This window comes from Antennarius striatus, chromosome 16, assembly GCF_040054535.1.
Source record: "Antennarius striatus isolate MH-2024 chromosome 16, ASM4005453v1, whole genome shotgun sequence".
Classification (NCBI taxonomy): domain Eukaryota; kingdom Metazoa; phylum Chordata; class Actinopteri; order Lophiiformes; family Antennariidae; genus Antennarius; species Antennarius striatus.
The window spans coordinates 19,020,011-19,305,230 of record NC_090791.1 but is presented as its reverse complement, the minus strand read 5'-3'; the positions used below and the strand labels follow the sequence as shown (position 1 = coordinate 19,305,230).

The window sequence follows — 285,220 nt, the reverse complement described above, 5'->3', positions numbered from 1 at the left end:
ACAGTGGAGGCCTGTTTAACGGAAACAAGGTTTTAAAATAAAAATTCCCATCAAACCTTAAATCACTTGTATTCATGCTTCAGTTGTTGATCAAGTAATAGCTTCAATTACTGTGATGAAGTGTGTATCATCATCATGGTTTTCCACTCTCACACTGTGGATGGGGAAAATCTAGACCCACGAGATTTAATTGGTTGGATGCGACGGATCCAGTTGGCTCTGATTTGGGCCCCAGAACCGAGTCTGACTGGCTCATTCAGTCACTATCAGACACTGATAGTGACAGACAGGAGTTTCTATTTATTGTTATCCTTCCCATTACCACATCATAGCAATGATCATTTTTTATAATAGTGACAAAAATAGTGACTTGAACAGAGTACTGTATTAAGAGATATTGATAGAAATGTATGCTCACTATCAGTTAAAGTAAAAAATATTCTACTTAGATACTGCTGCCTGAACTGGAAAATCAAAGTTTAATCTACATCCTAAAGAAATGTTGGGATAAAACTGACCTTTTTAACGATGGATCAAAATGAAGTGCATCAAAACCCCTGCGTGTAAATCACACTGATATTAAATGTAAACTACACAATACATCATTAGCTTTGAATTTATCGCCATCATTTTTGGTGAATACATTTAAATGTTACATATTTTGAAAATGTTTCTCCAGCTAACCAATAAAAACGTGTTCATTAGGTCAGGAGCTTGCAGACAATGTCGTGTGGGACTGGGCTTGGGATACAGTTCCAAATGCTGATAATGATGGCAAACTCACATAAGATAACTTTTTTTTCTTTTGTTTAGATATGCAAGGCTTATCCGTCTCTTTTTTTTTTTTTATTTATTCTTAGTTTGAGGAGTCGTCTTAGTTAATCATAAGCTGCAATTGAGTGAGAACTGTTTTTCTTGTTTGTTTGTGTGGAGCAGCACCCATCGGCGCTGTCTCCGAAGTTAGATTTTCATACTTTTTTTGGTATTGTTTTTCGATTCGATCAGATGTGTAAAGCGCTTTACGCAATCAGAAGAAACCAATTGAACCCCCGAGAGCAAGCATGAAGCGACAGTGGCCAGAAATAACTCCCCATCGGGTAGAAACCTAGGGCAGATCCTTACTCTTGCATTGAAGTTATTGATTTATGTATACATTATATATTGTTGATGACTAATGAAGCTCCAGTGGTCCAAGTTATAGAGTCTATATTTAGATGTGATGGGTCGTCCTGCTTCTTTGCATCCTGAGACCCGAGCGTGGCTTCAGGTGAAAGGGTGAAGACTTCAGGAATGTCGGGACTGGGTTTCCAATACCTGCCATCTGAAGTCTTGATCAGCACCTGCCACAGAGATACAGAGACTGCAGCGGTATTATTGTCTTTTATGGGGAAGGGGAGATATAGGGGAATAGAAGATCCAGACCACCCAAGTGCGCTCTCTTTAACGTGAGAGAATGAACTCCTTCTGCAGTCTGTGCCTATTATAGCTTGACTTGACAAGATGCTCCTGACTGTAAGCTTTATGGAATAAGAATGTTTTAAATCTAGTCTTCAGTAAACTAACGGCGTCCGTCCCCGTACTGTAACAGGAAGACAGTTCCCTAGTAGTGGAACTCTATAACTAAAACTTCTACATCCTGATCTATTACTAGAGACTTTCTGGGTAACCAAATGTTCCAAATCCTTGGAGTGAAGGGCCCTGTGATGTGGTTCTGTAGTCACCAAGGTAACAACATATGAACACGTGAACTTATGACATAAAAAACCACACTAGTATTCTTTATTGTAATTTAAGGCTCCCTACTTTTTCCAGGTCTTTTGTGCTGAACCTGTTACTCCCTCATTGTGGCTTCTGTCTGTAAATGCCCTTTGACACTGACGGTATTGTCTCACCTGTACTCATATTTGATCAGCTTATTATCACCAGTGCATCACTGACAGGATAAATGTACAGACAAACCAGAATTGACATTTTATGCACTGTGCACAGTTGCTTTCACTATTTACATAGTAGTTTGTAGTTGTAGTGTTATGGCAGCACCAGAACTCGTGCCATGGTCAATGGAGGATGTGCAAATTTTGTTGGCATGGTGTCTGTGTTGTCACGCTGGAAATTATGTGACAGAATGTTTGGCCAGACGAAGTGAGCCGATACTGTGGTGTGAAAGACTGACTGCCTGAGATGGCAGACTTGACACTCACACATCTGGACTGACGCTGATGCTTCACTGAGTGTACCCAGTCCGAGGGCTCATCAGAGAGGGTTGCCCTCACATGCCTCCCTTAACATCCGTGAACCCCCTCCAGGTACACAGCAGCAGCCCATAGGCTATCACACCCTACTGGATAATTCCTACTACGGTGAGTGATGCGTCTCTACAATAACTCTATTGTGTCTGCCTGGATTTTTGAGATTCATATTTGCTTTATTCTTATTTTAGTTCCATTACTGCTGTAATCTCTACACAAAATTTGTGTAATAAATAACATGTTTGGTAATAAAACGCGTAACATAGAAATACTTTATTTTCTCAAGAAACCCCTAGCTGGCTCTATTTCAAACAAAATCACTGTCCTTTCTCTTAAAACTGATCATTTTTAATGATTTGGTCGATATCTTGGATTGCTTTAACTATTTCCAGCGCAACATTTAATGACACACACACCCAAGTAAAATATTTCTATTTTAACATTATTTGTCCTGTGTTCTGTGTACAATATATTTTTAACACAATGTCCACCAGCAAGAGACCCCAAAAGACTTCAAGACTGTTTTTGATGCAGGTTTGGTGACTTGCTCACCCCTGCTGACCACACAGGTAAATTCTTATACTTAACCTTTGATTCCTATATGGGCTGACCAGATTGTAATTCATTCTTTAGCATTTAAAAAATCACCAACGTGACAACAAGAACTTCACAAATAGACTTGTGTTTGTGGTGTGCTGCATAATAATTTATTTCCCAATATTCCAGATTGTATTTCACCTTCGTCTTTCATTTCATCTTTAGCTTTGCCTTTCATGTTTCATATTGCGTAATGTAAAAAAATCATCTTTCCACATAAAGAAAATGTGTAAATCCTAAACACAGTGGTGCATACTGTAAACCCTGTAACCTCATTAATCATTGGGTGGCTGTGGCTCTTCATCATTGTGTATGTATCTTATAAATAATTGATAAGCTGAAGTATGAAAAAAAACGCAAACGTCAGGAGAATACATGAGCTGCTTTACTCCACAAAGGAGAATAGGAGAATGTACTTGGAGGCATGATTAAATGAATTTTTAGTGTGGTATCTTTAATGCCACTAGGTGGAAGCAGAGCATTTTTCGCTTGTGGCCAGAAAGCATTTAAGGTGTGGCATGAAGTTTATGTGTTTGATAAAACTGCTAGACTTTGAGCTGTAAAACAATATTGTGACTTCATGATGTACATCTTTTTTTTTTTTTTAATAAATGTAATCTAAGGATGTCACTACTGAAGATGTACCTCTGTAGAGACACTTCTATCAAAGACACAGCTTCATTTGATATAAAGTCAGACTCCAGATTCCCTGGTGATACCAAATACATCAAGAGCCAGCAGCAGCTAGTTCTAACCTCTAGTGCAGAGTAGCTCCACCATGAGGGCGCCGCATCAGTATATGAAATGTTTTTAAATCTATGAAATTATCATTTCTTATCTCTTATACAATAAAAAAAATGTACAAAGAACCAATTACCGACAGGATTTCAAACATTTCTCTTGGTTATGAAACATATTCTAATTTCACCAGATCCACAATGAGTCCCAGTGACTCAGCAAAGTAACCTCATGAGAGTTAAGGCTGCTTCATCATGTTCGCTGCTCTGTGAGTGGATTCATGCCCTAATGCCAATTCAGGTGTGACCGAACACAAACATATGATATGTCCTACCTTCGGTCGTCATCTGCTCTCTGGCTGAACATCAGTGATGATGGTGAGAAAGCAGCACCTCCCTTTTTTTTTTTTAACAATGATCCCATTTTATGGCTGGAAGACCAGCTGTCCACTGTTTGATGACTTAGTTGGTAAATCTTCTTTTCCTCTTGGCTTGTCCTTTTAGGAGTCGCCACAGCTTGTCATCCTTTTCCATGTCTATCTTCTTCTGAAGGGTGAAGGCAGAGCGGAGGACGAAATGGTGGAAGCTGAAAAAGGAAGAGTGTTGCATGACTTTTAGGAAGGAGTTAAGACAGGCTCTGGATGGTCAGGGGGTGCTTCCAGATGACTGGACAACTACAGCTAATGTGATCAGGGGGACAAGTAGGAGAGTACTTGGTGTGTCATCTGGAAGGAAAGTAGATAAGGAGACTTGGTGGTGGAATGAGGAGGTACAGGAGTGTATACAGAGAAAGAGGTTAGCCAAGAGGAAGTGGGACACTGAGAAGACTGAGGAGAGTAGACAGGAGTACAGGGAGATGCAGCGTAAGGTGAAGGTAGAGGTAGCAAAGGCCAAACAAGGAGCTTATGAGGACATGTATGCTAGGTTGGACAGTAAGGAGGGAGAGACTGATCTATACCGGTTGGCAAGACAGAGAGACAGAGATGGGAAGGATGTGCAGCAGGTTAGGGTGATTAAGGATAGGGATGGAAGTCTAGAGTGAGGTATGGAATGGAGAAATGCATGTGCTGGTGTCCATTTTTAAGAACAAGGGAGATGTGCAGAGTTGTGGCAACTACAGAGTAATAAAGGTGATGAGCCATACAATGAAGTTATGGGAGAGAGTAGTGGAAGCTAGACTAAGGGCAGAAGTGAACATTTGTGAGCAGCAGTATGGTTTCATGCCAAAAAAGAGTACTACAGATGCAGTATTTGCTTTGAGGATGTTGATAGAGAAGTCCAGAGAAGGCCAGAGGGAGCTGCATTGTGTTTTTGTAGATCTGGAGAAAGCTGATGACAGGGTGCCCAGAGAGGAACTGTGGTATTGTATGAGGAAGACTGGAGTGGCAGAGAAGTATGTTAGAATGGTGCAGGACATGTATGAGGACTGTAAGACAGTGGTGGGGTGTGTGTAGGTGTGACAGAGGAGTTCAAGGTGGAGGTGGGACTGCATCAGGGATCAGCTCTGAGCCCCTTCTTGTTGCTATGGTGATGGACAGGCTGACAGACGAGGTTAGACAGGAATCTCCATGGACTATGATGTTTGCAGATGACATTGTGATCTGCTGTGAGAGCAGGGAACAGGTGGAGGAGAAGCTAGAGAGGTGGAGGTTTGTCCTGGAAAGGAGAGGAATGAAGGTTAGCCGCAGTAAGACAGAGTACATGTGTGTGAATGAGAGGGACCCAAGTGGAAGAGTGAGGTTACAGGGAGAAGAGATCAAGAATGTGGAGGATTTGAAGTACTTAGGGTCAACAGTCCAGAGCAATGGAGAGTGTGGAAAAGAGGTGAAGAAGCGTGTCCAGGCAGGATGGAACGGGTGGAGGAAAGTGTCAGGTGTGATGTGTGATAGAAGAGTTTCAGCTAAAATGAAAGGAAAGGTGTACAAAACTGTGGTGAGACCAGCGATGTTGTTTGGTCTAGAGACAGTGTCACTGAGGAAAAGACAGGAGACAGAGCTGGAGGTAGCAGAGATGAAGATAATGAGGTTCTCTCTGGGAGTGACCAGGATGGATAGGATCAGGAATGAGTCCATCAGAGGGACAGCACATGTTAGAGGTTCTGGAGATAAAGTCAGAGAGACCAGACTGAGATGGTTTGGACATGTCCAGAGGAGAGATAGAGAATATATTGGTAGAAGGATGCTGAGTTTTGAACTGCCATGCAGGAGGCCTTGAGGAAGACCAAAGAGGAGGTTTATGGATGTAGTGAAAGAGGACATGAAGGTAGTTGGTGTGAGAGAAGAGGATGCAGAAGACAGGGCTAGATGGAGGCAATTGATTAGCTGTGGTGACCCCTGAAGGGAAAAGCCGAAAGGAAAGGAAGATTTTTTTTTACAAAAATACTTTAATTACACTCAAACATTTTTCAATTTTGCACTATATGAAAAGTGCTAAAGTGCTTCAAAAATACTAAAAAACCATAAATATAAATAAATACAATTCAAAAACCAGTGCATTACTTCAGGAAATTACTAAGTTGACCATTAACTAAAGTGCATAGGACATTTTGTGGCACCAGATGTTCCTAAAGTTATTCAGGTCTTTTGTCATTTTATAAAAACCAAATTCTACTTTTAAGCGACATCTGATGTTACAACAAAAAACAGCTGCTTCTTAAACGGTATTTGTTTCAATTTTCCTCTTTCGGGTCACAAAAATTGCAAGTTTTTCTTCTCCAGAAATAAAATTTAAAAGCTGCCACTTTTTTTTATTGAATTTCTTGTACCCAACACCATAAATACATTTTCTGATATTAACATTTTCACTGAACAGATTAAAAACATTTGTTAAAAGAGTGAAGAGCACTGCAAGTCTCTTACACTCACTAAAAGCATGAAAGACTGTCTCACGAAGGGGACAGAAGGGACACTGGCTGGACACCGCAGGGTTAAAAACAGATAAAAGCATTGGAACCAATGGCAAGAAAAGAAGAAGAATAAGAAGAAGGAGAAGAAGAAGGATTTAGACACTTTTACAAACCTATGGTGTGTCAAAGGTGTCTAAGGGTCTGTGTTGAATGAAGAACTTGTGTTCAGTCAGTGGTTGATCTAATTCACGCATTTTTTGCTGATGTTCCTACATTTCATATGGTTTGTTCTTTGAAATGTGACTTCCTGTTTAGACAAAGGTATAAAAGATGATTGTGGAGAACAGTTAGTTGTCCACAAAAATGTTGTGTCACCGTAATTAATTTGTAATTTGGCCTTCATGAATAAATGTAATTTTAAAAATAGAAATCTCTCTCCATCTCTCTCTCTTTCTCTCTTCATCTTCTTAAAACACTCATTGTTGCTATGTACTCCATACTCCATCTTTGTAATTTCTTCTCCCTAGTGTTTTTTTTTCTTTCCCACAGGATAAACTATACACACCATCCACTTGGTATCCACTTGGATACTCAAATACCCCCCTTAGTAGAGTTACTTACTTTAAAAAATAAAAAGTCAAGAAGGATTTCATTAGGCATGATTTTTCTGGTAGCACAGCTGACCACCACTCAGACTGTTAGAAAGGTTTTCAAGTAGCTCCTTTGTGTAATTCCCATGCAGAAGCAGTCCATTTTCTTTTCTGTTGTCCTGTTCCCACAATGCCATCTGGGTCACCCTCACCAAGAAACTGCCCTCAGAAAGGAGGAAGAAAGAAGCAATGAAGATTTTCTTGTACGTTTTCTATTTTTCTGCAATGGTGGCTGTCTTTTATAGGACTGGTTCCAGAACTGTCCAGAAATCTGCTGCTTCTTTGTTGAGTAAGTATATATTTTCTACCCCAACTGCATGACAGCAATGCATTCTCTCAGTCTGGTTGACTTTGCAGCCAAAGTAAAGGGGGGAGAAATTCCATTTCTCCTCCTTTACCCCCACGAGGTGAGTGAGAGAACAATAAGTCTGAACAGTTAAAGACCTGCAAATGTAGCTCATGCTTTCAGAAATCAGTTTTTATCAAATAAAATCTGAAAAGTTTTTAACATAGCTAAATTCAACCTTCTTTATTCGTTTTGATCACTTCTTTGGTCTTTTGTCTGCTGCCTGCTGTTTTAGATTTTTTTTTAAATGATGAATACATTTAAAAACAAATATTGCCTCTTTCAGGCTGACCTAATCTTAAGAATATCATTAAGAAGGAAGCACAAAAAGTATCAAAATCAGCTTCCTTTTGTCTTCTTAATTATTTTTTTATATACAGTATAGTACAGTATATACGTATACTATATTAATCCCTAAAGGGAAATTAAGTTAGTTGCACACTCTTCCACACTGTTAGTTATTAGTCATGCAAAGACAGTAATCCCTCATGCGTTTGCACATCAACTCACCTGGCTTCACTTCATTGTGGATTTTTATTAGTCACGTGATACCACACGCACATTCTATTGGCTGATGGTATCTGTGAGACACAAAAGTGATTTAAACAATCTATTAGAGTGTGGGAAAAAGATAATACAGATAGAAGATAGGAAGATGGATGGTTGCAGTCCCAGGTATATGTAACTTCCTCCCACCTCCACCTCACTGCCCTCAATGACCCCTGGCTGTGGAGAGGGGGGTGCCCGACAGAAAACCAGCATCATCTCCTTCGTCTTGGAGACGTTGAGCTGGAGCTGGTTATGTGGGACCACTCCATGAAGTCCACCACCAACGCCCTGTAGTCCCCCTCCTCACCCTCCCAGAAGGTGGTTTAATATCAGTACGGGGAAGGTTCATAAACGTTTAATTTACTGTTTGTCACTATATTGCGGAATTTCGTTTTTGCGAGTGGTTCCTGATCGCAATTACTGCAAGTAGCAAAGGGTTATATATATATATATATATATATAGAGAGAGAGAGAGAGAGAGAGAGAGAGAGAGAGAGCGTGCATTGGCCCATAACACACACTGCCTGCGTGGTGCGCCCTAATGAACAACTTGTAAAGGGGACGGTGCCATGCTCAAGGGCGCCTCGGCAGTGCTCCTAAGGTGAGCTTATGCCTCCCACTGTCAGTGTGATGCCCACTAAGTGTATCATCACATTAGTGTGATTATTTTATTTGTGTCTAAAGGTGTGAAAGTGTCTGTTTTACTTATTCTTCTAAGACCCAGTTTGTGTGATTTAATTTATTTCTTCATCCCAAAAACAATAGAACTTTGGTCACCAGGGGGCAGTGGTGGGATCACAGGTTAAACCTGTACCAGTCCGTATGATGTGCGTGCTAGCCAGGCTCCCTTCATAACCGAGAAGGAGCTTCGGTGAAAACGCTACACTACTCCACTGTCTCCTTCATTTATAACATTTCAACCTGTTTTCCAGGTGGGTAATCCTTCACAACCACACAAAGATATCACCTGATGTTTATGTCGCTTTTGGTAACGTTTGTGCTTTGATTTGGGTCGAATTTATGTATAAAATAAGCTGGTAGAGATTCAAGAACTTCTGTCACTGTGTGTACTGGGTCTCGTTAAGATGGCGTCTCCCCACGTGTGGTTCCGTCATGGTTTTGGGGTATCACTCCTCCATTCTTATAGTTAGACTTATGTTTTGATATGTTTAATGGTTGGCTCCATTGTGTTATTTTGTGTACATACTAAGTAAGCAGTGTTACCCTCTATTGAAGGGAATGGTTTAAGACCATGAGGCAGCTATGCAATGTCAATATGTGTTCGGGGTGATTACTGATACTGTTTTGTATTGAGTCCTGGTGCTTGTATCATCTTTATATATTAAAAGTGCACTTTAAAATGCAAAGTAAACTAATGATAAGAAGAACGGATTATGGAAAATGAGTAATGTTAAAGGGGAATGCCAAAGAGTTACAGAACGTGTTAATTGTTGAAATGTCTTGTGAACCAGTATGATATATTGGATGTATTTTGGACTGATAATGAATGTTCTATGAACATGTAAATGTGAATGTCTAGATAGACAGTGAAAGATACAGTGTTATGGATGCTGGGTAAAATAATTCAAATTAAAGGACAAATGCAGACAGTATTGGTTAGAGAGGGAATTTATGGTGAAATGTGAATGATTGTGAATAAAAGATAACCGAGAAGGAGCTTCGGTGAAAACGCTACACTACTCCACTGTCTCCTTCATTTATAACATTTCAACCTGTTTTCCAGGTATCATATATCTGTTGTTGGGTGCCACATCCTGGTACCTGCAACATCAGCTCACGGTGGGAGGTGTCAGAGGGCATCAGGCGACCCGCTCTACTCCTGAGCCACTGCCACCCCTTTAAAGAGTTTAAAGAGTTCAGACCCAGCATGTCTTTAATTTAGTGCGTTCTTGTCAGAAGGCGTGAACTACCCCACGTGTGTGGGACACCTCAGTGGAGACAGGGTCACATCTCTATCCCACGTCTGCTGAACAGACACTTCCCTCTCCTTTACATCAGAGTTTACAATCCCCATTAGCCTATTACCTGCTATTAATATCCACTAAGCTAAGGTTCATTCACTCACACAGTGATCCACACTGCCAGCTAACACAACGGATGAATGTTCAAATCTTTATTATGGACAGAGTACGTCAGTCTCATTTGTGTCTGCAACAGAACTTCTGCTTCATTTCCAGCCCACTGAAGGAGAAATGTTATAGTTGATTTGTTTTGTTTTTTTATAGTAAGTATAAAAAATATGAAGTATAAAAAATAAAACAAAACTACGACTCATTATGAAGGAATTGATTCTTCTGTTTTGTCTGAAGTGATGGAAGACAAAATTAGATTTTAAAAGAAGTCATTGGGGCCGAATTGGAATCAGCTTTATAAAATGTCACTTCTGTCAAAGTTTTTCGAACTACAGAAACCAAACATCCGACAAATTCAGAAATGAAGGATTTCAGACGGGAATAAGTAAATAACCTAAATGTGAATGTGGTTAAACCGGGTGAACTAGTGCATTAACACTGGAGACTGACTCCCTGTCCAACAAACCATCGTTTCTCGTCCACAAGAGGGAAACGATTAGAACTCACATCCTTCTCTCTGCGTCCACGCACCGCGGTGACGCGAGTGAACTCCGGCACAGGACTGCGCGTCACACGCCTCGCGTATCGCGGGATGCGGCAGAGCCGTGAGAGGATAGATTGATCGGGAACGACACGCTTCCCGGTGCTGGTTTGCTTTTCTGCCCGTGACCGTGGGCCAGAGGCATCTCGACCAATCATAAAACACACGTCACTGGAGCAGGAGACAGGTGTGTGTGTGTGTGCGTGTGTGTGTGCGTGCGTGAATGCGTGTGTGTGTGCGTGTGTGTGTGTGCGTGTGCGTGTGTGTGTGCGTGCGTGCGTGTGTGTGTGTGTGTGCGTGCGTGCGTGCGTGCGTGTGTGTGTGTGTGCGTGTGCGTGTGTGTGTGTGCGTGTGCGCAACGCGCGTTCGCGCCGTTTGGATGGACTGCGGTAGAAGCGGCCGCTCGACCCGGAGCTGCTGCTGTGACGGAAACTTTAATGCCCCTGGTCGACTCCGTGGATTTTCCGGTGTGAGCGAGCAGAGCTGCTGTGGGGATTAATTCACGGGAGCTCGCTAAAGCCGCATCCATCCATCCATCCATCCATCCATCCATCCATCCATCCATCCTGGACTTCCTCCGCAGACCAGCGGCGCGTCACGGTCACCGCTCCTCCGTTTCCCGCTATGTCGTGAGGGATCTGTGCGGTACCCGCGGAATCCAGGACGAGCCTTTCATCCGCTGTCGGCTGTGACAGTGTTATGCTCATCTGTGGCATCAACAGCCGACCGCAACACACCGCTTTCTCTCTTTCCCATGGGCGGAGACGAGGAGCGGCTCCACGCCCAGACTCGCCGCGGAGGAAACGAAGGAAGCGGAGAAAACGCAGAGTCCGTGGACGCGGACAGAGAGAGGAGACATGTGGAGCTGTTCCAACAGCTGGACCTGAATAAAGACGGCAGGGTGGACATCAGTGAGCTGAGGACGGCGCTGGCAGCGCGGGGTTTGCATCAACGGGAGGCGGAGGAGGTGAGGCAGGAGCCGGCGCTCGGACGCCGGCTGCCGCTGACGCGCTCATCCGCAGGTTCCCACGTCACTGCAGGGCAGCACACACTTCACACACGACTTACACGGTAGAGAATATAGATTTTATTTCACCGGACATTTCTTGGCTTTCCCGGTGTCTTTGAAAAAGGTTCTCAATCTGGTATTTCTTTGAAAAGTCATAATAAAAAGTCCTAATTTGACACAAAGCAAATGTTGATTTCAAAATTGTTCAAATCTGAGGTGAAAACACACTTTTGGTTATTGGCACAGGTTTATTTAGTTATGAAGCTGACAGAAGCAACGGAACATTTAAATGAAATACTGTAGAGCACAAGTAACTAGAGTTCCCAGTATTAAGGCAGTTTTTTGAGGTTCTCCAGCTGAGGACCCCTCAGTAACTGTGGAGCCCATCACTGCCATGATGTACTCTACTGTTGTTTGGCTTCATGTTTATCACACACCAATATGTTGTAGTTTTATAAGCAAACAATCGTTTTAGAAAAGGTCTGTGTTGCGTTGTGACGTCACACTCGTGGTCCTGCCACAATGACGAAGTCAATGTGGTTTTAGAACAGAACACCATCAGCTCCAGGTACTCACTCTGAATTCCATTCATTTCTTCCATGAAGAAAAACCTTTTTCACAGCCTGTGGTCCTTTTGAAGACTTTCTATCGTCTATTTACAGAGTTGGCTCCTGTATAAAAATTAATTTGTTAAGACACACCGTAACTAGTGATGACATTTTAAACTGTTAATCGTGGTCTTGTGACAGTGAGTCAGAGTGACCAATATTCATTTCAAATTACTTATGTGCATTTACGCATTATCTACTCTCACTATTGTTAGATAAAAGAGTACTTATATTCGTGGGATAGTAGTTAAATATTGAACACCCCAGCTCAAACTATAGAATGACATCATGGTACCTCTCTGCCTTCCTGTAGTTATCATGCAGTAAGACAGTGCAGTCAGGTCCGTTGTCATTACATGTCATGTCTTCTTGCAGATCAGTCACTAATCTGGGTGGCCTAGTTATAAAACGGTGTGGAAGACAACCTGACCCAGTTTGCAGAGGAACCGAAGGATGTGGATTAATAATGGAAGAGTTTAGGAATCTGTAAAACAAACCTGCTACGCCTACCTGTTCTCACTTTACCCCATCCAGGCCATCCAGTGTAGATGTATTCTAGGTTTGTAAGCCCTGTTCAGATGTTGAGTCAGCATTAGGCCTACAGGTGATGAATTAATGTGTGCTGAGAGTGGACAAATAATTTCCACTTTGGGGAATTAATAAAGTTGATTTTATTTAATGTCATTGAGGACACATCTGACTCCGTTTCCAAGCCATTGTCACCCACAGTGGCCAATGGCTTTTTGTCATACTGTCATAGTTCATTTAGGGTTTTTGAATTCTTATTTAGTTACACTTCTCATTTTAACCCCTTTCTTTCATAGAAATAAAGTAGAAGTCTATGGAATTAGAGTTTTGACCCAGGTTGACCACACAAACATGAAACCTGTGTGTTAGAAACGATGAGATTAATTAACCAATATGAGATTGCTTTTTTCCACCATACTGTTTCAATATTCAATACAAGTGGTCCTCAGACTACTAACACAAGAGGTTGTTCGTAAGTTGAATTCTTGGCAAGTCGTTATTTATTAAAGTTCAATCTATAATCAATGTAACTTTTCCATCCCCACCTCTGCTGAATGAATTTTCCCCTCAGGGATGTAGAGGCCAAGCCCAGCTTTAATCCACTGAGGTTTTCCACCACATTGACTGAATGACGCGCTGATGCACTTCCTGGTCATCAAAAGTCCAACACGCCCCTTTATGTTTGATTACTCTGTTTTATTTCATTAAGTTTCTCAGTTAACTCAACCAATAGTTAACACCAAGTAGCATAGCACTCAGAGTTCAGCAGTCAAAAAATGGTTGATTCTTCAGGACGGAAACCTAACCCGCCAACATTGGTCCCTACTAATACCTGAGCACCAATTATACCCAGAAGACCCAATACATCATTTAGTTCCTACATCGGGACAACCCCATCAATAATTAAAACAATATGACATAACTGGCAGTTTTCTTCCAGGTAGACTATAGTCTACATTGGAGTCTATAGTCTACATTGGAGTCTATAGTCTACATTGGAGTCTATAGTCTACATTGGAGTCTATAGTCTACATTGGAGTCTATAGTCTACATTGGAGTCTATAGTCTACATTGCTCGCTTTAACTTTCACCCTGACCTGAATTGTCTTCAGTCTCCATGTTGGTGAACATAAATACATTTTGAGTTTATTTCCTGCTCAGAAGTTCACAGTAGTTGGACACGGCAGCACGCAGTTGTTTGTTTCTACAAATATTTGTACCTGGACTGAGACACCAGGTAATACCTAATGACCCATCACCTGGAGTCATTCGTGGTTGGCTGTGGAACAGTGTCCTGTTTTTGTTGTCAGTTTTTTCAAGCTGCACCCCATTTTCCCTGCTTTCTTTGGTTGTTTAGCAGCAATTTCCAAAATACTTGCATTTCTCTGGTAAACAGTCAAGTTCTGTGACAGGATCATCTCCCAAAGACGTAATTCCTCTTAAACCAGGTTTCTTTTGTACAATGAAAGAAAAGTGACAGTTGGAATGATCAATGAATAGAACCAATGTAACAAAAAATGTAAATTTAAATTGATGTTTACTGATGTCATCTGCATGTATTGAAAAGTGTGCTTAGGAACTAGTCTTGTATTCTCTGTCTTTCTCTGTGTGTCCTAATCAAGAGAGGGGAGAATATGGTTCCTGCAGGTGAGTTCTGATTTACTTCTTGACTGACAGAGAGCACAGCGCCTCACATCCTGTCCTCTTCTGTCTGCACTGTATCTGTTGTACTCTCTCTACACCACTGAACACTTCCTGTGCATCTGCATTAGCAATACCCTGTCATTGGTACACACTTACCTCCACCATGTCCAACTCCTCCATTCCATCTGAGTCCTCCGGACCTCAAGCTGATGGTCTGACGCTCCTCTGTGTGCCCCCACAGATTGTCCTTGAGAGTGACATCAACCAGGATGGTTTGCTGGACCTCCAGGAGTTCTCTCAGTACCTGCAGGTTCATGAGAAGAGACTGTGGCTCATGTTCCATAGTGTTGACCAGAACCATGATGGTGATACACCTCATGTTAATTTACCAGTGACACAAACACCACAGACTGGCTGCTGTTTACACCCTCTGCTCTTGTTTGAAGGTCGAATTGATGCTGGAGAGATCCAGGACTTACTGCACAAGCTTGGTGTTAAGGTGACTATGGAGCAAGCCTCCAGAATCTTGCAGAGGTATTGTGAATGTGTGTTTGTGTTCTTATATTCATCCAGCTGATCACTGAGTGGGCTAATCTGGCACTGTATCAATGTAGTTCTCATTCTATTTTTCAAAAGGTAATTTTGTGTTCCCATCATGTTGTCCTTTCCCAAATAAAGTAGCATGTAATGTACCCCAAGGGTCAATGCTTAGTATACTTATTTCCATAAAAATGTAACTTCACTGTTTTAGAGTCGACATATAGGTTTATATTTCTATTAAACCCACTGATGTATGTTTCCTCCATAACTATCTGATAGACAAAAACTGCTTTTGGTTCCATATCTAGATAAAACACATCATCATCATCATCATCTGCTGGTTACCTGTTACAATAATTTGCTGCCTGTTATATCTTTGTCTTTTTTTCAGTTGAAACAACAATTTTGAAAATAATAATAATAATCAACTGCACAGATCCAATCCTTATTCTTACATGAGCTATTTACCTGGCTCATTCCATATCTGATGTTTTAACTGCTTATGAAGGTCAGTGTAGTGTGAGGTTGGTTGTTCAGTTCTTTGTCTCTTTAAGATTCCACACCAAAAACTAAAAGGAGAGGGGGCAGGGTGATATCTTACTTTTAACCACAGATCGGTGCCTGAACAACTAGCAGACCACATTTGCGATTGCTATTTAAAACAATGCTGTCTGAACTTGTTTGAGGGGAAGCAAATATTTTAACTAAGAGAGGGATGCCAGCATAAGTAAACTGCTGACATGCGACCGTGTTTGTTAAAATGTCTCCCCCAGTATGGACAAGGATGGAACTATGACCATTAATTGGACTGAGTGGCGCGATCACTTCCTGCTTAACCCTTTCCACAACATGGAGGAGATCGTCCACCACTGGAAACACTCCCATGTAAGTCTCCTGCTTTCAGTGATAGAAACGGCCCAGTTCATAATAATCATAGTGAGAACCGACTGCAATTACTGTCACGTGTAACAGAAATAGAAAGTTAAAGGCATAGTGTGTAGTGCTGTGACATCCCAGCAAGAAAGTTCCTTTCTGTGCAGAGTTTGTTCTCCCTGTGGGTTCTCTCCAGGTTCTCCAACTTCCTTCCTCCTAATAAACATGCAGCTTCGGTAAATTTCTTACTCCAAATTGTCCGTAGGTGTGAGTTTGGGTGAGAGGGGTTGTTTGTCTTTCATACGGTCCCTCGATGTGGTGGCGAAGCGTCCAAAGTGTACCCCTCCTGTCGCCCATAGTCGTCTGGGATAGGGTCCGAGGTGACCCGTGACCCATGAGGCGGATGGATGGATGGATGGATGTATGGATGGATGGGTCGATGGATCAATGGATGGATGGAAAAAATAATGAGATCTGATCAGGATATGTGAAGCATAACAAAACTAAAGAAAAGGATCAGATTGAAGGGATATGAATAAATATTGAAACAGTAAAAACTGGTTGTGTATTCAGGTGTAACTTTCAAAGACAATCTGTAGCTTTTAAGGATGTGCTATATTTTTGTACCATTGGTGACAAAATAAAAACTTGTATTTTAGTAACAGATTTTCTGCATCAGTTCCACAATAAAAATGTTTAAAGGCCACCTGAAAGATATATGTTGTCCTTAAAATCTCTATTGGTGTCACAGATGTTTGATATTGGGGAACATCCCACTGTGCCAGACGAGTTCTCGGAGCGTGAGCGACAGTCAGGTTTGGTGTGGAAGCAACTAGTTGCTGGGGCAATGGCAGGAGCTGTGTCCCGAACAGGTACTGCACCGCTGGACCGTCTAAAAGTCTTCCTGCAGGTGAGTCGTTCCACAAAGTTCATAATTACACATTATCCCCATGTGATGGGCTGTCTCTCAAAGCTTTTCTCATTCATGTTCTGAAAATTTTTGTCTATCAATATGATGAAAAAAATCGGTTTGGAGCTGTCTTTAAGAGCACCTTATTTTTCGAGCAATATCCACCCAAAAAATCAGATGATGGAGGCTGATTCACATCTTTCACCTGAGTATACAGACAGAACGGGTCCAACTTTTAACTCTAAAGTCTTCTCAAAGGCAGCCATTAAAGCCCCACCTCAAAGGCTGAAACGCTGTTTCTTCTCCAGGACCATTCATTCATCTTCTCTGGGTGCGACGCCAGTGCACCGCGACCATCACTGAACTGTACTTGATAAAACACTCCAGCCCTCACGCCAGTCCTGCTGAGATACTGCTGGGACAGCTCATTTCAGCTGCTTTTATTTGTTCATTCATTTTCACAACTGCTTCCACCACTGACGTGGGTTGTGGGGAGCTGTAGCCTATCCCAGCTGACTGAGGGCGTGAGGCAGGGGAAACTCTGGGTGCAAAAGTGCCAAAGCTTCTTTGAGATTGATACTGAACTTCATATTTCTTTATGTCCTGTTTCACTGACATCAAAGAACAAATGTCCTAAAAATTTTTAAACTATATGTCTCAAAATTCTACCACCAGCGGCCCCAGCATTAGCAACATGACCAATCTCTCCGCTAGACTTGTGACTTATCAGAAACATTCAGAAGGAAACCCAAATCCCTGGAGTTATTCTAAACTCTGATTTGTCCTTTGATGGTCAGGGGACCAAAGTAGTACTTCTTTGTGAGAAACGATATGATGTATGATACGTGATATGAAACGAGTGAGAGAAGACAGGTAGGTAGGTGGGTGGGTGAGAGGGTAGGTAGGTAAGTAGGTAGGTAGAGGGACAGAAAGAGAGAAAGAAATAGATAGATACTTTATTAATCCCGGAGGATTAACAAAGTGTAGGACCTTATAGTGTCCTACACAATGAGGTCCTACACAAAAATATTCATTAGTGAGCTGGCTAAAACAAATGAATTAAAAAAAACTCAAAATAATTCAAAGACAGTACAGTACAGTATGACAGGTATGTCATGTTTAAATTTTATTTGAATGTCTGAATAAGTCATGTCCTAACCTCTAGATTGGTGGCTCTCTATCCCTGTGGGAGCTTGACCCCCGTGTTGGGTATGTCGATCTCGGAACAAAATTCTTTAACCTTAAAGCTGTTTAATGTCCTTAGACTGTTGGACTAATGATCAGTGGCCTGTCCGGTCCTCCTGCCATGTTTATAACCGCATTATGATCTTTTGTCTACTTTCCTGCCATATTGTTCATCCTTGACAAAGTTCTTTATTGATGTTTGTTTGGAAAGCATGTATCTGTATCATAGCTTTGCTCTGCAGATGATCTGGTTGTGATTCCTTTCATCATGCTGGTTGTGATTGTATTCGATAGGTGGGCATCTTATACTGCAGACTTAATGTCTATGTTAATGGATAATAAAATAGTCCTTGTGAGCAGGGAATCTTCTTTTAGAGTTGGCCAATAGACTGTACACTATAGATAGATGATGATTAACGTTAGCATTCATTGGTTAGATATTCAATGTGTAAATTAGATTTGAGATTCTCCAGTTCTATGTGAACTCTCTTTTCCTTTGTATTTAGTGTTTTCCTGCCCAGCACACAGACTATATTAAGATAATTGACCTGTTTGTGCATTCAGGTACATGGTTCTAAATCTCGAGGGATGAATCTATGGACTGGATTGAGGGGAATGGTCAAGGAAGGAGGCATATTGTCACTCTGGAGGGGAAATGGCATCAATGTCCTGAAGATTGCTCCTGAATCGGCCATTAAGTTTATGGCATATGAACAGGTCGGTGCACTCCAACCAATCGATGACAAGAAATAATTGGAAATCAGTCCTTTCAGATTTTTGTAAATAGAATTGATGGTAAATCTAAGACCAAAACTGACAACCAGTCGTGAAGAAAGTGAATAAATCCTCCCTTATTTTCATGTCAGGATGACTGAATTCTGTCTACACACTTTTAACATCCACCTTTCATGCTGTATCAAATCTGTCCTTCTCTACGTCTTCCCTGCCACTCGTTCTTTTGTTGACTACAGATTAAATGGTTGATTCGGGGCAATAAAGAGGGGCGCTCTTTAAGGGTACAAGAAAGGTTTATTGCTGGATCTTTAGCAGGCGCTACTGCCCAGACCATCATCTACCCAATGGAGGTCAGTTTAAAGCTCATCATATTTGGACTGCTTACTGTACAGCTGATCCTCAACCATCAAACCTTGCACACTGATTATTTCTTCACCCTTCTCCTGCACTCTGACCTGTAGGTCCTGAAGACTCGTCTTACGCTAAGGAAGACTGGACAATACTCAGGTATGGCTGATTGTGCGAGGAAGATCATGAAGGTGGAGGGAGCCCGGGCTTTCTACAGGGGCTATCTGCCAAATACAATCGGCATCATTCCGTATGCTGGGATCGATTTGGCCGTGTATGAGGTGTGTGCAGTGCGCAGTAAAAATGACAAATAACCTGTGAAAGTTTGACCAAAGGTTCCACAATACATTTCAATGCAATTTTAAATCATTTAAGTTTAAAGTTCTTATGCCTTTACTTTCTCAACTCACCAACTTCATATAATAAACAATTTCTGTCTGTTCCTGCTCCATCTAAAGACTCTGAAGAATGCCTGGCTTCAGAAGTACTGCATAGATTCTGCAGACCCAGGAGTTCTTGTGCTCCTGGGCTGTGGTACCATCTCAAGTACCTGTGGACAGCTGGCGTCCTATCCCCTCGCTCTCATCCGCACACGTATGCAGGCACAAGGTAAAATATATTTTAGGATATATTCTTAATATATTGTGCCATTGTGAACTATGATCAGCTATGAGTCAAAGTTGATAGGATCCTCTCTAAGCTCCTTTATTCCTTTTCTTTCAGCCATTACTGAAGGTACACCCAAGCTGACCATGGTGGGCCAGTTCAAATACATTATATCACATGAGGGTGTCCCCGGTCTGTACCGGGGCATCACCCCCAACTTCCTCAAAGTCGTCCCAGCGGTCAGCATCTCCTACGTAGTATATGAGCACATGAAGAAAATCCTTGGGGTGGGCTACTAGACAATGACTCACAGAAGAGGGAAGATGATGCAGCTCCTCAGACCTCTGAGGAAAACAACAAAGAGAGCAAAGAGGAGCTGGGCAGTTGGAGGTCACACTGCCCTGTGTTGCACTTCCTGTTAACACGAACTGTGTCAAGCTTGGGTTGCTTCAGCTTCTGTACAAGCATTTGCTTGTGGGATTTGTAGATGGGACTGAGGTAAATATTTGTTCTCGGATACCAGTATTATAAATACATACAGGGAATGCTTTCATGCTCTGCACTGGTATTTTGACAGTCACTTCAGGGCAACATCCAACAGCAGCAATTTGACAGTTTGCACTACATATTTACTCCATAATTAAGACAACATACACACGCCCTCCCTGATATTTGTGACCGACGTCATTAGATCCCCCAAAAACTTATTTTCATTTTATTTTGTTTATTTATTATATTTTATTTATTATAAATAAAATACAATATTTTATTTGTATAATATATATTTATATATTGTATATGTATATTATATATATTATATATGTATATTATATATTATAAATTACAATTATATATATTATATTATGTATATATTATACACTTTATGTAATATTTATATGTTATACATTTATATATTATATATATATTAATATATTTATGTAATAAATATTATATTTTATAATTCATTATATTTTTCATTTTATTATATTCATTTTCATTTTATTTTCATTCATCACTGTCAATCTAGCTCCCCAGTAGCCCCAACAAGCTAGCATCATGTTCATCAGCTGGCAGAAAGTAAGTACGTGACATCACCCAGCGTGGTAGTCATTCAATTTGTTAGCCTCAAATTAAAAGCTCACCTAAAACAGAAGTTGAGTTATCCACACTCTCCCATGGTGACTGTTAAACGTGAACATGTACGAGACTGATGCTCACGTGGGATCATGTGTACCCATTTACTATACACATGTGATCTTTGCATGGCTTGTCTTCTTTTTATGGTTCAAATCCATCAATGCAGGTATATCCTGAGCTACATGATTATGCTCCCCTTATATCAAAGGTACTGTCCTGTTTTGGCCAGCTGGAGCTCTTCGCTGCTTGTCTTTCCCCTGCTCACTCACCTTCTCACTCTGTCACTGCTTTGGATTCAGTTCTATATAGGGTTACAGCGCTTAAAAAATAACTGAGGAAATCAGACAAGAAATAGAAACAACAAGGTCAAGTAATTATAATTTTGTTCAGGTTTGATTTACTCTTTGTCCTTTCTCCTTTTCATTTGCACTTGCTTTCTCCTGATAGAGGCTTCACCTAGACCAATAAAAACTGAAAGATGTGTCATATCCACTGTAGATCAGCGTCTGCCTCAACAGGATGACTGCTTTTTTTTTACTTTGAGGAGCAACTTTCTGCTTGACAGAAGCCTAAGAGGTGGTCAGATGTTCTTACAGCAATGGTTTGTATCTGGGATACCCGCTCATCTATTTCTATTCAGTGCAAACATGGGTGTCAGTACAGTAATATGCTGCCTACACACAATGTGCCCACTACACATTACAGGAAAATGATAGGAACTGTCAGGCTGTGTTCTTGCCAGAGTTTGTCTTCCACAGAACATGTTATGGTCAAAGATGTACACAGTAGGTGGACCACCCACATCAGGTTCTGTTAGAGAACACTGCGTGAGCACATACTGCCTCTTCCTTCTCTGTGGGATCTATTCGCTGCTATTTAACTAAAGATCAGTGCATTGTGTGGGTACTTCGGCATCTGAGAACCACATGATGTGTCATCCTCAATATATCAAATCATTTTCTTTTCTTTTTCTATATTGTCTTAACATAAATTATATTTAACTTTTTTTTTTTGTCTCTACACTGTAGTTTAACCTTAGCTGTGTGTCAGAATATGGAATCACTGCAGTTTGAAGGAAAAATAGGTGAGTCGGTATCAAGGTTTTTCATGTCTAGGTACAACTTGAAAATGAAATGCACAAAATATTACAAATATTCTGTGTTTGTTCAGTCCCGAGGAAGCTGGTTATCAAATGAGTGGTGACACACTCCCAAAGACTTTGAATGTCATCGTTTCCATGTTTGGCAAAGACGTGTATCATGTGGATTATACTTATGAATGTGAATGCGTTTGAAATGATGAATGCTTGTTGCCACTGGGGCCTTGTAGGAATGACATACAGTACAGCAAAGCATGAATGCATGTTTCCAAGCCTTTATTCGAAGAGTAGCCAGCCAGCTTTAGTGATCTACTGAGCTGCTCTCCACTCAAACATCTGAGCGGTTGTAGTGTTTGCTAGTGAATGCCACAAATTAAGCTTCTCTTTCTTTGATTTATGGTTTTTATGAGTTGAATATGTACTGTACTTTAAATGCTGGAGGAATTGAATAAATCGAGCATTTTGCAATGCAGTCGGCTTTAACTGTAAATGACGTGTCAGCATTGTACGTGTAAAGTCTGTCTAATTATCTTCATTTGACCACCTGAACCAGTGAAGTTCTGTTCGAACACTGACCAAAAATCAAGTGCATACATGAGCTGATACAGTTGACTAGTTACACTCCATCAGTGTCAGGACACTGTTTAGTTGGAGTCATGTTCACTGATGTCTGTCAGGTTAAGGATTACTGTGTGCGCTCGTTCTTCACGGTTAATGCATTCCAGAACCACATGGGATCAACAAATTCCGCGATATGGTGACAAACTATTTATCTTATCATTTACGGTAATTTAAACGTTTATAAACCCTCCCAACACTGATATTAAACTACCTTCTTTCTGTATTACCTTTTCCCACACTCTTACAGACTGTTTAAAGCACTTTTGTGTCTCACGTAAGTTCAAAATTCACGGAACGTAGCACACTTCCGGATGCCATCAGCTAATAGAATGCGCATACGATATCACGTGACTGCCTACCAAAAATCTGCGATGAGATGAAGTCGCGAACATTGATGCACGAATGTGCGAGGGCGTACTATACTCGTCGTTTTTACAGAGTGGTTGTATTGTCAGACCAGTCCAGTTTATTGTTGAGGTGAACACTCAGGTATATGACCACACCACCTCAATATCCAATCCCTGGATGTTCACCGGCATCACCAGACAGACTGCTGACCTGCAGAAATACAACCCTGGCTCCTTAGTGTTCCCCGTTTGGATCTGGATGCGGTTCTACTGGCACCAGTCCACAAAGTCCTGGTCAGTTCTCTGTACTCTCTGTCGTCCCCATCAGTGATGAGGCAAACAATCATCACTGATGATAATCACCACAATAAAGTGAATTTGTCATATATATCGGTTTATCTCAAGAAATTAGAAGAGTATTCATTCATTCATCCATTCATTCGTTCATTTGTCCATTTATTCATCACCCCTCCATTCATTCATTCATCCATTTGATCAGTTATCTGAAGAAGGAGTGCTCTCAAATATTTTTGAATTGTGGGACTCCGGAGGCAGCTGACAGGTACAGGCAGGTCAGGCGTACAGCAGCCCGAGTAGTCGTGGAGGCAAAAACTGGGGTCTGGGAAGAATTCAGGGAGGCCATGGAGGAAGACTATTGGTCCGCCTCGAAGAAATCCCCGCTCAGGGGAAAGTGGTACACAGTCAACACTGTTTACAGTAGAGGCGGAGGGCTGCTGACCTCGACTGAGGATATTGTCAGGCACTGGAAAGAATACTTTGAGGATCTCAATCCCACTGCCATGTCTTACACAGAGGAATCAGAGGCTGAGGTCTCAGAGGTGGACTCGTCCATCACCCAAACTGAAGTCACCGAGTTGGTTGCCAAGCTCCTCGGTGACAAGGCACTGGAGGTGGATGAGATTCACCCTGAGTACCTCAAGTCTCTGCTTCCTCTGTGTAAGACATGGCAGCGGGATTGAGGAGATCCTCAAAGTATTCTTTCCACCGCCTGACAATATCTTCAGCCGAGGTCAGCAGCACGTCTCTGTAACATCGCATGGTAGTTGGGAACAGTACCTCTGGATTGGCAGACCGGGGTGGTGGTCCCTCTTTTGAAAACGGGGGACCGGTGGGGGGATCACACTCCTCAGCCTCTCCGGGAAAGTCTCTTCCAGGGTACTGGAGAGGAGGATTAGACCTATAGTCGAACCGCGGATTCAGGTGCAACAATGCGGTTTTTGTCCCGGTCGTGGAACACTGGACCAGCTCTACACTCTCCATTGAGTGCTTGGGGTTCATGGGAGTTTTCCCAAACAGTCCACATGTGTTTTGTGGATCTGGAGAAGGCATTAGATCGTGTCCCTCATGGTGTCTTGTGGGGATTGCTTCGGGAGTATAGGGTCCAGGACCCTTTGATGAGGGCTTTACGGTCCCTGTACGACCATGCTTGGTTTCGCATTGCCGGCGGTAAGTCAGACCTGTTCCAGGTGCATGTTGGACTCCGGCATCATAATCTTTATGGACAGAATTTCTAGGCGCAGCCAGGATCCGGAGGGAGTCCGGTTTGGGGACCAAAGGATTTCATCTCTGCTTTTTGCAGACGATGTTGTCCTGTTGGCCTCATCAAGCCTGAACCTTCAATGTGCACTGAGACAGTTTGCAGCTGAGTGTGATGGGAGAGGGATGAGGATCAGCACTTCTAAATCCGAGGCTATAGTTCTCAACCTGAAATGGGTGATGTGTCCTCTTCAGGTTGGTGGAGAGTCCTTGCCCAAAGTGGAGGAGTTTAAATATATTGGGGTCTTGTTCAAGAGTGAGGGAGGGATGGAATTTGAGATTGACAGACAGATCGGTGCAGCTTCTGGAGTGATGCAGTCAATGTATAGGTCTGTCGTGGTGACGAAGGAGCAGAGTTGCAAGACGAGGCTCTTGATTTACCAGTCAATCTACGTTCCAACTCTCGCCTATGGTCATGAGCTTTGGGTCATGACCGAAAGGACAAGATCCCGGATACAAGCAGCTGAAATGAGTTTCTTCTGTAGAGTGCTGGGCGCACCCTTAGAGATAGGGTGAGGAGCTCAGTCACCAGGGAGGAGCTTGGAGTGGAGCCACTGCTCCTCCACCTCGAACGGAGCCAGTTGAGGTGGCTCGGGCATCTGTTCTGGAGCTTAAATATCTGCTTCGAACTTCAGATCAGGAAATAATCCGCTCTGTTTGCACTGACTGCACTCGTAATGAATTTAACCAGTTTTTAATGTCAGGTTTTTTAATATGCGTGTTGACTTCTTTCTAAGATGGCAAAGTGATCAAGTGATCAGGTTTCCTTGATGAGGCTCAGAATGGCTTATTGACATAACAACAGGGGCCATTCAAAGGTAGTCAGGAAGTCATGAATACAATCATGACTGCCTGAGCAGCGTGGCTCTATCTAGTGGACGGATTGCGCAACTACAGCCACTGCGGTTTATCAAATAAATTTTATTTATTTTTTATTGTGTGCGCCTTATAATCCTGTGCGCCTTACATATGAAATAAATTATAAAACAAACAAATTATTGAGGGTGCGCCTTATAGTCCAGTGCGCCTTATAATGCGGAAAATACTGTATTTGTGAATGATTCTAGAAGAAATTTCATTTGTCACAAAACTTTGTCACAAAAATCCTGAAAATAAATAGACATATAAATAAATAAATAAATAAATAAATAAATAAATAAATAAATAAATAAATAAATAGCATGAGAATTGTCCATGCCTTCTTCTAGTCTAATTTCCTTTCGCTGGTATGTCAGTGTGAAAACATTCGGTGACGTCATCAGTTACCACCTGACCGAGTCCAGAGCGTGACGTCGCGCTGCCAACGTGGAACGACGTCAAACCAGGAAGTAAACTGTCCGGTTCAGTGTGTGGAGGATAGGAGGAATTTGGAGCAGCACCTACGTGTCACAATCAGGAAATTATCAACGAGCGCTGCGGTGTTTCCTGCTCACGGGGTGTCACCGGGTCTCACCGGGTCTCCAGCCTCAGCTGCGTGAAGGTAAGGAGAACCGCGGGGGGAACCCGCCGCTAGCGGAGCGGGTGGTTCCGTGACGGGGCAGCGGACCCACGGCTCCCCGGTGGACGGGTCCTGGCCGGAAACCAAACGTCGGTTCTCAGGCGTGTTTGATCAGTTGTTGTTGTTGTTGTTGTTGTTGTTGTCCCAGCCCAGTAGACCACGTCTCAGTCACAGCAGTAGCTCACCTGTGAGAAACTGAAGTTTCCTGTCGGCAGGAAACTGCAATACCTGTAGTACTCCTGATAATGATCATACAACTGTTACTACTACTGCTAATGTTGTTACTACTAGTACTGCTAATACTACTACTGCTACTACTATTACTACTGCTACTACTGTTACTACTAGTTACTACTACTACTGCTAATACTGTATTGTTACTGCTAGTACTGCTAATACTACTACTACTACTACTACTATTACTACTGCTACTACTACTACTACTGCTATAACTACTAGCACTACCACTACTACTGCTACTACTACCACTACTATTACTACTAGCACTGCTACTGCTACTACTCTTACTAGTAGTAGTAGTAGTAGTACTACTACTACTACTACTACTTGTACTACTACTACTAGTAGTAGTACTGCTACTACTGTTACTACTACTGCTACTACTACTGTTACTACTGCTACTACTACTGCTGTTACTACTACTACTACTACTATTGCTACTTCTACTACTTTCACTACTACTACTACTACTGTTACAACTACTGCTACTACTAGTTACTATTACTACTACTACTGTTACTACTGCTACTACTACTGCTACTACTAGTTACTGTTACAACTACTACTACTGCTACTGCTATTACTACTTCTACTACTGTCACTAATACTACTACCACTACTGCTACTACTACTGCTACTACTACTACTACTACTACTTCTACTACAATCAATCAGTCAAGTTTTATTTATATAGTGCTTAATCATGGCAACAGACATTTCAAAGAGCTTTAACAGACAGACAAACCCGACTGAACCCTCCAGAGCATTAGCGACAGTGGAGGGAAAAAGTCCCTCATTGAGGAAGAAACTCTGGGCAGGACCCAGAGTCTTTTGGGCGGCCCTCCGCCTTGACCGGTGGGTGGAAAAGAAAACAAATGAAGATAAGGACAGGGTAAGAGAAAGAGAGACAGGGAGAGAGTGGCAGGTAGGCTGATAGAGTCAGTGTTAATATGGTTATAGTTAGACGACTGGGGTTGTTGCCTTCAATACATGTTTCCCATCAAGTAGTTGGTAAGTCAAGGCACAATTACAGCTGCATGGATGACTGTATGGTGGCACAGAGGAAAAAAGGAAGCAGGACCCCAGCCAATGGATAGATGAGGGGTGGTACTGGTGGGCTTGGAGAGAAGGTCCACAGAGGGCGGTCCACAGCTGATGAGGGGTGGATGAGGGGTGAACCTGAGAAAACCTATAAGGACATAGAGCACAGAGACTCCAGGGGAGAAGTTGAGTTAGTAAGGTGTGATTGGAGATGTGGAGAGAGAGATCGGAGAGGAGGAGGAGTAACAGATGGTCAGAGAGAAGGAGGAGGAGAGAGGAGCTCAGCAAGTCTGGATGTTGTCATTACTTATTACTACCACTACTATTACTGTTACTACTACTACTACTACTACTGCTACTGCTACTATTACTACTAGTAGTACTACTACTACTAGTGCTACTACTGATGCTCTCTCTACTCCTACTGCTGTTAAACTCGTGAAGTGAAAACAATGAGTCCCAATCAGGAACAAGCTGATAGATGAGAGCCAATCAGGAACAAGCTGATGGATGAGGGCCAATCAGGAACAAGCTGATAGATGAGAGCCAATCAGGAACAAGCTGATGGATGAGGGCCAATCAGGAACAAGCTGATAGGCATTTGGAGGTTAACACATTCACACCGTCTGCTAGATTGAACCTGAACGTTTCTTTTCATGGTGGTCAAACAAGTATCATGTTTACAGTTGTAGTCTACCTAACAGGAGGATGATGCTGATGCTCAGGTTATTCTGCCTCTTGGAAATAATTTCACATTTTTTAAAAAAGTGGCTGAAATATCTCTTTTAATCACAGGTATGTCAAAATGTGTTGAAATTTGGAGACCACATCACAAATTTACTTTAGTAAAATATACTAAAATCATATTTGGAGATGTGCCTACTTTGTACTGCATTCATTCATTGGATGGAATCAGTGAACAGCTAACATTCAGTTCTGGTTAATCCTACTGACTTCAGAAGAGTGAACGAGTAAACTTTCAGAGCTAAGACAAATCAGAAGTACCTGTTTGGGTGGAGGTAATCAGGCTTTTATGAAGCTTTCATTTGCAGTGGCCAAAGCAAACACACAGGTGTCTTCCACACCCATTCACATGTCTTCCTGTGTTCTCTCCTTGGAGCCTGAACAAGTCTTGTTTTTTATGTTGTTGTTGTTGTTTTTAATCAGTACAATGATACACAAGCTTAATCCCCCGTCATGTGACATCTGCTGAAGTTTCAGACAATCATTGAAAACCGTTTTATGACTAAGAGTGAACTTTGTTGCTATTGTGGCTGCTGACAGCTTTTAAATGTGAAGGGAGGTGAGAGTTATTGACACGGACAACAGTAGAGACTTGACTGGGTGTGGATAACAACAATAACGTGTTTGCTGTGAGTGATGCAGACTACGGTTGTGAAGACAAATCGAACCAGTGGGTATGGGTTTTCATGGCTTAATTTACTGTCAGGTTGCGTTTTTGTGATAAACCATGGAGTGTTAGCATTTGAAGTGATTTTTTATAAAATATTGATGTAGAATTCTCTTTAATTTTCCCAGAAACATACACACACACACACACAAACACACACACACACACACACACACACACACACACACACACACCTACATACATAGAAGATGGTGGACTCCACGCTAGCTGAAGTGGACAGAAATCTCAGTGAAGCTATGAGAATCCTGGGAGATGGACGGAGGTAAGATAAGAATGTTTTTATACCAGAATTGCCAATTTAAAAGTCCTGAAGCTACCTGCAATTATGTTCTTAATAACAGCAGTGTGTCTAAAAATGTGAGCAAACCTCAAAATTTTTCAAATAATTTATATTTTAATGCACAAAAATGCATTGGAGACACTGCTTATTCTATTTAAAAAAACAAGAAAAGCGGGAAAAGTTATCGAATTTGATAATATTTTATAGAAAAGTCAAGAAATATAATGTTCTTTTGTCTGAGTTATGCTTTGTCTTTTGTCTTTATTTAATTGCAATGTTTTTTATGTAGCTTTTATGTTGTATGTGTTTGCAGTTTTCCTTTGATTTCTACTTTGTACACTAAAAAAAGTTTATTGGATGTAGACAGTAACCATCTAAGCTGACTATTTTAGAAATGACCATAGGCTAAGAAACTGAGTTTATGCTGATAGTGAAGGAAACATTTTGTCTATTGAAAGCTACTAAATACCAGGGCTTTGAACTGGTTCATGGAATGAAAACAAAAACCAAAAACTTTTTGTATTTTGCCAAAAAGGAAACCGAAACTAAAATTTTTTTAAATATTTTTTAATGTTCTGGAACAGAATCTGTTATTTAAAATAGCAGTAACCGGTTAACACCTTTTTTTTTTCATTCTTAAAAAATATCTCACCTCATGTTTCTCAATGCGTGATGTGAGTAGAGAGAAATTGAGGCGCGTCACTAGCAGTGAAGGAAAAGGCAGTCTCCCAATCTCGTTTTGTTCAAAGCAGGTAAACACTGCAGTCTGTTGATCTTAAAAAATGTTTGATTTAGACGTTAACTCGTTGGTTGCAGACATTTTCAGAGCAGAGTTCCCTGAAACTTGAAATCTTTGAGGCTTTGAAACTTTGAAACTTTGTTGTAACCTATTTAACTACGTATTCGGAACATTTTTTCCCCGCTCTAACCAGTTCAGGGAAGTCAAATCTTGTGTGGAACTTAAAACCAGAAACGTTATACCTGTTTCTATTCAGAACGAACCAATTGGCAAAACATTCTGTTTCAAAGCCCTGATAAATACAAGAGGAATTAGTGAGGTTGTTGTTTGTGCTGTTCACCTGTTCAGAGAGCTGGAGGCAGGAACAGAGAGACAGCATTTCAGCAGAGCCAGCATCCCTGGACCCCTGCAGAGAGAGTAAGACCCACATACACACACATATGCACACACACACCCAAACAGACAAAATTACATCATCAAAGAACTGACAGAAAGTTACCCTTTGATATAAGAAATATTTTAATAACCTCCAACATGACTGATTACAGTCTGTTTTAGGGTGAAAAGGTTAGTTTTTCACCTTTACTGGATTATCTTGCTCCTGACATGAAAGCCCTTAGGACACACTGGTTACCTTGAACACTTTGCTTATTTTTACTTTATTAATTAACGTGTTTATTTGATACTTAATTTTGGTGCAATTTTGTGCATGTTTTAGTTTTCTTTTTTGTGTTATATAGTTTGCATTTTTTACTTATTTGTTAGTTGATTTCTTACATCCCGCGTCAAAGCGGTGATGTACTGTATTTTCAGCGTTTGTGTGTTTGTCCATTCATCTGTTCGTCCGGTAGGTCGGTAGGTCGGAGCACTAGCTTTGATCTTTGACCTATGCAAGTAGGTCAGGGTAAAATGTTGAACTCAGGGGTGTCGCGGGATGTTGCAGTCTGTGACTGCCTTGATTCTTGTTTTTAATTCAGTCATCTCTCTGTGAACTTGAGTTTGATGTGTCTCATCGCCGCCTGGGTTTGGGGTGCAGTGTGTTGTACTTATCTTTTTAACATTTCATATAAAAGTATAAATTAAAACTAAATAACTAAAAATATAAAAGCACATGGGGGGGCGGGGGGCACATGCACTGCTCAGGTTGTAATGATGACTCAAAGCGTGCTGCAGTCGTCTGTATGTGGTGTCATCAGATGTAAATGTGTTACTATCATCTCCAGCGGTGAAACATTATGATGAAGCACGGACTGTTAATTTTACTCCACCACGCTACACATGTTACCTTATTGAACTGCAAGAACTGTTACAATGTTCTGTGAGGGGTTATGACAGCTGACACAGCCGAGTTGGTCGTGATGCTTTCAGTCCCATCAGATAAATTCTAGTTGATCAAGAGTCTTAAGCAGCAGAAGACTTTTAGATGTGGTTGTCACAGCAGAAGAAAATGTTTCATACGCTTGACGTTATAAATAAAAGCTGATTGATTATCTTTACAGTGGTCAGGATTTTGCCACAATTCTGCGTCTAGTTCATAACGTCATGCATGAAGAGGAGGAGGAAGAGGACAAGCCCAGCCAACAGTAAGTAGAACTAACCTGTGAAAAACATGATGTAATAAATAGTGAGTAGCACTGCCAGCGTTTGTAGCTCGATCCTTATGAGGGAACATTCAGTGTTTGATCTCTGACCTTTCAATGGGGTCAAAATGTTCTTCATGGTGTGAAGTCATGACTATGAAAAAGTTCTCTGTCAATCCTGATTACTTCTATTTAGTTGAAAAAATTACAAACACAAAATACATACTATTTACATTATATTATTACATAATATTTGTACTCACATTATTCGAATTGTAATTATGGCTGTTGCTTAGTGGTAGAGCAAAGCATTACCACTTATTTGTCTTTTGTAACTTTTTACAGATAAAATAGACTGTTTTTCATCATTTCAAATTTTATTTGATTCCATTCCTGATGTCAACATCGGTGTCTTGTCTCTCCTTCCCCAACTATGATGAATTTGTTTTGCAGGGGGATGCAGGATGTGGGCCATCTGGGTCACATGGCCTTGTTGGGTCACAGCCTGGCAGCTTACATGTCGGTGTTGGACAGAGAGAGACTGCGGAAGCTGACCACTCGGATTCTGTCTGACGCCACGCTGTGGCTCTGCAGACTGTTCAGGTGGGCTTGTCACTGTACTGTACTGTGACTGGTGTCCAACATGTCCCTGTTGTGAAGACCACGGCTCCAGTTTACTGGTCTTTAATTCAGTCCAGCCATACAGGGGAGACCCCATTACATCTGTTTGGGTCCAGGAATAACCGCATTATTTATTGTTTTCATTAGGATGCATGATTTTTTTTTTTAAATTACACACATACATTGTGTTAGCACCAATAGGGTGGTGTTTATTGAAAGTCTCCAGCTGGTTACTCACTGCTAACACACCTCTGTCATCTATCCCAGGTATGAGAACGGTTCGGCCTATTTCCATGAAGATGACAGAGACGGCCTCGTAAAAGTGTGTCGGTTGGTCATTCATACTCACTTTGAAGAATATGGCTCTGAGGGTTATGTCGCCCTGAGCTCCAAACAGCCAGTCATCTACCACAGCGCCTCCGGCAGATCGGGACTGGGTCAGCATGTGTGCAGCCAGGTAGGAAGGGTAGAACTCAGCATCATAAGTGAACATGTCGTCTAAAGTCCATGATGCATTAAGGGAGTGTCCGGCTCTCAGCCGCCGGTCAAACGGGGCTGGAATTCTTCTTAAGCATGATGTTATGCATCAGATGTATGGCAGCTGGATTAGTTCTTTAACCATCTCTGATGGGACGGGCCGTGGAAAATTTCTTTCGTCTAAATGAGGCAATCACGGTGGGTGGGATTGACGGTGGGAGGCGTCAGCTCACCTCCCAGCCACTGCCGAGGCGCCCTTGAGTAAGGCGCCGTCCCCCCTACGAGCTGCTCTATTGGGTCGCACTCCAGGAAGCTGCTGCCCGTCACTCTGCCTCCCGATGTACAGCTTGATGTTGTGTATTGTGTGTACTAACTGCATGCTTACAGGCCCCCTTGTGTGCTGTGGTTGTTTCAGGGGCCTGTACATACTGTGAAAAAACTAACACAAAAATGTAACAATGTACACCGGAGTGACAAATTTAATTTCCCCGAGGAGATCAATAAAAAGTATATCTTCTTCTTCTTCTTCACTAATACTGAAGCAAGGGTAAAGACATGGAAAATCAAGCTTCTGTTTTGTAATTCTATTCAAAGCTTGAGACTCAGTTCACACAAGCAGCAGGCTGGTGGAGAGAAACCACTGAAGAGTGTGAAGTCGGTGTATCCTTTATACAGTTGTGACATTGTGATCTCCAACACCTACTCAGATTTTATGGGCTTGAACTCGATCTGAATCCAATTCTGGACAAATAATTTGCTACATGAGAAAAAACTGTTTTTATCTGGTAGATTACATATAATCCAGTTACAAATTGTTAATGACAGACATATGGGGGTATCTAATTTAGATGAAATAACTTAATTATGATACTCAAGATAACACAGTGACAATAAATCAATAACAAGGTTTCACAGAAAACAAAGCATTTTACTCACACAGAAGTATTTTTTACCAGCATATTCCTCTTTTTCTTTAGAAGCCAAGTGTTCCTTTACTTGGATCTCTGGTAATTTAATGAAAACATTCATATTGGTGAGGGACAAGTATGTGGTCCTCTGCGTTCACGCCTCTCTATCATGTATCCACCAGCCATTAAATATGGCAGAAATCTGCCATAGTTAACTGAGTAAGATCAATCAATCAATCAACTTTTTTTGTAGTGCACTTAGTCACGTCAATAGACATTTCATAGCACTTATACAGGCTGAGAAAACCAACAAATCAGTGCTGCCACGCATTCCTGTGAGTGTTCTAGGTCAGGATCAGTTCGTGAAAGGGATCGTTCTGGTTAAATGATAACTCCATTCCTGAGGAAAGTACTCCCTCCAGGAAATTGCAATGTCAAATATTTAATAACTGTCATGAATCCAACCTCAACATGCAACCTCCTGGAGGGACTGAATGTTACCAGCTTCAGACAAGATACATCTCTGTGCCATTTACGCACAAGGCACAGCAGCTGAACTGACACCATTCCTCCTAGATCTAATGTTAATGAACAATCCCTCCGTAGCTGTTGTATGTGGCCCCACCTACCTAAGTGTATTTTGCCATCTGAGTAACGTATCCTGAAAGCCGCTGAAGAACACTACACCACAGCAAACCAGTTTGTGTTTGTCTGTGTGTCTGACCACACCTTGTGTTAAGACGAACACACGGATGCTTACACAACGTGGAGGTTAGGCGTGAAAATCACAAGCGTTTTCTCACCTGTCACACATGATATGAATGAGGAAGAGTAACGCATGAAATTAAATTCTCTGCCAACACTGACATAGAATGTTCTTTTTGAGCTTCAGCTAAATTGGAAATGTCCTTGTCTTAGTATGACTGTATCATATGACCGTTGTTAGAGTTGGAAAGTCTATAAAGTGTGACTCATCGCTGGTTCATTTTTAATTAGTCCTGCAGATTTTACCATCAAACTGTGAGGCGGACTTAATTTTGGTGTTTGTCTCTTTAGCTCGGCCTTCCCCTCTCCAGTCTGTGTGCAGTTCCCTGCAACACTGTCTTTGGATCCCAACACCAAATGGTAGGATAATGAATAATTTAACAATATTTAACAGTTTGAAGACATAGTTACAGGGTTTTTATTGGACTCACGTCCTCGTTGTCATCACCAGGATGTTGCGCTGTTGGAGAAACTTATCAAAGAGGACATGGAGGCTGGGAAACTCCCTCTGCTGCTGATTGCCAATGCAGGTGAAGGAACTTACAGTTCTGAGGTTTTCACATTCTAATATTCGATACATGCCAAAATTTGGAAATATGTTTTTTCTGCTTTGATTTTTTTTCCCCAGGCACCCCTGGAGCAGGTCACACAGACAAGTTGTCTCGTCTGAAGGACCTCTGTGAGCAGTACAGCATGTGGCTCCATGTTGAGGGGTGGGTTGCTATTCTGAAGCAGATGTGATCTTCAGGGTGTCTGTGGATGGACCTCCATCTACATCAACTTCCACTCAAATGACTGAACCGTCTGCTTGTCTAGACAGTAGTATAACATCTGAGATGAATGGAACACAGCCATTTGAGATAAAATACATATTCCAGTGTTTTACACCTCAGTTTTATAGTTAGTAAATTAAAACTTTGTGCTATTCTTTTAACTTACCTGTAAATGAAAATATTTCACTCACAAAGCATGTGGTTAGATCAAAGGAGTTGTACCAAAATAATTAGTTGGTTAGAGGTTATTATCCATGTGTTTAGCAGTAACATATTTTAAAACAATTGATGTTGAAATTACGGATTTTGTTGACATTCACTACATATTTCATCACAAAATGTCTTCTGAACCTCTTTGTGCTTTCAGGCCTGACCACCAATGAGTCTGATGTTCCTGTTGTCAGTAGTGTCATATTTAATGTCAACATTTATTTTTGATCATGTGTTTTCCTCTCTAGGGTCAACCTGGCAACCCTGGCGCTGGGTCAGGTCACCTCTGCTATCCTGGTAATGTCTTCAGTTTAAACACACAGAGTGACATTAAGTTTGTGGCCTGTTTGTCAGTATAGCTATTAATTCACAAAATTATGGACAGTAAATGGGTTGTTAGTCGTGTTCTTGTTGTCCAAACTGGACACAGTTATTGTTCCAGGTGAAGATTCATTCAGAAACTAATGTGGGGATTTGTCAGTGCTGTTTCTTAAACTCAAAAGTAAGACTTCCTTTTGAGCTACAGTACATTAATTATTTTACTAAAACAAAAGTGTTTTTTAGTGTTTTTTACATCCATCTAGGACCTTTTTACAAAATTTGTTGCTATGGAAAACAGGATTTCCCTCCAATACATTTGAAGTGTGTATTACAGGTGACAAAACCCTCTTGTAACCCGCGTGTGTCTGTTCCTTCAACCCCAGGCTGGGACCAGATGTGACAGTATGACCCTGACCCCAGGTCAGTGGCTGGGGCTGCCTGCTGTAACTGCGGTCACCCTCTATAGACATGAAAACCCAGCGCTGGTAAGCTCGTGTGAACATCTCCACTCAGCAGTGAATGTTGTCTTAATCACACAATTCAACTGAGAAAATGTGATGGAGTTAAGTTCAGACTGAATGCCATTCTCCTCCACCTGCCACTTTTGTACAGATTAGTGTCAGTCCAGCAGTCCGGTGTCTTGGGCTTCCTGTCAAACACTCAGTTGTGTGTCTGATTTGTGTCTCAGTCTCTGGCAGCAGGTTTGACCTCCAGCCAGCCGGCGTCCAAACTCCGAGCGCTTCCTCTCTGGCTCTCCCTGCAGTGCCTCGGTCACAACGGAATCGTCCAGAAGATCAGACATGCTGCTGCTCTGGTGATCATGAATTACTTCATAACATTACTAATGTTGAAACAAATCAGTTAGGAATCACCTGCTCAAAGTGTTTCTTGGCAGTTCAGTTCACTACCTTTGATCTATGATCTTACTCACACTGGCCTTCTCCCTTGTCTTTCTATCTTTCCCGGTTCCTGAGTGTACAAAAGTTGAAATTTGACCTTGACCTAGCTTTCTCAAGGTCGTCATCTCATTTTCACCCCCTTTGCTGCCTGAGTAATGTGCTTTTTGTTTCTTTTTTCAATCTGCAACGTTTGCGAAGATATTTAGTGGACTAACAGACGAACGCACAAACACTGACAATTACAACACATCCCGTCCGCAGGATTAAAAAAATCTAAATAGCTTCCGAGTCAGTGAACGTTGACCCCCGCGTGTTGACACTTCCTCAATTTGCCACTATTTTTCGAAAGACTTGGAGGATTATTTGCTTTAGCTTTTCAATTTTTTTTTGAAAGAAACACATTTTTGCTAATTTGGATTTTTAAAGTAATGAATTAAATATTTCTGTCTTATCCTCTCCAGAGCCAGCAACTCCTGCAGAAACTTAAAACAGTGGCCTCCATCAAAACATCAGTAAGTGTTTACTTCACATAAATAATGTCATTTCTTCCAGTCTAGACACAGCTTGTGTTTATTAATGACTTTTGTGTTTCTTTTCATGCTTTATTATTGTTTACGTAACTTATGTATAATTAATTGGTTGATAAAAATCTGTTTAGATGGTTTTTGGTGGGTCTTTTTCAAGGCTGGATTAAAGTGATTTTAATTATTTTAAATGGGAAAATGTTTGACTTAGAGCCCAGTCCTGGAATGGATTAAACTTGCGTCTTGAGGTTCTACTGTACAGTCCTTTTCTTATTGTATAATCAGTATACCATAATATAGCATGTTGATTCACACTAGACTGAGAATCAAACTAAGTCAACAGTTAGCATAATAAAGGATTGTCATTCGAATACACCCTATAGTCTCATTGTGGTTAACCAGCAGGAGTAATTGGATCTAATACTGTCCTCTTTCTCTGGAGACTAGTGTTCAATACTGAGCTGTGCTGTAGGACTGGTGGCTTGTGTCTTGCCTGAGCAGTGTCTGTAACTCACTGTAATATTTATAATAATATCGTATGAAAAAATATAATCTCATCGAAAACTACAGGATAACGTCTAGTGCAAGCCTTTTCCAAAAAAAGTGAAATTTTGACCACTTAATGACCAAGTAGCTTGAGTTGCATGACATCACAACTAATTAAATAAAAGTATTTCACAATGATTGAAGCCACAAAAATAAATCAAATGTATGTTTTTGTCATTTACAAATTGATTTTTTCCCTCATTGGTGCTTCAGCTCCATAGAGCTCCATTCATTTAGGACCATTGTGACAAAGACGATCCAAGAGTGGAGGGTCACTATAGTAGTGTATTTACCCTCAGTATAGGAGGCTGAAATGTCCTACTAGTGTGTTCAGGGTTTCAAATCCTGGAGTTAGAAAGGATCTGACATGCCATTCATGTTAGTGACAGTAATGACAGCAGTTAAATGATTAAATGCTTATATCAGCAGTTTTCTTGCAGGAGATAGAGTTACCAACAGTACTGCCTTCTCTTGTGGCCTCAAGTTTATTCTGGAGAGTTTCAGTTGATTCTTCTAGAAGTGGGAAATGAACATAACTTCTGGATTGAGCACCAGAAGTTTAGTTTCTGAGAAGCCAAATTCATTTATTATTTCTACCGTTATGTTTTTGAACTTCTTCACCAGATTCATTCTAGACCCATTAAAACAGAAATGAGTACTTTTTAAAAAAAAATTTGTAGATTATTTAAACCGATGCTTCCAATATTTTCAATCGTATTTATTGAGTAATGTGAGAAGCTGGACTCCTGAGATGAGAGATCAGCTGATAGGTCTGGACCTCGAATGTGTCAGAAAATGTTTTAGAGGGAAAGATACGCTAACCGAACCGGTGGTCACCACTAGAGAAGCAGCACAAAGCTGGATCCCATTACAAGATTAACTGGTCAAACGAGGCAGGAAGCGTCAGCTCCTCCTCACCTTCATTGTTTCCTATAGGTCACGCTGATCTCTGAGGAAATGTTTTGTCAGCTACGTAATAAAGTTACTTCTTCTGTGCTACATTGTTGATACACACATTCATCCATCCATCCCTCCCTCCCAAAAGTTTTCTGGCTCTATCCCAATGAAAGTAGACCCCTGTTGTTTTGTGGACACGTGAACAAATCAAAAACGAACCCGTTTGTGTTTGTAGGCTGTGTTACACACGGAGATATCGCCCGGCAGAGCGTGTTTCATGGTAAAGTTGTTCTCCACATTACTGACTTGGCTCAATGGCTTGTTCACTGGCATCCCTCTAAGTCACTGACATGTGACATGAGTTGGTATTGTGATGACGCAGTGACCAATCAGAGCACTGGGATCAGAATCACTCAGTGGTACTTAAACTTGGTAAAAGTGGAATACATTTCCGTTTTGTTCATTCCTAAGTATTAAATACCACTGGACTGGTTATCTTTGGGTGTTAACCTGCAGTTCCAGGTGTGAGTGCTTTCTGTGTGTGTGTGTGTGTGTGTGTGTGTGTGTGTGTGTGTGTGTGTGTGTGTGTGTGTGTGTGTGTGTGTGTGCGTGCGTGCGTGCGTGCGTGCGTGTGGGTCTGGTCAGTTTGGGTTGACTTGGGTTCAGTGTCTCTGGGGCTTCACTGTGGGACGTTCAAGGTACTTTTGAGGTTTTTCAGGGAATGACTCTCCCCACTCGCTGTGATTTGGTGCCTTTGATATCATCCAAGAATCAAACAACTCACCAACATGTGATACAAATGTCCCCACTGTGGGACTATTAAGGGTTTATCTTACCTCTTCTTACACTCCTACATCTGATCTCGTTTTTATGCCACTGCCTCTGAACGTGTGTGAAAGAATGATTTAAAAAAAACTTCACACACATTTGGAGCCTCTAAAGGCATACATTTCACACCTGTCTGCTTTTGCACCGTTTCTCTTTGAGTGTCAGCCTGAAAGCGTTGGGTTGTAGAAGCATCTGTGTCCTCAGACACTAAAGTTCTTGTTTCAGTAACACCACTTTGTGATTGATTGTTAGAATGTTTTCCAACGGAGGAGAGACTGGACAGAATAGACATTATGAGACGAAGTAGAAAGATACCTGCCAAGGTGTCTTGGTGGACGTGATGTTTTCTACGATGAGGGATCTGTGATCCCTTAAAGTGCTGCCTCAGTCTTGCCGCGAGAAATAGGGGTGATGGTCCTGTGTTTAATCTCCAAACATAAGCATCCTTTCACCTCGGTGTCTTTGCGTGTCCGACAGGTGGAGGATGAATTCAGCTCCCCGGTAGTACTGTTCAAGTTCTCCCAGGAAATAAGTGCAGGTAAGAGTCTAATCTAACTCAAGCGACTGTAATAAAGGATTATTTTCAGTTAGAAACAGTAACCCCCCCCCACACACACACACACTCACACACACATTGTTCTTTAAATCTCTGAAAAGTTCACCTCTTCTTACTCAGTTCCTAAATGTCCAGAATAAATTTCACTGCTAAAAGATTATTTAGGTTAGGGTCAGAAATGACTGAGTTAATGTAAGATTAACGCCACTATATAATAAATTATGTATGAAAGATTATAAACAGTTTTCTAGATTTAAATGTGTTTTTTTTCCTTTGTGTGATGTCAGCATCCAGTGGGGGTTCAATGGAAAGTTACTGTGCTGGAGAGAAAGAGGTGCTTGATGCCTTCAACAGATGGGTGAGTGTATTGTCCTTCAAACGGCCCCCGGCCTGGTGTATTTATGTAACAATCATTAAAGGTCTGGATGTATGTGCAAAATTTACACTACGATGGTTGAAATCTCTTCATTTCTGTGCATTTCATTGCACAAGTTTTTTGTAAATCGGAAATATTCCCCATATTTATCATGTGCATGTAAGGTTTGCCCAGAAACACTGAAGTGTCTTTTGAGTGGGGCCAGGAGTCTGAGGTCTTATTCTTCTTCTTTTTTTTCCACTGGGCAACACTTTTGTTATCAGTGATCTGAACAATTCACTTTACCAACAGGTATCTTTGTAATTGTCTGTTGCAGATGGCTGAACAGCTGGTCCAGCGTCTCCCAACCAGTGGGGTGGAAGTGGTGGAGCTTGAAGACGAGGGTGCATGTGTTCGCTTCAGTCCCCTCCTGACTGCTGCAGGTACAGACACACACACACACACACACACACACACATATTGTTTGGATTCAAACAGTGCATGGCCCGCGGGCCGTTGTTCGCCCGTGTCTGTCTTAAAACCCGCTTTGACCACGGCCGTGTCTCTTCTGTGCAGGTCTGGGCACCCAGCAGGAGGATGTGGACGACCTGGTGAAGACGCTGTCAGAGCTGGCGCTGATCATGAGCTCCACAATGAGCATCAGACAAGACTTCAGAGAAGAAACCCACCGTCACGCTCCCTCACTCTTATACGTAGAGGATCTCAGCTGGCCTGGGCTGGGGGCTCTCCGGTAAAACTGGTTTTAAAGACTGATTGCTTTGACTCCATCTTTTTACTTTTAAATTATACGTAAATAACAAAATAAATATTCGGTCGCAGAATTTCGTTTTTCGCGGGTGTTAACGAGGGATTACTGAACACCATAATACCAGGAGGGAGGTGATCCGTTCACGAGTAAACGCCTTCAAGTCAGTCGCTTCATATCTGCTGTTTAATCCATCTACAGATTATTTGCGGTGACTGCTTGTGATTAGGTACAGTAGACATCTTGGAACAATCAGATACATGACAAAGAGAGACATAATGAATAACAGCTGAATTTATAAGACAACCCAAGTAGTTTAAAGTTCATTATAGATGATCTTTCATCATATTTAGAACATTTTCCAAACTCATCAACTCCTTTAACTAATGGATTCTTTCACAAGAGTCTGGGAAGTTTATCCATGGAGGGAAAAATTCATAAATGATTCAGTCTGAACTCTGTTGGTATAACATGGCAGGTGTATCCTCAAATACTGGAGTAACATTTGTGGTAAACATTGAAATATGTTGTAGCAGTGTTTAAACATTGAGTAGGACGGTACATTTTAGATATTGATTTGGCTGAATGGTTCCACAGTCAGTGTTTCACAGAAAAATATCTTTATGCCTGGTGGACAGAGCTGATTGAGGCCACACACACACACACACACACACACACACACACACTGGTGCTGTGTGTGTGTGATGACATGACAGATGTTGTGTTATTCAGGTATGAGCCTGACACTGAAGGAAGCAGTGAGAGCAGGAGGAAGCAGGAAGTTAAAAAAATCAACTCTGAGCTGCTGAAGAAACTCCAAGACCTGGACGCTGACATCGTCTTCTCCAGCGGTTCGTCCAACTTCCTGTTTCACTGAGTTTCCACTCCTGTAGCTGTCCCTCTAGATGATGGGGCTTGTTCTTTGTCTCAATTTCCCCCCCTGCCCCCCCCCCCCCCCCACACACACACACCTCTCCCTCTCTAGGCCCAGAGTTTGGAACAGAAGAGGACTGTATCTTTGTTGGTATGGTGACGGAGGACGTGGATGTTTCAGCCCTTGTGGAGACGATAGCCGCCTTTGGAAGAGACATAGAAGAGAACGGACGAGTAAATAATATACGTATACATAAGATAATATATTAGTTCCACAGTGTATTTCCATATACAAATAAATATACACATACAATTACCCATGCATATACACATAACACAGGGTGTGATTTGTTGGGGGATGGGACCCCTCCCCCTCTGGTTTTTGCATCTTTACCTCTGCTGACTGAATTTCATCATTACAAGCAGGTGGTGCCCGTTTCCTTACAGGTCGTCTATAGTCTATATTGCTGCTCTAAATTTAAACGTGACATGAATTGTCTTCAGTCTCCATGAACAGAAATGCATTGTGGGTTCCTTTCCTGCTCACAAGTTCACAGAGATGTGGAGAAAATTTCTGTGAACAGGAAAGAAGAAGAGACCACATGAAGTCTGACATCGGAGCAAAGTCTGACATTTGATGAGTCATTTTAACATGACATGAAACCTGAATCTATGGGGTGTTAATGTGACATTTTACAGACTGTTATCATTCGGCTAAATGCTTTTGTCATGTTTCCTTTATCCACGGTGTCCGAAGCCTGATTAGAGCACCTTCACCATCTTCATCATCTTCATCTTCCACAATTAAATGTTTCCTGTGTTTTTAAGTTGATATTAATTAAGAATGTTGAACTGTTCTGAATTTATCCTCGTAGGGTTTACTATTAATGTAAAAGAGAATTAGGCCTGTTGATTGTTTTTTCATGATTTAAAAAAAAACATCCCCCCCTGTTTTATGACAAATCACACCCTGTATATACATATACATACATATACTGTATATACACTTGTACATACATGTTAAACATTTAACAAGCAGTGTGTTCCTGTTGTGCTCAGCTGCTGGAGAACATGACAGAGGTGGTGAGAAAAGGCATCCTGGAGGCAGAGCTTCAACTACAGAAGGCCAATGAAGAGAAACTCATGGAGGAGGTGTGTGTGTGTGTGTGTGTGTGTGTGTGTGTGTGTGTGTGTGTGCGTGCGCGTGCGTGCGCGTGCGTGCGCGTGCGTGCGCGTGTGTGTGTGTGTGTGTGTGAAACAACAAAAAGCCCCGACGACAGACACAACAGCTCACACGTGATTGTTTGGTTCTTGACAGTCTCTTATCTGCTGAGGCCAGCAGCAGACTGTCTGCAGACAGACGACCCCCCCCAGAGCGCGTAACCACAACACCCCCACACTCCCTTCAAAAGTCACACAATTTGAGACTCAGGAGAAACTTTCTTAAACTGCTTCATCAAATTCTAACTCATGCAAACAGTTTTCAAACCCCTACTTTCAGTAGATCTGACCATTTACGCCAAACTGTGTAAAAGACAACATTTAGTTGAATGAATTCTGTCAGAGAAGTGTGAACAGTAAATAATACTCGCTGCTTGTGTGAAACTCTTGTGTGAATAGTTGAGAGGTGTTCTGTGAAACGCTACCTATGACCCCCTTGCATCCTCAGTTTTTGTACTTAATCCTGTGGATCCTGTTGATTTATCAGATTCTATCCAGTCATTTATTTCTCTATTTGTGCTCAAACCTCATGACCCAGTGATTCATTTACCTGCATGTCCATCAGAGCAGGAAGTGATCCCTGGAGACGCGCTATAATGTCCACGTGTGAGCAGTCAACCTGAAAAGATAGTCATTACAGGTGTGGACATGCCCCCTCCCTTGATTGTGTGTTTTTGGCTTTATGTGTGTGTGTTCCAGGGGGTGATGAGACAGCTTCCTCTGGTCGGCTCCGTCTTAAACTGGTTCTCCCCCGTTCAGAGTTCGGTGAAGGGCAGGACGTTCAGCCTGGCTGCAGGTAGGCGTCGTCACCACGTGGTCTGTCGACCGGAACACACCGCTTTGGCTTTTGAGTGAACGACTTAAATACACTCCTGTAGTGTTAAAGACCACCTGTCAATCATACTGAATTAGGTTCCCTGGACTCCACTGAGGTGACATACTCCACCAAGGCCCAACCGGGTCGGCCGGCACTTCAAGACGCTCCCTCCGCCTTATCGAAGAGACCACCAGGTGGGGCGTCTACGACGACGGCATTCAGTGACTACAATAAAACCTACTTTATTTGGATCACCTTTTTTGCACAAGACAGGAAGCTCAAATTGCTTTATGTGAAAGAAATTGAATTTAGAAGGTGCTAAAAAAGACAAAAATCAACTTTCAAATAAGGAAGAAGAAAGATTTAAAAACAGGGACAATTATATTCATTAGAATAAGCAAAAACCAGATTAAAAATAAAATAGAGGCCCCATTAGAGTTCAATTTAAGTGTAAGCGAACAAAAGACAGCTTTTTAAGGGTGTGCACAAGTAAAAGGCAAGTTTCATGTTTTACTATTTCATGCAAAGAAGAAAACATTTTAGCTTTTTCTTTTTGTTGTCTATAAATTAGCATTCTCTCTGTTTCAGGTGAACTTATCTTGTCTGCGTTACTGATAAAAGTATCGGGTACTAATTTCTTTATCTGTTTCTTCTCTTTATCTGTTTGTATAAATTAAACTCACATCCTGTCCCGTCCATCCCGACAGTCGTTTACAGTCTTTACTTTTCCCTCCCAGGTCAAAGGTTGTTCCGGCGCTCGGCTGCCGCCTCCGACTCCTTCAGTGAAACCAGTTCCATTGGACACGCAGAGGAAACACCCCAAGAGGGTGGTGTCACCACGAGCATCACCCACCCGTCCCCACCTCTGCCTGAGGAGGATTCTCAAAGTGATGCTGCACCGGAGAAGACCTCAGAGGCGCCTGCAGAGGCGGAGGCGGGGACGGACACCGAGCAGAGGCAGCTTGAAGGCCAGGAGGCGGAGCTAAGTGGGAGATAAGAAAGTCTCCACATGGCACCACTTTACATAACACATGTTAAAAGAATGTAAGTCCTCCAGGTTTAAAGGGAGACAGAAAAGCACTTTGTGCCATCGTTTAGGATCTGTAAGAATGTAAAGATTAGTGACAGCCACCCCACCCCCACATGTCTCCACTGTGATAGTCACTTCAGTGAATCCCAGTTAAATCCAGGGAAACTTAGGCCTTAGATTTTATCATAATGTGTCGACACGAGCCTGAACTCTAGAAGATGACTAGAGTTAAATTATTTTAAAATGATCCAAACACACTGGAGCTGATGAGATGAATCAAACCTTATTCTTTAACTTCCTGTAACACAGATAGATAGGTATACTTTATTTATCCCAAACTGGGAAATTTAAAACAGTTCTACTCAAAGCCGCTTTGTGAAATGTTGTCCCTCATGAAGCTTCGTTCAAGCTAAATAGCCGCTAGTAACTCCCCAGCATCTTTTTGTCCTTCACCGCACTGACAGCGATAATTCACCTTCGTCAGTGTTTTGTTTTTTAAATAATTTTAATACAGTTGAATGATCCCACTTGGAGAAGTAATTATGTTCACTAATGGTTTTAGTATGTTAGTAAGCATATATGTGTGTGTACAGGCCCCTGAAACAACTCGGGGTCTGTAAGCATGCAGTAAATATAAGTGGGAGGTCGAGTGATGGGCAGCTCCATCTTTGATGCTCCCCTAATGACCAACTTGCAAAGGGAACGGCGCCTTGCTCAAGGGTGCCTCGACAGTGCTTGGGAGGTGAGCTGACACCTCCCACTGTCAGCTCACACTTGGAGGTGGCTGGGCGGGGGCGGGAATCGAGCCGCTGATCTTGTGATTATTGGACGACCCGCTCTACCGCTGAGACACTGTATTATTTTCCGTCATTTAAAAAACAGAAACCGTCCCTGTTAAAGTTTACTTTTCCTATTTAAGGTGAGTTCAGAAGCTGTTGAAAGAAAAAAATATATTATTCATTACATGTAACAGAGGAGTTCTTGCTTATTGGGGCACAAGCAGGGACCTTGACATTTTGGGGCTTGTCTGCTCTTTAAACGTCTTTCCGAATGTTTAATTTTTTTTATTTTTTTGCCTTTTCTTTCGGAACTGCACTAGAAGGATCTTGATTTATTGATCTCTGATTGACCATGAATTCCCAGGAATAACCAGAATACCCCCCCACGGGGTTCAGTCTGGGGTTAGATGGGCTTTTCTTTGAAGTCAGCAGCTGTGTGTTGCATTTGCACTCGTGTCTGATTTGGGATGTCCTGCTTGGGGGGAGCAGCCTTTTTGCACCTTGAATATATTTTACTTTATGAAGAGTTAGGATTCATTTTAAACTCCATTCACTTTCACATGTGACTCCAAATGAAACTCAGTATCACTGCTGAGTGTAAGGTGTTGTATGGGTAAAAACATGCTTTCCGTCCTGACATTACCTTTTAAATGTTGACTAGATGCCATATTAGATGGCCAGATGTTTGGTTGCTTATTTGTGTTTTTTGTTTAATTTTTTTTTCAACCTTTGTTTATTTTTAATGATTGTAAACCTTTATAATTTGTCTGCACAAACAACTCTCCTTCATTTGTAACGGTTTTGATGTGCTGTTAGAAATAATCATCCGTGGGAGAGGCTGATGATGCTGAAGCGTGCTTGTGTGCACGTTATTTAAATTTTAATTACTGTATTGCTTGCAGAATGTTCAAATCAAAAACTATGCACAATATACCAGGTGAGCCGTCTTCACTGACTCACAGTGCTTGATCTTAAGTCCATCGTTCCAGTTCATTTACGACACGTGTGGCTCACTGTTACAAGCTGGAGCAAGAAACAAAGGGATGGCGTTTAATCACCCATCACTGTCTGGACCTGACCTACACATTTACATTACTTGTGTGTGAGTAGATGTCAGGCCCTTCCACTGAGTTTAGTTCAGCCCATCCCAGAGGAAAGCCAGTTTATCATAGGAGGTGATGTTAATATTCAGAACTCAGCCTTCTGTCTCATTGGGATGACTTGTTGGACCATCATTCACTGCTGTAGACGTGTTCTCTGTGCAGGCTGACAAAAGCTTCGAACCCAAACTGTTTCAGGCTGCCCCGCTCTCACACCACCTCGTGTTGGGCTTAAATGCATCACTCGGAATGCTGATTCGTTACCCTTGTTTATACATTGGAATAATAGGAAATGAAAGTATGTCGTTAATGATGCCCCATTTGATTTAGTTGTGGGAAATTGAAAATCTATCACCGGTATTTCATTGTGAAAAGCTTTTTTGGAATGAAAGCCCAGAATCGAAATCTCTCCCTTTTTGTTCCAAAGTGCTTTTAGCCAGGTTCAGGTGGAACTTTGAACACAATGGAATTAACACTACCACAAAGAATCTTCTTCAACTTTTTTGCACTTGTTCTGTAAATAATTTCTTTACTGCTGTATTTAAATTATTTTGTGGTGTCAATGAAGCAAAATCTCCTGAATGATTATTTCTGTTCTGTTGTTCTAATGTAAAGCTAAATCAATAAGTTTCTAACCTTAGAGGAATGTGTTTAATGAAGTTTGAAGTTGAAAAAACCCCAAAAACAAAACAAAGAACTTGATATAATGAAATGTCTTAGTCTGTTTTTTTACTCTGTCCCTGTCTCAATGACCTCTTGTACTTTTCTTAATATTTTCCACCATTGAACCATATTCAGTAGTTTTACCTCTCTTAATTTCAGGCTGGGAATTCCCCTTTCAATTCAGAAAATACTTTTGATAATTCCTATTCTTCGTCTTTTATGTGGGGAGTTGCTCATTCAATACAACTATCATGTTTGTTGTCCCCTAAGCTCTTCTCAGACCAGACAAACCAGAGCTTAGTTTTGATTATATCCATACCATATTATCTTAAAATATTTCCAGCTTAACTCAGGTTGAAAAAGTTTTTCACCACAGAGCAGGTACCCTCTGAGCATAGGAGGATTCTTGAGGACATTGATTGGTGAACAGACATGCCAGGGTAGCAAAATAAACCTCCATTAATGAAATTTGGTGAAACAGTTGGAGCAGTGGCCATGAAAAACATCACAGTCAAACGTCCTTCAGGTCGTGAAATGCCAACAGTTAAAACACCTCTGAAAATATGGGATTATTGGAGGAACATCCTGCTGGGCCATTCTTCTCAAAGTCGCCATAAACTGTTTGGACCGAATCCATCGAGTCAGAACAGATTCTTAAACACCCTTCTAGTTGTTGATTACTGACAGAGCAATAAAAGGATTATTATTAGACTAATAAACTGACATGAAATATAAATCAAATCTTTGTACAGTTTTTCAGCAACCTGCTTTAAAACTTATATACAATCAGAGGCTTTGATGACTAAATTAATGTAAAGGGTAATCCAACAAGCACAAATAAAGTCATCGCACAGAGCACATCCCTCTTCCCCAGGCAAAACAATCCTACCCATGTGTTCAGCCGTTTCGCTGGCCTGTGTCTCGCTGCTCCACACATTTTCACTGAAGTCAGTTCAGTTGTGGGTAGTTTAGATGTGCAGAATATAGAAAAATGCCTTCTCCAGCAATTCCAAAAATAATGAATCTGCACGAAAATTGAAGCAATACTTTCCTGGGCCCTGAGCCATCTTTAAACCAAGTTTTATGGAACTCTACTGAGGGGTTTGTGTAATCCTGTTGACATAGATGAACCTCATACGTCAAAACACAATCATTTCCCAAAATTAACTTTCGTATATACTGCCAGTATTAGTTACTGCCAGTATATTATATATATATATATATATATATATATATATATATATATATATATATATATATATATATATATATATATATATATATATATATATATATATATATATATATATATATATAAGATTATTTTACTATATATACACAGTGTATTATCATCACTACAATATACATGTTTTGCATACTTTATTTTTATTCACAGGCTGTCTGCAAAATGCCACACACTTTAGAGTCCAGCTGGTTAGGGTTATGTTTTCGTCCAGTAGATGTCCTACTCGAGCAGATGAAGCCTCGAGAAGCTTTGCGCTGGATTGAACCAACTGGATGAAAGGCTTCAAAGCTTTATGAAGCTTCATCTGCCCATCACTACAAGTCCCACAATCAGCTTGAGAGTTGGTGTGACAGCTAAACTTTGAACTAAAGTATAATGGGCTTTCAGAAAAATGTTTGTTTTTTTAAATTATCGAGTTGAGAAATAATCAGCAGGAAAAGTCATTCTCAATTTGCTCCAACAAAACCTGACTCGAATCTGCGGTTCCTGAAAAGGTCACACACCGATGACGTAAACCGCCTCCTAGTAGTCTCTGGGTAATGTGGTTTCATGTTCTGCCTTAAGGCTTTTCACAGCACATGTTCGTTTCTCAATAAGACTATATGTCCCAGAAGTCACCGCGGGCGGCACGTCGAGCAAAAGGGTCGCAACAACTCACGCGGACTGTCTCTGGGAGTGCTGAGTCGAATATCCTCTGACGTCTAGCCGAGACGAACCGGTCGCTTTATTTCGCCCGAATCGAAGACCAAACATTCGAGTTGGGACGCTGCCCATTTCCACAAGGGTCGACCTCAACGTCGGGTTCGGGGCAGACACGTACGTAGACCAAGAACTGCGTAGTTCAAATCTCAAAATCCAAGACCCACGATGGACCACAGAGACACTGCCCCTGATTCCTGGGAACAAGAGGACGATGTGGAGGCCACGATCGACGGACAGCTCGACTCGGCATTCACGACCCTAAATGTGAACGCGAAACCGTTTGTCCCTAATGTCAATGCTGCCGAATTTGTGCCGGGCTTTGCCCTGAAAACCCACTCGGAGAATCCTGATTGTGCCGGTGAGTCCAGTCACGTTGAAGGAGCTACCTAGCTAACATGTAGCTTGGTGCTAACGGGAGCGGGCTGCTAGCCCGTTAGCCTCCGCTCAGAAACCGACAATCCAGTTAGCTGCTGGTTTTAGCAGCCACTATTAGACGGGTGTAGTTCCCTCCAGGACACCGCTGTCACGGTGAGGCGGCGGTAGTTATTCCCCTACCGGGAGATGTGGTGGCTTGTTAAACAGTCAAATGGTTAAAAATCCCCACAGCTGCCCGTAACGGCACCGTTACCGGCACCAGTGGAGCATGTCGGCTTACCCACGTTGTTTCATCATGCACGGCTTCACTGTCACGTTGGCGAATTAATCACTGCTTATTAGGAACATTACATTGACATCACTGTCAGGTTCCTCCAGTCCACGTCAGTCCACGCAGACTTAAGCTTTTCTCGTTAACTGGAGGTGATTTGGTGGAGATGTGCGTGACGTGTTCCATCTGACGCAGAGTGGAACGGGGCTGCTCTCACATTCCACGCTGAAGTGACTAAAATCCCTGTTTTTACAGAATATTTTATTTTGACGTGACACATGGGATTTTTTTTTTAAATAATTGTTTAAATGCATAACAAAACTTTTCGTGTCAGTTCTGAGGTCTCTTTTTTCATGTGTGGACTTAGATTAGATACGTGGCCATGGGACGTGAATGATAACAGATCGGTGGAGTTCGCTCGAGGTTTTTGCGCATGCGCGTAGCGCTGTCGTCATCAGCCAGCACCGACGGCGCGGTAAAAGAAAACCCGAGCGGAGCGGGTGACGTCATTGTAGACGTCCTGCTCCAAAACCAGCTGTTCGTGAACATCTGCTGGTGTTTTTCTTCATCCACACGTTTTACTGTTGGTGTTTGAGTTCCGGTCGGAACACCAACAGTTTCTAAACAGCAATAAAAATATTTGTTGTTGCTGCAGCGACACAGATTTACACTGTGTGTGTGTGTGTGTGTGTGTGTGTGTGTGTGTGTGTGTGTTTGTGTGTTCACGTTAGAGATAGAGACCGCTGGTAATTATTAATGTAATTATAAATAGATCTCACTCAAACGAAGTGATCAGTGTAAATTGAAAACGTTGTGAACATATTAAGGCTTAAGGATTCAAGAACTTGCCCCCCCCCCCACACACACACACACACAGAGCTCCATTCATTATTTGTGGTGCCGACTTAAGTGTTACTTCAAGGCGGAGTGAAATCCATTCATTGATAAAGGAGATAAACACCACTGTAGAGGTTAAACTGTCCTAATGTTAACTAATATTGCTCTTCTTTTCAGTTGCTGTTGAAACCATATCCAGTATGGAGGTGTCGGAAAGCGCTGGTATGTATCAGAGCTGTACTGGTCTTGTCCTGACGTGCTGGTTTACACTGAACACGTAGGGTTAACACAGCCTGGTTTACCTCTGATGCCTGCAGCCACCAGAGCTAATTTACACAATTAAAGTTTGTTTTAAAGCTCAGCTTTAAATGTTTTTTTTTTCTGTTTACAAGGACTATGTCAGCCAACAAATTTATCCGGTTTTGGCAGCAACTTTTGTTTGACCACAAACATAAGCAGTGTTTTTTTAGTTTTGTGTGAGTCTGTTTGGGTCCTTCTTTTTCACGTTCACTAGGACTGTTTCACTATCACTTCAGGCAGACGTGTTCAATGTGGCGCTAAAGATTGAAAGTATTAAAATGCTAAACCCTGGGGTTTTTCCCACTGATGAATACTGTAGCTGGACCAGCATTATAATCCAGTCATTCAGCTGAGTTGTAAATTAACAGAAGTATCAGGATGCAGTGAACCAGTGGTCTCCAATGCCGTCGGGACAGAGGCGTCGTCCACGCCCCGTAGCTCGCATTCACTCTTGTGTCACGTAGAGCGACGTCAGGCACAGTCAAAACCGATCGGTGTGTTTGGAACTGTTCAGACTGAGACGCATTGTCCCAAACTCCCAAGCTAATAAAACGAACAAAAAAAAATGTCTTTGGAAAAGTTTCTTTGTGTAGGGAAAAAAGAAGACAGAAGAACCTACGTTTTTAAAAAAAGGCTGATCATACCAGTTTTTATGCTGTTCGTATTATTTTATGTATTTATCCAACACACCTTAAAGGACGGTCGGTGAAATCATTGTCAGACGTTAAACCCATCTGTGGCGTAAAAAAGGCTGGAGACCACTGGGATAAAGGACTGCAGAGTTTGTTTGAGCAGAAACAAACGGGTGAAGAAGACAAAACAGGAGAAAGTGTTGTTTTTGTTGACTGAAAACAAGTTAGCAGTTGCGTTCAAAATGACCAAAACTGCAACTTGTATTTCCCAGTTTTGTTTTTAGTGACATTTCCAAAGGTGGTGATGATAATAGAGGACGTCTCTGGCCTCTCATGCAGAGATCACGCCACCGTGTAGCTTTGTGTTCACTCGGAACAATGCAGGAGTGGAGGCACTCTGCTCTGGTGTGTGATTTCTAAATGGTGTGCTGGTGTTCTGATGGTGTGATGTGAAACGTGTCGAACAGCTTCTATACCGACACACATGTCAGCTGACATAATGGTCCTGAAGACTGTTGAACTCGTCCAACGTGTGTCTCCTGCAGGGGCATGTAGTGATCACAGCCGCAAACTGGGAATCAGTAGAACCTCAAGATACCAGTTTAAATTGTTCTGTGACTGATCTCGTAAGTCAAACATTTCCCCATTTAAAATAACTCATATTAATCCGTTTCAGCCTTGTAAAAAAATTCTAAATTTAATTATGAAGAGAGAAAAAAAATATCCAAAAAAAAAGCTGTTTTTGATATAAAAAATCGGGTTTTTTGATAAAAATCCTTTTTAAAAAAAATCAAAAACAGATTTTTGATTTTAAAAATGTGTTAATTACATAAACAGTAATAAAGAATGAAAAGAGAATTCACGTGAACTCACGAGCCACGTCTCTACTCCATCAATCAGATCGGGTCTCAGCTGATGTTGCATCGATCCACCAACACGTGAGAAACTTTTATTTATGAAGCGTTTTATCACCTCAGCAGACATTTCGAAGCGCATTAACAAACAAACTCCACGGCGTTCGGAATCGGAGGACTGGTTGTTGCAAATAGTTTTTTTACTATTTTTTTTGTACCTAGTTTACTTTTGCTTTTGTAGCTCCGCCCTCCAGAGATAGCCGTTAGCCGCCATTAGCTTCTCTGCTAAACTCCTGCCTTTGCTGAAGGGTTGCAGCCGGTGGTCTGCTGGGCTGTGACCCGAGATGCTGACATCACACCTAAAATAATGATGATGGCAAAAATAAGAACGTTGATGAGGAAAAACATTCAGTGTTACATCTCATTTCTTTTTAGAAAGGAGACTTTTTTTCCATGAACTATTTAAGAATTCTTCCCACTACTAATCATGATTACATTTATATAATTTATCATCTTTTTTTATAAAATTCATATAATAATGAAATAATTATAATATTATTATACTACCAGTCTTGATATTTAAGCTGCTAGAAAGATGATTATTTTCTTGCAGTGCAGCAAAAGCAAATGTCTTGAAAGTGTCCCTTCAGAGTTCCTGCTAGTCAAACGGGGGCGCTGCTTCTGCTCCATCATACATGACTTTCTTTCTCACATGAAGGATGAACACACTCATGTCAGCAGCGTACAGGAACTAAGGCGTTGAACTGCTGTCTCCATCCTGTGGGGATTTAGTCTTTTCCCCTGAGATGGCGGTAGAGGCGGCGCCACATGAACTGGACGGGTGGACCAACATAACAAGCAGCTCAGCCGTGATGTTTAAAGGATTTATACACGACCCACAAATGGAATACTGAAAGTAAGAAAAAACAAAAAACAGGTCCTCAAAATTGCCATCAAACTAGGGGATGGTGAGGCTGAGATCAGCGGCTGTAGCAGCGTAGCTACAGTGTGTGTGTGTGTGTGTTACACGTCATGTTTCTCACCTGTGGAACACCAGCTCATTACAGTGTGTTTGGTTTTGTTTGTCCAGCATACACAAAGGCATCGTGGGCAGGCTTCAGTGACGTCGTTGCTCTTTCTCCGTTTTCGATGCGTTTGGTCTTTTCTGACAGCTTGTTTTAGTTTTCAGTCCCTCCCCCACAGCGAAGCGACTCCAGTAACGTTACGTGTGTTTGTTCCTGGGAGAATCTGCAGCTCTGATGGAGAACGGCGACACGGAGCTGAGCGCAGAGGAGCCGTGGGACCAGAAAGAGGTCGAGCCGAACGGAGACGAACCCGGAGGCGGGAGCCGGTGTCCGGCGGCAACGGAGGACACCGCTCCGGAAATAATGGAGGAGGAAGAGGAAGCGCCAGTGCCAAAGGTCCCGCCCCCACAGCCCGACGCCCCCAAGAAGGAACACATCAATGTTGTGTTCATCGGACATGTAGGTCAGTGCGGAGATCCTTCTGCCGTTCAGAGAATTATCTGATAGAATAGGACTCAAATGTCCAACGCTGAGAAAAAAAAACACAAACATGTATGAATACACACACACACACACACACACAAAACACAAGGCTGCTGCTGGGACTTCCTGGTCAGACGTTTAATACTGAGGTGTGATGTGTGTGTTAATGGTTGGTTTTTGTCCCTGCTCAGATGTTGAAACACTATATATTTAGGTAAGCAGACATAAGTGTACTTTAGTGCGCTGCTGGCTGCCCCCAGATTTCCCCCAGAATGCTTTTCTTCAGTGGTACATTAGTAAGTCAGGAGTGTCGGACTAAATGACCTCAGATTCATTATAGAAGGGATTAATGGTGTTTGTCTTGTATGCCTTAACTTCAACAGTTAAATGTGAATCAGAACCACTAAATAACATTGAAGTTACTTCCATTTATTAACAATTGGATTCTGCTCTGAGAGGATTTTGTGCTGAGGCTACGCTACTCCTTGTCTTCACTGGCGGGTGTGTGTTCCACATGTCTGTAATGTTGTTTCTGGAACGCGGCCCCCGTTCAGCCGAGCGTTGAACAGACGCGTCGTGTTATTGATGAACAACTTCTGTCCTCTTTGGATCCAGGCTGAATAAAATATTTTCATCTGCTCATCGCTTTTTTTGAAATGCCAGTTAAACTTATTTGTAGCCTTATTTTACAGAAGTTAGAAGAGTGTTTTGAGGATGAAGCGTTCATGAACTCAGTATTTGCTCGTCATCCCAACACCTGACTCAACTTTGTGCTTTTTCTCCAGACGCTGGCAAGTCCACAATCGGTGGACAAATCATGTGAGTAACATTGTCTTCCCTAAAGAAGTAGAAACCATTTAGCCGTTTGCCATGTTTGACACCTCCTGTGGCTCCTCCCCTCTGACAGGTATCTAACAGGTATGGTAGACAAGAGGACCTTAGAGAAGTATGAAAGAGAAGCGAAAGAAAAGAACCGAGAGACCTGGTGAGTGTCTGTTCTCCATCTGTTTAAAGCTCCAACGAACTCCAGTCTGAAGGGGTCACTCTGTTTGACATCTGCTTAATGTTGTTGATGTGTTTGTGTCCCGTCCCCCCCAGGTATTTGTCGTGGGCTTTAGACACCAACCAGGAGGAGAGGGACAAAGGCAAGACGGTGGAGGTGGGCCGAGCGTACTTTGAGACAGAAAAGAAGCACTTTACCATCCTAGATGCCCCAGGCCACAAAAGCTTTGTGCCCAACATGATTGGAGGTGCATCACAAGCAGATCTAGCAGTTCTGGTGAGTTGTAATAGTGTCGGGTGTCCCGTCACCCCCCCTCAGGTACACAGGTGTAGTCTCACGAGTCCAGGTCCGGCTCCTGGTTTGAGTTTCTCCATCAGACGTTTGTTAGCGACAGGAAAATGTCATATTTAATCCTGTTGTGTTGTTAGCATGTGTTAGCAGCTCTAATGACCGTGTGACTGTGTCGACCCCCGTCAGGTGATCTCTGCAAGGAAAGGCGAGTTCGAAACTGGTTTTGAGAAGGGGGGGCAGACACGAGAACACGCCATGCTCGCTAAAACAGCCGGCGTCAAGCACCTAATAGTTCTGGTGAATAAAATGGACGATCCCACAGTCAACTGGAGCCTGGAGAGGTGAGTCGATGTTGGATCAACCAAATGTAGCCCAGCGGCTAACGCGGCTCACAGTCGTGTTGTAACTCAGAAGCTTCGGACGTGAAGGTAGCAGAAAAATCACACGGTGGATTCTCATCTGACATCTTTCAGCGTGGAAAACCGATGATGGAGGCGTCTACATAGGAAGTGGGGTTCTCTGTTCTGTGTACTGGGGGGTGCTCAGTGAGGAGAAACCAGAGACTGGGGTAGGATCAGGATGAGGTGGAAGTTCAGGAATTCTAGTCAAGTGTTTCTTCTAGCTGTGAGCCTGCAGGTGAAGAATGTAACCAAGGAACCGGTTAGTCCATAGAACCAGTTTGGGACCACGCAGTGTGTTGTTTCAGCTTTGACACTGTAATGATCTGTGTGTAAAGGCCAATGCATGACAGTGTCAGTAGTGTGAATGAGTGAACACATGAGGGCGAGATGAGCCTTCATAGGGCTAAAGGTGAACTCAGACAGGCCTGAATGAGGAGCAGAGCAGGTAGAATAATACAGTAACCCCTCCTTACTTGCGGTTAATGCTTTCCAGGACCACCAGCAAATGACAAAATTCCACGATATGGCGACAAACTTTATTATTTAAACTAATTTAAACGTTTCTGAACCCTCCCCATTCTGATATTAAACCACCTTCTATCGGTATTACCTTTCCCACACTCTGATAGACTGTCTAAAGCTTTGAAGTGGTTCTTTCATACACAGAAGTGCGCTGTGTTCCATGAGTCTCAGAATGCAGCGCACTTCCGGATGCTGTCAGCCAATAACGCGCGTATGGTATCATGTGACTACCTACTAAAAATCCGCGATGAGGTGAAGCCGTGTGAGCTAGCGTTACCTGACATGTTCTACTTCTGTTTGGGGTGAAGCCCCCAGTGTGATGTCTAATGGTAGAATGTTAGTGTGAATGCGGTCACACTCGTCCCCCCTCCCGTCTGCAGGTACGAGGAGTGTCGGGAGAAACTGGTGCCATTTTTGAAGAAGGTCGGCTTCAATCCCAAGAAAGACATTCACTTCATGCCATGCTCCGGCCTGACGGGGGCCAACCTGAAGGAGCCCACCGACATGTGCTCCTGGTACACGTAAGTCCTTCAGCTCCTCCTCCTCCTCACCGCTGGACTGTTACCGTGGTTACTGTTGAAGGCTGTTTGAACTGTGTTCCTGCTGTTGTTTCAGAGGTTTACCTTTCATTCCACACCTGGACAGTTTGCCAACGTTAAACAGATCAAGTGACGGCCCTGTCAGATTGCCCATTGTGGACAAGTATAAGGTGAGAAGGTGGATTTACCCCCCCACCCACCCACCCCCCGCTGGCTTCAGGACAGGACGGTTCATGTCTCACCCCCTTCAACACGCTGTCTGTCTCCCCAGGACATGGGCACGGTGATTCTGGGTAAACTGGAGTCGGGGTCTATCGCTAAAGCACAGCAGCTGGTCATGATGCCAAACAGGGTGAGATCTCCCATCAGCCAGTTCTCCTGTTAGCTGGAGCAAAGAGTGATGAGGATAAAGTGTGTGTGTGTTCTCTAACGTCACGTCCCGTCACACAGCACGTAGTGGAGGTGTTGAGTCTCCTGTCAGACGACGTGGAAACGGAAGACGCCGGGCCGGGTGAAAACCTCAAACTGCGACTGAAGGGCATCGAAGAAGAGGAGATCCTGCCCGGCTTCATCCTGTGTAACGCTGAAAACCTCTGCCACTCGGGGCGCATGTTCGATGCCCAGGTCAGTACGACTCAGCTGGACTGACCCCTGGTCCCTCCTAACAAGCAGCCACAGTGTAATCCGGATTAGCGGGGTACACTATCACTGCCATCAGAGCTGTGTTCAATCCAGAGCAGCCCTGGTCCTCAGGAACGAGTTCTGGTCTGTTAAAGGGTTTCTGATTGGCATTAACTGGCCTCTTCTCTTTTTCTTTGTCGTCACAGATTGTCATCATTGAACACAAATCCATCATCTGTCCAGGTTATAACGCAGTCCTCCACATTCACACCTGCATTGAAGAAGTGCAGATTACGGTAAGACACCAGACCGTTGTTTCTGCTTCAGAGAAATAAAACGATGATCATTAACGGCCGTCACTTGAAAATCTGATGCATTTTTAAATCGTCTTTGCTCGTCTGAGACCATCAGGCGCAAAGTTTGTATTCTGAACAGAATGTAGAAAAGACACAGGAGGGGGAATGTGTTACCATGAATCCTTAAGAACATTACAGTATTTTCCGCACCATAAGGCGCAACTAAAAGCCTTTAATTTTCCTCTATTTCTTATAATCCAATGTGCCTTATATATGAAAGAAGTTTTGGAATAGACCAATTATTGAAGATGAGTTCTCAGATGAGTCTTATAATCCAGTGAACTTTATAATCAAGTGCGCTTTATAGTGCAGAAGATGTTGTAACTCACTGGCTGACAGTGGCGTCTCCAGACGTCAGTTATGTTTCAGGTCTGGTAGAGCTTGTCAATAAAAATCAGGCTTGTAATCATGGAATTTATCGTCACGACGACGGATCCAGTTGTGGAACAAAGGATGGCGAATCAGAGGAAGACGGCAGCTCATGATGCAACAAAGTTTTGAGTATGTCAGAGCTCGCTCACGAGCAAGCGGCGTCGCTCTGAGCAAAGCATCTTGGGATCGATCTAGAACAGAAAGAAAACACCGATAAATGTCTGGAACGTCAGAGAAAGTCAACTAAAGGAGATTGTTACAAAGCTCTGGCAGCCAATGAGTTAAATGAGTGCTGAGCATCCCTTGACTTGTGTGCTGACGTTGTTCCTCTGCTTCATCTGCAGGCGTTCATCTGTCTGGTTGACAAGAAGACAGGAGAGAAAATGAAGCCGCGACCACGATTTGTCAAACAGGACCAGGTGTGCATCGCCCGTCTGCGCACGGCAGGAACCATCTGCCTGGAGACCTTTAAAGATTTCCCTCAGATGGGACGGTTTACCTTACGGGATGAAGGTAGAGCTTTCACACTCTTGTCTTTTTAGCTCGAGGTGCAGCGCGGCATCGTGTGGGCCAAAAATGTTTATATGGTTTGTTTCAGGTAAGACCATCGCCATCGGGAAGGTGCTGAAGCTGGTGGCCGAGCGGGACTGAAGACGGAAGGAGACGCTCAGGAGTCCAGGGAAGGAGCGGCGAAGCTCCGTTACAACAGCCCAAACAGTCGTCGTCTGCGGCAATGACGAAGACAACGCCTCCCTGCCACACACCCCCCTCTTTCTGCGTGCCGAAGATCAGTTTCAGAAAAAAACATGTGATAAAGAAAAACCTGTTTTTAAGCAAATGACAAACTAAGATGAAGTCCACACGAGTCAGCTTTCTCATATTGAGAGCTCAGCTATGCCATTTGTGGGTTTACCCCCCCGCCCCACCCCCCACTGACTCCCCCACCCCCACTCTGGTCTGCCTGTCATTACATGATGATTCTCTTCCAGCTTTTGTTTTTGTGCTTTTATAAATGACAGTGACAAAAGACAGACGTTATATCTGTAAACAGATGTGGACCAGGGTTTTTTTTTTTTGGTTGGAATAAGGAAAACATTTTCAGAAGTACATTGCAAAAAGAGTCGTTTTGAAAGACTTAATAACCAGTTGAAACCAAAATGTTATCTTGGGTGTACATGTTTCCCTTTGGTTTGAACCCACTTTTTGGTTTCTCATGTAGCGTTCTGGCAGTGTGCTTGAGCGTGTTCAAATGTTATTAAAGCAAACAATTATAACAATAAAATAATAAATTGGGAAAATGAAGTGTGTTCATTTTCAGAGCGCACACCAGTGTCTGCTTACGTTCTTTAATTAAGGTGTTAGTCAGATGAATAAAACTGTTTTTTCCAAAGGTGAAATACTGTTTTGGGGGCGATTTAGTGAAGAATTTTACGGTTTTTAACGTAGACGTTCACTGCTGAGTTAGATCAAAAGTGTTCTAGAACGGGTTCTGTGACTGGATATGATCTCTGCTCCACAATGGTCTTGGTCTTAGTTCTGAAACTGTCAAACCCATGATCTGTTTAGAGTCAGTTATTTGTTCTTCTCATGGAGTCCAAACATTTCTAGAGCCACCTGTCCTTTGCAGACTGATGAGCTATTTTCAATCTTCACCACACGAGGGCGCTCCAGTTTGGGCCCATGCGTTATCCTGAAACCGAGTGTCCTGATTGAATTTCCATAAATTTAATAAAACTACATTCATTAGCACAAACTGTCCTGATGATAAATCAGACATCGTTTCGCTCGAGGAGTGATGTTAGAAGTGTCCAATGAGGCTGTTTGATGTAAGCAGGTGATCTCTAACCAATAGACTGACAATTTCCTATGAGATTCAGAATCTATCGATCTATAATATTTAATCCAAACAAATCAATAGCCCGTTAAAACAATACCACATACCTCTAGTATGACCTCTGACTCATGTCTGGAATGTATTTTGATTTTTGAATCAGGATTGCATTTCCTGAGATTACATTTTCCATTGATATTATTTTTCACAATATTTACACCAAACTTTAATGGCCTTGTCCCCCACCCCTCCACAACATTTTGTGAAATAGGTGTAGAACGTTTTTAAATAATTTTGCAAACAATAAACCACCAATCAACTCAGGTTTCATCCTAAAAAAACAATGTCAAAAATAAAAATAACTATGAATCATTTAGTCTAATGAAATACTGTGGGGGGACTTACTGGGGTTGGCGTTTTCCCTTGCAGTGACTGAATTCAGGTAAGGCCCCGCTTGCAGAGTAAGCCACGCCCCTTGGTGTGTGTGTGTGTGTGTGTGTGTGTGTGTGTGTGTGTGTGTGTGTGTGTGTGTGTGTGTGTGTGTGTGTGTGTGTGTGTGTGTGTGTGTGTGCGTGTGTGATCACCTGAGCGCGGTGAGCGCCTCACCTGGCTCACCTCACAGCCACTCTGAAACCCGATGCCTCCGGGACTCACCGGCTTCTCGGGGGAGTGTCGTCCGGCGAACCGACATGGAGGCCGGGCCCCGCGGGCTGGGCCGCTGCGCGGTCTGCTTCTGGCTGGCGGTGGCCTTTGACTCCCTGGGGCTCGTCGTGCTTCTCCTCGGGGTGTTCGTGAACGTCTTCTTCTACGACCTGCTCATCTATGCGGGGGCCATCGTCATCTTCCTCAGCCTCATCTGGTGGGTGTTCTGGTACTCCGGGAACATCGAGGTGCCCCCGGCGGAGCTGGAGGACGACGTGGGCTTACTGAAGAAGGGTGGGGGGGGTCTCCGCGGCATCGGCGGCGCGGTCAGACGCCTCTCCAGCCGCGTGTCCGGCAGCATCCGGAACTCGTTCCGCAGAAACGGAGGACCGGCCAGCGCCCGGGAGGGGCCCTCGCAGGGGTCCCGGAGTGAAGCATCGGGGGCCGGGCAGCAGCAGCAGGTGGTCGTTTCCATGGCAACGATCACCCCGCAGGGGGACACTTCACGCACAGGTGCAGGCGGTGACACAGCAGCGCGAACATAGACCGCAGAGCCTCAGGTGAGACTGGTGGACGCTGTCCCTTCATTGATGGGGGGTGGACATAGAACTAAAGAGTGACCATCATAAAAGGAAAAAAAAATAGAAAATGGAAAAAATTAAAATACATATACAAAATACAAAATATTTACTCAAAATCACTGAATTTTCACATTTACCACTGACATACTGATCAGAGACCTGCGGTGAGACACCAGCCAGCCGAGCCTCACCGTGGATTGATCAATGACTCGACTAGTTGTGCTGGTATGCTATACAGTGAGACCGTAATGCTATCTGTCTATGTGTCGCTATTAAAATGTTCAAACATGTATGCTCTGTGAACTAAATTTCCATAATTTAGCTAATGTATATAATGTACAGTGTTTTTTGTCAACAACTGCATATTTGAAACGGGTGGGAAAAGGTACAAAGTGAGGCATGCAGTTCTCCAGCCGCACAGTAGGGGGCGCTGGTGATCCCAGTTATTCGGCCGAGGATTCCTCTTCCTCGGCTGTAGAAGAAGTGACAGTAAACTGCAACCATTCATTTGTTTTCTGCTTGCCTTGTCTTACTATAATAATGAAGGATTACATATCTCAACTCAAAAAATTTTCGTGGCTTTTGTTCAGATTGACCTGCACATGGACTTCATTTATAAGTAAACATAACATAAAAAACGTGTAGGAAGTAGCATACGTTTTTTAATCAAATGTGCTTATTTGTGTGTTACAGTTTGTATGTGTAAATAATTCTGCTCTGAGACTTTAAAAATAACCCACTCATTGTTTCCTTGTAGATGAGATGATTGTAATTGTCTCGTCTACGGCCACTTATCTGCATTGTGGGTCACGAATCTGCTGGAGCTGGCAAAAGGTGGGGTACACCTTGGACGAGACGCCAGCTCATCTCAGGTTCACATAAAGGAAAAGCAACCATTCACGCTGACACCTACGGACAATTTGGTTGCCTGTTCTGAATGCTTCTGGAGGTGGGAAGAAGAAGAACCTGGAGAGAACCCACAGGGAAAAAACACAAACTCTAAACAGGAATCAAACCCAGAACCTTCTGGCTGTGAGGCGACAGTGCTACACTGTGCTGTAAATAAAGATAAGGATGGGTTTATTGTATTTTATCCAACCTATTTTATTTAGATCTCATTGACATTATTGTCAGTGAAGACCAGGACATACAACCACAGGAATATCCAGGGTTACAGCAAGCAGATCAATTACATTTAAATTTACATAGCTTTACGATTTAAAATGAAAAACAATGCACCAGAAACTTATAACACATGCAGTCTGAGCAGCTCTGAATGTGAATCATTTCATCAGTGAAAATCACTATAAAATGACCTTTTTTGTGTTGTATTTGTGTTTGATGTTTGACCATTTCCAAACCTTCAAATTCTTAAATGAAAGTTGTTGCACTCCATTGTTTTGACAGTATAAACAGGCTACAGCTGCGGATAAGATATTGTGTATTTAAAGCTCTATATTATCAGGCATCGTTCCATCTCAGTGTACTTTTGTTTTATCTTTCAATTTGATGCAGTTTAAATATGGAACTAAAAGGAGGATGTGGGGTAGGCAGTAAAAATTCTTATCAGTACATAAATAATTAACCACACTCAGAGACAAGCCCTCAGTTCAAACAACAGCTGGCATACCTGAAACTATCAGGCTCAGATTAGTGGAGACGCAGAAACGTTCTGTGGGATTCAGACTCCTGCGTGTGTTCGTCCTTCAGTAACGACAGAGTTTCATCTGTTCTGACTCTCAGAGACGTGATCACTGACCCAAATACGTCCAGACTCCAGCTGATTCAAGCCAAACCACAAATAACTGATTCTGTCTGCATGAAGTGTTAGCAGACGTTCACTTTCTATGAAGTGTGTTATTCAAAATATTTTATTCAAATGTGTATTTTCTCAAAAAAATGTTCTGATCCGGCTCTGCCATTATAAGATCAGTTACAACCTCAGATCATTCTAAATGGGGATAAGGATTGCACAAAGGTCATTCATTGTCATGAACACGTTGTGTTCGTCATTGCTGTCACCAAGAGAAAATTTTGAACATGTGATTGTTTTATCGTAATTTCTATTTTATATTAAACCAGAATTGAATCAATATTCAAAATGACTCTGGAAAACCTTTTTGAAAGTATTTTCGCCCCTAAAAATGTGACTAAGGCAGGTGTCATCTTTGTGTCTGTCATACCGCACCAGAAGATGAGCTTACGTTTCATAGACCGGGTGTGGCAGCGGTGCAGTGTTCTTCCTGGATGCCCATGTTATCAAATTATTCCAGATAATGTTTACTCTTCAGTCTCTGAGCATCGATTTTTATTACCATATTTTTAATATACATGCAAGCATCGTAATAAAAACAAAAGTTTAATATCAAAGCTCAATAATGAGTTATGAAATTCTTCAGATCTGAGTACAAATAAAAATTAACTGTCGAGCTTTCCTAATATCCAACTCTTTGATGATGTCATTAATATCTTTATCTAAACACAATTGTAAACCAAATTTAAATAACAAGAAATGTTCTGATTATGTATGTGGCTCCATTGTAGTTTGCTTTTTTGAGTTAGTTTTGGTTTAAGTTTGGTTTAAACATTAAATATTGAACCTCAGGTGAGTGACATCTGTTTTAAGGAACTACTTTTAATTATCCTGAATTTGGGCTGTGAATGTGTTCAATAAATCATTAATATAAATGTAAACTATAAAGAAATAAACGGCTGCAGGCTTCCTTGTTCCACCTACTGATAACAAGCGTCAGTTTAACCTTTGGAACCGGGCAGCATTATGACTCTGTTGTTCCCTCCACCGTGTCTCTGCTCCAACTGCGTACCTGTTCAGGTCCACATCCACAGTTCATTCACCCTGTGACAGATCTGGGGGGGGGGGGTGTTAGTCCACAAAGCAATTGTGGAAGCAACAGTGAGTCTGTTTCAAACTTCTCTTTTTGATAAAGCCAACATTTATAGCTGACACATATATACAGTACATACATACGAACGTACGTAGCAAGTGTGCAAGGAAACAGAAGTAGAAGGGTGTAGAAATGAATGGATGAATGAAAATCTGAAATAGGCCCCGATCCGCAACAACCATTGAGTTTCCAAACCCCGATGAACAACTCTCTCTGATGTCGGCCCAGAGCCAGAGTACAACCAAGAGACCGAGCATCAGAACCCCAAATCCTAGACGCAGCGCCGGCGTCTGGGTGTTCAGGATCCTTCTGACTTCACTCAGTTTCTGGGTCAATAATTTCACCTCAGGGAGTTCCTTCCTCGGAGTTCCTCTTCCTCTTGTCATGCATATTTTGTTTTGTGTTGTTTTATTACGTCCCGCTTCAAAGTGGTGATGCATTGCAATTGTCAGCGTTGGTGTTTTCGTCCGTTAGTCTGTCCATTCGTCCGTTAGTCCACCAAATATCTTCGAAACCGTTGCAGATAGAAAGATGAAACAAAAACCATATTACTCAGGCAGTAAAGGGGCTGAAAATGAGATGATGACCTTGACCTTGAGAAAACTAGGTCAAGGTCAAATTTCAACTTTTGTACACTCAGGAACTGGATAAGATAGAAAGTTGAGGGAGAAGGCCAGTGTGAGTAAGACCATCCATCCATCAATCTTCCACCACTTATCCGTAGTCGGGTCGCGGGGGCAGCAGCTTCAACCGGGAGCCCCAAACTTCCCTTTCCCCCCACACCCACCAGCTCTGACTGGGAGATCCCAAGGCGTTCCCAGGCCAGTGTTGAGATATAATCCCTCCACCTGGTCCTGGGTCTGCCCCGAGGTCTCCTCCCAGCTGGATGTGCCAGAAACACCTCCCTAGGGAGACGTCCTGGAAGCATCCGCACCAGATGCCCAAACCACCTCAACTGACTCCTTTCCACGCAAAGGAGCAGCGACTCTACCCTGAGCCCCTCATGAATAGCAGTGTTTCTCACCTTATCTCTAAGGGAGATACCAGCTATCCGTCTGAGAAAGCCCATTTCAGCCGCTTGTATCCGCGATCTCGTTCTTTCGGTCATGACCCATCGCTCATGACCATAGGTGAGGGTAGGAACGAAGATTGAACGGTAGATGGAGAGCTTTGCCTCTCGGCTTAGCTCCCTCTTTGTGACAACAGTGCGGTAAAGCAACTGTAATACCGCTCCTGCTGCCCCAATTCTCCGTCCAATCTCACGCTCCATTGTTCCCTCAGTCGTGAGCAGGATCCCAAGATACTTAAACTTCTTCACTTGTGGAAGGACCTCATTCCCCACTCGGAGAAGGCAGTCCACCGGTTTCCTGCTGAGGACCACGGCCTCAGATTTGGAGGTGCTGATCCTCATCCCCGCCGCTTCACACTCGGCTGCAAACTGGACCAGTGAGCGCTGCAGGTCACAGGCTGATGATGCAAACAGGACCACATCATCTGCAAAAAGCAGCGATGTAATCCTCAGGCCACCAAACTGTAACCCCTCCTCACCATGACTACGCCTCGGTATCCTGTCCATGAAAATCACAAACAGAATTGGTGATAAAGCGCAGCCCTGGCGAAGGCCAACAGCTAGTCGGAACAAGTTCGACTTACTGCCGAGAACCCGAACGCAGCTCTCACTTTGGGCGTACAGGGATTGGATGGCCCTGAGGAGAGGCCCCCTCACCCCATACTCCCGCAGTACTTCCCACAGTATATCCCTGGGGACTCGATCATACGCCTTCTCCAAGTCTACAAAACACATGTAGACTGGATGGGCATACTCCCAAGCCCCCTCTAGGATCCCTGTGAGAGTAAAAAGGTGGTCCGTTGTTCCACGACCAGGACGGAACCCACATTGTCCCTCCTCAATTTGAGGCTCGACAATCGGCCGGACCCTCCTTTCCAGCACCTTGGAGTAAACTTTCCCAGGGAGGCTGAGGAGTGTGATGCCCCGGTAGTTGGCACACACCCTCTGGTCCCCCTTTTTAAAAAGAGGAACCACCACCCCAGTCTGCCACTCTTTCGGCACTGTCCCAGACTTCCACGCAATGTTAAAGAGGCGTGTCATCCACAACAACCCCTCAACACCCAGAGCCTTCAGCATTTCAGGGCGAATCTCATCAACACCTGGGGCTTTGTGACCGTGAAGTTGTTTAACTACCTCTGTGACTTCGCCCCAAGAGATTGACTCGAATCCCCCATCATCCTCCAGCTCTGCCTCTACAACAGAGGACGGGTCAGTTGGGGTAGTTGGATTCAGGAGTTCCTCAAAGTGTTCCTTCCACCGACCGACAACCTCCTCAGTCGAAGTCAACAGTGTCCCATCTTTGCTGTATACAGCTTGGATGGTTCATCGTTTCCCCCTCCTGAGGTGTCAGACAGTCCTCCAGAACAACTTTGGTGTCATGCGATAGTCCTTCTCCATGGCCTCTCCGAACTCCTCCCACACCCTCTGTTTTGCCTCAATCACAGCCGAGGCTGCAGTCCTTTTGGACTGTCGGTACCCTGCAACTGCTTCAGGAGTCCCCAGGGACAACATGCCCCTGAAGGCCTCCTTCTTCAGTCGGACGGCTTCCCTGACCACCAGGGTCCACCACGGTTTTCGAGGGTTACCGCCCCTTGCGGTACCCAGGACCTTGAGACCACAGCTCTCAGCTGCAGCTTCAGCAATGGAAGCTTTGAACATCGACCATTCAGGTTCAATGCCCCCAGCCTCCACAGGGATGCACGAGAAGCTCCTTTGGAGGTGTGAATTAAAGGCCTCGCGGACAGAGTCCTCCTCCAGACGTTCCCAGTTCACCCGCACTACTCGTTTGGGCTTACCAGGTCTATCCAAAGGTTTCCTCCGCCAACGGACCCAACTCACTATCAGGTGGTGATCAATTGACAGCTCTGCCCCTCTCTTCACCTGAGTGTCCAAAACACACGGTCGAAGGTCAGATGATACGATCACAAGATCAATCATTGACCTCCGACCCAGGGTGCTCTGGTACCACGTACACTTGTGAGCATCCTTGTGTTCGAACATGGTGTTAGTTATGAACAATCCGTGACTAGCACAGAAGTCCAACAACATAACACCGCTCGGTTTTAGATCAGGGAGGCTATTCCTCCCAATCACGCCCCTCCAGGTGTCTCCATCATTGACGACGTGTGCATTGAAGTCCCCCAGGAGAACAATGGAGTCCCCTGCAGGGATCCCTTCAAGGACCCCATTTAGGTACCCCAATACGGCCGAATACTCTGAACTGATATTTGGTGCATATGCACAAATAACAGTCAGAGTTCCCCCCCCCACAGCCTTAAGGCGTAGGGAAGCGACCCTCTCATCCACCGGGGTAAACTCCAATACAGCGGCGCTCAGCTGGGGGCTTGTGAGTATCCCCACACCCGCCCTGCGCCTCACGCATGACGCAACTCCGGAGTAAAACAAGGTCCAACCCCTATCCAGGAGTATGGATCCAGAACCGAGGCTATGTGTGGAGGTGAGCCCCCCCAGATCCAACTGGTAACGCTCCACCCCCAACACAAGCTCCGGCTCCTTCCGCGCCAGTGAGGTGACATTCCAGGTCCCCAAAGCCAACTTTAGCCACCCAGGTCTGGTCCGTTGTGACCCCTGTCGTCACTGCCACCCATATGGCAGCGCACCCGACCCCATTGGTCTGCCCTGCGGGTGGTGGGTCCACAGGGGTGTGAGTAAGACCTTACATCAAAACTACTGCTTTGATCAATGACAGTAATAAAAATCACAAAGACCATTTCCTTGTTCTTGGGTTTTGTTTTGTATTCTTCTTAAACGCTAGATAATCATATTTTTGCCACTGCACTCCTAGTCTGTCAATTATACCCAATGAGGTGAAAAAAGCAAAAACAAATGGATGATCTTAGATGCTGCTCCAAAATTCACTCAGTCTCATCAGAAGACTTGTCACAGCTAAAATTACAATTCTGCCTCAGGTGACCTATTTTTAATGCTTCCAGCCAAATCCATGGAAACTTCTTTTCTTTGATTGATCAAGTATATTGGAAAAATTGTTTAAAAATTAAATTAACACTCAATGCTACAATGCATACAATGCTACAATACATTAATGGTAACCCTTGAGGTTAAATCTTATGCAACAGAACTTCTCTGAGTACAGTACTGTACAGATATTTACACTCTAGCGCCATCCAGTGGTCTTCACGTCATCCCCAAGAATCCACTGTGTCCATATCTAGAGCTGGATTTTGTTATTTTTTTAATACGTTAATTTTTACATCCCCTTCGCTGGTGAATGAATTTTATCCTCAGAGCCTAAACAAACTATAATTCGCTGAGGTGTTCCACCACACTGACGTAAAAGACACACTGATGCACTTAAGTCCAACACACCACTTCATGTTTGATTACTCTGTTTTATCTCCATTAAGTTTCTCGGTTAACTCGACCAATAGTTACCATCAAATAGCAGTGTTCACAGAGATGTGGACAGAAGGGCCACTCGCTGCAGGAAAGATGAGAAGACCACATGAAGTCTGACATCAAAGCACTTAATTTCAATTTTTTAAAATTAGTCTGATATTTGTTTTTATTCTGACATGACGCAAAAATCTGAATCTTTGAGTGTCGATGTTACGTTTAACAGGCTGCAGAAGAGAGAAGAAACACACTTTATTGTCCCTCTTGGGGAAATTATCTTTTCACTCCTACTGATCAACATGCATTTACAGTATATGTCTGTACAGCTCCCTGAAATACACACACACATACACCAGGGGCCTGTAAGCATGCAATTAACACACAGTGGGAGGCAGAGAGATGGGCAGCGACTTCCGGGTGTGCCTTGAAATGAGCATTTTGTAGGGGGGAACGGCGCCTTGAGCACTGCTTAGGGGTGCCTAAGCAGCGCTCAAGAGGTGAACTGACACCTCCCACTCTCAGCTCAAACTCTGAAATGTTTTTGTTAGACATGGACTGAGCTACTGCCACCCCGTGTATGTTTCATGTTTTTTAAACTTTGTGTTAAATATGAAATTTGAACTGTCTGGAATTTGTACTCATGAAGTATACTTTATACTCTGCCATCAACCTAAAGAGAATTTGCCCTGTTGATTGTTTATTTTTTCATAATTTACAAAACAAACAAATGTCTCCCCTTTTTGTGTGTGTGTGTGTGTGTGTGTGTGTGTGTGTGTGTGTGTGTGTGTGTGTGTGTGTGTGTGTGTGTGTGTGTGTGTGTGTGTGTGTGTGTGTGAACCCCTGTGTTTCATGTCTATCATGCTCCATTCCTCTGACTAAAGCGGACCGTCAGGTTCCTTGTAGGAACGTTTCTACTTGCCTAAAGAGCTCAGCGGAAGACTTTGACTGCGGCACCGCTAACCGGTAGCTACTTCCGTAAACACGCTGCCATGTCTGAAGTGTGGCGCACACATGCAGTCGGCCCTTTAGTTCACAGTTGTTGATGCATTTTGTAAAATTGGGTGAAAGTGTTACAAATCGTTTTCTTATTTTTTCTGGGAATGACTTTAAGGAGAAAACAGAAGGTTTTGTTTCCGAGTCCGTAGCGAAACGTTCTTTCCTGAAACATGGAGCCGGACGCCCGGGACTTCTTGAACGCAGCTCCCGTGAAGACGGTTCGCTTTGGAGGAAGCGTGGCAGAAACTTTAGCTAAATACAAACAGGTTGGTGTCGTTATGGGAGCGTTCCCCTCCATCAGGGACGCGTGTTAACGGTGTGCTGTTCTCCAGGGGGACCTGAGCGACTACGAGCTGCTCCGACATCAGCTGGCTGACGAAGGCATGAAGGTAGAGGAGAGCTGGAGCGGAGACCTGCTGGTCCCGGTGCTGCTCACTAAGACCTGTCTCCTCCTGTCTCCTGCCTCCTCCTGTCTCCCCCTGTCTCCTCCTGTCTCCCCCTGTCTCCTCCTGTCTCCCCCTGTCTCCTGTCTCCTCCTGTCTCCCCCTGTCTACTGTCTCCCCCTGTCTCCTGTCTCCTCCTGTCTCCCCCTGTCTACTGTCTCCCCCTGTCTCCTGTCTCCTCCTGTCTCCTGCCTCCTCCTGTCTCCCCCTGTCTCCTGTCTCCCCCTGTCTCCTCCTGTCTCCCCCCTGTCTCCTGTCTCCCCCTGTCTACTGTCTCCCCCTGTCTCCTGTCTCCCCCTGTCTCCCCCTGTCTCCTGTCTCCCCCTGTCTCCTGTCTCCCCCTGTCTCCCCCTGTCTCCTGTCTCCCCCTGTCTCCTGTCTCCTGTCTCCTCCTGTCTCCTGTCTCCTCCTGTCTCTCCAGGACGCGCAGATCATCCGCTGGCTGCAGGAGCTCCGTGGCAGTGTGACCCAGCTGACCAAGGACCACGACCAGCTCATCCACACCGTGTTGGTGAGGAGACAGGAAGCAGCTGAGGATAGAAGGAGGAAACAAAGAGCACATCACTCAGGCAGCAAAGGGGATAAAAATGAGATGATGACATTGACCGTGAGAAAACTAGGTCAAGGTCAAATTTCAACTTTTGTACACTTTTGTACAGATAGAAAGACAAGGGAGAAGACCAGTGTGAGTAAGACCATAGATCAAAGCTAGTGCTTTGATCAATCACAGTAGGTCAGAGGACTAGCTTTGATCTTTGACACATGCAAGTAGGTCAGGGTAAAATTTTGAATTCTAGGGTGTTGCGGGATGTTGCAATCTGTGACTGCCTAGTTAGAACTGTCACGACTTGACTGTGTTGTCATAGCAACAATAGATGTAATCCAGTGATCTGGATTAATACACTTGTAAACATTTATAATTCAATAACACTCGCTGAACAGTAACAAAAAAACAACTTTTCTCATTAATCCCTTTCACCCAGTATTGATTTTATACCTTTTGTTTTCAGAACCCCAATAATGAAAATGTTATCACAATAAAATAGATGTGGAAACACTCTGGAATCTATTCACACGTTCGACAGCATGGATTTCATGTTGGTGTCGCTTTTACTCAAATCACTTCTATCGCAACTGATGCTAGTGTTTGTGTTCACACACTGTGTGTGTGTGTGTGTGTGTGTGTGTGTGTGTGTGTGTGTGTGTGTGTTCCCAGAGGTTTCCATGGGTGGGCCGGAGTCAGCCTGTGGTGGAGGAGTACTTGTCTTTCCTCGGTAACCTGGTCTCAGCACAAACGGTGTATTTGGTTGCCTGCCTCCAGATGACGGTCTCCTACTTTACCCCCAGTAGGTTCCTCTGACTGCTGGGGATGTTTGTTGGTTATTAGTTCTCATCCCTCAGTGTTTCACCATTAGTGTGTTTACCACAGTGTGTTTCAGTGACTCTTTGTTCTTGATTTTAGAGAGAGTGACCATCTCTGCTGGAGGAGTCGATGTCTCGGATTCAGATGATGAAGATGAGAGTATGTGTCATCACTCTTATTCAGGAATGCTGGATTTTGCATGATTTATGTTGAATAAAGATGTGGAGTTGGTGTTGGGCTGCTTCCTGAGAGGGGACTTGTCAGATGTGTGTGACAAATTTGTAGCTTCAGACATGTGAAACAATCATCCTTGTGTTGTTGTTTAAATCAGCTAAAAGAAATGAACTTTGATTCTTTCAGACTTTCCCAGAAACTTTAATCAGTGTCACCAGGCTTTACAGCTCATCACCAGATACGTTCCATCGTAAGTCATCTCTTATTCAGGCAGTTCTGTTTACTGTTTTTTGCCATTTGAAGTCACCAAATGTACGATCTGACATTTATTCCTGGAGAGCAAGGAGTGAAAATCACCTCTGAATGTCTCCTCACAAATACTTTTATTCAACAGACCAGATTTCTGATCAGTACAGCTTTGCTGCTTTTAGACAACAGTCAGGTCACATGTCTTATTGTTCTGTGTCTTTATTATTTGCAGATGGTTTTTTGAGCAGAACTGTTTTTCTGTGTTGCCCTTTTAGTTTTAAGTATTTGAACCGTCCACACCCATCTGGGGGCTCCTCTGTGGGCCACCGACCCTAATCACCACTGCAAAGTCTGACTGCAAAATAGAGTTTTTGAATTTGTGAAGACCTGTCTAAATGGGCATTTGAATCTTCATATTTTCTTCTTCAGCTGTTCTGTCACTCCATTCATTTACAGTATATCCCAGGGACAGACAGAGGAGGATGTACTTACTGTATGTGTACACTGCATGTTATGTAATATACTCCTAAAGGTTTTTCTTTTCTTTCAGCACGAGTATCTTTCTGTTGCCCATTTTGAAAGACAACTTCCCCTTCATACAGAAATCCTCCAGAACACTGGTAAGAGACGTGCTCACAGCTCACACAGGTGTCAGCACAAATATCCAACCGCAAATACTTATCATTTTAACACCTAGTGCCCAAGTTGGGTAAGTATTTAGGGTGTGACCTAGACAAGTCATTTCACCTCATGGTGCCACGGGAATTATTGGGACGATGGCTGCTTTACCCCAAACTGTTTCACTGTGTGAACCTGGACTGTTTCACCGCGTGAACTTGGACTGTTTCACTGTGTGAACCTGGACTGTTTCACTGTGTGAACCTGGACTGTTTCACTGTGTGAACCTGGACTGTTTCACTGTGTGAGCCTGGACTGTTTCACTGTGTGAACCTGGACTGTTTCACTGTGTGAATCTGGACTGTTTCACTGTGTTAACCTGGACTGTTTCACTGTGTTAACCTGGACTGTTTCACTGTGTGAACCTGGACTGTTTCACTGTGTGAACCTGGACTGTTTCACTGTGTGAACCTGGACTGTTTCACTGTGTGAACCTGGACTGTTTCACTGTGTGAACCTGGACTGTTTCACTGTGTGAACCTGGACTGTTTCACTGTGTGAACCTGGACTGTTTCACTGTGTGAACCTGGACTGTTTCACCGTGTGAACTTGGACTGTTTCGCCGTGTGAACTTGGACTGTTTCGCTGTGTGAACCTGGACTGTTTCGCTGTGTGAACCTGGACTTTTTCGCTGTGTGAACCTGGACTGTTTCACTGTGTGAACCTGGACTGTTTCACTGTGTGAACCTGGAATGTTTCACCGTGTGAACCTGGACTGTTTCACTGTGTGAACCTGGACTGTTTCACTGTGTGAACCTGGAATGTTTCACCGTGTGAACCTGGACTGTTTGACTGTGTGAACCTGGAATGTTTCACCGTGTGAACCTGGACTGTTTGACTGTGTGAACTTGGAGAAGTTCACTCTCTGAACTGTTTGTTCCCTAGTAGATCTTGTACCTTCCAGCCCTTTTTTTTATTGTCAAAAAATAGAATTTTACAGTGCAAGATAATTACAGTGGTGATTTTTAAAACTTATAGATTAAACTTAAACATTTTATTACAATCTTTCATTATTTCTATGCATTCATTTCTTTTTTTCTTTAAAATTATGTTGAAAACAGTTTAAACTCACAAGATAACTCTGACTGACTGATCAAACTTTTAACATAAAAATTTTACCTAAATCCTAAGACCTGGTGGACTGACACCCCCCCCCCCCCAATGCAAACTGTAGTGTGTTTTTGATAATTGAGAGCTGGTTTCTCTACAGGAGTGTTACACTCACAACCTTCTGAGGGTGACCATTTACATCCCATCCATCCGACGAGACATACTCGAGCTGATTGTTGGAAAGATGCTCAGACTTGATGTAAGTCGGTTCTAACTATTCTATGTAAGGACAACAGATCCAAACAAACTCCCGTGTTTCATGTACAGCAGATTCTGGATCCACTAGAAATAAATAAATAAAAGGAATAATAAGTTTGTTCTGTTAAAACTTCTTATTAGGATTAATGGACTCTACTAATGTATTTATATTGGTGACCGTTCATGGTGTGACCTCGTCAGGAGTGGATGTCCACACTCATAATCTTTTATTAAACTTTATATTCTTATGCTCAAGCTAAGATAAAGAAAATGTGTTTTAATGGTCATTATGAGAAATAACGGTGCTGCTAAGCCAGAGTGAGCTCTGAGTGAAAGGAGACACTTATAGTGGTGGGATTCAGTGAAGCTACACTCAATAAATTGTGTCAGTAACAGTTTGGTTTATTTCAGGTGAGTGCATCCCGGTCAGACATCGAGGAGGCAGAGGAGAACGCAGAGGAGCAGACTGAGGAAGGACTCTTTGACATGGTATTAAGCGGCATTCCAGACTGATATTTAAACATTTCCTTGTGACTTTAAAGCAAACACACATTACGTACCGGTAGTTCCTCCATTCAGAACAAGTGCACGCTTTCACTAATCCTGCAAAACAAAGCTCCTCACACAACCACATTAATGTGCTGTTTCTACATGTTTCTGTATTTATAATAACAGATTTGTCCTGTCAGTGTCACCAGCTTTAAAACTGGGTCAATCGAAAAACCAGACCAGACCAGGTCTAACTAAATCTTTGAGTAAATGTTAGTTAGAGGTATATCATCAACAGACAAACATTATTATAATAAACAAACATTCCTTCACATCATATAGAATAATTCTAAGTTAATAGTGTTAAGCATCAAATGTAATAATTGATCATCGTTTTTAAATACTATGAACAGATATACAAAAGCACATTACTCGGGCGGCCAAGGCGATGAAAATGAGATGAAGACCTCGACCTTGAAAAAAACTAGGTCAAGGTCAAATTTCAACTTATGTACATTTTTTCACATCTCAGGAACTGGATAGGATAGAAAGACGAAACAAAAGGCATTTTATTCAGGGAGGTAAGGGGATGAAAATTAGATCACAACCATCACCTTGAAAAACGAGGTCAAGGTCAAATTTTCACTTTTATACTTTTTTAGGTACACATCTCGGAAACCCTAACCCTAACTCTATAATCACAAAACAAAAAGCAACATTTTCAGGAAGCCAGAGGCACAAAAATGTGACGATGTCGTGAGATGTTTCAGTCTCTGACTGCCTTGTTACCGTCTGTCTTTACGGCCTCTGCCTGTGTGTGTTTGTCAGGATGAGGACATAGAAGCCCCGCCCCCCCGGATGGAACTGATGGCCCACCCAGTGGCCGAGAGACTTGATGCCCTCATGACAGTTCTGATGGCTTACGTCAAAGACATCTGCTTCTTCAATGGTAACTGAAAGCCCCTTAGAACTGTGTGTGTGTGTGTTTACATTTTGTATAGATGATTGAACCATCGGGCCATTGTCTAACATCTTCTCCCGCAAATCCCTGATTCTCAGTAAGGTTCAGGAACCTCAACCCGACCCTTGACCTGAATCTGACCTAACCTCCCCTGCTCTGGACCACAGACACGGACTCATCAGAGTCCAGCCTTTATGCTCCATACAAACTGAAGCCTTTTTTCCTGATCAGACTCATTGATAAGGAAACTCAGCTGTTTAGTCCCAGTCTCTTGGGTTCTCTCTCTCTGTGGAAATGTTCTCACATTCATCATCAAACATATGTTTTAGTTTCACTGTTAGTTTCTACAATCTGGTCTCACCAGATGATTCACGTTAACCCAGTGGGAGCCTCTTAAAGTTCAACATTTCTTCATCCTTGTAGTTGATATTTCTGTCTGTAATCCACATGCTCTGTAATTCTTCTGTTTGAGGTTCTCTACATGTTGAACGGACGAAGGATTTATACCGAGATCTGCTGTGTGTGTTTGACAAGCTCATTCTGCCCACACACGCGTCTTGCCACGTCCAGTTCGTCCTCTTTTACCTGTGCAGCTTCAGACTGGTCAGTTCCTCCACGCTGTGTGTGTGTGTGTGTGTGTGTGTGTGTGTGTGTGTGTGTGTGTGTGTGTGTGTGTGTGTGTCAGCAGATGCGATGAGGTTTCCTTCATTTGTTTTTTTTTCCATTCATTTGAATGAATATTTTGGTGTCCTCCTCTGTTTCAGGCCCTGGCTGAAGCCTTCCTGGACCACCAGTGGAAGCTCCTACAGAGTCCCTCTCAGCCTGCTATCCTCCGCCAGGCTGCTGCTGGATATCTGGGAAGCTTCCTGGCCCGAGCAAAGTTCATCCCTTTGCCGTGAGTTCCTCCTGGTGAAACACACGGGCAGCTTGGGGGAGGGAGGACCTTATTTCTAGGTGACCCCGTTCAAACGTTCACCCCTTTTGCAGCACGGTGCGGGCCTGTCTGGACCTGCTGCTTCCCTGGATCCACGGCTACATCGACGGCCAGGACAGCGACAGCAGACAGGCCTGCTGTGACATCCGCCTGCATGGACCGTTCTACAGCGCCTGCCAGGCTGTCTTCTACACGCTCATCTTCAGACATAGAGCCATGCTTGAGGGCAACATGAAGAAAGGTGAGTGTTAGATGAAGAAGCCCTGTTACCGGGGTGACAGGACCACCTCTGAGGACCTGTTCATACCCGGCTTTAGCCTCCGTCCTGGGTGAGCTTGTCATGCTGGACCAAGTCTGGCTCTTCTGGAACACACTCCAGATGCAGGTCAACACACAGGTTGTTCAGTTCCAGCAAATTAAGTGCGGACAAGTGACAAAAAGTGTGATTCTAGATTTAACCCAAAGGCCTGCTGTATAATGTAAGACAAAAGGTGTCATTTAAAGTACGGGTAAACCTCGGCTTACGTCGGTAACCTGTATTTACCTATATCTAAGCATATTAGTTCATTTAATGTTAAAGTATAAATGAACTGATAAGAAATTATTATAATACTGTATTATAATGGTTTGTTGATTTTAGAATGTTTTGATTGGAAGAATGATTCAAGCTCCTTGTCCAAAGCTGTTTGAATCGATCCACTGGACTTTAAGACAGTTTCCTGAAGACGTTTCGTCTCTCATCCAAGAGGCTTCTTCAGTTCTGATGGTGGGGGTCTTGTCCCAGCCTACTAACTCTGTGGGGTGTGGTCAATGCTATTCACATTCCAAAGACTGTAGTTGAAACCCGTCTGGCTCCTCAGCGATGGATTGATGGGGGTACCAGGGGGTGTCAAAGGGGGGTCGTTGAAAAGCGAGTTTCACTGAGCCTTTGTATAATAATGATGTCATTAGCATGAGACTCATCACCTGGGTTAATCTGCCGAGACGTTCTTTTTGGGAGTTTCAAAAGGACCTGATGGTCAACAGGTGAATGGTGATGTCTTCCCTGTCCAAGATCTGCACATTGGTGTCCTGAAATGAGTGTCCCTCTTCCTTGAGGGGGGGGGCAGACTGCTGAGTCCTGTCCTGATGTGTTGGCTCTTCTGTGTTGAGCCATGCGTCTGTGCAGTGGTTGTTTGGTTTCCCCCATGTAGACATCTGAGCATTCCTCGCTGCATTTAACTGCATACACCAGATTGCTCTTCTGACTGTGTGGTGTGGGGTCTTTTGGGTGGACCAGTCTTTGTCGGAGGGTGTTACCCGGCTTAAATACACAGGGACCTTGTGTTTGTTAAAGATCCTCCTCAGCTTTTCAGACACTCCAGACACGTACGGATCACTGTACCATTACGCTTGCTCTCTTGCTTTCTGGATCTGGATCTTGTGTGAGCTTTCACGAAGGTCCAGTCAGGACATCCACAGGTTTTCAGTGCCCCTTTCAGGTGTTGGTGTTCTTTCACCTGGTCTTGGGCACTGGTTGGTAGCTTATCAGCCCTGTCCTGCAGGGTCCTGATGACAGGTCCAGGGTCCAGCTTGTGCTTCAGTGGGTGGTGAGAGTCAAAAAGCAGGTACTGGTCCGTGTGTGTTGGTTTCCTATATACCCCAACATACAGACTTCTGTCACCTTTTATGCCGACCTCGCAATCCAAAAAGGGCAAACTGTTGTCCTTTACATCCTCTCTGGTGAACTTGATGTTGCTGTCCACTGAGTTGATGTGTTCAGTGAGAAGTTGCACCTCATGGATTTTCATCTTGACCCATGTGTCGTCCACATACCAGAACCAGCTGGGACAAGACCGGCCACCATCAGAACTGAAGAAGCCTCTTGGATGAGAGATGAAACATTAAAAAAAAACATTCTTATAGTCCAGTGGATTGATTTAAACAGCTTTGGAGAACCATGACCTGGCTGATTGAGGACCTACACACACCACAAGCTCCTGGTCAGCTCAAAAATTCTTAGGTTAATTTTTACTTAACTGGAACAAATCAAACCAAACATGTTTGTGAGATCTGCCTTCAAAATGGAGACCATGGCAGGAACCCCACCAGATCAGGGTGTCCACTGACTGACTGTTTCTTCTCTGTGTGTCTGCTGCTCAGGCTTGGAGTACCTGCAGAGTCTCAACCTGCAGCGGGTGGTCACGTGTCAGCTGAACCCCCTCAAAGTCTGCCTGCCCGCAGTCACCAGCATGTTTGCTGCCATCACCAGGTACCCCCCCCCCGTCTGTGTTTGATCGCTGATAGGCAGAATGTTTTTCCTACATGACTCGTTTGAAACCCAGAAACAGGAGAGCCGTGGACACCCCCAAAACTACCTGTTAGGAACCTTATTTGAAAAGCTCTGGTGTTCACAGGCAAAAAGGGGCAAGGGTCACGACTTTCTGGAAATTATGAATACACAAAGGTCAGAAGTAGAACCGTTGATAATAAACACTGTTCCATTGTAAATATAACTTCTCTTTACATTTCAAGCGTTATCAGGTGTGTTTCAGCGCTGCGTCCTTCAGAAGACAGAAGGGATGAACGATTGACCACTGCAGGGTTTTTAGTGAACTGAATTTCTGAACTCAACTGAATTTCCACACCCGCACCCCCCGACCGTCCACGACCTGTCTTACTTCAATGGACTGGTTTAATTTCAGACAATATTTTCACTTTATTTTTCTTTAAGGTGTGGCGAATAAATGCAACAAAATAAAATAAATAAAATGATAGACCAGTATAAAAATAGTTATCTAGCAGCTTTCTTTTCTTTAAAGTCATTGGTTCTTCTTCTGTCTCCTCGTTGGCGTTTTTACTCTCCGTTAAAGAAACTTTCCAAAGACGTTTGTTTTTTGTTAGTTTTGCTACCCTGGGAGTTAAAATTTAGCGATAATATATTCTGTCACTGTCAGCGGCCCCTTTTAGAAGATAGTCACGTGACCCAGACCTTCTTGACAAGTGTCAAAAGTGACTCACAGACAGATGTGGAGGAGAGAATGCGTTAAATCGGGGTGTTGGGGTCCCCCGCCCTGAAGGTGGAGCAGAGCCCTGACAGTACCAGTCTTCCACTGGTTAACTCTACCCGACACTGAGATGGGATCACTGCATGAAGCGTCAGATCCGTCGCCGCTCTGCTCCACCCCCCCGTATCCACAGCAGCGCCTGTGTTTGTTTGTTGCAGGAAGTATCAGGTGGTGTTCTGCTACACCATCATAGAGAGGAACAACCGCCAGGTGCTGCCGGTGGTTCGCAGCTCGACAGGAGGGGACTGCGTGACCACGGTCACCAACCCTCTGGACAGCTTCTTCCCCTTCGACCCCTACCTGCTTAAAAGGTACACTGGTACACCTACACCTCATGAAATGTGTCTGACTCTCAGCCTTCAGGTCAGAGCTGGAGGATAGTCTCTGAAGAAGTACGATGGATCGGTTGTAGGTGTTGTCCGTCAGAAGTAGGGGTGGATGATCTGACAGTTACACGTCTAGCGAACCGTAGACATCGCTCTGATTAACTGAAGATGAAGTCAACAAGACGTTTAAACCCAATAAAGATCACAAATTTAAACTGTAACTGATGAGAAATAAACGGATCATTCTGTCACCAAACCACCATCCTCAGGAAGAAAGAGAAGAAGAAGCAGATAGCAAATCACTCTTAATTGTAGTGTCAGCAGAAAGTCCTCCTCTTTAAAGTCTGTATCTCCCACCTCACCCCCACCTCCCCCCCAGGTCCGGTCAGCTGATTGAACCTTTGTACCAGGTGTGGGAGGAGCTGGCGGACCCAGAACTGTTTCCCACTAAAGCAGCTCAACAGGTGAGGTGACAGACAGGTGATCAGTAATAATCAGATAGAATTTGTCTTAACAAATATTTAGCTGACTTTTCATCGTGTTCACCAGTTTGAGAATGAAGATCAGGAGATCATCGGTTCTTTAAGACTTTATGATGAACTGTTAAATATTGTTGTGCTTGTGGTGGTTTTTGTGGGTCAGGTCTCGCAGGATGAAGAGGATGACTTCCTCTGTGGAGACACGCCGAAGACTGATGGCATTGTCGGGATGACGCCAAGCTCCTACGAGTCCACTCTCCATGGCGTGGGCTCTCCCTTGTCACTTTCCAGAGAACCTTCTAGTCCCACATCGTGTCCTGTTCTGTTCTAACGGACACCACCCTGGAGACGGGACCTCACACCCACAGACAGAACCTTCCTCCGGTCCTGGGGTCACGTCGTCTGGAGGGATTCAAAGAGACTGACTGGAGGATCGGGGCCAGGGGATTACACTATATGTTTATTGATATATGGGATCTTATTGATCTCAGATGGAACCATGTGGAACAGAGATGCGTCTGAAGCCATCATCACCAGTGGGGGGGCCCGACTCTCCTGAGGTGACCTCTGAAGCCCCTCTGTGTAGATCTCATTCACATAGCAGCCGTGACTGAGGGCTGGAGCTAGTCTCCATCCAGTTCATCAGAAGGTTATTGATGGATTAGAAGCTCTGTGGTCATCATGTTGTGTAAAATTTGTTAGCCAGGAAGTGGTTGAATGCTAACATGCGCTGTCGACTCACTTGTGGTTTTAATTTTTAGAATGGCTCAGTGTTTTTGCTGTTTGTTATTTTCAGTCATTTATTATTCAGGAAGTTTTGTGATCATAAAGTTCGGTGAGAAGTTTATGTTTTTGGAACCTAAACTGTTAGTAGTACGACACGAGCGTCACGCTGTGTGTGTTCAGGTCAGGAACCTCCTCCCGTCGCTGGAGAGTATCTCAAGGATCCCTGAATTTTAATGTCACAGAAAAAAGAGAAGAGTTGTGATGTGGCTGTTCACACACGTCAATAGGAGTGTGTGTGAGAGCTGTCTCTATTGGTCTGAAGGGTGAAGGGTCTTGTCAACAGCCTGCTTATTTTTGATTATGCTAAAAAAAATAAATAAAGACATAAGCCACAAACACGATCATCTGTTATTCCTTTATTATAAAACACTAACAGAAAGACATGAGGCCACACCAAAGATGCTTTCTGGTTGAAGAACAGGACGTCAGTAATTACCATGTAATAAAGTGATGTTCCACATGAATCCTATGACTGACATCTGCCTACATGTATTACTACTAAACACAGGTTTACATAGCAGGAGCTGTGACTGGATGTAGGGACATATCAGTATGAACCATGCAGTGAGATGAAGCAGAGATGACAAACGCTGCCCAACAGCTGTGATGACATCATTCTATTTTCCATGAAGAAATGTAAGAGGACAGTAAACAAGATGTAAGAAAAGAGTTTCTTGTTCTATTGTTTGCTCGACATTTCCTCAGTGGCAGAGGTAACGGGTAACGTGACGGAGGAAGATGGCGACAAGTTATAACACAGGAGGAACAGAGCAGCGCTGTTTCCTCCTCGTACAGGCAAACAAGTTCTCCTTGACATGCAGTCTGAGCCTGTAGACCCGGTATGAACTGGACCCCATCACACCTGAGGGCTCCACGTGCAGGTTTGTGACCCGAGACACGTGGATAATGTATTCGGTTAACAGTGACTGTCCTGTGGCTCCACTGAAGGGCCTCCTGCAGCCAGGGGCCACAAAAGCTCCAGGTCTCGGTAAGCATTGGTATGTTCCTGCTCACTGACTTAGGAAGTCCAGAAGCAGAGAGTTTTAATGTGTCCCCGCTGCACTAACAACATTCCAGCATCCCTCAGAGTCCCATGTTTAGAGTTCAGGAGAAACTACAGTTAGTTCTAACTGGTGCGAGTCATCTCTTAAAATTAGGATTAAATACAACAGATTGCTTCCCTGTCAGTTTGCTGCAGCATCGCTGTTGTTCAGAGGAAAAGTGTTCCATTCCTTCACTGCCTTTACTTCAAACAGGATTTATCATATTTGTAGTTTAATGGCAGTGAATCCATGATTCATGAAAAAGTTGGACCTCTGCTGCTACAGTGTGGATGGATGGATGGATGGATGGATGGATGGATGGATGGATGGATGGTTTGAAACGAATGGACTAAATTTCATAAATGAGCTTTACAAAAGTGCTCCTGTTTGAACTCTGTCCTAAATGATTTCACCATTTAAATTCATGAAAAGAGGTAAATTGTACCTCATATTTTACAAATACAGAGAAACACCATCGGCACAGTTTCTGTCATACGTAGAGAACACAATTCAAAACCCATTTAGAAACAAAATTGTTCTGTTAGAAATTCTTGATGACTTGTGTCTTTATGTAAAATCAGAGAATGTTAGGGATGCACTGGGTGTGAGCCGCTGGGGTCGTGTTGTGTTGTTGTGTTGTTGGTACGCGGTCTGAACAGGCTGTGTGGTTCTGGTGGTGACCGGTCCATGCAGGTCCTCCAGCGCCACCTTTCAGAGGAACAGGAAGTGAACTCCAGCAGACATCCTGTTTGGCAGAGTACGTCTCCTGGAGACGTTCTGATGGTACTGATGAGTTTGTTGGACCAACTAGGTTGTATCCCTCCCCCTTCTGACTGTCAGATGGACACTGGTCGGATGGATACTAGTCGGATGGACACTAGACAGATGGACGCTTGTCTGATGGACGCTAGTCGGATGGAAATTAGTCGGATGGAGACTAGTTGGATGGACACTAGTCGGATGGAAACTAGTCGGATGGACACTAGTCGGTGTGTGTGAGCAGGCTTGGTGCCGCTGTAGACTGAGTAGTGATGTGACTGAGCAGGACTGAATGTCCTGTTTTTGTAGAGGATGTTATCGTCCATTATGGCTTCAGCCTCTTCAGCTTGACCCGGGTCCTCTCATGATCCTCCCTGGCTCTTTGTCCCTCACAGATGAGGAGGGCTGACATCTGGGACTGATGACTTCTCCAACACGCCCTCTGAAGCAGCACAGATAACAATCATTTGTCAGCAGTAACTTTCCACCAGTCCACAAAAGCAAAAGTCAAAGAAAAACAACGAAGGAAACAAATCTAAATTGAAATAAATGCACTCTGTCTGATCCACATCATCTGTGCTCTACTGTGGCAGGAGTAGGACCTTCAAAGTCACTCTGACATGATGGTCTCATGTAGCAGCAGCACCAACACCCCTCCAGATCCTTTCATTCCTTCTCTGAGCCCTGACACGTGTTTCAAGGTGACACTCTTTGAGCCGGTGGTCAGACGCCCCCACCATTCCTCTGTAGAGTCTTATCTGCCCAACAGTCAGATCAGCTGTGGACTTTTTTGGGGCCAGGAGGTGAACAATCTCAAATATTTCTAAAAATGTTTAAAAAAATCTTTGTAATATTACCGAACTCAACAGAATTTGATAAGATTTAACAAATTGGTTAAGTTCAGGTGTGAAGGTCTAGTCCCTGTTGCATCCAGATGGACATCTAGTCCCTGTTACATCCAGATGGACATCTAGTCCTTGTTACATCCAGATGGACGTCTAGTCCCTGTTATATTTAGATGGTCGTCTAGTTCCTTTTACATCTAGATGGACGTCTAGTCCCTGTTACATCTAGATGGACGTCTAGTCCCTGTTACATCTAGATGGACGTCTAGTCCCTGTTACATTTAGATGGACGTCTAGTCCCTGTTACATCTAGATGGACGTCTAGTCTCTGTTACATCTAGATGGACGTCTAGTCCCTGTTACATCTAGATGGACGTCTAGTCCCTGTTACATTTAGATGGACGTCTAGTCCCTGTTACATCTAGATGGACGTCTAGTCCCTGTTACATCTAGATGGACGTCTAGTCCCTGTTACATTTAGATGGACGTCTATCAATCAATCAATCAAGTTTAATAAAGTCAGCGCTTTTTTTCGGATGTTGTTGCTGATGTTGTAAATGTGATGAAGGTGCGTCCAGATAGAGAAGGTGACCCCGTGTGGAGGGAATAAAAATAAAACTGATAGAAGAAATTGTTCCATTTGTCTATTTTATTATGCGTTGCTGGATGAATCTCACATAATCCAGTTTTTTTCTCAAAATCTGTCAAACAACTTTCCATAATATTTTATCTTGTGTGGAAATGCAGGGGGTGGAGCCTATTGCATGTGACTTTGGGCAGGTTGCAGGGCTTTCCCTGAACCAAAAACAAACTTTCACTCTAGTATTCAGTCAGTTTAGTCTCTACTGTAATTCTCCTCTACTAATAATTCTTAATGTGTGTTGTGGTTCGAATGATTTTACCATTCACGGTTTAAAATGATCAATATTTTACTTGATTAATATTGATGACACAACGGGTCAAACCACTTGAGGTGCATTCATTCCAGCGCTTTCAGTTGAGTGAGGTGTGAACCTCTCAGTCAGGTTTGGATCAAACACTCAGTCCCAACCAACTTTAAGCCTGTTTCACGTCATGCTCAATGTGAAAACCCTTGTTTGGGGGGTTCAGACACGTCGGGCGTGTTCCACTCTGTACCTCTGTCATCAGCAGTGACTCCTGCCATCAGCTCTTTGGCCTCCACAGCCAGTTGGAAGGCAGTGTCAAGTGGAGAGGGGGTGTGGGGGCTGTCGGTGGCTGGAGACGACCTGTTGCTTCTGACACACACACACACATACACACATACACAGACACACACACACACACACACACACAGGAGTGTTTACAGCAGACTGACGGTGCGATACTGAGCAGATGACGTTTGGTTCTCGTACCCTCCCTCTCCTCCAAGCAGGCTCGGTGTTGTCAGCACTTTGTGGACGTTCTGAAGACAGAGGGACAGGAAACAGTCCAGATGTCAGCTCTTAGACGTGACACCAGGAAGGCTATGTTTACCTAAAAGCCAATATCTGAATCACAAATCAAACATTCTATATACCTTAATTTTAAATAAATTATCTATATTGTCTTGAGGAAATCTGTTTCCTGTTTTTTTTGTACATTATAGCAACACATCAAGATTAATGTTAGTGTGGAGACTATTTTCATATCATTAGGTTGTGCTCAGCAGTGGATGTTTGCACTAAGTACTGTACTGTCTGGTTATTTGTGTGATCTCGTTCAATCAATGATTGAGACAGAACAGCATTTTTATCATATTCTAATTCTGTCTTTCTGATGTTTTCTCCTAAAGAAATGTTTAAATCTTTTAAAAGTCCTGCTGCATATTTTTTTCATCCTAGAATCTCACTTACGAGCAAAGGTACTTTTGAATATCTTTCTGGTATAACTAGTCATTTTAGTCTGAGTTAACTGGGAAATCCTATGCCAGCCGGAGCCTATCCCAGCTGGCATAGGGCGTGAGGCGGGGCAAACTCCGGGCGCGACGCCAGTGCACCAAGATAAAAATAGAATCTCAGAATAATGTGTTAGACGGTCATAAATAGACCTTTCAGATATCTGCAGTGTGACTTTAGGCCACTGGGGGGCAGATTGACTTCACATTGTCTGTTAAATCTAGTGAATATAATTGGGTAAACTGTTTGTGTCTGCATGGATTATAAACTGAGTCAGTTTCATCTGCTGTCAATCCCACAGGGTTATTAGATTATTGATTGCTTTCATCAAACTGCAAATACAGGAAGAGAATCCAAAACATCCCATCAGACATCTGCCACTGATCTGTCCCTTCTTCAAACTGCAGTGAGGACATTTAAGATTTGTTGTGGCTGTCGTCAGTGGAGTATTCATCTCTATGCTCAGATCAACTTTGCATACACATACTATGTGTTGGCTCGAGACATGTTGTTTATTTAACAACTAAAAGAATATAACATTTCACCTTATCCTTTATCTCAACAAGATGACAACTTTGGTTTGGATCTTAACACGAACAGACAGACAGCTGTCTGTTTCAGTCATACCTGGGCGAAGCCCAGCAGCTTCTTGTTGGAGATCTCCAGGTGTTTCCTGCTCAGCTCTGACTTCCTCAGCTGGCAGTCGATGGATGTCAGCCTCCTGTTCAGCTCCTGAACCTCTTCCTAGCAAAACAATGGAGACAACAACAGGACCTGCCTGTCAAAATGTATGGATTTCCTTTTGTAGACATTTATGGCTGGGACTGTGCTTCATTGATCCTTTAATCCTGTGAATACATTCTGTACCAGGAAGCAAGACCTCAGGTCCTCCTGAAGATGAACCTTTCAGCTGATTCATTTCAAGAATTTAAGGGTTCAAAGTGTTTATTGTCATGTGCACAGTAAAGAAACAGGGTTTCCCTGTACAATGAAAAAGTTTGTCATTTATTCTAGTCCTTAGAAGAGGAGGCTCACTGGCTTGCAAATACTTGCAATATTTATGTCTGTTTTTCTCTCATCATCTTTGTCACTGGATACTGCTTCCCACAGCTGATTTATAGAAGTGTGTGACTATGCACAGCCAGAGGATTATAAGCCACAGGTAGTGAGGCAGTAAGCCTTTGAGTAGGAGGATATCAATATAAAGCAGGCAGCTGGCGAACACAAAGAGAACTCAGCTGGTTTGACGTATATCAGTAAGAAGGTGGTGCTGTGGGGCATCCGTCTTTTGATGGAGGAGAAAAAGCATTGCTTGGGTGTTTTGGGCCTGACTCGTACTAATACACAGTCGCTGTGTTGTTGACCTACTGACTGCATGTGATGTAGGATAAAGGCATCCAGCTACAGCAAATTCTAAAAAAGACTGAGACTTCAGATATTTGAATTATCCACAGAAAGAGGCTGTTCTTACTTGTTAAAACACTATAAGCATGGTGGGTGATGTAGAGTTAGTCATTATTGGTCGATTTAACCGATAAGAATGCCATCCTCCAATCAGGTGTGTATTAACTGTCTGTTCAATACACACCTGTGCTACCAGTAATAATAACCTAGTAAGTTGATCCATGTTTATATCACCTTTCCAGCCTGACTAACCATGAAAAGGGATGATGGAGACTACCGTGGAACAGACCACCCTCTGCCCACGAGTGGTAACCATGCACTAAATCACTCTGTCACACCAAATGGATGGACCCTGGGAGCAGATCTGGGTTCACTATCTTCCTCAATGACACTCTGACACTCGACGCAGGAGCCGTGGACCTTCTGATAAGTAACTGCACCACCTCCCAGTCACTACAGTCACATTGCCTCAGAAACCCGAATGCTCACCCTGGTAGCCTCCACTCCTCGAGGTTGCCTCTTGCTGGTCAGCTGGTTCTTCAGATCTTTGATTTCAGCCTCAAGCAGCTGAATGACCTCCTCGTAGTCCTGCTCTGCGCTGCTGGCTTGTCGCTGGCCTACTTCAGCTTCTGCTTCCTGCAGACGATTCTTCAGACGATTGTTCTCCTCCACTGTCAAGCACGCCTTCTGTAAACAACATCGCAAAATTCATCTGTAAGTCCAAATGAGATTCGGCTGAATTAAAAAATGTCCTTGATCTGTAGCTGTCTCCACACTCACCTCTGAGGTCTTTTGCAGCTCCTCCTCCAGGGTTTTCTTACTGTGCTCCATGTCCTTTAGCGTCACCTGGCAGCAGAAGCAGCAGATGTTTAGCGGTCATCAGGTCAGTGGCTTTGAGCCCTCTGACACCAGATGGAACTACAACACACACATTTTCTTCTGCCCACAGATACAGTATGTACAGTATGTGTGTCAAGTGCTGGCGTAGTCACTAGTGTCACATCAAAGTCACTGATTTCTGCAAAATGTTAATATCATGATGTTCACTATTTCCAATTATTTGGTTGTTTTTTTGCTTTGTTTCTACATATCGAGTAATGAACAGATAGAGGGACATTCACCAGATGAACACCTATTGACAAGGTATTGATCATTTTGGGGCTCTGAAATTAAGTTGGCTGCCAGAGTCACATCTAACAAAAAAAACCAATCATTTCAAAAAAATATTCCAAATAATAAAATAAAACAAAACAATAATAATAAAGTGAGTAAAAAGTGAGTTGCAATTGAAAATCTATGACAAATCATCACTACAGAGCCACACTTTTACTACGCTTTCAATGAGTACCTTAATGAAATAAAGGAATATGTGTGTGTATGTGTGTGTGTGTGTGTGTGTGTGTGTGTTGTGTGCATGCGTGTGTGTGTGTGTGTGTGTGTGTGTGTGTGTGTGTGTGTGTGCATGTGTGATTACCTTGAGCTGCTTCATCTGGACTTGAAGCTGCTTCACCTCTCCCTGAAACTGCTCCATCTCCTCACTGCTGTAGCTGTTTTCAGATTCATATGTCTGCGCACGTGCGCGCACACGCACACACACACACACACACACACACACACACACACACACACACGCACACATCTTTATGACTAAATCTAATTAATAACAATTACTTTATATTTCAATGTTTTTTTGAAATTCTTTTTTGAGTTTTCCTGGGTTTGAATAATACCTGGAAGAATCATTACCACCAACTGGGAATGCAGAGCAAAGAAAACCCTTGCAGTGTCCCACATTGCATATTTCCATTACTATACTCAAATGTAGTATTTTTGCAAATATATTTTCCTGCAAAGTGTGTGGATGTCAACAAACAGTGATATATGGTGTACTTACTGGAAAGGAAGGCTGTGTTTCACTGATCAGCCCTTCCCCTTTCCTCCACATACAGTATATTTGAGATTGAGAAGAATCCATCATTCCACACTCAATCTGTGGTCATCTTGAGTTTGTCATCCTGGTACTAATCCTCTTCTAGGAATGTGTGTGTGTATGTGTGTGTTGAGCCTTTCTGACTTTTGACATCTGCTCAGGCTTCAACTCAGCCACGACAACAACAACAACAAACTTAAGTGAACAATACTGCAGATAAATAGCAAGTATAATCTTACACTGGGTTAACAACAAAAATCAAAGCTGTCACTTATGTAATTATACTATTATATTACCAGATGACTACAGGGTACAGACTGACGACAGTACCTCCTAAAAAAACCTCAATTCCTTTGAAGTCAGCAAAAACATTTTGCTGACTTTGTATTTTTCCTTCAATGAGAACATCTCAACGTTCTCCATAACTTGCTGGTTCCACTCTGTCAGCCTACAGAACAGAAACCACCTGGAGAAGATCACAAAAATGTGTTCCAAGATCATTAGAGTTCTAACAAGATCCCTCTCCTCCACACATGAGCGACAAACACTGGTTGGCCAATAAAATCCTACAGGACTCCTCACACACTTACACTCCTCCTTTGAGTGGTTCTTCATACAACATCATCTCCGTCGCCCGGCTGTAGGACACAGAGGAGGAAAGCTACCTTTGTTCCCAAAGCTGTCAACCTCCTTAACTCCTCCTGATCCCTCTGCAGTTTCTGTGTTTATCTGTAACTTCATACCTGACTAAGTTCACACTGTGATGGAAGAATTCGGTCGTTATTATCATTGGTTCATTATTGTCTCATTACTTTATCCTTAATCACTCACATACAGTATATCATAGTTAACCAATAATATATAACTTGAGGTTCCTATTACAATTGTGACGATTTTCTTGTTTGATGATCTATATGCAAATATGTGACCACCTACTTCAACTATTCAATAAAACACTGCAGGTGACACCAGCAATCTGGAGAACTGAGCACACTGCGCTGGGTCTGCTGGTGTCTCACCTGCAGTAGAAAAAGTTACCTTGAGTCCGCCTGTGTCTTTGTGCCTTTGTGATTATTTCTTCATAGGGTGTTTAGAGAATAATTCTAACACACTGTTTATGTTTACACTGTGTACACTTTTCATACCGAAACAAATAATGCTCCCACAATATGAGAGGTCTTGATATCTTTATATTTTCCACAGTCTTTATTTTGCTCATATATTGTTTAGATTGTACATATCTGTTTCTTGTGTATTTTAGTGTTAGTGTTGGCTTTCTGTGTACTAAAATTACCTTTTGTATGTGCCTTCAATTGCCCTTTTGGACAAAAAAAGTTTTTTGAATTGAATTGAACTGAATTGAAAATACAGAGTACAGACTGACTACTGAGTACAGACTGACTACAGAGTACAGTCTGACTAAGGAACACATGACTGGAGTTGGCACAACCAAATAAAGTGACCTTGACTACTTACTGGTGAGTGAAAGGCTGAGGTGTCCATCAAACTGGCTGCTTCGTGATATGAGAACATGAAGGGACCTGAACTGGAACCCTGTTCCTCCAGGTCTTCTTGAAAGATGCTCCGTGTGGCCTCCACGAAGTCTGAGAGTTGACATACAGAGAGAGTTGACATACAGAGAGAGTTGACATACAGAGAGAGGACATGTTACTGCTGACTAAACAAAAAACGTTTTCGAAAAGATCAGGCACCGTGTGGACGGTGTCTGTCTAGTCCAGTCCTCGTCCCTCTGCACGTAATGTATGTCTTCATGGAAATGGTAAATTAAACGTCCACAACTATAATAATGTTACATCCTTGGACTCAGCGTGTCAGACAGCCCCGCTCTCTCCTCTCAGTGACTAACTTTGGGCTTTGATAGTTACAACAAATATGTATTTAAAGTTATTCATTTTCTTGTAGAACAAAATCAAAATATAATAATGTTGAAATAAAAAATACATATGCTTTGAAAATAAACCCCAAAACAACAGCTTATTCCAAGAATCCAACATTGGCACACTGAAATGAGGTCAGGACATGAGGGTCCCCTGTCCTCATGGGCCTCTGCCTACTTATCACTGGGGGGCATTGTGCTATTATTCTACAAAAAAACATTGTGACAAGCATTCTACACAACACACACACACACACACACACACACACACACACACACACACACACACACACACACACACACACACACACACACACACACACACACACACACACACACACACACACACACACACACACACACACACACACACAAATGTTGATGTCATGGTATAAATGTCACTGCTGTGTGCTTGATGATTTTGACACTTATATTAATTGTTATTGTTGTTTTTGATGCTGTTTTTTCTTTTATTTCTTCCTGTATTTGAATTGTTCACCCCTCACCTTCTCCCCAGTCTGGTCATCCTGTCTAAACAAAATAAATAAAGGCAGACTACAAGACGGAGAATTGAACTGCGAGCTACTGCCTGCCTACAAACAGATGTGTCCTGTGCCTCATGTTTACAAAATGTGACACAACTAGTCACCGACATGTAGCAGTCATCAGAATGACAGGATTTCAGCACAGATATTTCACCTTACTGTTGACACAACTGGAAGTGTGTGTTTGTCACCTCCATAGGCCACAGTGCCTTGTGGGTCTGTTGTCAAGCTCTGTCTTAACTTCTTTCTCTTCTCTTCGGTCACGTCCAAACCCAGGAAGGACAATGCCTGAAAGACACATTCAGAATGATAAAAACAGCAGAAACAAGGACGTATTAAACCTGCCATTGCAGCATGTAAACATTTGAGTATACCAGTATGTCAGCAGCAGCACAAACTGTACCTACTGAAATGATGCTGTAGAGACAACAGTTCTCTCAGTGTCCAAACAAAAATATTAAACATCCATGAATGGAAGATATATCGGACAGATCTTCTCCTTTTGGCTTTTCCCGTCAGGGGTCGCCACAGCGAATCAATTGCCTCCATCTAACCCTGTCTTCTCATCCTCTTCTCTCACACCAACTACCTTCATGTCTTCCCTCATTACATCCATAAACCTCCTCTTTGGTCTTCCTCTAGGCCTCCTGCCTGGCAGTTCAAAACTCAGCATCCTTCTACCAATATATTCACTATCTCTCCTCTGGACATGTCCAAACCATCTCAGTCTGGCCTCTCTGACTTTATCTCCAGAACCTCTAACATGTGCTGTCCCTCTGATGTACTCATTCCTGATCCTATCCTTCCTGGTCACTCCCAGAGAGAACCTCAGCATCTTCATCTCTGCTACCTCCAGCTCTGTCTCCTGTCTTTTCCTCAGTGACACTGTCTCTAGACCAAACAACATCGCTGGTCTCACCACAGTTTTGTACACCTTTCCTTTCATTTTAGCTGAAACTCTTCTATCACACACAAGATAAACCTCTACCTCTTTAGCTTCTCCTCCACCTGTTCCCTGCTCTCACTCTGCAAACATCATAGTCCATGGAGATTCCTGTCTAACCTCGTCTGTCAGCCTGTCCATCACCATAGTGAACAAGAAGGGGCTCAGAGCTGATCCCTGATGCAGTCCCACCTCCACCTTGAACTCCTCTGTCACACCTACAGCACAGCTCACCACTGTCTTACAGTCCTCATTCATGTCTTCCACTGCTCTCACATACATATGATTACTGTATATACTGTATATAAAAGGGATTAACCGGTAGAGGCCTTTTGGCTTGTGTAGCTCCCGTCCCCAGAATCAACTAAACACCTTTCTCATCACAATATCTTCGGTGATGATGCTGTTGTTGCTCTTATTGTCCACTTTTGCAGTCTCACAATTAATTGTTGTCATTTTGAGAGTCAGACTTTCAAAAAGATGCTTAAGTTTGAATGAATGAAAGGGTAAGCTAAGATTTGTGCATTTAGATGTGGCTCCGTTGAGTCAGGAATCAAGCATTTATGAAGCACGATGCATAAATGAAACAAACTACAACTAATCTTTGATTTATCAGCCAGTTTTGTGCTCGGTTGAATATTACGTTTTTTCCTGCCAGGCTCCATTCATTAGTTTTAATCCTTTGTTCAATTCTCTCAATTATTAGACTAGCTCCCAAAGCCATAAATACCCATAATTCATCTCCCTCCTTCCATTTAAAAGACAAATGATCAAAAGAGAATAGTGCCTTCAACGCATGAACTTGGTCTCTATAGTCCCATTAATGTATTGTTAGACGGGGTCAACCCGTGGCTGAGACAGACAGACAGACAGAGAGGGGAAAGCACAATCAGTGGGGAGATGTGGAGCTGGAGGCCAGGCGTGAGGGGGAGCATGGAGGAAATGTGCTGATAATGACAACGTACAAATATCACCCAAGGCTAACAGAGAAATCAGTGAGAAACTGTGAGGGAGATTAAAGTCTAGATGAGGAGGAGAGAACTTGAAAATGAGGAGGAAAAAGTGCAAACTGTGAACAAAAATTTATCGGAAAAAAGAGCCATTCGTGCGTATCTGCTTCATGAAGTTTCTTTCACATAGTGATTGTAGAATGAACTGTGCACAGTTCTTCATACACAGCCAAAATACTCTCATATTGTTTGGCTTTAATAAAAATATTCAAGGTCACCATTTATATATTATATACCATATAAGTAGTATAATATCTAATATATAATGTGATATAATATAGAATATATAAGTGACAATGAGTGCTTTTCTGCATAAAAAACAACCACGCTCTCAGCGGGGATAGGTTCCAGCCCCCCGCGACCCACCACAGCGGATGAAGTGGAAGATGATGAATGAAAATGAATAAAATAAATAGTTTGTTGCTAAATCTCAGAATTTAGTTTTTTGCCGGTGGTCCTGGAACGCATTAACCACGAGTAACGAGGGATTACTGTACATGAGGGAGGTGTTGGTGATTTTCCGACTACAGTCATATTGGTCGTGATATGTTTCTCAAAATCCTGAGGGAGAGACTCACCAAGTCCAACTTGTCTGATTTGAGTCGTATGCAGGGGTCCAGGGTTATTTTAGGTTTGGCTCCTGTTGGTGACCTCTGGCTGGTTGAACCTGGATTAACACATAGTGAAGAAAGATATCAGAGATTAGAAGAGAAAGAAGATGAAGTGGGAAAATAAGGGGTTGATTTTTGACAAAGAAAATGCTTCATAATTAATATGATTTAATATTCTCGTGTTAAAAATGTATTTGTATGACATATTAAACCAGGGGCCACTAGTTTTTAACCAGAATGTGATACAGAAGAAAATATCATTGGACACAAAGTACAATATGTAGTATCAGAGTGGAGAGAAAGATGTTCTTAGTGGATTCGGTGGAAGTGAGTGGTTGTGCTCATGAAAGTCTGTGTGTCTGGGTGGGAGGATGAAAAGCAGATGATTGAAAAGAGGGAGTGAAGGAAAGGTGGCTGGCTATGTAGATGAGAGTGAGGTAAACAGAGAGGGAAGGGCAGACAGTCAATGCCTCATATTAATTTGATGAGTTTATCTGCCCCAGATTTGTCTGTCTACAACCAATAGGAACTGTGTGTCTGCACGCTCCCTTTCACTGGATGAGCTGCTCTACCCTCCTCACACCACCCAAAGGATTTATACCCCCCCTTCCCCAACTGCTGCCTACGACTGACAGACCTGCTGTTGGGAAGACAGCCGTTCTTAAATCCTGGTTACATCCAGACAGCAAACACAGTGAAGAATTAAATGAAATAAATCCAACAAACGGCAACAAAAATAAACAGGATAAAAACCTGAATTAAACTTAAACTAAACCTAATCCCCAAAGGGGAAATTATCTTTACACTCACACCATATACATACAGTACATATACTGTATGTTAGACATGCATACATATATATATTTTAATAAACTCACTTTAAAAACCTCATGGTGTCACATTTTAACTCCACCCACTACCTGTCAATGAAGCGCCCAACCAATCACGGAGCATCTGCCAGAAGGAATCCCGTGAACAGTATGGCGTAAGGCATCTGTGAGGCTTTTTGTTGTGGTTACGCCTTTCGTCCGCACGACAACGCAGATATCCGGGACGAAAGCAGCGGTCAAAGTGAAGTTTTTTGAAAACGCCGGGTATGCGTTGTCGTGTGGACCCTGTCACCAAAACCTTTTGTATCCGGGGGGCGTCACCCTGTGACAAAAACCGCTGTGACGTCAGTGTGTGACCCGTGTCTACATGTACACACAGAAAGGGCTGGGTTAAAACCGGCTATTTTCTGACGTGCAACAGCTCCACGTCAGAGCTGTATACCTCAATGTTATAAAAGCACAATATATATATATTTATATTGTGTGCAGGCCCCTGAAGCAAACACAACACACTAGGGGCCAGTAGAAATGCAATTAGTACAGAAGGAGGTAGAGACTTCATGGTGCGCCCAATTGAGCAGCTTGTAAGGTGGACGACGCCTTGCTCAAGAGTGCCTTGGCAGTGACCAGGAGGTGAGCTGACAGTGGGTGGTGTCAGCTCACCCCCTGGTCATGTCAAAACACCACTCCAAAGATGGACGGGCGGGATTTGAACCGCCGATCCTGTGATCATAAGACGCTCGCTCTACCACTCGGCCACTGCCACTTTCCCCAGTGCCTTGAAAAGGTGTCTCTTGTTTTTCCCTTGACACCATCGTAAGAGATTGTTCCAGATTAGTAGTACCAAACAATAACACAATCGACTGGGAAAAAGTGAATGTGGTGCTTTTATCATTCTATCTGTCATGGTTCAGTGTAGCTGTGCTGGTGTGCGGCAGGGGGAGAGGCCAAACTTGTGGGTGGAGCCTCGGCTCCATACCTGTTGGTTCTCTCCACACCTGGTGGTTCTCTCCACACCTGTTGGTTCTCTCCACACCTGTTGGTTCTCTCCACACCTGTTGGTTCTCTCCATACCTGTTGGTTCTCTCCACACCTGGTGGTTCTCTCCACACCTGGTGGTTCTCTCCACACCTGTTGGTTCTCTCCATACCTGTTGGTTCTCTCCACACCTGTTGCTCATCCCCACACACGTTGATGGTTTTCACACCTGGACTCGATTGGGCTAATCACCATGAGGCTTTTTAAGCCAGGCTGTGTCAGAGCTCTTTGTTGGGTCGTTCCTACGTTTGGTCCTGAAGTCTTGCTTTGTTGTTTTGTCTTGAGGTTCTGTCCTGTAGTTTTGTTTTGTTCCTGCCTTGTTCTGCCTGCATTTTGTTTGCATTCTTGCCCGTGTCTGTAGTTAAGTTTATGTTTCTGATTAAATCATGGACAAAAGCTCTTGCTATTGTGTCCTTTGGGTCCATACCCAGCACCTCGTGACAATAACAACAGTTTTTTCTTTTAGCAATGTTTAGACCTATAAGCAGGTCTTTTCTGTGAATTGTTAACAGGGATCAGGGAATCATCACCCAAAAGTAAAACAGACATGCAATTACTTTTGTTAAGGACGATAAAATTCAAGTGACCAGAGTTCATTTTACCTCAAGAAAGTAGTGCATCCCTGGGATGTGCTTCAAAAAAATTTGTGCATCCCAACATGACGTTTATGCATCCCAAAAGGAATAACAGAATATACAGTAGAAGAACGGTAGAACTCTCAATTTTAATGATTTTGTTAATAACAACATCATAACTGTTTCAGTAAAAAGAGAAAAAAGAATAAATTAACATTTTATTTTTATCAAAATGTAACAGCCTGGTGGTCATTCTAAGAAAACAGTTGTGGAAATAAACAAAGATGTAGTACAGTTTTTTCTCACTTTTGCTTTTAACTCATAGGGGTTTTGGTTTTTTTGCCTTTAAGTCAAACATTCTCTTCTGGACCCTGCATCAAGCTGAAAAAGATTTTCCACACAAATGTTTTTTAAGCTGTACCCTCATTGTTTTGTCTTGGGTACTGACATGGACACCCATGGAAACAATCACATCAATTGTGGTACAGATGTTCGCGTTTTTGCTGGTTTTCGCTTGGCTTTTTCTGCGTTTTTATCCGTACTATCCACAGTAATGTCTGTGTCTTTGTCTTCATTAACGTTTGATTTGATTTCTATGCAAGAAAGCACTCACTGTCACTTGGAGGCATGGTCATAATGTAAGACTAATTCCTCGCTCTGTCACTGCAGCGTGTAAAATGAGCAGACGTCGTGTTGCCGTTTGGTCAATTTTAATAAGGCTGAGTCGCGCAGGTGAGTCTCGTGACGAGAAACTGGCGCCAGACCAAAACATAATGGCAATTTCCGGGTTCGAATTTATGTAGAGAAATGCATAAATTGTGAATATTTTTGTTGAATGGAAGTGAATTTTTTCCCAATATTGTATTGCAGAAAAAGGTAGATCTGATTTTTTTCAAAAATTGTAAGTATTTAAAGGATGTACCCAAGGACGCACGTTGTCCGATGATTGTGTGTCCCTATCAAAAAATATGAGTCAGACGTAAGGGCACACACTCACGAAAACACTGTGATGACCAAAAAGTTTCAATTCTGACCAGTGCCCCACTTGCATGTGTGTTTCTGCTTTACAAATGGATGTGGAACAAAGCTGGAATTCAAAAGATTTTCTGGCATTGCACACTTTTTTTCCAGGTTAATTAATTCCTGATAGTTCTTTAAAACAATATTCCAGACCTGGTTACAAATGAAATGAACGTGTTGATTTATTGTCCATTTTTTCACAAAGATGGTTGTGTGAACGTGTAACTGGGGAGGTGTCAGATCTCCTCCTGAGCACTGCTGAGGTGTCCTATGTAGACCCCTCCTCTGTGTGGATTAAAAGGATATACACCAGATGATCATTATTACATAATTGGCTTGCAAGAAGAAAGCTGGGTTTGACCCTATCAAGGTAATGTACTGTTGTGTTCTATGAACCCTTTTCCACCAAAAATACTTTTACTTTGCTCATCTGGATCTAAATATTTGTTTCTGTTGTTATGCAGAAAAAATATATGATGTTGATGCCAGATTAGTGAGGCTAAGATGTACTCAACTTTTCTTTAAAGGTCCTATATTATACTCTTTTTAATTACTGTAATGTCACACAGCTACCAGATGTCTCACTATACTGTATTTGAAATGTAAAACTGATCTGTATTCCGTATTCCACTCTTATATTAAATAATTGTTATTTTTCTAAGGTAAAAGTGGAGCTACTTTCTCAGTCAGCTGAATGTAACTCCGTGGCTCCATTGTACAAACAATAGATCAGCTGGTGACCGGTAAACATCACGGAGGATTTGTGGAGAAAAGCATATTGCTTGCAAATGGGAAATAAATCATAGAGGAGACACCAGATGAGGAAAGACAGGAGATAATAAAAACTATGTCTCCCGACAATTGTTACAGACAATGAGAGATTACTGGCTACCAATATGGGGAGCTAAGCTAATGTAGTCTGATGTGCTTCGATGAAACATGGTTACAATCCTGGATAACTACATTTCCATTGAGGGTTAGGGTTAGATCTTGTGCTTACCAGAGCAGTAAGACAAAAAGTGGAGGTCCTGCCTTGTTCTTGTGTACTATATTGAACTGTTGGCTGTTGGGCGCTGTCCCTACATTCCGTTCGCTAACCCTACGTCGCAGTAGGGTTACAAAGCCCTTCATGGTCTGACACCGACCTATCTGAAGGGACTTTTAGTTCCATATAATCTATCGAGAGCACTGCACTCTCAAAATAGGAACTGGTGCTTCCTAGAATCTACAAAAGTAGGACAGGGGCTAGAGCCTTCAGCTATCAAGCCCCTCTGTTGTGGAACCGCCTCTCTACTTCAGCTCGGAAGGCAGACACCTTTTCCCCCGCCGCTGTTTCTTATGCTTATGTAGCGGTGTTTGTTATTTCCACTTGTCAATGGTTGTTATGTTTCTTAGAGCTCCCCCTATGGGACTCTGGTGGTGGTGGGTTGCGTACCTGGAGAACCCTCCTACGTCAGTAATGGCCAGTAATGGCAGCTGAGATTGGTATGTGTCTGGAGCTGTCAGATCAAAACCTTATTGAAACTAGGCAAATATCGGTGGATGTCATGATATTCTGGCTTCACCACGAGGGTTTAATTTTAAGTTGTCTTTTCCTTCAATAGGTTGTTTTGTGAAGATTTTGATCTCCTTTCACACATGATTATGTGTGTGTTGCCAGTTCTGAATAAACTGCTGGAGGTTGAAGACATACGAAGGGACTCATCAATCAAAGAGTAAAAAGAAACAACGCAGAGTATGAACACTTGTTCTGGAGAGTTCTGTTGGGTTTTTCTGTCTGTTAAAGCGCTTTGAAATGTTTGTTAACATGACTAAGTGCTTTTTTTTTTGTCTGCATGTATTTTCCTAGTTAAACCCCATAAAGGGGGGTCAACTGTCAAGTTCTACACCTCTGAGAGTTAAGGGGAAAACCAGGAAACAGGGAGAGAAAACACAAAAAATAGTGGATAGATATAGATAAAGCGCTTTATAAATAAAGGTTGATTGATTGATTGATTGATTGATGTAGTTAATCAATCAACACAAATGAGTAGAAACTATAAGCAGCTACCTTCACTCTTGTAATCCAGTTGACTGATGATTAATTGATTAATTGATTGAATGAATGAATTAATCATTCATTCTTCTATTGTTTTTTTTTTAATTTTTAAAATAAATATTCCTTGATATTAAATTTATTTATTTTCTAGTTGTCTTTTTATTATCATTTTATATGCTACCATATGTTCAATCAAAGTCAGCATTCAGTCATGTGTCTGCAACATTAATGTAAAAAAATAAACAAACTTTAAACAACAGCCTTACCCATCTTTTTCAGCCTGGAATCTAGATGGAAATATTTGATTAGTGTTAATCAGAGGAACTAAATGGTTTGTAAAACTTAAATCCATCTGTATCTGCTATCCCACCACATCATATCTGTCATGCTTAGCAACTGGTTGAACCAATGAGGGCCTGGAGGGAAGCAAAGTTGTCACCTAGGAAACAACCTTGATTGGGTTAATCCAGGTCAATAGGATTGGGAGAAGCTGTCAGCAGGCTTTGAGCTGGGGCTCATGGGTGAACCTTAACATGCGAGCTGTTCTGACCTGAAAATGCAAACTGAAGTGAATAAGAGTAGAACTGATTTAGCGGATCCTTATAATAAACAGCAGCTAAATTTTCGAAATATGTGACTTTAGAAAGGTATAGTTTGGTAGCAAGAGTAAGGAAGTGGGATTACAGATTCCATTTCATGGCATTTTAAATTTCAGACCTTTCCATCGTCTGAATAAAACTTGAAATACTCAAATGTCCTCAGAAAGGTCAGAAACATAAAATCAGATGGCGTGTTTGTTCATTCTATTTGTACATTGCTATATATCATAAATTGCACAGCGCTATATTCTTGCACCATTGCTCTGGGCAAATTTCCCTTCAGATAAAATGAAGTTCAGTATTCTGTGATAACATTACCAGCTCCTTATGGGGTTGTTGTCCACCTTCTCTCAGATCATCTGCTGTGGTACCTGACATGAAGATGATTTAACTTGCTTAAGTTAAGAGGTGGGACTGTTATCAATCAGACCTGATTGTCCAGGACATCCCACAGGTTTAGGACTGGATTGACCTCCATGGAAAGTGGAGGTCAATCCAGTTTCAGAAGTGGACCACAGTGTAATCACTGTGGTGGACTGTAGGATGTTTGTGATGCTTCAATGTAACTTGTCAGAAAGGGGATTTTGTCCTTCTATGGTAAATACAGGACTCTGATTATCTCAGAAACGCCTATGAGACTGTGGGAGGAATGATAATCTCAATGCAATGCTATCCTCAGACTGCTACCATCTTGAATGAAGGTTTCTAAAAGATGATGTTGATGATACAGGTTGGTATGTGATACACTTGACTGGCACTGAAAATTAGGCACTTACTAATCTAAGGAAGGAAATTATTTGGGACTATATGCACTGGACTATACAGGTAGTCCTCGGCTTATGAACACTCGTTTTAGGAAAATGCAGAGATCCCTGTAAGGGATGCCTTCATTTTATTTACATTGCACATTTTAAAAGAGCTTACAAATAGGGACAGAATGTATGTATGGAGAATGGAGAAGAATCCACCGAAAGGGTTTGGTGCAGCATAGCAGCAAATCAAGCACGGAACAACAACAAAAAACACATACAAAACGCAAGAGAAAACTGTGAAATGGAAAAGTTAAAAAAAAAACCTGCCCACACGTAATGATATATATATATATATATATTTGCGCGTTCACAGGTCATGCGTCTTTCAACAAAATAATGACCCATAACACACAGCTAAAATGATTTAGAATGGTTAAGAGCAAAGGATTGAAGTGGCCTTCTATGAGCCCTGATCAAAATCCTGTTGAACACCTGGGGAAGAAGCTGAAACATGCCATTTCAAGACGTCAACCTTCAAACCCAACTGGAGCAGTCTGCTCATGAGCAGTGGGCTGAAATACCTGTTGAAAGGTGCAGAAGTCTCCAATAGTTCCAGAAATCATTTGATTGCTTTGATTGCCTCAGAGGGTTAAGCAACAAAATATTAAATTAAGCGTACCATCATTTTTGTCCATTCCTGTTTCATAAGTTTGTTTTTACATGATTCCAATGAAACAAAATATCCAAAGCCATGTCTGATTTTAATTGAAATTTTCAGCTAATTTTTTTAATCAAGTGTTACTTTTGTCAGCTTCAAGGCATTTCAGTGACCACTGTGGGTTTTCCTTTCATTAAGAGAGGGTACCAACAATTTTGTCACTCACTCGAACCCTCCCTCCCTCCCTCCCTCCCTCCCTCCCTCCCTCACTCACTCACTCACTCACTCACTCACTCACTCACTCACTCACTCACTCACTCACTCACTCACTCACTCACTCACTCACTCACTCAAACCCTCACTGATGGACACAGTGCTTGAAAGGATTTATCTGTTTTCATTTCACACAGAGTACTACATGCTGACTCAGAGAAACAGCTCAGAACATAAAGAAGAGACAAAAACCATGAAAAAAGAGAGACTATGTGTGCAGTAGAATGTGAGGTATCCTACCTGAAATATGAATATCTGGAGGGCAGATGTCAGGAGAAGATGAGGATACTGGTGTGGTCTCTTCTGTACAGGTCTGCAAAGTAAAAACATCGGCTGTATATATTTGGTGTAGATTCTCTTTCAACAACGTCATGGTCATTTTTGAAGGCTGAATCTGAAGCAACTGGACTTCTGTAAAGGGCAGTGGTTCTTAACCCTTGCTCGATCGAACCCTAGGGGTTTGGTGAGTCGGTCTCAGGGGATCGGCGGAGACGGAGGTCAAGACAAAACACCCGACACGATGTGTGAGGTGTTTTGCCAAACATCCATGAATCACTGTCTACGTTTGACACATCGTGTCAATTCGTAATGACACGGCCCCCTTAGCCATCACTGGCTGCAGAGGATCACGCTACATCGATTAGCCTACCTGTGCTACACGGGATTTTGCGCAGTCATAGTCGATTTATGCCCGTTATGATGGTACGTCATCTGATTGCTTTCTTAATATTTTAATTCATAGTAACTATGTTGAACAAAAAAAGAAAGTGGTCGGACGAATAAGTGCAACGTGAATTTACATGTACTATATAACGGAACGTGATGGGAGTCAGCGTTCTGCAGGATTTGAATGTCAAGTTGAGCAACTCTAGTCTGTCACTGGCAAAAATAAAGGAACACTTCCTTAAGCTGCACAGAAAACAAAAAAAAGAAATTTGCTGTGGAAATGACATCAGAGTAGCACTTGTTAAGGTGAAGCTACACATATCTGAACCGGTCTCAATAACAACAGCAGAAGTCACACTGATTTGCAGGTAGGTCATTTCATATGAGTTCATGCACTAGGGTTCGGTGAGTGAGCATATAAAACCGGCAGGGTTCAGTACCTCCAACAAGGTTAAGAACCACTGGTTTAGGGTGTCAAGATGTTTTACCTCTCATCTATGAGGCTTCTTTAGTTCTAACAAACTGATTGGGGTGCAGATATTTAACACAATGACAGGTCATAAGGTCATATTACATACATTTGCAGCTGATTCGACGGCTGTACTATGGGTCGTCACACTTGTTCAAAACAAAAGTGGTTTGTGTACATATACTTATTTCGTATTAAAAGATGAAATATTATTAACTTATTAGACAACATTTTGTGTCCAAAACTTTGGGAGTCTAAAACAAAGTGCAGCTGACCTCAGGTGACCTGATGTGGACCTTTAAGCGCCCAGAGTTGTAATTGTTGCCTGCTGCTCTCTGGATCCCATTATGAAGAGAAGTGCTGCTTGGAAAAAGTCCTTTTCCTGGTATGAAGGCTATCTCCACTACATCGTCTTGGCTGGACATATGAGAGACAAGCATTCACATACTGAGAGACCGTTTCTACTCAACTCTACTTGACTCAGCTTATTCTTTCTTTTTCATTTGAGGACAGTGCCACCACGATGAAGCTGGTCATCATGGTGTCAAGTCGATTAGAGCTGGCAGTATATCAGAAGCATGTCTTAAGCAGTTGAGGGGGGGTATGATGGTGGCAATGTATATAGTATATTGTATATTGAATTAACAACTTTGATAAACGTGGACCACCTACCTGAATTTGACTTTGTTTAACATACTTTTGGCCTCCTCATGGGTCACACCTATCAATGACTCTTTGTTCATAGCAATGAGTTGATCTCCAGGCCTCAGACGCCCATCCTGAACAACACAGAGAGAGAAACTTTGATCATATTGAGGAGCTGAACAGGCACTAAATAAAAGCCGTACTGGGCATTTTTAAACATTTGTATAACCATGCTAACTGAAAACCAATTTATTTTGATGCGACACCCTCCTACCTTCTATAAAACCTTGAGTAAATCTATCCCTCTGAGAGATGCAGATCTCCAGAATTCCCCAGCTCATTTATCCCATACAGAAAACTGCAGTACATGAACTGCTGGCTTGCATCTTTTGTGACACAGGGGATTAAGAGTTGGGATTGGGAGGAAATGGACAACCTGCTTCCATAAGCAGAAGACAGAAGCTGGGGGAATCAATGTCAGTAGCTTTTGCAACAGAGCCAGGCATCAGCTGTGAGATTTGATGACAGAGAATGGACATCGCTTTCCTTCACTGCGGTTTCTCTAATGCAGTTCCATGTAGTTTTGCTACCACGGGTCATTTAATATTGATTTTAAAGATCGTAAGTCGCTGAAAACCAAAAAAACAATTGATGAACCGTTGGACTAACTTTTTCTCAGAACACTCACTCATTCTCTCACTCACTCGCTCACTCATTCACTCACTCACTGACTCGATCACTCATTCACTCGCTCCCTCACTCATCCACTCACTCGCTCGCTCGTTCACTCACTCAATCACTCACTTGCTCACTCCTCTGATTATTCCCACCTACACATTTGAATAAGCTCACTTGAAAACCTCACGCTGTCACGCTTCAGGCGTCTACCCAAAGTTGGGGGCACTAGCCGAGTTAGCTCAGGTCTTCACATTTGTCCATGTCTCTCACTTACAGAGCCGTTTTGGCTTCATCAAACATAGCGGTTTATATTCTTTGATTCTTCTCACAAACATCGATGCGTTAATCACCAGGACTGAGCCCACAAACCCGGCGTCTACCGGGATGGCCGGACCCTAACGGTGAAGCGGTCTTCGTCTTAGTCTGTCCCACACACACGGGACAGCTTCAAAAGAGAAAACAACGATATTATTGTTTTATCGTGGAATTTCCACTGGTTCCCGCTAGTCATTAATATAACTGTATACCATTCCTACAGTTTGGAGGGTACCGACATGGAAAATATATAATATAATGTTGACGTGAAAAATCAGCAAGGATGATTTTTTTTCATACCTATAGTCAAGTCGGGTTCATTTTATTGATATAATGTTAAGAGTTTTCTCAAGGCTTTTTTCTAGGAAGTGCAGCTCTGTTCAGAAAACCAACAGTTCCATCTTCTTCTTCTTTCCTTTCGGCTTTTCCCTTCAGGGGTCACCACAGCCAATAAGTGTCCTCCATCTCACCCTGTCTTCTGCATCCTCTTCTCTCACACCAACTACCTTCATGTCCTCTTTCACTACATCCGTAAACCTCCTCTTTGGTCATCCATTTAGGTAGTCTGCCTGGTAGTTCAAAACTCAGCATCCTTCTACCAATATATTCACTATCTCTCCTGGGTGGTTGGAGAAGTTCAAAAGGAGGGCTGGAATTCACTCTGTTGTTCATGGTGAGGCAGGAGCGCATGAACCAAAGAGGGCAAAAACAATGAGGACAGCAGTTAGAAGGTAAATGACCATCATTTTTATTCTTTATTTTTTGTTTTGTACATTATACACAACTCTCATTTATTGTGTAATAATCTAATTGTAACATGTATTTGTTACATGTTTTGATGCATTTTTATGCTTTATAAAACATTTATGTCGGAATTTTGGGGGGCTTGGAACGGATTAGGGCATTTGCATGGAAAACGCTTCTCTACTTACGAAATTTTCTACTTACGTAATTTCTTCCGGAACCAATTAATTTCGTAAGGAGAGGTACCACTGTACTTAAAATCCTCCACCTTCTTGATCTCTTCTCCCTGTAACCTCACTCTTCCACTTGGGTCCCTCTCATTCACACACATGTACTCTGTCTTACTACGGCTAACCTTCATTCCTCTCCTTTCCAGGACAAACCTCCACCTCTCTAGCTTCTCCTCCACCTGTTCCCTGCTCTCACTGCAGATCACAATGTTATTTGCAAACATCATCTGTCAGCCTGTCCATCACCATAGCAACAAGAAGGGGCTCAGAGCTGATCCCTGATGCAGTCCCACCTCCACCTTGAACTCCTCTGTCACACCTACAGCACACCTCACCACTGTCTTACAGTCCTCATACATGTCCTGCACCGCTCTAACATACTTCTCTGCCACTCCAGACTTCCTCATACAATACCACAGTTCCTCTCTGGACACCCTGTCATCAGCTTTCTCCAGATCTACAAAAACACAATGCAGCTCCCTCTGGCCTTCTCTGTACTTCTCTATCAACATCCTCAAAGCAAATACTGCATCTGTAGTACTCTGTTGTGGCATGAAACCAAACTGCTGCTCACAAATGCTCACTTCTGTCCTTAGTCTAGCTTCCACTACTCTTTCCCATAACTTCATTGTACGGCTCATCAGCTTTATTCCTCTGTAGTTGCCACAACTCTGCACGTCTCCCTTGTTCTTAAAAATGGGCACCAGCACACTTCTCCTCCATTCCTCAGGCATCTTCTCACTATCTAAGATCCTGTTGAACAACCCAGTCAGAAACTCTACTGCCACCTCTCCTAGACACTTCCATACCTCCACAGAGAACCAACAGTTCCATATCAGTAAGTAAAGACAGACCAACAAGCAAAAAACCTCAAGCATATCCTGATTGAAGGTGGACGGTCACATCAGTGGCTGTTAACATACATGTGATAAACTCAGCCTCTAGTACATCTTGGTGGAACTCTTTAGTGGGAATATGCCCTGTTATGATTCCCATCTGTAATGGTTCTGTTTGATTCATTCAAGACAAACATACAGAATGTAACTTTTTTAGATGTTGCAGGTTAGCAAGGTTAGTCACTAAAAATGCTGTGAATTGTGGCACAGGGGCAATAAGTCTGAGTTTGCCAACTCCTTCCTCAGATTGGATGACTTGTGACTTGATTTCTGTTATAATTATTGATAAATGTCTGCTTTAAGAGGATTTCTGAACTGATACCACAAACATAGCAGAATAGATTCAAACATCCAGCATGTGCAAACAGAAGCTAGAATCCAGTTGAAGTGACAGATGCGACAACAAAATTCTGCCCAGAAAAAAATTAATGCATAAATACACAGATTCTTTTGTTATTCTATCCAAATATAATGAGGCAGACAGAAGCAAAGGAGCTGGAGGAAAAGAAGATGGTATGCGCTATGTGGCAGCAGGAGGGCTGTTTTAGAAGGAAACCGACAATCTGACAGATAAGAGACAACGTCAGTGAGCTGCCTGTTTCAAAGACTTTTCTTCTCTGATATTTTCCATATTTTTGGTGTGATTAAATTCAAAAGAAATGTTCTTTGTTGTTTTGAATATGAAGTGAAAATGCCATTAGTTGCACAGTGCTCTCATAAATGACTTGTGACCATTTTCAGTTAATAATTACGTTAAGGTGTTTTCACTGAAAAGAACACTGGTACACTTTATTAACATCGTTGGATGGTCTCTTTCATCTCGTAGCAGAGCAGCTGATGAAGGCATTCAAAGCACGTTTTATAATGGCTGCTACAGCCAGCTAGAGTTACTTACACTTGATAAAACTACTGAAGTATCAATGAATTGATCGTTCATTCATTCATTCATGCTTTTGCTGCATTCGTGGGTCACGGGAGTTGCTGGAGGCTATCCCAGCAGACTTACAGGCATTAGATGGGGAGATGCTCCAGAGACGTTACCAGTGCATCACAGAACCACATAAAAGATGAACAACCACTCATGTACACACTGACACCTACCGCCAATTTGGAACTGATTGGAGGTGGAAGGAAACCGGAGAACCCTGAGAAAACCCACAAAGACATGGGGAGAACATACAAAGTCTGCACAGAAAGGACTCGAACCCCGAACCTTCTTGCTGTGAGACGATAGTGCTATCCACGTGTCACCATGCCGCCCATGAATTGAATTCAAGGTGCAATGAACGGTCAAGACAGAATAGGCAGAGTAGTCAAGTATGTCGTGCTCTTCAATATTTGACCAAGTGGACGATGTCAAACTGGTGCAGCCTTCACATAGCATTCACATTATATTCATATTGCTTTACTTTCTGTTGGGCACAAATGACTGTGTTTCTATTCCACAAAGGTGCAGAGTTCATCCATCATGCTTATCAACAATTTTCCAGATGGAAAATTCATTTCCTCTTAGTATCACCCCAGCACACTATAGTGGACTTCTGTGCAAGATCCTTCAGCCCCAGCCAGTTTTGGGCACAGAACACACACACAAGAATAGAGCCACGTGATGCTCATTTCTGATGAGCATACATCACATTAATGAAACAAAACAATGACGTACAATGAAAAAAATATCTAAAATGAATGTGTCATAATAAATGTTCAGCAAGGAAGCAGCTAATGCTAATATACACAGTCAGCATTTAAGAAGTGGCTTGAAAACATCTATTTACAGTAAAATTTGTTAATTGCAAAAGTCGGCAATAACTCCAATAAGAATACACTTCCTGCCCATGTCATCACCAGGATTAAAATAAGAAAATACTTAAGAGTTTTTCACTGGATGAACGTAAAACATCTGGTGTAATCAAACTACTACTACTACTACTAATAATAATAATAATTATAATAGTAATACATCTTCAACCGCGTATCTGGGGTTGGGCTGCATAGGCAACAATCTAAGCAGGGATGCCCATACTTCTGTCTCCTCAGACACCTCCTCCGGGGGGATTCTGATGTGTTCCCAGGCCAGCTGATAGACATAGTCTGTCCTGGGTCTTCCACGAGGCATTGTCCCAGCAGGGCAGGCCTGTGTGGGATGTCCAGGAGGCATGTCCAGAGGGAAGTATGGGCATCCCTCCTGAGACTGTTGCCCCCCCGACCCGGTCCCAGATAAACGGTTGAAGATGGATGGAGTCGAATCCGGAACCATCTTGCTGTGAGGCAACAGTGCTGTTATCATTGCCTGTTTATTTAATTTGAATTCTAGTGGCAAAATCAATGACTTCGGTTTCAATAGTCGACTTCTGGGTTGGATGAAGGCTCTGAGAAGAGCACTAGATCTGAAATTTCTTCTCGTGACATTCAAAATTTTGTTTGTGTCTTTTAGTGTTTGACAACTTATTGAGCCGCAACCAACAAATTGCTTTACTTTCACGTTTGCTTGTGTCTTACCCGGTGGCAGTCACCTCCAGACAGCACTTCCTGGATGAAGACCGCAGGGCCGTCTGGCCGATTAGAACCTCCTCCAATGGTGATGCCCAGACCGCTGGATCGCGCCACTGAAATGAGCTGGATCACTCCTTCACCTGGATGGCTGTGAAGATGAAGATGCAGACATTAGTCAACTCAGTCTACTTTAGCTGTAGCCTCTGAACAAGAGGACAGCGATGTTGAATGTCATGTAATGCTGTAAACCTGAACCTAACCTGAGGGAGCGCAACATGGGCCCAGTGCTGTTGTATGCGTTCTGAGAGCCTGCTGGACTTAACAACAAAGGACTCTGAGAGCGAGACGAGGAACCAGATGATGTGCTATCCAGGTAGCGCCCTCCTTTTCAACGTCAAAAAGGAATGAAAATATAATGGACAAAGAGCAAATATAATTGTCTAACCTGTGGGAAAAATCAAAAGTTGAATCAAAAGAGTAAAAGACACTTCTACATTAGGTATTAGTTGATGAGGTGAGCACATATGACATTCCTTCATATACATTGGATATCACAACAGTGCAGGAAATAAAGTTTTCATTCATCTCAGACCAGTTGAAACGGCAGCCTGTGGCCATTTGCTGCTACAGATGGCTGCAGCAGGCTGAAGCTACCACTCAACCTGTATCATCCTGTTAAACATTTGGTGCACCTCAGTGATTCCAAGCACTGAATAATATTCAGCACTCCAACCAGAATAGCGCAAATATTCACCAGACCTATTTATATTGGGTTTTTTTCCCCTCTCCACCGCCTGGGGTAAACATCTGCTTGCTTCTTGTCCTGAGTTACAAGGGTGAATGTGATTGTGAATTTCACAGTGTGGATGTGATTGAAATTCAGAGCATACAGGGATGTCACGGCTTGACAGTGATTTTATATAAATCTCCCCCGCACCCGTATGGGGGTTATGTGTGCCTTCTTCAGTGTGGGATATCTTGTCTTGAGACTTTGAGGGGTTTGCATTATTTAAGCTTTTGTGTGATCAAGCTGGGACACCTTGGACTTTGAGAGTGGAATCCACTGGATTCCAATGAGATCTGAATGATCTCAACTTCCTATGGCGCCTTCCATCAGGATTTGAGGACTTTTAGCCCATACTCAGTACAAATATTCCTGTTCACTATCTCAGCCACATGGATATGGATTAAAAGTCTCTCTGTCTCAGCTGAGATCATTGCCAGTGAAGAAAGTTGTCCTCGATCAGTCCTGGTCCGACTCTACTGTATGTCTTCAGTCTTTTCAGTGCTGAGAATGAGAGCTTCACCGATGCTGTGGTAGCCGGAACAGTCAGCGCTAGTTAGAGCAACTTTGTCAACTCCGGAACAATTTGAATGAGATCCTTCTGAGCCAACTTTTGAGTTGAGATATGTAATTCTCAATTTTTATAGTGAGGCAAAGCAAGCAGAAAAAACAAAAGAATGGCTGCACTTGACTTGCTGACTATATATTGTAGCTTGCTGTCACTTATTCTGTGACTGAGGAGTCCCAAGAAGATTCCCTTGGATCACCAGTGCCCCCTACCATGAGGCAGGAGAACTACGTGCCTCACTTAGTGGCTCTTCCCAGTGGTTTTAGGATCGCTAAACTCAAGAAAGACGTTACACACATATAGTTGTTGACAAAAAAACACTGTACATTATAAACATTAGTTAAACTATGGAAATTTCGTTCATGTAGCAAACGTACGTGAACATTTTAATAGCGACATATAGAGACATAGCACGCCAGCACAGCTAGTCAAGTCATTGTGTAATCCATGGTGAGGCTCGGCCGGCTGCCGCCTCACCCCAGGTTTCTTCTCAGTATTTCAGCTGTAAATGTGAACATTCAGCGATTTTGGGTAAAAAGAAGCTAAAACTGGTTACGTTAAATGGAAAATAACTTTATAATACACATTACGGGATAAATATAACCATTTACTTTATTTCTTCCATTTTCCTTTTTTTTATGATAGTAGGTGAGGCCGTGCCTCACCTGCCTCCCCTGACTGCACGTCACTGGGCACTCTGCACCTGGGGCACATGCTTACCCCATATTACACTCAATATATAGTGCATTTCCTGCTCTCTATCTGTTTCTTTTCCTTTCCTTTTGTCTGAATAACTACAAATTTTTGGTCTTTGGTCAATTTTCCTGTTTTACACTTGGCAGAAATCTCATATTTTTGCTTTATAGCAATACAAGCCTAAAAGTAGGCAACCTGTTTCTGATGAAGCCATGTGACACCCCTTCACACAGTGCACAGGGGAATGTGTGTTTATAAATCTGTACCAGCTGGCTGCCTCCTTACACAATGAAGCAGATGTTGGCAATTGGTAATGGACAAATGCACTTGTCATAAGGCATTTTAAAAGCAGACTATCTCAGTCTAACCTTCAGGCGTAGTGCTTTGTCAAACAGAAAGGTCCAATTTCTTGTTTTGTTTTAAAATAGAACCATACTCAAATGCAGTGCTATTTAAGAGGTTAGTGTTTTGAGACACTTAGAAGATTTAACATCAGTTTAAATAACCACATTACTTTACAGCTACTGCATGTGAGAAAACCTTGAAAGTAGATTATGTAGGTGGTTTTCCTACCTTGCTGGATGGGTGAGTTGCGTGTTGATCCTGTGCTACCATTAGATCCATACTTCTCTAACAACTCAGCAAATTCTTTCCTTTCAAAGAAGAAAAAGACATTGTAGTTTATCATCCATGGAAGATGAAAAGATGAACAGAACATTTAGGTGATTGATAAATGATGATTGTTTATAGGCCACTGTATGACAACCACTTCAGGGAGAGAATCTGGGTCACCTGGGTGATTCCATTCAATGACTACCAGAATAATCTCTTATTGTATATTCATTATGTTCAGCTTGGATCTGTCTGCATGTCAATCTATGTGAGTCAAGTAGACCACATGTCCGACAAAGGCCCTCAAAATCAGGAACATTTTTACTGCACAATGTGGGAAAAGTACAGAGCAGTGAAGGTATTTAATTGTTTTTTAAATTTTTATTATGCCGATTGTCGAACTTCAGACAGAGGAGGAACAATTTGGATTCCATCCTGGTCATGGGACAACGGTCCAGCTCTTTACTCTGGCAGGGATCCCGGAGAGGGCTTGAAAGTACAGTATGCCCATCCAGTCTACATATGATCGAGTCCCTAGGGATATACTGTGGGAGGTATTGTGGGTGGGAGTTGGGCTTTGCCAGAGCTGAGCTTTGTCACCAATTCTGTTCATGATTTTCATGGACAGGATATTGAGGTGCAGATATGGTGGATGGAATTTACAGTTTGGTGAGCTGAGGATTGTATCGCTGCTGTTTTACAAGATGCTGTGGTCCTGTTTGCATCAGCGGTCTGGATTTGGGATTTAATCATGTGTACACATTTTCATTGGGAGACATATGGGTATTGCTGTCAGGTCAGTCTAATTGCAACTATCCAAGCATCTGATCCATCACTATTGCATCATGCGTTGGATGTGACGTGTTACCAGTAACATATCTGACACAGCCTGTCTAATTTCAACTTTGTTCTATATTTCATTGGTTTAGAAGGATCTATATATTGCTGCATCATATTTTTTTATCTTATGTTACTTCTTGTTCAAGACATCTCGACTGTTAACCAGGGCCAAGGACATTAACTGCCTCATGTCAATCAACTCTCTACCTTTCCTGTCATAGTTCCAACATTCAGCGTCCCTACTCTCAGTTCTATACTCTTGGCGTTCCTCTTCTCTCTCTTCCTACAAACACACTTTCCTCCTCTCCTTCTTCAACCAACAGTAGTCCAATTTCCACCGGCACCCTGTAGGTGAACAGTACCGATGGTGGTCGTTGTTAACCTGGGCCTCGACCGATCCGGTATGGAAGTCATAAATTTGATTTGGCAAAAGTTTTAAGTTGGATGCCCTTCCTGAAACAACCCTCTGTATTTATCCGGACACAATAAGACACTGGGTTGTGCCCTCTTGCGGCTATATTATATGGTATCCCATGACTACCTACTAAAAATCTGCAATGTAGTGAAGCTGTGCATCTTGAAGCGCAATTAAGGGAGAGATTACTGTCATGTCTCAACTGATGGTCAGTGCAAGAGTGAGCGTTGTTCTAAAGCAGGAATCATTGAATCTAATTGAGTAAATGTGGATAAAATGGCGGAGACATATTTTTTCTTTTTAATTTTCTTATTAGTCAGAACCCTGAAGACGGCTGTTTCAGTGGTACACACTCTACTTAAAGACTTCTAGTTTCAATTAAGGTTTAGAATTATTTCTGAATTTTTTTACATTCATCTGGCAAGTCAGTAGCTCTAAGCTACATTTGATTTGATTTTAAAGAACTAAATGGAATCTGTGGAGGGTGGGGGGAAGGAGCTCCCCACCCTCCACAGTGTTAATGCTCCTCCACAGTGTTAATGCTCCTTTGGTCCTATGTAGTTCTCTGCAGGGTGGCTACATCACATGGCACAGATTAACACACAAGGCTCATCTCATCAGGAATGCTGGCCGAGGTTAAGCTCTGTCATTCCCTGCATGTAGAGCACCCCAAAGAAGAGGCCGCAACACCAATGACACCATTGTGGACAAAACTGTCACTACCTTAGAGTAATATTCATCTTCAACCCTTTTCCATATGACACCCATGTTTTCCACTTGACAGCACATTGCCTCAGAGTCCTGAAGTTCTACACACTCATGCATGATCCGACAAATAGATCCTGGTACAGTACAGAAGATCAGTAGAGTATGGTATAGTAGATCCTGGTACAGACCTTCTTTTCCAAGTGTTGGCGGATGGATACAACATCAACCGAGACCGGATCTTGTTCATGTTAGGGGAGTAAAGACATAGCTCGTGCGTCTTTGCAACTTTTGTGTTTCTTTTCATTCTTCATCATTGTTTACGTAACCTATATATAATTAATTATACAAAGGTAAAATCTGCATGTCTATTGGTTGATAAAAATCAGTTTTTTTTTAATTATGCAGGGGGTTTGGGGCTTTTCTATGGATTGAAAAGTTATTTTAAATGGGGAAATGTTTGACTTAAGAGTTCAGTCATGGAACAGATTAACTCTAAGTTCTACTGTATTTACAGTGACAGTCATCACTTCATTATTTGTGACACATATCCCAGGGAGTAATCTTGTCTATGTCAGTCTCTTCATTGTACTATACCATATTTGCTATATACTATGTGTGTCCTGGCCTGGCAATAATTTGTCATTGTGTAGTTTATGGTGATGTTGTCTGAGGTGCATCTGGAGGGGAAAGAAGGCAGCGATGCTAAGAGCTGTCTTGTTTTACTCAATATACACTATTACTGCTAGTTTTATAATACTATAGTAACCACGCCAATTATCGTGTTGATAGATTATCTTCTTTTTCAACTGTTTATGTGAATACTATCTAACATTTTCAAAAACTGGAAAGATTTGATTTTGATATGAAACTGTTTATCAGAGGGGCGGTACGGTGGCGCAGTGGTTAGCGCTGCCGCCTCACAACACGGCGGACCCGGGTTCGAGTCCCGCTCTGTGCGGAGTTCTCATGCTCTCCCCGTGTCTGCGTGGTTTCTCTCCAGGTTCTCCGGCTTCCTCCCACCTCCTTCAGGTTGATTGGCTGTTCCAAATTGCCCGTAGGAATGAGTGTGTGTGTGCATGGTTGTATGTCTTTGTGTGTGGCTCCGCGGTGCACTGGCGTCGTGCCCGGAGTGTCCCCCACCTCACGCCCTATGCCCTATGTGACCTGCTGCGGCGGATACAGCGGTGGTAATCTGAAGATGGCTGACTGACTGACTGAATGTTTATCAGTATTGAGTGAAAGGCTCAAAAGTCCAGGCTAATACAGTGAAACAATTTGTAGCTATCTCTGTCACAGCTGTCTAAAAATGTTTATTTGTGAATATAGAAAAGGTTAAAAATAATAAATTCTGTTTCTGTCAAGATTTCAGCCTGAGCCATTGAATTTCTTCCTTAAATGTGCCACATTACCTGCTGCGGTGCCATGACTGACATGCATAGAAACTTTTGAACAACAGAATACAGCCATCAGGAGGTGGTATATGTCTTGATTAAGTATGCTTGGCCAACAATAATTATATTCATACTTGAAGGTTTGAGCACAGTATGGTAGGACAGCTTTGAGGGATTGTAGGTCAGTGGTAACATGAGAACCAGTGAATGCTCTTCAATTCAGAAACCTGCTTTTGCTTACTTTGCTTCCTCATCCCTGGCGATGAGAAGGCGCATGTGATTGGTTGCAGAGGCTGCTCTCAAAACGTCCACAGCTCTGCAAAATGGAGAGGGCCAAAAAAACACATTTACAGTATGGTTACAGCTGACTTATTCATGTGGGTTAACAGTGAACTGAACAGCAACAGTTTAATGGACTACCTTTCACTTGTGACTCCTACAAGACTATCGCCGTTCACCTCCAGAATCTGGTCCCCAGGTAGAAGATTTCCTGTCACGGAGGAGAAAATGTCAGTAAGCTATGGCCTTTTGGTGTGTGGTGGAGGTAGCAGAGAAAAAGAATGATACACGAGGATGAGGAAAGGACAACCATGAGCTGTGAGGCTACTACAGGCAAAATAATTTGTCTTTATCAGGGATGTCAAGAAAAGTGACCATTGATTACCTCTGCAAAATAGTAGCTGGATGATATTCGACACCACAGAAGGTAAATGGGACGAGAGCCATGATTCAGGTGCGACTCCATAGCCACATTTACAGCCACATCTCCTCTTGTACTTCAACAAGGCAGTCAGAGACTGCAACATCCTGCGACACCCCTGAATTCAAAATTTTACCCTGACCTACTTTCATAATGGTTGCAGAAATGAATTCTATATTGTACTTTCGAGTATTTGGCTTTTCATTTCATATTTGTAGGCTGACCACTGCTAGAGGTATACTGTAGCAGACAGACTCAGGACAACCTACAATAATGTTGTGGGCATTAAAAAGGTGTAAAAGTGAAAATTTGACCAACCTTCGGTTGTGATTTTAATCCCCCTGCCTCCCTGAATGTAACGCCTTTGTTTCGTCTTTCTATCTTATCTGGTTCCTGAGATATGTACAAAAAATGTACAAAAGTTTAAATTTGACCTTGACGTAGTTTTCCCAAGGTCAAGGTCATCATCTCATTTTCATCCCCTTTGCCGCCCGAGTAATGAGCTTTTTCTTTCATCTTTTTAACTGCAACGGTTGTGAAGATATTTGGTGGATGAACAGACGGACGGAGGACGGACACACAATTACAAGACATCACCACTTTGCGGGATGTAACTAGAACACTTTATTCACAACAAGTCATAGTGTTCTGCCCATGAATGTGTGCAAGGCTGGGAACAAGCATGCACAAAGGGACTGGGATGTCGTTGTCAGAGGACTTATGCCTGTTCCTTCAGAAGATCAGAAGATCTCACTGCAGATTGTTTTTGTGTAAAGCAAACCCATCGGTCTGCAGTCCAAAATTTACCGAATCCTGACGTCTCCCTGAGTCAGATCTGTGATGGTGGGATTGCTGTTCCTGTCACGCTTTTGTATTTGCATCATGTTGCTCTGCAGTGGTGGAGTGTGAAGCGATGCGGGGCCGAACTTATGGGTAGAGCCTCGTCTCCAGACCTGTGCTTCATCCACACATGTGCCTTGTCAGCCTGATTAGCCTGAGGCTTTTTAAGATGTGTTCTGTCTGTTGTTCTGTGCCAGATTGTTTTCCTCCATCCCCACGCTTTAAGTCTGTCGGACTTTTTCAGATTTCCCTTGTTTCCTGTATTTTGATGTTGTGATTAAACTATGAATGAGAACTTCTCCCCTGGTGTTGTGTATATGAGTCCTAACCCCACACAAAACAGTTCCTCAGTCTGACCTACAGTCACTAGAAACATTCCTCTGCTGTTTTAAACTCAAAGCATCAGACTTAAACAATTCAGTTTCATTGATTGCAGTTTTTTTTAAAATTTCTAATCTTAAATCTCTGGATGATATGTCCTATTCTACTGTATAATTTTACTGGCTAGTCGCTGTGGGGTTAAGTCCACATAACTGAAGATGAATGAGTAAAAACACACTGTGATACACGTTGATCTTTGTATAATAATTTTTTTTCTACTGTGTGTCTGTATTTTGTGAAATATTCTTGTTTCAGAAAAATGCTTCCAAAATATTTTTCATTTTTAAAAATCCCTAGTCTAGTGCAACTTAACGCAGGAGGAACCTTGACTGTGTATTAATATGTCAGAGGAACAAAAGACAAAAATACTGCAGGACAGGAAACCCCAGACGGTGCTGGACCATCTGAGCTTCACACGGGGAACTAAAAGACAAAGAGCTGGACATGGACACATTCTCCTTTCTACTTTGAATGGACAACCTCATAATACTAAATGCTATGAATGCATCAGAAGAATGTCATGAGCAAAAATCTGGTTATTCATGTTTTCGCACTCGACTTTGAAATGTTCTATTTTGTGGCTGATTTTTTCCATAGAATTTCTCAGATAGGTTAAGACATGGAGTACATTCAAAGGAGTGCATTTGCACCTCAGGTTGCATGTCACTCACTTTGGTTATACTCTTGGAATTCCATACTGGTACACAAAGATAACTTTTTACTGAAGTACCAAAAATAAGTGCTGATTAAAACAAGGGAGTTTCTCAAAGAGAAGGAAATTCTAATAAAATTAAATTACAAATACAAATTCATTACAGACATTAAAAAAAATAGAATAAAAATAATCCAGTCACCACATCCAGAAGAACTAGATGTGGCTGGATGTGCATTACTGGTGCTTTTACAATAAAAGCATCCTTGGTAACTATACTTTAAGAGTTAAGATAATTGAAAATAAGATCATTTTCATAAAGCCCGTAGAACATATTCTGAATTCCCAAGGTTTAGTGGATAATTAATTCATGTGTGGAGCTACTGGAGGTATTGCATAAATGTTTTTATGACCAGATTATCATGCAATTATGGCACTCGCAAAAAGTAAACAATATCAAAAGTGACAGACGGGTCAATTGATTGGGTTTCTTTCCCCCAGGGCGAGTTACTAATTTCCAACAATTACCTCAGATGTTGGGGGGTTATCTCCTTGATTGGTAACATATAGGTGCTTGTATAGTTCGCAGTTATAATGCAGTTATAACATCAGATTGTTATTATGGGGGATAGTTACACTCCAAGCTGGGTTCACAGGGAATTTCTCTTCCATATCAGATGATGATGATGACATGATTTGAGATGATTTCATGATAAATAAATGTGAAAATGTTAGCTTGTTATGTTGTATATTTATGTATATTTATATAATGGCGCTGACATGGATTCACCTCGATGTCTACGATTGCATCACTTCCGCTGTGAGGGAGCACGTTGTGACTAACCCATTATATATTTTGTTTGTCCAAGGTCTCCATTGATCATAAAAAAATAACAATGTCACCAAAATGTTTCTTTAATTGTGTTCTTCAAATAATACCCCGGGTTCATTTTGACTTTACTGTCCCTTTAATGAATCATCTCCTTGCGCATTTTAACTGAATACTGCCTACAATTATTTTTTCCATGCCTGATGTGTTTGGATAGTAGTTGTATTGGACACAGTATTAAAGGACACACAGTACTTACCATCACTTGAAGCAAGGCCACCAGGTAAAATTCGTTTGACATAGACCCCAAACTCCTCCCCAGTCAGCTCCTTCACACCACCAATCACTTTAATGCCTGTTGGAGTAGAACAGTTTTGCAGAATTAAATGATACTCCAATGAAATACATGTTTTTGCAAAATAGTGCATCAACCCACCATCACCGTTAAACTATCATCTTGTTCCAAACCAGCCTCCCTGTGCACCTTTCTCATGTATCTCTGGAGTCCTGTGCTCTCTTCGGGCATTTCATTTCTTGTGCTTTGAGAGATTTTATTTCTTACTTCAGGGATTTAAAGCTTGAAACTTTTTCATCTGTCTGTTCCTCAACATTGATGCCATGTATTTTATATTACTGACCAAACCTGCCTACAGGTATACATAAAAAAACTATAAACATTCCAGAAATGTGCTAACATCACACACACTTATTATTTCTTTCATTAAATGATAGCACAAAAAGTGTTTGTGAACAACTAGACAATGACAAGCCCTAGGAATAATTCAATATCATGTCATGATAATAAATCAGATGTGACACAAGTGAAATATGAGCAAAGTGAATAAAAATAATGATGATACATATGTTGACCCTTCTTCTGGTTATAGCAAATGCTTTTTTTTAAACTGCCACACACAGAGGCACCTGTATTTACAGGAGATCATGAAGAAGCAACACCAAAAACCCGACAACCATATTTAACCATTTAAACATGTAAGGAAGGCTAGAACAATTTCTTTACATCTGCTGCCTAGCAAAAGGCACTTCATGAAGCAGAGGGAGAAAAGTGATATAAATAAAAGTTTAAAATAAAACCATCAAAGCAGAACGAGCACAACTCATCACATTAACAAGGACACTGCTACAAACACACTGAACATCAAGCAGCCAGAGAAACATGGTGGGTGGACCATGATCAGGGCTTTGGCTAGGTTGGGGGTGAAAGACTTCAGTTGACCGGAAAACCATGGCGTCTTTTAGAATGACAAAAGGGTATGTAGGAAGATATGTACCTACGTTTCAGCAGTGGCAGAGCAAGTTCCCTATAGTGAACTACAGTTCCAAGCAGCACATCCTGCATGTACAGGAGCCCAGGGCAAGAAGTGGTGGCAACTCAACTGGGTCATTACAGTGAAGCTAGCAATCATTCAAACTTTGTTAAGCAGCAGATAAAACACAAAATACAAAAAAAGTGTTCAGGTTTTGTAATGAAGTGTCTAACATATATAAAGACACATTTATACTATCAAAGTGATGTATGACTGCATCATATCTTAATTTCTTTCTAGGTTCAATTCTGTGAACTGCAAATGGAGGAAATGCTAATTGAAGTTGATAAATGAATATTAATAAGTGTTCCAGATAGGATTTTAAATCTTGAGATGTCTCAGGGGAGCGGGGTGTGGAGGTCATTTATCAGCAGCTGCTGACAAAGGACAAATAGAGGGGTCATATCTGGCATGATGTCATTTTAAGGAGCATGACTGTTACTCTACTTGCATACACTCAGATTCAACTGGACTGAAAAACTACTTCCTGGATTTTTTTGGCACCTAAATGTCTCTTGACTAGCACTGTGTCAGTTCCACTTGAGATTCTGTCCCAACAACATCTCACATACTCAACGTTGAACCCGTAGAACCACAACTCCTTCCAGAGCATCAGATGTTTCCTCTCTGTGTTCAGGGTGAATAGATCTGAAGCCTAGCTGGTCCAGTCTCCTTTACTTGACCACTTGATCAGAATGCTTTGGCTTAAGGTTACTGATGTCTGATACCACACATAAAATGTAACACAAAATGGTTGCGCTATTAGTTATCAATGATGTCCAGCTTCACAAATTGGTTTTAAATAATTACTATATTCCTTGTTTGTGATACTTCCCAAAGATTAAATATTTTGATTAAATATTGTGATGTCTTCAGAAACAATAGAGATTATATTTTATGTCTGTTAAAAAGTACATTTTCTCCTAAAAGTGTTTTATTTACTATAGTCAATGATGCGTTCATAGTACCCCCTTTAAATACATGAACATTGAAATCAGTACTTTTATTGAACTCTACAGCGCCATCTCTGGACAGTACACTGCTCTGATGGAGGTGATGCCTGCTGTGGGCGCTGCCCCTCCTACCCCCCCACTCATGCTGTGGGGTGGTACAGCTCTCAGCAGCATTAACACGCAGATTAGCCTGTGCTGTCCTCAGCATGTGCACATAAGACAGCATCTCCACCGCCGTGGCGGCTTTAGTTGTGTGGTACGGGGGTCTTTGGGTTTTATGATTGGAACAGTGTGTACTCATACACCAGCTCACATTGGGTGAGGATAAGCTGCTTTGCTTCTCACCTCTCTACTCCTTTAAAGCACCGTGGTTCCAAACAGACACCTTCAACCTGTCCTACTCCTCTCTCCACATGCTGTGTTGTTGGAGTGTAATATGAACATATAACCAACCTTTGTGTTTATACAAAACACAGAAATAATAACTCATTGTCCAACACTGGTACAAAGCACGTAGGGGCAACACCTGAACCAAACTGGTAGATAACTGTATCCTTCAATGCTGCACTCTGTAACAAACAGCATATTTAATTTCATTTAATCTTCCTTTTTAAGATTTAAAGGATTATTAATATCAAACAGGAGGGGGCAGGAGTTTGACACTGAAGTGTCTGGTATAGTCTCTCTAAATAAGAGAGAATGGCAGAATCACTGGCATCACTGGCTGGTGGTGCAGTGGGTAACGCTGTCGCCACACAGCACGGCGGTTCCCGGTTTGCATGTGTGGGTTCTCTCCAGGTTCTCCGGCTTCCTCCCGCCTCCAAAAACATGCACTTCAGGTGAATTGGCCGGTCTCAATTTGCCCATAGGTGTGAGTGTGTGCATGCGTGCTTGTCACAACAGTGGAAGAAGCGGGTACAGAAAATGGATGGTTGGATGGACAGCATCACCTGTCAGTTACGCTATCGTCACACACTGCTTGATACTGTAACATTTAAAGGTCTGTCATCTGGTTTAGCGCCTTCGTGACTAGTTCTAGTGGAATTCCAGACTCAGACCAGTGGCTGACAGTGTGCAGTGAGGGCTTGCTAACACTTGCTAATACAAGAGTTCTCTGCTAACACATCCAACAGAATGGAAAAAACACAGAGAAATCTCCCACAACTCTGCTGACCAATGACATGATGATGTATGTATCGTTTTGTGGTTATGGAAGTTTGAACCCTCTTTGAACAACAGCTGTCTGCTGACATGATCACCATGGCTGCAACTGCTGTAGGCCAAATGCAAGCTGCACTGGAACCTTTCTTCAGCCTTTACATACAGTCAAGTACCCATTGTAACCATAACCACTAACTTATTGAGTAAAATATTTTAAAAAAGAACAAAAAACAATTTTCTGTCCAGGAACGAACTCTGGATGAATCTGGAGGGAATAAAAGTTGAACGGTGGTTTCCAAAAGAAAAATGATGTCAAAGAGTAGGTAACCCAGACTAAACAGTAAGTAACCCACACTAAACACTAAATATCCCAGACTAAACAGTAGGTAAACCAGATTAAACAGTAAGTAACCCACACTAAACACTAAATAACCAGACTAAACAGTAGGTAACCCAGATTAAACAGTAGGTAACCCAGACTAAGCAGTAAATATCCCAGACTAAACAGTAAGTAACTCAGACTTAACATTAGGTAACCCACTTGTTGTTTTAATCTGCATAGACTAAAATACAAGGGAACTGAATCATCTTATAGTTACCACATACCTGGCAGGTAGCCACCACAGCCATTTGCCTCTTAACCAGCCATTGAATATTGTAATCTTCTTTTCCTTTCAACTTTTCCCTTCAGGGTCTCCACAGCGAATCAGTGTCCTCCTTCTAACCCTGTCTTCTGCATCCTTTTCTCTCACACCAACTACCTTCATGTCCTCTTTCACTACAGCCATTAAATATTGCAATAATTAACTTAATTCTCAACTAATCTCAATCTCATCTAAGGAGCACATTCAACGCCACCTTGTGGATTGGATATATAGATCATTATGACATGCCAACTCTTCGTGATAATATAGAAGCAGGTTTTTCAGTTCATAGTAACCCTACACATTGAAAACTTTTGGTCTTTTCCTCTGCAGTCTGTTCTTTCTGTTGGCATTTTCTTGATCCTCCATGACTTAATTTGCAATTGTTATTTTCATGTTACAGACACAGTGGAAGCAAACACGTAACAACTGTCTGTGCGCTGCAGTGATATCTGTATTTAAAATGACAAACATTTTGTAATTTAGATTTACATGTTTTCATTTATGGATACGAAGCAGAATGCTTTACAGTTTGACTGAATTTATTCATGCATATGGAGTGTTTGTCCTTGTAGCTCAATGAACGTGCTGGGGTGGAAGTGAAGGAAGGATAAAAACAACAGCAGCTCCCTGAGTTAAGTGGGTTACGGCTTTACTACATGACCTACTTCTCTTCCCATGCAAACATGCACTGATGCCTACTCTGCATAGACAAACCCTTAAAAAATAGGATTTAAATTATATCAGCTATTCAAAACTCACTCAAATGCCGGAGACATATATAAAATATATATAAAATAAAACAGTAATTGAAGCAAACTTTAGTCCATATTGTCCTTATTAGTCATCAAACTACTAAAGACTGTGACCTCCGATCCCTCAGCAGCTCTGCAATAAGAACAGATCATTTGATGGATTTTAATACCCATGAGCCCATGCTCAGGGAAAACTGTTGTTAGTGAGCACAGTTCATCTAAAAGGAGCTAAAAGAAGCTGAGACTACCTAAGACACGCAAAGCAATGATTCCAGGATTGGGGGTTCGATTCCTTCTCCCGCCCAGTCACCTCGGAGTGTGAACTGACAGTGGGAGGCGTTAGCCGAGGCGCCCTTGAGCGAGGCGCTGTCCCCTTCTATAAGTTGCTCATTAAGGCGCACCATGAAGGAGCTGCCCACTCCACCCCCACTGCATGCCCACAGGCCCCCTGTGTGTATGTGTTACGGGCCTGTACACACTATATATGCATGCAATATAACTAACAGTGTATGGTAGAGTGTGCTAACAATTTCCCTAATTGGATTAATAAAGTAAATCACATTTACATTTACAAAAGGAAATGTGTACCAAGTCTACATCGTAGACGTAGCAACCCTTCCTCCCACACAGTGAATACTGGCATCAACCCCATTATGAGCCATAGACCACATCCAGTGGAAGAGATGATGCTGAAGAGGAGAACCAGTACTTACCCAGGCCGTTCTCACAGTCTGTAAACTCCAAGGAATGAACAGCTCGGTCTACTCCGTATGGACCCATTAGTGTCCTGTTAGAGAAGAGAGGCGACAAAACAAACCAGAGTTGATGCTTTCAGTTGAAAAGTTCCACAGTCAGACTATTATTGCTCAGTTTAAACCCCTGAGAGGAAAAAAGAGCCTTAAAGCTGCCCAGAGAGGTTTCAGACTGGAAACAAGACAGTGTCATTCTTTACCCACCCATTAAGACAATGCACTTTTACCTTTTATGTAGTGTTGTCCACGTAAAATAAAAATATGTGACCATTATGTAGAAAAAATGAGCTATTCCTAGATTTTATACCTAATCTACATTTATAATAGAAACATAAACTGAAGAAGTCCATGAGGCCTTCAAGCTGCTCCTCATTTTCCTCATATTGATAGGTGATCAATAGATGAACACGGCTGACGGGAGCAGGCTGGTATCTTTTACATCTGTATATTTGTTGATCTGCATTAAATACAAAAAAAACAACCTAATCCAGACTATACACTAATTCTAACAATGACCTTCAAAGTTCAGCAACAATCTAAATACCATCCGGGTGCGGTCAGTCAATAGAATGCGCATACGGTATCACGTGACTACCTACTAAATATATATACCTATATATATATATATATATACCTATATACCTATATACATATATATATATATATATATATATATATATATATATACATATACACACACACACACACACACACACACACACACACACACACATATATATACCTACTAAATATAAATTTATGAGGTGAAGCTGCGTGTATTGATGCGCCAATGCGCGAGGCATTACTGTGGAAAAACTGCTGAATCTAAAATACCATGTTTTTCTGCTTGCTACAAAAGCTAAAAATATTTTCACATTCACTGCATATGTGTTTTGTTTTAAAAGGCAGAGCTTGGACTGTGACTTGTAGCATCACAAATCACTTTGAAGCCGATGCTGGTTTAATGTTCACACGTGTGATGTAGAAGGTGGAAAGCCCTACTACACATACAATGAGAATGGATTTACAGCAAAGAAGGCTTTTTTAGTCCAGCAGTTTAAATTGTGAAATGAAAATATCATATACAGTAATCCCTCGCATATTTCCGCTTCAAGCTGCACGGCTTCACTGCATTGCAGATTTTTAGTAGGTAGTCACGTGATACTGTACTCGCATGCTATTGGCTGACAGCAGCCTTGTGTATGCACTGCACTTCCGTGTATTAAAGAAATACTTTTTTTTAATACAAAAGTGCTTGAAACAGTTTATAAGAGTGTGGGAAAAGGTAATGCAGATATAAGGTGGTTTAATATCAGAATGGGGAGGGTTCATAAACGTTTAAATTACTGTAAATAATAAAATTAATAGTTCACCGCTGTATGATGGAATTTTGTTTTTCACGGGTGGTCCCGTGTTGCAAAAGTCCAGTCAGATTCACCTTTTTTATGTATGTTATTATATATTCAGAAATATTACAAACAGTTTTCTATATATTATCACATATTACATGTCCTTGTATTGACCTTGATCTGATAAGAACTGCTGACCTCCCTTTGGTTGTTTGGACTGAAACTGAGTCAAAGGCAACTGGAATAAATCAACAGTTGATTTTTACAATCTTTATTGGTCAGGCCTCATATGCAGTAGTATAATTTCTCTGAGAGGAGTTCAACAGACATAACTGTAGTATTACATAACAGTCTAATACTTTTTGCTCATCTCTCCTTATTCCTCATTCATTCATTGGCTCAATCAGCAGGTGGTTCCAGAGACAAACAGTCCACATTTACACCTGTAAATACTGTCAGCACTACTGTTAGAATTAACAGATTATTATGTTTACAATTTGAAAACCTTAGACACGTCTGTCCTGTTGCTAACCAAATGCCAAGTCAAATCGTGCAACATGAGAAACATTTCCACTGCTGTCATTGACACATTGAGGGTAATGATGTTAAAGAGGTAGAAAGACAGATGATGACAGAGAGAGAGAGAGAGAGAGAGAGAGAGAGAGACAGAGAAGGAGGTAAGAACAGAGAGAGAGAGAGGTAAAACCAGAAGGTAGGAGAGGTAAAACCAGAGGGAGAGAAAAGCAACAACAGAGAGAAGGTGAGGTAAAACCAGGAGGAGAGGTAAAAACACAGTAAGGGAGAGGTAAAAACAGAGCAGGAGAGGTAAAAACAAAGGGAAAGAGAGGTTAAACCATAATGAGTTAGAAGTAAAAACAGAGAGAGTGAGAGACCATTATGGATTTTCCATGAAACAGATAGCAGTTGTAACACATTGTTCAGTCTACCCAAACTCCAACTCAACCTAACTCATAAGACATTCCTCATTTTCATGTATACATTTTATGAGTAGCAGACAAATCTCATACTGAGCCAGGAAGCCTATAATTTTGTAATAATCCTCTATGGTGAAGTTTTTTCTTTGGTAATAGACGTAGACACAGATACACTTTAATGATCCCAAACTGGGAAATCCAAATGTTGCAGCAGCGTTCAGACGTACAAACAGGATTGGAAGAAGGATAAAGACTAAGAGGAAGAATATATTGGAGATAAATTAGGTTCAAAGGTTCACATTAAATTGGGAGATACTGTATACCCTAGAATAAACTTTACAAATTACAAGAAGTAACTGCAGTGAAATGTCAGATAGAGGTTACTCTCTGTGTTTCTATCTCTCTTTTCCTTGCCGTGTCTCTATCTATCAATCTGTTGGAGAAGGAACTCCGCTGTCTGCCCAGTGCGTTGTGCAGAAGGTGATCAGGGTTATCCCTGATGGATAACAGTGTGTCCTACTCTCCACCATAGCCTCCACACTGTCCAGACTACAGCCAATCACAGAGCCAGCCTTCCTGATCAGCTTGTTGAGTCTTGGTGTCACTGGTTCTGATGCTGCTCCCCAGCAGATCACGAAGAGTACACTGGCCACAACAGACTAGTAGAACATCTATAGAACGTTGGCCACAACAGACTGGTTGAGCATCTATGGACATCTTGCCACAACAGACTGGTAGAACATCTCCAAAATTTTGCTGCCCACATTGGAGGATCTCAGCTTCCTCTGGAAGTACATTCTCCTCATCCCCTTCTTGTATACAGTATCGGTGTTGGATTTCTGATCCAGTCTATCATTGATCTTAATGCCCAGGTACTTGTAGTCCTCCAACCCACTCCACAAAGTTATCAACTACAGCCTTGTATTCCCCTTCCCTCCGGACATTTATACACCCGACAACAGCCGAGTCATCGGAAAACCTAGAAAAACCAACTAGGAGTTGCTCTGAAAGTCAATGGTGTATAAGGTGAAGAGGAAAGGGGACAGCATAGTCCCCTAGCACAGTTCCCTAACCCTACTGTGTCCAGCTTTGGCTGAATGGTGTTAACAGCACTAAAGAAATCAAAGAAAGTGATCCTTACAGTGCTGCCCCACCAACCACATGCATGTGAGCGCGTTGCAACAGGTAGATGAAAGCATCGTCAATCCCCAAATGGGGCTGGTAAGCAAGCTATAGATGGTCTAGCAGCTCCCCCTTCACCTGAGGCCTCTGGTGGGCCAAGACCAGCCTCTCCAGCGCCTTCATCAGGTGGGATGTGAGGGCAACTGATTGGTAGTTGTTTACTTCTTGGGGACAGGAACCAGGCAGGGTGTCTTCCACTACACCAGGACTCTTGCCTAACTCAGGCTCAGGTTGTAGAGGTGAGTGATGACCAGAGACAACTGGCTGGCACAGGTCCTCAGTATCCTGGGGCTGATACCATCGTGTCCTTCCTCTGATGGAGTCTCTCGAGCTGTTTTCTAACCTGGCTAACCTAGTCACCAACATGTGGGGGGAGGGGCTTGATTTCTTCAGTGGAGAAGGAGGAGGGAGGGCTGGATGTGGAGGTGGAGTGCGGGGGTGGGATGTGAGGGGGAGACAGATGGCTGTGAGCTGAACCTGTTAAAGAAACCATTCAGGTCATTGGCTCCTCCAAACCGCCTGATGGTTGCCTTTATCTCCCTTTATCTTCCCACACATCTCTCATATAGTTCTGCTGGAGTTTGGTCTCCAGCTTCCTCCTGTAGTTATCTCTGCACTCCCTCAGTTTCTTCCTGACCTCGTCTGCACTCTCCTTGGTTCACTTGTTGTTGGGGAAGCAGCATAAAGTCCGGGTTGGCATGAATGTGTGCTCACAGAACCTGATGTATTCTGTGTTTCTGTCAGGTTGATGATGTCCTCCCCATGTGGCTCACAGAGCACATCCCAGTCCATTGTATCTAACCAGCAGTTTCCTGAGTCCATATCCTCACTGTCCTGGTGTGGGCAGTGAGGATATGGGGGTGTACTTGGGAGTTAGCAGGACTGTAATCAGATCTGCCCAGGAGAGGAAGGGCTGTGATGTTGTATGTATCCCTAGTGTTTACAGCAGGGATTGTTGTTTCTGATGGGACAGTCAACGTATGGGTGGACGGTGGGTCCAGGTCCAGTGAGACATGATTGAAGTCACCAGTAATCCCTGTAAAGGCCTTTTGGTGCTGGGTCTGCACCCTGGTAATGGCAGAGGTGGTGACAAGCTGCAAAAAACTCTCTGTCCACACAAACAGTGCTGAAGCCAGGTACTAATACACTGTTATCCACATTATCCACATGTAGTGTGATGTGAAACACATCACACTACACTCACGGTATTCCCTCTGGGTCTTAATCAGCATGGTGAGCCTGTCTGTCTTCCTCCCCAGAGACCTCACGTTTCCCATGATGAGAGCTGGTACCACTGTGTGGAACCTCCTCTTCTTCACCCTCAGCTTGGCCCCAGCAATGCGCCCCCGGTGCCTCCTCTGCAGCTCCTCCTGGATGTCACAATCAGCTGGTTGCTGCTGTAAACAATCTCGCCGTCGCGTCTGAGATCCTCGGTTGCCATGTGTTCAAAAGTACAAATAGTCTCAAAAAAGCGTCCAGAAAAATAAAGGTCATTATCTCAGGTGATTTGGCACTAACAGGTAGAATCACACTGATGACAGGACAGAAATGAGAGAGGAAGAATACAAAAACAAATAAAACTCACAGGAGCTACTACAAATGCCACCTAGTATGGCGCCATGTTCGCAACAGGAGGATGAATGACGTGTTGTTGAGGTCGGGCCAGGTCACATTGTCACGAAGGTGGGCATACATGTCAAAAAATAGCACAAATTAATATTAATAATATTGATTAATTTTGCAGGCACATGGAATATGTGAAGACAAAGACATTATGTCTTTATGATAACAACATGACTTCTGACATTTTGGTTTTACTTTGCAATTCACAGGGTCTATTTGTTAATAAACTTAAGCATTGATTTAAAATCTGGTTTAGGTAAATACCTTAATGGTGAAAAGTTCAAATATTGAATTTCATTCACACTGAATTTCCATGCTTCACTCATTTATCCATAAGTCAATGAGGTGGGCTATGGGCTGTGGGCTCGGACCACAAAGCTCTCACCCACCAGATCGTGGCCAGAGTGGAGCGCTTCCCTGCTGAACAATGAGTTGGACACATATCTCCCTTTACAACCATTAATCTGATCTCTTAAAAGCCTTAAATCAGCCACATTATCTCTTTAACCAAATTATTTTTTAAAGTTTTGTATACTATAGTAATCTATAGTAATCCCCGAAGGGAAATTAAGAGCACACTCTAGTTTCCCATTGTCAGCTAACACTCCAGCTCCAGGCGGCTGGGCGAGAGTGGGAATCGATCCGCTGATCTTGGAGCATTGGACAATCCGCTCTGCCGCTCAGCCGCTTTACCGCTGACACCCAAATTACAGCTTCTCTTAAACTCCATCTTTTTTGAGTTATCTTTGATCATTTCCCTACTTATTTGGACAGCACTTTGAAAGTTAAATCGTAAAATTATCTGTTTAACCGTTTCCCAGTTCCAAAACCTCTTTTTTTTAAATTATGCTATATTAATCAGTTAATTTCAATACATCATCTCATTTACATGTAGTCCTGGTCCTTGTTTATTTCTTGTTTGATGAGAACTAAGATCAAGTGATCACAGAACACCAAATTTGTCACACATTTGAACTATTATGAATTCAATTTATCTTGAAAATTAAAATCAGATGCTTCCCTATTAATCAGAGTAAATTGGTTGACAATCTGTAGGAAGAGTCCATTTTCAAGCCAAATTTCAGATGATCTGATTATTCCAGTTTCTCAAATGAAAAAATTATATCTGTGTAGAGAGCATGTCCTACAGACTCAGTCACAGTACGTTTTATTTTCTCAGTAAAATTGGATGAACTTGGTTGTACCTTTTGATATTTTGAATTTGTTGCTGTAGGGTAATCACCATCTCCTTAAGTGCTGATCAAATATATGATGGATTTAATTTTTACTCAGTGGGATGCAGTTTGATTTTTTCTGTTTTCCATACAAAGATGATCACCCAAAGAAAGGAACACTTGTCACACGTGGAAACATTTTGCAAGCACCAACGTAGCCAATTAAACAAGATAAATGTTGACTATTTTACATAAGGACGAAGTTTGAAGCAGCTGAATATGTTCCCAATGAAAACTCTACAATAAAGTTTGAATAGCCCAACAGCAGAAGTCAGGCACCGATGATCCACTGACTGATCACCTAGTACCAGCTGTCCTAATCAATAAGACTGATCTGCTACAATAATTTCTGATGGGACACAAGTTATTTTGATTCTTCATCTGCAAACGAATGTATACTAAAAAAATTGGAACATGCATCTCAAAGAGCACCGCAAAGGAAAAACCACCGTCACTGGTTGCGCATGGCGCACGATCGACACACCAGACAGAGACGGGCTCCATCCTCCATCAGTGGACCAGAACACCAAGAGAAAAAAACACAGTGACGAGCTTTGAGTGGAGCTGTGGACCTTCTGGACCTGCGCATCAGTAGAGAATGTGTTCCTCTGAACAAACTGCGGCAGTTCGACACCTCAAGTTTCAAGCAGCATTAAACGCAGCATCGCGTTCACAGCTTTAACGACCGGCGGATTTAACGGAGGAGCGCGCAACCCGTCCTTCATCCGAACCGACGCACCCCCGGTTCCTTTACCTGCTAATGATGACAGCTCCTTTATACATGACTGAAAAGGTTGGCATGTTGACATGGAGCCGCTTCTCCGGTAGGTCGGTCGGAGGTTCTCCTGCCTTTAACCCCGAACCAGCAGCCACATGCTGGCGCGTCTAATTCCAGCCCGGCAGACCGTCTGCTCCGAGCATCTCCACCTTCACCCACACATTTAATCTCTTACATAATTCTCCAAAAAAAAAAAAAAAAGAGAGAAAAGCGAAAACAAGGAATCCGAGGTTTAACCCTCACACTTGTTCCTCCGTCTGACTACAGTGGCGATTTGTTGCCTCTAATAAGGCGTCAAGTTAAATGTGCATGAACAGACAAGCCCGCACTGTCATTATACAAGATTAGGGTTAGGGTTGGTTATAGTAAGTAGAATATTTACGTGCATGTAAAAATATAACCAGGGCTTGTATTGATTTGTGTTGTAACAACAAGATCTCATCATTAAATAACATTTAAATGATAATTTACAACACAGCAAATCAAATATTTCTTCATTCCCCAAACTGACTGTCGCTAAAAGGAATTCAAACAAACTGGAGGGAATCGGAGAACACATCAGTGCAGAGATGCCCCACTCTCCTTTAGAAACCAAAAGAAATATGAAGGATACCATGGTGTTAAGCAGTGATTAGGTTTATTATGTTCACTTTAGGTTATGCTCCTCTTAAGGTCTTGCCTCCACACAAGAGACTGACTCTCCTCTGCAGCACCTCAACATGTTGATGTTACCACGACTGCTACGGTGCAGCTTGGGTCTGACAGCACCAAATCACAACACGGTACATCAACCCACGTTCTGGATGAGTTCTATGGAGACCCAAACATGAGAAAAACATTGTTTTGACTGGCTGGGTCAGAAGTAATGATAGATTTGATTTCTATCAGACTTTTCTGGACACTCAAAGTGCTCCACAGTGGTTCCGTCATTCATTTCATTCACTCCTCATTCATACATGATGGTAAACTACACGTGTAGTCACAGTTAACTGGGCCGACTGATGGAAACATGGCAGCCAATCTGCGCCAAAGGCCTCACCGCCCACCAACGGAACATTTAAACACATTCACAAACCAGCGAGTTCTTCACTGGAGGCAAGGAGAGTGAAGAATAGAGAGAAATTCTGCGCAGAACCTGTCAGAGATAACTTCATCTGTGTGTTCGTTGTTTGAAAAGCGTTTTTAAACAGAGTGCAACTCACTGTTGTAACTCAATCAGGGGTAAAAAAGCTCACTCAACAGTGAGTGGAACTTCAAACATTAGAGGCGTTGTCTTCACAGCTGAATCCTTGTTCTATCTGTGCTTTCATGATGATGTGCAGCTTTTCAATATTAACAGTAATGAACTCTATGATGATAGCCGGGTAATGGTACAGACAGGCAAAAAAACAACATTCAGCCTGGCTGAGATGTTCTGTATGTCTGCGACATTTTCTAATTCCTGCCAATGTGAAGCAACTTCACAGTCACTGAGTTGGAGTGAACCAACATTTCAGCGATCTGAATCAATACTCTCATCAACTTTTGTGCCACCTTCTTACACAGAGGTGGCACAAAAAGGCCACAACAAGGAGGGATCTCTACACTGCTTTTATTTATTGACCGTCAGGTGGACCAAAGCATTCACTGGAGGTTATGACGGTCAAAACATTAATTTTTAACGGAGGTCAGCAGTCATTCATGTTTTTTTATCAGCTACAATAAATCCTACTAACTGCTGAATAGATCATGTCTGACTGAATACTTGCATACATTATGAACCACTGAAATCATAGAAAGTAATATCTAATAACTGCACAGTACCTCCATTTATATATAGGATCACGCAGAATAAATACTAAGGGAATATGATTAAATATGAGTATTTTTACTACAGTTGACAATTTCCTAAGATATACATCAGGTCAGCGTAGCTTCACACGTCCAGGCCTAAAAGCAAAGACATATCAGCCAATAAAATGAGTGGAAAACTTACCTGGCAAAACCTAGAGGCACTTTCAACCTTTGGAACATGACTTAGAGGAAAGCCTGGATATCAGTCTTGCTGTTAACATTGGTTAAGGATACGTACTACAACTGCCAGTCAGACACGAGGTGGTGTGAGATGTGCCAGCTGATGAGGAGATAAGCTTATAACAGAAAGGATCACGCACAAATCCAAATGGAATGATGTGCTAAATATAGACTTTTATGAGATGGCTACTCAACTACTCCACGAATTAGCATACTTTATAATCCAGTTTATTTCTTAACTTCTTCTTTCTGTCACAGTGGGGTAGCGGAAAAACCTCTCCCAGTTTTCAAATGATATCTCTAACTGTTTTGGTGAGTGTGTTAGTTCAGTGGTCCCCAACCATTTTTGCGCCACAAACCAGTTTAAAACACCAAACAAACAACAAAATAAAACGATACAACCAGCAGAAAAATTGTTTCTGTAAATACAGTGCGCCCTCGCGCTTTCGCACATGAACACTCGCCACTCCACCTCATTGCGGATTTTTCGTAGGCAGTCACGTGAAACTGAACACACATTTAAAGGGTGATGGCATCCGGAAGTGTGCTCCGTTCCATCAGCCTCTGACTTTTGTGAGACAAAAGTGCTTTAAACAGATAGATGGTGGTTTAATATCCGTATGGGGAGGGTTTATAAATGTTTAAATTACCATAAATAATATGATAAATAGATTATGATCTTGATCGATTCCTTAATCACATGTGGTTCCTGGAACGCATTAACCGCAAAGAACAAGGGAGCACTGTATAATAAATGCGAATGCAACTTGTTTTAGGAGCGTCCTCATAGCAGCGTCCACAGACCGGAGTTGGAGACCACTGTGTCAGTTGACTTGTGTTAACACGCAAAGGATTCAGAGCATTTATTTAGGATTTATTGCATTTTCTGGTCTTATAACACATGTCCGAGGACTAAAAAGGGTAAATGCAAGACAATGTCTGGTAGGCAGGCTTCGGGAGGGACTGACCACCTCAAGGGCCACCCAATTACAGTAATCCCTCACTTGTTTGTGCTTCAAGATGCACGGCACCACTACATTGCGGATTTTTAGAAGGCAGTCACATGATACCCTAGGCACACGCTATTGGCTGACAGCGTCCGTGTGTGTGCTGCGTTCTGAGAATCACGGAATGAAGCGCACTTCCGTGAAACACAAAAGTGTTTTAAACAGTCTATCAGAGTGTGGGAAAAGGTATAAGATATAAGGTGGTTTAATATCAGTATGGGGAGGTTTCATAAATGTTTAAATTACCGTAAATAATAAAAATTGTTGCTATACTGTGGAATTTTGTATTTCTTAGGTGGTCCTGGAACGCATTAACCACAAGTAACGAGGGATTACTCTTATAAATAATAAATAGTTTGTCTATGTAGCCACAAGAGGGCACAAGCCAGTCTCTTATTGTGCCGGTCCTAAGCCCGGATAAATACAGAGGGTTGTGTCAGGAAGGGAGTCCGACATAAAACTTTTGCCAAATTAATATGTGAATCGAATATATGACTTTCATACCGGATCGGTCGAGGCAGGGGTTGACGACCACCATCGGTGCTGTTGACCTACAATTTCCGGTGGAAATTGGACTACTGTTGGTCGAAGGAGGAGAGGAGGAAAGTGTGTTCATAGGAAGAAAGAGAAGAGGAGCACCAAGAGTATAGGACTGAGAGTAGGGACGTTGAATGTTGGGACTAAGACAGGAAAAGGTAGAGAGTTGGTTGACATGATGAAGAAGAGGAAGGTAGACATACTGTGTGTCCAAGATACAAAGTGGAAAGGTAGCAAGGCTAGAAGTTTAGGAGCAGGGTTCAAGTTGTTCTATCATGGTGTAGATGGAAAGAGAAATGGAGTAGGAGTTATCGTTAAGGAGTTGAAGGAGGAGTTTGTTAGGAATGTCCTGGAGGTAAAAAGAGTGTCGGATAGAGTGATGAGTCTGAAGCTAGAAATAGAAGGTGTGATGTTCAGTGTTGTTAGTGGGTATGCTCCACAGGTAGGATGTGAGCTGGAGGAGAAGGAGAAATTCTGGTTGGACTTTGATGAAGTGATTCAGAGCATACCTAGAAGTGAGAGAGTTGTCATTGGTGCAGACTTCAATGGACATGTTGGTGCAGGAAACAGAAGTGATGAGGTGGTGATGGGCAGGTTTGGTATCCAGGAGAGGAATACAGAAGGACAGATGGTGGTTGACTTTGAAAAAAGGATGGAAACGGCTGAATACTTTCATGCAGGAGAGGCAGGAACATAGGTTGACCTATAAGAGTGGAGCACACAGGTAGACTACATCTTGTGTAGACGGTGTAATCTGAAGGAGATCAGTGACTGCAAAGTAGTGGTAGGTGAGCGTGTAGCCAAAAAGCAAAGGATGGTGGTGGTCTGGTGGTGAGGAAGACGAAGAGGACAAAGGCAGAGCAGACGACGAAATGGTGGAAGCTAAAAAAAGGAAGAGTGTTGCATGACTTTTAGGAAGGAGTTAAGACAGGCTCTGGGTGGTCAGGAGGTGCTTCCAGATGACTGGACAACTACAGCTAATGTGATCAGGGAGACAGGTAGGAGAGTACTTGGTGTGTCATCTGGAAGGAAAGTAGATAAGGAGACTTGGTGGTGGAATGAGGAGGTACAGGAGTGTATACAGAGAAAGAGGTTAGCTAAGAGGAAGTGGGACACTGAGAGGACTGAGGAGAGTAGACAGGAGTACAGGGAGATGCAGCGTAAGGTGAAGGTAGAGGTAGCAAAGGCCAAACAAGGGGTTTATGATGACTTGTATGCTAGGTTGGACAGTAAGGAGGGAGAGACTGATCTATACCGATTGGCAAGACAGAGAGATAGAGATGGGAAGGACGTGCAGCAGGTTAGGGTGATTAAGGATAGGGATGGAAGTCTATTGACAGGTGCCAGTAGTGTGATGGGAAGATGGAAAGAGTACTTTGAAGAGTTGATGAACGTGGAAAATGAGAGAGAACAAAGACTAGAAGAGGTGACTGTTGTGGACCAGGAAGTAGCAAAGATTAGTCAGGAGGAGGTGAGGAGGGCACTGAAGAGGATGAAGAGTGGAAAGGCAGTCGGTCCTGATGATATACCTGTAGAGGTTTGGAAGTGTCTAGGAGAGGTGGCAGTAGAGTTTCTGACTGGGTTGTTCAACAGGATCTTAGAGAGTGAGAAGATGCCTGAGGAATGGAGGAGAAGTGTGCTGGTGCCCATTTTTAAGAACAAGGGAGATGTGCAGAGTTGTGGCAACTACAGAGGAATAAAGCTGATGATCCATACAATGAAGTTATGGGAAAGAGTAGTGGAAGCTAGACTAAGGGTGGAAGTGAGCATTTATAAGCAGCAGTATGGTCTCATGTCAAAAAAGAGTACTATAAATGCAGTATTTGCTTTGAGGATGCTGATAGAGAAGTGCAGAGAAGGCCAGAGGGAGCTGCATTGTGTTTTTGTAGATCTGGAGAAAGCTGATGACAGGGTGCCCAGAGAGGAACTGTGGTATTGTATGAGGAAGTCTGGAGTGGCAGAGAAGTATGTTAGAGCGGTGCAGGACATGTATGAGGACTGTAAGACAGTGGTGAGGTGTGCTATAGGTGTGACAGAGGAGTTCAAGGTGGAGGTGGGACTGCATCAGGGATCAGCTCTGAGCCCCTTCTTCTTCACTATGGTGATGGACAGGCTGACAGACGAGGTTAGACAGGAATCTCCATGGACTATGATGGGAGGCAGGTGTACATTATTGGTTTGAAACATAGGAAGAATCAAAAAAAGGATTGGCAGATTCTAAATTTTCTTCTTGGCCAAGCAAAGATGGCAATATATCTGAGCAGGAAGACAAATGTTAAAGGTTCGTCTGACTGCAGTGCAGAAGCCGTTTTAAGAAGAATGTGTCAAACAAGAATCAGAATCGATTTTAACTATTTCAGAGCTATGAATGATTTTGACACTTTTACGAACCTATGGTGTCTGTGTTGAGTGAGGAACTTCAGTCAATGGTTGGTTTAATTCACGTATATTTTGCTTATGTCCTTATATTTCATATAATTTGTTTTTGAAATGTGATATCCTGTTTGCTTGAATGTCTTTTGGATTTTATGTTAACGTGACTATGTTGTATGTCAACTTTTCTGAATAAATGTGGTTTTAAAAATCCAAAACCTTCTTCTTTTTCTTCTTCCTCTTCACTTTGAATCACATGCAGAACCCGAGTCATTGTTTGAAAAACCAATACCATAATATCAGCTGCATGTTTCAAAAAAGTTGGACAGTGGCACCAACTGAAAATCAAGACTGAAAATGTCATGAAATGTCATGACAGAAGATGTCATGACAGATGGTGGAACATCTCAACATGAAGTTACCTGACAGTCGGTTGGCAACCTTGACAACATATGCCAAGTATAAACTGTTTCAGGGAAGGCCTTTTTTATTGAGCAACAGAATAAAGCCATATTTTGCATGTATTTGGACAGCAGGGCTCTGTATTAAGAGAGTCCAGGTTCTTAAATGTCCTACCTGTAGGTCTGTCAGCTACTAAAATGTTAGCAGAATTATGAAATGTTAAACGTGACAAAAGACACCCTAAACTCCCGGGCAGCTGACATCATCCGTTAGGAAAGAATGGACAATGACATCCATCTGCACATCCAGCCAATAGAAGTTATTCATCTAAGTCACTTTCTGGTAAGATATTCTTTCAGTCTGATATCTAATGATGTGCTTATGTTCTCTAACTTCTAATGTGTATCTAGTATGGTACCTATATTATGCTAATTTAAGGGCACCTTTGATTTATAATGTTGATTTAAGCTTGTGAGGCTCTTTCGTGGTTGATATGTTACCCTATGATGAATGATGTCTCATTATTCTTTCACCCAATGAATGCTAGATGGCACAAGCATGACGTTTAGTGTGCTTACACTTACTCAGACATCAGGCCCCTAATTACAGTTTCTATCTATACTAAACAAAAACATGACACATGTTTAATGTTGCTGATTATGATTTAAACATAATCTTCCTGTCTAAAAAACTGAATTGACAGGGTTTGCAGTTGGAGCTGACAGCCTGTCAAAGAGACATGACTTTCACTTTGAACATAAAGCCTTATATTCTTCAGCAGCTTATTCTCTTTCTTTTTTTCTGCAATACATAAAGTGGTTTTGATGCATGTTTGAATTTTAGATAGCATTGTAATGTATTAGCCACCTAATTTCTTAAAATGAGCGTTTGATTTTGGGTGACTTGTGTTTACTTTCATCACCCGCTGGATTACATAACACATAAAATCCTGCATTTTTAAAAATCTAATACCTAGAGAAGCTTAGCAATCCTTCAAAGCGAGTGAAGGGGGAATGAAGGGAGCTTCAGACACAAACCAAAAATAAGGTGAGAACTTATTTTTGGTAAGTGCTTTAGGGAAACATCTAAAATATTGTATTTACATTTGTACATGTTTCATATGTTACCATGACTGTAAATCCCTTCAAATACAAGCTTTTTGAATTTCATGCAGAAGGACAAATTACCACACACAAAAGCAGCGCAGTGTAACACAGATGGTGACAATATGCCTCAGCAAAATGAAGAAGGATAGTAGGATGTCTGTGTGTGTGGTATGTCTGATTTCAAATCATACTACACCACACTCATTAAACACACACACATTGAAATTTATAATTTATAATGCCTGGTCCTAAACACACAGGAGTGCATGCAACACACACACACACACACACACACACACACACACACACACACACACACACACACACACACACACACACACACACACACACACACACACACACACACACACGCACGCACGCACGCACACTCACACACACACACACACACACACACACACACACACACACACACACACACACACACACACACAGATTTATTCTCTTCTTCAATTTGGCAACCATGGCAACAACCATTTCCCTTCAAACTTTAATCACTAAATCTACACAGTGGGTTGTTATCAGATTATGGGATTATCCAATCCACATGGAGAAATCTAACAAACCCAGACCAATCACAGAGAACATGTGTGTGTGTGTGTGTGTGTGTGTGTGTGTGTGTGTGTGTGTGTGTGTGTGTGTGTGTGTGTGTGTGTGTGTGTGTGTGTGTGTGTGTGCGTGCAGAGCAGTACAATAAAGGACAAAAATACAGACATCAACGTCAATTTTTTGAAACAGTGCCCTCTATAGGTAGCAAGCGGAACTACAGGTTCAGTGAGCACAGACCCTCAGGTCAGACTTGTTCTGTGTTGTCAGTAAAATGTAGTGTTTGATCATATGTTTTATACAATGCTGTAAACTACCGAATCCAGATTTTCTTTCACCATTGAATGTTCTCCTATTTCTCAGAGTTGTACAGAGAGAGTTTACTTGTAAATCATTCGTTACTGAAGAGATCCGGTCATGATGTCAAACCTAGCACCACTCGAAATGTCCGTCAGAACCATTTCATATTGTGGCAACATTACGTGTGTTGTTATGAACAGTGTAAAAGTGTAAATGGAACATTTTAAACAGACAGTGTAAACATAACCAGTTTAAACACAAACAGATGTAGTTACAGGTAAACACACAAACTGGACAAATTCAAGAGGGGTTGAGGAGGTTGACAGCTTTGGGAAAAAAAGGTCGCTTTCCTCCTCTGTGTCCTACAACCGGGGCAACGTGACGCCGCTGTGAGGGGAGCCACTCAAAGGAGGAGTGTAGAGCGTGTGAGGAGTCCTGCAGGATTTAATTGGCCAGTCGGAGTGTTTGTTTCTCGTATGTGGGGGAGAAGGATCTGTTTGGAAGTCCAATGATCTTAGAACAGACTTTTGTGATCTTCTCCAGGCAGTTTCTGTTCTGGAGGCTGACACAGTAAATGACATGCTGGTGCACTTGCTGATCATCAAAAGTCCAACACACCAGTTTATCTTTAATTACTCTGTTTAATTTCCTTTAACTTTCTCAGTTAACTCCACCAGTAGTTAACATCAAACAGCAGCGTTTACAGAGATGTGGATAAAAGAAGGACCAACAGGGTTGAAAGTCAACCATTAACCTAAAAAGAATTATGTCTGTTGATTGCTTATTTATGATTAAATTAATCCTCCTTATGTTTTTGTTTTGACAAATCTTAAAGTTAATAATCTTAAATTTCATGTTCACTTGATCAAAGTATGTTTTTGGAGGAGGAAGGAAGCACTTCAGGTTAATTGGCTGTACCCAAAATGACCGTAGGTTTGAGTGTGTGCGTGCATGTTTAGAATTAAATCAAAATAATAGGAGAAAAAAACATGTACTACTAATAGAAATTAACAAAATGCATATGAAATTGTGTTTCCTGCATCTAGATTACTGTAAGTACCCCACACTCCTCAAAGGGAAAGTATCAACAACATAAACAGACAAACCACATTCACTAAAGATTTTCATTAACGTGTCTGCATGGATCTCTACTAACCAAGTGGTTAGTAGAGATCATACTTCCCTCCTAATGTCCAAACAAAGACAAACGGTACATGGTTGGGAAAACTGACACAAAAGATCAAATTTGTTCAAATTCCAAAGTCCACCCAATACTAAAGAATTTGTCACAGACAGCATTCCAGCATTAATATTGATGTGCTGCCCACACTGCTGATAAAATGACGCTCAAATGATGCTCTTCAAAACAGATGTATCCAGGAAGTATGGTTGGGCTTCTACAGTCATGGCCAAAAGTTTTGAGAATGACACAAATATTACATCTTCACAAAGTCTGCTCTTTCAGTTTTTATAATGGCAATTTGTATATACTCCAGAATGTTATGAGGAGTGATCAGCTCAACTGCAATTAATTGCAAAGTCTGTCTTTGCCTTGAAAATGAACTTAATCACCAAAACACATTTCCACTGCATTTCAGCCCTACCAAAAAGAACCAGCTAACATAATTTCAATGACACACAGGTGTCACACACATTAATACAGGTGTGGGTGATGATGAGGACAAGGCTGGAGATCAATCTGTCATGACTGGACACTTTAAAAGGAAGCTGGTGCGTGACACCCTTGTTCCTCTGTTAGCCATGGTTACCTGCAAGGAAACATGTGCAGCCATCATTGCATTGCACAAAAAGGGCCCAATAGGGAAGTTTTTAGCAGCGAGTAAGATTGCACCTCAGTCAACTTTCAATCGAATCATCAAGAACTTCAAGGAGAGAGGTTCAATTATTGCCAAACAGGCTCCAGGGCGCCCAAGAATGTCCAGCAAGCGCCAGGACCGTCTCCTGAAGGTGTTTCAGCTGCGGGATCGAGTCGCCACCAGTGCAGAACTTGGTCAGGAATGGCAGCAGGCTGGTGTGAGGGTATCTGCACGCACAGTGAGGCGAAGAGTTTTGGAGGAAGGCCTGGTGTCAAGGAGGGCAGCAAAGAAGCCACTTCTATCCAGTAAACACATCAGGGACAGACTGATAATTCTGCAGAAGGTACAGGGACTGACTGCTGAAGACTGGGGTAAAGTCATTTTCTCTGATGGATCCCCTTTCCGATTGTTTGGGGCATCTGGAAGAAGGCTTGTTAAGGAGAAGACGAGGTGAGCGCTACCATCAGTCCTGTCTCATGCCAACAGTGAAGCATCCAGAGACCCTTCATGTGTGGGGTTGCTTTTCAGTCAAGGGAGTGGGCTCGGTCACAATGTTGCCTAAAAACACAGCCATGAATAAAGAATGGTATCAAAACGTCCTCCGAGAGCAACTTCTCCCAACCATCCAAGGGCAGTTCGCCGATGAAGAATGCCTTTTCCAGCATGATGGAGCACCTTGCCATAAAGTAAGTCATAACAAAATGGATCGGGGAACAAAACATTAAGATTTTGGGCCCTTGGCCAGGAAACTCCCTAGATCTTAATCCCATTGAGAACTTGTGGTCAATCCTCAAGAGGCGGGTGGACAATCAAAAACCCACACAAACTCCAAGCATTGATTATGCAAGAATAGACTCCCATCAGTCAGGATTTGGCCCAGAAGTTGATAAACAGCATGCCAGTGAGAATTGCAAAGGTCTTGAAAAAGAGGGTCTATTGCATGAATTCTGTGTAATTCTCAAAAAAAGCTTTTGGAAGTGATGAAATGCTTCAAATTGTATTTCATTATAACACAGAAACATCTGACTAAAACATTCACAGTGTCTCTCTGATAAGTTAAGATCCAGTTTCATGACTAAAACCTTTCATTTCCCAAAAAGCCAGGTGTTATTTATAACACAAAAGATCTAAAAAGTGAAGGTGACAGGAAGTACAATGCTGTGAATGTTTTAATTTATGACCACCCAACCTTCACCTGGCACTACTCACATCAGCTTTAAGGTCATTGATGAACTATTTCAAGGTCAACATGACTAGTTGATAATGTAAACACTTCTAAACGTGGCATAAGGATGTACATTAGACGCTCACGCAGAAGGAATTCATCTACCTGCTCCCTTTGCTGTGACAGGAGCCAGACTTTTCGAGCTGACTCCTCTCACTTCCTCTCACACCCTCTCCCAGCATGCACCAAGAAAGAAAGAACACAAGTGTCTGACACCTCTGACACTTCAAAATGCCCAAATTACCACTTTGCTAAGGGAGGAACATCAATCAGCAGAGAGGTAGAGAAGAAAATCAGCACCCAATGTTCCCTTTGGTCGAATATAGTCAGCAGTCTGTTTCAGAATCACTACTTCAGTAGAGAGAAAATCATTCTGGTTTATCGATCATTTCCTTAGGGAACTGGGATGAGTGTAGTCATGAAAAGGCTAATTAGATTGCAATTACCACACAATTTACCTGACAAGGACAAATGGAGCTGATTCTGCCTGTTAGAATTATGCAAAATGTAAAAGCACCTTGGGGGGCAGTAGTTCTGTTGGGAGAGCAGGTCGTCCATTGATCACAGGATTGGCCGTTCGATTCCAGCTCCTGCATAGCCACCTCGGAGTGTGATCTGACAGGCGGAGGTGTCAGCTCACCTACCGAGCACTGCAGAGGCGCCCTTGAGCAATGCACTGTCCCCCTACAAGCTGCTCATTTGGGGGCGCACCTTTATTAATCTTGCATTTCTCCAATGCAAGATTTATAAAGTACATTTCTTTTTTCTTCTTCTTCTTCATACAAAAATTAAAGAACACAAATGATAGCCATGTTTCATTCAAAAGACCAAAACCTGCTCATTGATTCGGTACCCGCTTCTTCCTCTTTCACAGGTAATAAGATTGCTGGAGCATATCCCAGTGAACTTCAGGCTTGAGGCAGTCGGAAAACTCGGGCAGAACCCACACAGACACGGGGACAACATGAAAACTCCACACAGAGTGGGATGCAAACCTGTAACCGTCTTGCTGTGCAGCAACAGCACTACCCACTGTGCCAAAAATGCACATCGTTCCTGGTGATGTACCTTTCCCTTAAAAAAAAACCTCCAACTCAAATGCACAAGTATAACCCGAAATAGACAAACTGTTGAAAACAATGTCTTTGGAGTTGGTTCTGCAAAAGTGACTGTTGCTCATCCCCATACTGTAGATGCCACAGACATTAATGTGAAATAGCATTTAAATACCATTCACAACATTCAGCATTTTTTATCAGCCACTAAGATTTTGGGACCAACTGAATGAGGCCCAATGAGGACAAAAAGTGCTTCTGAAAAGACACAATGAAGTTGGTCGTCTTAAATGTTTAGCGTAACAGATAAACAGTTCCCTCTGCTGTGTTGGAGGGAAGTGGAGTCAGGCTGACAGGTTTTCAAACTCACTCCTTGCTATCTGTCTGCGTCATTCTGAAAACCTGCCAGTGGACACCGGTGCAAAGAGTCCAACTGGGGGGCCATGACACAAATCAGGACCACGGATGTTTCTCTAGCAAACAGTCCAAAAGGCACTATTTTCAATTTTGAAAAAAACGAAAGACAACTCTTTACTCTTTGCCTTTGATTCCCTTTCACTCATCATACATTTCATCTTTGATGAATTCCAACCCTTCAAGCAAGTTTTGATCGTACACTAATTATTCAGTTTATGAATGACATGTAAATAGAGAAACCTGTCACTTCACAAAATGATAACAAAACAAAAAAAAACCCTATTCTGACTGTGTTCATCCACATCCCAATCCCATCACACCTGTCTGTGTACTGCTAACACACAGTATTACACAGAAGACAAATGCTGATGAAAACAACTTCCTTCCTGGAGTCACAGTTAATGACAGATATGCCTGTCTGTTTCTTTTGTGTCAAAGCAGACTAAATGTTACAGTGGTAGATGCTGTCCCCTGCTGTTTGTTAATAGTATTTTTGACTGTTGCTGAAATTTTATTTAGTTTTGATCTAGCTGTTATTCCAACAGTTTTATTTTTATATCTTTCCAGTTTTTACATTGAACACAGTGTGCACTTCACTTTCTCTGCATCTTTATTTGAAGCATTGCTGATGTTAACAACATATTTACTTCATTTTTTGACATTACATTTTCATAGCTAACAGTTAAGCAGAAATAGCACCACAAGTTGCCAGCATTGAAAATTAATTTATGTCATGAGTTCAAAAGTAACCAAAAAACACCCTTCAATGCCTCATCCATTGGAACCATCAACCATGATAAAGTTATTTCTGTGATAATGTCCCTGTTGGCGTAGAGCAGTGAAATTTATTTTTTATTGTTTAAATCAAATAAAACAAACGGCTTTTGAAAAAGTAACTTGTGCACAAATCATGATAACCTTATTTCTCTCTTTAACATTTCTTTTGTTTAGCAAGCTCATTTTTCCTCACACAAAAGCACACAGTTGTGGTGTTTCAAAAACAACTGCCAAAATCACATAGAAGAGCATTATAAGCTCAAGTCCTGCACATCAACAATTGCATACAAATAAAAATAAAAGCAACAGGCCTCAGTTATTATAAATCTGACACTTTACATTTGATCAAATAATAATATATTAGTTAGCATAGAATATTTATTTTATTTTACTTCAAAAGAGTATCTGACCCTCAGAGGATCTGCTGAGAAAAATTCCCTTAGACAAATGTACTGTAGTTTGCATAGATGCTCTTTCTCCAACATAAAGCACAACAATTCATGGCCTCCACAACGAGCTTCCTTCTCTTCTCATCGGTGCGCCTCTCAAAACTGTACATTAATGAAAGAAGTAATCAACCAAAGCATGTTAGTAAGATTCCCTTAGAGCACGTTACAGGGAAATCACCACAATCAAACTAGATATGACAAAAACATGACAAGTGCATATTTTTGGAGTAGGGACAAAGCCAGAGAACCTGGAAAGAACCCACGCAGACGCGGAGAGAACATGCAAACTCCGCACAGAACAGGACTGGAACCGGGAACCACCTTCTTGTGCAACGACAGCGCTACTCACTGCACAACTGTGCCACCCAGGTAACAACAGTCCATCATTAAGACCCCAGATTCAGTAAATTCATGTCATTAAAGGCTATGATGGCATCGGCTCACATGTCCAAAGAAATCCAAAGCTTATCTTTGTTGCGGAGGATAAGTTCATTAGAGTAACCAGCCCCACAAAAAGCCAATTAACAATACCTCAGATTAGAGCTTACATGAATGCTTTACAGAGTTTCAGTGGTCAGACTTTTCAAATAAATCAACACTAAGAGCTGAGAAACACAGGGATTGGACAGCAGTAGGCTACAACCACCGAAAAACAGAAGAACAAACATTTGCACCTCCAGGCCATTTACTAATGAGGAGACTGAAGGTGCTCTGTATTGGATGACTGTCAACATCACATAGAAGAGCACTGACAGCCCCAGTATACTAGAGGCTATTTACAGTCAACTTTATTGTCAAATGTACCGTATATGCACGGCATACAGCACAGATGAAATTACAGACTTCTCAGACTCACAGGCAGTAAAAAAAACAAACACAAAAGAACCGCTCTAGCGAGAGAGAGTAGCCGCCATCCTATCCTATCCCAAATAGGTTTGTCACGCTGCAACCCAACAGAACCCAACTGAACCCAAATACCAGGGCAGGAGTTCTGGAGATACAGAAAACTGGACAGTTCCACTAAGAGTTTCTGCCAATGGAGGTAGGTTAGGGGATTCTGGTTGCTGGTGCTTTGGAGCTCTCTATCAATCCTGTTCAGACATAAATTTAGGGCCAGGGCCTGTACTATTCTGTGGTGGATCTCCGCTGCGCATAATCCGTGACATACCATAGCCCTGGGGTAGTAGTGAAAGCATTGTCATGCATATAGGTGTGTGCATGGGGGTTTTCCCTGTGGGTTCCTCCTTCTGGGTACGGATTGACCAGCAAATAAGGCAATATTCATAGGTACATTCAGGGCCATATGTACTCAAAGTTGCCATAACAATGTCCACATTGCAGTCAAAGGGATGGAACCAGTGAAGTTGACACAAGACTACAAAAGCATGTTTGTTTTTTACTGGAGACACTCAGTACAGTGCCTTCGATCAAGAGGGGAAAAAAAGTTATTGTTCAACAAATTCACTATAAAATTTGAAGAAATAAACAAAAGAACAGATCTGTGCAGATTGGAGGCAGCGTCAGGCATCTGTGAAAACAGACCAATACCACCACAAATGTGGCAGTGTGGCTACAATTCAAACTAGGAACAACAAACTGTGTGAAAACAATGATGAAGAAAACAGTCAATTGAGAGCACATTCAAAACTTCAATAATGTAAACTGAAAAGGCAAGCTCCACAGTTTACCTCTAAAATTAGATCACTAAAGCAAAGAACCCAAAGGCTGGGGAGAATGTTGCGCTGAACTATTTTGATTAAGTCTTGTTTAATCTGACAGAACAGCCTCAAGGCCCTCTGCAAGTCCACAGCAACATATTAATCATCACCAACAGAGGAGAACAAGAGCAATCCAAGATTCATCTTCAACACGGTAGCTAGGCTAACATAACACCCTTTTATTCCCAGGGGTCTCAGCAGTGACAGTTTCATGATCTTCTTCCATCTATCCATTTTCTTGAAGACAAGATGTTCACAATCATCTTGTCTACAGCCAAGTGTTCACCTTACGTCACAGGTCTGCTGGAACCTACCCCAGCTGACTATGAAGGGGAAGGGTATACCTTGGATGAGATGCCAGCTCATCGCAGGGCAACTTGAAAATCAAACACACACTCACACTTACAGACAATTTGATGTACCAGTTGAACTAAGTTACATGTTTTTGGAGGGGAGAAGCAGCCGGAGAACCGAGAGAGAACCCATACGGACATGGGAAGACCATGCAAACTGTGAACAGAAAGAAGTTGAACCTTTGCTGTGAGGTGACAGCGCTATTCAATGTCCCACCGTGCTGCCGAGAAAAACTGCATGTTTGCCAGTCATTCATCTGCCAGGATTCGGTAGTTGTATGCATTGTCCCAGAATTTTCAGTTTATCACATTTCCACTACCAGTCACTACCAGTATGTCCACATTGGTACATTTCAAAATTTGGTGATTCAAGATTTGTCATATTTGAAATGAAAAAAAAAAATTACATTGAGAGACCATTACCTATGGTTTGCAAGACATCCTCCAAACACAGACAGACAAACCGATGGACCAATGCATAAATAGACATGGATCAACATAGCAATGACTATCGCTCATCAGTTCGTGGGCAGAGGGATATAAAATACTTGCTAAAGAAATGGGATAAAGATTCACCTCTAAGCATGGTTACCCACAGTATTCTGCCAAGCAGCTTAAGGACAGTGCTGAATGTCCCCAGCCAGACCTGAACCTCACTGAGAATCAAGACACATCTTCAGGTAAAGGTTTCTCACTGATCCTAATCTGGTCTGACAGGATAAGAGGATGTCCATTGATAGACAGTTGACTGAGGAATGGAAATTGTAGTAGCTACTTTAGCCTTACAGTGTTTAATGAACAACTTTCAGTCCTGAAAACTGATTGTTATGCAAGCATTGGAGTTGTTTTTGTTTTCACACACCTTTCACGAGTCTCTTGTGATTTTCACTTTAGGGGGCAATGACAACTGAGAGAATGTGCATTGTCACAAAGTCTACCAGACAAGGTGATGAAAGATGCTAAGTCCAGGTGACTTAATGGGAGTATGTTTCCTCTGCCACAGCAAAATTCAAGTGGAGCTTGTTGCCACCAGTGGACTGACTTCCACAAGACAGAGACGAGTAAATAATCTGTCAGAATGCATCCAGTCACACCTGACATGGCTCCCACAGCCTGTGGACACTGTCCCTATAACAACACAAAGCCACACATACCATACACTTTATTTTTTTTAATTTTTAAAATCATGTTTATTCATAAAAGCCAGATAATCACGTTGACATAAAATCCAAAAGAGACGATGGATAGATAGATTTTAAATTTTTTTTAATGTATTTTTATTTATATACTTTAGTGATCCCCAAAGGGGAAACAGCAAAAAAACAGAGCGAATACACGTACAAAGATGCCACACTCTCGTCTATTCCTCTCACAAACTCTCAAAACGTACCCGTGGTTAAATCATGGTTCACAAAAGCAAAAGTGGCAAAAGTGTCACGTGTTCATTCAAGTAAACTTGTATGACTGGGGTTTCAGCTCGAATCCACTGACTATGGTCTTATTGCTATATGTAAACAACTCTGAGACAGCCACCCAGTGATCCAGAAGGACGGTCATCCTTTCCTTCTTTCTGTTAGAGCCTCATCTACCAAATCCAGACAGATATCTGCTGTGGCCTGACAGCAGAAACATCCTCCACCAGAAAGTCTGATGATCTCAATGCAGGATATGTTTAAGTGAGTGCACAGCTAGCTCTTTTACCGCACCATAAATAAAAGTAGACCCAGGCAAATACATTTTAAGCCTTTATGTTAGATTAAAGAACACAAAAACCTCAGAATTAAAAAATAAAGTGCAAAAAGAGCTGAATAATCCTTTTTCTCGTAAATTAAAGACATCCCAGCCTAAAGAACCGAAGGCCTCCACTTCAAGCAAAAAAACATTAACATGTTCAGAAAGCATGAATAAAAACTGGCTCTTTCAGGGGAAAAATGCAAACAGAATTTTTTTCATGAGAGAAAGGGGCATGTGGCCTGACAGTCATCTACTTGTACACAAGTAACCTTGTACACTTGGTGTGCCTGTGCACACCTTGTGGTGGTCACCTTGTAGTGGTCACCTTGTGGTGGTCACCTTGTGGTGGTCACCTGGTAGTGGTCACCTTGTAGTGGTCACCTTGTGGTGGTCACCTTGTGGTGGTCACCTTGTAGTGGTCACCTTGTGGTGGTCACCTTGTGGTGGTCACCTTGTGGTGGTCACCTTGTAGTGGTCACCTTGTGGTGGTCACCTTGTGGTGGTCACCTTGTGGTGGTCACCTTGTGGTGGTCACCTTGTGGTGGTCACCTTGTGGTGGTCACCTGGTGGTGGTCACCTTGTGGTGGTCTCTGTAATGTTGTTGAAAGACACCACTGGACTTGATCAGCATCTTTTATTGCTGCATGTATGTCCTCTCCTCTTGTGTGTGTTTCATAGTGGAGTTACACTCAGCAAAAAGCTCCTTATCTTTGTGAAGGAACCTGACACACACATACACAAGCTACAACTCATCAATGTCCACAGATATGCATGGTGCTCGCTCTGTTAATGTTTCTGATTTTGTGGTTGCTGTTGAAGCTGACATCGGGAGTTTTTCCACACATCTCATTTTTCTGTTTTCCCCCAAACAAAATGTCAACAACAGCTTTTAAGCACTTCCTCACAACAGTCCCATCACTACAAGATGTTTTATGTTGCCCCCATCCCCACCATGCCTTTAGTGAACATTGGTTTGCATTTTTCTCGGTCATTTTGCCCTCAGCTCGGACTTCAAGAGATAATTCTGCGCAAAAGATCTGTGCTTTGTTTCATAGTGGTGCTTCATGTTACCACTTTTAATTCATGCTACGTGTTCAGACCATATGAAGTAAAATGGTTTTGAACTGCCTGATGAAGGAATAAACATAAATTTGGTCCACTCATTGTTAACCAGCGGTTTTCCTCATTAACCTCCCTTCATTTGGAGCTCTGCTGTCTCCCTTCCTCTGTGCTCCTGTAGCGGTAAACTCACAGTGGCAGCGAGCTGTCTCACTTCCTGGTACGCTGACAGAGCAGGTAAACAAACAAACTGATTGGTTGAACTGAGTGGCGCTACTACCGTATTAACTGGAGGAGCAGCGCCCGCCATCTGTAGCCGTGACCATCAGTAAAGAAAATCTACTCTCGTGAATTTATCATGGAGTGGTCACAGGTCTGGACAGAACCACCACGCGGTCCGGATCCGGACCGCGGTCTGCCATTTGGTGACCCCTGCTCTATGGAGAGAGAGAAAGAGCGACAGAGAAGAGGGGGGAATAAAAGCACACCAGATTTTTTTCCCTAGTCACACCGGTGCTCCCAAATATAGTCGCACAGATAAAAATTTGGGTGCATATGCGACCAAAATGGTCGAGCCCTGCCATTGCAGGCAGAAATTAGCTTTAAAAAGAATATTAATTTCTAAGCTCTGATACAGCCAGCAATCTGTAGAGTAACTTGCAAATACAGTATATAACAAGAGCCAATGCAATCAGACACTGCAACATCCTGCGACATCCCTGAATCCAAAATTTTACCTTGACCCACTTGCATAGGTCAAAGATCAAAGCTAGTGCTCCGATCTACTGTCATGGATCAAAGCAGTAGCTTTGATCTACGGTCTTACACTGACCTACTTCCCCGTCTTTCTATCTTATCCAGTTCCTGAGTGTACAAAAGTTGAAATTTTACCTCGTCCTATTTTTCTCAAGGTCAAGGCCATCACCTCATTTTCATCCCCTTTGTTGCCTGAGTAATGTGCTTTTTGATTCATCTTTCTATCTGCAACGGTTGCAAAGATATTTGGTGGACTAACGGATGGACAGACGAACACACAAACGCTGACAATTACAATACATCACCGCTTTGAAGTGGGATGAAATAAATTCTCGTATCTGCCCCACAATTTAATGGGAACTTTCCACCTTCATTTCAGCTTTTTTTTTATATAGAATGAACTCTTGCTTAGGCTGCATTCAGACTGGCAGGCAAATTTGATTTTTAGCCCATCCAGATTGAAAGCGGATGTAGTCTGAACAGTCACAAACCACATACAATTTTTTCAAGACGGATTGAAACCACTTTCTGGAGGTAGTTTCCAATCACATTTGGACAGATACATCTCTGATCAGCTCCAAACACACCGATCGGTCTTTACCTTCTGTGATATCTCTCTACGCACCGCAAGACCCAATGCACCAGAAGAAAGAAAACACACAATCTGGTGTGTCTGAGACTTTCTCCACCTCTAGTAGACAGTTATACCGCCAACAAACTAAGGTAACAACCTCCTTGTTGTTGCCGCCTTTGCAATTATATGACCTCAAACACTACTAGCCACATGCTACACACTTCTAGCAACTTCTGTGGAAATCTGTCTGGTGATTTTTTTCATGGACATAAAAAAAATACATTATTGCCTTAGCAGAGGTATCAAAAGATGTGAAATTGAATTCTTGTATTGTCTTGTATTCATATCTGTGACTTATTTCTGTAATAAAGTTTTGATGGATTGATTGATTGATTGATTGATTGGTAACCTACAGTGTAGAAATATTGTTGGATACAGTCTTTATTACCTTTATGTCTCATTTGTTCCCTTTACAAATATGAACCACACTTCTGCTGTTCGCCTCAGAATTCCATCTACTTGTTACACAGGGTTATTCTGCATATAACTGCTCTGTACATAAGACTGAACTTAACAAATGTGATCCATCAATCTTGTGTTACGACTCATAAATATGGATATTTCTCCGGGTCTTTTGTCTGACATAACCCTCCACACCATCCCTCCCTGTGTCACACCTACCTGGTCTTAATCGTGGGGTTCATCCTGAGGGGAAACAGTCCCAAGTCTATGTCTTGGCTGTCGGGGTTAAACTCCAGGGCACCTGAGATGTAAATGAGAAAGTAGTCCCAGAGCTCTGGCAGCTTGTTGGAGGACAGAATCATGAGCGAGTCTTTCAGGCTGTTTCAGGGAGAGTAAATGATGACTGCCCGTGTGTGTTGGAACCCGTTCCTTCAGTCTGCCTTTAAGGGCTCCCCCCACCCCACCCCATCCCCAGCAGTCCATTCAGCACTCACATTTAGCTGACTGAGTCCCCCTCTCAGGACATGATACAAGAACAAAATGACTTGCCTTCCAAATCGCCCTACTTTCCTGGGATCACTCTCTTTTCATCTCATGTGGGTTTTTTTCCTGGTAGAGGTGGTTGTTCTAACTGGTGCTGTTGGTTAGTTCTTATTGTCCATCAAGTGTTTGTTGTTTATCTAGTGGGCTGCTCCTTAGCATTGATGACTCCATAGTAAAACCGTCTACTTTTTTTGTAACTGTAATCTAAAAATAAATTTGCTTCATCTCTGAGGTTTAATTCTGAGCAGCAACTGATGCAGTGAAAAAGAAAAGTGCAAGATTTTATTTTGAAAGGAAGTAGTTTGGACAAAAATAACCCCACAATATCATAAATGTCAAAAAGGTAAAAGGCAAATCACCTCAATTCAACCTAAATCGACAACACATGACGCGAAATCGAGGTTATCCATATCATCATGATCCCGACACATGATGCTGGGATTAAACCCCATAAAGGTCACCCGGTCAATCCAGCCTGGCCAAAAAAAAATCAAAAGACCATGAATAATTCCATGTTTACCACAGGACACGATTCATGTGGAAATCATCTAAAAATCCTAATTTGCTCATGGATAGTTCTCTCTGGCTCTGCACCAGAGGGACCCACGGCTGTGGACTCACTAACTTTTCACGTACCAGTAAATGAGCGACAATCCGTCGAAACGTTCGAGCTCCCTTCCCCGCTGTTTCAGCAAAGACATGTCCTCCAGCACAGGTCCGGTCCACGTCCACAGCGACACGTTACGGGAGGACGACCCACAGCTGCTGTCCACAGACGCATCACTCCGCTCGGATGCCCCGGGCTGTGGGGCCGTGCGCCCCCGCTGACTGCGTGGATGTGTCAGCGTTCATTTCCCTTCAAATCAATGAGACCGGTAACATGACGGTCTGTAAATCCACTCTAATCTCACGGACACGTGGGCTGTTTTCCCTGCTGACTGACCTGAACCCATCCATTTGACAAAATTCCTCTGTGTGTGTGTGTGTGTGTGTGTGTGTGTGTGTGTGTGTGTGTGTGTGTGTGTGTGTGTGTGTGTGTGTGTGTGTGTGTGTGTGTGTGCGCGTGCGTGCGTGCCCTGGAACATGTAGACCTCCTGTGGAGGACAGCTGCTGAGTTCAAGTTCCAATTAAGAAAACCAGGTCAAAGTCCTTCACCAGCTTGGAGGACCTGGGAGTCTTGACAGCAGGCAGGTGAGCCTCAAAGGCTCTGCATTACGTCATTCTAGTTTACCTGGTTCTACTCTGCAGACGGTCCAGCCGCCTTACAGGAACAGAGCCTCCTTAGCGTTGTCGTCACCAGGTCTGCAGTGATGGCGGTCTCGGTCGTGGTGGGAGCAGGATGTCGTGGCGAGGTTGGCAGTCCAGTGGTTAGGTTGGGCCGTTGAGCTTTGCAGCTCTTGGAGTGGGCCCGGGAGGAGTGGCAGGGGTGGAAGGAGAGGAAGCACAGGAGGACGGAGCATCAGTGGAGCGGTTCACAGGGCCGGGAGAGGCCTGGGACGAGGAGCCGGGAGTGGTGGGGGAGCTGAACCAATTGAAAAAGCTGTTTAGTTCATTCGCTCGTTCACTATTCCCTTCAATAGTGCTACGCCCTTTCCCGTGTCCGGTGATGGTTCTCAACCCATTCCCACAAACAAAGGTGGTTATAGTTTTCTTTAGACTTAATGTTTTGCTGTTTGGTGTGGTTTTAAAACATCAAAACATTCATAAAATTCAACTAAGCCAAGTTAGAAGAAAAGCAGTTGGATGAATAATGAGTCAAAAATTCCTAAATGATTTAGATAGATAGATAGATAGATAGATAGATAGATAGATAGATAGATAGATAGATAGATAGATAGATAGATAGATAGATAGATAGATAGATAGATAGATAGATAGATAGATAGATAGATAGATAGATAGATACTTTATAAATCCTGGAGGAAATTGCACATATCCACTGCTCAAGCATCACATAATGAACAAACGCTGGACAAACAACAAGGAAAAAAAGAAACACTGACACCACAGGACATACCACAAGACAAACACCACACTTACAGACACATGCAGCACCAACAGGACATTTACTAAAATAGAACTAAAATATAAACAGTATAAAATTAAGTTAAGTAAAATAACAAATAAAAATAAAAAGTGAAAGTGAAAATTAGCAGGAGGCCCACATGGTGGGTAAGGTACACCCTTCTTACAATGTAAGGCATGTCACTATCTAATATCACTACATTTTCACAACACCTTGGCCCCACTACACTGCAGCACAGGCTGACATCCCATCTCCTCCCCTCCATTCAATCATATGCTGACCTCGCCACCCCCCCACCCCCGGCTCCTCCTGAGATTTTTCAGTTTATCCAACATAAAATAAGTCTCCTTGCCTCCTAAACATATTAAACAGCAACTGTCTGCACTGCAGATAAATTCAAGACATTCCTTCATATCAAATTACAGTGATGGGCTTCATGAGGACAGAGGTGCACGGCCGTTAAAAACAAACAAACAGTAAACTGACAATGAAGTTAAGTGAAAAGATTCCATAGCGTACATGTCAATAATAACGTTTGACATGTTACAGAAACGTGCATGGTGTTACTCCTCACGCTGGTTTCTGAAGGTAGAGTTGTTTCTACCAAACAAATCTTTGGAGTTAAGTTTAAACCCACAGAAGCAGAAATCAGAGTGATTATTTTGTCTAATGACTTAAAGCCTGCAATATTTGAAGAAATGAAGTATTTTTTCAAATGAAAACATACAGATTGAAAGATTACAGATTACATGTCTCACAATCAGCTCATTGATCAATCACACTGGCAACAATTCTCCTTCAGGAAGCAATACTGATAAGATACTGACGTACACAACACTAACAAAGGAGAGCACTGTTGAAAGAAGTTATTTATCTTTAAAGTTCAATGATTTAAACAGATAAATCAGTGTTTCCGAAGAAAATCACTAAATGGCTGCATAGTATAGAGAATTTATTTGTGGTTTCCATGTCTTTGCACAGTGATTGGTGTTTTGTGTTAATAATAAAACCTTTACTGATTCACGAGGTTCAAGGCTGCAATAAAAACAGAACACAACAACTTGAACACGGCTTGTCTGATATCTCCTCTCTTATTACTCTGGAGTTCACGCCCCCCTTCTCTATTGTATTAACGTCACACCCTTTTTCTTCTCTGGCAATGCATAATGGGAAGAATCTTCTAGAATGTCTGATCCAACCCTGTGAGCTTCAGGAAAAACATTTCCACATGTCTTGCATGGAGGGATTTGTGTCTGAATATTGGTGCAGCTCTTGAAGCTGAATGTTGGGGTGCAGCCTTGAACCGGCCTCTCAGAGAAAGTCCAGGGTTCACCTCATCTCATCTGCTTCCTGCAGCCATGAGGTCACCTGCCAGGAATTCATCTGCAATATGCAACAAGAATCAATGCAGTCAGAGACTGCAACATCCCGCAACACCCCTGAATGAAAATTTTACCCTGACTTACAGTACTTGAATAGGCCAAAGATCAAAGATAGTCTTGTATTTCCTTCTGCAACAATCATTTTCTCAATCTTTTGTAGATAAATTTACCATAACAATCTTTTTCACCCGTTTAGACAGGGCTTCTTGTAAGTAAGAATCTGCACTGACTTGGGTAAGACCGTAGTTCAAAGCTAGGTCAAAGATCAAAGCTAGTGCTCTGACCTACTGTCATTGATCAAAGCTAGTGCTTTGATTTTACCCTGACCTACTTGGATAGGTAAAAGATCAAAGCTAGTGCTTCTCATAGATCAAAGCAGTAGCTTTTGATCTAGGGGAAGTGTATGACAATATTCTATTCTAGTAAAGCTGGATAGGACCAGCCCAACATTCATAAGACATGAATGTCCAGAAAGCAAACCTATAGCAATATACAGTAAGTACTAGCCAAAGTTGGTTTTAGTTAAAAAGCTGTGTCTGAAAGATTCTTTTAAAGCAATTTTAAATGGACTACAGTTAGAAGATGGTTCCATAAGAGAGGAGCCCGATAACCCAGGTTTGGAGACTCTAGGGTTCACAAGTACCCCTGCATCCTGGGAGCACAATGTTCTGAACAGGTATAAAGACTTTATACCTGAGAAAGATTTGAAATCACGACTTTTAAGGTTAGCCAGTGCAGAGAGACTAAAATGAGAGAAGTAGGATCTTGAGCTATTATATATAGCTCAATAGAGTGTCCCCAGGGACTAAAACCATACCTGGCTATTTTTGAAACAAACCGATTGATTGATTCACTTTCTGGGATACCCAAATATGTACCTGGTATTGCTGTAAAACATCAAAGGAAATCAATAACATTTTACATATTTCTGTGCACACAGATTCGATCACTGTCTGCAGAGTTTGCATGTTTTCCCTGTGTCTTCCTGGGTGCAGTCTGGGTTCTTCAGCTTCCCCCCACCTCCAGAAATGAGCCTATCCCAGCTGACTCTGGGCAGGAGGCGGACTTCACCACTGATAAATCGTGCATTCATCACATGGACACATAAAAGACAAACAACCACCCACACTAGTGTATTACTCTCTACTAAGGGCAGTTGCAGTTTGTCGCCAGTAGGTAGCACCAAATAACAATAAAAGATCAGTCAACCTTTATTTATATAGCGCTGAATCATGGCAACAGACATTTCAAAACGCTTGAACAGACAGAAAAACCCAACCAAACCCTTCAGAGCAAGCACAAGCGACAGTGGTGGGGAGAAACTCCTCCATTGAGGAAGAAAATCCATGCAGGACCCAGACTCTGGAGGGTGGTCATCCGCCTTGACCGGTTGGGTGGAAAAGGAAATATACTGGGGATAGAGACAGGGCAAGGAAAAGAGCGAGACACAGAGAGAGGCCAGATAGAATTTGCAGTCCAAGTTGTGTTGTAGTTGTTGAAGTGGGGGCGGGATTTCCAGTCCTTTGGATTTCCTATCTTCCATAGTTATTCTTCACCTGTTGAGCAGAAGCACACAGCGGCAGTTTTTGCATGAGTACACGTTAGTACATGGCCATAAGTCCTATCGTGAAACTACATCCAAGACGAAGGAGATGGTGCTGGAGTTCCGGCGGGCACCTCCCTCTCCACAGCCAGTGATCATCGAGGGCAGTGAGGTGGAGGTGGTAGGAAACTATAAGTACCTGGGACTGCAGCTAGACAGCAGACTGGACTGGTCACTCAACTCGGACTGTGTGTACAAGAAGGGGCAGAGCAGGTTGTATTTCCTGAGGAGGATGGCCTCCTTCAACATCTGTCCTAAGCTCCTTCTCATGTTCTATCAGTCCGTAGTCTCCAGTGTGCTGTCATACGCCATTGTGTGTTGGGGTGGGGGGGCCAGGAAAAGAGATATGGACCATCTGAACAGACTCATCCGCAGAGCGGGCTCAGTGGTCGGGCTGAGCCTGGACTCTGTGGAGACACTTCTGGAGAGCAGGACCATGTCTAAAGTAAGGGCCATCATGAACAACACCAGCCCCCCCCTGCACACCACCTTCTCCCAGCAGAGGAGCACCTTCAGCGGCAGACTGCTGTCACACAGCGCCTCCACAGAGAGGCTGAGGTCCTCCTTCGTGCCCTGTGCCATCAGGGGGTACAATGACTCTCTCAGGAGGAGCAGGGGGGAGGTGGCGAGGTCAGCATGCGGTTGAATGTTGAATGGAGGGGATGGGATGTCAGCCTGTGCTGCAGTGTAGTGGGGCCAAGGTGTTGTGATGTTGTGATATTAGATAGTGACGCCTTATATATTAGATAGTTGTGATATTAGATAGAAAATAGATGCTGTGATATTAGATAGTGATGCCTTACATTGTAAGAAGGGTGTACCTTACCCACCATGTGGGCCTCATGCTAATTTTCAATTGCACTTTTTATTTTAATTTGTTATTTTATTTTACTTAATTTAATACTGTTTATATTTTAGTTATAGTTTAACATATGTCCTATTAGTGTTGCATGTGTCTGTTAGTGTAGTGTATGTGTTGTGGTATGTCCTGTGATGTCAGTGTTTCTTTTTCTCCTGGTGTTTATCCAGTATTTATTCATTATGTAATGCCTGAGCAGTGGATATGTGCAATTTCCTCTGGGATTAATAAAGTATCTATCTATCTATCTATCTATCTATCTATCTATCTATCTATCTATCTATCTATCTATCTATCTATCTATCTATCTATCTATCTATCTATCTATCTATCTATCTATCTATCTATCTATCTATCTATCTATCTATCTATCTATCTATTATCATCATGTTAATGGAACATTGGAGGCCTGCTGATTGGTGCAGTTAGGAAACCATTCTCCCACATGCATCTCATCAATCCATCTGCATTCCACGAGCCTCTGACATCACAATGTACTGGATTCTGGTTAATAACATTTTTAAATGACTCACAGCCATTGTTGGATAGGGGCTTCTACAAGACATTTTGTTCTGACTGCATAAATAATTCTTAGATAGCTTGAGCAAATAAATAAATGATGAAATCTGCATAAGATCTACCATCCATCAAAGTGTGATTGAGATGCAAGCAATATTCCAGATCTACTGATTCAAAATATCAATCATTTATAAGGGTAAAAAAATATTCAACCTTCTAAATTAAAAGAAAAAACAAATGCTACATTAAAATTGAGATTAATTGAGAGACAAAATCTTGAGCTAGAAATGGGGGGAAATATTGCAATTAACTATCAGACTAATAATGAAAACCAAAGAGGCACCAGGTTCAGGGATAGGTCGAATGGGTTTCAAACATATGAAATGGTTTTCAAACACACTAAACTACCCTAGCAGACAGGAATAACACATCCAAACTCAATATATACTGCTCACAAAAATTGAAGACACACTTTTTTAACTGGGCCTGGCATGAAATCAATTAAACCTGTCTGATAATATTCTGGTTGGTTCAGCAGTTGAGGGCATCGTTAATCACTTTCAGCTGTATTGGTGTTCATGAGATTAACAACAGGTGCACTACAGTGGCAACAATTAGAAAACCCTCGAAACAGGACTGGGTTCACATGTGGAGGTCATCTCAAGTTTCTCCCTCTTGATCTTTTCTGGCTGGTTTTCCACTCGTGCTGGTTTTGGCTTGAGTAACCATCTCTACTGGCAGTATGAGGCGATTCCTTAACCCTACAGAAGTTGCACAGGTTGCCCAACTTCTCCAGGATGGCACAGCCACACGTGCTGCAGCAAGAAGGTTTAATGTGTCTCCCAGCACAATCTCCAGAGCATGGAGGAGATTTCAGGAGATTGGTGGTTATTCTCAGAGAGCTGGACAGGGCCTTAGAAGGTCCTCAACCCATCAGCAGGGCCGATGCCTGCTCCTCTGTGCAAGGCGGAACAGGCTGAGCACTGACGGTGCCCTACAGAATGACCTCCAGAGGGCCACTGGTGTGAATGTCTCTACCCAAACAATCAGGAACTGGCTCCATGAAGGTGGCCTGAGGGCCCAACGTCCTGTAGTGGGCCCTGTGCTCACTGCGCAGCACCGTGGAGCTCAACTGGCATTTGCTCAAAAACACCAGAATTGGCAAACCGCCACTGGCGCCCTGGAGACGAGAGCAGGTTCACCCTGAGCACCTGGGATGGACGTGAAAGAGTTTGGAGAAGACAAGGGGAACGTTATGCTGCCTGCAACGTCGTTCAACACGACAGGTTTGGTGGTGGGTCAGTGATGGTCTGGGGAGGCGTATCCATGGAGGGACGCACAGACCTCTACTGCCTAGGAAATGGTGCTCTGACTGCCATAAGGTATCCAGATAACATGCTTGAACCCATTATCAGACCCTACGCTGGTGCAGGAGGTCCTGGTTTCCTACTAATGCATGACAATGCCCGGCCTCATGTGGCAAGAGTATGCAGGCAGTACCTGGAGGATGAGGGAATTGAAACAATTGAATGGCCTTCACGATCCTCTGACTTAAACCCAATAGAACATCTGTGGGACATTATGTTTAGGTCCATTAGGTGCCGCCAGGTTGCTCCTCAGACTGTACAACAGTCAGGGATGCCCTCATGCAGATCTGGGAGGAAATGCCACAAGACACCATCCGTCGTCTCATTAGGAGCATGCCGCGATGTTGTCTAGCATGAATACAAGCTGGTGGGGGCCACACAAGGTACTGAAAAGCATTTTGAGTTGCAGAAATTAAGTTTTTGAAAAAATGGACTAGCCTGCCACATCTTCATTTCCCTCTGATTTTAGGGTGTCTACACAAATGAGCCCTCTGTAGGTTGAAAACTTTTATTTCCATGAAAAGACTTGGCATCCTTTTGTTCCTAAGACATTGCCCTGTCGTTATTTGTAGAGATATCCAACTTCATATTGAGATCTATTGGATCTAATGTGTTTCTTTTAAGTGTTCATTTAATTTTTATGAGCAATGTATATACAAAATAGTAGTTTGAGCCTGACTTGTAGCCGTGGATGTGGAGCGGTCACTGTGATGGGGGACATTTAAGACCTCAAAGGCTCATAAGACTGTTAGAGTCTTGAAGTTCAAAAGTGACAAATATTGTGGACAATAAGTAGGATTTTATCATTAAGTAGTTTGAAATGCAGTTGCTGTTGACTCTTACAGGAACTCTGGGCTCAATAAATGTATGAGTTTAGTTACAGGACTGAACCAGCAGATCCTGTAGCAAATAAATACTCTTGAGGCTTTATTTTTATCATTTAAATTTATTTAGTTTTCTGTTGAGATAGAAATAGTTCTCTATCATGGGACAATTACATAAATTGATGCTCCAGGGACCACTCATGATATTATATTGTGATAGCGACATTAGGTACAGTTTTAACAAGTTTACTTAAGCAGTCATTTACAGGTTGCAACTTTTAATCTTAACGTACTGTAAACCGTAAGATTTAAACTGCAAGACTGGTTCAAAATCAACCACCATTATTGGAAAGAAACACAATTGGACAACACAGTCAGTTATCTAATCCAGTCAGTGTTGTTCTTTGAGAGCAGTACAGAAGTTACAGCAAGGTTCAGGAATGTTAGAGAAGAGGCTACAAAGATGTGGAAAAGCCTGACTCAGGAAGAAATACAACTACATGTCTATATTATAGAATGATAGCAGGGTCTGCTTCACTTTTCCTGGTCTGTATTTCTTTCAAATTGATGGCCTCTTGACTACAGGTAGAACAAGTTCCATAGTACATTCTCCAAGTGTCGCCATTCAGTGGCATTCAGTGAGGAGCAGCACTTCCTGTTCGTCAGGCTGCACACTTTGTCTCTGTAGTTTCAGGTCTGATTAAAGAAGAGGGACTGGCAGACACAAGACAAGAGGTTCACACACACACACACACATGCACACACGTATGCGCACACACACACACACACACACACACACACACACACACACACACACACACACACCCACACACACACACACGCACACACATGCACACACACACGTACGCATGCATGCACACACACACACACATGCACACACACACACATGCACACACACACACATACATGCATACATACCAGTTGTAGGTGTGGTTCTTTGAGCAAAGACAGACTTTTAAATGAATTCCAGAGGAATGCACAGAGGTGTAGGAATGTGATGTGATCTCACACTTTCTGCAGTGTCACCTTAAGTGGAAGGTCATTGGTTTTGCTTTCCAAGACCTCCCTGTGCTCACACAGGGAGGTGAATGAGCAGGTATTACTGGGCTTTAATCTCTGCTCCAGTGGTGTTGCAAACATGTAATGTAGTAATGGCAAATGAAAATAGAAATAGTACGCAAATTACTATTCAAGTTCTATCAGTATAACTTTGTTATCATCATGTTATTGCTAATATATCTTCAATGAATCTGACTGGACAAAAAAAACACAGGAAGATATATCAGGATATAGATATAATACCAGTTTATATATGTTATCAAAACCATAATTCTTTGACAACAAAAGTTGAAACAATCAAAAAAGATATACAGATATTTATTATATGGTATAATGATATCAGCAATTTTCAACCTGTTGAGTCTTTCGATTGCTAGTTGGTACCAGAAGCTGCTAAACATACAGTATGTGGTGAAGTATTATTCGCTAACAGGGGCAGATTGACAATAACACTCCCACTTCACTGACACCCCGCCTGCATTTAAGGGACATACATTACATGTGGTGTACTGGCGTCACAGCCAGAGTGTACCCTGTACTGAAGATGAATGAATGAAGCAACCTCCCACACCTGCAGAAGCAGAATTTTTCTGAAAATGGAAAAATAGAAGTAGTAAAAAAAATACTATTATAAGAAATCATGAGAGGATCTGATGCATTTTTGCAGCAGTGTGTGCAGTACTCAGGTTTTCTTTGTTCATGCTTCATGACCTCAGCTCAGACAATGAAGGCGAGGGGTGTGTTGCCCGATTGCCATCATACCATTCTAGTGATGTGAAGTATGCATGTGTGCGGTATCATTCTGATGTGTGATTGGATGCTGCTAACATGAGCTGTGTGTATGTGTGTGTGTGTGTGTGTGTGTGTGTGTGTGTGTGTGTGTGTGTGTGTGTGTGTGTGTGTGTGTGTGTGTGTGTGTGTGTGTGTGTGTGTGTGTGTGTGTGTGTGTGACACTCCTGTCATTGAGAACCTGTTTCTGAATACACCCTACACCTGCTATACTTCTGTGAAACTTCTGCTGCCCAGAGAAAATAATGCTTGAACATAATGTTGTTCCCTCCATTTTAAAATGTAAACTGTTTCAGTTCAAAGACTCATGTAAATAATAAGTATACTTCTACCCATTTAAGCTGTTAAAAGCATTAGGAACGACTTCTTAAAAGTCAAACGTGATTCATTGATGCTGAATCCTGCTCATCATCGCAATGTGCTTTCACATTTTATCACTCTGTGATAAATTCATTTTATACTACAAAATGTTTTTTGTGTAACATGTATTGGCAAAAATAAAATTTTTGCGAATACGCTCTGTGGTGCGCTGGCGATGTGTCTGGAATCTACCCCGCCCCTCGCCCATAGCCAGCAGGGTCATTGGTTTGCTATCCAAGACCAGGGTGTGACGACAGGGGGGCTGCTCCAGTGGTGGTCCAAACATGGAATGTAGTAATGGCAAATGAAAATGCACAGATATCATGAGCCATTTAGAAACATGATTACGTTTTATCTGCATCTCATCAACAAACAATATGACAAAATGTCCTTCTGACCATTTATTTATTGTACATCTTTGTGAAATCGTCCACTGCTTCTGTGAACCTAAATCTTTAGTAAAACCATTTTAAGCACTAAAGCGGTTAGTCCACATGAAAGAAAAAGAAAAATCTGAAGAATTTTTGGAAAAAAATAATCAAAATTTCACCTATCCTGTTTTAGAAAGAGGATACCTCTGAATGAAATGTAAATTTTGAAATAAAAATTTAGGTATTGGAACCTAAATTTTTTTTTAGAACATAACCTTTAATAGTTCTTAAAATGGCGACATTTTTATCATATATTTTTGTAACTTAAGCATTTTTTATCTCAAATGTTATCAACATAGTTAGCACATAGTTCCGTTTTATTTTATATTCAGTTTAAATGTATATTTCCTTTAATTATCTGTCACCGTAACTTCCAAGAATATAACGCAGTGAGGAATGAAGTCAAAGAATGGACCTAAGGCCTCTGCCTGAGATTATCAGATAGATTTTGACTCATGAATAATCCACTTGAAGGGTGTGTGAGTGGTGGCCTGCAGGTAAGAGGCAGCTGGATATGTGACAGTTCTGTGACAGGCATCACACAATATCACACAGACATCTGTGACATCATGCTGTGTATTAAAGCCACACATTGCAGTCCAATAATAGTCATGTTTTGCACTAAAGCAACAAATTATAACACACTCACGTGTAATAATTATATTGTTGCATGAGCACATGGCAATGTCACACTCAAGTTATTTTGAAATAAGTGTAAATTTTACAGAAATAAGTCTTGTTACTGCAAATCAAGCTGTCAGCCTGGGAACTTTTGAAAGATATTCAAACTTTTTATTGTTTTAGTGAAGCATCAGCTGTGTGTGTTAGTTACATTTAACACAGTATCCAGTGAAACAACATTCACAGCAACTGTAACAATCCACCACCATGACACCACCCTGAGCAGCAATGCATCTACAGGGTTGTGTGTCATACCTGTCACACCTGTTGTGAAGCACCTCCTCTACGCAGTAAAACCTTGGTGACAGCCAGACACACCTTAAATCTACCAAGGTCACACCTCCCTGGGGAATGTGGACTATGGGCTAAACAAAGACAAGAATGCATTTCCTTCTTGACAAAGTCGTACCTTGACACACTCACCTGTGAGGTATGACTGAAACATAAACACTTGTCCACATTTTCAGTGCGACCCTCATTCAGTAGGTTGTTGTAAACATACATACAAGCAGCTTTCTGTCGTTGTTTGCAGGCATATATTTTTAGACGTTAAATAAACGATAATAGTGTCCCACTCACGCTATGCTCACAAATGGAGAGGGAATACTCTGCCAGAGAGCTGCATCGGGCCAGGCTGGAAGGGAACAATGACTTTTGGTTAACTATGTCAAAGACAAACAGCTCTTCGATCAAGACTCTTAGACCATCTTAGCTTTTCTCCCTTGCATGTCAGACTGCATCTGTTTGCTGTAGGATGTTAAATAGATAGCAAACTTAACCATTATAGCTAACCATTGGCCAATCAATAAACCAATCAATTTTATTTGGATAACCCCAAATCACAAAGTGTATTTGTCTTAGTGGGCAATCAAGACATCCCCAGTCCTCAGACTTGATTTGTTTGAGGATCAACTCCCAAACAAATCCAAGAGGGAAGAAGAAGGATGAAACTTCGGAAGGAGTCTCAGAGAAGGGATCATCTTCCTGGTAGCATCCTGATCAGGTGTGGAGACATTCAGTCAGTTTTCCATTCAGAGTTTTCCAACTTTTATAGCTACGTTAACTTCAGAAATGTCTTTTTCTCCTTCAACAGTACTTTTATTTCTATTTAGTTTATTTCTACCATGACTTTTATCTGCACAGTGTTCACACCTCTATAGGTCTGCTTGTCCAGTGCTTCTTCATCTCAGGCTATAATAATAAGTGCTACAAGAATGACAAGCAGCTGAAACCCTGCTGACATTGCAGTACAGCAGCTCTCCTGATGCAGAACTCGTCCTAAATGAAGCCTTTACGAGCCTGTCCTGATGGCTAATGGAGGCGTGTGCTCATGATCAGAATGCTGCCGTACCTGTTGAACAGTCCAGCTCCACGCTGGAGCCATAGAACAGAACCTGGTTCAGCCTCCCCAACCACACCCAGCTGGAATATGTCTCCTGTCATCACCAAGACAGACCTGTGCCATATCAGCATCACCTGAAGAAGTTAGCTTTAGTGCGCTTGACAGAAAAAATCAGATCAAATTCCAATGAAGCAGATCCCTGGAGCCATCATTATTCATGATTGTTAAAGAAAAACGTCCTTATGCTGTATTTATACCATAAAAGTAGCATTTTCTGTCTAACATCTCATTAACTCGGGGGTTTCTGTGGCACAGAAGCAGAGTGGTTATCTGCTTGTCAGGTGGTCGGGGGATCGATCTCCAGACCTGCAGGCCACATGTCAATGTATCGAAGATCCTGAACCCAAGTTACTCCCAATGGCTGTTTTCCATAAGACAGCTGGGATAGTCAGCAACCCTTGTGACCACCAACAGCAGAAAAAGCAGATAAGAAGATGAATGAATGAATGAATGCATGCATGAATGAATGAATGCATGAATGAATGAATGAATTCTGAAATACGTAGAATGTCCCATACTGTACCATGATGCAAGTAGCTGGGACCCTATAAAACTGATCAAACTGCGCATTAATAGTAATAATGATAATAATAATAGTCATTCAGGCAGTCAGTCATCTTCAGATTTCCACCACTATATCCGCCGCAGCGGGTCACGGGGAGCCGGAGCCTATCTCGGCTGCATAGGGCGTGAGGTGGGGGACACTCCGGGCATGACGCCAGTGCACCACGGAGCCACACATAAAGACGGACAACCATGCACACACACACTCATTCCTACAGGCAATTTGGAATGGCCAATCAACCTCCAGCGCATGCTTTTGGAGGTGGTTGGAAGCCGGAGAACTCGGAGAGAACCCACGCAGACACGGGGAGAGCATGCAAACTCCGCACAGAGCGGGACTCGAACCCGGGTCCGCCGTGCTGTGAGAAGGCAGCGCTAACCACTGCGCCAGCGTGCCGCCTGTATAATAATAATAATAATAACAATAATAATAACAACAACAATAATAATAATTATTATTATTATTGTATTATTATTATTATTATTGTTGTTGTTGTTGTTGTTGTTGTACTTCTTGAAGCACTTCCTTGTCACTCGCTGTATTCTGTAGGTGCTGGACCACCTGACTGGGCTACTACTGAACCCCAGACTGTAATTCAGTTATAACACAATACTACTGTACTTTCTTTCGACACCTACAAGAAATGTCTTCACAATCAAAATACATTATTGATCCCCAGGAGGACTTTTGGTTCATTGCAATGCTGCCAGCCACAAGGAGAATTTGAAATGGAACAAAGATCTGTTGACTTTGTGAACTAAGCACAGGACCATGGAAAAACTTACTTGCCATTGTTTGTGATCACAGCCTTGGCTTATTGTTCCAGCTCTTCCTTTGAGCTGATTCCACCCTTTCCTAACAGAGGCCCTGGCTGACATCCCAGATGTGCAGTGTTCCATTCCAACAGAGGGATGGACAGAATAACAGGAACGTTTCACTCTAGGTCCTCAGAAAGCTTTAACTCAGAACAATGTTTCAGTTCCTGGTGTCATGTTCACACATGCTAGGTTTATACTCTAGTGTTTTTAATTCCTAAGAATTAAAACAACACAATGACAAAACATGTTCAGACAATCAGTAGCCCTACAGCAAAATCCTCATATTTTGGACATGTTGCTGCAAGGACTGGTGAGAAGACCTAAATAACCTTGAAGTCAAGTTTAAAATCTCTTGTGAGGTCAAATTCAGAAACCCATAGTTTCTAGTACCATTTTCTCCAAGGACCAAACACGAAGCTGTGTCTGGTACAAACAACGATTGGTTATCAATTTTAAAAAAAAATTAATTTAATTTTATATACTGGTTTGATCCCCAAAGGGAAATTAAGAATGCACACTCTAGCTACTGATTACAAACGCATGCATACATGTATATTTGTGAGTACAGGCCCCTGTATCACACACACACACACAGAGGGGCCTGTAGGCATGCAGGGGAGGTAGAGTGGCAGGCAGCTCCTTCTTGGTGCGCCTCAAATGAGCAATTTGTAAAGGGGACGGCACCTTGCTCAAGGGTGCCTCGGCAGTCCTCCGGAGATGAGTTGACACCTCCCACTGTCAGCTCACCTCCGGGTATTTTTGGGGGGCGGGAGCGGGAATCGAACCGCCGATCTTAAATCATAGGACAACCCGCTCTACCGCCCACTTTACCACTGAGCCAAAGCGCATATACTGTATACCACATGTCAGTACTAACGTTTGTATGTACAGTCGTAGATAGAAATAGGTGTGGATGGATGGTCCAAACACTGCACTACAAAAACAAGACAGCATTCATTTTTACCCACAATGCAACTTACTACATTGTTTGGTTTAGAGTTTTTGACATTTTCAGACTGATCCAAACCTAAACCAAAACTACAGGTGTAAAAGCTTCCCTGGAACAAAGTTCAGACAAACCATTGGGTCTTTGGTTAGGGTTAGGGTTAATGTTAAGGTTAGGGTTAGGGTTAGGGTTAAGGTTAGGGTTAGGGTTAGGGTTATGGTTAGGGTTAGGGTTAAGGTTAAGGTTAAGGTTAAGGTTAAGGTTAAGGTTAAGGTTAAGGTTAGGATTAGGGTTAGGGTTATGGTTAGGATAGAAGTAGTGGGCTCACTCTGGATCACACTCATCCACAGTTTGGTTTGTCTTCTGTAAGAAAGCACATTTTTTAATGGTTCAAAATTTTAGACTAGTTTCAAGTATCTACAGGTTATTATTGTCAATAAATTAAGAGAAAACATAAAAAATATGAGTAATGGCACCATCTGGATAGAAGAAATGTCTGTATTTATAAGTGACACGATCTACTGAGGAAATCAGAAAATACAAGTTCACTTTTGAAACTGCATAGAAAGCAGCATTGGCTACTTGTGTGACTTTTGATAACATTTGCAGCAGAATAACATGACAAACCAACTCTACATTAGTTAGTTGATCTGTACCCCATTTACCAGGTAATGAGTTGCAGGACCTCAAACATTCATCCCTACATGAAGATCTTTCCAGTGAGTTTTCTTGCTTCAGTTACTACCTCAGACAAGGAACACTGATCATCCCCTCATTCAATTTTTGAAGCTTTTACACAAAATGTCATGGAACCATAACGGCACAACGGTCGTTCTTGGAACAGACTGGGTCAGAGTTTGTTTGTGTTGATGTGTGGAACCTATCTGTGTCAGCACAGGATCTGTAACCGTAACCCTGGTCCTCTGAGGCCTGACCACAACCTGACACTGCAACCAATAGCACTGCATTTAACCTCATTTTACTTTAATTTACAATGAAGGATTCTTCTAAAGAAACATTTACACAAATCCTACAAAAACGATGTCTGTAAATGTAATATACTTTATTAATCCCCGTAGGGAAATTGTTAGCACACTCTAGCACACACACACAGGGGTCTGTAGGCATGCAGTGGAGGGGGAGGTAGCGCAGCAGGCAGCTGGTGCGCCCTAATGAGTGAAGGGAACGTTTCTTTGCTCAAGGGTGCCTTGGCAGTTCTCGGGAGGTTAGCTGACACCTCCCACTGTCAGCTCAGACTCCAAATTTTTCTTGCCCAACACGGGTTTTGAACCACCGTCCCCCCCGTCCCCAGCCCAAGTCTTAGTGGACCGAGCTACTGCTGCCACATGTCTTACTTCTCAACAATCATAATGTAAATGGATGTTCATTAAGTATAATACTAACATTTCTGAATGTTACTATAATACTTTGTCAGTCACTTCTGTCCTACTATCCTTCAGCCGGCGGCCTAGTTCATAGAGGAATTCAATGGAAAGCATGACTGTAATGCACCTTACACTGACACACACATACACACCCAGCTACATTCAACACACACACACACACACACACACACACACACACACACACACACACACACACACACACACACACACACACACACACACACACACACACATTCTTGTAGTAGTAGGACTCTGTCCGGTCTAACAGGTGGAGCCAGTGTAGTCTTCCACGCAGCGGCTAGGGCGTGTCGTTGTTGGCCCCCGGGATCCATACCTGATCTTTAATGGGGCCATTATGCAGAACTCATGATAATGGTGACAGCACCATCTACATTAAGTCAGCAGGGACTTTAACTCTCACACCTGCTGCCTGTAAAGCTGCGTCTCTGCGGTTTGAGAACCAGCAGCTCAGACATCCTGAAGTTTGCTCATTGTCTCCGCCGCTGTTGTTGTCTTAGTGCTTTTAATTAGAATACACTTGTGTGCGCTCATTTGACTACCAGGGGCGCTACCTGGGGGCGGGTCCTGGCTCCGTCTCACCGCCCGTCCTCCTCCGACTGATCGCGGGGTGGGTGTGACCATTTAGACGGGGTGTTCCGGAGCTGGAGTTCAGTGTCGCTGCGTCTCTGCGGGGGAAGCTCTGCTCTGACAGCCAGGAGGTAGACGATCTCTGTCCGGTGCGGATTGTTTGGTGCTTACAAGCGCTGACAGGTCACCTGTCACCATGCCCAAGAAGAAGTCCACGACTATAACATCAACAAAGGAGTAAGTAGGAGACCCTTTCCTGACGACACAGGCTCTCCGTGGCTCCTCTGTACCTGGAGGGCCACTTCAGAACAGCTGGGAGCCCAACGCCGCTCCGAATGATTCAGTTACAGTGACTTTGCTCTGTGGTAAAGTCACCTGAATAACCTGTAATACTTTGACCTGCTCGTCTTTATCATATAAAAATAAATGTGTCATTCTAAGGAGCTTTAGATCTAACAGTGCGTTAAGGAGATCGACATAGATGCCAGCACATAGTGCACACAAAAACATCCTAGCTTTTAGATAAACCAGGGTTCATTTTTGTGTAGGTGAAGTCACATGTTCTTATATATTGATTTCTTTAAAGGGAGTGTGGTTTTTAAATTCTCCATGTAACATCTGAACAATGAATATTGTCTGTAGAAAGACATGTGTGACCTGGACTGCTAAAAGTTGTATGTCTGCAAGTACAGTGGTGCTTCATGCATGAATTCATTGGTAATATGTTCAGTGAATCATAGATAATTTAATGTTTTCTGGGAGGATAGTTTAGAATGCCTGATGTGCCATAACTAAGGGTGTGGTTGACAGGCAGAGGAGTGAAGCTGAAGCAACAGGTTTATTAGGTATTTAGGTATCTGCTCGTTTAATGTATAGGAGAAACTGCTCTCAGCCTCTCCCACAATCCTTCAATTCTCATCACATTCCCCGTCAATAGTTGTAAAAGTGACATAAGTGCTTTTCCGCCATGCAGCACTGAACATGCACCTGAAGGGCGTTCATGAATCATAATGCCAGGTCCCAGTCTGCCCTCTGGCAGGAAGAATTCCTGCAGAGACTGTAATTCTCACTCGCTGTCACTCAGCAGGCTGCAGAGGGCCAGGGGCCCCTGAAAATATCTTCATGGCCTTCAGCGTTGGGTACCACAAGAGACTAATGCTTTTGCTTTGTTTTTATCTTAAAATGAGTTATTGGTGTGTTCCACTGTGAGTCACAGGAGCCCTCATCTCTGGTTTTATTCACTAGTAATGGATCTAGTTTCATTTTGACTTTCTACACCAACCTTTGGTTTATTTACTTTTGGTTATGGGTTTTCTACTCATCAGATAATCTTGGGGGTAGACAAGACTGTTTAACATTGGATGATAACTTATCTGTATCTTGATAACTACCAACACACATTGATCTTGATAATGCAGCTCCACCCATTTATTCATTCATCGTCTATTGCTTTGTCCGCTGTGAGGCAGGGAAAACTCTGGACGCGACGCCAGTGCACCGTGGAGCCACACAGAGACACAGACAACCACACATGCACACACTCACTCCTACGGGCAATTTGGGACCGGCCATTTAACCTGAAGTGCTATTTTGGAGGTGGGAGGAAGCCGGAGAACCCGGATAGAACCCACACAGACACTTAGAGAACATGCAAACTCTGCACAGAGCGGTACGCGAATCCCGGAACCACCTTGCTGTGCGGTCACAGCACTACCCACTGTGCCACCGTGTCGCCCAGCTCCACCCTTTCAGTTCTTAATCAGGTTTTCAAAGTGTGTGTGATCTGAGGAATCTGACAAGCTGTCAGGGCGAGCCTCTCAGGCTGGAGGAGCTCAGAAGGAGTGAGATCACCACGGCCTCGAAGCGTCAGATTAGTGACTTCTTCATAACTATATCAGATGAAGGCGAAAAGCTAGTTTAGGTTAGTTATGAGGTTTTAAACTGTTGATCAACCAAAAGATACAAATAATCACAAGACAGAAATAATAATAACGTCAGCAACCACAAAGAGACAAGTAAAAACAGATGCAAAATAAACAGCGAAATGCCTTTAATAGGAGACAAGATTGGCCTTTAGACACACACACTAATAGTATCTAATAGTATGGGATAGTTGTGGGTTGTGTGTGTTGTCTTTCACATGCGGTGTGGACACACAGCTCGCTGACAGCGCCATCCTTCCACTCCCTGTATGACTTCATGCTTCAGAGTTCTGCTTCTAATTTGCTTCCCTCCTTCAAAAACATGTGAGCTTTGTTTCTCCTCTTTCTTGCTGTTCCCTCCCAGAACCAACAGTACGCAGCTAGAAACACTGTTTGAAGCCCATGTTTCACATTTGGAGCAAAACATGCATAACAGAGCAGATACAATTGTTGTTTTCACTTGAATTCTAAGAGTAAAAGACTCTGTTGTTACTAATAACAGAAAAGAGACCAAGATGGGCTGGTTTTCATAACTGCTTTTCAACGAAAAACTCAAAAACTGTTGTTATTTTATGAAAGGAAATCATGTGATTCTGCTGCATTTACAAACTGGTGGTTTGGACCTCCTGCGTTGATCCTGTAGCAGCAATCCAAACCTATGTGACCTGAGAGAGGTGCAGTCTAGTGCCGCTTGCACAAGGAGCAGCTCCTTTGAATGTTTTGGTGACAAAAGGGAAGAGTGTGTTTGTTATAATCATTAGCTGTGTACAGAATGTCCCTTCAGGGTGTCTTTAGTTCAGACCGGTTCTGACTTGTTATGAAATAGTTTTATATCAAATCCAACTGTTGTTCTGGAACCAAAGTCGGTGTCCCGTGTGTTTTCAGTGAGTGTATGTGATGTAATGTGGGTGTGTGTGTGTGTGTGTGTGTGTGTGTGTGTGTGTGTGTGTGTGTGTGTGTGTGTGTGTGTGTGTGTGTGTGTGTGAGTCTTGAATCTGCTCGAGGGACTGTGTTTTGCTCCACTGCCTCCATGTCATTGGAGTTCTCTGTTTGATTTCTACAGAATAAAAGTCATTCTAGACCCGAATGCATCTCGATGTCACTTGTGTTGTCATTCGGCCTTGATAAATTAATTGAACTAAATTGTTGGTGGCTCTGTGGTTTGCTTGGGTTCTCTCTGGGTGCTCCAGTTTCCTCCAGCACCCTTAGATGTGTGGTAGAGGCGAGTTGTTCTCTGGGGCATTGCTCGATTGGTCAATGTGAGCATGAATGGTTGTCCGTCTGTGTGTTACCCCTGTGACCGCTTGGAAATCTATCAAAAGTGATGATGACCGCCCTCCAGAGTCTGGGTCCTGCCCGGAGTTTCTTCCTCAATGAGGGAGTTTTTTCCCACCACCTTCGCTTATGCTTGCTCTGGAGGGCATTGTTGGCTTTCTATCTGTAAAGCGCTTTGAAATGTCTGCAGATGTGATTAAGCGCTGTATAAATAAAATTTGATTGATTCAAAAGTGTCGCCCATTGTCTTCCTCTTTGCTCTTGGTGTGGAACAAATTCCAGTACCTCCCCCAAACCTGCAAAGATGAGCAGTTAGAGCTCTGGTCCGTGTTAGTGCTGGATGAAGTGGAGTGGATGGACTGAATTTCTTGGTCCCAGTGCACCACAAGACGAGGGACACACTCCCCACAACTGACACCATGCTTTAGACATGCACTTTGGCACACATCACAGCGGCTGATAACACACTGATCTGACTGGGTGTGTCTTCTGCATGAAATGTGGCTGAAACCTGTTAGCCAGGCTTATGTCGCTTCCACTGTATTGCAGAAAACTTTAACTGATGTGTTCGCAATATGTCAGACAATGTGTATCCAAATTAATTCTTGTGTCTCTACTTATGTAATATGAAATATTGCAGCATACTCCTTTGCTTCCAGTTAATTAGATCCAGCATTGGTCTCATGTTTGAAGTTCTCAGAGGAAATAACAAATTTCAGCTTATGACTCAATGACCATAATGTGTTTTAAGGATGTGTGCTCCTTCCTTCTATGGATTAAATGGTGCAGAGGGATTACATTTAGTCTAGTACACTGCTACACAGCAGCACTCGTCCATGTCCACATTATGTGGTCCTTAGTAGGTAGGCCCTATCCTGTCTACTACTCCTCTGTCAAATCAACACACACACAGGTGCAGCCATGTTTAACTGAGGAAGAGGAGGGATGCTGCTGGTCTCTGTGTTGCATGGTTGGCCCAGTTTAAAGATCAGGGCTTATTTTTCGACATAAATGACTTGGATCCAGATCAGATAGTGATATCTTCTAGATCTTGTGGACATGTCATTTTTTATTACTTTACTGCAATAATTCTGTTACATTTCATTTACATGTAAAAACCTAAATGCAGACAGAAGAGGCAGACAAGTATGTTTTTGTGATTTAACAAAAGTTCATCTAAAAACTGTACCTAAGACTAAAAGAAAATCAGGTACTTCTCTTATTGCAAGTATCATGACTGGGTTTACTGCATGTTGATAATAGCCACGCTTTTACTTTTGGTACATTGGGCTGGTTCCATGTTCTGATTCTCATTACTCACTTCAAGGCTTTTACACTTATAATGTTTAAAAAAATTGAATCCCTGTTGATCTGATCTTTTTCAATAGTTTGATGCTTGCAGGATTCCCTGTTTGTCTGCAACAAGTTCTGACTTGGATAACATTTCCCACATACATTGAGGGCTAATGAAGTATCATTCCTATAAGCAGAAAATAAATAAAGATGTGTGCATTATTAGAAAAAGTAAAGAATTTTAAAATTTTAATTGCCTATTTTTAAAGAATCCTTTAAAACATCCTGGACTCAGATGAACATTTGGATCATACACCACCACCAAAAATGTCATCCACAGTCCTGGAACAGACAAAGAAACCTTTGCTGGAGGTAAAATCCAACCCTTTCAGACATAACATTCTAATCCAACTCCCTGTTTTTGTCTTCTAGTTCTCAGTCCACAGAGCTAAAAGCTCTGATTGAGAGACTGCAGAGGAATGCTGATAAAGTTCAGAAGACCATCATAGACATCGAGGGGAACCTCAACAAGGTACGATCTGTTAACAACTCCAAAAGACTTGCACAAAGACAAATACAAGATACTAATGCTATACAGATGGACAACAGGAGCCTCGTAAGGGCCAGCCCTGGAGCCCACATCTCCCTTTTTGATCAGGCCCTTTCATTGTTGATGCCATATAAAAATTCAAAATTAAATTGATTATTAACATTGCTTTTAAATTATAGTAATTAAATTAAGTGCTTGAATTTTGTGTGGCTCCACGGTGCACTGTCGGTGCCCCCGTAGTTTCCCCCGCCTCACGCCCTGTGTCCGCTGGGATAGGCTGATGAATGAATGAATCAATCAATCAATTAATGAATGAACAAAACAGTGGCTGCAAAGGAAGGCTCTTCTTTGCCATGAAGTAGTGCCCATTGTTCTCTCTCCCATTGTGTTGTTTCTAGGATGTGAGTAAGATCAATGAGGGGAAGCCGGTGCTGTATCAAGATGACACCAACAGGAGAATCCTGAGTGCTATGGAGATGCTCGAGGGCCTGGACAAGGAAGCTGTAGAGGCAGATCGTCTCCAGCACCCACAGGCTGAGATGATTGAACAGGAGTGAGCATTTACTGTTCTCACATCTTTCACTGCACAAAGCTAATGCTTCTTGTCTAGTCAGAGGACAATTCATCACGTCCTCCATGTTTACTTGAAGGCTTAGTAAACATATGCATCAATAATTCAATTATGACCACTTAGGAAAATAAAAGTCCAATGGAAATAGTGAAGCTTTACATTTAATTTTAAAGGGAAAGTAAAGTTAATATAAGTGACATATGCTATTCATTATTATGAAAAATAGATGAAAAAATAAATTTGATGTGTGTAGTATCATCCCTTTGGTCAAAAAAAGCTTAAAATCTGCGCCGCAGCAGCTTCCGCATTCAGTGGTCACGTGGGCGTCATACGTCACTGGGGCCAAACCGCTCAGCAGCCATAAGAAACAATGCAATTCTAGACGCGATTATCACCAAAAGTATCATGGTTACCTGCGCGGTGAACGGTTGTGTCAACAGAACGGCAAAAAAAAGCGAAGACAAGCACCCTCGTTCTTTAGAATATATTCTGGGAATGTATGGCGCTAAAAATGCTAATGCGCTAGCCCGTCAACTGCCATTTATTACTATTGGACTGTGTGGAATTAATAACAACTAGAGTTGTTCAGTGAATTTATTTGAAAGTCGCGTCTTACTGCTGTTGTGTTGACACAGCCGTTCACCGTGCACGTAACCATGATACTTTTGGTTTAAAAGGCGTCTAGAGTTGCATTGTTTCTTATGGCTGCTGAGCTATGTTTAGCCCCAGTGACGTACGACGCCCACGTGACCACTGAAAGCGGAAGCTGCTGCGGCGCAGATTTTAAGCTTTTTTGACCAAACGGATGATGATACACATATAAAATTTATTTTTTCTTCTATTTTACATAATGATAAATGACATGTATGTCACTTAAAATGACTTTACTATCCCTTTAAGTGTGTTACTGGAGAATTGGGTCAGTTACTGAATAAAAATTTCATAATGCTTTTTTATATTTGTGTTGTAATCCACTGCATCGCAGAAAATCCAGTGTACAACCCTTAATCCAGGTCAGCTAACTCTTTTTTGTCATGCCGTCACCAAAGGGGGTGTGTAAAGGGTGACCTTTGTCGGTCCGTATGTTTGTGTAAATGACATTTGTTCAGTCTACTTCCCCTTAAATATAGTTTATCATGTCAAAATAAGAAATCCCATAACAGCACAGAAGCTGTGTTTCCTCTTCATGCAGAGTCATGTGACGGTTGTTTTTTGTGTGTGTAGTGTGAAGCAGCTGCGTGAAAGAGTGGTGAAGTTGAGGGAGGATTTTGATCATATCTACCACCTGAGCCGGACTGAGGGGAAGCCCACCATCAACTGGGGCAACATGATCGATGAGAAGCTGGTAGGAAAAACACACAAGAGCCTGAGGTCATGCTATGGACAGCAGGTTCAATGCGTGTGCAGTGCTCGTTCACGTTTAACCCTCTATCACCAACAAAACGTGAAGTGAAGCCTCAGCAACTTCATGGTGTAGCCGGTCAGCCTGAAGATAAAACACATGATTTGGATTGTTTTGTCTTCCTGTCCAGGACAACCTGGACAATAAGGGCTTTGGCCAGGACCTCCCAACTGTGGAGAACGACTTGGAGGAGCACAACATCTTCCACAGTGAGGTGGAGGCTCTGGCCCCTCAGCTCGCCAGCGGTGGAGACCAGGTCCATACGAGAAAACACTGAAAGACATCTGAGAAAATTATGACTCAAATGAATTCCTCACAACCCCTTGATTTGTTTGTCATTTTTGTTTCCACATTTTCACTCTTCTTCAGGAATACCTCAATAGCCTCCAGGGCAAGTACCAACAACTGCAGGTAAGTGTGTGTGTGTGTGTGTGTGTGTGTGTGTGTGTGTGTGTGTGTGTGTGTGTGTGTGTGTGTGTGTGTGTGTGTGTGTGTGTGTGTGTGTGTGTGTGTGTGTGTGTGTGTGTGTGTGTGTGTGTGTGTGTGTGTGTGTGTGTGATATTGGTTGATATTTGCAGAAATTGCTCTTCTTCAGTGGATTTTCTGAACAAGACTAGCTTCCAGGGTATCCAAACATTATTCAATAGATGAGCACTAATTTTGTTGTTGAATGTAGCTCTTGTATTGATCCGCGAATGCGTGAGGGATTACTGTACATCAATGCACTCACTTCCAGGGCGTCATCTTTAAACATTGCTGGTTTTCCTTCTCTTACTTAGGCCACTTCCAGCGCTCGTCAGCAAAACCTTCTGAGCCTGCGGGACTTCATGCAGCGCTGCACCAACGAGCTCTACTGGATGGACCAGCAGGCGGAGGAGAGGATCAACTACGACTGGAGCGACACCAACCTGGACTACCCCGCCCGCCAGAGGCAGTACGAGGTAGTTAAGGAGGGCTGGACTGCACAAACTGCAAGTATGAATTGCAGACAAAGACTGACTCTACTCGGTCTTTCCCCATGCAGAACTTCATCAGTAAATGTCTTGAGCCCAAGGAGGCCATCATCACCAAGCTGAACGATGATGGAGAGAAAATGCTTGCAGCGGGGCATCCAGGAAAGAACGTTATTGAGGTACGGGATCGTCCATATACTCCATTGGGGGTTGGGGTGTTGTGTTGTGTTGTGTTGTGTTGTGTTGTGAGAAAGTGAGTTGTTACAGACTGGTGGTCTAGTCTCAGCAACACAATGCAATACTTTTCAGATCCTGGTGTTGTGGAAAAAAAGTTTTGTGTTTTTTTTTAAATGTTTGCTCCTCACCAACACAATCAGCATTGAAAAGTGGCTTTCAAAATAAAAACAGATATCATAGAACATATAGGTATGTATAGTAAGACAACATTTGGCCTGTATGCTGACACCACCAATGACCATTTGGTCTTGATTTGATTTCTAAGCTTGCATTGATGTTAAACAGTGCTTACTTCAAAAGTATAGAAGTGCACCTTGTGCTTTTCAGGCTCACATGGAGGCAGTTCACGCTGACTGGAAGGAGTACTTGAACCTGCTCATCTGTGAGGAGAACCACCTCAAACGCATGGATGAGTACCACAAGGTAGGCCTACAGCACATGCGTTAACAATACTGACTGGCTATCCTCTTTAAATGGATACAGGTCTACAAGCATCTGTATGTGTGTGTGTGTGTGTCCAGTACAACAAGGAGGCGCGTGACACACAAGACCTGCTGGATCGTCTTAACAAAGAGACCACCCAGAAGTACAACCCAGAGTTCAAAGATATGTACCAGATGGAGGGTCTGATCATGGAACTGGATGTGAGCACGAGATCATCTCACACCCAACAACTACTGGTGATTCCTCAGAGGACAGTTCCACCATGTTTTCTTTGTGCGTGTGTGTGTGTGTGTGTGTGTGTAGGACCAAACCAAAGCCATGGAACGTTTCGATGAACGTGTCAAGGCTCTCCAGATGCGAAGCCTCCAGGTTTCACCTCTGCCTTACCGCCGGGAACCCCCCCAGAAGCTGCTGCCCCTTGAAGCTTTGTGCGAATTTGACACAGATGAGGTTTGTGTTTATAAAAATGAATACTAATAATTTTTCAGTTACTTGGCATTTAACTTTTATTTAATACCCCTGACTCCTTTTATAAAAATGATAGCATGGTGTGGTGGTCATTCAGATGTCTTCAGAAGGAACCCCAGTCTGATGTTTGAGGGCTGTCATTTACAATTTTAAATCTGAATCCTGGTAAATTTAATATACTTTAGTAATCCCTGAAGGGAAATTAAGAATGAGTTAAAAAGTCTTTGAAATTAGAGTTTTAAACACATAACGGCTGTCCTCAAAGGGCCAGATGTAACTTATAAATGTCACCAAATGTAACTCAATGTAATGTAAAATAAATGTAACTACTCCTCAATGTTAAATAACTGAATTTATTACCTGTACTTATTTAAGTTACAAACTTTATAGTTGCACATAAAAAATCTATTTGTTTTACTGTATGTTATAACAGAGAAACACTTTTAATTTGTCAGCTTATGAAATCCACAGAACTCCAACAATCAAAGATCAAACTATCCAAGAGAATAAAGAAAAATGACATCAAACACAAGTTAGGACATTAACTTTGTTCAAAACGTTTTTGACAAAGTTAAAATGGGCTTAATTACTGCATAGTAGGAAATTGTGGTGAAAGCACACACTTGACCTATTTATTTTTAGACACTGACCTTTTATGCTCTCGCAAGACACATAAAATGATGTGGCGGGACACATTAGGTTTGAGTTTGACACAGGTGAACTAGAGTGTGCTGCTATTTTCCTTTTGGGGATCGCTGAAGTATATAAATAAAATTAGATAGATTTTTTAATTTTTATTTATCTGTGAACTTATCATCTGTCCAACCACGTATCAATCCAAGATCTTAATTAAATTGAAAAAAATTTAGTTCTTAATTTCCCAACGGGGTTTATAACAGTGTATAAAATTTTAAAAATGAATAAATAAAAAGAAAAGATTGGATGAAAGCTCTGTTTTTCTTTTTTGTGTTTGATAAAACTTTATATGCAATTCTGTAACAAGACAAATTATAATTAATGTGCACAGGGGCAGATTTTGCGTGGGGAGAAATACACTTTGCTGCGGAACAATGGGGCCAAATGGGATGTGAAGGATGACGCAGGACGGAAATACACAGCACCGGGTGTGTGCTTCTTGATCCCCCCCACTGACCCACAGTCAGTGGCCATCTCTGACCAGTATGTAAAAATATGTTCATCATACAACCCCTTTGTCTTGTGAATGGACCGAACAACAAGCCCTGTGAAGCAGTCCAGTGTAAACTGTGGCTTTTCTCCATTGTTGGAGAGGTAACTTAGTGTGCTGTTGTGCAGACTGGCCAGCCAGCAGAACGCCATGCTGCAGAAGATGCAAAGCACCAAGAATGTTCTGGCGAATCGTCTTGATGTGCTGAAGAAGGAGAGTGGAGCTGGCACAGGTACACACACATACACACACACATACACACACACACACACACACGTCTTCAAGAACTTTCTTAACGTCCAGTGGATTGACTTAAACAGCTTTGGATAACCATGACCTGGATAACTGAGAACCTACACAGACGACTTCTGCTTGCAATGTGGCCGTATTGGGTTTTGATCTTCCTTGACGTCAGCTCAGCCTTTGACATGATGGACTTGAAACCTTTGTCAGCCATCTGAAAAAATCTTTTTGCCTTCAGTGATATTGCTGTGAATTGGGTATTCTTTTATCTATCAAACAACTCTTTTTCTTTTGTGCTTGAAGATGCATCCTTTCATTATGCTCCTCTATATCATGGGGTTCATAAAGGATCCATCTTTAGTCTTCTTTTATTCCCAGTCATTACCTCAAGGGCAAAACATGTCATATATTTGTCATATAGAGGGTCGATATAGTCATCCTTGGCACTGTTAATATTTTTTGTTCAGAGGTTTTCTTGTAAAGTCCCTGTGTGACTGACATAATAATTCTTGTCATGGTGTATGTGACTGTCTGAACTCAGACAAGGAGGAGCAACAGTGTCGCCAGATGATGGCTGGTCTGGATAAGGTCAACAGTGACCTGGACAAACAGGAGAAGGCTATTTATTCTAAAGTGCGGCCGCCCCTGGAGCCGAGGAGAGCACTGCAAGACAGCAACGATCGTCTGCAGGATCTGAAGGTAATGACTCCCATTTCATTCAAGTGTTGAATTCAAGTTCTGCTTCACACAACCTTTACATGTCTTTGCTTAAAATGAGCATTTATACAATTTTCTTAATCAGCCAACCCTGTTTCCCTTCAGGACATTGCTGTTGCTGTCCATAAGATTGAACCAGAGAAGTCCTCTAAAGTACAGGAAGCAAAGAACTTTTTGGTCTCAAACCCAAATAGTCCCAGTGCTCCTCAACTGCACAGCAAGGTGGATGATGCCAACAACAAGTACATCAGGACTGAGCAGCTTCTTGACTGCTCGCTGGAAAAGTATATGGCTTGTTTTTGTCTCAGCATTTTATTTTCCATTGTTGCGAGAGCAAAATTGTTCTAAATATCATTGAATTCCGGATATGACATGCATTGCAACTCACCTTTGTTTTAGAATGAAGAATTCAAACCAGCTGGAGTCTTCCATTCAAGATGGAAAACTGATGCTGTCCAATTATGAGAGCGTATTGGCAAGGGAAGTGGTTGCTCCGGCTGACCTGACTTCACTTGAGAAGGAACAGCGTCAGCTTGGAGTAAGATATGCTGTTTTATTTTTTACCAAACATACAAAAAAATGCAACACTTTTAAATTGGGAGTCAAAAATGCAAAGTGGAGTTTTATTGATTTTTTATTGATTTAATTTTGGTTGTCTTGCGAATGCACATTCTGAAATCACAGAAAAGGGAAAAGCAAAAGACCTAAAACTACATATTATTTTTTCTCGTTATGATAAAATGTCATTTTACCATTTTCCCTCAGTTTTACTTGCTTAATTCTAGATATTGTTGTTTTGGAATGACCAATGAAAAAGTAGAAGAGTCTTTTGTGTGTATGTCCCCTTGACTGTCTTAATACATATAACAATTGCAAAAGTTGATTGGATTAAGTTTTCAGGCAGATCCCAATCTAGACAAGGACTCATACATTTTTATTTTAGTTTTTGATGAGAAATAGAATGCTTTGACATAATTGGGAATTTCTCAATAGATTGAGAAATTGAGAATTTTCTCAATTTCTCAACGATCTAAGTCTCAATGGAAAAAGTATATTTAGAAAACTGATGTTTATCTGTACATGTGGTGTGGTGTAGTCCTAACCATTATTACTGTGCAGAAACAAAAACAGATTGCATTATGAAGAAGAGAGTTCCTTTATTAATGGTAGTAGTTGGGAAATTCTATTATCACTTTATATATGTATGTATTTCACACACACATACATCTTGATTTTTACTTCCATAACTTTACTCAATCAAAGACTGAATGGCTCTGACAGGATATTGCATCGGACCTGAGGACCAAGAGGGCTGCTGTTTCTGAGATAGAGCAGAACTTGCGTTTGGCCAGGAACAGCTCTGACAACATGGCCTCCAAGTTCCAGGAGCATTGCAATGACATTGAGAGGCAGGAAGCAGACGTTCAGAAGATTAAAAAACGTTATGACAACCTTACCAAGCAGACTGACGCCAGGTAAGAGAGTCAGAACTTAATGCATAATTCATAATCCAAAATAACACACAGACCTGAGCAGAAAATCTGCATAATGATCGATTATTATGTTACAGATCTCAAAGCTTGCAGAGAGCCAAGATGTCATTAAAAAATTACCGCAGTGATTATGACAATCTGAACAGCTGGTTGTCTCATGTCCCAAACTATGAGCCTCGCGAAACTGATGACGTGAAACAAGTGGAAACTAAACTTAGGAATCAGAGGGTAAGACAAATGAGGGAGTGGAATATTCTGTCAGTGGTTGTTGGGAAGCAATATATACCGGTGTATATATATATATATATATATATATATATATATATATATATAAATTACTGATGACATATTTGGATCTTTTTTTTTTCTACAGAATTTACTCGCTGATATCACAAAAAAAGAGTCTGACTTAAAAAATGTCTCCAAAAATGCCCAGCTCTATCAACAAGCAGTCAAAGTAAATATTCTACCTCATATTACTACCTTGAAATTTATGGGACCCGATTCAACAGAGGTTTAACTGATTGTTTACTTTTTTTCCTTTGTAGGACTATGAGAATGAAACCGAGAGGTACAGATTTGTACTTGAACAGGAGGATGGAATTCCATCTCAGACATATAAGAGGACTAGGCTGGAATCACCTGCACAGAGTATCAGGGCAGAGGTGAGGCCAAGTGACTCAATTTTGATGACATGTATCTGTAATTTCAGGCCAAACATTTCATATGCTATGGCTATCTGTACTAGAAAGAAGTACGCAGCCAATGCATACACCTGTCCTCTTTAACGGTGCCTTCCAGAGAGCCTATCCCTCCATTGGGAAGTAAAATACATTTTTTGCAGGAAGGGATGGCAAGTTATCCAAATCCACTAACAGCTTTTGTAATTGTACAGCCGTCACATTTCATTGCATAAGTAAATCAACCTGAAATTAACTTGAAATAACTTGAAATTGTCACTATGCGTTGATCGTGTGTTGTTTCCGGTCAGCTCACAGCAATACCACAAGTAACCATTAGGTGGATTTTTTGGCATCAGGTGGAGTTTGCAGCAAATCCAGGAATTCATTGTAAAGGTCTCCTCCAGTTTAAGTGTTTTGGCCCTATGAAGACTAAAAAATCCAGTTTGGTAAATTGTAAACATGTAAATTGTCAAATTGGCTCTCAATGTACCCGAATAATTTTTATTTTTAATTCATAAAGAGAGAAATAATAATCGAGCAAGACCAACTTTGAATCTGAAAAATAATTAGATTTATTATACATCATATTTTTAAATTTACAGTTAGCTAATCCAGTATTATTTTGTTGGTCGTTGTGACGTGGTTAAACAAAAAAAATTTTTTTTGAATATCCACGGCGGAGACGTGAAAAACAAGCCTTTATTTTACTGTTATTGAAGTTATTGTGTTCTAAATTACCTATAATATGAATACCAAATACCAAATATTCAAATGTAGTAATTAATATCATGAAACAAAATTGCATCATTGAAGTAACTTCATGTACATGTGCTCACCATGTATTTTATTCAAATATTTACAGGAAGCTGCTATTGAGGCCAAGTTTACTGAGGTAAATGCTGTGAACAAACAGAGGCAAAGGAATCTGGAGTTTGCCCAGAGTCTTCTCAACCAGGTAAAATATTTTCACACAATAAATACTATTTAAAATAATACACCATAATTTATTTTTATATATTACAACTAATAATAATGATTTCCGTTCTTCAGCAACCTGACGTCACTATGATTCAGGCTACAAATGTCCAGTCAGTAAATACTGCTCCTCCAGGAGAAGAAACCTGGAGGATCAAAGATAAAATACTTAGAGAGAAAGAAGATCTAGCAGAACTAGAAAGACAAATTGAGACTATCCAGACTGACATCTATGCCCTTGAAGGACAAAAGCCCCAGGACACAATTGTCAAGAAGGAGCTAATCAAAAAGGTTCCTGATCCCCAGCTGGACGAGGAATTCCATAAAGTTCAGCAGAAGCTCTCAGAGGAGCGGCGCACTACCCGTGTTCTGGAGAATGACCTTGAGGTACTAAAGTTGAAGCTACGTGGCCTTGACACAGAGATCAAAGAAGGAGCACAGCAATACACAGTGAAAGAGGTCCTTCGTATAGAAAGAGACCGTGGTCAGGAGGAGGAGATTCGCAAACTTCGAGAGGAACTGGATGAGCTGAGAAGGCAGAAGATGGTGAAAGATAATGAACTGATTGAGATACAAAAGCAGGTAACAATCCTAGCAGAAGAGAAAAACAAGGAACAGGAAGTAATCACTGAAGAGGAGGTGATCAAAGTCCAGAATGATCCCCAACTTGAGACAGAGTATCGATTGCTTCTTAGCAGGAAGCAGACGGAAGAGGATTGCAGGAAGAGGCTGGAGATGGAGCTTCAGCATCTTCAGGATGAGCAAAAAAGGCTAGAGAAGGAAAAAGCGGTGGCAGAAGAAAGTATTTCCATAAAGGAGGTTTTGAAACTTGAGAAAGATGTTGTCTTTGAAAGGGAAGTGCAAAACCTCAGGAGGCAGTATGAAGATGAGCAATCCAAACGAAGATCATCACAGAGACAAAAGGATGACATGCAGAGGAAAATTAATATCCTAGAGGAAGAGAAGTCCAAAATTGTTGTTCAGGAGAAAGTACGGGAAATTGTTCGACCTGACCCCAAAGCTGAGAATGAAGTTGCCAATCTCCGACTTGAACTTGTAGAGCACCAGAGACGGTATAAAGATGCAGAGCTCCAGCTTCGATCACTGCAGGATGAACTCAACATGCTAAGGAACAGAGGACCTCAAGTGGAGGTTAAAGAGATCATTAAAGAAGTCATCAAATACAAGACAGATCCTCAGACCGAAAGAGAACTGGAGAGACTTCGCAATGAAATTGTAGATAAAACACACCAGATAGAGAAATCTGAGATGGAAATCCGTCAACTTAATGATGAGATTCAAAGATGGAAGGACACCAAACCCCAAGTACAGACTAAAGAGGTGGTCAATGAAGTGGTGCAATACAGAGAAGATCCCAAGACTCTGGAAGAAATCGAAATTCTCAAGAGGAAACTGAGTGACGAGCAGAAGAAACGTCTTGACCTTGAGAGAGATCGATCAGCCCAAGAAGAGAAAATCAGACTGAAGAAAATGGATCTTTCTCAGATCCGTGAGAAGATTGTTCAGCAAGAAGTGGTCAAAGTAGAACAAGACCCTCTCCTTAAGTCAGAGTGTGAGTCCTTCACACAAAACATCGGCAGTGAGCAGAAACAAAAGGAAACTCTCAAAACAGAGCTCTACAAACTGCAGAGGCAAAAAGGTGACCTGGATTTGCAAATAGAAGAAATGGAACGTGAACGTAGAGCAAGGCGGGATGCAGAAGTGGAGATACAAAGACTTCGAGTGAAACTTCATGAACTGGAGCTCCGTGACAAGGAAAACCGTGAGAAAGTGACTGTCAAACAATTGGTTGTCCTACAGCAGGATCCCCAACAGGAGAAGGAACACTCCATCCTCAAGCTGCAGCTTGATGAAGAAAAGCACAAGCGCAGTCTGCTTGAGAAAGAACTGAATGCGCTCATTCAGCAGCAGCTCCAGTTGGAGAAAATGCAAGTGAAGGAAAAAGTTGTACGCACAGAAAAGGTCCAAGTTGAGAGGGACCCGGAGGCTGAGATTGAGATTGAAAACTTAAAGAGAACTCTTGAAGACGAGAAGAGGAAAAGGCGAGAACTTGACCTGGAGTTGGCCACCATTAACACCAGATTTTCTGAAATGGAGTTTTCTAGCACCAAGTCCAATAAAGAACTGGACTACATTCGTGATGAAAGTAACCGACTGCAGCAAGAAAACCAAAGGTTGCAGAATGAGATACGTAAGATTCGTTCTGAAATTGAGATCACCAGTCAAGAGACACGCCTTATCACTGAGTCTACACCTAAGGAGGATGGAAAGAACCTGGAGCTGAGGCTTGATTCCCTACAGAGAGAATTGTCAGATCTCAGACGTATAACCAGCCAGAAAGATGACGAAATTGAAAAGCTTCAAAAGAACCTTTCAGCAGTAAGAATTAAGAAGGAACAGAGGGAGAGTCATCTCCGTAGGTCTATTGTGGTCATTGATCCTGATTCAGGCAGAGAGATGCGACCTGAAGAGGCTTACAAGCAAGGGCTGATCGACTGGAAGATGTTTGTCAACCTGCAGAGTCAGGAGTGTGACTGGGAGGAGATCACAGTTAAGGGCCCGAAGGGAGAATCCTCAGTGCTTCATGACAGGAAATCAGGAAAAAAGTTCTCCATCGATGATGCTTTGCGTCTTGGGCACATAACAGATCGCCAGCTTCAGCAGTACATAAACAAAGAGATCTCCATTCAAGAATTTGGTGTAATGGTTTCGGGCAAAAATAAGTGAATACAAACATGCTGACAAAGGGCATTTTCAATTTGTTTCAAAGTTTTATTGCTTCATCATTGTTACTTTGTGAATTGAAAGTCCCATTTTGTTTTGAAGCTGTTCCTATTTGGCTTAAATTGGTGATTTGGCTTTTATTTTTTCTTTGTCCTTCCTTCTCTAAATGCACAACATATTTATTTGCTCATGTATTTGCAGTTGTGCAGTACTGGCATGAATATATTGATATCCTGTTCATTACTATAACTACAGTCATTTACATAACTTTTTTTAATGGTAGGAAGTTTACTCAGCTGAGCATTAATTTCTTATACAAGGTACCAGGGTAGTAGTCATATGTTTGACTTGATGTTTCGAGTAATTCAGGGTACTTAATGGTTCATTGATTTGTTTTTCCCACATTTTTCTCCTGTGTTTTCTGTAAGCTTCAATAAAATTCAAATCAAGCCATAAAAATTTTTACGCTTTTTTTATTTGAGAATAAGAAAGCCTTTATTGGTATTGTATGCTGTAGACACAAAGAAAATTCAGGGTGTTACTCGTGTTTGGTAAATAAAATATAAGAATGTGCTTGTCCTTGATGTACTTTATCTAATTAAAAATAATTGAGGCCCTCAAATTTTGGTAATGGGATAAATGTAATTCCACTTCTCTGGGCTCCAAGTTGCCATTTCTCTGTTGTCCACTGTCAAAGAGGAACAAGTCTCTTTAGAAAAAGTCCTCCGGAGGTTGGGCTTGAGTCATCCTTCCGGGCTGAGTCTGGCTGGGCGCCGTGGGCAGAGGCCCGGCCATCAGGTGCTCAAAACCTAGTTAGTCCAAAACCTAGAGTACTAAAACCTAGTTAGTTAGTTAGTTAGTTAGCTGAGTCACAAGACGAAGCTCTTGATTTACCGGTCAATCTACGTTCTCACTCTCACCGATGGTCATGAGCTTTGGATCGTGACCGAAAGGACAAGATCCCAGATACAAGCAGCTGAAATGAGTTTCCTCTGTAGAGTGGCTGGGCGCACACTTAGAGATAGGGTGAGGAGCTCTGTCACCAGGGAGGAACTCAAGAGTAGTTGCTGCTCCTCCACCTCTAGCGGAACCAGCTGTGGTGGCTTGGGCATCTACACGTGTGTGTATGTGTGTGTGTGTATATACAGTATACAGTATATACAGTATACATATATCCATCCATCTTCAACCGTTTATCCGTAGTCGGGTCGTGGGGGCAGCAGCTTCAACAGGGAGCCCCAAACTTCCCTTTCCCCGGCCACATCCACCAGCTCTGACTGGGGGATCCCAAGGCGTTCCCAGGCCAGTGTTGAGATATAATCCCTCCACCTGGTCCTGGGTCTGCCCCGAGGTCTCCTCCCAGCTGGACGTGCCAGAAACACCTCCCTAGGGAGGCGTCCTGGAGGCATCCGCACCAGATGCCCAAACCACCGCAACTGACTCCACGCAAAGGAGCAGCGACTCTACTCTGAGCCCCTCGCGAACAGCAGTGTTTCTCACCTTATCTCTAAGGGAGACACCAGCTACCACCTGAGAAGCCCATTTCGACCATTTGTATCCGCGATCTTGTCCTTCCGCGACTTGTGGAAGGACCTCATTCCCCATTCGGAGAAGGCAGTCCACCCGTTTCCTGCTGAGGACCATGGCCTCAGATTTGGAGGTGCTAATCCTCATCCCCGCCGCTTCACACTCGGCTGCAAACCGGACCAGTGAGCGCTGCAGGTCACAGGCTGATGATGCAAACAGGACCACATCATCTGCAAAATGCAGCACTGCAATCCTCAGGCCACCAAACTGTAAAGCCTCCTCACCCCGACTATGCCTCGATATCCTGTCCATGAAAATCTCAAACAGAATTGGTGAAAAAGCGCAGCCCTGGCGAAGGCCAACAGCTACTCGGAACAAGTTCGACTTACTGCCGAGAACCCGAATGCAGCTCTCACTTTTGGCGTACAGGGATTGGATGGCCCTGAGGAGAGGCCCCATCACCCCATACTCCCGCAGTACTTCCCACAGTATATCCCTGGGGACACGATCATACGCCTTCTCCAAGTCTACAAAACACATGTAGACTGGATGGGCATACTCCCAAGCCCCCTCTAGGATCCCTGTGAGAGTAAAAATCTGGTCCGTTGTTCCACGACCAGGACGGAACCCACATTGTTCCTCCTCAATCTGAGGCTCGACAATCGGCCGGACCCTCCTTTCCAGCACCTTGGAGTAAACTTTCCCAGGGAGGCTGAGGAGTGTGATACCCCTGTAGTTGGCACACACCCTCTGGTCCCCCTTTTTAAAAAGAGGAACCACCACCCCAGTCTGCCACTCCTTCGGCACTGTCCCAGACTTCCACGCAATGTTAAAGAGGCGTGTCATCCATGACAGCCCCTCAACACCCAGAGCCTTCAGCATTTCCGGGTGAATCTCATCAACACCCGGGGCTTTGTGACCGTGAAGTTGTTTAACTACCTCGGTGACTTCGCCCCGAGAGATTGACTCTGATCCCCCATCATCCTCCAGCTCGGCCTCTGTACATCCTGTACAAAAATGAACAGTATATAATACTGTATATATAATACATATATGTATATATAAAATACATATATATAATATATATATGTATTATATATATATATAATACACACACACACACACACATTATATATATATATATACATACATACATACATACATACACACACACGTCTTTGTGTGTGTGTGTTTCACAACCAACTGTATCCTTTCCCACTTGTAGACTTGTCATTCTGGGATTCTGAATCTAATATCCGACACGTACGTTCAGACACGTCTGGAGTGTGGACCGCTTCAAAGCGTCGGTGTCTCAGCAGAAACCACGTGTCGCTGCTCGGAGGCCGACGCGTCCCTCACACGTGACTCGTGGGTGTGTTTTTCTGTCCCTCGTTCACTTCGACGTTACGTTCTATTAAAGTTGTAAGATGGCGACTGTGCATCTGCGGATCGGGGACTTAGTGTGGTGAGATAACCTTCAGACGCCTCGGTTTGCGCTAAACGACGCCTGAAGCCGACAGACAGTGTGTTTCTGACCAGGTTACTGTTGACTGGAGTTGTTGGGGCTGAACGAACGCAGTTTAATTTGATGTCCGCGGACAGAACCTGATGGGCAGCCCAAACAAACTGCTAGCTACACGGCCACTGCTGCTAGCAGGAGACGAGCTAACCACAGCAGATTGTTCGCCCGCAGCCGGACAGCCTCTCGGGATACACGCCTGTGTTTGACAGTCGTGATTTCTGGACCGACGCGTTGACTTCCTCCTCGTGGACGAATGTTTCTAAACGCTGTTTTAACGTCGCGGTGTGTGAAGCTGTCTGCGCTCCGCGGGGGGAGCGAACGTCGTCACGAAGCTCCGCGGCGCGACTCCCCGGCTTCCGCGTTCACTGCCGCGGCCTCCCGGCGGAGCAGCGCTGACTAGTCAGCTACTAGTACTAACTAGTCAGCTACCAGCGCTAACTAGTCAGCTACCAGCACTAACTAGTCAGCTACCAGCACCAACTAGTCAGCTACCAGCACCAACTAGTCAGCTACCAGCGCTAACTAGTCGGCTACCAGCACTAACTAGTCAGCTACCAGCACCAACTAGTCAGCTACCAGTGTCTAGTTAGACAGCTAACAGTGCTAACTAGTTAGTTACCAGCGCTAACTAGCTGAAGTGATTAATTGAACTGTTTTTTTATTTAATTAACCCGTTGTGTGCTGCTGTGTTGCAGCATTAGCCCGTTTGTCATGAAGTCGTTATTAATGTCGTCATACTTCATCAACCAGCCTGGAGAAGAATCCGGACTAAAAAGCGACTCGAGTAAATGTCAGATTTCATCCGCGGCTCCTCTTCTCCCTCAGCTCTGGTTGTTCCTGACGGGTAAACGGCTGTCAGGCACATTTGTGGCTTCAGCCTGAACCAGTGGTTTAGTTTTTTAGGTACACTTCCTCCCAGTATAACATAATACACGCATATTCTACCTTTGACTAACTAGGCCAGTGATCGCTGTCCTGTAAGCTCACCCAAGACTTTGATATTGGTATTTTCCAGTAGTGTCAGCAGTGTGTGTCCAGTGTTTGTGTCCAGTGTTTGTGTCCAGTGTTTGTGTTGCTGCAGTAGTTGTAGTATTGTTTAACGGGAATCAGCAGCGTTTGATGGTGTGTCAGTACAAACTGGCAGTACGGAAACAGGATGGTGTTGATTGTTCTTAAACACGTAATCTCTCAAAAGATGTTACACCATGCTGTCACGCGTTTGTTTTCAATCAATCTGTGTCATAAAAGGAGAGGTGGAGGGCATTTTCTCTGTTTGCCATCTTTTGGTTGTCAGTACTGCGGAACACAAAGTGGTAACACTTGAAACATGTTTTATTCTCATTTGATTTACTGCAGTAAGTGGAGTGTCTGTCATAGATTGATGGGTGAATAATAGTGAGGCATGGTGAACATTGATATGTTAAAAGAAAAGCTCAGTACCATGGTTGAATGTAGGAATATAGCTCATTGGTAGAGGGCATGTATGTGGCCGGGTCCGATCCCCAGCATCTGGAGCCCCACGGGGCCACGAGCCAATGACAACTGTAGGCCAGTCCCATGTCTAGATAAGTGCGTAGGGCTGCGGCAGGAAAGGCATCCAGCATAAAATACTTTGCCAAACAAATATGAGCATGCATCTAAAATGAAAAAAGGATAGCACGCTGTGGCAGCCCCTAACGGGACAACAAGAAAGTTTTTTACATGGTTGAATGTATTGTTTTACTTTCAGGGGGAAGCTGGGTCGCTACCCACCATGGCCAGGAAAGGTAAGGAGTACAAACGCTGCATATGAAATAGAAATGAATGTTTGCCCTCTCAATCTTGTGTTTACTTTGGAGAACATTGTCTGTTTATGTTCCAGATAGTAAGCCCCCCCAAGGACCTGAAAAAGCCACGGGGCAAAAAATGCCATTTTGTGAAGTTCTTTGGAACTGAGGACCAGTAAGTCTGACGAGTGACTGAAGTGGCTGTGGCCGAAGTTCCTTGTCATTTTGTTCAAGTGGTGTCAAAGCTGTGTTTGTGTGTTTGTTCAGTGCCTGGATCAAAGTGGAGCAGCTGAAGCCCTACCATGCCCACAAAGAGGAGATGATCAAGATAAATAAAGGAAAGCGCTTCCAGCAGGCAGTCGACTCGGTGGAAGACTTTCTGAAGAAAGCTAAGGGGAAAGAACAGGTAAGGGGTTGTCCCACATTGTTTACCCCAGCAGTTTGAGTTTCAGAAGGTATTCAGTGTGCAGCAAGAACGTTCAATAGAAATGGTACAAATGAGTTCATTTGTATCTGGTAGAAATCTTACCAAAGGTCACCAGCAAAATTACGGTGAAAAGCACGCAACTAAATGGAATAGGTGCAGGGGTCAGTGTGAAATGGAATGAGGTACTATATATCTAAGACAGAGTCGTGAGGGAAAATAAAGAGCTGGGAAACTAAACCAAGAGGAAAGACCTAAGCTTCGGATTGAAATGCCATCCATTTTCAACATTGCTTCTTCCGCTTTCGTGGGGTGCTGGAGCCTATCCCAGCTGACCGACAATGATAATCACTTTATTTCCCGCAAGACACCCCTATCAGGGTATAATAGAACTTAGAAAGTATTTGAGCTGCTTGTTTATAAAAATAGGAATACAGTGCGCCCTCGTTCTTTGCAGTCAATGTGTTCCAGGAAACACATGCGATTGAGGAATCCACGATCGAGATCGCAATCTATTTATCTTATTATTTACGGTAATTTAAACGTTTATGAACCCTCCCTACACTGATATTAAACCACCTTCTATCTTACCTTTTCTCACACTCTTATCGACTGGTTAAAGCACTTTTGTGTCTCACCAAAGTCTGAGCCTGATGGAAAAGAGCACACTTCAGGATTCCATCAGCCAATAGAATGCACGTAAGGTATCACGTGACTGCCTACCAAAAATCCGCAATGAGGTAAAGCCGCAATCGTTAAATGCTCGTGGGCACACTATATACTTGCGGTAAACATGCGACACCTATATGACGATTTTTTTTTCTTAAACGTGACTGGGGCGTGAGGTATACCAGTGCACCATGAAGTCACATTGAAATGCAATTGTGTCAAACATGATTGAATCAGAAAAAGTTGTGATCGTCTTGGCAGACAGATGCTTTAAAAACGCTGATTGATTGACTGATAATTCTTTACTAGGTCTGAGCTTTATCAGTCTTACTGTCACTAGCGCGAGACACTAGCAGCAACACAACCAAGGTGTACACCTTTTTAACCATTATTAGACAGAACAGCTAGAGATGTTATGACAGGAAGCAGAGAGAAAGAGTGGGGGCTTGTGTGGCAACCTCACGGCCGCTGTGAGGTTTCCACACCTGGGGTGTCCAACTGTACCACTGCCTTATTTAAGAATAGCGATGGCTTGTTTTAACGGTAAATGAATGCAACCATTCAAGTACAGTATTATAATTTGGACCCTCGGTGGGCCTCTCAGACAGATATGAATTTACATAAAGATTGTCAACTTGTCAAATTTGTTCATTCAGATTGAAGGTCAGCCCTGCTGCTCTGCTACCGCATCACAACCAGAGCAAAAGCAAGGAGGGAATATTAAATGAAACTGGTGAAACTTTTGTTTTTTTTAGGTTTGCACTGAGGCCACCAGAGTGATTTAGAATTGTGGAAGTTATTTGAACTGTAACCTGCTCAGTCAGAGAGATTCTCCATAAAAACAAATAGCTGAGTATACCCTAAATGATCATCTTTGTTTTTAACAGAACGTGGATAGCAAAGGAGACTCAAAAGGAAAGAAAGCACCAAACAAGCCCTTAAAGATTCTGGATGAGGATGATGAAGATCTCAGTGCTCTGAGGGATCCCTCTGAGAAGGTCAGTAGAACACTGACAGCTCCAAAACATTGTCCTGTCAGGCTACAGTAACTATCTGTTCACACAATACATGTTCTGAAAAGTAGATAAGATGCCAAAAAGCAAAGCAGGAAAAGTAAAGTAACAATAAGGAGCACTGCTTTTCTGACAGTTCATTCTTTGCTCCGTAATTCTTTCCTTGCTGCATTGATTCAAGGACAGGTCATTGCTTTGTTTGTGAGCTTTATTCTCAGATTAAGATCTGTGATCGAAAAATCTGTGTCCAGAACATGAAAGGTATTGTCTTTCTCTGCAAAAGGCTAAACTACTTCCAGCAACTTACAATATTAGGAGATTTTAGTGAGATTTTAGTTACATCCAACAAAACTGTGTGCAAGTCTTTCTTAAAATATCCTGTACAAAAATGAAGGCTAAGGCCACAATGTGTTGCCCACTCTTAGCCCTGAGTACCTCGGCACCCTCACCCCCTTTTTGGCTGCAGGAATGTTAAACACTACCTAAAGAGTCTTCATTGCCACAGCTTATTCACTTTTAGAAGGAAAAGGTTCTTTAATTAAACTAGGATTTTATTTCGTTCATTCACTGTGTGCACGTTGTTCCTGCTGTCAGGAGCTGTTTGCAGCAGATATGTCAGTTCAGGTTGATAAAATGAGATTAAACTCGAACTTCTGCATCAGGACAATCCGCGCTAAGAGGTCGTCATCAGTGTTTGTGGTCAGAACAGGCAGCAGGGGATGTCATGGGGTCATGACACAGAAACTAAAAAAAGATTGTGAAGAAAAACACCGACTGTGGTGTGAAGAGTCACTCAAAGTAAAAAAGAAAGAAGTGAGTTGATTTTGAAGTCCTGAACACCAGTTGTAGCCTGTGGCGTGTGTCCTTGTTTTCTCCTCCCCCCAATAAATGAACTTGAATCACCTCACACGTAAATTGAAAGTAAGACATCATCCCCTTCCACAAACTCGTGTGTTTGAGTTACAGACCTTGTCAGAAGAGACAACGTTCATTAACATAGTGAAAGTCACAATTCCATTTACGGGCCATCGTTTCTAAACTGTATTCACTACAGTCCTTAATGTGGCTGTCCACACATTTCATTCTACTACAGCACTTTCATTCCCTCCTACAAATTATTGTATAGCAGGACCAAAAAGTAACCTTTGAACAGTTGCTCACCCTGCTGCCAGAGCTAATGTGAGTTTTACAGTGTTCTCTATCTTAATCAGATGGCTGGATGTGATCCGAGCATCAGAACAGGGAGAACGTCTTGATGGGGGATTGTGTTGGAGGCTATTTTGGTGTCGTCTCAGTGAACATGCTGTCAATAAACAGCTACAGTAGGAAGCTCTGTTATTCAGCGCACGCGTGTTAAATTAAAGGACTGAATCATTTGTACCTGTTAAAGTAATCAGTTACTATTGATAAAGTTTCCTGAGAAGTGCTGAAAACAGAAGGTGTAGGACACAAACTGTTTTGAAGTCAAAAGCGTCCTTTTCCATCATGTTAATTCTTTAGTACCTAGATCGGGTTTTCTGGTTCATCAGGAATTTTTATGTTTAAACTGGTTGATGTTAATTTTCCATCTATCCAGTCTTCTGGTAACATTAGTAGACTTTTCCCTTCTGTCTGTCTGGTCATGACAAAAAAAATCCTTCTTCCAAGTCAATTCAGTTGATCAGGTTTGATCTTCCCTCTTCATTGAATCTGTCCACGCTGGTCTGGTTTTATTGATCCAGGGTTTTCGGTATCGATCTGCCTCTGTTATCTCCCCCCATCTGAACACTATGGGCTATTGAGTTTTTATTTTGTCCTCACCACTGTCTCAGCCGATCTGACACTGATGCATCCCCTGCTGCAGCCAACGTGGACCTGTTGAAGTTCACCTGTTGATTTGGGTGACTATGTTTCTCTCCTCCTTAAGGACTTAACTGACTCTGACCCCGAGCCGTCCACTATTGAGAGACTGGGAACTGGACCTGGCTCAGGATTCAAATGGGAAAGCAGTGTAGGTGAACCCCCCACCCCACCCCACCCCCTATCCCCTGCCCTGCCTCCCCGAGCCTGCATTTCTTTGCTGTTCTTCTACCTGACCTTACTCTTTGGCCTTACTCACCAACAGCTGCAGACCTTTCCCTTCCGACCTGTTTTTGTTGACTGTTTGCTCCTCAAACTGTTGATTTGGCTTCTGCTGCTGATGGTCACCAGCTCTGTACGTGGAGACTGAGTTTCTGTGAGCATCTCACACGTGTTGAAAGCCAATCTACACCTCACAAACAGAGTTGATGACCAGTCTGAACATGATGCCCTTAAAACCAGTATGACCACCTTGTGTGAGTAGCCCTGTTTCCACTACATGATCCTGGCTCTGCTTAACCTACTGTTAAACATTTTTGGTTTTCCATTGTTACCCAAAGTAAAAACTTACCTTCTTTCTTGATATCTCCTCCTTTGAGGTTCCACAAAATGCCAACCAGGGATTTAAAATTACGTAGAACGTTGAAGACCACTGATTGGTCAGAAAGCCGCAGAAAATCCTGCATCCGGCACCCATGTCCTCCATCTTTAAACTGCCAGTTAATTTTAGCTGCTGGTTGTCCTCTATATGGATCAGGATCTTCCTCACTTTGAAGATCGCACCATAGTTGCTTCTCGTCTGACCCACCAGCTCTACTGAGCTGATGCAGAAAAAACCCCTCTTCAAGCACCTGATTGAGAAGCTGAGTCAAGTAGAGCCAGTACCACATAGTGAAGTGTGTGTGTGTGTGTGTGTGTGTGTGTGTGTGTGTGTGTGTGTGTGTGTGTGTGAAGAAATGGCACATCCTTAATTAAAATTGCAGGCATGAGTTGTTGATCTGTATGTCAGTAGAAACATTTTTAAAAAACGAAACACTTCAGCCGTTCTCAGTCACGGGAACATGAATTCAAAGGATCGACTCTCACTTGTTGCTCAGAGGGAAATACGGAAGCGTTTTTGTGTTGCCCATGAAGGCAGTGATGAACCTAAACAAGTTTTCTTTCTCCTCCAAGGTGATGATTTGTTCATCACTGTTGGCTGCAAATGAAAGCTTTGAGGGGGGGTTTTCGAGTCAGGAGTGCTGGTGTTTCATCATACCAGTATGGTGAATACAGACTTGTTTTTAGACTTGGCCTTCTTTGCAGTTGTGTGTAGAGATCATCTGATACAGTCTACGACAAGGGTACGGCTGAATGTTTCATGTCGTTTAAGAGAACGTTTAAAGCACAATGTCAATTTTAGGCATCTGGTAGACGCTGTTCTGACGGCGTCCTAAATTTCCCTGCGATCAGTATGAGTGTTTAGTGTGATGGTAGAAACCCCAGGCAGAGACATCACCGCTAAGGGGTAAAGTCTTCCTCTCAGCGCCACCGGTTTGATTCAAGCTTTGTTTTCCCTTTCAACATGTGATCCATTCATACTGCTAGCATAATAACAATGCTGGTAGTGTGTCCAAAGAAACGAGCCTGGACACACACGAAAGTACAAATAAAAGATTGTAAATTATGTCATTTCTCACTGATCTGAGTGTGTCAACAGGAAGTGGTTGCCAAGTTTTCATAGACTGCTATCCTCGCCGTGAATTTTATTTATCTCCCGTTTCATGCAGCATCACCTGATGCTCAGATGTATTACAGTACTACTGGGGCAAAGGCCCATGAAATGTAATGATGATCAGTTTGAAAGCCCCCCCCCCCAGTGAGTAACCGTACTGAATCACATTTGTTAAATGGTAGGACGGGAGTCTGATGGGTTGACCAGCAATTATATGCCATCCTCAACATGTCTTTTTAAAACGAAAGTAGGAGTTGGCAAGAGATGTGGGACCTCGTCACCCTCCAAGCAGAGGAAATTAGCATCCATGTAAATAATCGGTGTTGTCATGTGATGTAATGATATCCAAATCAATGATCAACACGTACTTAAACATTACACACTGCTGCTGCTGAACCGCAACTGTGTCGTGTAAATGTAATCCACTCAAGAAGCGTCATACCCCTGGTGGGTGGTTCAGCATAAAGTTAATCAGGTGTTGCAGGAAAGGATCTTCTGTGTGTGTGTGTGTGTGTGTGTGTGTGTGTGTGTGTGTGTGTGTGTGTGTGTGTGTGCGTGCGTGCGTGCGTGTGCTGTCAAAGTTTTACTTAATTTGCACAAAATGCCTCGAAACTTGTAAAACAGTAGATGATAATTCAGTTAATATTAGTCAAGTGTTTAATGTTTAATTTGACACAAAGTTATTAAGAGAATATGAAAACATTCCCTCACAATGTGAACAGACAGAAAAAAGATCTTCATTTAAACACAAACTGTTTCGTCCCAGCACCACATTGTCTCAGATTATCCTGATAATCTCTTCGTCTCTCTGGTCCACATTTAGATAGTCTGGCCTGGTTGATGAGTTAAACTGAGCATGTCGGTGCCAACATGACACATTTGGTACCAAATCACCTGCATAACTCGTCAGTCCTAACTAGTCTACAGTCGTGTTACGAGACCTGCCTGATTTGCTCCATGCATGTTGGGAATTATAGTACATGATTTAGAAACGTTCATGTTCCTGGTGATTACAGACCGATGTGGAAGTGTGAACACTGGTCTGTATGAGCAAAGCACATCAGTTTCCATTCTCAGGACAGACAATAACTGGACTCCCAGAGTTGTACCACACCTGACCCAGTGATTTGACAAACTGTATGTTATAGAGGATCATTGTGCCATAGATAATCTGCAATGGTTCATCACTTATTTTTTGGCTAATAGCCATATAGTTGTGAGGGTAGAAAGTAAATTTAAGAGGTGCATTCCCTTCAAGGTAGGAAACATGTGAATCTTTTCTCTTGATGCATGTCTGATTCTGCAAAGTTTTCCCTCCCAAAGTGTGTCTGTGTGTGACAGTGGGCCAATGTGGACAACATTTGGGGTTTGTGTCTACCGTAGATGATCATATTCATTAGTTACGGAGTTTGAACTTTATCTGGGAAATTAACTCCATTAAGACGCAGACAAAAATCAGATTTTGGGCCCATTGATAGGTTCAGAAATATTTTTCCAGTGAACAATAAGGATAGTTCTGATCAGGACGGTGATCGGTGACCTGATGTGTCAACATTGCAGACTTGTGTGCTCTGCCAAGTCAGTACAAATGTAAAGAGATGACTTTTACTGAACTTTCCTCTGTTGTAGCCTGTAAAGGACGACCCCCACTTCCATCACTTCCTTCTCAGCCAGTCAGAGAAGGTAAGAAGAAGTAATATCTTATATATTATCACAGTATTATCTCTTTAGATGAAAAAGATGTCCAAGTGCTTCAGATTAACTCTTAACGGATCATTTATAATGAGAAAAATCAAATGTATATTTAGAGTAGAATCCCTCGGCACATCAGCATGCTTGGCGTTGCTTTACAGATGGGAACTTTCAAACCCCCAAGAGCACCCGAAAAGTTTTTCTCACTGTTTACACATTTTGCTCAGCCCAGATAATTTAACTAAAATGCATGAACAGATGGAAAATAAGCTCAGTATTGCATGTAATGAAAAACAAAAAGGGCATTTTTCTGTGGACTAAGTGTCACCTGTTGACTTTTCCCTTGTTCTTACAGCCAGCCTCATCAATGGAACCCATTAGCAAGCGCCTGAAGATCATTGAAGAGGTAAGATTATTGGTAAATTCTTCTAAAATCCCAAAGACATGTGTTCATCAAAAAACATTAAAGCAACTGTAAGGAGTCAAGTCATGAAATTCAGTCAGAGAGAAACGGTTCCAGACTGAGATTCTCTCACAGACATTCTCAAAGATCCCGTTCCTTTTTTCACCCTAACATCTTTTTCCATTTATTTTCAGATTTAGCATCTTTATCTTTCACTTGAAATGTTACTACAACTGCTGGTAGTAGTAGTAGTGGAATACATGATATTAATAAAGTAATGTCTCAAAGACTGAAGTGAAACACAGAATATGTTCTATCATTCATATTTAAGACACACTTTCTTCCAGTTTGAAAATATTGCTCCACCGGTGTGTTCATTATGTAACTAATGCCTGAGCAGTGGATATATACAATTTCCTCCGGGATTAATTATGTATGTATGTATCTATCTATCTATCTATCTATCTATCTATCTATCTATCTATCTATCTAGATGTAACTTAATATGTAACTATTTTGAGATGAAACCATCCGACTCGTGCAGTTGTCTTGTTTTTCTACCTAGAAGAAAATCAATCCTATGAGTCCCGTTTGTGCTGTTTATTAGTTAGCATATATTTAAAATCATTACAAAATTCTTTATATTGAATCTCTTCAGTATTTTTTGAACTAAAACTAATTTTTGTCAATCATTTTGATTCAAACTGTGAAGTTGAAGTTTCATATTCACAGTAACCCAAAGAGAGACAATGCCTCACCCTGACAGTGTTTGTCTTCTTGAGTAGGACACAGGATCAACATCCATCCAGGCAGCAGACAGCACAGCCATCAATGGCAGCATAACCCCGACAGATAAAAGGTGTGTACACACCCTCAGGGTCCAGAAGAGGATCCCTCGGTTACCTTGATTCTGTTCTTGATTTAATTATAGCTTTTAAAGGGTTGTGGTTTTACATGACACAACATTAGAGGACTAAATTTCATCCCAGCATGTTTTCTGGACTCTGTCTCCAGGATAGGGTTCCTGGGTCTGGGCCTGATGGGCAGCGGCATCGTTTCCAACCTGTTGAAGATGGGACATGTTGTTACAGTGTGGAACCGTACAGCAGAAAAGGTACACGATTTATTATCAATACCACATCTAGAAGATGAGAGCTCATGAGCGTTGGTGACTGATGAAAGGGAATGTTGTCTTTTTTGTCTGTCCCCAATATTTCATCAGTCGTTCTCTTAGATGAGAGGTCTGTCGTTTTAAACAATGAGAGACAAAAATGAAGAAAAAAAATCCCAGGAATTCACATTGTAGGATTTTTAAAGTGGGGAATGAGGTCCTTCCACAAGTGAAGGAGTTTAAGTATCTTGGGGTCCTGTTCACGGGTGAGGGAACAATGGAGCGTGAGATTGGACGGAGAATTGGGGCAGCAGGAGCGGTATTGCAGTCGCTTTACTGCACTTTTGTCACGAAGAGGGAGCTAAGCCGAGAGGCAAAGCTCTCCATCTACCGTTCAATCTTCGTTACTACCCTCACCTATGGTCATGAGTGATGGGTCATGACCGAAAGAACGAGATCGCAGATACAAGCGGCTGAAATGGGCTTTCTCAAGCAGTAGCTGGTGTCTCCCTTAGAGATAAGGTGAGAAACACTGCTGTTCGCAAGGGGCTCAGAGTAGAGCCGCTGCTCCTTCGCGTGGAAAGGAGTCAGTTGAGGTGGTTTGGGCATCTGGTGCGGATGCCTCCGGGACGCCTCCCTAGGGAGGTGTTTCTGGCACGTCCAGCTGGGAGGAGACCTCGGGGCAGACCCAGGACCAGGTGGAGGGATTATATCTCAATACTGGCCTGGGAACGCCTTGGGATCCCCCAGTCAGAGCTGGTGGATGTGGCCGGGGAAAGGGAAGTTTGGGGCTCCCTGTTGAAGCTGCTGCCCCCGCGACCCGATTCCGGATAAGCGGTGGAAGATGGATGGATGGATTTTTAAAGAATTTATCTGTAAGTTATTGTAGAAATTAGTGGTCAGCAACAAAAGTTGAGCGTAATACTTTGTAACGTAACTTTGTTGACAATGACTGAGATGAAACATTTGCTGTCAGTCCTCACCTGGTTTGAACACACTCGATGCTGGTGTGTGTGCCCAGTCCTCCTGCAGATCTCCTCTAGAGCAGCGATGTTTTGGGGCTGTTGCTAAGCAACACAGACTGTCAGTCGTCCTGTCCCCTTTGCAGAACAATGGCCCCAAAGCAGCCTCATAGTGGGGGGATGGTCTTCTTGATGCAGCTCAGCATTCTTCTTCCTCCAAACGCAACAAGTTTAGATGTGAACAGCAGACCACATGATATTCTCCGTCCTCTTCTGTGCTTCAAGATACATGGATTCACTACATTGCAGATTTTTAAAATTACATATAACATATTTTCCTCGATGAGATGTAAGTTTCATCTCGTTGAGGATGAGGAAGAGAGCGAGAGGCGAGGATCAAGTGTCTCCCAGGAGCTGTAGTCTCATGGTACCGTATGCGCACGCTATTGGCTGATAGCAGCCGTGTGTGCACTGTGTTCCGATACTCACAGTTCCTCCTGCAAGTTTACTTTTGCCTTGTGAAGTGGAATTTTTTCTTTCCCCAAACGTGCTGCTGGTTTAATATCAGTATGAGGGTTCTTAACATTTAAATGATACCTATATAATAAAATAAATATTTGGTCGCTATATCACAGACTTGTTTTTCGCGGGTGGTCCTGGAACACATTTACCGCGAGTAACAAGGGATTACTGGAGGTATTTCCCACCATAATTTACAAATAAATTCTTTAAAAATCCTTCAAGGTAATTTCCTAGTTTTTTCCCCGTTTAGTTTCTTGTAGTTGAAGTGTTCTGATGATGAAAATTATGGACAGCTTTCATCTTCCTGAGTAGCAGAACTTACACAAACAGTGGCTGACTAAATACTTTTTATCCCCACTGCATGATGAATGGGAATAATATAGATGATCACAACCTCCTCCTGCTGCCATATTTGTTCATTTCTCTACTGATTTTCTCAGTGCTAATTGTGATGGATGCATCAAATTAAATTGCATTTCAACTGGGAATAATTATTTTGTGTGACAATAAAGTATGAATGTGCTCTTGGACTGTATGTAACACAACCATATCTACTCGACATAAAAAATGTAGATCTTTTACATATTGCCCAAAATTAAGACAAGCAAACAAACATGCACAGAAAAAACGAAGAAACTTCAGAAAGATCATCAGCGTTGGGATCGCTTACGATTTTAAGACTCATGAAGTTAGTGCTGAACAAATATTTCAGAGGATGATGTGTATGAAAGATGATGAAAATTAGAAACGTGCAGAGAGAAGCAAAAATCCTGTTAAATATTATACTAAGTGGTGGGCTATGCAGTGATGCATGTCTGGAATTTTTGCCCAGAAACTGTTGATTAAACTTGGCTCGTTTTGTGTGTTCTAGTGTGACCTCTTTATTCAAGAGGGTGCCAGATTAGGCCGTACTCCTGCAGAAGTGGCCTCCATATGTGACATCACCTTCTCCTGTGTCTCAGATCCAAAGGCTGCCAGAGATGTGAGTACCAATATCATCTTCAGGTAGTTTAAGTGAGGATCACTGGCGGGTACTAACAGAAACTGTCTTACCTTTGTTTTTCTCCAGTTGGTGTTGGGACCCAGTGGAGTGCTGCAGGGAATCAGGCCAGGCAAATGCTACATAGAGATGTCTACTGTGGACCCAGAAACCATCACAGAGCTCTCACAGGTACGCAGCAGCAACACAAAGTCATGCTTTAGTTATACCATCATAGACGACACTTGCAGCAATACAACCTTTTTATGGACAAGCAACATTAAAGTCATGTTTATTAACACAATGATAAAAGAGTTCATGTTGAATTAAAACACATTTACTCACTTTATAGACTAGGGGAAGAAAACAATCCAGTGGAGGCAGCGTGACACATTGGGCAGCGACCTGCTTAGGTCCTGCCATACTTGTGGACGTTGCTTTGATTTTTACTGTAGACTTGTGTATGATGACATTGATGACATTAAAGGCATTGTATTCAAGTATTCAGGTCAGACAGATTGTTACTCCATATTTGCATGTCAGGTGATTACGTCACGGGGGGGTCGGTTCCTGGAGGCGCCTGTGGCAGGAAGCCAGCAGTTATCCAACGATGGAATGCTGGTCATCCTGGCAGCCGGTGACAGAACAGTGTATGAAGACTGCAGCAGCTGTTTCCAGGCCATGGGCAAGACTTCCTTCTTCCTGGGTATGTAGGGTATCCTGTTACCAGTTGTCTGAGTCGATCAAAAGATGATCAAAGTTATCTTCTAAATTATCCATTATCTTCAAAATTATCCATTATCTTCAAAATGTTTGAATGTGATTAAAGTGTTTTTGCACAAATAAAAAATAAATCTTTTCCTCCCCTCTAACACCAACTGCCCTCATGTCTTCTTCACCACATACATCCATCTTCTCTTTGGTCTTCTTGCCTTTAGATAAAGTCAGATAGAAACTGATGGTAAATGTGTGTTGTCACAGGTGAAGCAGGGAATGCAGCGAGGATGATGCTGATCCTCAACATGGTGCAGGGCAGCTTCATGGCCACCATCGCAGAGGGGCTAACCCTGGCTCAGGCCACCGGCCAATCACAGCAGACCTTCCTGGATATTTTGTGTCAGGGCCAGATGGCCAGCACATTTGTGGACCAGAAATGCCAAAGTGAGTCAGTACTTACCGACTTATTGCACTCTGCTTACTTGTTGACTTAAAGTGACTCTAATTGTTGGTTGTTGTGTCCACAGAAACAGACAGATTCAATGTTAAAGAAATGATTAAATATGAATGTTACTTTCACTTTGCATCTTTCAGATATTTTACAGGGCAACTTTAAACCAGATTACTATTTGAAACATATTCAGAAAGACCTGAGGCTAGCCATCTCAATGGGTGACATGGCCAATCATCCAACCCCAATGGCTGCTGCTGCCAATGAGGTACAACCGTCTGCTTTTATTTCTTGATTGTAGTCCACTGTCCTGTTCTACTCTTTGTTTACTGAGGTTTTCCTTTAATTGTGAAGTTTTTGTGTTTACGTCCACATCCTGGACAGACATAGATACTGCAATTTTGTGAATTTGGCTGTGGGGCTGTAATTCTAGTTCCTTTTTTCCTTCATGCCAGCCTTGTCATCCCCACTAAAACTCCCTTTTAAGCACATGCAGTAAAAATCATTAAGTGCTGAAATAACAGTGACAGCATTGTTTGTATTGCTGTTCTTGTGCAGGTTTACAAGAGGGCGAAGGCGCTGGACCAGTCAGACAACGATATTTCTGCAGTCTACAGGGCCTACATTCACTAGAGGTGCGGCTTGTCCTCTGGACCACAGTCGTCAACCTTATCTCTCATGTCATCAGTTTTTCTTCTTTGAATTTCTAGTCTTTTGTTTCATTCCCCAGCGCCTGCCACGATACCTGTCCACATGTTACCAGTCATGATTCCTTTGTTGGAATAAAATGAGCATTGCAGTGACTGTACAGTATAAAGAACAGAATGTTGTACCATTGCTCTGCTGCTGTTTGCTGTGGGGTCATGAAAAGTAAAACTAGGCTAGGATGTGCACCGCAAAGCCGCTGTGAAAAGCAAGGTGTCAAGTTTAAACTATGTGCAAATGAGTTTATTTAATTTGGTGATTTAGCTTTTTTATGTCCAGAATTCCATGAGACAGCAAACAAGAACACGCCACTGCATTGCCTTAATATTTTAAGCCCTGGAGTTTTTCAATAATATATTTATTTATGTTTCCAAGTCTTCTGCGAGCAGTTTGGCTACGGTGTGTTTTTGTTAGAGGATGTGTGCTTTTAAGTTAGTGTTCATGAGCAGGTTGAGCACAGAGCGGCAAACATTAAAATGCATAATAATTGGTATTTCTATCAGGACCGTCTCCCTTCTTTTTTGTGTTTGGAATAGTTCTCATTTCTGCTGTTTCCCTTTTTAAAAATATTTTTGTAGCCTAGCCTTTACTGGAGGTTATCAGTAAAATTTCTGGCAGATAAACAGTTGAAACTCAGCTTTTAAGGCCAATTCTATGTTATTGCAGGTCAAAAATTCATGATTTAAAAAAAGTCATATATCTGATGAAATGGTTGGATTTGTGATTGGATTTGCCTCAAAGACTGAAACTTGTGTCAGTTTTATTTGGAATGTGGTTTTTCAGTCTGACTCAACACACACACACACACACACACACCGACCATGAAATGTGGATGTGTTCACGTTATGATCAGGGCCAAAGTTTCAACATGAATGCTGGTATTTATTCATTCTTTATAATGATATCGTCCCAAACTGGTTAAATCAGGTAAAATTGAGTGTAGCAAGTGGCCACATGTTGGGGGGTGAGCTGAACTACATCTTAGAGGTCTTCACAGGCCTACCAGGGTTTTGTTGAACTGTACTCGTAATCTCATATGTGTCCGCTAATAATTGTGTCAGCATGGAACTTTAATGTCAGCTGGAGTTTAGAGACGATTTCACAGAACTCCATATGAACAGGTTAGCATCACCATGTACAATATTCAACTAAGAAATATTTGTCACAATAATTCAGTAAACATTCAAAACATTTTTATCAAACATTGTTGTCACAAATATGCATTTTGTGAAGAATGTTTTGATGTATCTGATTTCCCGTCAATCATCATGATGCTGTTATAAATGAGTGGGTCTGAACACACTTCCTGTGTGTAGTGATGTGAAGTGAGAAAAGCAGGAGCATTGGTCTGAACTCAGCTAAGTTCAAAGCAAAGATTCACAATGAGATAAAAATGTTAAGCTGTAAATGTTGCAATGCAAATACAAAGAAGGACACCTTTATCAAATTTTAATTGAATAAACGGTAGTTTTGTAGTCTACTACACTAAACTACTCCATCATTTCATCACTTCAAATTCAAGTGGTGACAAAATAGCCTGAAGCAAAACATGAGGCAGAAGTAAGGAGGTTGTTGCTATGGAAATGATACAGCATCTCACCTAGTTCCATTGGTGTTAACTTGAGAACATGATGAACTGACACACTGCGAGTAGTTTTGTCTGATGCCAGAAGTCTTGGGACTGAGCAGCTATAATGGTCTTTCCAGGGTCAGTCTGGAGCTGCTACTGCACTACAATATGTCTAAATGTAAGAAAAGCTTCCTCAGACCTTAAGATCACAAATAAAAGTATGAAATCTCTCACTCAAACTAGGATTGCCTGAAGACTAGAGTGTAAATATCTCAAAATCAGAGCTACTAGACAAGATCATGCCTCAAAATTGAATCGGTACTTCTGTCATCATCTAAGAAGTGTTTTAATGTTTCATCAAACAGCTCTAAAATTGTGTAGTACCAGGAAAACGAGACAATTATTGATAAAGATGTGGAACGCTCCAAAAACAACTCGGTCTAGTCAACAGAAATAAGAAAGACTTGTTACCTTGATAGATTTTTCAGCTAACCAGTTAGCTGTGTGGAAGATGCAGATCAGTGCAGTGTTACAGTTTACAGTTTACATCCTTACAGACTTCATTCTTTTTTAGGTTTCCTACATTTTGTATCAGATTAGACCATCTTGGTAAACGGCTCCACTCAGAATTTGTTTGAGCTTATTGTAAGTGATCTGGTGGTGTCAGAAAACTAGAGCTGAAATCGTCTCTCAAATCATTTTGGTTTTATTTCTTTAATGATGAAAACCTAAGAGGGTGACACCATAGTCGCTCTGTTTGAGGTGTCTAATGATTAAACTTGGGTGAGCTCCAACAGACAAAACGCATCATTGTGCAGCATCAAACCTGCACCACCTTGTTGTTTGTGTTCAAGGGCCTCTGTTTTTATTGGTTAATAATACAAGGGAGTTTCTCTGACATCGTAAGCATCCAACATCCCACTTTGTAAGAATTTGTGTTTGCCAGGTGCATTTCTGTTCCTGAGCTCTAGTTTAAAGTTGTTTTTAGACGGATGTAAATAGCACGAGATTTGGTAGGGCTTCTTTTCTATCTCCATTAACTGGGATTGATAGAAACAACTACTTTGGTTTTGACTCTACAGATTGGCTAACATGTTTGTCTTAATGCTGTAGATGATTCGTTGATGTGTACATGATTTATTAATCTGTTATATAATCTGGTTCATAATCACATTGAAATTACAATGAGTTGGATCCCATCAAAGAAGAGTGTAACTTGTTTTGGGGGGATATTTATGATTTTTGTGTACATGAGATTTTGTGCTGTTTAATAAATCCTCCTGATTACAGCTGTGTTTTATAACTGTTTTTTTCTTTGTTTTAGGTATATTGTTTTAGGTTCAAACAGTATTCACAACTAGATGCTGAAACTAGTGACAATGTGTGTCCAGAAACTGACTTCAGTCACCAGGTTACAGTTCAACACCTAAACTTTGAAAAGGTCTGAAGGATTTAGTTCTATTTGTTGATTAAGGTAAATTATATCAACAACTGGTCATGATAGATTTGGATTAAACCTTATAGGTTAATAAGGAGCATTTTTTCCGGACAATTCTCTGCAGCTAATATGTTGGAGCAAAGACCAGGCCAAGTGTGGATCAAAGTATAAAGGCCACTTCAAGTTTTTGCAGCCACAGAATATTGAAGGTCTGGCTGTTCATGTATAACGTGTGGTAGTAAAAGGAGTACATGCAGCGTGGATGTTGCGGGGGGGGCTACACAAACCGTCAACTAAGGCTGGTGTCAGATCAAGAACCACCCCACACAGACTTGACTGCATGTGTCCCCTTAGTAGTGTCAAGTCACTCCTGAGCCAGTGTCCGGTCAGAAGTGTCTTTCCTGGGCAAAGGACAAGAACTGGAACATTGCTCAGTGTTCCAATGTCCTTTGCAGCTCCTACTAAATTTTACACTTTGAGGACTCAGGAAGAATAATGGTGAAAGACCGTCTCCAAGCCGGTCATTGTGAAATGTCCACAGTCAGTGATGGTGTGGTATCCATGCCACCTGCTAGTCTTGGTCCAATATGTTGCAACAAGTATTTTTCTGTCTTTTGACAAGTTTTATAGAGTTGCTGATTTCTCTTTCCCCCGGGCGGACCCACCACCCACAGGGCTGATCGATGGGGTCGGGTGCGCTGCCACATGGGTGGCAGTGACGACGGGGTCACAATGGACCAGACCCGGGCTTGGGGATGTGGAATGTCACCTCACTGGCGCGGAAGAAGCCGGAGCTTGTTTTGAAGGTGGAGCGTTTCCAGTTGGATCTGGTGGGGCGTACCTCCATGCATAGCCTCGGTTCTGGATCCAAAGAGGTTGGACCTTGTTTTATTCTGGAGTTGCATCAGGCGTGAGGCGCAGGGCGGGTGTGGGGATACTCACAAGCCCCCGGCTGGGCGCCGCTGTGTTGGAGTTTACCCCGGTGAGAGGGTTGCCTACCTATGCTTTTTAAGGCTGTGGGGGGGAAAACTGGAATTTGTATGCACGGAAAAGCAGCTCAGAGTATTGGGTCCCTAAATGGGAGCACCCTGGGTCGGAGGTCAATGATCGATCTTGTAATCATATCATCTGACCTTCGACCGTGTGTTTTGGACACTCTGGTGCAGAGGGGCAGAGCTGTCAATTGATCACCACCTGATAGTGAGTTGGGTCTGTTGGCGGAGTAAACCTTTGGATAGAGCTGGTAAGTCCATACAAGTAGTGCGGGTGAACTGGGAACTTCTGGAGGAGAACTCTGTCAGCGAGGCCTTTAATTCACACCTCTGACGGAGCTTCTCATGTATCCCTGTGGAGGTTGGGGGCATCAAACCTGAATGGTTGATGTTCAAAGCTTCCATTGCTCAAGATGCAGCTGAGAGCTGGGGTCTCAAGGTCTTGGGTGCCTCAAGGGGTGGTAACCCTCGAACACCATGGTGGACCTCGGTGGTCAGGGAAGCAGTCCCGACTGAAGGAGGCCTTCAGGGGCATGTTGTCCCTGGGGACTCCTGAAGCAGTTGCAGGGTACCGACGGGCCAAAATGACTGTAGCCTCGGCTGTGATGGAGGCAAAACAGAGGGTGTGGGAGGAGTTTGGAGAGGCCAAGTTGTTCTTTAGGACTGTCCAACACCTCAGTAGGGGGAAACAGCTGGCCATCCCGGCTGTATAAGGCAAGGATGGGACACTGTTGACCTCGACTGAGGAGGTTGTCTGTCAGTGGAAGGAACACTTTGAGGAACTCCTGAATCCAACTACCCCAACTGACCCATCCTCTGTCTCAAGAGGCAAAGCTGGAGGATGCTTCAAACGAGGAAAAACCACGTGACTGATGACGTTTGACACACTCAAGTGCTTCAAAACAGATGCCAGATCTTTTTGAAATTGCAACTTTATTCACCCCGCATAGAAAAATATAAGCGTCCACACAACAGCGTTTTCGAAAAAGTCTCTGTCCACATGTATCCTTATCAGTGCGTTTATCAACACGTTTATAAGCAAAATAACTCCGACAACGACAGGAGAGAGGACCGGGACGTGTGGAAATTCACGCCGTTCCTCCTGGAGGAGGACCTCCATCACAGCTCTCCACCAGGGGGCAGCGCATCCCGATCCTACCCAGAACTAGTGCTGGCGTCTTTGGCGAGGAACGTGAATGAATGAATAAATACATATATAAACGTCATGACTCATAAAGAAATAAACAGACGAACAACTATTAAAGTGTCAAGCATGTTTATCAACACGTCTTCAACATGGAGCTGTTATTCATCACAAAATAGCCAGTTTTAACTCCATCCATTCTTTGTGTACATGTAGACACGGATCACACACACTGACGTCACAGCGGTTTTCGTCGCATGGACACGCCCCCCGGGTCAGATACACCGTCCACACGACAATGCAGACCCGGCGTTTTCAAAAAACCTCACATTGGCCAGCATTTTCAAAAACTTGCGTTTTTGTCCTGGATATCTGCGTTGTCGTGTGGACGGTCGGCGTAACCACAACAAAAAACTTTTCAAAAGATCTGTCACCGTGTGGACGGGGCCTTCATTGTCCAGGTGACAAACTGGCGCTTCATTCTCCAGGTGAACCAGTTTAGTGGTTCGGATCAATGGGCGGGGCTTCAAAGCAACGGCGATGCTTTTAATGCAGCGATTTCTGAAGTATTTTTCCACAATACGCTAAATGTAGAAACTGGTGTTTTGACACAAACAGCACAATCCAAAGAGATTAACAGTCAATCTGTTTGAGAAAGATCCCTGCTTTCAGTACTGTGTATTCTTCTACAGGTATGTATCTGACTATTGTACATCTATGTTTATGTTTTTATGCTATTTTTGTGGTATAACAGATTCAAAAAGCACCTTTGGAGTCCTGTTCACAATAATTCTACAAATAAAAGAGGTTTGTAGTGATGTCTTATTTTTTATTATCAAATATTGTAATGTTTTCGCGATGCGGTTCTATTGTAAGTAAGCTCTCCAACAGAGAAATTTAAACTTTTTTGGATGTTGATTTGGTATTATTGACATTAAATTATTGAAAATTATGACTACTATTTGAAAATTAAGAAGCATAACTGTAGGAATATTGAGTTAAAGGTTTTGAATGAACTAACTAGGTTTTAATCCAACAAGGTTTTGAACTAACTAGGTTTTAAACTCATTTTTGTACTAACTAGGTTTTAAACTTACTAGTTTTTGAACTAACTAACCCACTAGGTTTTAAACAAATTAGGCCGTAAACAAACTATGTTTGGACCTAAGTAGGTTTTGAACTAACCCGCTAGGTTTTTGAACTAACTAGGTTTTGAACTATGTTTTAAACTAACTAGTTTTTGAACTAACTAGGTTTTTAAATTAACTATGTTTTGAAATAACTAATTAGGTATTAAACTAACTAGTTTCTGAACTGACCAACGAATGCATTACGTTTTGAACAAAGTAGTTTCTAAATTAGGTTTTGTACTTACTACATTTTGAACAAACTCACTTGGTTCTGAACTAACTAGGTCTTGAAATATTATTTAACATAAACATTGTATTTATATTTGTTATTTAATTATTATTTGTTTGTTTATATTTACACTGTTTACATTTACACTGTATGTTTAACATCTATCCTGCTTTATGTGCTTTCAGTTGCCCCTTGGAGAAAGTTTTCTTAATTGTTTTTTTAAATTATCGTTTCAAAATAAGTTGCATTCACCAAAATACTAAGTAGGGTTTGTTTTTGTTTTTTAAATAATAACAAAATAATCACTTAGCTTCTCAAACTAACAAGTTTCATCTAAAAAATAATGACAAACGTTATCGAAACAATTATTTGGTATCTCAAAATAAAGACACTGTATTTCAAAATGAAGACAACTTTTCTCAAAATAACAGTTTATCATGTCAAAACGCCCTTAAATGACAGTTATGTTTCCCAGGAACTGAACACAGCACACCGCGACCCGCTCAAACGGATGAGGCGGGTAGGAAAATGAATGAATGAATGGATGAATGAACACAGCGCAATCCCCACGATGTTTGTGTGACGGGAACTAAATAAACCTGTGGGTGGGGCAAGTTTAATGGCGAACGTGTGGCCAGCCTGATGCAACGTTCAGGGGATCTCGTAAAGATTAAGAGTCTCCCATCACATTGTTAAAGGAGAATCTTTCATTATAAATATATATTAAAGAAATTCAAACATATAATTTGTGGTAATACGGGAGAAAAAAAGACAAATTCGAAATGACAAATGTCTTAAAGATTTGAATTGGCCATTTCCAAGACTACTGAACCTTGTTTGTTATTTTTATATTGTCAGTTCTTTTAAATCGGCCACTCATCGGCTTGTCTATAGAACAAAATACTGTCATTTTTTATATAGTAGTTCTCTGTAATTTACCTAGTTTCGTGAGAATAATGTAATTTCCGACAGCCCCTGAAGGCCACAAATCCTCCGCTCACTTGCAGGCAGCGGATCACCTTCGTTCCAACGAGAGGACACCGTTTTCCAGTGTTGACGGAGGTTTTTCTTTTCGTCGCTGCTCAGAATGCTCAACTCTCAGAGGTCGCTGTCGGAGCTGCCCAGGATGTCCGCAGCCAGCCAGGTGGAGCGGGCCGTGCTGGTAGGTAGGCGGTGGGGCTGGAGGTGGGACAGCGGGCTGTGGGCACTGGGGCTAGCTGCTCGACCGACGAGCTGCCGGTGAACGTGTTGTGGTGTCAGATCACTCTGAAACAACGGGAGGTGGAAGGACACGACGGAGGTGCTCCGGTCGCATCCCCGCGTCACGATGCTCTTCTGCCACCAGGTTTCACGTAGCTGATTGACGGATGACGTCACACGGGCCTGTTTGTGTTATGAAGCTCCATTAGCATGTTGTTCCCCCGAAAATGACCACCTAGTAATTAACTAATCCAGATTTTAGTGAACGACAGCTCGTTGGTTGTCACCGTGTTCCGTATGGCTGCCCGTGTTTACGTGTTTACTTGTTTACATGTCAGGATAAATAACGATGCTGTTCAGACGCAGCGTCAATAAGGTCCCAGGAGTGTGGATACAAACATGTCGGATAACTACCCTCTGTCTGTGGAGTCAGGAGGGAGTCAAGGTATGTAGGTGTTAACAGTCCTACGGGGCAACAGTCCCGCAGGGCAACAGTCCCGCAGGGCAACAGTCCCACAGGACATCGACCCCATGCGGTACTGCAGAGGCTGCAGCCAGCGGGGACCAGTGATGTCTTATTCCTGCCCTCTGCCCTCTGCCCTCTGCCCTCTGGCCTCTGGCCTCCTTTTCAGTCACTTTTATTGACTGCCTGTAGGTCATCGTTTCACCAGTGTTTGTAGTTGGTTATAGATGTTATGCATTTGTTAATCAGATTAGTCAAAACAGATTTTGTCCTGTAACTTCATGGGCAACGTCTACACTGACGGGCACAAAGACATCTCCATCAGATCCAGCACACAGGGTGTTATCTGAACCTGGTTACCTGGATCAGACTGGAGATGGTAAAGTTCCTGCTGTTGTTCCAGAGGGACACCACCGTTGGTGAAGCAGAGTTTTTAGAATAATTTTCAAAGGAATCCAACATGATCCAGAATCATCAGGCAGGGTTTCTTGGCACCCCCCTCGTCACAGCCGGTGGTCATTGTTGGCGTGGAGGTGGAAGAGACGTACAAGTACCTGGGACTGCACCTGAGTAACAGACTGGACTGGTCTCACGACTAAGACTTTGTGTACAGGTAGAGGAGGCTGGTCTCCTTCAACATCTGAGCTCATTCAGATGTTCTACCAGTCCATCCTGTCCAGTGTGCTGTCCTACACCATTGTGTTCTGGAGTGGTGGGGTCAGAAAGAGGGACATGGAATGCCTGAACAGACTCATCCCCAGAGTTGGTTTTGTAGTCAGTCAGTGTCTGGACTCTGCTGAGACTGTCCTAGAGAGAAGGACCATGTCCAAGTTCAGATGAATCCTGGAGAACACCAGCCACCCCCTGCACACTACCTTCTCCCAGCAGAGGAGCTCCTTCAGCGGTAGACTGGTATCACCAAGCTCCTCCACAGAGAGACTGAGGACCTCCTTTGTGCTCCGTACCCTCAGAGGGTATAATAAGAGTAACAGGAAGGGACCTATCAAAGCCCATCGCTCCCCCTGGAGCAAAGGCCGTCAAACAGCAGTCTTCCAGAGTGCTCTGTCCTGTGCCATTCTTTGAAGCTGATTCCAGGTCTTTCCCATCCTCTTGTTGTCGGCATCAAATTCACGTCGCCAGGTGTTTCTTGGCCTCCCTCTCTTTCGTTTCCCTTGTGGATTCCAGTTCAACGCCTGCCTTGTGATATTGTTAGCTGGCTTCCTCAGAGAGTGCCCAATTCATTTCCATATTCTGCGCCGGATCTCCTCGTCAGCTGGCAGCTGGTTGGTTTGCTGCCACAGGTCTGCGTTGCTGATGATGTCTGGCCAGTGACTCTGTAGGATTGTTCTCAGGCAGCTGTTGATGAAGGTCTGCACTTTCTTGATGATGTTCTTCGTAGTTCTCCACGTTTCCGCTCCATACAGAAGAATGATTTGACGTTGGAGTTGAACAGCCTGATCTGTGTGCGAGTTGACACCGCTTTGGAGTTCCAGATGTTCTTAAGCTGCAAGTGTGCTGTCCTCGCTTTGCCGATTCTTGCTCTGACGTCTGCGTCTGTGCCGCCCTTGTATGTGAATGATGGCGCACAAGTATGTGAAGGTTTCTACCTCTTCCAACTCGCTCCCATGAAGCGTGACTGGGTCCTCGCTTGTTGTATTGATTTTGAAGATATTCGTCTTGTCTTGATTCATCTTGAGGTCAGTTTGTGATGAGGTGGCTGCCAGCTCTGTTGTCTTATGCATCTGCTGGTGACTGTGGGAAAGCAGGGCCAAGTTATCAGCAAAGTCTAGGTCCTCTAGCTGGCCAAACAGTGTCCACTGAATCGGCTTTCACCACACAGCTCATACATCCTTTTGTTGACATCACTTCTTCTCCCAGGCCACTAGTCTTTTCTTCTGTTGTTGGTGTTTCTGTAACAATTTTCTTTTTTTATAGAACAGGGTTGTTAGCCCTGCGCCCAACCCTCCTTAGTCGCCTCTTACGATATGCATGGTAGGAAAACAGTTCTATTCTGTGCTCTCTTGGCAAGCTTGGCTTGAGTAGGGAAATCAGGAAGGGAGGGGGAAGCAAATAGCGGATGAACTGGAGGTGTAATAGAATTGTAATTGAGCTGGGATGGTGATGTGCGTGTGAAGAATAATGATGTGGATGATGGTGATGAAGGATGTACCTTCCTCACCAAGTATGCCGTTCAGCTTGCTGTAAATTATTTGCTTCTTTTTTGCAGTGTATTTGTTTCTTTAGAGTTGTATTTATACGTTCCTAACTTGTGTATTTATACGTTCCTAACTCGTGTATTTATACTTTCCTAACTCGTGTATTTATATGTTCCAGAGTTGTGTATTTATCTGTCTCCTTAATCTACTTACATGCTTCTTTAGTGTATTTACGTGCTCGTTTAATGCTGTGCTATCACATTTAATGTATGGAGGTATGTGAGCTGAATGGTATATGTCATTTCCTTCAGGAAATATACCCCCCCCCCCCCATGACTGAATGTATACTCTACTACTGTTCTTCTTCAAGTCCTCAAATGTTTCTGTGTCACGATTGACAAAGGAGTCACACAGGAGGAGCAGGAGTCATCCTTTTCACAAACTGCCTGTGATGCCTATTTGTTTTAATAGTCATGTTTTGCTTCTATGGCAGGAGGAGGAATTCAACTGGCTGCTTAAAGAAGAAGTCCACGCCGTTCTGAAGCAGCTCCAGGATGTCCTTAAGGTAGGCGTTAATCTCTAATGTGGTCGAAGTGTCATCGTTTAAAGGGACTTTCCTCCAGTCAGCACTGGACCTCCTCTGTAGGTCTACAGGAGCAGCTGATGTCTGAGAAGGTTTCGATTAAGTTGGCATGGAGCAAGATTAGAAGGGCCTTGCCAAAGGAGACAACACATTTCATATTGGGAATATTAGATTTCAGGATATTTCAGTCAGTGCTGCAATATTTCTTTTTGGTTTCCCCCAAAATTATCAGATAATAAATAGTCACATGACATTAATGCACCCTGTCGCCAAAACGTATTCAGGCCAAAACAATGCAAACATTATTGAAACTACACAGGAGCCTCTGCTCCCTGCCTCTTGACTGGACCAGCTTGGCTCTCCCCCCTGTCCCATCTCTGTTTTGATGGGTGACTTTAACACGAGGCGTCATGCAGCATACAAACCAGCACCAAGGCAGCAGTTGACTAGTCATGTTGCACCGAGAAGCAAAAGCCCATGATAGCTTGAACTTCATACTCATACGACTCTATGACCACGAAAACTTCTTTTCAGACCTGTGGTGTACTTAAGGATGTAGGTGCTGAATGTCTAGTAAAGGATGCATGGAGCTAGATCTACACTCGTCTTATGCCAGTGTTGTTAGCTGGCCTCAAATCTAAATGTTTTTCCATCCGTCCATCTTCCACCACTTACCCGGAGGCTGGAGAAGGTTTTTGTGTTGGAAAACCATGAAAAAGTGTACTACACACAATAGGATACCTTAAAAAGTAGAAGCAACAGAATGTCTGTAATGATAAGACCAGAGTCTAAGACTGAGAGAAGGACTGCCTATAAGACATGTACGCAGTTCAAAGATAGTCTGGCTTTGTTTGGTGATTCTATTTTCAGTGCAAGAGCTCTTGCTGAACTTCACATCGTCTTGCATTGAGTGTGTGCTTAACATTAACGAGAGCTTTCTGTAGAGCTCCAGAGCAAAGTTTAAGTTCTCAACAGTCGCATAAATCAGAAGAACAATCCAATCTGGAGGGTTCTGTTTGGTTTTTCTGTCTTTAAAAGCGCTTTCAAATGTCTGCTGATGTATTTAAGGGCTTTATTAATAAAATTTGACTGAATTCACAGAATGCTATTCATTAACACATTGCCTTTAGTGAAAGATGAGTCAAAATTGTTTGTTGGAGACAAGATGCCATGACGACTTAATAAAGTAGAATAACAAAGAGCAGAACAGACGAAGGCTTTGAATGCTGCCGCTTGAGAAGACTTTGTCTTCATCCTGAGCCATAGCAGAGACATATCTGTGTCCTCCAATTGGACCTGATACTCAAAGTTTTTAATATTTGTTGTCCAGTAATACTTCAGGAATTGATCTAATCAAATTCACTGAGAGATTTTAACCCCTGTAAAATCTGTCTCTGCAGCCCAGAGGGCTTCAATCTACTTGATGAAAAAACATTGGAGGGGGAAATATTGGTTTACATTGAAACAGAAAATAGTCATCTTGACAGCGTTGATAGCGTCTTTGATACCGTGTCATGTGACATAATGAGATCAGATTTGGATGAATTTAGAGTGAGCTGCTAAAGTAAAACGAATCGTCCATCCAGCAGTTGAAATGTCCCCGAGAATTAAATTATACAAAGTACTGACAAATCGACAGTATCGAGAAAGCCTAAAAAAGGTCTAACTATTCCAGTTAAGAGCGTGTAGATTCACAAGGGACAGATTATAAACCTCACAACCAAATGGGAAATGGTATCAACATGAACAAAAAAGATATTTTCTTCTCTTGATCTGCTGGAGAACAAGGAAAGATTTACTTGTCCAACTGAGCTTTTTTTCAGTCTGTCACAGTGTGTCTTTCCCAAATCGTTTGTTGTCAATAGCTTATATTTAGCACCAATTTGGTGTAAAAAAAGTAAAAAGTGCGATTGAACATTCCGTGACTAGTCAAAAGGTAATTCTGACACACAGCTGAATTATAACTAATGTTACCCAAGCTCTGAAGACACAGAATAATGAAATATATCAGAGACCTCTGTCGAGATGGACACTAATCTTGTGTTTTCTCTGACATAAACAGGAGGCATCTAGACGTTTCTCCATACCAAGCCCAGGTCTGGAGAGTCAGCTGAAACAGGAGAACTTCATCCTTGGCAGCTCAACGTAATAAAACTTCTTTTTTGTTAACTTAATGTCTGTGGTCTCACTAAACATGGTTGATCAATAGGCCGTGTCTGTTACGTAACAGACTTCCTATGAAGGAGGTGGCTGTAAGATGTCCCCTGATTTTATCACACTGCTGTCAGCTGTCCTCATTGGTCTTCTGGTGGTGCTGAAATAACGGTCTAATGTGATGTTTTGCAGCATGGATCAAGTGAAGGGTGTGCTGACTTTACAGGGAGAGGCCCTGACTCAGGCTGTGAGTTTACCATCATGGTCGTATTCTTCTGTAAAAATAAATCATTGACTGTAGTAATTGTGTTCCTCTTTATTGATTTGCTTTTGTCAACAGGACATAAACCTGAAAGTTGCAAAGAGCAGCCAAACGCTGCACTTTCAGTTCAGAGAAGATAAGCAGTGGAAACTGCAGCAGGTACTGTGCATTAGTCTGTAACAACATTCTGTTAAGGTGAAACCAGGGTCTGCTTGAAGGTTTGTTTGTCTGAGGTGTGTAACACTATGAGCCAGATGATCAGGTGACTACCAGTGTCTCCTTGTGGGTTAGAATTGAAGAACATACTTGGATGAGAGGTGAAACACCGTCAGACATAACATAGATCCAGCTTCAGATTCAGCCTTGTACGACATGAATGACTGTTTGAGTGTTGTTCGGACTGTTGTAGGACTGTTGTACGAATTTGGCCAATGAGAGCATCTTCTCTGAATACTTGATACGTCTCGCTTGCCTCTGTTCATGCATCAGATCCAGGATGCCAGGAACCATGTGAACCAGGCTCTCCAGCTGCTGAGCAGCCATGACGAAAACTATCACTTCAAAACAGGGGCTGAGGTCAACAAGGTCAGTCTCCTGGTCCAGTTCTAACCAGCACACAGCGTAACATCCCAGTGCTCCCAGTGACACCAGTGATTTGTGTTTCTTCCTGCCACAGCTCATGGATGCAGTGATGCTCCAGCTGACAAGAGCACGAAACCGCCTTACCACCCCGGCCTCCATGACGCTACCTGAGCTGGCCACCAGCGCTCTGATGGTACGACACTAATGCAACAAATACTTTTAAATCAGTGAGTGTGTGACAGGCAGTAAATGTTTTTATAGGAAATATTTTACAGTAATTTTCACCCTGATTCTGGTGAAAATTTCATTCAAATCTGTCGGTTTCAGCAGACAAACTGAACCAATCATATAACCTCGTTGGCCAAGGTAATAAAGACATGTTTAGCCAACAAAATTTAGTAAGAGTTGGTTAATAATTCTAAAGATCAGCATGGCTAAAGACAAGTGGAATTGTATGTCCTTGCTTTTTGTGCATTCGAGATTCGAGTTTAATCCGTTCCATGACTGATCTCGTAAGCAAAACAACATTTCACCATTTAAGTTAACTAAAACCATTTCAATCTGTTCCAGCCTTGTAAAAACATCCCTAAACCCCTAAAAAAACATGCAGACTTTACCTGTGTATAATTAATAATATAACTTACGTAAACATTGATAAAGAACAAAAAAGAAATGCAAAAACTCACAAGAACACACGAGCTCCGTCTTTACTCCACTGAGAATGAGTGGATGTTGTATCCATCCGCCAACTAGAGGTGGTGTCCTAATGCACGACTCGTATCTCAAATAACTCGTACGTCAAGCAGCTCGTATCTCCAGGTGCTAATGTACTTCTATTTTCAAATTTTGGCCTGTGTTTTTAAATCCATTTGTAATTTCATTTCATTTCTCCAGAATTTTTTAAATTAAAGTGAGGAAAAAATTTATGTTGTCCATGTGTTACAGATGGATAAACTTGACTATTCAAACGTTATTCATTACTATTATTAAATCCAAACCTGTTATTGTGATGAATTAGCTGATTGTGACAGGATGGAAAGAAAAATGGGTGCTGCAGTCTGAGTGGGTGTCTCACACACACACACACACACACACACACACACACACACACACACACACACACACACACACACACACACACACAATGCCTCAGAAGTAACCTGTTGGGGTGTTTGGGATGTTCTGGAGGGTTTTAGTCCAATCTGATACCCAACACCTCACAAGAGAAGCTTAAACATGCAATGTTCTATCTCAGTAACATACTCAATACCAACAAAACATACAAAAAACGAATCAACATGTGTTAGCAGACTGAATGAACAAGAACATCATCATCATCATCTCCTCTCATTTTGATCCTCTGTACTCCATCGACAGAAGATGTTCTCTCCTCCCATGCCCGGGGACGTGATGGTGAACTTTTTCATCAACTTGAGCAAACTGTGTCTGACTGTGTATCAGCTGCATGTGCTGCCCCCCAACACCACCAAGGTAAGAACCGCAACGGCGTTTAACTTTGAACACACCATCGTGGGACTCATCTTTTCATCTTTTTTCTCTCCTCTCAGAACTTCAAGCTTGCTGGAAGCTCAGTGATGCACAACCCCGGAGCAGTGTTGTACGTCCCGTCCTTTACTTTGTGTGATAACCAGAATACATTCTGTGGTTGTCTTCATATAGAAATATTACATAGTTTTATTTATTATTATATATTACATATCATATTAAATATATTACTTGTCATATCATATTACATATCAGAAATGATCAGACCTGCTACTGGACACACTTCCATTGAGTTAATTTCAAGTTGTGTACCGTATTTAAGAGGCGCTCTGGTTCCTCTTGCCCTTTTCCTCCACAGTGAGCTCAACAACAATCGCTTCGAGGTGAGTCACGTTCACAAGGTGGAGTGTGTGGTGCCTTGGCTCAACGACACACTGGTGTTCTTCACCATCTCCCTGCAGCTCTGTCAGCAGCTCAAGGACAAGGTACGTGTCTCTCACAGAAGATGACTAAGCATATTAAATAAGATGCTCAAGAAATTATTTCAATCACATCAGGTGATATTGTTAATCAATATCTCCTCCTTTGGGAAATTCTTCAACTGATCGTTAGATCTTGATCGTTGACGTCCATCTGTTCTCCATCCCTGCAGATTTCCATCTTCTCTAGTTTTTGGAACTACAGACCTTTCTAATCCAGCTTCTGTCCGTCTTCTGGATATTTTGCTGGGATTCAAACTAACCACACAAGTGTGAGGGATATCTTGGCACGGTTTTAAGCTTTTAGACACTCCATTCATCCAGTCACTCAGTTTCAAGTGTTGCATGATGAACTGAAGGAGCTGATCCAACCCCCCCAGCAGGTGTTTGCCATTCCCAGCCGTGTTAGCCCAGCCGATGTATGTGAATTCAATGTCCGAGCACTGATTCCTCTCTCTTAATGAATGAATGTTGTTATTATTATTGGACGGTTATTGTTAGAAGTATTTTTGAGTTCAAACAGCTTTAGTGAGTGTTTGGAATAATAATTTGTGCACTCAGGTTTGGAAGTCAAGCAGCACTAACAGGTCAGATTGAGGGTTTTTGTGTTACCTCAAAAACTTTCCCTCACAACAGTAAGATGATGTTTTAACTCTGGTTCATTTGTAATCTTTCTGGCATTCTGCAAAAACACGTGTGTGTGTGTGTGTCGATGGAGGTTGGGGGCCAGTAAAGAACACATTACATTTTGGTCAAGTCCAGGTAAGGGAATAAAGGGATCCAAGTATTTTTATGAAGGGGACATTCTGACTTAGTGTTCACCTTCCACACATAACAGGGTTTGGTCCACTTCTCCCCACTTCACCTGAAAAATATACTGTTCTTTTTTTTTTCTTCTAAGCAGGTCTTTAATTTTCTTATTTCTACATTTTGCACCCAGACAACTCACATGCCTTTTCGATCTCATCCACCTGTACTAGTATGAAGCATCCACATCATCACAGAGGGAGTTCTTCTGTCTTGTTTTAATTTTAGTTAAACTTTCTAGAGCTCTGGAGTTTTGGGTGACTGAGTAGTAATGAAAACATTCTTCTGAGACAGGTTCTAGTCCTGTTTGTGAGACGGGATGGTTACGCTGGGACAGTAAATATTTCTGTAATGGACACATCAGGAAAAACGTTTCCCATCATGCTCTTCCTGCGATTCAAACATGTTGGTTACTTGGTCAGTGACAGAACCATATCACGTGTTTGTGGTCCAGAAAACAGCGGCATTCTCGTACAGGCATCCCCCCGGACAGCCGGGGGCTCTGGATGAAGGGAGAAACGTTTCAAATCAGTTGATGGGCATTGATACAGTGGCTGAAAATTGACAAAGGTTCGCCTTTTGTGAAAACCTAATGCCAACATTACTCACATCATAGCCTGAGCGCCACAATAGGTGGCGGACTTGGGTGTGAGATTGGAGCCTCAAGCAGGGCTGTCCTCATGGGACCGCACGTACAGACATGTATTCGACTTCATGTTGATGAACGGTATCTTCTCTCCACAGATTTGAAAGGGATCATTTCAACATTTATGTTAACAGTCAAGTGGACATTGGGTCTGAACCAGTGCTTTATTAGTATGTGTTGTTTTTATTGTTCCTCACTTGATTTGCTGAAAATTACACAAATACTGTTCAATATTCAGGACTACACAGATTTGATTAATAAGCTGTCATTGTGCTGATGTAATAATTACAATTATGTATCTGCTCTGTGTTCATATTTATTTCATGTTTTGCACATTTATTATTGATTTCCCTTGAACCAAACACTAGTCCCATCAAGAACAAATGACTCTATTCCAGTAAGTGTTAATCTGTTTTGAAAAGCTGCCTATGATACAATGGAGCTTGTTTAGCTGATATCTGTGCAATAAAAAGTCTAAACAATAAAGCTTTTCCTGCTGAACTCCTCCACTGCTGCGTTCAGAAGGCCTGTTTTTACTAATGACAAGGCAGAGAGACTCTCAAGTAATAAAAGTCAGCTCTCTGAGAAAAAGTCTTCTATCTGAAGTTTTTCATTATTCATTTACTAGCATAATTAAAAAACTGAATTATAAAGCATTCACTCTGTTTCAGTTCAAATAACTATTATATAACTGAAGGAGCCTCAGTACATTGCAAGTAATTTAATCTAGAAGTAACAAAGGCATCACTGATTTTTGGTGTGTCTTTAAAAGTTAAGACATTTCTAATTTTAGCAATGTTTCATAAAGGAAAGAAGGCTGTCGAAGACACAGACTCAATATTAGAGGTAAAGGACAAATCTTGATCAAAAATCACTCCCAAGTGCCTGACATCACTGGTCAACAATAAAGCAAATGTTTGCTAAGTGAATTACAGTAGAGTAGAAAAATCATCCCTGCTTATGCCCAGCTAGATGATCAGTTTTGTTTTAGTGGACAAATATAACCGGGTACGTCTAAAACTGTAATCGTGGAAATGACCGTGTGTGTGTGTGTTATCTTTATAAATTAGTGTTTGACAAGCAGGAATAATGTCAAGACAAAAATCCAACAGCAAAGCAATTTCAGACATTTTATTATGGAAATTTGATTACGTCATAGAACCTTCATCCTTTCAAAAAAAACAAGTACAGTAATCCCTCGTGCATTCACGCATCAACACGTGTGGTTTCACCGCATCGTGGATTTTTAGTAGGTAGTCACGTGATACCGTATGCACATTCTATTGGCTGACGGCATCTGGAAGTGCGCTGCGTTCCGTGCGTCTCGGAACGCAGCGCACTTCCGTGAGACACAAAAGTGCTTTAAACAGTCTATCAGAGTGTTTTAAAGGTAACACAGATAGAAGGTGGTTTAATATCAGTATGGGGAGGGGTCATGAACGCTTAAATTACCATAAATAATAAAATAATTCGTTGCTACATCGAATTTCGTTTTTGCGGATGGTTCCTAGATTAACCGCGAGTAACGAGGGATCACTGTGATAATTCAATTAGCAAACAGCATTTCCATCTCCATAGTGATATCCTAGCAACAAAACCCACACACCAGAGAGAATTCAACGAGATCACGCGAGTCATATTATTATATGTGGAATGGCAACCCTTGATTTCATGTGGAAGAGAGTAAGTGAGGTCCCAGACCGGTGCTAATCCCAGACCGGTGCTAATCCCAGACCGGTGCTAATCCCAGACCGGTGCTGGTCCCAGACCGGTGCTGGTCCGCCGTCATGAGACTTGATCTGTGCCGTGGAACCGTCAGGGCTCCATGCCGAAGTTGTCGATGCCAATCTTCCGAGGCTATGGAGGAACCAGAAAGAAGCTGCTCATCAACACATGACACGTTGTTGAAACGAGCCCCGTGTCTGACTGGTGATGATGACGATGGTGGCATTAAACTATAATCTGGTACCACGTGTCCTATTCTCTACACTGCATTGTGTCTGGTTACCTTCTCGTTCCAACAGCCACAGCAGCAACATCGGATGAGGACCAGGACGACCAGCAGCAGAACCGTCCCTGACCACAAAGAAGACACAACAAGTCATGACTGGTGGAGCTGGTGGATGGACATGATTAATAAAACACGTTCAAGTCCAGTGACTCCTCAAAGTGACGCATTCACTCATTCACTCACTGACATTTTTTCTTATCTTGTCAAACCCCATAGCGTGAGAGATGGCTTCATGTTCCTCTACACAGTAAAATACTTTCTGAATTGCATGGATTTATACCTGTGGATTGTGTAACCATGACAACATCTCTTCTTCACTCACCAATGAAGATGAAAAACATGACAAAAGAGGCGATGTCCCAGTCAGACTGGAAGAGCTGTTTGGACTGCAGTCTGGAGACCACCTCCTTGGCCTGCTCCTCAAACTGATCCATCGCTCTGTCTGCGACCACAAACTCCCAGAATTCACTGCTGGTTCCACCTGAAGCACAGCAGCGAGGACTAAGGTTCACCACTCAGTTGATGGGATTGGGTTTTATAATTTGTTGTGATTGAACTATTATGGACTTTAAATGTCATGAAGATGTCTCTCTCAACCCAGCAACATCACCATAACAACTGAAAAATGAAGCAGGATAAAATCTGCAGAGTCAATATTTTCCTGCCATTACACACACACACACACACACACACACACACACACACACACACACACACACACACACACACACACACACACACACACACACACACACACACACACACACACACACACACACACTATTTAATCAAAAGGAAATGAAGTTTGGGGATTCACAGCTTCATATCATTATAATCATAATTACGGGCGGGTGGACAACAGTTTCTCAGAAGTGGAATTCATCCATAAACAACTCTGTGGTCCACCAGCTGTTCATCTGAACTTTGATCCTGACCAAGTAAAGGCCCCTGGGGGCCCCTGACCAACGGGAGCACGTTGTCAGGGATTTTAACAGATCTGTCTCCCTGATGAAGAACTGCGCGTCGGTGGAAACGGAACCAACGGACGTCATCATCGTATCGTGGAGTCTGACCGCGGTGTTCGTGAGCCCAGATGTTTTCTTTCCAAACAGATTATCCGATTTATTCCTTAAATCGGAATAAAATCCTTACCTGTGAACGGAGTCGCTGTGTTTTCGTTCTTCTTCCGGGTGTGAGGCTCACCTGACGCACCTGTTGCCGCTGACGCACTGGTTTTGTTTTGCTGTGACTTCCTCCTCATCGCCGGACGGAGGGACGTTAACAGTGTCAGGACATTTATTCATATTCATACTTTTCTAATGAACTTCCCCATATTTTATAGTTGGGTTGTTTTTGGTTCCATGGTTTGGTAATGTCTCGGTGGGGCAGTTGTTGGGGGGGGGGGGGGCAACGCTCTGGCATCCTGTTGCTGGAGGTCTGGAGAGGGGGGCAGCGTTACCCCAGCACTCACATGCCCCACCTTTTATGTTTCAGAAAAATCTGCTCCACGTCTCCTCCGGTCCTTCTGCCAACCCCAAAATAATAAAGTCCTCATTATTCTATTCTAGTGCGCATGCGCGAGCATGCTGCCTCTTTACTCTGAGCGAGTAATTTGTGCTTAATTTTGCGTTTTTTCTGTGTTTATGTGTGTGTTATTTTAACTTAACTTCAAGACAATGGATAGCACTGGGCTTCTGTACTCCAGGGAGGAGCTGATGTTGTGACATTAGATAGTGACATGCCTTACAATGTAGGAAGGGTGTCCCCCACCCTCCATGTGGGCCTCCTGCTATCTTCAATTTCACTTTTTATTCTATTTATACTGTCTGTTACAGACGCAGCTCCACGGCCGAGCGCGTTTCCTTGGGTCCCACCAGAGAAACCTCCCGGACAAAGAGAGAGGTTCAGATGAAAATAATTACAATCAAAACGATCTGTTATCCGAGAATTTATACTTCTGGTATTTCTTTTTAAAGTAAAGCTTCGATTTTGAGATACCTAGTGAGGGAAATATATTTTACTCATGAAGTGGACTTACTTACGCCTTCCCTGGCCATTATTATCAGGACTATCGTTTAATTAAAAGAAATAATTGTAGAACTAGTCTAATAACAACAGATAATGGCAGGAACCTAGGCCAATATATAGATCAGACTTTCTCTTTTAGACAGAACATGGCCCTATGTGGAAAAAAAATCTTTTAAATGTATACCTTTGTTTTAAAGTGTGTTTGTTTGTTTTTCTTTGTGTGTAAATTGTTTGAATGCCACTTTGTAAATTGTTGTTTGTCAGTCTAATTAAATTATAATGACTCACCTAAAAAGAAACTACAATATCATGTTTTGAGAGGCAGTACACTGTTATAAAACAATGCTGTCATACCCAAGAATGTTAATATTTTCTCACACATCTAGGAGTTGATGAGGTAATAATTCATTTATAAACTGAGGTAATAATCAATGTATAAACTGAGGTAATAATTCATCTATAAATTGAGGTAATAATTAATCTATAAACTGAGGTAATAATTCATATATAAACTGAGATAATAATTAATCTATAAACTGAGGTAATAATGAATCTATAAACTGAGGTAATAATTAATCTATAAACCTAGGTAATAATTCATCTATAAACTGAGATAATAATTCATCTATAATCTGAGGTAATAATTCATCTATAAACTGAGGTAATAATTCATCTATAAAACTGAGGTAATAACTCATCTATAAACTGAGGTAATAGCTAGGGTGCTCAGTGAGACACAATGAAACGTGACGTTTTTAGTTTGACGTGTTCTTTTTTTTAATTTTTTTACTATAGTGTTATTAAAGAAAATTCAGTACACTATACAAAAACAGTATACAATATAAACAGAGAACATATAAAAGAGATGCCAGGGGGTATGACCACATGTGTAATGTTTTTGTGTAATGTAAGGGCATTACACAAAAACACCTAAAGCAGGACAGCTGAAAAGAGTGGCACCCGGCGTGGTCGTCTGCTGCTGTAGCCCATCTGCCTCAAAGTTGGACGTACTGTGCGTTCAGAGATGCTCTTCTGCCTACCTTGGTTGTCTTCTTCTTCTTCTCCTTGGTTGTCTTCTTCTTGGTTGTAACGGCTGGTTATTTGAGTCACTGTTGCCTTTCTATCAGCTCGAACCAGTCTGGCCATTCACCTCTGACCTCTGGCATCAACAAGGCATTTCCGCCCACAGAACTGCCGCTTACTGGATATTTCTTCTTTTTCGGACCATTCTCTGTAAACCCTAGAGATGGTTGTGCGTTTTTCACACAATGATGATGGTGATCTACGTCACCATCCCAGTAGATCAGCAGTTTCTGAAATACTCAGACCAGCCCTTCTGGCACCAACAACCATGCCACGTTCAAAGTCACTCAGATCACCTTTCTTGCCCGTACTGATGCTGGGTTTGAACTGCAGGAGATTGTCTTGACCATGTCTACATGCCTAAATGCACTGAGTTGCCGCCATGTGATTGGCTGATTAGAAATGAAGTGTTAACGAGCAGTTGGACAGGTGTACCTGATAAAGTGGCCGGTGAGTGTATGTTTCAGGTCTTCACAGCTTTTTTGTTGTCAGAGCTGTCAAGTTTGACGTGTTCCGACAGGTCTTTGAACTCTGCTTTGGGATGCCACTACAAATGTATCTGATTGGTCCAGCTGCCGGTGGAGGCGGGACTCCACTGTCCCGGATGACACCGTCCGGCCTACAGCTCCGTTGGCCAATAAACAATCCATCCTCCTACTACGTCACCGGCGTGTTTACGTGGACCCGGAAATGGCTAAACGGGTTTCCGGGTCGACGGTAGTTTGGGGTGCGATGGCGGACAACCAGACTCTACCTGTGCGGGTCTCGGAGATCAGCGACCCCGCGGTTCTGTTCGAGCGCCACAACACGGAGCAAATCCGCTGCATCGAACGGAAAATCCGCGGTGAGATCGAGCAGAAGAAGGAGGAGCTGCGGCAGATGGTGGGGGAGCGCTACCGGGACCTGATCGACGCCGCGGACACCATCGGGGAGATGAGGCAGTGCTCGGAGAGCGTGGTCCGGTTCATCCAGGACCTGCACCAGTACTGCCACCGGCTGAAGCAAGGCAGACCAGTCCAGAGCACCAGGGACCAGGTACGGTCAGATCGAATAGAACCCCATCACGCTCTGCTGCTTCTGTCTGAATCATGTTGTCATTGTAGAGCCAGGGGCTCTGGAAGGACAAGTTCTACACCATGGCCGCCCAGATCAAGCTCCTCCTGGAGATCCCAGAGCGCATCTGGAGCGCCATGGAGGCCTCCCAGTACCTGCAGGCCACTCAGCTCTACCTGCTGTGCTGCCACCTCCACGCCCTGCTGCAGCTGGACGCCACTGCAGGGGGGCACTACACCCCCGTCCTGGCACGGTTCCCCATCTTGGTCCGGCAGGTCGCAACGACCGGACACTTCAGGTACCGCATAGTTTGACTGATAAGAAAAAAGCTTTTCCTTGATGTTTTTGAAAACACCTGCTTTCTCACAGCAAACGTATGAAACGATCCACAAACACAGCACCTGGGTCTAGTAGGAAAGTGTTCTGTCAACTTCCTCGTGCTCGCGTGACGTGACGCCTGAAGCTCGGCAGGATGACATCACGTTCGTCTTGCATTTCTGAGCTTAAGCTTGATGGGAAATCTGACAATGCTGTGCTTGAATATGAGCTAACATTCCTGAAGCCCCCTCCTACTCATGGTTGCTCGTTCATGCTTCATTTTGCAGGTCCACAATCCTCCTGGACAGTAAGTCTCTGCTGCAGGGCCGGGCCGTCTCGGACCAGGCCATCGCTGAGGCACTGGTGTCCACGATGCTGCTGGAGGACAGCTCTCCACGCCAGGCCCTGGCTGGCTTCCTGCTGGCCCGGAAAGCCTCAATCCATAAACTTCTTAACCAACCTCAACATGGTAGTGTCACACTTCATACACCCCACACCAGAGAGCCGTGTGGAAGCTTTGACTCTGTTTGTTGGATCCCAGATTTGTCCCGTTTCTAACATGTGGACTTGGTCCAGGTACAGGGATCAAGGCTCAGGTGTGCAGTCTGGTGGAGCTGCTGGTCACCACTCTGTTCCAGGCCTACGCCGTGTTCTACCTGCCCCCCGAGGGTAGTCCCAAGCCGGGGGAGGGGACCTTGAGCTGTGGCCTGCTCTTCTCTATCCTGGAGGATGTCACCTCCACCACACCTGCAGGTATGAGATCGCAAAAAAATTATCTTATTCTAAAAAGTCACAGTCAAGTCTACAACTGAAAACAATTTGATCAATAAATAATACCAGAAATTAACGGAAGCGCTGTAATTCAAAAGAATTCCATCAGTAAATTAAAATCGTTTTGAACCTGAATAACCTTTCCTTCAGTGAACGTTGGTTTAAAGACACTGTTCAGGTCAAGAGCTAACAAATGAACATTCAGATTTAGTGTTTTTTTCAAATCAGGAAACCATTAGCCCAGATTTAGCACCATAGTGTCATTTTGGCATGAATCAATCAAATATACTTGTATTTGCTACAATCAAATTATGTAAAAATGAAAGATTGATTGATTCCAATAAATGTGGCCCACGACCAGATCCTGGCCCGCGGGCCTTGACTTTGACATTCATTCATTCATTTTCCAACCCGCTTAATCCGCTAACGCAGGTCGCGGGGTAGCCAGTGCCTATCCTGGCAGTCTCAGGGCGTGAGGCGGGGGACACTCCGGGCACGACGCCAGTGTTGACTTTGACATATGTGCACTAAACAGACCACAGGTGTGAATGTGTGTGTGAACAGGGGTCTATCTCTCTATCTGACCCTATGTTGAGCTGGAAACTTGTCTTGGTGTAATCTGGGATTGGAGTTGACATAATCCGTGACCTGGATTCAGATAAAAGGCTGATAATGAGAAGATTAAAATGGTCTCGTCTTCAAAAAATGAATGAATGTATTTGGTCTGTGTGTAATTTGATCTAACACTGAATATGTGAAGAGAAAAGTATTCGGAGCACAAGTTTGTTATGATTCAAACAGATTTATAGATGCATCTTCTCAGCTAAAGGACTAAACTAACCAAACACTTGAACCTGTTAACATGTGTTCTTAAATCCATGGATTAAAGTTGCCTCCATCTATCCTGTCTCTCTGACTCCAGCCAGAGGCAGGAGGGTGCTGCATGAAGAGATGAGCACAGGTAGTTGGTTCAGGTACCTCCCTCCCTCCATCACCGAGTTCCAGCCCGTCCTCCGCACCCTGGCTCAGCCAATCCAGACGGAGCAGCTCCGGGATGCTCTGCAGCAGTGGATCGATACGTAAGCTCCAGCCGATCAGGGCACCGCGCCTGAAAGATTCTCTCATTGTGCCTATTTGTCTTGTTTACAATTCAAAAACTAGACATAAAACCAAAAATCTTTATTCTACCAAAATATCAGAGCCCATTTTTAGGAAGCAGCAAGTTAAATCAGACTCTCTCTGTCCTGATGTTACTGTAGGTATGAATATCTTATATATTTACATGCTTGAATATTTATTTATTTACTTGACAAAGAGATCCAGGAGAATCCTGTTTCTTCATTAATGTCAACTGAAAACTTCCTCTATGTTCACCCATGGTGTCGATTGAATCAGAATGAAAGTTTCTTCTACTGATTCCACCACAATAACCACAGTCACCATGGTAACCTACCGGCGTACGACATGATGAAGTGGTTTGTTCACATTCCACCAGTCCTAGCTTTCTGTATGATGAGGCTTCTGTTTGTCAGAGAGGAATGTGTTAGCTCAAAAAAACAAAACAAAAAAAAAAAGCATCAGGCAATATTCACGGCCTTTAAAGTGCGATTGATAATAAAATAAAATGATACCATCAAAAGTAAAGCTGTTTTTTTCCTTGATATAAAAATAAACTGTGTATGCAAATTTATTAGCAGCGTCCTTGTAGCGTCGCGTCAACATTTGTTTCTTGTTCGTTTTGGAGTTTCAGTTTAGCGGTAATGTATTCTGTGCTAGTGACCGGGGTGGCTCCTTTAAGAAGGTAGTCATGTGACCGAGGCAAGCATCTTCACAAGCGTCAGGAGTGACTCAGACAGACGTGAAGGAGAGAATCCAGTCATTTAAAACAAAAAATTGTTCAGAATGAGATCGTAAATTAAACAGAATTAATACAAATTCTGTATATTAATAATATATTAATAACATAAGTTCTGTGTTCTCTGTGTGACTGGTACCGGTTGACTCAAGGGGGTTGATTCAAACACATACATATTATCAGATCATCTAAAAGTAATCTGTATACCAGTAAATCATGTAAAATATACATTTTTCAACAAGTTACTTCACCTTTAATCATTTTAATGTAAAATGCATTCATTTCTTAAAAATCACTCTCAAGGTGAATCCTACTTACAGTAAATAAGTGCTGATGAACGTGTTGTTGACGCCCCGTTTCCAGCTGTAAGGAAGACATCTGCCGTGGCGTCGGCGGCCTGCTGGTCTACGTGAAGAGCCTGAAGGGGTTGGCGGCCATTCGTGATGCCGTGTGGGACCTCCTGTCCACCGACTCCATCAGCCAGCACTGGGGCGCCGTGTGCCAGCGGCTGCTGGACCGGCCCCTGGCCGTCTGGAACGACTTCCTGCAGCAGCTCTTCCTTCAGCGGCTGCAGGTCAGTCCTCTCCCAGCGTCTCAGTTCTACACATTTAATCATTTACACTGATCATTAATGCATTTATGCTTTTTGACAACTCTGTTGATGCTCTGAAACATGCTCCACTCATTCCCTGGTTCCACTCCACCAGGCCATCACCAAAGAAGAAACTGGAGCCATCTCAGCAACCTCTGTTCAGCTCCTCGTCTCAGTTCTGAGGGATTTGGAGGTCCAGACCAGCCACACATCTCCAGGATCCAACCCCGGCTCTGGTTGTGGATCCCAGTTCGAGGTCGACGTGGCTTCATTTCTGTGGTCGGAATCTCCGGGGGACCTGCCGAGTGATGCGGGATGGGTCAGCGTGGCGCAGAGGGGGCAGCGGCACCACGGGAGCAGCCTGGCCATGAAAACCCAGGCGCTGACGCCGTGCGTTCAAAGCTTCTGTTCATCCATGGACGCTAAGCTAAAGGCTAGGCTGGATGACCTCCAGTGCTACCTTCCCTCCCAGGTTACAGGTAAGGGTGTTGTCCCCCCCTAGACAGCCTCTTGCTGATTAGTTGTGTAGGTTAACACTGATGTAACGGCTCCCTGTGATGCGCTGGCGATTGCTCGGTGTTCAGTGGATCCATCCAGTCCAGGTGTTACACCAGACCCGGGACAGAGATGAATCTTTCTGACTGTAGCTCCTTCTCCATCACAGGATCCTCTTCTGGTGCCAAAGAGAACTCCCCAGCATCAACATCCGGTCGCTTCACCGACTCACCGGCGGTGGAAGAGGCTCTACGTGAAGGTTGTCTGCTCTGCACCCGCCACATCCTGTCAGCCGTCCGCCACCAGCTGGACAGCACCTCACCGGAGCCGAGCCCGGCCGTCCTCAGCTCCGTCCTGTTCATGGGCCGGCTGTGTCAGTCTTTGGGGCAGTTGTGCCCCAGCCTGAAGATTTGCATTCTGGGAAAGCAGAACGGGTCAGAGGTCACAGCAAAGGGAACCCCCAGACAAGGCAGGAAGCAAGGGAAGGGCCGGGCTGTCGTTGACGTCAGCCCCGCCCAGGCCCAGTGGGCCGGTCTGAAGGAGGAGCTCCTCAGCTGCAGCATGGAGGCGTACCGGATCTGGAGCTCCGCCCTTTCAAAAGTCAGGTCCCGCCTCTCATGGATATTTATTGTAATCAGGGCTTCGAACCAGAATGTTATCCCAATCGGTTCGTTCGAACAGAAACAGTTTTATAACGGTTCCGGTTTTACGTTCCACCCTTGAACTGACGTTCCTGAACCGGTTAGAACAAAAAAAAATAAAGTTCCCGAACCAGTTAACTCACAGAGTGCCAAAGACGTCATATTTCGTCTTATAGAATCCAAACGTTGAGTGCCAAAGACGTCATATTTCGTCTTAGGCGTTTTTTATAGGGAACGTTAGATCAAAGCGTTTCGCACATTCTGTGTGATTTTCAGCCTTGTATTCCATTTATTCCGGTCGGGGGCAGTGTTTCACACCCTAGATCACCAGATAAAACGACGAAGAAGCGTCGGTGTTGGGGCAGTAGAGGAGAGCAAAATGGCGAAGCGCAAGGCGAAAGCATGTGGAGGAGGCAGGTTCAAGCAGCTCACACTGGCACAGAGCTTGTCTGGCAGTGTAGCTGCTGTGGAAATGAGCGACAGCGGTAAGGATCGGGGGGCAGGAGATGCACCCAAGGAGGTTGAAGACCGGATCGGAGGCGAGGAAAGCGTGGCGGGTTGTAGCGGGGCCCCCCCGCAGTTCGGCGGCGTCCCACGTGGGAGCGCCGCTGCGGAGGGTTCTCCGCTGCGTCTGTCCGGCGACGGTTCTGACTCTGAACCGGACCCGGACTCGTCATCTGACTGGATTCCGTCGGAAAGCAGCAGGGAGTCCTCCCCAGACCTGGGGGAGCCCACGGAGGATCTGAGGAGCAAAGGTAACTATTTTGCTACTTTGTTACATGATGTAAAAAACACGTGTCGGCCCTCCATCCCGCATAAGTTGTTCCCCATCTATGAATGTATTACTCTTTTGTGTAAAATGGTACTTATTTCAGGCATGTGTGTGTATATATGTATAATATGTGTGTGTGTATGTTTTGTAGAATGGTACATATTTCAGGCATGCGTGTGTATATATCTATAATATGTGTGTGTGTGTGTGTGTGTGTGTGTGTATGTTTTGTAGAATGGTACATATTTCAGGCATGTGTGTATATAATATATATATATGTTGTGTAAAATGATATCCTACTTATTTCAAGCATGCATATATATATATATAGTGTAAAATTGTATATTTCTATATTTTACAGTCCCTAAAACGAGTAGAGGACGTGCACCTGCTAGAGGGAGAGGTGCGAGGAGACACCAATCACTGGAGGTGGATGCAGGTGTTTGGAGTCATGATGGCTGGAAACCCACTAAGTTCCCATTCGTGGCAACCCCTGGTCCCCAGAATGCGGCTGCAGACCTGGATTCAGACCAGCCGGTTGACTTCATGCAGCTGTTTCTGACTGACGAGCTGCTGGGTCACATTGTGTCTCAGACCAACCTGTATGCACAGCAGTTTATACTGGCACATCCTGAAGCTCTGCCACACTCCAGAGAGAGGGTGTGGAAACCGGTGAACGTTCCAGAGCTCAAAAAGTACTTGGGTCTTACGTTCCTCACCGGCTACATAAAGAAGCCCAGCGTCAGCATGTACTGTAGTGAGGATCCAATGGAAGCCATTCCGTACTTCAACAACACCATGCCACGCAACAGGTTCCAGCTAATTGGGAAGTTTCTCCACTTCAATGACAATGCCTCACAGGATGCTGGAGATAAACTTTATAAAGTGCGTCCTGTCCTTGATTCAATTATTTCCAAATTCAAAGAGCTGTATCAGCCCCATGAAAACATTTGCATTGATGAGGGGATGTTGCAGTGGCGTGGACGCCTGAACTTCAGGGTTTACAACCCTCAGAAGCCAGTCAAATATGGCATAAAATCTTATATTTTGTGTGACTCGCGGACTGGCTATTGTTACAATATGTTGCCTTATGTTGGCCAGTCGAGCACACTCCCAGACATTGTGTTCTCCCTCCTTGACCGCCTGACCGAGCAGGGGTACACAATATTCATGGACAATTTTTATAATTCCGTAAAACTGTGTGAGCAGTTGTGTAAAAAAAAGACTAATGTTTGTGGAACCCTCAGGAAAAACCGTGGCGAACCACAGATCATCAGAGAGCCGTCAAAGACAGACTTGGGTGAGGAGGGGAAGGTGGTGCGACACAACGGCCGGGTACTGGTCTTGGCCTGGCAGGACAAGCGCCTGGTGAGAATGATAACAACCTGCCACAACGACAGGATGCAGAGGGTGGAGGTGTGGCAGAAGGGTCAGCGGGAAAAAGTGGCACAGCTCAAACCGGAGTGTGTGGTACAGTACAATTCCTGCATGAATGGGGTGGACAAACTAGACCAGAACATTGCATACTACCCCTTCATCAGGAAAACTCAAAACTGGACAAAAAAGTTTGTCGCCTATTTGTTCCAGATTTGTGTGTACAACGCCTATGTGTTGTTCAGGTCCAGGAACCCAGGGATCAAGAAATCGCACCTTGATTTCATGAAGGACATTGCAAGGTCCTGGACTGAAAAGGGGTACGTGTCACATGAGGGGGGCGAGGAGATGGAGGTCGAAGACGTGCTGCAAACCAGGTCAGTCAGAAACCGAGACCCAGAAGGCAGACTCGATGGCCTGATGTCCAGGCACAAGCTGGAACGTTTGAGGGCCACCACAAAGAAGGCACATCCCTCAAGGAAATGTCGGGTGTGTGTTAGAAGGGGTGGGAGGAGTGAGACCAGGATGTGGTGCAAGGCCTGTCGTATTCCCCTGCATGCAGGAGAATGCTTCACTGTTTATCACACTCAAAAGAAATATGATTGATTACACCCACACATACTCACCTGTAAATGGTTCTGACAGTTGAGAGTGAAATGAATGTACTTTGTTATGTTTTGTCTAATTTTCAAAATTGTTATAAAATCATTTGTTCATCAAAAATGTTTTTTCTAATGTTGTTTGCATTGTTTCAATAAGTAAAAGTATTTTCAGAAGTTTGATGTTGGAGTTTTGCTTGAATTTGCTTCTCTGCAGTAAAACGTCATTATCTCCGTTTTCTGGTCAAAATCAGCTGTTTTTGCTGAAACCACCCTGTGTTCTACGGGCAATAACTAAACACACATAGATGCTAGAAACAAAATTTTTTTTTCTGATGAAAGAAGACAGTCTAAAGTTTCGGGTGATATGTGGAATGTTTATGTAGCCTAAAAAATGAATATTTGGTGGGCCTTCAAAATTCAGTGAAAATGCTCAAAATCTCTGGCACTGGGGAGCTGTCCGCGCTGAAAGTGTCTGGCAGTCAATGAGTTAATAACGTTCCTTGTAAATATAAATAGGTAGGTGGCTTTGGGAGTTTTAAATTGGTAATTAAAGCCATTAGTTTAGTACATACTGTATGATATGTGCTCACATTAAAACAGAGCAACAGCACTGATCCAGTTACAGAACAGAGGATGGAGAATCAGAGGGAGACGGAAGCTATGACAGCTGATGATGATGATGATGAAATAAAGTTTGTGTTGGTCTAAAATCAAACGTTTTTTAAGATTGACAGACTGCAGTGTTTACCTGTTAGGAATATAACCTTAAAACTGCTGGTGACATGCCTCAACTGCTCTCTGCTCTCATCACGCATTGAGAATGACAGGAAGGGAAACGTGAGGTCAGATTTTTTTTTTAACGATAAGAAGAAAAAAGAAGGTATTAACTGGTTACAATTATTTTCTGTTCCACAAAAAATTAAAAAATATAAAGTTTTTGGTTTCGTTTTCGTTCCATGAACCGATTCAAAGCCCTGATTGTAGCCCTGTTACGTGTGTCTCACCTGTGTTTTCTGTAATGGTTTTGGAATTAATTCCACAGCAGATTTCTGTAGGAAATGTAGGAACATTTCCTAGAACCTGTCTGATAGCGCTGTGGGGTTTTTTTTTGACAGATGCTACTGGATGATTTTGGGACGGCTCTTCGTGCTGACTCTGCTGGTGCCGTCCTAACAACGGCAACAAACTGGGAGGATCTTGAGATCCAAGAAGAAGCGGAGTCTGGGAACAGCGTCACGTCCAAAATCCGTCTTCCAGTTCAGGTCAGCCTCAAACGCACAGAGAGAGACGAGGACTTCTGACTCCATCAGTAATCAGGCATCAAACTTCTGTCCCCTGCAGCCGTCTTGGTACGTGCAGTCGCTGCTCTTCCAGCTGTGCGTGCAGGTGAACAGGGTGGGGGGCCACGCCCTGCCCCCGCCCACACTGCAGGAGCTGCTCCAGGCCTGTCTGGCTCAGGCCCTCCACCACTACCACAGCCTCATGGGGCAGACCGTCGGCACGGTAATGACGACTGATGACGAAGGAAAGACGCGCCTTTCAGTCACGTAGAAGCAACGTGGAGTCCTGAATTTCTCTGCGTTGCGTTTCCTTTCCCGTCCACCAGGAAGGTGCGTTCCCCATGACTCAGAACAGAGCCCTGCAGCAGCTGTTTGATCTGCGTTACCTCAACAGCACACTGGGATACAGAGCAGAGGAGGGCAAGAGCTCCAGACCCCACCATGACCCCAGGTGTGTGTTAAAAAGAAGAAATAAAAGCCTTCACGTGCACGACTGAGATAAAGTTCTTGACCCCTCAGTGCTGGTTTAGTCTTAGTGTTTGTGTTCACAGGTTCCTTCATGATTGTGTGACTTTTATTTGATAGTGTTACTTTTGAAAGTGATGACGTTAAGATGGGAATCGTTGGCTTTGGACCGTTTGCGTCTATATGTTGGTTTCCAGGCGTCTGTGAGGTCAAAGGTCAGCCGTCATAGAAGATTTTCTTTCTTTTTTGTGTACTCAGGTTTCACGAGATCTGTGATTGGTTAGAAACCTTCATCGATCCGTTTGACCTGGACGTGTTCACACCTCCGCTGAACGCCAACCTCAACCGGCTGTCCCAGAGGACCTCGGTACACACACACACACACACACACACACACACACACACACACACACACACAGAGAAAGACTTGTATCTTAGTGCAGTTAAGACGTTGATGAGATCCCAGCCTGAGATGAGGGGTTACGATCCTATTTAATAACCCACACAATGATGATGCTGAAGGTTAAAGGTCGTGGGGTTTTATTCCAGGTCCTGCTGGGGCTGCTGACCGGCTCAGAGAAGACGCTCACATCACGGAGCAGCACTAATAATTCCCAGGAGCCTTTCAACATTCTGCCACTATCCAACAACCAGATCAGGTCAGTGGGGGGGGCGGCGGGGGGGCGTGTGGCGCAGGAGGCTTAAATCTGAGCTCAGACGATTCTCTGGAGTTTGAACGGAAGCTTCTGTCCTCTGCAGGTTCGGGTTGCTGCCTCTCAGCATGTCAAACGTACGCAAGTCCAAGTCGGCTTCCAGAAGCTCCGACGCGGTCCATCAGCTGGTGAGTTCACCGGTCTGGACTCTGGTGTCCCACAATGCTCTGCTTCACTGTTCACATGTTGTGTTCCACCGTGGGTTAACATTGTCTGTTGCACCCTCTGCCTTCTCAGCGTTTTTGAGGGCAAAGAACCCCAAGGCAAGTCCATTTGTGTGTGTGTGTGTGTGTGTGTGTGTGTGTGTGTGTGTGTGTGTGTGGTCAGCTGTCTCTTGGTGTCCCTTTGGTACGTTTGCAGTGACTGAGTAGAGAATGGTTTGCCGTTGACGTGTCGCTCTGCTCTGTCTCCATTAATCTCCTGCTCGGGCTCAGAACCTCACAGTCAGGTTGTTGCCGGGTTCCGACAGCGACTGAGTGGACCAATCCCAACTTGGGGTCACACATTATACGAGAAATAAAAACACTTGATGCCTTTGTGCTGCCCCAACCTGGGATTTGTTCAAGATCTTTTTTTCAGTTTCACTCTTATGACAACATTTTGACTTTTGGAAACTGTTTGTTGTCTTGTTTACTGTGATGATTCATCGACATCAGGCTGAAACCTGTAAGAAGGTGAATGTGGATCACTATGGCTGCAGATCCCAGGTGAAGAGGAGGGCAGAAGTCATCGACTCTTCTTCCTCTGGAAATAATCCTTGATTCACAAGTTTCACTGCGGCTGGAGAACCGTTACAGTTCCTCAACATTCAAAATACTGAAACACTGTTTGCATCATTTAGTAGTTTGTTAATCTGAGCCTGGGCTACAATCTGTAGTCTGAGACAAGTCTTGGTCCTATCATGTCAATACTATCGTGCTAACAACTCTACCAAATCCAACAATTAGAAATCCAACAGTTAAAAATCCAGTTGCATAATGAATTTAACAGATTTATCCTTTGTTTTGAAAAGTGCTCTTCTACTGCAGGACCATATTGTTGTTGTGTGGAGGCAGAACACACAGCTTGTCTGTTCTTCTAAAAGAATATGCTATATGCTAACCGTATAGCTTCGAGGCTCCAGTGTTTACCGCGGCTTTGCAGCACCATCAGATGGTTTCGATAGGATTCAAATAAAAGTGGACTTTTATTTGAATACCTGGAAACCACTGACAGTTTTGTTCACCAAAAAAAAAAATCATGATTGGTTCCTTTTGTACACACATAACATTGAAGAATTGATTTCCAGTGTTCCTCCTCATAAACCTTTTGAATTTCTCGATCCAGGGACACACAGTGAACAGAACTCAGTAACTGTATCTTCTCACAACAACGTTCCCACCAAGACAAAAAGGAAACTGCATGAAACTCACTGACTGGTGGGGGGGGTCGATGGTGTGTGTGTCTGCTTCTCTAATGAAACACGTGACTGCGGTGACTCCCCCAGACCTCACGCTGTCGTCTCCTTCCTCCAGCAGACGCCTGCGGCCCCCAAACCCCAGGGTGGGGAGAACTTCCAGCCGGGCAGCCTGTTCAGACAGCTGGCTGACCAGGATGAAGACACAGCCTCCTCTTCCTTATTCAAACTCAGTTGGCTGTCCAGCATGGCCAAATAACCCTTCTGTTGCTCAAGGCTTTTTAGTAGTTCTTGTTTAAACTTTGTAAAAAGGATATGTATTATAATATAATTTTCTTTTCTCAGGAATGTTTTTGTGTTTTTTCTTTACTCTCCTAAATGACTTGATGACACTAAATGAAGACGCCATGATAGAATTCTGTGTGCCCGTCCTTTCAAATATAATTTAGACACAACTTCTTTTAAGTGTGTCACTGGCTTCAGATTCAAAACCAGTTACACATTTTAACATTTGACGTGTTGTCTTTGTGTTATTTTCTAAGAAAAGAAAATGTTTGGCTAAAATCTTCACATTTTGTTACTGTTGACATTTTACACAACATCCCACCATATTTTGGAGAAATCCTTCTTTTACATAAAACATAAATTCAAAATTGAATTCAAAGTTTTGACAGGAGATGAATGTTGTCATGTTAATGCTAAGTACATGACAGGAGGCCTGCAGATCTCAGGTCTGTTCCAGTTCGGTTTCCTTTGATTTCATTCTGATGTCAGTGATCCTGTCAGCCCATAACTTTGGTCCAGATTGAAACATATCAACATTTATATTGATTACATTTAAATGTTATAAATCCAAGTGCATGGATTACATTTAAATTTGATACAAGCACTGATTTCATCTTCTGGGTGAAATGTAAAAACGTGTCACTGTACTGCCTTCAACAATGATCTTTCACCAATACTTCACATACCTCCATAACATTACATTAGATATTTCCCATCAGCCTTAGCTGGACAAACTAACAAACTAGAAGTCTCTTATTCAAGAAATGAAAGCCTTGACTGTTCATGGGTATGACAAGTAGCCTTTGCTCATTAATATGAATAGAACAGCCATCCCATAGTAAGAAGAGATGAAGTAGCCCTACTGGCAACTTGATCCTTGATCTTGTATTCATTAGTAGGCTTGTTGTTGCTAAATCCTCCACTTCCCACGGTACAGGCAACGACATGGACTTGTTCTGAAGCAACAGGTCATCTGCTCAGGAGTTCACATCTGCTCCTGAAGAGCAGCTATAACTCCAGAGGCCGTCTGGACCAGAGGTGAAACGTCTTTCACCAAAATTTTATTTATATAGCGCCAAATCATCTGTTGGCACTTTTCATATAGAGCTGTGTCTGAACTAGTCTCTCAAGCCCATTTACAGAAACCCAACAGAATTCTCCAGGAGCAAACAGTGGTGAGGAAAAACTTCCTTGTAACAGGCAGAAACCTCGAGCAGACCCAGGCTCCTGGAGGATAGTTGTCTGTCGAGCATTTGGTTCCACAACAGAGGGGCTTGATAGCTAAAAGGCTCTAGCCCCTGTCCTACTTTTGTAGGAACCACCAGTAGGCCAGTATGTTGAGAGCGTAAAGCTCTAGATGGATTATAAGGAACTAAAAGTTCCTTCAGTCAGGTTGGTGTCTAGCCATGAAGGACTTTGTAAGTGAGGAGTATCCTAGCTTTCACAGGTATCCAGTGCAGAGAAGCCAACACTGGTACTGGTCCTGGTCCTGGTCCTGGTCCTGGTCAGAACACAGGCAGCAGCATTCTGGATTAGTTGGAGTGTCTTCAGTGACTTTGGGGCAGCCTGAAACAAGTTGCAATAGTATAGTCTGGATGCGATAAAAGCATGGATTAATTTTTCCTGCATCATTCTGTATTAAAATATGCCTGATTTTAATATAATTTATTTATAATATAAATTATGATTTCCCTTCGGGATTAATAACATATCTCGCAATCTATTTTAGCAATGTTATGGAGATTTAAAAAGATAGTTCTAGAAATCTGTTTTATGTGTGAGCTAAAGGACAGATTTGGATCAAAAATGTCACCTAGATTCCTCACAGTGGTTTTGGTGTCTATAGTAACACTATCCAAGGTGATTACATCACTGGAAGCTGCATCTCTAACAGTTTTTGAGCTAAACAAACAATGACTTCAGTTTTGTCAGAATTTAATGGCAGAAAGTTGTTGGTCATCCAACAGGAACAGGAGAAGCCACATACATGATGTCAGATGGAAAGTCATAGATGGCTTACAACTAGAACAAGAGAAGGCCAGGAACTGCCCAGCTGACTACCGTCTTTCCCTAGAGAACCTACACTCTGTGTCTGTACTGCCCAAGAGAAGAACATGAATGATGTACATTATTTGGTAACCCATCAGGTCTTCATGAGTACAACAGGAGGCAGCAGCTAATGGCTTACATGATGCCTAATTTGGAAGAAGAAAAAAAACCTTGTGTCTGACTTTAAAGGAACAGGAAAGTCAAAATGATCCAGGTGTATTATTTGAAGTAGATAATTAAAAGTTTTGGCAGCATTATTATTATTTTATGATCAATGGGGACCTTGGCCAAACAAAATATATCATAAGTCACGATGCGCTCCCTCACAGCGGAAGTGATGCAATCGTAGACATCACGGTGAATCCATATCAGCGCCATTATATTAATATACAGCTGGCAATAACATTATCACACTTATTTATCAAGAAATCATCTCAAATCATGTCATCATCGTCAGATTTGGATGAGGAGTTCCCTGTGAACCCAGCTGGGGGTGTAATTATCCCCTATAATTACCACCCGATGATATAACTGCATTATAACTGCAAACTATACAAGCCCCTACATGACACCAATCAACAAAATAACCCCCCAACATCTGAGGTCATTGTTGTAAATTAGGACCAACCCCTGGGGAAACAAACCCAATCAATTGACCTTTCTATCACTTTTGATATTGTTTACTTCTTGTGAGTCCCATAATCGCATTATAATCTGGTCATGAAAGCATTTATACCGTACCTCCAGACATGAATTAATTATCCACTTAAGAATATTTAACCTTAGGAATTCAGAATAAATACTATGGGTTATCTGAAAATGATCTTACCTTCAAATGTCTTTCAAAATCATCTGGTGAAGTGCTCATGGCAGATTCTTGGATCTTTGGTCATTTTGATCCTGTTTATCTCTGCTTTCCATTGCTCTCCAATCTTTCCAGAAGGTATTATGAAGAAAGATAGGTTCTTATCTTTGTATCCAACTCCTGCGGTGTTGGAACATTCATTCACCCCACAGGTAGCCCTGGTTTTATCAGATGTATCGCTTCATTGATCGTATTGTGCTGTAATGGCTGTCCTGACTGATGAAGCGACGGTGCTGCTGCAGCGCAAATTTTAAGGTGTCCTGAACACCAGGGATGATACCAAACATCAGGAAATGTTTTTATTTTTATTTTTCATAATGATAAAGAAAATATACAGTATATTACTTTTCAATGAGTTTCTTAAACCTTTAATGACCCTTAAATCATTTTGTCTCGTCTTGCATCTACAGCCATGAGCGTTCTACTGTCACATGCAGCAACAACAAACAGCTGGCATCTCATTTACAATGGGATGTGTCCACTCAGCTTCTCATACTGTTACAAACATCAAATAGGTTTGGCTAAACTGCTAACTCAAATTATAATATCATTAATTCAACATAAGTGTTGTGTACATGCTGGAATGGTTCATAACGTTATCTTTATTATTTATTTTGAAATAACGTTCAGTTTTTTTAGCAGGATGGATGTGATGTTTTCAACCTTTTCATTGTAATGCGTTCCAACACAAACCCCAAACCACACGCTAAACGGACCTCCCTTTCTTACTTGGGTAAGAAAAAACAGAGAAATATTCATCTGCATGACGTAGTTCAAATCAAATCTGTATGTGCAGTGTGTGTCTCTACTAGAGGGCGTTTCATTTACATGTCACACACGTCTTTATTTCTTCCTGTCTATTTTGCTCATCATGGCCTTGACATCGACTGGAGCCGAGGCAGCAGCAGCCTTGGCCTTCTCCTCTTCCTCCTGCTTCCAAAGGATTATGGGATGGATCCCTGGACCTCGGTTCCGAGCATTTTGCTCCACCTGTGCCGGACTAGGATGGAAATAGAAACAGGAACACAACATGATTTTAAAACTCCTCTCTTGAAGGACGCACCGTGTTGTTCTGGTTATTTTGTCTTTTGGTTATTTTACTGCAGCTATTTCGTCAATAACAATCTTAAAATATACGGAATCACAACTTGTTACTAGGATCCCTTCCTGCTTCTATATTTCTATGGTTGAAAGGATTTTTTTTGTTCAAAACTGACATGAGCAAAACCAAAAAACAATTTTTATGCCAAGCATTTAGTGTTTTTCATCTCTTTGCATTGCAATCAAACACTAAACAGTGCTTCACAGTAGAAAAAAAATACAACTTTGGAAAATTTGAAGAATGAATAAACAAAATGAAATACACAGTCAGTCAGTTGAGAAGAAATTCTCACCACTCATTGCTAATAAAACAACAGGTTTGCTTACTGTACGTTTAATGTTTTAGTGCATATCTTTAATCTGTGAAGTTTAATTTCTTTCTTTAACTTTTAATTGCTGTTTGCTTGATATTTTATGCTGGGCTTTGAACCGGTTCATGGAACAAAAACTAAAACTAAAAACTTTTTGTATTTTACCAGGAACAAAAAAGAAACCAAAAAATTTATATATTTCCATGTTCTGGAACAGATTTGGTTACTCAGGTTCCGTTATTAACCGGTTAATACCTTTTTTTTTTTTCGTTTTTGAAAAAAATATCCAACCTCATGTTTCACTTCCTGGCATTCACTCAATGAGTGATGAGAGAAGAGAGCAGCTGAAGCAAATCACCAGCAGTCAAGGAAAAGGCAGTCTCCCAATGTGGATTATATTCCTAACAGGTAAACACTGTAATCTGTCAGTATTAAAAAGTGTTTGATTTAAACTTTAATTCATTGACTGCAGCCTTTGAAGCTTTGAAACTTTGAAACTTTTGTTGCTTCATCAGCTGCCCCAACTTCTCCATCTTCCTCTGATTCTCCATCCTCTGTTCTGTTACTGGATCCGTGCTGTTGTCTCGTTTACTGTCGGAACATATCTACGATGTCAACTACTTGCCTTAATTGTCAATTTATGAGTCCTAAAGCCACCTATTTATATTTCTAAGGAACATTATTAATTGGTTCGGGAATTACATTTTTTTGTTCTAACCAGTTCAGGAACGTCAGTTCTTGGGTGGAACGTAAAACCAGAAACGTTATAATACTGTTTCTGTTCAGAACGAATCGATTGGCAAAACATTCTGATTCAAAGCCCTGATTTTATGTATATGTGGATTATTCCAGACATTTGAATTTTATAATTTCTAAAGTATTTTTACAATAAAACATTATGACATTTTCATCACCCAAGAACAATTTGCCCTTGTTGTTTTTGCACTGAGAGGTTTCAGGCCTCCTACCATAGTGTACAGGAAATGTGGTTCTGCATGTGTAAGAGGAAGTTTCCACCAAGGGTTCATTTAACTAGTGTATAGTTTCCTTTTCTGGACGTGAACTTCTTCAAACTATGGCCACTATGGTTGTTAAAAGGCTACCAAATATATGTTTTATTTTTCTTATTGCTAATGTAGCTTTATTACCATGCACATGCTTGAACATATAACAAGTTGAAAAATTGATACGAGATATTGCTTCATAGCGGTGTCATGGAGATATATTTATATTCTTGTGGTCTATTTTCTTGCTCATTTTGTTCTCTTATTTACGATTTGTAGTGGATCATAGCGTCTCCTTAGCACTCAGAGTGAGTTGTAACTAACTTTAATGTCTGTGTTCCCTTTTCCTCACATTCTCTTTCTATAAACTGCCTTGATATCACATGTATTGTGATTTTATATAAATACATTGAATTAAATTGAATCAATCTTCAATTAATTATTAAATTAAATTCTGCTGAAAACTCGATTCTCATGAAGGTTCTTCTTTATCAAGCTCAGTCCTCCACCAGAGCTTTGTGGTAAACCCCCAGCACATGATGTCATGAAAATTTAGGCCTGACTCTAAATTAGTCTTAAATCAGGTGCTAAATCAGGAGATAAGAGCCCCCCAGGAGCCCCCAATGATGTCCCTGCCAGTGAGGTCACTCATCTGAGTGAATAAAATAAAGCATTTGGCTATCAAGGGCTGGTACTCCTAGCGTGGAAGATCACCCAGAGGGTTCTACTGCTTTCAGGAGTTCAGTTGAAAGACTAGTCACTGATAGTTTGCCACCAACCTGACATTATGAGGTTCAGGATTCAGCGCCTTTTTCTGGATGTCTTTGTACACTGGTGACTTGAGGTACCGAAAGAAAGTGTCCTATTCCAACAAAAACAAAGGAGGCTGCAGGTGATTTCAACTTCAACTAAGGTCTTTTAATCTCAGTCTAAAACATATTTAGATTAGTCATTAATCACATAGTGCTATAAATAAAATAAAAAAAAGATTCTAGAAGTTATAGTCCACAATTTTACTAATACAACACACCTTTTTCATGAGCAGGAAGACGTGAGTTTGTGCTGCTTCAAGAACACAGCGGTGAGGATGCTCCAGCCCTTTCACTGTCAAACCCATTGTCCTGCCATCAATGTTGATCCAACGGGGAGCACCGGGGGCCAGGAAGGTCCTGAACACACGGACGCTCCAGATTAATGTCATCTATCTCTTCAATCTCCATCTCCCTCTAGTGCAGCAAAGACTTTCTGTTTCAAATGTCATAAACATCCTTACTTTCTTCAGACACTAATCTCTCCTGATTGAAATGCTTTGTGTCAGACTCTGGTTCTCTCTTTGCTTGTAGTACAAGATCCGTGGATTTTCAGACACTCCTTGCTAGTTGTTTAATTGACTGAATGGATAATTATCAGTTTAATTCTCATTTACCTTTTCCTAAGTTTGATTACTTTATTTACATTTGTTTGTTTGGCACCTTGTCTTCATATCCTTGTTCCGCTTCTGCTCAGGAGTCACAGCAGCGGTTCTTAGTCACAAAAGAAAAGCTGCCTTCGGCACCAAGACTCCAGCTGTGCATAATAATAAAAACAAGCCCTTGGCTAAGAATCAACTGTTTCACCCTTTTTCCCTAAAGTAGACAATGCTGGAGAAGAGGACAACCAGATTAGACCAGGATTAGTCGAAGCAACAACATGACTCACACGGTAACCTACGAAAGAGCACAATCACATACACACACACACACACACACACACACACACACACACACACACACACACACACACACACACACACACACACACACACACACACACACACACACACACACACACACACACACACACGCACAGACACTCACACACACTTACTTGAAGATGGTTTCTGCTTTTGTTGACATAGAAGACGCAGTGCCCAACTTCAGCTCTTCAGCTGCCTCCCAGAAGGCCAAGTTCTCCCCTGGTAAGCACACGCATTTACTACGTTATCATGAATTTATGTAATTTATTTGCATAAAGAGTGGGGCTGTAGTCTATGTAGACTCCTGTGGATAAACATTTAAGGTGTTGACAGAGGTTGAGCTGTCCATCCTATGAGATCAACAGGGATCTTTAACATCTGGGTCGACAAAGTCAACAATGAAATCCATCTATTTGCAACAAGGAATTCTTGGACTAATGTGCTACAACACAAGAAGAAATGAGGTAATACAGAGGCTTGTGTTGTGCATTGTGCACCAGATTGATGGTCCATACTGAAGTGTATTTCTTGACATATTGGAACGTACCACTGAACTCTTTCTTGAGGAAGATCTTGAAGTCATCTCGGCCTCGCAGGTCGTTCAGCAGCTCGAAGAAGCTGAAGGACCAGCGCTCTACTCTCATCTTAGTTGGCACGTCAACTCTGGGCATAGACAGAACCAGTTACTGTGTCTGAAGCACCCGCTGTTTAGATGTGTTGGGTAAACATCATAAACACATTCAAACATTTAAACACATTCACAGTTAAACTAGTCCTTTTTTCTCTTTCCAGGTATGAACTGCCTGAGCTGGAGGGACCACGGATGATCATATTTCTTAGAAGTAAGATTTAAGACACTAAAAGTCATATTTTCATCCAATTTCATTCACAAATGTGTGTAAATCTTTGATATTGAGAAATGGCAAATTGGTCTCACAAATCAACAAAGCCTTCTGATCTTCCAGTCCTGATTTCATCACAGACCAAATGGAGTAAGCCTTACCTTCTCATATTTAGAGTCCAGTAGGCGTCGTTTTCACTCTGCCAGGGGTTGCTAGGTAGACAGGGTGCCAAGAACGGGTCGTGGTTTTTGTAGGTTGTGATGTACTTGACCAGACTGTCGAATGAAAAGCCATATAAGAGCAAAGGAAACCGCAGAGCCTCTATATCTCTTTATTGTTTCTGAATAGTATAGCAAATAATTTAAGTACTGTAATAACAAAATAATCAATAATAATTCCTAATTTATAATAACGACAAATGAGTTATATACGATATATTTTATGTAAAAGATAATAAGTCCTGATCTCAAAAGATTCAATTAGATGAAAGAAAGTAACTTACGCTCCAAGGGACACACTTGATTTGACCTTTGACCTCATGATTGCTTGTTGATAAAATATGTTCTACAATGAAGGGAAGACAAGACTGTCACTGATGCAGTCATCACTTGTTAGAGGAAGGAGAAAAAATCAGGTTTGCATGTTACCTGCTTGTTACTCTTTTTTGAGTGGGGATTTTGGATTCATACTTTTGCTTGCAATCACTGCTTCAATAAAGACTCTAATTCTAATTTTATTCACTCTTATTATTTTAGCTGAATTGAGCCCTTGGATTCAAGTTTGATGTTTGCCCCAGAGGTAACACAAAGTTCAGATCTGATATCAAGATGCTCTATTCAAGGTGTGGGGAAAAGTGGTCCACAGAGCAGCACAAGGGGCATTGCCAGCTTCTGATCAACACAGCTGTCAGGTTTTCTGCCCCTCCCAGTGCTGGTGAGGGCACTGGTGTGCCCTCACCAGCACTGGGAGGGGTGATCACCAGTTGAATGAGTGACCAGGTGTCTTATTTTGTTGAGACTGCATGTGCCTCAAAAGTTATCATGAGTGACAACGCTATAGTTACGCAGCTACCTCCAAAGCAGGGGTGGACTGGCCTTGAATGCTTTTGCATCATGGGCTTCAGAATGTCCTGCTGAGTAATTCAAACTGAACACAAAGTCAGTCTTCAGAGTCCTTACGACCTGTGTGATCCATGATTGAAACAGTACATGTGTATGCATGTTAAAGGCTGTGACTTACCTTACGTCGGTACATGTCAAAGGTGATTTTCTAACAAACGAGAAGAATAGAGTTTTTTGTTTGCATGACAACATTTTGTCCAACTCATTTTGAAAATCAGATTGCACTGATTAGCATGATTAGGAAGATATGTAGTGCACATACATAAAGGAAGGTATGGCAAAGCTTCTACTACTAACAGGAAGGTGGAACGCACTAAAACAGTCCCTCCAGGGAAAAAGCAACTTCATCCTTTGTGATAGTTCTAACTTTATTTAATTTATTTTGCTCTTTGTGGTAGTATTTAAAAAATGATAAAAATTCTTGATATTTATTTGACCATTTGACCAATAAGACAAAATTGCAAAATGCCTGACTGATTATATATGAGCTCTCAAGATGAATCTTTTGCTATTTCCTTGCAAGACAGTCTAAAGATGTGGGTCCATGTTTCTATGAGTTTATAACAAAAAAATTACAGTCTGGACTGTCGGACATTTAACACAGCACTTATTGTCATCAGTGTAGGAAGATCTGTGAAAACAAACAACAAAAAGAAAAATAGACAAAATAGTCAACATAGTGTGAATATCTGAGACAATTGTTATCAGTAATTTATCTGTCAAGGTCTATATGACGTGATATGTGTGAAGTGTTATTGTGGTGTATACCATGTACGATGTGTTTCGACCAATCAATCGTCTTCTTTTATCAATCAGGACAGTTTCATAATGATGTTCAAGTGTTTTCCAGTTCAAACTCCTGATAATACAGAATAATCTTATCCACAAAATCAATAATGAGTGAATGTGGCAACTGATTTGATGTGCTTGAAGAAGAAAGAGACAGAGGGAGCTTCTTGTTACTAAGTGGATTTGTGTGTAGAGATCAATCCTACAGTCCTGCAGTCCATGCTAAGCTCCTGTAAGTGTTTTAAAAGAACCAGCTGACCTCAATGCCTTCCCTCTGTGTGTGTGTGTGTGTGTGTGTGTGTGTGTGTGTGTGTGTGTGTGTGTGTGTGTGTGTGTGTGTGTGTGTGTGTGTGTGTGTGTGTGTGTATGTGTGTGTGTGTGTGTGTGTGTGTGTGTGTCTGTGTCTGTGTCTGTGTCTGTGTGTGTCTGTGTGTGTGTGTGCACTGACCTGTTACCTCCTCTATGTTGGGATCAATGAGACGCTGTGGACCTTGGTCCATAGCACTGTGAGTACGGCGCTGAACACAAAAGTTCATGACGAATATACAGTAGGTAAAACAAGTTAATAATCTGCTATTACCACAAATATATTTGACAAAAATTTAGTTAGATGATCATTTTTTCTTTAAATATACATAAAAAAGAAAGAGACAGACACTGACCGGTGGCCTGTTGACTATCCAGTAAGCCCTCTCCTGGCAGTCAAACACCACACGATCTGGCTTCTTCCTCTCCTTACCGGCCCTAACACACACACACACACACACACACACACACACACACACACACACACACACACACACACACACACACACACACACACACACACACACACACACACACACACACACACACACACACACACACACACACACACACAGGCTCTGTAAACATGCAGATGGGAGGTAGAGTAGTCGGCACCTCCTTCAGGGTGCGCCCCCACTGAGCAACTTATAAAGGGCCCGGTGCCTTGCTTAAGGGCACCCCAGCAGTGTTTGGGAGGTGAAACTGGTACATCTCCACTGCCAGTTCACACTGCAAAGGTTTTTGCCCAACGTGGGTCTTGAACCAGCCACCCTCCGGTCCCCAGCACAAGTCTTAGTGGACTGAACTAGTGCTGCTCCAATCCTATTGGTCCAATAAGCTTTAAATGCTTCTCTTTTCATTTAAAGAAACAAAAAAATGCCTGGAGTGACATAGAACAAATGATGAGACTAGTTTTAACATGATTAATGATGCATGGACCCTGTGATGATCTGGCGACTTATCCAGGGTGTACCCGACCTCCATGGGTCACAATTAAAACCTGTGACCCGAATAAGAGGCTGAAGATAAGACGATTACTGATGGTCTCGACTTCAAGAAAATAAATAAAAGAATGATACACGATCTGAGCAGCGCAACCGAGTGGATTCAGAACATGCCTGTTCACAGGGGGCCAAATGCTGGTCCTCTGGTGTCACTGCTGACAGCTGTTAAAGAACTCCTCCAAACTCTTTCAAACTACGGTCTCAACCTGTGACTGCATCGGACGATGTTAATATTAAAATCAAGAAGAATATAAATCACCTCCTCAGGTACGACCTTCACCTTTTCCTCTTCACGAGCCGTCTGGTATCTACACTCTAAGGTTGCACCTATTTTCATTGTTCATTTTCACAGTGAAAAGTAAAACTATCTTTTCTAAACCTATTAACAAACAGCAGCATCGATGATTCTGAGGTAATGAGGGTTATGATAACGCAGTAATGCCGTCACCTACTTGTATTGTTCAGTAGCCTGCATCACAATAAAGTCCCACTTGCAGTTCAGCCATTTGTTGAGGTGGTTGTATTGGGCCTGGATTAAAGACAAACAGAGGGAGAACATGAGATTATTATTCACCTATTAAAGGAGAGTTAAACAGAAGAAAAAACCCCAAAAACAAATGAACCTTAACTTTCTTTTAAATCAGTATGAAGCACTGTAGTCATTAGCAAACACACATGAAGGGAACGCTCCAGTGATTTTATACATGCAGACGACAGGGGGGACGTTGGAAAGGTCCCAATCTGAAGGGGCTGTAGTCTGACTACCTCTGGTCTATAGCCCCTGGTACCTTGGAATTAATGCCCTTCTTTCTTTTAATGTACTTTAGTTTAGCGTACACTCATGCAATAGAATAGGTTTACTATATACAGTGCACCTTACAGTAGGGATTTGGGGGTAGAGCTGTCAATCAAATGGAGCTTTATTTTGGAACGCACAATGCCCAATTTAATTCGAGAATGAAGAGCATCTATGAATACATCAGCTTCCCAAGATGGATTGCTAGAAGAGAGTGAGTGTGTGATGGAGACAGAGGGCTACGAGGGAGAAGATGGTGTGTCCTGGTGGACCGTGGCATGAAGAAATGGACCAGTGGCTGGACAAGACTGGGGTGAAGGACAGCACAGAGCTTCTGATCATGGCAGCCGGACCGAAGCACCACATTCAAAGAGGCAGGGGTCCACCACAATGTAAGCTGCTTCAGTTTCAGAAACCAGCTTTGACGGCTACCCTAAAAGACTACCCTATGTGGCTCTGATTGAACACAGAACAGCAGGGGTGTCAAACTCATCTTCACTGAGGGCCACATCAGCATCATGGCTGTCCTCAAGGGGCCAGATTTAACTAATAAATGTAACTAAATGTAACTCAATGTAATGTAAAATAAATGTAACTACTCCTGTGTGTGTGCCTGTTTGTATGTCTTCTGTGTGGCTCTGCGGTGCACTGGCGTCGCGCCTGGAGTGTTCCCCACCTCACGCCCTATGCCAGCTGGGATAGGCTCCAGCTCAAGCGGATGAAGCGGGTGGGAAAACGAATGAATGATTGAATGAATGAATGAACTTATTAATGTTAAATTTATTACTTATTCAAATTACACACATTACAGTTGCACAAAAAAACATACTCATTGCTCTGTCATAACACAAATCCTTTTTAATTTGTGAGGTTATGAAACTGTCTGACGTATTTTGCTGTTGCAGGCCGCATAAAATGATGTGGCGGGCCACATTTGGCCCCCGGGCCATGAGTTTGACAAATGTGGTCTACAGGAACATCCTGTAGACCCTCATAGCCAAGAAGCTGTGGGTTCCAGACTGACAACAACTACTGGCTCACAACCAGACATAGTGGTGCTGAACAAGAAGCAGAAGAGGGTAATAATGACTGGTATTTCAACATTTTCAGTTAGGGCATTTTGATATTTTGACAATATTCTGGAAAATTATAATAGGCTAGTAAAACTACAAATACCAAATGTAGAAGGCTAAATGTTAATTTTTGAAATTTCTTAATGAATTATTGTAATGTTTTCTTTCGAAATGTTCTTTAACATTTTTAACCAGACACTTGTGTTCATTATATAATAAATCATTTTGTCATGAATAAATCTGTCTAACATGCTTTTGTTGATGACCACTGGTGAAAACAGCTGTTAGAGGAGTTTGTTCCTGCAGAACTGGAAAGTATTTTCTGATTGTTTGGCTTCAGTGATGACAGCGTGGTCAGAGGGATGTGTTCTCTGGGCTTTCTATGTAGGACTTGTTGAAGGCAAAGTGTTTTTTGTCACACTGTAGAGAAGACAACAGAAAACAAATGACCTCCTCAACACAGTCAGTGAATGCTTTAACATCACATGGAAGGAGCACCCCACATTACTGACACATGTATATTGTATTCCTATTATTGGACACCAACCTGCTCGTAGGGCTCTAACATGCCTTTCTTGCGGATGTTTCTCTTTGTCAGGTAGATGGCTGAACCAGAGCAAAATAAAATCATTACTAATCACACATAACTAACATGATTGAGCACAGTCAAACAAAGTGAACAATTGACAAACCTTGTCTTTTCAGAAAAGGTGATCAGTTCCCAAAACTAAAGTTTCATCTTACTTTTTGCCAGGCTAGTCCAGACTAATCCATTAATGATAGTGCTAATTTTTTTGTTTTGTTCTGAAGGTCTTCAGTCTTAGGCCTTGTTCAGACTTAGGCCTTGTTCAGATTTATAGCCCATCGAGATTGATATCGGATATCTCATTTGTAGTCTAAACAGTCCCATACCATGATATCCAATTTTTGCGGGAAGGATTGAAACCACATTCTGGAGGTAGTTTCATATCGGGTCTGAACAGCTCCAAACACAGTCTTAGATAATTGTCTGAGAACTTTGGCCCCAAAACCAATTAATCCCTTTTAATATGGTAGATGCATTGTTTCAGCTGTGCTTCTTGATAAGATATAAATAATAATTATTAATAATTAATAATAATGCTACCATGATTTACAAATTCAGTGTACAATAATATAAATATATATAATCTGTAAATAACAAATGCAATAAAATAAATTTTGTGTGGTCAATTTCGCAGTAATAATAATATTTTGTTCACCTATTAGGTAATAATAATAGTAATAATAATAATAATAATAATAATAATAACAACAACAACAATATAATAATAATAATAATAATAATAATAATAATAATAATAATAATAATAATAATAATAATAATAATAATAATAATAATAATAATAATAATAATAATAATAATAATAATATACCCACCATAGTCAGAATCCTCTGTAACCCATTTCTGCGTTGGCCAAAAGTATGGTGTCTGAAAAGGTGTAAATTTGGGGAAGATAATATTAATGGCTCAATGTGTCTCCATAGATCTATGATAATACCTGTCCCATACATTCTGCTGCTGCATTAGACCTGAATTTATTATCATGTTTCTGCTGTTTCACAAGATACATCCAGAGCTTCTGTTTGGTTTCCTACTGACGTAGAAAGTGTAAAATAATTAAATAGATTATTTTATACATCACTTCAAAAAGTTACAGTCATTCCAACAGTAAAATATAATAAAGTAATTAACATAAAAAAATTAAACAACATAAACTTACCGGTAAGTAAAACTAATTTCTCTAGTGCAGAGAAACCATTGGATAGTTTAATAAGGATGCACATGGACACTGAGTTTGGCTGCCTGAGAGATGGGACAGCAGAGACCCGGGTCACTGAGGACCTGTCAGAGGGTCTCAGACAGCAATCAGGCTCAGAGGGAATTAGGATCCAGACCATTCAATGGTTAGAAGCCTCAGAACAGCGGTTTGGATATCACTGTGTGAATGTTTAGCCTGCATAACCAGAATGGACGACTGCTAGCTACATGCTGGTTTGAAGTTCCTTTGACAGGACTCCTGAAGGATGTTCTTTATGAACCGCTCAATGACGACCAGTTTCTTTTTCAGTTTGGTGGCCATTAGGTGCATTTTCCAGTAAAATTCTTACTTAAATATTCACTTTGAAGTGTTTTTTAGTACAATTCATCAACAGTGTTTGAGGTTCTAGAGGAAAGCTAAACCAGTCAGTAGCTTCTCTTGTGACTGGTTATTTTGACCCCAATACAGAAAGACTTTGAAGTAACCTTCCAAGAGTTTATTGTATGTTGAAACATCTTGATGACATCCAATGCCAGAAAGTCATGCTTGTTATACAAACAGCAAGGTGAACTCATTTCAGCTTGTGGCAGGTTATTGACTGAGAAACATGAATGTACTGTAAGATCTGACTGCATATACCGTCTTGTCCAAGTGAGCAGATTTTACACAAGTTTATGTTACAACTTAACTAGCACACTATGACGTCTACAGAAAACAACTTTTGTTTAGGTTTTCAGTGACCACAGTAGACAGCCCTGGCCACCATTGCACAGATAGGGATTTAATCTGGCAATTTGGAATTGTTGCAGCAACTTGAGAATTTACTGGAGACTCATGTTCAAAAACTTGCATTTTAATTTTCAGACTCATAAATATTTTTATCTATGAAACATATGCATCTCTACATTCAATGTGAACTGAAGCAAGCAAACATAAATATATAGAACTGAGTGAATAAATGTCTTCCAACTTTTGATTTTTGATGTGGTGTTTACGTGGAACAATCCTGGGTAATGAAGCAAGGAACTGGATTTACCTGGAAGCGATAGAGGCTGTTGTCTTTACACATGACCAGCTTCTTGTGGTTCTGCAGGGGGTAGATGTAGCCAAAAGCCACTAACATGGTGCCCACGGACTCAGCCTCTACAACACAGACACAAGGAGGAAATGATAGGAAGAGGTTCTAAAGAACATTCCAATAATATAACTGGACAAGGACATGTGGACATTGATATTTTATCTTACCTTCTACAGTGGTCTTCATCTTGTTGGCAATCCATTCAATGATGTCCTTACCTGTATGAAAACCCAAAATTAATGTAAACACTGCATCGTTTACTGAGTTGTCTGTCCAGACTACATGAAACTATTTTTTAAAATTCTGTCATTTTTTAATTTCCTCCTAGATCTCCTGTTTCCCCTTAAACTTTTTGTATCCCATAAATATCTGGCCCTGATATAATTGAAAATCAGTGTCTAGTGTCGGCAGTAGCTCGGTTCAAGGCCAGTGTGGACCAAAAGTATGGAGTGATGGAGTGTAAACTGGTTGCTGGAGACGTGTCAGTTCACCCCCTGAGCAAAGCACCAAACTCCACAAGCTGCTCCTAAGGCACTGCTACATGGATGCCCATCACTTCACCATCTCACTCCCCAAATTTAAATGTTTACAGGACCTTCGTATATCTGTGTGTGACAAATATAAATCGATTGTAAAGACATGAACTAATAAAGAAACTTTCTTTCTTCTTTTAGTATTTGGATGACAATAAATCAGAACAATCAGATCACTGCAAGTAAGGTCATTAATAGTTTCCCCATTGATGATATAATTTTAATCTCTATTGTCCAAAATGATCATTTGTTCTATCTACATCACTACATCACCATCTCACACACAGTGGTCATCGTCTCCTCAGCACATGGTTTAATTTGAATTACTATATTCATTTGAAGTATCGCCATTAGAAGCTGTGTGACCATCATGACATTGTATCTCCAAATTAATAGCAGGAATAATGGAGGAGGAAACCAGGAGACATGACAACACCTTAACAGTTACCTGCCCAAGGAAGTGCTTTTATTAGTAGCGCCTGGATCACATGGTAGGTTTGGCTCTTGGATCTACTGTGACCTTTGACTGCCTGGTATTAGAACAGATTAAAAAGCTGCTTTGGCTCCTAAAGCACTGTTCACATTTCATCCAATAGTGAGTTGCCTTATTTAGCGTGTGTCAGCAGCTTAAACAGCAAGGTAAAAAAGCAACACTTCCCCACCGCCTAGGCAGAAGTTCTGTGGTTACACTCTAGTTTTTAGGCCTGAATAATGCATGTGTCACCATCTCACCGGCAATGACGTGTGGAATGGTTGTGACATTGAGTTTCTGTTCTGAACCCTTGACTCCATTTTTTTGGTCCTGCATTTCCACCACCAGGGTCTCCAGCTGAAAACACAGAAAGGAATCAGTATACATATGAGAACAAATCATTATTTAGTGAGGAAATAAATCAGTATGCAAAGTAAACACTGAGAATTGTATTAAAGAATTTATTTTAAAAGCAGATCGTCCCAGTTATTGATGATATGCAGTAATTAGTTGGATAAATGAGTAGAAACTGAGAGAATGTTTTCTGTTTCACGAAGTACTTCAATATGTAATTAAAGTATGACAAATAGTTCAAATAAAACTTGTTATTTTGGAATCTGTTGTATGGAACTAAAAACATTAACTATTAAATTTATAAATTCAAATATTAAATGGTGAAATATTTATACAGCAGGAAGCTAAACTATTTAAACTATTTCAAACTGTATATTATATTCATAACATTCAACAGCTTTTTGCAAAAACCAAATCTTACTAGAAATGCTTAAATAGCTCAGTAAAATAAATACATTTATGATGATTGAGTGAATGTCACTTAAGCATCCAAGACTTCTTGGAAGTAGAGATCCTGTATCCCAGTTGACCTTACTGGATAATGTCAGTGTGAACGAAATATAATGATCACTGTGTAGTTGTTTGCAGTGTGTGGAAGTTGTGTACAGATATACAGTATGTCAGTTGAGGCAACACTGTGCAGTTTGTGGCTAAGTTCTGTGAGAACAGAATCCCTGTCCAACCAGTGCTTTGTTTCAGTTTGTTGAAGCAAACAGGGTTTTGAAGAGCATGTTTGGGAAGGAGTGGGTATGTACCTCCACTGTACAGTGTCTTTTGAATAGAGTGGCACCTGGTAGCAAAGCTAATTAGTTTTAAAGTGATGATCTTTAATAAGCCTCTTATGGTGAGTCAAACATCACATGAAAGTCTGCAAGTAAAAAAGTGCAACTGAAAAAAATCAGGCCTGTCCCATATTCATGATTTAAGTAAAGGTAACATATTAGAGATAAGATAGGAGCGTTAATAAAAGCTGAGAAGACAGATAACCAGTGATAATGATAATCATATCCACTCACCTTTTTTAAACAGTGAATCCGAGGCTGGAATTGTTGGCCGCGGTCTTGGCGTGCTGTTCTGATTGTCATATTTGCAGATAGATGAAAACCAAATCAGGGGTCAAGGAGAAAACTTCTGGTCTTAAATGTGGCACTTATATATCTGAGTGCTACAGAAGACTGAGCATGCAGTGGAGTCAGTCAGACTCCTCTATGGGGATTTACCTCAGGATGGGCAGGCTGCAGGTATCCACCAATCAGCTGAAGAAACCCTCTGTCCTCATTTGTCAGAGAAGAGCTTGTCTGGACTTGGATAGTGTGTTCATTCACTTAAAGTGAGAGTGAATGGTATTATTAACCTTTTAGCTCATTTGCATAACAAGATATGACAAAAATATTAAATAACTAGAATGGCATAAACAGCCAGAGGAACACTGGTTGGTGGTTCTGTTCCAGAGATTCTGCAGCTGACTTTGACTGTAAGCATCATATAAAATCCAGATGTGTTCCCACTGTCTGTTTAAATGGTCTTTGACCGTCTGAATGAGTAGCTCTGCTAATGAGCAGGTGATGCTGCCACCACTGTGTAAATGAGTGTGAATGATGAATGCGCTTTATCCTGGTCATACAGTTACTTACACGGATAGCAGAAATATCCAGCAGAATTGTACGTATATATAAACACACACACACACGCAAATATATACATAAATGTATATATACATATACACACACACACTACATATATATATATATATACATATTTAATACACACATATATGTATACATATTATATATATGCACAGTATAAACTGTACAGTATGTATGTATAAATTTAAAAAAAGGTTTCCTGGACAGTGGCCCTGATGCTCACTAGTCCTCGGCCTCCCTCTTTCTGCTTAGTGTACAGCTTCAGGATGCTGGACTTGGGGTGAAACCCCGTGCATGGTGAGGAGCTTTCTAGTCTTGATAACTGTGGCTCCTATCTCCTCCTTTGGCCAGCCTATGATCCCAGTGGGGTATCTGATGACTGGCATACATGTTCATGGCTCTGACCTTGTTCTTACCATTCAGCTGACTTCTCAGGACTTACTCTCTCAAATACCTCTCTGGAGGTATTTGGCTGTGGATGACTTCCTTGCAGCCTCCTCATGATTGCCATTAGCCTGTGGGATTCCAAGGTATTCTTCCTGACCTGGATGTCTCCTATCCTGCCCCCTGGTAGGTCAACCCCTTCAGTTCTGATCATCTTGCCTCTTCTTGATACCATCCGGCCACATTTGTCTAATCCGAATCACATCCCTATGTCGTCACTGTTGATCTGGGTGTTGTGAATCAAGTGAGTCGGTTTCTTGCTCATTCCTGGCATACAGCTTGATGTCATCCATGTAGAGGAGATGGCTGATTGTTGTCCCGCTTCGGAATCGGTATCCGTAGCCAAGTGCATCGAACGTAGTCAAAAATCAACGTGGTGACGTAACGACTTTGTGTTGGCAAATCATGGATTGCGCTGGGCGCACATTGCGAAGCCGTAGGTGAATATTAGCAGGCAAACTGTAGAAAGAAAGCTTATCATGAGAAAAGGCACCTGTCAAAAGAGGAAGTGGAAAATAAATTTTAGAGAAGTGATAGTTCTGTTAGCTGACTACATGAACAGCACTGTATGTAGTTACTTAAAGACCGTTTCTGTCAGATCCCCGAGGAGCATTTTGGATACTGCATCGATTGTCCAATTCCAAATGGAAACCATAGCAGGACAGACTGTTGGTGGTAGCCAGCTAGTTTCACTCAGAATTCATTGCCCTTTTCTGTGTCGTTCCTGCTGTTTGGACTCTCTGCTCAAAATTATGTTAACTGGGAAGTCCATGTATAGTTATTTGTTCTCCTAACAGCAGTCTGATAATAGTATTAGCGGTTGACTTGCGCCAAATTGTTCACGTGATTCCTTCTGACAGATGCACCGTGATTGGTTTGGCGATTGATTGACAGGTAGTGGGTGGAGTTGGTGACAGTGTGACAGCGTGATGGGACTACTTAAAAATAACAATGTGCTGTTTTTCTTTTGATGAGTGAGAACATAATTTTTTTAATGTTTAAATCGATGGATTTCATTTAAAAACCAACAACCAGACGGACAACTTCCAGGCTGAGCTCTGACTCAGGACAGGGTGTCGCTGGTCGCACTTCTCCTGTCAAACCCGAGTGGATTCTTTCCTACAGCCCCTGAACGCACCGCGGAGCGGCTCGTTCGGCCTCACGCGCTGTCGGTATCGATGAAGTTGTTTCAAAGATGGCGGATTTCCTGCCGTCCCGCTCAGTTTTATCTGTATGTTTCCCGAATTGTATCCTAACAAGCGGTGAAGTAGAACAGTTGCGTAAATCTAAAGAGATAGATAAGTGTATTAATCGAGATAAGACTTATGTAAAAAGGCTCGTAAAGATCTTACTACTCGGAGCAGGCGAGAGCGGCAAGTCTACGTTCCTCAAGCAGATGCGCATTATCCATGGGCAGGACTACGATCAGAAGGCCAAAGAAGAATTCAGAGCCACGATTTTTAGTAATGTTATTAAAGGTAAGGCTACACTGAGAGTCCATGAAATTATCTTTGTGAAGCTGTATTGTGGAAACGTCTGTGTCGGTCGCCGAGTTGAGTGTCGTGAGTAGTAAGTTGCAGCCATGCTAGCTGCTGGAGGGACACTTGTGTGTTGGACAAAGCTAGCGGGTTAGCTGGAGAAGAAACGCCCATGTTATCTGCGTCTGTCTCCGCTGAGGGGGGAGCCGGGGAACTGGGGGGCAGCGACTCTGATCGTCCAGGGACGAACCGAACCATGAATGACCGAACTGTGAACTCCTGGTTCCAGATGTTCCGAGCAGGTTTCAGGTTCGGGTACTGAGGTGGTGTTCCTTTCTTTCCAAGTTTACTCCTGCCATGATGACATCACCTATAATGTGTGGGATGGCCTGTTTGCAAACATCCAATAATTGATCCCCTGTAAAAAAAAATCCTCATTGATGGGTTTTATGACAAGGTTGTTGCAGGATTTTGTAATTCCTTGTTGTTTTTAGTGGTTTTTGTGTGAGTGGGTTTGATGGAGGAATGTCCTCTTTGAAGTGTTTTTGATTAGAATCCATGTTGGGAGATTAAGCAAAAGATGTTGAAATATGAAATGAAATGAAATCTGGTTTGAAGTTTAAAATTCAATTTGTGCTTAATCACATCAGCAGACATTTCAAAGCGCTTTAACAGACAGAGAAACCCAACAGGACCCATCCAGAGCAATCCTAAGCAATATTTTTGAGTCCCATTTTATATCAGTGGTCAGTCCTCCTGGTCGCTGCTGAGGCGCCCCGGGAGCTGTTAAGGGTCCAGGAGGTGGACTGACACACGGCTGCCCATCACACATCATTTCTGTCTCTCTCCAGATGTGTACAGGCCCTGCATGTGTGTTGTACTCAGGTGATGAAGGAGTCTGGTTGCAGGATGAGGAAGAGTCATGCTCGGTGTGTCGTTACCATAATAAGGAAAAGCATCGTCATAAATGTGACCATGAGTCACAACTCCTGTATGTTGGTGTCAGCTGGGCATTCTTCAGAGATCAGGGTTCTTTCAGGACCAGGAGACCAGACTACATGGACTGTGAGAAGATTAGGGTGATCACTGTCTGGTTGAGAGCAGAATGTTGTGTTCAGGGACCCATACCTATCTTGACCTTTTATTTGTGCTTTTTTATTTATCACCTGTTGAGTTGAATTTCAGTTAAATTCCTGAATTGTCTTTTACCCGGCCATTTATCAATATATCAGAAATAATTCTGCTTTGGTGTCGCCCTGGATTATGGGTAGAACTTAATGTAACTCGATTAGAAAAAGGAATTAGAGTATTTTTCGCACTATAATGCACACCCAAAAAGCCTTTAATTTTCTCAAAAACCACTCAAAAATGATCGTGGCCGTTCGATCTATTTAGCTGGTTAGTCAAAAAGTTAATTTTGGATGTTGCTTTTTTAAAAATTATTATTATTATTAGGTCTTTTTTACTAATTATGCTGAATGAAACAAGAAGTAAGCGCACGTGTATAATATTCAATACTGCGTAAAATGTATGTGTATAATGTAAAATAGCTTTCAAAACTTTTAAAACTTTTACTGTTTCATATTTATCAATTTACAAAGTGCAATAACTCTAAACCAAAGTGTAGTTTGTAGATCATGGTCAGATTTTTGATTAACCAGTTGTACCAAACATGTATTGACGATCAATTTGATATGTAAGCTGAACAGTCAAACGGATGAGGTTCTGGAAGACTGTTTTATGTTACAGATCATACACCACAGCAACGTGAGTCAAAGTAGTTCTATTGCATCTGCAAAGACTCCCAGTTAAAGATTTCAAAAAAGACTTTCTTTATGTTTTGATGAAACCTGAAGAAAGGGCAATTTTGAGGTCAGTCAGGGCTATCCTGCAGTGCCATCAGCTCAGAATTAGCAGAAATATCTTGGACCGAGTTACACTCATTTATTGTCCAGTCAAGTCTGGAAGTGTGTGTCCTTTTCCTGGTGTGAAAAATCCCCCAAAACAAATCTTGAATTTGGCCACTGCAAGCGAAGGACAAGTCGGTGAGGCAACATAAATGTCCAGTGTCAACACAGCTTTACAGTGATTGTGACTTTCATCGTATGGAGTGGTATAATATCTGATTAAGAAATTCGGTGGGAAAGCCATCGGTGTAACCCACGTTGTTGTTGGTGTCTGCAGGATCATGCTGATGTGAAATAAACATCTGTGGCTGTTTCTGTGGAGATGTTCCTCCTTTAGGGACACTCTGCACCTCTAACAAACTGGTGTTTGATTTTGAAGTCAGGTTCCTGAAGACATCCAAAGTTGCCCTACATTATTTTTTTCTCTTAAAATTGTAGTTAGTAATTTAGTTAGTAAATTGATTGCTTTCTTACATCCTTTAGGTATTCGAGTGCTGGTGGATGCCCGAGAGAAGCTCCACATCCCATGGGGTAACCACTCCAACCAGCAGCACGGGCACACCATGATGGCATTTGACACTCGGACAGCGATGGCTAGTGGCCATGGCATGGTAGAAACAAAAGTCTTCCAGCACTACCTGCCATCCATCCGAGCCCTCTGGGCCGATGAGGGCATCCAGAGTGCCTATGACCGCCGGAGAGAGTTCCAGCTAGTGAGTTTGTGTCTGTATGACTTTGTGGAATATAGGATTAATATCGATCTTGGCCAAAGGCATTCAGGATAGTGATGATGGTGTCAGGTTCAAGCAACCTAAAAACATTGAAAAACTCACACAAAAAGAAAAAGACAACAGTTGTACGTTTTACTCGCGAGGAGAACGGACAGTGATGTGATCAGTTACAGATCTCCACCCCGTTCTCAACATGTCTCTGCTGAAATCTCTTTTTATTTCAGTTGGGCAGTCCCTGTTTACAATGTGTCCTAGAGGATGGGGGACAAAAATATCAGCAATGCACCACTTATGGTATATTGTCTCAAGAGTAAAACCCTTTTCTTTATATGGTTTTGTCTTATTCTCAGCAGGTCAAGGTTTGCATCTTAAACTAGTCGTCAGCTGCTACCTCAGCTGTGATATTTTTGACCCCTATCTAAACATAACTCAGGGCATAAAAAGACACACACACACACACACACACCTTTATTGGTTCAAAAATGAAAACGAGTAAATATGGGATAACATATATACATTAATTTAACAGATGGATTCTATTGCTCAAATTCATCTTTAACTTTGTACAGTTATTGTATTTGTTCCATGCTTTTCATTAAAATGTGTGATTTCTTACAATGATTGAATATACATTAGATTGAGAAAATTATGGTAAACACAGTTAGCACTAACATGAAGCTGTGCTCATGTATTGGAGAAAGGTCTGTTGTGGTGTCAGCACACACACATTCTGTAAACACTGAGCTGTAGGCTGGATGAGATAAGGCCTAACCAGTTCCACTGGATGCTCTCGCTCCCTTTTACTTTCAGTGTGCTGTAGTTTGTCACCAAGTACTGTCACTGTTACATGCATGCATACATACACGTATACAGATTACACACATACACACACACACAGACACACACACACACACACACACACACACACACACACACACACATTCATCATTGATTGTGATGAAAATTTGGGGAGTAAGTCTTGGTTTCAGTCACAGAAAGTTAAGACAGTAAAAGTAGCAAATTATGAAGAGATTTAAAAGCAACAAAATTATATAATGAAGAAACTTCATCAATATAAAGTCCAACTACAAGAAAAATCACATTCACCTGCAATCAAACAAAATCCACTGATTCCAAAAATTAACAAAAAAAGCTGAATATTGGAATCAATAATTGTTCCGTCAATATAGACGGAACAATTATGTAACAGCAAAATTACATTAACATTAAAGGAGGTTAAACTCCCAATACCTGTATGCACATGCATGGAGACACACACACACACACACACACACACACACACACACACACACACACACACACAAAACATGCTATTTTGGCATCATAAGTGTTCCTAAATAGCTAAAGGTGTACTTCATACAAACTCATTCTCTCGCACTCTTCTTCCTCTTCATCCCTTCCTCCTCATTTTTCTCCTCACTCTCACTCATTCGCTCTCTGTCTATCTTTCTCTTCTCCCTACCTTTTTTATCTTAGGGGGAGTCAGTCAAATATTTCTTGGACAACTTGGAAAAGCTTGGACAGTCGGTAAGTACCCCTTCTGGCGGGGCAGCACAGGGGAGGTGTGACAGCATGTTTAAATGTAGACGTTGTCTTCCTTCACTCAGTTGCCAGTTCCACACTGACTTGTTCTTATTGACACTCACTACATCACGTTCACTGCTCACTCTGCATCGGCCCCCATCCTGTTTGCCAATCCGTGCCTTCATTCCAAGAAAAAAGGGAAATGATTAATAGCAGTAGAAGCACCATCAATTTCAGTAGTTGTACAGGGGTGTGCGTGTGTGTGCATGTGTGTCTTCAAATTCCTGACAATCCAATGACTCATTCCTGACACAAACCATGCTGATCTTGAACACGTGAACACATTAAAACATGCACACAAATAGCATATTTTTCCAAAGACTTCCCTTTTTTTCCGTTCACACATTCCCAGTGCTTCCATGGAACTTGTGTGCTTGTACACAGCAAACACAGTACAAAGTTCAGCAGAGGGTTTCACGAGCTCTCAGGCAATGTACAAGATGATTACTGAAACTTTTTTGTGTGAATTATGGCTGTATGCAGTTTTCAAAAACATGTACAGCTGTTGGGAATAAAAGAGAAAGAAATCACTGTTGAAGAGGACAGGTTGTTTGTTCCTCACATTTATGAGATCTTCCTTAATATTATTTTTTCATAATTGTCTTTTGCTGATTTGGCTGAAAATATTTTATTTTTGATAACAGTGCATAGAGGGAGGTCCCCCAATTTAAGAACTCAACGTGTTCTGAGAGGCTTTTCATAAGATGAATTGTTTAAAGGTCGTTATTTAGTATCAAAGGTCGTGATTATGAAAAACACATTTTTTCAGGTCTTTACATATACATAGTGGGCCTAACTAACCCTACCAACTCCTAGAATCTGGAAAACATGCTTCCTGCATCAATAAATACAGTATATGTAATATTTTCAAATAAATAGTACCGATTCATAACAGCACTGTACCCGACGTCATCTCTGGCGTGATTGACAGAATGATCAACGTATCCTGAGTCATATTGATTGATTGACATGTCTACTAAGAGCGTGGTCATCCCCAAGCTGGAGTTAGTGTTCAGGCTAAGGTAGCAGTGTGTAGTAATGACCCTCAGAGCTGCACACTGAAAGTACCTCGCAAGCTGTTGAAGTCAGTTAGCATTTGGCTAACTAGTTAACTCCACTTCAGTCTTGTATGTGTGTGTGTCCGTGGAAGGCATATCCTCAGCATCATAGCATCATAACACATAACCAGTTTCATAGCAGATGAAGACGCTATCAGAACTGTTTTTTTGTGTTTGATGAATAAAAGCAACTTTAGCTCTTTTAAGTGATCTTAGAGCTTCTTGTATACAAAGCGACGACACCGCTCATTAAAAAACAGCTTCAGTCTTTCTTTAGAGCCTAATAGATACTCACTGTCGTCAGTCAAGGATTTCTATCTTATTTACAATTGCTTAAGAGTACAGTGCGCACTCGTTCCTCGCGGTTAATGCGTTCCAGGAACCACATGCGATTAACGAATTCCGCGATATAACAACAAACTATCTTAATATTTACAGTAATTTAAACGTTTCTGGACCCTATCCACACTGATATTATACCACCCTGTATCTGTATTACCTTTTCCCACACTCTTATAGACTGTTTAAAGCACTTTTGTGTTTTAAATGTGCCTTTGTGCATTAACGCTCTGCGACTTCACCTCATCACAGGTTTTTAGTAGGCAGTCACGTGATACCGTGCACGCATTCTATTGGCTGACGGCATCTGGGAGTGTACTAAATTCCATCAGTCTCGGACTCTGTGATACACAAAAGTGTAGATAGAAGGTGGTTTAATATCAGTATAGGTAGGGTTTATAAACATTTAAATTACCGTAAATAATAAGATAAATAGTTTGTTGCTCAATCGGGGAATTCATTAATCACATGTGGTTTCTGGAACGCATTAATCGTGAGGAAGGAGGGCACATTGTATCATGAAAAACGAGAGCAAAATACGTAGTAACAAAGTTACTGAATTTTTAAACAACAGGTAACGAGCAGATGGGAGCACGTGCGTTCACTTGGCATTTGGGGGGATAGGGTGTTGATAGAGAGCTCAGAGGCACGCCCATTAAATCGAATCATTTTGAGCTGCAAGTGATTTAATCAATATTTAATCAAAGATACTGAGGACCACTGATCAGTTTGGGTCAAGACATTTCAAATACAGTGTAGTTGGACATCTGGCAGCTGATTAACATGAATTTAAAAAAGTAGAATATGGGACCTTTAAATTTCAGTTTGTAATTGCAAGAACGAACTGGGCCCGATGAGGGAGGTGAGTGTTGGACATGCGCGTACGGAGCGGCGCTGCTTGGCGGGGGGTTGCGATAGACAGGACAACTAGACAAATGTGGTATACGCAGACAAACTTGCGAACGCAATACAACATTTTATGAATAGACATCAGCGGTTCGTATCTACGGATGTACATAAGTCAGATGTTCGCATCTCAGGAGCACCTGTAATGTATATTTTATTGTAGTTAAATGAACGCTGCTCTCGATACACCACAGGACTACCTCCCCAGCCAGCAGGACATTCTCCTGGCCAGGAAGCCTACCAAGGGGATTCATGAATACGTCTTCGAAATCAAGAATGTGCCCTTCAAGATGGTGGATGTGGGAGGTCAGCGCTCCGAGAGGAGGCGCTGGTTTGAATGCTTTGACTCGGTGACTTCTATCCTCTTTCTTGTGTCCTCCTCGGAATACGATCAGGTGAGCAGCGGAATAGTTTTTCTATAATTTTTTCTGAGAAGACAAGATCCAACTCACTTCCCTCAGCTGTTTCAAACAAAAGTCATGATTTTTTCCAGACATTTCTCAAACCTTTTCCACCAGAATAAAACAAAGATGTGTCCCTTTGTGAAATATGTCACACAGAGATAGAAAAAATGTCACCTCAATGAAAGCAAACCTAGAGGCATTAGGCATTTTAGGTTTTAGAAGGTCCATACGTGTAGTGTCTCCCAGCACGGAGTCAAGAGCAGGGAGGAGATGCCAGGAGACGGGCCAGTGCACCAGGAGAGGTGGAGGGTGTGTATGAGGGCAACAACCCAGCAGTATGGCTGCTATTGGCTTCTTTGAGGAACAGGATGGCCCCGCCAGAGGCCTCCAGAAGGACCTCCAGCAGGTCACTGGTGTGTGTGATTCTGCACACACTGTGAGAATCAGGCTGATGTCCTCTGGTGGGGGCTGTGCTGTCTGGAGATGCTGTGGAGAAGTTGTTTCCTGCAGCATGACCTTCAGTATGACCGATTTAGTGGGGTGTCGCTATGACAACCCACCATAGACTGTCCAGACAGATGCCCTGATCCAGATCTCAACAAATGACACTGTGGAATTCCTAAAGATTAGAGTATTTCATTCATTGAGATCTAACTTGTGTGATCTAAGTGTTCCTTTTATTTTTGAGCAGTTTTTCAGTTAACATAGAACCCTGTAGATCAGGATCTGTAGGCGATCCAGAGATCTATGTGTTCAAGGCAAGTTCTGAGACAGTAGAGGGTATTTTATCTGAATTTTTTTCTCCAACAAGTACAGTTTTAGTTTTTAAAGAGTTCATAAAATTCAAATTCATGACCCAACACTGAATGGTACGTTTAACTATTTAAAATATTTGCTGCCTTGTGTTATTTTGTTGTGTGTTGAAGCGTTTTTCTAGTAACAATGCAGAATATTTTCAGGATTCCTTGGGGACCAACTTGTTTGCTCTGACTGCTTTAGCTACAGTTGTATAGAAAAGAACAAACATTCTTTGGAATATCACTCTGTCGAACAGACCTGCTGCTCCAAGACTCACTCTTTCATCATCACCTCTAACCATACCCTCTCTGTCACACCACCAGGTGCTGATGGAGGACCGCCACACCAACCGGTTGAGCGAGTCTCTCAACATCTTTGAGACCATCGTCAACAACCGAGTGTTCAGCAACGTCTCCATCATCCTTTTTCTGAACAAGACGGACCTGCTGGAGGAGAAGGTGAAGAAGGTTTCCATCAAAGACTACTTCCCGGAGTTTTCGGGTGAGCCCACGAGCTTGGCAGACGTTCAGCGCTTCCTGGTGGAGTGCTTTCGCAAGAAGCGGCGCGAGCAGCAGCAAAAGCCGCTGTACCACCACTTCACCACCGCCATCAACACCGAGAACATCCGTCTGGTGTTCCGTGACGTCAAGGACACCATTCTGCACGATAACCTCAAGCAGCTGATGCTGCAGTGAGGGGAGACTGTTGAGGAGAGGACACATGGATGGAGGCACCCCTGTGAGGTCATCTGTGTTTTGCCCCTCCTCCCACGTGTCCTCCACCCCGTCTGGAGCCTCATCATTTTGAACTGTGACTGTATTAAAGCAAACCACTACCGCCGTTCTCCATACCTGTTTTCTGCCTTAATGAGTTCGTTCACTGTGACATTTAACGACAGCCATAGGCTCAGAGCCCCACCCACCTCCTGACCCCTTAACACCACTCTTAATGACCGTTCCACACTGTGCAGTGGACCCTGTGGGTCACTCCAGTTCACAACCACACACTCCTCTGCTGTTGGCAACCGTTACCTAGAATTAGTTTAAATTGCTGTCACTGCAGTCAGCGATAGCTGCATCAGCTTCCTTTGCCAGGTTTAGCCTTTCTTTTAGAGCTTCCTTCTTGATTTGCTCTCCGCTGGTGCTTGGTGATGACATCTATGTGCCAGGGGTTTAGATTTGCTCTTGCAGCTGTGGGACAGGACAGAGTTGGGCTCACACATGCACAGATTAGCTACTCTTTGTCCAAAGCTGTCTTGATTCTAATTTTTCTAATTTTTCTAATGTATGAATATACTGTATGTGCCTATGCATTTCTCTTTAACTTATATTCTATGGTGTGTACACTCTCCATGTGTGACTGCTGATGAATTCCTACAACTAATGAAAGGAGTTGAGGTGAGAGAATTCAAACACAAATAGACCACTTGTCAATTTAAATGATGTGCTAAACAGCTTACTGGTGTGGGGCATGTGGTAGACTGTTTTTAATTTGAAACTAATGATGTCTTATATTGATATGTTTTAGAGAAGATGCCTTGTGCTGTAAAAGCAGACCTTTGGCTTTGTTTAATCACAGCCTTAATGAACCGTTGTGACACAACTCCTGACCAAAAGTCCACGTGAGAGTAACGTCATTTGTGTCTTCTACGCATTTTTGCCCGCTGCTAATGAGAGTTGTTGTCGTCTGACTTCTGCCCACATCATGATCACATCTCTGAGCTGGATTTCAATCTTATGTACTGCAAACTCTGGTCTGCTGACAGCGTTCAGAAGTCATGGAAATTTTTCACTGTTTATTAATTGAATGTTGATGGAATGAAATTTTTTTTAATTCACCCTAACTGAATTCATTGAAATGTTTCATTGGATGCAGCCATGTCTCCATGTCATTACTTACTGAGAGACAAAAAGAAGCTTGTGATGACGTCTCTTTGTTGTCTCACTCAGACTAATGCTGGCCGATGCGTCATCCTGGTCTGCCCCAAAATCTAATCCCCCATTGGTTGGAACAATTCAGAGAGAGACTGCTCTGCTACAGCAGAGAGGGGGGACTGGTGACTGAAACACCCCTTTACCTCTTCAACTAAGAATCGCTTCCGATCCGTATGACCTTCAGTGTCATCATGGGATGGAATCTGGGCGGAAATGTATAACCCAGAACACCTGCCATGCCCCCATCCAATCTTATCTTTTTATTTAACCTGCAGCCAAAGACGCAATAAGTTTGTAGGATGAACAGGTCAGTTCTATACCAGTATGTGTGTCTGATACATTTACTGTGTCAGACACACACACTGGTCCATGTTAAGGAGGAGTAAATATCAAGGTGAGAAAATCATTTGACACAAGATTGTTGCACAAGAAAACACTCAAGTGTCAGCATAATAACATCTAAAACGTTCTACTGTTTATGTCTGCCAAGGAGGTTGTGTTTTTACCTGTGTCCATTTGCTGGTGGCTGGTGTGTTGTATTTATTATTCAAAAAGTATTTGACCAGTATCCATGAAACTTAATAGAAGGATGGGATATGAGGAAGAAAATCATCCCTGTTTCCTCTGGATAATGATGAAGACTAAAGAATCTGATAACTCACCATTACATTATGCTGAACGTCCGGAATGTTCACTAAACTTTATTGAGTCTGGAGTCAAGGAACATTCAGGCAAGATATACTGTATGTGTAATACAGTTACAGATACAGTTAAGCTTATGATAACAGCAGTCTAAAAATGTGAGTAAACTTCAAAATTCTTCAAATACTTTTTATTTTAATACACCAAGTGCATTGGAGGGCAGCATGATACATGGGTAACAAAATGGATGGATGGATGGACAAATGCATTGGGGACACTTCACATTATATTTTAAAGCGAGAAAAAGTGGAACAAGCATTGAATTTGATAATATTTTACAGAAAGTCAAATATATTGTTCTTTGATTTAGAAGTTAATAAAAGAGGGGAAACCCTATAAGGAAGTGCAGAAAATGATAGGTGTTCAGCTAAAATTATATCAGATGCTTTAAGATGGCAGTCAAATCCAGAAAGGTGAGAAAGAAAAAGAAAACGACTAAATTGATTTGATAAAATTGATCAGAGAATAACCAAAATGGCAAAGGCTCAGCCTGCGATTCGCTCCAGGAGCGTCAGAGAAGATCTAAGGTGGATCTCTGAGTACTGTAACAATCAGACGACGTCTGTGTGACCAGCACAATCCTCGGACCTCAATCCCATAGAAAACGTGGGCTGACATAAAAAATGCTGTTCATGAGGCAAAACCAAAAGATGCAGGAGAATTATGGAACATAGAACAACTGTCCTGGACTGGGATGCCTGCTGACTGCTGTCAGAACTTGGTCAACTCCATGGACCGCAGATGTGAAGCAGTTATCAGAAACCCTGGAACTAAATATTAGTTTGTGATTTTGAGGAAAGTTAAATCTTCAAGCATTTACTGCCTTCAATTCCATCACCAAAGTACATTTTTCAGTTTGTAGATATAAGATGTCAACACTGCTATTTTTCGGAACAATGTATTTCTTGACTTTCTGTAAAATATGATCAAATTCAATGATTTTTCCAACCTTCTTGCTTTAAAATAGAATTTGAAATGTCCCTAATGCATTTGTGTGCATAAAAAAATAATTATGACGATAACTCACATTTTAGACACACCACTATTATTATTAGCATAACTGTATACATATACTGTACATAAACACACATATAATATACATACACCCACATATGATATGGGTGTTTATGTTCATACACGTGTGTATGTATGTATTGTATGTACATACAGTACTCTGTACATACACATACTTGTGTATGTACGGTATGTACAGGTACATACAGTTCTATAGAGCAGTTGTGTATTATGTGAACACACCTACCCACAATGCAACGCCATCACCAAAGATTGCTCTGGTGACAACAGTGGCTGATGCATAGTGCTGTCCCTTGCGTCTCCATCATTGTGTCTGCTCAGTGTGAATCACTTCACTGGGAGCAGCACTGAGGCCCCCTGGCCCCCCCATCCAGGAGGAATGTGTCCTGGTCCATGAAAGACGACGGCGCCTATGCCTGGTGGCATGGTCAGGTACCTCTGCAGGTGGTCTAGCACACAGACCACCCTGATGGAAATGCTTTGGAATGATATGATTGCTCGTCAGTGTGGAATGTGGCCAGAGGACGGCCACGTCTGTGCCTCTGTGTCGTCTAGTCTCTGTTCCAGAGACTAGACGACGCTCTAAACTCAGTGGCCAAACGTCTAAGAACTTCCTGCATGAAGCCTTTCAATGTCAAAATGTGAACAGCGTGACGAGGAGGACTTTTTCAATGCTAATTCCTGAAACAGGAAATGTTCCGGTTCATTCATGGATCTGCTGAACCTGTTAATAATATTGCTGTTAAGAAGGTTGTGCAAAAAGTACTGAAACGTAGAACAGTTGGCATTCAGAAGCTGAAATAAGGTCCTTTTAAGTCACCTGTAAAGGTTCTAGTGCAATTTAGGTTCATTCTGAACCTAAAAGTCGAAATAAGTTTTTGTGAGGTGTGTGTGTGTGTGTGTGTGTGTGTGTGTGCGTGCGTGCGTGCGTGTGTGTGTGTGTGTATTATTAATGCAAGGTTTTAGCCATGAAAATATGCAAACAAACTTGTTTATTCATTGAGTTGTTATATGTTAAGTTATCAAAAAACTCAATACAAACCTAGTATTGAAGCGCTAAATCAAGCACTATAAAATGTTTCAATTTTTTTAAATTTAACTTTTACATCCCAAATTAATTATTCAGCCTCCTGTAATAAATCACACTAATATATGGACCCTGTCTCGGCTTGAAAAAGCTGCGCCCACTAAAACCCTTTACATTGGATCTGCATCCAATGTAAAGGGTTTTAGTGGGCGCAGCTTTTTCAAATTTTCATATCATGTAATACGTATTACATGATATGAAAATTTCACACATTATTAAAATCCGAATTATAGCCACTTTTGACTGGACTGATCACAATACAAAGTTTGATTTTCATATTTTGGTCACGGTTTATCTCTCTTTTTTCTCATTTTGAAGTTATAAAGAGAGAGTTACATAATACAAATGCGAATCAGGGTAAAAACTCCCCCAGTCCCCTTCCCTCAACATAACAGGCTCACAAATTCATTACAGGAACACAAATCATATGGACAGTAAAGGTGACCCTATCACACATATATAAAAAAACAAACACAACAGGGTTAATTTGACATCATAAGAAGAAGAAAAACTTCTACTTCATTAATCCACACGTGAGCTAATTCTTTTTGCACTTTAACACATATTCACAATGCCACACACACAAAAAGCCTGCACACAAGCAATGGAGACAGCGTGGAGGGATGGAGTGAAGGGCACCCTGCATGTGGTGCACCTTGGGAGGGTTTGGTAGAGAACTGGTACCTCTCCAACCACCAATCCAGAGAGCATGTAGCCCATACTGGTCTGGAACCAGAAGGTCCCTGTGGACGAGCCACTACAGTCACCTCATCAGACTAGCATTTTATAGCGAACTACAAATCATTTATAATGTGTTTGGTGTCTGTTTTGATGCATTCCGCAGTTTATTTGGTTTTAATTATTTTGGTTTAATGTCACACATGGATGACCAGCAGAACATTTACTTCTATACATCAGCCAATTAAAATCCCCTGTTGCTGTCAGTGTCCCTTACAGCAGCGACATAACGTGTGCCTTACAATGGCGCAGTGTGTGGTGACAAGAAACACGTTCCAACATTAATTCTTTGGTGAAACGTGTTGCTTCCGCTGCTTCTGGGCCGGCTGCGGAGCCGTTTTTCCAAATCTAATCGTATGAAATGAAAGTGTGAATAAACTCAATCCCTCAAAAATATGTTCAAAAAAGTGAAATAATTTATTCCAAATCAAAATTATCTGGGAAATGTATAACAGGAATGAATTGAATGTCATTTCCAAACGTACTGCCCTCTGTAGGCAGTTCCTTTGATGGATCTAATCCTGTTAAACTGTTCATAAAAATGTTCTTTTTCATGTTGTGTCACATTCCTGTGAGTCCAGTCACCATTCAGTGATAAATCACTTGTGAAATTTATTTGAACATTCCCCAGCACAAGACGCTCAGGGCCTAGAAATGCACATATCAGCTTCCAGAGTTTACGGCGATCTTCACAGAATGAATGTCATGTAAGTCCATCTCAACAGACGTTGACCTTGAAGGCATTCCAGTTTTTGGACTTAGATAAGAGAAGTGGCATCCCTTAACACATTTTTCCCATCTGGATGTCAAATAGATCTGTGCTAACAATTTTGTGACAAAGTCTATTTTGTGTAAAAGCAGATTTTGCGTTCCTACAAAGGTGCTCTTTGATGCTTATTTTGTAAATCTTATGTAAGATCTGTGACTTAATGGTTTGAATTACATACTTTGATTTTTTTTTTGTGCTGTGTTGAATATTGAGTGTTTATGGACACGTGTAAGGAAACTATTTTTATGTTCAAGTAATTCAAACTATGCAATAAAACTGCACCACAACCAAAAGTAATCATGATGCTCTTGATGTCAGTGTGAAAACATGATATTCTTCAAATAACCTGCCTAATTGGGGCGGCAGTGGCTCAGCGGTAGAGCAGATGCTTTGAAGACGGATCGCCGGGCCATCAGTGGATCGATTCCCACTCCCACCATGACATCCCTTGGAGCGTGAGCTGACAGTGGGAGGCGCCAGCTCACCTCCCAGCCACTGCCAAGGTGCCCTTGAGCAAGGCACCGTCCCCACTACAAGCTGCTCGCTTGGGGTGCGACCTCCGTGCGTGACCCATCACTCTGCCTCCCCCAACTGTTTCTTGTGTGATGTGTTACTAATTGGATGGCCGAGTGTGTTGTGTCCTGGGGCCTGTATTCAAAAAACTATGTGTGTATGACTAACCAAAACATGTAACCACATGATATATATATATATATATATATATATATATAGATATATATATATATATATATATATATATATATATATATAATGTACACACACAGTGTATATATGTGTGTGAATTATTAGGAAAAAATTGGAATTAATACAGTGCGCCCTTGCGTATCAATACTTGCAACTCATTGTGGATTTTTAGTAGGTGGTCACGTGATACCGTATTCGCATTCTATTGGCTGACGGCATCCGGAAGTGCGCTCCGTTCCGACAGTCTTGGAACACAACGCACTTCCATGAGGCACAAAAGCTCTTTAAACAGTCTATCAGAGTGTTGGAAAAGGTAATACAGATAGAAGGTGGTTTAAAATCAATATGAGGAGGGTTCACAAATGTTTAAAGTATCATAAATAATAAGATAAATTGTTCGTAGCTATTTCGCGGAATTTGTTATTCGTGTGTTTCCTGGAACGCATTAACCGCAAGTAACGAGGGCACACTGTATAACTTTTGGACAAAAGATGTAATTTATACATTAAATTTATTTTTTGAAATGTGAGTGAGACAATGGAGTTTTGCCACATAATTAAATAATGTTGCCAAATTTGGTCAGTGAGTTCTCCAGCTGAGACCATCAGGTCAGGATCACGGCTGTGAGCTGGTTGTTTCTCGGGGGGTGGAGGCCATCACCAACAGAAGCTCTGACATCTGCTATTTGTCCACGCCCCACAGGATTGCCTGACAACAGCACAATGTGCCTGCTATGGTTAATGCATACTGTACATATATCTTCAGCACTCGCTTCTTCCGCTGTTGCGGATCGCGGTGCTGCTGGCACCTAATCCCAACAGACTTGGGGCATGAGGCAGGCTACACTCTGGGTGCGACACAAGTGCACCGCGGTCTATGGTTAATGACTGTTTGAAAAACATTGATTGATTACTCAAATTCTGACTTCCAAACATGTTTCCAAATTTTATTAAAAATTAAAATACAAAAGTGTTTTTTTCGCTTACAACTGCTACAGTTGTTATAATAGAAAACCATTAAATTCTTCAACTTCAGAATGTGCAGAATGGGTTAGAATGCAGAATGTGACACTCAGTTAAATCAAAACACAGGACAAGAACTGAAAAACAACAACCATCACAGAGTTGAAATTGTGACCAAAATTTGTGTTTTATATAGTCCCCCCCCTTTGCATAAATAATATACAGTATTTGAACATCACAATCTCGACACTTATTTAAGCTTCTATTGTGTTGAGTGTTTTACTCTCTGGATGCTGTTACTTCAGTTACAAAGTCATTATAAAGCCATTCCACACGATTGATGATGATGATGATGATGATGATCACATAGCCTTTACCCAAACCATTACAGTTCATGGTGTAAAGTGTGTGAGGCTGTACGATTGTGTCTCAAACCAAACAGGTTCCATGTACAGACACCAATCATTCTAAAGGCTCAGTGAACACAGCTGCAGTATTGCTTTTCTGTCCTTCCTGTTGTATCAAACCACAGGAAAATTACTCCATACAAATGACATGACTACATATCCAGCTTTAGCAGTACTGAAATTTTGTATCAAATGAAGATACGTGGATTGTCTGCTGATATTTGCATAATTTAAAACCTTAAGCTGTTTCTCTCTTCATGGCGAAGTGTCTTCATTTTGTTGCCCTAATAGCACCTACATGCCTCCATGTAGGTTTACCGTAACTAATGGGATGACTGTTTTCAATCCATGACAACAAGGCTTGTTTCCTGAGGCAGACATACTGTACTCCTCTTCAAGGTAAGCAAACTAACATTAGTAGAGAGTAGACTTTTGCTATCAGCACCTTGAACTGAAGGGATACACTTAGTTCCTGGGAAGCAATGAATCCCAAGATTGTCAAATTAAGAGAGTTGACACCTGAGGTTTTGAACTTGTGGCAGCCGTGAGGACCGACCTGCAGCCTCTGACAGTGCATATGTGATGTTAGCATTGGTGGCAAGCTGTTGGTTCTGAGATTAAGTTGATATTATGATGGCCTTGTTCTGAGACACAGCCTGTCTCATTGGACTCTCCTCTAAAGCAATGTCCACCTCCAAAAAGTCAGTCTGGTCATCTTGATACATTTGTTCCTCTTCCTCTGTGCTCTTGTCTGTCTCTTTGCTTCTGCTTTGTCTTTGACACATGCCAGACTTGACTGGACTTACCAGAGCCAAGCAGATGGCACTGCAGCCCATGCCTGCAGCACAGGAGTAGAAGGCAGACCCATAATTCTGTGTGACATCAACCAATAAACCTGGAAGGAACAATAAGCAAGTTATTAACATCTACAGAAAGACTGTGACTGAAATGAAGATGGAGATTAAAGGATCTAGTACCTCCTAGTGGGGGCCCTGCCAGTCCAGAGAAACTCTGAATGAACACGTACACTCCCACAGAGGACGCCATCTTCTGGATGCCCACCACATCCTCCTCAGCCAGCATGGGGATGTGAGTAGAACCAACAGTTCCAAGGAGGTACCCATATAGAGCACAGCAGACCACAAGGCCCCAGAACTCCCAAACCATAGCGAAGGCTAATAGCACCATGCTCATCAGGACTACACAGCCCAGTAGCACCTTGATTTTTGGGCAGGTCACTTTGTTTACCAACACTCCAATGGACAAGCGGCCAAAAATCTCCGCCACAGCCATCACAGACAACATGTAGGACGCCATGTTGGGCTCCACACCCCGACTCTTGCTCAGTTCAATGATGTACAGCTGTGGAGCAAAGAAGCCCAGTGTGGCAAAGAAGCCAAAGAGGGAGTAACAGATAAAGGCACCGTCTTTAAGAATGGAGAAGTCAAGGAGTTTGTGGCTTGAGGAATGGACGGGATTGGCCTCTTCTCTTTTAGCATCACATTCCGCTTTCTGCCTGAATCGACTGGCAGGGACAGATGGTGATTTCTGCTGAGATGTTCTGTCTTGTTCTTCCCGTTCTGTCAAAGCCTTGCCTCCAACACCTTCAGTCCACAGATCTATGTTGAGAGTCGAGAGGGAGGTGACACCTGAGTCGTCTGAGTCCTTGGAGACTCCTGAACTGATAGAGGTTCTGGTTTGTTCATTTTTCAGCTCGAAAACAGTCTCCAGCTGCTTTACAGACAGATATTCTTTGCCTGATTCATTTTCCTTCTTATTAGGCGCTGCTCTAATCGTGATTGGACAAAGAAGAAACCCACAACCAATCACAGAGGCCTGAAAGATACCAATCACAACCAGGCAGTAGCGCCAGCCAATGTGTTTCTTCAATGCAGTGAAGGCTGTGAAGAAAATATAGTGTAGGTTATTGTTATGTGAGGACTGATTTTAGTTAATAATTGAGAGTAGACCATGGTCCAGCAGAAGAGCAACCATAACTGATCTACGTATCCTTGACCAGGATGACTGGAATTCAGTAATGATACTTAATTAAATTAAAGATTAAATGAAATTTGCTTTATCGATCCCTCAGTGGGGAAATTATCTTTACACTCATCCATATACATGCATATATATACTGTACATATACAGTATGTGTGTTTAATCACAGCACGATGTTGTGTACAGGCCCCTGAAACAATACGTTTCAATATGTTCCATGTCACAATGGGCAGCGATGGTCATATTTTTAATAAACTCACCAGGAGCAAATGCAAATATGGCAAAAGATTCTCCAGAAGAGGCAGCTGATGTGACGAGGGCTCGTCGTCTCGAGAAATACTGGGCTAGGATGGTGACGGTGGGTAGAAAGGTAAGACAGTAGCCCAGGCCTGTAAACAAAGAGGGGAAAGAGGGGAAATGACAGCCACTGGCCCGCATGTGGCCATCATAACCCCTGTTGGCTAGTGGATGGGTCAAGATCAGGTTGTCAGGGGACTCCTTTGTCAAAGTTGGCAGGTTGTAAGACATGATTCAGCTTTATTTCAGCTGCTGCTGAACGACAGAAGGCATGTAAACACAAACAAGAGGGACAGGGGAGAAAGGAGAAGGTATTCTTATGTTAGACGTGGTCCATCTCAGGGGCAGACATGGTAATCACGGTGGGAGAGCTAGCAGTGCTTTCTGTCCTAAAGAAAAAACAGTTAATGTGCTGTTCATTCTTGTAGTTTTATGCTGTAAAATTTTCAATTCTCCTCAGGCTCTCATTCCATCAATGCTGATCTGAAAGGGAATTAAAATTTTGGGGGGTAATATTTTGCTGCTTTCCTGCTATGCCCTGTCTTATTAGAGTTTAGAACGTAGCGTAGACTCACTGCACGCTCTTTAGAAGAGGCTGATCACCTCTCAGTCATTGGTGAGTTCTGGAAGAAATAGATTTAGATTTAGATTCCTGTCGTTCACACTGCTAGGAGTCCCTTTGCTTTTTTAATGATAGGCTGTTACACTAGACAAACATGTTTACAAAAGCACAACAGTCACTGTAAGACAGACACTTCAACAGACAGATATGAGTGTTTGTGACCGTGTGAGTCTGAGTACCTGAAACTACGCCGATGGTGATGTACATCTCATTGATGGAGTTGCTGAAGGCGGAGCTGATAGTTCCCAGGCTGATGAGGACGCCTCCCATGATTACCACTCGACGATGGCCAAAGCGGTTGCTCAACATAATGGACAAGGGTGCTGGGGTCAGGGTTGAAGACAGTACAGTCAACTTTAACTTTGTGAAAAACAAAGACAGACAACCACACACACACACACACTCACTCCTACGGGCAATTTGGGACTGTCCAATTAACCTGAAGCACATGCTTTTGGAGGTGGGAGGAAGCCGGAGAACCCGGAGAGATTCCACGCAGACACGGGGAGAACATGCAAACTCCACACAGAGCGGGACTCGAACCCAGACCAGCCATGTTGTGCGGCGACAGCGCTACCCACTGAGCCACCAACCATGAGGTATAAATTACCTTCTCTTTGTCATCACTGTTAGAAGTGTTAATGATACCTAGTGAACAAAACACCGTCTGACTTAATCAGGCGGTGTCAGTTTTCAATTCCTCTTGCCTCATCTGTTTAGGGCTATTCTAGGGCCTGAAGAGAAAATTCTCAATGAAACTGCATGGTCAAGAGAAATCTAACTGAGAAATTACAACTGTCTAGTCAATGCAATTTAAGCCGTAATTTGCCATTTCCTGCAGACATGAGTTAGTAATTAGATTCCTGTTGTCATTGAGTTGTAATTGTTATTATATGACAAAAATTGTTTTTTGCATGAAGGTGGTTACTGACCAGTGAAGTTGAAGATAAAGACACAGATGGAGATGATCCATGACACTCGGCTGTTGCTCTCTCCAAACTCTTCCATTAGATCCTGGAGGAACACACCGAAGCTCTTGATGGTGCCATAGGTGCAGACTTCCACCATGAAGAATGCTGCTGCCAAAACCCAACCCCATCTCCCATCAGGCACTTCAGGGTAGACATTTGGGCTAAAACAGTCCCGAGCACTGGACACCATCATGGCTACAGCAGCAATCTAAAAACAAGAACCACGGCAGTCAGAGACTGGAACATCCCGCGACTTACCCTGACTTACTTCCAGGGTAGGTCAGGGTACCCTGAAAGTGGTACCTAACAAGTGCATAACTTCACCTTTCAGGGTAGGTCAAAGCTATGTACTACCTTCGACCATAGATCGAAGCTAATGCTAGGTAGATCAAAGCAATAGCTTTGATCTATGGTCTTACTCACACTGGCTTTCTCCCTCATTTTTCTATCTTATCCAGTCCATGAGTGTACAAAGGTTTGACCTTGAACTAGTTTTCTCAAGGTCAAGATCATCATCTTTTTTTTTTTAAAATTCCCTTTGCCACCCAACTAATCTGCTTTTTGTTTCATCTTTCTATCTGCTACGGTTGCGAAGATATTTGGTGGACATACTATTGGACGAACGGACAAACACACGAACATCGACAATTACTATACATCACCACTTTGAAGCGGGATGTAACAAGTACATTATAAGCAGAATGAGCAGGAAAAAAAGCAAAATGAGCAGCAAATCAGACAATATTGTAATATTACACGAGGACATTGTGTTTTCCACATAAAAAGTTATTGTAGCCCCCAAGGGTTTATTGTAGCCCCGAGGATAGCAGTAGAATAAAGGTTTCCCTCCTTCTCTGGATCTAACAGCAGAACCTGCAGATAGCAGCCGCTCACACACTGGAAACAGAGTGTGTGTTGAGTCACGAGATTCAACGAGCCAGGTAAATGTGATGTAGGTATGGAGTCTGCTGTTATAACACCCTGGCGATACGTATGGAGTGTACCCCGCCTCTCGCCTGTAATCAGCTGGGATAGCCTCCAGCAGACCCCTGACCCGCAAAGCGATCGCAGACGAGACGATTACAGTCGTCTCCTCTACAAGAAAAAGGGTAAATGAAACCAAATATACAGCACAGGATGGTCAAAGAAGTTCCTCTGTTTTGTGAGGACGGTGACACCGGCCACGAATAAGTTAAGTTTGACCAACTTTTAAGTGTTTAGCAGAAAGTAACTACAGTACATAAAGAAGCAGGAACAACGAACAAACAAACAAACAAGAGCTAAGGCAATCAGAGATTGCAACATCACACGACACCCCTGAAGGCAAAATTTTACCCTGACCTACTTGCATAGGTCAAAGATCAAAGGTCTTTGATCTATGGTCTTACTCACATTGACCTTCTCCCTCGTCTTTCTATCATATCTGGTTCCTGAGTGTGCATAAGTTAAAATTTGACCTTGACATTCTTGTCTTAAGGTCAAGGTCATCATCTCATTTTCATCCCCTTTGCTGCCTGAATGATGTGCTTTTGGTTTCATCTCTATCTGCAACGGTTGCGAAGATATTTGTGGACTAACGAACGGACGAACACACGAACACTGACATTACAATACGTCACTGCTTTGAAGCGGGATATTAACAAAAAAAAAACGGGTGAAAAAATGACACCAAAATTAAGAGCTGCGTCATCAAAATGTGTTTCTGAATTTGCATGAACAACTTGTAGGAACACCAAACAGGAAGCAGAAAAGACGCCAAACAGCCGCAATGCAGAACAGGATGATGACGTCACGTCCCGCGTCACAGAGGTTTCCTCCGGCGCACACAGCCTGGTTCCAGGCAGCAGCCCGGCTGCTTCCAGCTGCACTGACTGTTGACTGACAGCAAACCGAGACAATCCCACCGATAACAGAGAGAACCAACATTTCTCTCGTTACATGGAGGAACGCGGACATGATCTGAACGCGTTCCTCTCAGACAAACAGATGCTGGTAATAATAAAACGTTAGAACGTCACGTCAGCAGCGGTTCTGGGAAATAAATGTCGGATCGTTGGAGTCCACCCGACAGCCGCCCCATCCCGCAGCTGGACCCCCCCGGTACCGAGCTGACAGCGGTCGTTACTTACCGGCAGCACTCGACTGGAACAAACTGGGTTTTAACTGAATGTCATTTCACTTGTTGAAGCTGAAAAAATACTGAACATGCCTATTTATACAGCTGGAGATAGGAGAGAAATAACCATTAAAAAATCCTAGGAATTTACCGCTGCTGGGAAAAAAAAATCTGAACATGAATATTAAGACCGACACCACGTCTGTTTGTCACCGCTCTGTCTCAAGCGGATGCATCTTTTGTGTGGAGCGAAACATTTCAGGCTGTTTTGACGGCTTTGTACCGGCTCAAGCCGGTATTCTGCCGTGGGCGCGCAAATCCGCCGATTTCGAGAACGCGCAAGTTCTACAGACGCGGTGGCGTTTGGAATAACCGGAATAAAAGAATACAGCTGAGGATGATACCGCATCTAAGGACCGACCCAATGAGTGCATTAATAGATATCGCACCATGTTAACTCTTTTCCTTGATGGAAGCTGGTATAAATAATAAAAGTTATGCTGAATAATGTGAACTGGAAACTGTCTACACACACACACACACACACACACACACACACACACACACACACACACACACACACACACACACACACACCATCTGCCATTTTTATCCATAATTTGTATTTTACTTTCGACAACTATCAGTGATTTACACAGCAATAATAATCAGAAAAAAGATGTTTAAAAATGGTGCACTTTATTTATGTTTATTTATCCAAACATTTGAAAGTCAGGGGGGCATGTATTTGTAATGCAAATGATCTCTTCTAGCATTTTTACTGTAAACCAAGGAAACTTTTTTTTTTGATTGAACAAGTTAATACATTTTTACTGAATATTTAAAATTTTGTGAAATATTTTAATGAATATTGCTGCTGTTAAAACAATTTAAAAAATTGTCTCTGTGGGAAGCCTGGCAATGCATTCTGCTGACCAGTGCATTATAATCTGGTGAATAATTTGACACTGCAATTCTCAGTGAGACGTGTCATTGTGCAGCAGTCAGGCGTGTTCTGTGTTTGTTCTTGATGAAGTTCATGTTGGAAAGGGCTGATTCACAGAGATTGGTTGAACCAAAAAAGCAGGCAATTCTCATGGCTGCTGTGCATACTCCACTATACTTCTCTTTGTCCACAAGGCACCAGACGTTTGTTGCATCTCTACCCCACCAGCGTTCAAAATGAACAAAGCACTGAGCTGCTCGGCAGTGGATGTCAAGTACATGCATGAAAGGATTTGTAACAAATGACATGGTTCAAGCTGCTCGAAGTCACAAAACCTTTCTTCAAATTCCAGTCCTAGTCTGTTCATAACTTGGGAGTCCTTTTTTACAGCTTCATCCAAAGCTTCAGATGCAGAAACGTCTTCACATTGGACACTAAACCACGTGCAGGCAGCGAGATCCTGGTTCAGCTGCTCTGTTGAATTCACAGACAAAGTAGCCATCGTATTTGCTCCAAACTGGACATCTGAGAGCGTGGAGATGACATCAGGACCATGTTTCTCATCTTTGAATACTGTAATGTGTTTGCTACAAGCATCATAGCTTCTTTGAAAACCTTACCATCCGAAAAAGGTTTCTTATTCTTTACCAAAAAATGCGTAACTCTAAACAAAACTTTGGTTGCTTTCTGTGATTTTTTTCACAGGCTTGGTGAAAGAAATCTGTTGTTTGTCTATAGCTGCCTTTAACCTACACACTTTTTCTGTCCGTAATGCGCTGATGGGTGGGTAGTTCACGTCGATGTTTTTGTGGCAGGTTTGGAAATTCCTCTCCACGTCGTCCCGCGAATAAGACGCAGACATTTCTCTTTGAATCTCGCGAAAAAGAACCCACTTCCCAGTGACTGTGAAAATAGTGCTGTACAGTGGTACCTCTACTTATGAATGTCTCTACTTACGAAATGTTCTACTTACGAAATTTCTCAGCAGGAAAATATTGCCTCTACTTACTGCTCAGTCCTGCACAGCATTGTCAGTTTGTCCAACTCGTTGGGCAGCGTGTTCACATCACCCATGATGACGGACGGATTGAAGCAGGAGGTTGGACCAGCTTTGTGCTAATGGGTCTAGCTGGTAGCTTAGCCTTTACTGTCGCTTCCTGTGACTGCCCCATTATCTTCTCTGGATCTCAACAGGAATAAGATCCCAAATCCCCGAACCTCTCCTCGTCCTCATGGACAGCATCTCCTCCAATGACTACACCAATCCAGTGGTGCTGGCTTGCAGTAGAGGACGCGGGTGGAGGCTGTCCATAATAAAGAATTAAATTATAAAAAACTTAATGACACTCATGCAGAGCAGAAGAAACCTGTCTCCTGCTTGCACCTACACAGATCAAACATGACTGTTGGAAAAACTTCCACGACCCTTCAGCATGGCAGTGAAAGTGAAGAGTTAATCCAGCGTTCCATGACTAGGACACAATCCAGATTGCTCCTCCACCATGAAAATGGCTGCAACTGACCATTAGGTGGTGCTGAGTTGGCATCTCAGAACTTCTCTTTCCCACAACATAAGAAAACTTAAGACCTCATTGTTGTGTATAGATATTTAAAACTACCCTTCACATAATGTCTTGTGTTTAGGCGGCGGCTGTATAATGTTAGCGCTCCCCTATTCCGCACGCTTCAGGTAATAGATATGCAGATTGCCAACCTGGTGTACCGGATGTAGTAAATAAAAATAAATGTAGTTTTAATGTTCAACACTTC

General features: G+C 42.4%; 16 protein-coding genes and 2 long non-coding RNA genes across 36 annotated transcripts in view; 13 read left to right on the top strand and 5 right to left on the bottom strand.

Moving 5' to 3' along the window:
- gps1 (G protein pathway suppressor 1) overlaps positions 1–56 on the top strand; it is a 12,290-nt gene extending 12,234 nt beyond the window's left edge. Inside the window, exon 14 of the mRNA XM_068337722.1 lies at positions 1–56. This exon is cut by the window's left edge and continues 299 nt beyond it. The gene's annotated coding sequence lies outside the window, so the exon portion shown is untranslated.
- Positions 57–10,985: 10,929 nt separating this feature from the next.
- LOC137610349 (mitochondrial adenyl nucleotide antiporter SLC25A23-like) lies at positions 10,986–20,287 on the top strand. Of its 2 annotated transcripts, none has more exons than XM_068337939.1 (10): positions 10,986–11,678; positions 14,638–14,761; positions 14,843–14,895; positions 15,710–15,821; positions 16,561–16,719; positions 18,469–18,621; positions 18,876–18,989; positions 19,101–19,268; positions 19,446–19,596; positions 19,711–20,287. In XM_068337939.1, the coding sequence occupies exons 1-10, from the start codon at positions 11,362–11,364 to the stop codon at positions 19,890–19,892; spliced, it is 1,533 nt and encodes a 510-aa protein (XP_068194040.1). In that variant the 5' UTR covers positions 10,986–11,361; the 3' UTR covers positions 19,893–20,287. The 2 variants fall into 2 exon arrangements, with proteins under 2 accessions (XP_068194040.1, XP_068194041.1); XM_068337940.1 differs by having other exon boundaries at positions 10,989–11,574; positions 14,843–14,930.
- A 5,382-nt stretch (positions 20,288–25,669) lies between these two features.
- On the top strand, positions 25,670–47,142 carry pdxdc1 (pyridoxal-dependent decarboxylase domain containing 1). 2 transcript variants are annotated; one of them, XM_068336787.1, is made up of 24 exons: positions 25,670–25,834; positions 28,673–28,827; positions 29,933–30,001; positions 31,084–31,167; positions 31,618–31,767; positions 32,053–32,242; positions 34,227–34,295; positions 34,387–34,465; positions 34,564–34,648; positions 35,167–35,215; positions 35,623–35,724; positions 35,928–36,053; positions 36,600–36,650; positions 38,341–38,385; positions 39,411–39,471; positions 39,777–39,847; positions 40,182–40,287; positions 40,421–40,595; positions 41,343–41,461; positions 41,596–41,717; positions 42,543–42,635; positions 43,404–43,500; positions 43,617–43,715; positions 44,259–47,142. In XM_068336787.1, exons 2-24 carry the CDS (start codon positions 28,754–28,756, stop codon positions 44,516–44,518), a joined length of 2,376 nt encoding a protein of 791 aa, XP_068192888.1. In that variant the 5' UTR covers positions 25,670–25,834; positions 28,673–28,753; the 3' UTR covers positions 44,519–47,142. The 2 variants fall into 2 exon arrangements, with proteins under 2 accessions (XP_068192888.1, XP_068192889.1); XM_068336788.1 differs by lacking the exon at positions 38,341–38,385.
- LOC137609634 (uncharacterized) lies at positions 41,571–44,403 on the bottom strand. The gene is made up of 3 exons (XR_011038367.1): positions 44,205–44,403; positions 43,255–43,576; positions 41,571–41,686 (listed from the first exon to the last, which is right to left on the bottom strand). It is a non-coding gene; the product is annotated as an uncharacterized lncRNA (long non-coding RNA).
- Positions 47,143–48,956: 1,814 nt separating the features above from the next.
- gspt1l (G1 to S phase transition 1, like) lies at positions 48,957–59,221 on the top strand. Of its 2 annotated transcripts, none has more exons than XM_068336774.1 (14): positions 48,957–49,399; positions 50,702–50,746; positions 53,565–53,798; positions 54,604–54,637; positions 54,726–54,803; positions 54,917–55,097; positions 55,299–55,453; positions 56,416–56,556; positions 56,651–56,744; positions 56,846–56,926; positions 57,025–57,198; positions 57,402–57,491; positions 58,268–58,436; positions 58,522–59,221. In XM_068336774.1, the coding sequence occupies exons 1-14, from the start codon at positions 49,207–49,209 to the stop codon at positions 58,572–58,574; spliced, it is 1,722 nt and encodes a 573-aa protein (XP_068192875.1). In that variant the 5' UTR covers positions 48,957–49,206; the 3' UTR covers positions 58,575–59,221. The 2 variants fall into 2 exon arrangements, with proteins under 2 accessions (XP_068192875.1, XP_068192873.1); XM_068336772.1 differs by having other exon boundaries at positions 48,958–49,399; positions 53,556–53,798.
- A 1,134-nt stretch (positions 59,222–60,355) lies between these two features.
- si:dkeyp-72e1.6 (transmembrane protein 238-like) lies at positions 60,356–63,070 on the top strand. Its single transcript, XM_068337311.1, has 2 exons — positions 60,356–60,956; positions 61,735–63,070. Exon 1 carries the CDS (start codon positions 60,444–60,446, stop codon positions 60,939–60,941), a length of 498 nt encoding a protein of 165 aa, XP_068193412.1. The 5' UTR covers positions 60,356–60,443; the 3' UTR covers positions 60,942–60,956; positions 61,735–63,070.
- A 6,229-nt stretch (positions 63,071–69,299) lies between these two features.
- On the top strand, positions 69,300–80,896 carry rrn3 (RRN3 homolog, RNA polymerase I transcription factor). Its single transcript, XM_068336865.1, has 17 exons — positions 69,300–69,589; positions 69,656–69,712; positions 70,188–70,277; positions 70,983–71,112; positions 71,229–71,288; positions 71,490–71,553; positions 72,103–72,172; positions 73,441–73,539; positions 73,950–74,027; positions 74,856–74,976; positions 75,461–75,591; positions 75,753–75,883; positions 75,976–76,163; positions 78,065–78,173; positions 79,128–79,280; positions 79,675–79,759; positions 79,938–80,896. Exons 1-17 carry the CDS (start codon positions 69,494–69,496, stop codon positions 80,103–80,105), a joined length of 1,830 nt encoding a protein of 609 aa, XP_068192966.1. The 5' UTR covers positions 69,300–69,493; the 3' UTR covers positions 80,106–80,896.
- Positions 80,897–81,850: 954 nt separating this feature from the next.
- Positions 81,851–152,535, bottom strand: si:dkeyp-72e1.9 (syntaxin-binding protein 4). 3 transcript variants are annotated; one of them, XM_068336862.1, is made up of 21 exons: positions 152,350–152,535; positions 123,332–123,405; positions 118,037–118,132; positions 114,796–114,865; positions 114,617–114,691; positions 110,983–111,062; positions 108,622–108,745; positions 108,368–108,509; positions 103,033–103,139; positions 102,636–102,777; positions 101,466–101,538; positions 93,410–93,498; positions 91,070–91,166; positions 89,913–90,040; positions 87,981–88,073; positions 87,287–87,352; positions 86,996–87,193; positions 85,730–85,846; positions 84,581–84,630; positions 84,345–84,463; positions 81,851–82,804 (listed from the first exon to the last, which is right to left on the bottom strand). In XM_068336862.1, the coding sequence occupies exons 1-21, from the start codon at positions 152,412–152,414 to the stop codon at positions 82,752–82,754; spliced, it is 2,058 nt and encodes a 685-aa protein (XP_068192963.1). In that variant the 5' UTR covers positions 152,415–152,535; the 3' UTR covers positions 81,851–82,751. The 3 variants fall into 3 exon arrangements, with proteins under 3 accessions (XP_068192963.1, XP_068192965.1, XP_068192964.1); XM_068336864.1 differs by lacking the exon at positions 152,350–152,535 and adding an exon at positions 132,448–132,577; XM_068336863.1 differs by lacking the exon at positions 152,350–152,535 and adding an exon at positions 130,449–130,626.
- A 16,899-nt stretch (positions 152,536–169,434) lies between these two features.
- ppl (periplakin) lies at positions 169,435–187,090 on the top strand. The gene is made up of 22 exons (XM_068336911.1): positions 169,435–169,596; positions 174,282–174,381; positions 174,798–174,952; positions 176,195–176,315; positions 176,503–176,628; positions 176,742–176,783; positions 177,152–177,313; positions 177,397–177,504; positions 177,890–177,985; positions 178,084–178,206; positions 178,310–178,456; positions 179,502–179,653; positions 179,789–179,892; positions 180,445–180,602; positions 180,726–180,904; positions 181,020–181,158; positions 181,902–182,095; positions 182,191–182,341; positions 182,487–182,570; positions 182,662–182,778; positions 183,659–183,751; positions 183,847–187,090. The coding sequence occupies exons 1-22, from the start codon at positions 169,556–169,558 to the stop codon at positions 186,517–186,519; spliced, it is 5,265 nt and encodes a 1,754-aa protein (XP_068193012.1). The 5' UTR covers positions 169,435–169,555; the 3' UTR covers positions 186,520–187,090.
- Positions 187,091–189,446: 2,356 nt separating this feature from the next.
- glyr1 (glyoxylate reductase 1 homolog (Arabidopsis)) lies at positions 189,447–207,391 on the top strand. 2 transcript variants are annotated; one of them, XM_068336094.1, is made up of 17 exons: positions 189,447–189,508; positions 191,295–191,331; positions 191,427–191,506; positions 191,599–191,737; positions 193,312–193,422; positions 195,344–195,427; positions 198,620–198,673; positions 199,038–199,088; positions 199,871–199,944; positions 200,100–200,199; positions 202,552–202,662; positions 202,750–202,851; positions 203,203–203,365; positions 203,641–203,820; positions 203,971–204,095; positions 204,386–204,462; positions 204,558–207,391. In XM_068336094.1, exons 1-16 carry the CDS (start codon positions 189,471–189,473, stop codon positions 204,458–204,460), a joined length of 1,524 nt encoding a protein of 507 aa, XP_068192195.1. In that variant the 5' UTR covers positions 189,447–189,470; the 3' UTR covers positions 204,461–204,462; positions 204,558–207,391. The 2 variants fall into 2 exon arrangements, with proteins under 2 accessions (XP_068192195.1, XP_068192197.1); XM_068336096.1 differs by lacking the exon at positions 195,344–195,427 and having other exon boundaries at positions 204,386–207,391.
- A 4,269-nt stretch (positions 207,392–211,660) lies between these two features.
- Positions 211,661–221,628, top strand: rogdi (rogdi atypical leucine zipper). The gene is made up of 11 exons (XM_068337715.1): positions 211,661–212,197; positions 215,348–215,419; positions 217,500–217,582; positions 217,784–217,838; positions 217,932–218,012; positions 218,343–218,438; positions 218,530–218,628; positions 219,813–219,926; positions 220,004–220,053; positions 220,300–220,426; positions 220,594–221,628. Exons 1-11 carry the CDS (start codon positions 212,123–212,125, stop codon positions 220,633–220,635), a joined length of 894 nt encoding a protein of 297 aa, XP_068193816.1. The 5' UTR covers positions 211,661–212,122; the 3' UTR covers positions 220,636–221,628.
- A 1,396-nt stretch (positions 221,629–223,024) lies between these two features.
- smim22 (small integral membrane protein 22) lies at positions 223,025–225,194 on the bottom strand. Its single transcript, XM_068337716.1, has 4 exons — positions 225,037–225,194; positions 224,207–224,365; positions 223,882–223,949; positions 223,025–223,730 (listed from the first exon to the last, which is right to left on the bottom strand). The coding sequence occupies exons 1-4, from the start codon at positions 225,143–225,145 to the stop codon at positions 223,689–223,691; spliced, it is 378 nt and encodes a 125-aa protein (XP_068193817.1). The 5' UTR covers positions 225,146–225,194; the 3' UTR covers positions 223,025–223,688.
- A 2,482-nt stretch (positions 225,195–227,676) lies between these two features.
- cog1 (component of oligomeric golgi complex 1) lies at positions 227,677–239,670 on the top strand. Of its 5 annotated transcripts, none has more exons than XM_068336858.1 (16): positions 227,677–228,030; positions 228,099–228,346; positions 228,654–228,835; positions 228,943–229,119; positions 230,060–230,216; positions 231,356–231,566; positions 231,700–232,063; positions 232,249–232,679; positions 236,584–236,730; positions 236,810–236,971; positions 237,075–237,199; positions 237,472–237,580; positions 237,763–237,872; positions 237,973–238,054; positions 238,164–238,189; positions 239,444–239,670. In XM_068336858.1, exons 1-15 carry the CDS (start codon positions 227,686–227,688, stop codon positions 238,170–238,172), a joined length of 2,859 nt encoding a protein of 952 aa, XP_068192959.1. In that variant the 5' UTR covers positions 227,677–227,685; the 3' UTR covers positions 238,173–238,189; positions 239,444–239,670. The 5 variants fall into 5 exon arrangements, with proteins under 5 accessions (XP_068192959.1, XP_068192958.1, XP_068192956.1 ...); XM_068336857.1 differs by having other exon boundaries at positions 239,253–239,670; XM_068336855.1 differs by lacking the exon at positions 238,164–238,189.
- LOC137609672 (piggyBac transposable element-derived protein 4-like) lies at positions 232,820–235,645 on the top strand. Its single transcript, XM_068336859.1, has 2 exons — positions 232,820–233,475; positions 233,854–235,645. The coding sequence occupies exons 1-2, from the start codon at positions 233,100–233,102 to the stop codon at positions 235,470–235,472; spliced, it is 1,995 nt and encodes a 664-aa protein (XP_068192960.1). The 5' UTR covers positions 232,820–233,099; the 3' UTR covers positions 235,473–235,645.
- A 3,137-nt stretch (positions 239,671–242,807) lies between the features above and the next one.
- rgs9a (regulator of G protein signaling 9a) lies at positions 242,808–260,406 on the bottom strand. Of its 5 annotated transcripts, none has more exons than XM_068335799.1 (20): positions 259,511–259,621; positions 258,905–259,425; positions 258,063–258,166; positions 257,859–257,916; positions 256,749–256,845; positions 255,651–255,701; positions 255,442–255,548; positions 254,023–254,074; positions 253,151–253,209; positions 251,187–251,263; positions 250,087–250,168; positions 249,880–249,942; positions 248,754–248,783; positions 248,017–248,078; positions 247,676–247,789; positions 247,220–247,335; positions 246,804–246,891; positions 245,968–246,106; positions 245,717–245,799; positions 242,808–243,521 (listed from the first exon to the last, which is right to left on the bottom strand). In XM_068335799.1, the coding sequence occupies exons 5-20, from the start codon at positions 256,822–256,824 to the stop codon at positions 243,365–243,367; spliced, it is 1,356 nt and encodes a 451-aa protein (XP_068191900.1). In that variant the 5' UTR covers positions 256,825–256,845; positions 257,859–257,916; positions 258,063–258,166; positions 258,905–259,425; positions 259,511–259,621; the 3' UTR covers positions 242,808–243,364. The 5 variants fall into 5 exon arrangements, with proteins under 5 accessions (XP_068191900.1, XP_068191899.1, XP_068191897.1 ...); XM_068335798.1 differs by having other exon boundaries at positions 258,931–259,425; XM_068335796.1 differs by lacking the exon at positions 259,511–259,621 and adding an exon at positions 260,285–260,406 and having other exon boundaries at positions 258,063–259,425.
- Positions 243,537–248,747, top strand: LOC137609067 (uncharacterized). Its single transcript, XR_011038285.1, has 5 exons — positions 243,537–244,341; positions 246,569–246,638; positions 246,835–246,894; positions 247,465–247,514; positions 248,270–248,747. It is a non-coding gene; the product is annotated as an uncharacterized lncRNA (long non-coding RNA).
- Positions 260,128–273,006, top strand: gna13b (guanine nucleotide binding protein (G protein), alpha 13b). Of its 2 annotated transcripts, XM_068335800.1 has the most exons (5): positions 260,128–260,410; positions 262,801–263,030; positions 264,546–264,596; positions 267,151–267,351; positions 268,482–273,006. In XM_068335800.1, exons 1-5 carry the CDS (start codon positions 260,128–260,130, stop codon positions 268,851–268,853), a joined length of 1,137 nt encoding a protein of 378 aa, XP_068191901.1. In that variant the 3' UTR covers positions 268,854–273,006. The 2 variants fall into 2 exon arrangements, with proteins under 2 accessions (XP_068191901.1, XP_068191903.1); XM_068335802.1 differs by lacking the exon at positions 264,546–264,596.
- Positions 273,007–276,066: 3,060 nt separating this feature from the next.
- On the bottom strand, positions 276,067–282,949 carry slc16a6b (solute carrier family 16 member 6b). Of its 4 annotated transcripts, XM_068336686.1 has the most exons (6): positions 282,518–282,949; positions 280,350–280,596; positions 279,597–279,740; positions 278,759–278,887; positions 277,475–278,398; positions 276,067–277,392 (listed from the first exon to the last, which is right to left on the bottom strand). In XM_068336686.1, the coding sequence occupies exons 2-6, from the start codon at positions 280,579–280,581 to the stop codon at positions 277,115–277,117; spliced, it is 1,707 nt and encodes a 568-aa protein (XP_068192787.1). In that variant the 5' UTR covers positions 280,582–280,596; positions 282,518–282,949; the 3' UTR covers positions 276,067–277,114. The 4 variants fall into 4 exon arrangements, with proteins under 4 accessions (XP_068192787.1, XP_068192785.1, XP_068192784.1 ...); XM_068336684.1 differs by lacking the exons at positions 280,350–280,596; positions 282,518–282,949 and adding an exon at positions 279,371–279,418 and having other exon boundaries at positions 278,759–279,050; positions 279,597–279,687; XM_068336683.1 differs by lacking the exons at positions 280,350–280,596; positions 282,518–282,949 and having other exon boundaries at positions 278,759–279,050; positions 279,597–279,736.
- Between the last annotated feature and the right edge of the window lie 2,271 nt (positions 282,950–285,220).

Excerpts from the sequence above, each read along its gene's own strand:
- LOC137610349 (XM_068337939.1), top strand. The coding sequence starts at position 11,362 with ATGGGCGGAGACGAGGAGCGGCTCCACGCCCAGACTCGCCGCGGAGGA. Across the intron at positions 14,896-15,709 it reads TGCACAAGCTTGGTGTTAAG|TATGGACAAGGATGGAACTA; the intron begins GTGACTATGGAG and ends TGTCTCCCCCAG. Across the intron at positions 15,822-16,560 it reads ACCACTGGAAACACTCCCAT|ATGTTTGATATTGGGGAACA; the intron begins GTAAGTCTCCTG and ends TTGGTGTCACAG.
- pdxdc1 (XM_068336787.1), top strand. The coding sequence starts at position 28,754 with ATGGTGGACTCCACGCTAGCTGAAGTGGACAGAAATCTCAGTGAAGCT. Across the intron at positions 28,828-29,932 it reads ATCCTGGGAGATGGACGGAG|AGAGCTGGAGGCAGGAACAG; the intron begins GTAAGATAAGAA and ends TCACCTGTTCAG. Across the intron at positions 32,243-34,226 it reads GTCAGCATGTGTGCAGCCAG|CTCGGCCTTCCCCTCTCCAG; the intron begins GTAGGAAGGGTA and ends TTGTCTCTTTAG.
- gspt1l (XM_068336772.1), top strand. The coding sequence starts at position 49,207 with ATGGACCACAGAGACACTGCCCCTGATTCCTGGGAACAAGAGGACGAT. Across the intron at positions 57,199-57,401 it reads GGCGCATGTTCGATGCCCAG|ATTGTCATCATTGAACACAA; the intron begins GTCAGTACGACT and ends TTGTCGTCACAG. Across the intron at positions 57,492-58,267 it reads TTGAAGAAGTGCAGATTACG|GCGTTCATCTGTCTGGTTGA; the intron begins GTAAGACACCAG and ends CTTCATCTGCAG.
- si:dkeyp-72e1.6 (XM_068337311.1), top strand. The coding sequence starts at position 60,444 with ATGGAGGCCGGGCCCCGCGGGCTGGGCCGCTGCGCGGTCTGCTTCTGG.
- rrn3 (XM_068336865.1), top strand. The coding sequence starts at position 69,494 with ATGGAGCCGGACGCCCGGGACTTCTTGAACGCAGCTCCCGTGAAGACG. Across the intron at positions 69,713-70,187 it reads TGGCTGACGAAGGCATGAAG|GACGCGCAGATCATCCGCTG; the intron begins GTAGAGGAGAGC and ends CTGTCTCTCCAG. Across the intron at positions 74,028-74,855 it reads AGGAAGGACTCTTTGACATG|GATGAGGACATAGAAGCCCC; the intron begins GTATTAAGCGGC and ends TGTGTTTGTCAG.
- si:dkeyp-72e1.9 (XM_068336862.1), bottom strand. The coding sequence starts at position 152,414 with ATGTCTTTGCTGAAACAGCGGGGAAGGGAGCTCGAACGTTTCGACGGA. Across the intron at positions 114,866-118,036 it reads TGGCCTTGCTTCAAGTGATG|GAAATCTTCTACCTGGGGAC; the intron begins GTAAGTACTGTG and ends CCTCCGTGACAG. Across the intron at positions 108,746-110,982 it reads CAACTCACCCATCCAGCAAG|GAGGGCGCTACCTGGATAGC; the intron begins GTAGGAAAACCA and ends GACGTTGAAAAG.
- ppl (XM_068336911.1), top strand. The coding sequence starts at position 169,556 with ATGCCCAAGAAGAAGTCCACGACTATAACATCAACAAAGGA. Across the intron at positions 174,382-174,797 it reads TCGAGGGGAACCTCAACAAG|GATGTGAGTAAGATCAATGA; the intron begins GTACGATCTGTT and ends TGTTGTTTCTAG. Across the intron at positions 177,505-177,889 it reads CAGGAAAGAACGTTATTGAG|GCTCACATGGAGGCAGTTCA; the intron begins GTACGGGATCGT and ends TGTGCTTTTCAG.
- glyr1 (XM_068336094.1), top strand. The coding sequence starts at position 189,471 with ATGGCGACTGTGCATCTGCGGATCGGGGACTTAGTGTG. Across the intron at positions 191,507-191,598 it reads TTCTTTGGAACTGAGGACCA|TGCCTGGATCAAAGTGGAGC; the intron begins GTAAGTCTGACG and ends GTGTTTGTTCAG. Across the intron at positions 203,366-203,640 it reads CAAGACTTCCTTCTTCCTGG|GTGAAGCAGGGAATGCAGCG; the intron begins GTATGTAGGGTA and ends GTGTTGTCACAG.
- rogdi (XM_068337715.1), top strand. The coding sequence starts at position 212,123 with ATGCTCAACTCTCAGAGGTCGCTGTCGGAGCTGCCCAGGATGTCCGCA. Across the intron at positions 215,420-217,499 it reads AGCTCCAGGATGTCCTTAAG|GAGGCATCTAGACGTTTCTC; the intron begins GTAGGCGTTAAT and ends TGACATAAACAG. Across the intron at positions 218,629-219,812 it reads TGGCCACCAGCGCTCTGATG|AAGATGTTCTCTCCTCCCAT; the intron begins GTACGACACTAA and ends CTCCATCGACAG.
- smim22 (XM_068337716.1), bottom strand. The coding sequence starts at position 225,145 with ATGAGGAGGAAGTCACAGCAAAACAAAACCAGTGCGTCAGCGGCAACA. Across the intron at positions 224,366-225,036 it reads CACAGCGACTCCGTTCACAG|GTGGAACCAGCAGTGAATTC; the intron begins GTAAGGATTTTA and ends GCTGTGCTTCAG. Across the intron at positions 223,950-224,206 it reads CATGTTTTTCATCTTCATTG|GGACGGTTCTGCTGCTGGTC; the intron begins GTGAGTGAAGAA and ends CTTTGTGGTCAG.
- cog1 (XM_068336854.1), top strand. The coding sequence starts at position 227,686 with ATGGCTAAACGGGTTTCCGGGTCGACGGTAGTTTGGGGTGCGATGGCG. Across the intron at positions 230,217-231,355 it reads CTGCAGCAGTGGATCGATAC|CTGTAAGGAAGACATCTGCC; the intron begins GTAAGCTCCAGC and ends CCCCGTTTCCAG. Across the intron at positions 236,731-236,809 it reads AAATCCGTCTTCCAGTTCAG|CCGTCTTGGTACGTGCAGTC; the intron begins GTCAGCCTCAAA and ends TGTCCCCTGCAG.
- LOC137609672 (XM_068336859.1), top strand. The coding sequence starts at position 233,100 with ATGGCGAAGCGCAAGGCGAAAGCATGTGGAGGAGGCAGGTTCAAGCAG. Across the intron at positions 233,476-233,853 it reads GGAGGATCTGAGGAGCAAAG|TCCCTAAAACGAGTAGAGGA; the intron begins GTAACTATTTTG and ends TATATTTTACAG.
- rgs9a (XM_068335795.1), bottom strand. The coding sequence starts at position 257,927 with ATGACAATCAGAACAGCACGCCAAGACCGCGGCCAACAATTCCAGCCT. Across the intron at positions 246,107-246,803 it reads AAAGCAGAAACCATCTTCAA|GACCTTCCTGGCCCCCGGTG; the intron begins GTAAGTGTGTGT and ends CCGTGTGTTCAG. Across the intron at positions 245,800-245,967 it reads TCTTCCTGCTCATGAAAAAG|GACACTTTCTTTCGGTACCT; the intron begins GTGTGTTGTATT and ends TTGTTGGAATAG.
- gna13b (XM_068335800.1), top strand. The coding sequence starts at position 260,128 with ATGGCGGATTTCCTGCCGTCCCGCTCAGTTTTATCTGTATGTTTCCCG. Across the intron at positions 263,031-264,545 it reads GCCGGAGAGAGTTCCAGCTA|GGGGAGTCAGTCAAATATTT; the intron begins GTGAGTTTGTGT and ends TTTTTATCTTAG. Across the intron at positions 267,352-268,481 it reads CCTCCTCGGAATACGATCAG|GTGCTGATGGAGGACCGCCA; the intron begins GTGAGCAGCGGA and ends TCACACCACCAG.
- slc16a6b (XM_068336686.1), bottom strand. The coding sequence starts at position 280,581 with ATGATGGTGTCCAGTGCTCGGGACTGTTTTAGCCCAAATGTCTACCCT. Across the intron at positions 279,741-280,349 it reads CTTTATCTTCAACTTCACTG|CACCCTTGTCCATTATGTTG; the intron begins GTCAGTAACCAC and ends CCCTGACCCCAG. Across the intron at positions 278,399-278,758 it reads CATATTTGCATTTGCTCCTG|CCTTCACTGCATTGAAGAAA; the intron begins GTGAGTTTATTA and ends TTTTCTTCACAG.